The sequence below is a fragment of the Artemia sp. Qi Xiang Cuo genome, chromosome 10 (assembly GCF_049724085.1).
Source record: "Artemia sp. Qi Xiang Cuo chromosome 10, ASM4972408v1, whole genome shotgun sequence".
Taxonomy (NCBI): Eukaryota; Metazoa; Arthropoda; class Branchiopoda; order Anostraca; family Artemiidae; genus Artemia; species Artemia sp. Qi Xiang Cuo.
In genome coordinates, this window is record NC_142803.1 from 31761284 (window position 1) to 32041049 (window position 279766).

At 35.5% G+C, this 279766-nt stretch overlaps 3 protein-coding genes across 4 annotated transcripts; 2 read left to right on the forward strand and 1 right to left on the reverse strand.

The window, feature by feature from the left end:
* Positions 1–78878: 78878 nt before the first annotated feature.
* On the forward strand, positions 78879–181656 carry LOC148947671 (3-oxoacyl-[acyl-carrier-protein] synthase, mitochondrial). Of its 2 annotated transcripts, XM_089096187.1 has the most exons (4): positions 78879–79035; positions 91418–91569; positions 131780–132579; positions 181141–181656. In XM_089096187.1, exons 3-4 carry the CDS (start codon positions 131796–131798, stop codon positions 181605–181607), a joined length of 1251 nt encoding a protein of 416 aa, XP_088952313.1. In that variant the 5' UTR covers positions 78879–79035; positions 91418–91569; positions 131780–131795; the 3' UTR covers positions 181608–181656. The 2 variants fall into 2 exon arrangements, with proteins under 2 accessions (XP_088952313.1, XP_088952312.1); XM_089096186.1 differs by lacking the exon at positions 91418–91569 and having other exon boundaries at positions 78880–79035.
* Positions 94672–94992, reverse strand: LOC148947672 (uncharacterized). The gene has a single exon (XM_089095979.1). It carries the CDS (start codon positions 94990–94992, stop codon positions 94672–94674), a length of 321 nt encoding a protein of 106 aa, XP_088952105.1.
* A 10712-nt stretch (positions 181657–192368) lies between the features above and the next one.
* LOC148947673 (nuclear pore complex protein Nup93-like) lies at positions 192369–271496 on the forward strand. Its single transcript, XM_089096189.1, has 15 exons — positions 192369–192576; positions 201850–202030; positions 203345–203476; positions 207655–207819; positions 209878–210017; positions 221921–222151; positions 228996–229133; positions 230752–230939; positions 231368–231559; positions 233120–233246; positions 239478–239721; positions 241877–242113; positions 246433–246587; positions 264425–264476; positions 271317–271496. Exons 1-15 carry the CDS (start codon positions 192395–192397, stop codon positions 271434–271436), a joined length of 2484 nt encoding a protein of 827 aa, XP_088952315.1. The 5' UTR covers positions 192369–192394; the 3' UTR covers positions 271437–271496.
* The last annotated feature ends 8270 nt before the right edge of the window (positions 271497–279766 follow it).

Consider the following 279766-nt stretch of genomic DNA (forward strand, 5'->3'; position numbering starts at 1 on the left):
CGCAAAAAAACGAATTTTTTTTAAAACATGCTGTTACGTGTTTTGTCGAAAACGCAAAAATGGCAAAACACGATTAAACCACGGAACCAACCACGCAAAGAAAACGCCACTATTCTCAGATATCTTTCAGTAGATCTTTCGACTCAAGGAGTTCAAATATAAGATGATAGATATCGATTTCTGTGCTCTGTGTGCAGGTATAGTTGGCTAGGCTCTTGGCTGATAGTGAGATTTTGTGGTGTTTGAAGCACTTTAACAGTTTACAATGCAAAGTGTGCTGTGCGACGTCAGCATATTACATTCAAATAGGCAGTGGTCAATTGTTTCATTATTCAATACAATACCTGCAAAGAGGGGAGAGGGGAACTGAACCACTTGAATTAGGAAACTGATACGAGAATGCAAGAAAGTTGAGTCCATTTGTTCCAGAACGAATTCTGTGATAAATTTTAGAAAAATACTTATTGGGAAATGGGGAAAGAGTAAGATTTTTCTTATTAAACCTAATATCTGATAGTCTCCATCAGTAAAAATCTCTAATGGGGATTGGTCTCCTTCTTGGCTGGTCAATATTTATAGCATTTTTGCTATTTCATCAACCTGATGATTACCACTTATACCAGAGTGGCTAGGAATATTCTGAAGATAAGTTCTTATGCCACTTGAAGCAAGATTATCTATAATACTAAGACAATGATAAGTGTCAATATACAGCTTATACTGAGGAGTTGAAGACAGCAACTCAAGGCTTGATAAAGAGTCAGAATAAATTATAATATTATTTGAATTAGCAATCAAGGGTTTATTTTCCATAAGGTGTTCTAATGCCATGATTATGGCATTTAACTCTGCAGACATTATAGATACATTATTATACAATCTCTCACCCATTGCAATTTTCAGGTGAGGAAAGAAGGCACCACTTGCTACCTTCTCATTCATTTTGGACCCATCAAAAAAGATTTGGAAATGGTTTTTATAAGTAATTGTATTAAGTTCAGCAAATTTTTTCTGGACAAAAGCGATGGGGGTTAAATCTTTAGTCCAGTTTGAGAAATCAGTATTTATTATGGGGATTGACCAATTCCATGGAGGTGATGCGGGGAAAGTAGGTGGAATCGACTTTGCAGGTACAGGAAACTTCTTCTGAGTATTGGCATACTCATCTGCAATGCCTCTATACATAGCTGGATTTCTTAACCAATTATGTAGGGTGTGTGAGCTATTTGATTCAATTTTCGTAAGATGCTTTATCAAGAGAAAGCTACGTCTCTCCCTTATTGTTGTTAATCCACTCTCAATAAGCAGAAACTTGGTGCTTGCGGGTTTCCTAATACCAAATATGAGACGTATTATATCGTTTTGTATTGTTTCAATATTTAGCATCTTGGTCTTTGTACATGCAGCATAGACAATGAGCCCATAGTCTATATGGAGTCTTATATCTGATTTATAAAATTGGAGTAAGGATTTCTCCTTACAGTCCCAGGGTGGGGAAAGAAGTCTTTTTAGTATAAATGTTTAACTATAGCATTTTTTATTGTGTTTGAAATGTGGAGGTGGAAATTAAGTTTTTGGTCAAGCATGAGACCTAGGTAATTAATATGATTATCTCCTGGAATAACTGTTCCATTTAGAGTTAATCTTGCATTAACATGATTTCGCTTTCGGTGAAATTGGATTATTTTTGACTTGGTAGGTGCAATGGGTAAATCTGAATGTTGAGAGAATTTTTCAAATTGGAAAAGTGACTTTTGCAGCTTTGACTGTGCAATCTGAAAGGTGTTGCCATATGACCATAGTAACAGATCATCAGCATATTGTAGATTCGTGTGGGGGAGGTTCAAGTCCCAGAGATATAGGGCAAAGAGGAGGCAGCTGAGGACTGCTCCCTGAGGAAGGCCTTTGGTTATTGTCTTTTGGGGTGAAGAGGCTGAACCTACACAAACAATGAAACTTCGCAATTCTATGAAAGATCTTATATAAGATACTAGCTTGGGGGTGGTCCAAGGTTTGCAAGTTTAATTAAAAGGATTCGGTGGTCCACATTGTCATATGCCCCTTCAAAATCTAGGAAAGCTGCAACTAGGACATTATTTTTTGAGAATGATTCATTTATTGCATTTGTTAACAATATGAAAGCATCTGTTGAGGAAAGGTGTTTGCTGAAGCGAGTTTGAGTGTGAGGTATCATATTATTTTTTTCAACAAACCAGAGGAGTCGGTAATATATCATTTTCTCCATTATTTTTCCCATCACAGGAGTAATCATTATGGGCCTTTAAGACTCAGGGTTATTTGTCTTTAGGATTGGTAGGAGGGACGAACATTTCCAGATAGTGGGGAACATAGATGAAGCCCAAGCATGATTATAACAATTTAGAAGTTCCTGTTTGTATGAAGGGGTGAGATTCTTTATCCATGTAGGGTGTATATTGCCATAGCTGCCGTTAGTCTTGGTCCTAATATGATGTATTGCATTATTCATTTCCAGGATTGAAAATGGACTTGTTATATACTCGGATCCTGGGCGAGGTTGGTAACTTGGGTTCATAGGAATTGGGGGCATTTTGCTACAATTATTTGATGTTAGCTTATTAACAAAGAGTGACAAATAGCTTAGCTTTTTCATTATCATTGTCATAATGGGTATTATTATGTATAAGCTCATACAGGAGTGAGTTGGGGGAAGTCTTTCCCACAGATGTGGCTTATGACTTTATGAATAATTGGCTCATGTGTTTCTCTGGAGAGATTGTTTGCAAAATTATTCCAGTAGTTATATTTAGCATTTATTATGGTCCTTTTTAGATTAGATTCTGCTTGTATTTTTTTTAAATATGTAGTAGGTGATGTTTTTTTAAGAATGTTCTCCTAGCTGCCTTTTTTGTTTTCCATTTATTTTGGCACTCATTTGTCCACCATGCTTTGGGAATATGTTTAGAGAAGGTTTTCCTGGGTGTTGTTCTTGGGATAGCATGATTAGCTGTATTTATTAGTAAAGATGCCAATACTTTAGTAAAAATGCCAGCATGTGTGTCAGCTGTTGCGTTTGAAATGCATGAATTTTGGGTGAAGCTTGTAATTTCATCATTTAGCTTATTTTGGAACATAGGCCAATTTGCTTTAGTGTTGATATATTTGGAGGTATGTGATAGGGTTTCAGTAGCTTCATTTAGGGAGAAAACTATGGCAAAGGGGTCAGTACATAGACTATCAGTTTTATTTATATATATTTTATTCAAAATATTTAAAGACACAATTTGTAGGTCAATTGTAGAGAAACTGCCACTTTCGGGGTTGAAATATGTATTCAGGTTTGGAGGGGTAGCAACAGCTAATTCATTATTATTTGAAATCATGCGCTCAATGAACTTACCAGCTTAATTTGCTGGTTTATTCCCCCCCCAAAAGGCTGTGGGCATTAAAGTCTCCACAAATAATGATATTTTTCAACATATTAGAATTATTTATATAGCTGAAGAAACCCATGGCATCTTTAGTTTAGCCATTAGGGTTATAAAAGCTTAATATGTAAGTTTTTGTATTATTCAGCCAAGCACTGATACCAATTGCATCAACATCATTTACAAAGTCTAGAAAGTTGATGCCACAGAATTTTATATTATTTTTAACTATTAAAGCTACTCCACCTCCTTTTCTCTCTGATGATCTATCCTTTCTGATGATAGTGTATCCCAGAGACTTAATCTGTTGATTTTGGATTAAATGAGTTTCCTGGAAGCAAACAGTATTAATGGAATTATTTTTCATAACATATATTAAATCATTTAATTTGATTTCTGTAAGTGATCTTACGTTCCAGTGGAGTATTGATATGTGTCGTGTTGTTGATTTATTTTTCATATGACTGTTTATCAATGTTCAGCTTTGTTATTAGTAAGGCAAGATCTTTTTTTGCTTGAATGAGCATATTATTAGGGATGTTGATTTTTGCCAATTTGGTAATGATTTTTGTTTTCTGTTGTTGTAGTATATTCATGGTCTGAACTGTATTGCAGTTTAGAATGAATAAGCATATATTTGGGGTTTGCATGTTTGGTTGTACATCCAGTTTGTCAGTTAAGGGATTAATTCCTGATAGTTTTTCTGGTTTGTTTCTTGTTGGGAGGGGGTGCCAGGCCGACCTTATATCACTAGGCAAGGATGCTTGTTGGCTTGGTGATTCTTTCTGATAGAGATGTGAGCTAGGGGGCTTAAAGGATGGTGTTTTGTAAGGATTACTTGATGCATTGGGAATGTTTGACTTGGGAATTTTATTTGATTTCAATATGGGTTTTATTTGGTGTGATTGCGCAGCATTTGCTTCCATAGCTTCAAAAGGGTATGGAATGGCTTTCTCTGTTGCTATTTGGAGTGTTAGTGCTCTTTTCTTATATGCAGGCATTGTGATTTATTGGTGGATTCACGTGGGCCTTTACAATTGATACATGTAGGCTGAGTGTGTCAACTCTTTAGGATGGGACCCTTTACAATTACTACAGGCTAGGAGAGTTTCATTGCATTTATTTGTTGTGTGTCCCAGTTTCAGACACTTCTGACACTGGATAGGCTTTGGCTTCTATTCCTTGTGCGGTTTGATTTGCCCAAATAGGAATAACTTTCCTGGGATATTAATTTTTTCCTTCAGTGTAAATAAGAAGGATCTACTTGTTTTTAATCCATTAGAGTTGGGTTTATCCAGTTGAGTGACATCTTCTACAGGGATTGTGGTACCAGCCCTATCTGAGAGCCCTTCTTTTAACTCCTGAATTGGTATTTCTAGGGGAACATTATATACTACTATTTTTGTTGGTGATTGTTTTGGGTTCCATTTAGATGAATTAATTGGGGTATTCAGATTTTAGATTAAGTATTATATCTGCAGATTTCTGATCTTGGACAGCTATTAACAAAGATCCATCACAGTGAATGTTAAGAGAAAATATTGATTATAACATTTTGAAAATTGCAACCTTTATTGTAGTAATCTTTGTTATTTCAAAGGGGGTATTAGGAGTGATTTTGAGGTAAATGCCTAAGTTTTGGGAAGGAGAAACTTGGACAGGGGGAGGGGAAATACTTTTGATTGGGGACGTTTTTTTCCTTTTTCTGGAGCTCCTAGAAAGGACCTCTTGAGGATAGTGGTATCCTTTTCTAGTTTAGCTTAAAGCTTATTCCAACAGGCAATGGAAAGAACTCCCCCTAAAAAAAACGGTCCCCCCAGATCCCACCCCAAATACAAATGAAATTTATCCATTTTTGCCCCATCCTGGCTGTTCATGCTCTCTTTCTCCAAGCTCACATGATAGTTCAAATTCTGAGAATAGGACAATGGTCAGTGTTGGAGCTAATGTCACCATAGATGATAATGGATTTCAAGAGGTCCTTTCTAGGAGCTCCAGAAAAAGGAAAAAAACGTCCCCAATCAAAAGTATTTCCCCTCCCCCTGTCCAAGTTTCTCCTTCCCAAAACTTAGGCATTTACCTCAAAATCACTCCTAATACCCCCTTTGAAATAACAAAGATTACTACAATAAAGGTTGCAATTTTCAAAATGTTATAATCAATATTTTCTCTTAACATTCACTGTGATGGATCTTTGTTAATAGCTGTCCAAGATCAGAAATCTGCAGATATAATACTTAATCTAAAATCTGAATACCCCAATTAATTCATCTAAATGGAACCCAAAACAATCCCCAACAAAAATAGTAGTATATAATGTTCCCCTAGAAATACCAATTCAGGAGTTAAAAGAAGGGCTCTCAGATAGGGCTGGTAACACAATCCCTGTAGAAGATGTCACTCAACTGGATAAACCCAACTCTAATGGATTAAAAACAAGTAGATCTTTCTTATTTACACTGAAGGAAAAAATTAATATCCCAGAAAACTTATTCCTATTTGAGCAAATCAAACCGCACAAGGAATAGAAGCCAAAGCCTATCCAGTGTCAGAAGTGTCTGAAACTGGGACACACAACAAATAAATGCAATGAAACTCTCCTAGCCTGTAGTAATTGTAAAGGGTCCCATCCTAAAGAGTTGACACACTCAGCCTACATGTATCAATTGTAAAGGCCCACGTGAATCCACCAATAAATCACAATGCCTGCATATAAGAAAAGAGCACTAACACTCCAAATAGCAACAGAGAAAGCCATTCCATACCCTTTTGAAGCTATGGAAGCAAATGCTGCGCAATCACACCAAATAAAACCCATATTGAAATCAAATAAAATTCCCAAGTCAAACATTCCCAATGCATCAAGTAATCCTTACAAAACACCATCCTTTAAGCCCCCTAGCTCACATCTCTATCAGAAAGAATCACCAAGCCAACAAGCATCCTTGCCTAGTGATATAAGGTCGGCCTGGCACCCCCTCCCAACAAGAAACAAACCAGAAAAACTATCAGGAATTAATCCCGTAACTGACAAACTGAATGTACAACCAAACATTTAAACCCCCAAATATATGATAATTCATTCTAAACTGCAATGCAGTTCAGGTCATGAATATACAACAACAACAGAAAACAAAAATCATTGCTGAATTGGCAAAAATCTACATCCCTAATCATATGCTCATTCAAGCAAAAAAAGATCTTGCTTTACTATTAACAAAGCTGAACATTGATAAACAGTCATATGAAAAATAAATCAACAACACAACACACCTCAATACTCCACTGGAACGTAAGATCACTTACAGAAAATAAATTAAATGATTTAATATATGGTATGAAAAATAATTCCATCAATACTGCTTGCTTCCAGGAAACTCATTTAACCCAAAATCAAAAGATTAAGTCTCTGGGATACACTATCCTGAGAAAGGATAGATCATCAGAGAGAAAAGGAGGTGGAGTAGCTTTAATAGTTAAAAATAATATAAAATTCTGTTGTATCAACTTTCTAGACTTTGTAAATGATGTTGATGCAATTGGTATCAGTGCTTGGCTGAATAATACAAAAACTTACATATTAAGCTTTTATAACCCTAATGGCTAAACTAAAGATGCCATGGGTTTCTTCAGCTATATAAATAATTCTAATATGTTGAAAAATATCATTATTTGTGGAGACTTTAATGCCCACAGCCTTTTGGGGGGAATAAACCAGCAAATTAAGCTGGTAAGTTCATTGAGCGCATGATTTCAAATAATAATGAATTAGCTGTTGCTACCCCTCCAAACCTGAATACATGTTTAACACCAAAAATATCAGATTCTCTAGAGTTGACCTAAAAACTGTGTCATTAAATATTTTGAACAAAATTTATATAAATAAAATGGGCAGACTATAAACTGAACCCTGGGCCTTAGTTTGCTACCTAAACGAATCTGCTTAGAACATACCTATTGCCTCCAAATATATTAACACTAAAGCACATAAGACTCCGTTCCATAATAATATCAATAAGTAAATTACAAGTTTTACACAAAATTTATGCATTTCAAACGCAACAGTTGACACACAAGCTGGCATTTTTACTAAAGTATTGGCATCTTTACTAATAAATACAGCTAATCATGCTATCCCAAGAACAACACCCAGGAAAACCTTCCCTAAACATATTCCCAAGGCATGGTGTACAAACGAGTGCCAAATTAAATGGAAAACAAAAAAGGCAGCTAGGAGAACATTCTTAAAAAAAACATCACCTACTACATATTTAAAAAAAATACAAGCAGAATCTAATCTAAAAAGAACCATAATAAATACTAAATATAACTACTGGAATAATTTTGCAAACAATCTCTCCAGAGAAACACATGAGCCAATTATTCATAAAGTCATAAGCCACATCTGTGGGAAAGACTTCCCCCAACTCACTCCTGTATGAGCTTATACATAATAATACCCATTATGACAATGATAATGAAAAAGCTAAGCTATTTGTCACTCTTTGTTAATAAGCTAACATCAAATAATTGTAGCAAAATGCCCCCAATTCCTATGAACCCAAGTTACCAACCTCGCCCAGGATCCGAGTATATAACCAGTCCATTTTCAATCCTGGAAATGAATAATGCAATACATCATATTAGGACCAAGACTAACGGCAGCTATGGCAATATACACCCTACATGGATAAAGAATCTCACCCCTTCATACAAACAGGAACTTCTAAATTGTTATAATCATGCTTGGGCTTCATCTATGTTCCCCACTATCTGGAAATGTTCGTCCCTCCTACCAATCCTAAAGACAAATAACCCTGAGTCTTATAGGCCCATAATGATTACTCCTGTGATGGGAAAAATAATGGAGAAAATGATATATTACCGACTCCTCTGGTTTGTTGAAAAAAATAATATGATCCCTCACACCCAAACTGGCTTCAGGAAACACCTTTTCTCAACAGATGCTTTCATATTGTTAAAAAATGCAATAAATGAATCATTCTCAAAAAATAATGTCCTAGTTGCAGCTTTCCTAGATTTTGAAGGGGCATATGACAATGTGGACCACCGAATCCTTTTAATTAAACTTGCAAACCTTGGACCACCCCCCAAGCTAGTATCTTATATAAGATCTTTCATAGAATTGCGAAGTTTCATTGTTTGTATAGGTTCAGCCTCTTCACCCCTAAAGACAATAACTAAAGGCCTTCCTCAGGGAGCAGTCCTCAGCTGCCTCCTCTTTGCCCTATATCTCTGGGACTTGAACCTCCCCCACACGAATCTACAATATGCTGATGATCTGTTACTATGGTCATATGGCAACACCTTTCAGATTGCACAGTCAAAGCTGCAAAAGTCACTTTTCCAATTTGAAAAATTCTCTCAACATTCAGATTTACCCATTGCACCTACCAAGTCAAAAATAATCCAATTTCACCGAAAGCGAAATCATGTTAATGCAAGATTAACTCTAAATGGAACAGTTATTCCAGGAGATAATCATATTAATTACCTAGGTCTCATGCTTGACCAAAAACTTAATTTCCACCTCCACATTTCAAACACAATAAAAAATGCTATAGTTAAACATTTATACTAAAAAGACTTCTTTCCACACCCTGGGACTGTAAGGAGAAAACCTTACTCCAATTTTATAAATCACATATAAGACCCCATATTGACTATGGGCTCATCGTCTATGGTGCATGTACAAAGACCCAGATGCAAAAATTGAAACAATACAAAACGATATAATACGTCTCATATTTGGTCTTAGGAAACCCACAAGCACCAAGTTTCTGCTTATGGAGAGTGGATTAACAACAATAAGGGAGAGACGTAGCTTTCTCTTGATAAAGCATCTTACGAAAATTGAATCAAATAGCTCACACACTCTACATAATTGGTTAAGAAATCCAGCCATGTATTGAGGCATTGCAGATGAGTATACCAATATTCAGAAGAAGTTCCCTGTACCCGCAAAGTCGATTGCACCTACTTTCCCCCAATCCCCTCCATGGAATTGGTCAATCCCCATAATAAATACTGATTTCTCAAAGTGGACTAAAGATTTAACCACCATCGCTTTTGTCCAGAAAAAATTTGCTGAACTTAATACAATTACTTATAAAAACCATTTCCAAATCTTTATTGATGGGTCCAAAATGAATGAGAAGGTAGCAAGTGGTGCCTTCTTTCCTCACCTGAAAATTGCAATGGGTGAGAGATTGTATAATAATGTATCTATAATGTATGCAGAGTTAAATGCCATAATCATGGCATTAGAACACCGTATGGAAAATAAACCCTTGATTGCTAATTCAAATAATATTCAAGCAGGGCTTGCACTATCCCCTAATTTTCGAGTATTTCCCCGAAAATCTATGCATCACACCGAAAAGAAATTTGGTTCCCCGAATCCCCGAAATTCACACAATCACAGTGGCACCCCTAGTGCTCTATCACCAGTGACTTTCCCTGCCAAATATTACTTTGCATACCATAATTCTTCACTACTTTCTGGTTTGTTAATTTCGTTTCTTGTTACTTTGCAATAAAACCAGACAGATGCAATATGCAATTGCATTGCAAATATTGCAATATACACAGTTCTTCATATGTTGACAAAAAAAGTATCGTCTTTATGAAATGAGTTTAAATCTTTTCAAATCCAGCTTCCCACTTGCAATTCCTTACATCATTCGTAGTCAGGAATTTTATTTTCAAGTTGAATAGAATTATAGAACGCAACATTCACTATGATTTTGAAATTGATAGCAGAAAGATCGTTTCTACAGCTGAATTGCAAGTTTCCATAATTTTTTTCTTTTGCTGTTTTTAGATAAGATTTTCTTAATGTTTAATACTCAATTGTTGAACGCCTAATAGATTGAAGAAAATACAATCTTGTTTCTGAAAAATATTTTACCCCCCCCCCTCCAAAAAAACCCCTTCTATTGAGATAAAATTTAGCTGTAGACTAAGCTATGTACAAGGTTGGGCAACTAAAGATTGAAACGGAAGCTACCCCAAAAATATTATTCATAAAAAGATCGTAAATTAATGCCTATAGGGGGGGGGTGATAGGAGGCTATCATTTTAAAATGATAATACCTCATTTTTTATATTGAAAGGAGGGATGCCAAAAAGATATTTATTTTTTTCATTTAAAGCGGAGATGGAAAAAAATGCTATCAAAGTCACTGGGAAACCATTCAAATATTTTGATAGGCCCATGGCCCCCCTTTGGGACTTGTTCATTGTCTTTGGTATTTTGTGATTTCTCATAGGCTACTGGCCTAATTTGGCTTTTGTGTGTGCTCCCTTTTAATTAGATTCTTTGGATCTTATTGCGATAAAATAAAAGTTCAAAATAGGGATAAAATCCTTTTTAATAGACAGTGTATAGAAAATTCACAAGAAATACCTGATATTTCGGTCACATATACAGTGACCGTCATCAGTAGTAAAACTGCTGTTTTACTATTGATGACGGTAACTGTGTATGTGACCGAAATATCTGGTATTTTTGTGAATTTTCTATACACTGTCTATTAAAAAGGAATTTATCCCTATTTTGAACTTTTATTTTACCGTCATGGAAAGGCAGTGTGGTCTCCGAAATAATCTACGTCATATTTTGGATTTTATTGAATGCCGCGGCGAATCTATGACTCAGTTTTCCAATAGTTTGAGGTATATCTGAATAATTTCGCCTTTTTTGTTGTTGTCTTTGTACCCCTTTACTCATACCCTCAATTTTTTTTCAAGGAACACTAAGCTGTTTAACATTATTTCGAGTGTTTGTTTGAACCATATAGTGACTTAGTTAATTATTAAATAAATTATTGTTTTAATGTAAAGCTGAGACGGTATCCTAGCAAGGTGGTATCCAGAGTGGGGGGGATAGGGAGGTATTACATTTAAATATAATATCTCCAAATTTTTTTAATCAAAGCAGCGATGCAAAAAAATAATTTTTTTAAATTCAAAGCAGAGACGACATCCAATCAAGGGGGTATAAAGAGGGGGGGTTGGGAGCCACCATATTTAAATGATAATACCTCGAATTTTTTTTGAAAGCAGATGCCAAAAAGTTAATTATTTTTTGTTTATTCAAAGCAGAGACGGTATCCTATCAAGATGATGGTATCCAGAGGGGGGAGCATAGGGAGTTATTACATTTAAGTGATAGTACCTTGATTTTTTTTATTGAAAGTAGGGATACCAAAAAGCTATTTTTTTAATTTAAAGTAGAGACGGTATCCAGAGGTGGGGGCATAGGGAGTTATTATATTTAAGTGATAGTATTTTGATTTTTTTTATTGAAAGCAGGGATGCCAAAAAGTTATTTTTTTAATTTAAAGCAGAGACGGTATCCTATCAAGGTGGTGTCCAGAGGGAAGGATTATTATATTCAAATAACAATATATTGAATTTTCTTATTGAAAGCAGCTTCAGTCCACACAAAGTGGATAAATGGATTTTTATTCATGACAATTATAGCCACATCCCGCAGTTAGAATAGACTTCCAAGTTTGACTGAAGGAATTTTTTTCGACCAGTTGACCCCTAGATTTTTTGTCCCTCCACACTATTTTGAAATATACTTTTTTTTTACACATACTAATATTTGGACTTTCATTAGTATACCAGCTTACCCGTCACGCTTTGCCACGATCTTAAAAGAAAGGAAATTCAATGAGAATATCCCTAATGGAAATTTCTAAACGTTCACTGTCTTAGTTAAAAGTTTTTAACGTCATAATGTTTTCATTTTAGTGTAATTATAATTGAGAGACATATTCGAATCATACAAGATTACGTTGAATTGCTATGCATGCTCTTCGAAAAGCTGTTTAATTTTTTGATATCGTCCACTATACAAATTCATTTAAATTCGACCAAGCTAATTGGTTGAGGCTGGCACATTGATTGGAAATTAACTTCCATTTTCCTTCCAGTACTGAGGTGGGTCATCCACATTTCGTCATTGGGAACTGATGCTTGATTATTTTTTAAGGTGAAATTTTAAGTTATCCTATTCAAAATTATTATAAATGATTGTGGAAAAAATTGGTAGGACAGGTTGATGTGTTTTTGTTTTACATATATTTCTGCTTGCAATTGTATTTTCTTTTGTGTATTGTAAATATTGTTTTATGTTTTATGAATGGTATATTTCGACAGTTGGATAATGTTTGGAAATTCGAATCAACACATGTAAATTAAAGAAGGAAGAAGCCAAGCAAAAATACTCCGTACAACATATTTGTCCAACCCCTATGATAATTTAAAAATTAACAAGATTTTCGTGAGTTATACTTGATGTATTTTTTTTTACTTGTTATTAACCCTGTTTAATACAAGGAAGGCTTTTTAGGAATCTAAAAGAGCAAAAAAACGATCAATAATTTCTTAGACCACAGAGCCTTAGAGCCTTTCTCAAGGCTCCCGGAAGTGGGGCCGAAATATTCGGAGTATTTTTGTTTAATTAAGCGTTTATTTTATACTATTCACTGATTTATAAAAATTAAAACCCGTTTTTTTTGCCTAATTTTTCGTAAAAAAAAACAATCAATACCAAAGTCGCCCATTTCAACTGTTTCAAAGGTGACAAAGCAGATATTGGCAAAGGTCATTATGAAAAAATTAAGTTTCTATGCTCAAACTTATATTCAAAGTTTTTACCCAGATAACTGACGAATTTTGTGATACGGTATTTGAAGTTTTGTATGCAGTAGGCCTAATGCTCGATGAAAAAAATACTAATTTTGATAATTATTTATGTTAAGAATACATAGCTAATAGATACTTCAACTATTATGCAAGGGTTCTGAAACGCCACGGCCATTTCGTTTCTACCAGATTTCTACTTCTCTTGATGAATAACAAAGAAGACCAGTTTCCAGCCAGCGACTTGTGAAGTTTTGAGCTCATGAAGAGGCTCGAATCTGTTGTAAATTTAAGCTTTAATTTGAGAAAGACTGATGAAAACATTAATGTTTGCGGTCAACATTGATCGAGCTGGTGGCGCGCCACCGACATCCTACCGGCGGCCTGCCGCAGACATCTTACCGGCGGCGTGGCGCGATAGTTTTGGCCCCACCGCTGCCGGTCTTCCCTCATCGGCGCGGCGCCGGGGTCTACCCGTAATACACTTGAACTTGTCCCTTTATCGGCCATTGTACCTTGCATACATTATAATAAAATGACAACATAGTTTTTTAGATATTTCCGTTATTGCACTCCCGCCTGCTATATTTTTATTTAAAACAATGATTCTTTTCTTACGATGTAGGAGCACCATATCAGAGTCTATGACAGCGAACGATATGAAGTTTGGATCCGCAAGGATTCGAACACAATCTTTGGGATTGGTTACAATGTATCAGCGACTTCTGTTCCGTACACTTTCGCACTTTGTACTGAAAGCTGAGTTCACAATGAGTTTATAGATTTCCTTCTCAACCTTCGTTTTCGCTTGTGAACGTTTACTGACAAAGGTGTCAATAAACGTTTTCATGTAAGGCTTTTGATCAAATTGGAGGGCTCTCTGAATCTTTGTGACTTTGAAACCACTGGATACCATCCATTTCAATAGCACGTGATGAACAACAATATTCTGTTTCGGGTTGAGGTCGGCAATAAGTTTTGCTTTGAAGGCACCAAGTGCTTACTCCCATCCTCTACTAAAGATAAATTGTAGGGGCACAGAAAATCCCTACCCACCGGTCTATTTATGCACGGGAAAACAAAGTCTTTTACCGAATCATTGATTTTCATGGGTATTTCACCGTCAATTTAAAAAAAAACATCCCTGTGCCCCATTTTCCTCAACGGTAGCAATGTTGGGGAAATTCGAGCACATGGATTGTTAAGCCATTTGTAATTTCCCCACGGCAAACTGTAGTGAGACATTGCCGACGGGTAAAGGGACTTCATATAAAAAAACTATGTCTGACGTTTCATCAGTGTGCTTTCCGGTCGGATCAGTTTTCATGATACGGTCCCCATGAAAAACATACCCACCCCACATTGATATCTCTACAAACAGATGCTAATCCACATCGGTGATCAGACCTATTTATTCTTTGCTGATTTTAAGCATCAAGTCCATCACCAGATGAGGAGTGGAAAAATATTACCCTAAATCCAATCCAAATTCCCCATAGATTTTATCCGTATTTTTGCACACAATGTCCAGAAGAGTGAGTACGTCAATGGCCAAGTATAGTTTCCAGTAATCCCACCCATTTGTACATCCACCCTTTTCCCAAACCCTCTTAGCAAATTCATAGTCGCTAGTGGTGCACTGACTCTCAGTAAGAGAATTGTAAAAATCTTCAATGGGCGGTAATGACACCTCATCTAGCCTCGAGGCAGAGTTAAAGTAATCATATGCATTTATGCCCTTACACGTTAATAAATCATACATTTCATCATAGAGGAAGCGCTGTTTAAGGAGGGGGAAGCTATCAAAATTATCACTTTTCTGTACCGACATCAATTGGCTTAAGTACTTGGGGAAGAAGCTGAAAGAGTCTTAAAAACGGTTTTTATTCAGGCAAGTGTTACCCTTGTCAACTGTTTTCTACATGAATTCTAGCAGGAGTAGCTTCTCCGATGATCTGGGTATAATATTATATGAAAACCATCTATCCATGCTTTATCTACAACTCCCCCCTTGGCAATGTGGGCCAACGCCGGTAAAATATACTTTAAATAGTAATTGGAATTGTGTATAAAAACAGGTGCGAAATATTGCTGTCTTACGTTTACATTCCACGATTGGTGTACAACCCCTCTAAAGTTACTCCCTCTCGATGTCATTTCCTGCCACAAATGATCATGGTCAATCACCTTCCTCTTTCCCCCATTCCCAACACCATCATCAAATTCACCCTTGCAAACCCAACATATTTTACGATTTTTTATGGTCAATCTGTCATCTGGTGATAGGAGCATAGGATAGTTTGTGTAACAAAGGCGCGAAATTGCACCATTCGCTGTTTTATTTACACTGGTTAATGCAGAGTGCATGCAGTCTTCACCCCCAACTACTCAACTACATACAACACTTGCAAGGTATTACTGGGAACTTGCTGCGCATGGGCGTAAGATACCCCTATGGCTTCATGTATTTTAATACGATTTGGATTTGACGAATCATACACGTCTGTAAGTCTCACTTCGCAGTCCAATGCGATCTTATTGCTCTGTAGGAGTGTGTTCTGGAAAGTCTTAAAATGTAAGATCGCTCTATCTCCGCTTACCGTTTCCACAGCCTGGTATCCAAGACGTTTACAGTGTCTCATGTGATGCTTTAACTTTAAATCAGACCGAAATCTTGAGAGGCATGTTGGAGAGTATAGCATACACCCCGATTTCCCTTTTTACCCTCACATAAAACCTTACTAATATCTGTAATTGGATTAAAATGTCCTATTGAATCAGGTTCTGTGGGTGGCGTGTAAAGAAGCCAAACCCAATGCTCCACTTACTCAATTGGCGGAACCCTCACTGGAAATAATATAGCTTTTTTTATATGAGAGCTGGCCCACTTCAAAAGTCTGTTTCATACTGCAACACCATGACACCGATCTTTAAATGTGCATTAGCCCACTCAAAATTATTTATTCCTTTTAATGTCACGTGAAATTGATCATTTAAACAATTAAGATCTACTTTAGGAAACTTTGATCCCTCCATACCATTAACTGCTAATTCATCCAACTTTTTCGTAGAAGCATTCTTCATTAGGGGTCTATAGGTGGCAATTAAAAATGCATACTTGGAACACTGTAGCCTCGCATCGAAACAGATTCGTTGTATTCCCTGACAACCCTCTAAATCAGAATGATATTTTAAAACTATAGAACCCGGCCCCTCCCCACCACCTCTTGAAATAAAGTCCTTTTTAAATCTTCAGATGTTAACGTTTAAACTTTCAATAAATAAAACCACCGACCCACTACCCCCCTCTTTATAATTATCCAGTTTAGTTTGAATGCTATTAACTCAACCAAAAAAACCTCCTCATAATTAGATAAATGTGGGGAATTTGCTAACATCTTTGTATGCAAGTAGTTTGAATAGAGCTCACTTGCATTTTCATTAAAAAAAAATTAGTGCTATTGATGCTTTCAAACTGTCTCTCCCTCCCCACGCCCCATCTGTTGTTCAAGAAGGGCTCGAATCTTAACATATAAATGAGTAATATCCAGGGTATGTGTTATTATATCCCCTGACACTAAAGAGTTCAAGGGGTCACCGAATTTGGCGCAGTAGACTTTTGTATGGTGCAAGGCAGAGTTAGAAAGAAAAAAATCTAGAAGTGTAAATGTTGATAGGAGGTATTGTTTCACTACTACTAGTACTATCGTTAACCTCAATTGTGTGGGCTGGCATAGAATCGTCAGTACCACCAACCCCAGTTTTGTTCAATTGGATTAGTGGGCCCTGGTGTAAAATCCCCCAATTCGCTGAGTATGGCTTCCAGGGTATTTTGAGATAGCTGATCTACCCAGGCTGTATTGTCTTGTGACGGAATTTCTTCATGAATACCCGGTTTAGATACAATTTTGACTACTATCACCTAAATATTCATTCACAAGTCTGTCCATTCCGGATCCTCCACCATATCTGTGTCACAATTTAAGTCATCTAGGCTGGCCATGTCCCCGAAACAGTAATTTAGAAAGCCACTTTCCCACTCAATATCATAACAACTAGAATATTGTCGTCTCTAAACTCCACTGGCGGTGCAATGGTTGGTGCAGGCTCACTGCAAATAAGTGCTTCTTGAGCTGATGGTGGTGCTAATTTATTGATCTTAATCTATAAGAATAGAATTTACTTTCCATATGCAATATCCACTATTTTATAACGTCATAAACTATACCAATTTTTCACCCCCTCAAAGCTTAATTTCCCTACTAGCATTATATTGTCTAAATACTTGCCCACTTCAATCATATAATGTACCAAAAGAGACATCAATGCATTGGCAAAATGTATTTCATAACGTAGAAAGACAAGCCAAGGTAATCCTGGACTAAATAAATCGGTGGAAGAACAAGAAGTTTTTGCCCCGCCACTTGAACAATTAGAAGAACAAAGTTACGGTGATATGTCTTTCATAATGACAAAAGACAAGCCGAGGTAAAAGAATAAGTTTTTATTTTGTCTCCCTCCATTCCTCTTTTTCTATAATTACCCATTGACCTAATACATGCAACTACCTGATTTTAAATTATCAAGACTAAAAAGAAGAATCGATGAATGCTATAACATAAAATGTAAAAAAGGATTATCTAACCCTTAGGTTGCCGCTAGTTCACCGTTCGTGATCTATTTTCCTATGCGAAATTGCAAATGTCTTATAAAGTTAAAAAAAGGATTATTATCGATTTTCATTTATGTAAAAGGGAAATAGGGTTTTTATGCCCACACTCCGTATCCCTCTTTTTCTATAATTACCCCGTGACTTAATATACGTGACTAGTGGATTTTAAATTATTAAGACTAAAAAGAAGAATCGATGAATGATATATTATAAAATGTAACAAAAAATATCTAACCCCTAGGTTGACGCTAATATACCGTTCGTGAACTATTTTCCTAAAATTGCTACCTCGATCATAGAAGGAGACGATTTAATAAATTATTATAATAGTTTCAGAATACCTACCCCCTTCTTGTCTCGTAATTGTAAAACTAGAGTTTTAACATTAATTTCTCTTAAAAAACGCACGAATGACAAATATTTTTTCTCCTTAAATTCTAATGTGAAATATGTTTATGTGTACAAGAAACTGCCGGGTGTTTACGCATAAATTCGTTACACCTAGAAGCGATCCGCATCTCATTATGCCAAAGAGGCGCGTTGACCAGGTTTTATTATTATTTCTAACTTTGCCACATTGACGCCACCTATGACTAATTAATACTTAAATGATAAAAAATACACTACTTGTTTAAAGAAAAAAAAGGAATTTGAAAAACTGTGAGTGTGCTATAAACCAAAATAAAAATATGAGGTTATTTGATAAATGGACTTACGTCAGAAATAGCAGGTATGGCATTGGAAGTTATCTTTCTATCTGAATGGCGCGCAAAGCGGATTACAGTTGGCCTTATCGAGTTCAAGGATCTGATCAGGCTAGTTTCAGTGTTGTCAGGGGCGTCATCCAACTTCGTTCGCTTTTGGGCGGTGGTTTGATTGTCAACGTCCTGTAATAAAAATTAATTTCAGTTTTATCACTAGGTAACTTGTAGCCTTATAGGCTTAAATCCCAATCATCCTAAGACACATATAAAAAAAAGAACGCCACTTCAAAAGAAAAAATAAAACACAATTTTTGATTATTTAGTTCATCTATTATTTATTCAGAACATTAGTGGGGGCACTGTTCTCCCCCTCTACAATATCCTAACTCAACATGGGGTAAAAGAAAAATTGTACGTAATTTTCCACTTACGAATGCATGAGATATTTTTGCGGGCTAGTCAAGAACGATTTTAGTCAAAATTGCCTATACCATCTGGTACAAAGCGATTGAATTATGCATTGGTCATTGGTCAATCAATATGATGAGATAGTTAAATGTAACTATACGAAAAAAAAGGGTTTGCCTCCTTTTTAATGATAATTCAAGAATTTAAAGGCTGCACATTGTTCAATTTTAGTCCTAAAAATGAGACATTTTGCGAAATAAGAATACTTTTAGCCAAAATACTCTTCATACCTGGACAGCTGCCATAAAACTCACGAAAGATATGTAGTCCCCGGTCAATCAGAAAGTCTGATATTAGATAGTTAAAAGCCAGCTATAAGGAAAAAAACTTCGAATAAAAAGAATAATAAATATCTGCTCACTCTAATCCTTTTGGAGTTCTCCATCGGAAAATGAATAACTTTATGTATAAAAGAGTTATATCAAGTTGTTTTCTTCAACTGATTCAGAAAGAGTAATTCCATCTTTATTTATAGTGAAAAAACGTGATTATAAGCCCTTCAGGTGAAAACAAGTATTTCTACAAAAAAATATCTTTGAATATATGATATGAGGAAGTCAAGTTTTGGTTATTGAACCTAGAAAAAAGCATGTTCTAGTGATAGATGAATGAATCTGGTAAGCCCAATTATGCAATCTCGTCCATGGTTCCAAATGTAACGTGTTTGATCGCTTTATAGGTCCATAATATAGAGGGATTGGTCGCTCTATACCATCTAGTTTCGTATTGCTTACATACACACTACTGTTTCTACGACAACGCCGTCTATAAAAACCTTATAAGCACCCAGGGCATAATTCAAAACCCTTGCCCTAAGGGTTTTGGGGGAGTTTCCTCCTCAAAAACATATTTTCTATCTGGAAGTCAACGCTTAACAAAATGCCTATCTCAAAATTTCTTTGGGATGTGTTTGGGGGAATGATGGGCGTGGGGGGACTCGTTGCCCTCCAATCACTTTCGACTATTAAAAAAGGCACTAGCCCTTTGAATTTCCAATCGAATGAGCCAGTTTTAATGTTTCTACGACAACGCCTTCTATAAAAACCTTATATGCCCCCGGGGCATAACTTAAAACACTTGCGCTGAGGATTGTGGGGGAGTGTCCTCCTCAAAAACATATTTTATATCTGGAAATCAAATACGCTGTACAAAATGGCTATCTCAAAATTTTGATTGGATGTGTTTGGGGGAATGATTGGCGTGGGGGGGGGATGATAGTTGCCCTCCAATCACTGCCGACTATTAAAATGGGCACTAAAACCCTCGATTTCCAATCGAATGAGCCTTTTTTGAAGTTTCTACAACAGCGCCTTCTATAAAAACCTTATATGCCCCCAGGGCATAACTTAAAACTCTTGCTCTGGGGGTTGTGGGGGAGTGTCCTCCTCAAAAACATATTTTATATCTGGAAATCAACTACGCTGAACAAAATGGCTATCTCAAAATTTTGATTGGATGTGTTTGGGGAAATGGTGGGCGTGGTTGCCCTCCAATCACTTTCGACTATTAAAAAGGGCACTAGCCCTTTGAATTTCCAATGGAATGAGCCTGTTTTGAAGTTTCTACGACATCGCCTTTCATAAAAATCTTATATACCCCCAGGGCATAACTTAACAGCCTTGCTTTGAGGGTTAGGGGAGAGTGTCCTCTTCAAAAATATTTTTTCTATCTGGAAATCAACTACGTTGAACAAAGCTATCTCAAAATTTTGATTGGATGAGTTTGGGGGAATGATGGGCGTGGGGGGCTAGTTGCCCTCCAATCATTTTCGACTATTAAAAGGGCACTAGAACTCTCGATTTCCAATCGAATTAGCTCCCTTTGAAGTTTCTACGACGACCCCTTCCATATTAAGTGTCTCTGGGGAAAAAAATAATAAAAACATTGGAGCTGTATGGTCTTTACTATAAGCAACGCTACAGCGTCTGCTTCTGAAATGATGAGAAGCTTAACTACTAAAAACTTCAGTGTGAATAGTTGGGTATTTAGAGGGGGCAAATCCCCTTATTATGTTATCGTTTCTATTTGTTTTAATTTTTAGTGCTATTCCTTACTTTAAGGAGAAATTTATTTTTATTAAACTCCTGGTGTGTTTATGTAATCTTGCCGAATAATATTCGTTAGTTTAGAAAAATTATTGCAAATGTTATTGCTCTGTATTTGAAAATTTTCTTTCTATTCTTTATTTCTCTCATCTTTCTGAAAAGAAATGAAATAAAAGTCTCGTTTTCAGGCTCAGAGAATAAAGCAACAAAGATATTGTAAAACCTAAAGCAAAGGAGTTCCAGAGTGTAATTCAGCCTATTTTTTTATTTTAAAACAATTTTGAAGTTTTTGCCGCAATGTCAGCAATAAGTGTTTTCAGCTGTTGGTTCCGATCCCTTGCTTTGGCTCTAAAACCTACTCTGTAAGAGGCTTGATTTACTACTTGAATCCAAGCCCTACTTGAGCCGGAAAACCAAGCTAAAACCAATTTTGGCTCCCAAATTTTCCCAACAAAATTCCATTTTGTTTTTTCCCAAAAAATTTCCCGAATCTTGAAGACTTGTCCCCAAAAACTCCCCGAATTCTTAAGTATTGTCCCCGATTTTTAAGATTCGAAACTGGAAGCCCTGCAAGAAATGACAGATCTTTCAGGTAATGTATAAAACATATCTGAGACAGGTGTTTCGTGGTTTGTGTGCGGATTAAAATACAGAATATTGTTCCGACGGTTGGGAAACTAGCTTAGTACCCAAGGCTATAGTCTCCGTTTCTTCCTAGGCTATAATATATCTTCACTGGTGGGGCTTTATCATGGCTACGGATAAGAGACCATTCTATGTTTTGATTTTCAATATACTTGAATCCAATAAAGTAGACGAAAAACAAACCAAAGGCTATTCAAAGCAAATCCAGTTCAAAATATTTCCGCATATTAAGCTTTTAAATATGCTGTGTAAGGTTGCCGCCTGTTAAAATAAAAATCACCTGATTTTAGTGATTTTTTGGTTTCTTTAGTGATTTTCTTCAATAATCTAGTGATTTATGTACTAATTTAGTAATTTTTTCTATATGCAATATAAAAAATCACTAGAACTAGTGGTAAATCACTAAGAATGGCAATCATAATGCTGCAGTGAGTTCTATTTACAGTATATCCCGAATACCTGCTTTGAGATAGACACCAGTTTAGCGCAAAAATGAACCAGGAGCATTTTTCTAGCGAAAATTTGCTAGGAGAGCAGTTAAAAAAAACGAAACCTTCACCCTCAAAACCATTGATTCGTTCTAAAAACCTGAAAGGAATGAATCTTTTTACTCTTCCCTACAAATTTGGGGAAAATAAGAACTTCAACCATATCATTCTCAATTTTTCTTATCACCAAATTTTAAAAATGTTCCGATAACAAATTTTATTTAGTCTATCTTATGTAGGTCCTCTTTATTAAACTTTGCCTCTAAGTAAAGTAAATCCTCTTATACTTTTTCCTACTTAACATAAAGAGAATGAGAGAGAAAGATAAGTACATACTTTGATATATGACAGTTCCTTTTCTAGATTTACCGTCTTTCTAAGAAAAACCTCACTTATTTAGCCAAAACCCCCCTTCTAGCCTTAGAAATTTCCCTGTATGTTGTCAAAAGACATCTTTATTAGCTGAATGTCACTTAGGCCTTATCAACTGCTTTATATTTCTCAAACTGCTTCTCAACATTCCATGTCTATCTTATTTCTCCATTTACCATCAGATCAACGTGGATACTCGTTTTACAATTATATGATAGTGACAGCCAGAGTACACCAACATATTTCACATATTTTTTCACCATTAGGCCTATAGGACCATGTCTAAAAACTGTTTGGTACACTGTTCTCGAAGACAAGATCAGCAAAAAAAAAAATTAAAAAGAATGTAAATCAGGAGGATTGAAGTTTAACCGAAACGACTTTTCCCATTTGATCATTTTATTGAATGTCGTTCAGCAAACGGTTTTTGGCAATTATTTTACAAGTTTTGAATTTCCAGCTATGAATTTTAAGAGTAATAGTGATAACATGTGTGAAAAAGCCTTATTATAACTAAATTGTAAAAATAACAAAAGCTTTATTATGACTTGTGTGTAAAGATAACAAATCCAAAATTGTAAAATCTTAGTTCAACAAAGAAAGGCCCTTGGCTCAATAGAGTACAAACTTGCCTTTGACGTCGCATTAATTTATGTCGCCATAAAATGCAAATTAACGAGTCTGTTTCAAAATAAGATTGAAGGAACGCTTAAAATATAAGCGCTTAAAAATATCACGTGATAGTGTCACATGATAAAAATTGCACCAGAACAGGATTTTTTTATAAATTATGGAAGCAGTAACCGCCATTTCTACCAAATGCCTATGATTGGCCAAAATAACTAAATCAAGTATTTTATAAAAACTGGTCTCAAGCCAATGGGGGACAAGAAGGACAAAACAAGATACAGGCTAAAATAGAGATTTTTACGGAAGAAAAGGGTAGTCTTGATTTTTTTTAGCTTGGACCGAGTAAGTCAAGTTCTTTTTAACTATAATAAAAAGCTACCACTAGTCTGTCTAAATTTCCTTTGAGAATAATACTGAAATAAAGTAATTAGCTTCAGAGAGATTTCTCTCGCTTGGGCTGGACCAGCTCAAAAATTCCCCTTAGAGGGTTGTCAATAGATTTGTTATTAATAAGGGACGTGCAATTTAATCAAAACCAATTTGAAGCGGAAAAATGTGCGCGTAAATACTTTGGAACTCTAAAATTTTCTATTTGGTGATTTGGGTTTATAATTCAGTTAGTGTATCTTGATTAGCTAAGGCTTGGGCTATCTAGACAAGGTACAGTATTTTAAGGGTTAAATAATGACAAAATTAGTTTCTTCCTAGAAACTTAAACTTGTGAATAACCGAAGGTTTAAGGAACGGAAAAAAACCCTAACCAAGGAGTCAATATTAGAAGAGCTTTTGTGCCTCCCGTTTCCAGCCTAGTGTCCTTTGGAACTTGGCTTATTATTCATAAAATATCTTACGCCCAGAAAACTCAAACTACCTGGATTATAAGATTGCTTACCTCCTTTTCGATTCTCGGACGTCATACGGACGAGGACCTCATTCCTCTTTTAAACCACTCTTTCATCTCGTTAATCCGTGCCGACTATTCATATAAAGAAGACCTCGATGTTATACAGATAGGTTAGGGAAGAAAGGGGAAGTATATTGTCAATTTAAGAATTTCAATTGCTTTCTGTTCAGACAGATTAGATTAAAAAATAATCTTCCCTCGTGAAGTTTAAGTTTATTGAAGGTCCAAGGAACACTAACCCCTTTTAGAAGATATAAAAATAAGAGCTTGGCTTATTCCACTAGTGGTATGACGGTCCTGCTTTGAGTACTGAAGAACAGCCAAGTTTACCATGTAAAAACTTTCTATGAGTGTTGTGAAGAAGGCTGAAATAAATTCAATGTAAAACCTGTATCCAGGTTGTTAAAAGGGCGTATTTCCAATATCTCAGGAGTGGTAAGGTATTAGGCTGAGAGTATTAAATTGAAGGTTAGGGTATTAGGTTGAGGGATGTTCATGTAACTCAAAAGACACTGCATGCATCCTGGTCATGAAAAATACTTGTTTACTTTATATAGAGAACGAATAGGAGTACTAAGTGGAAACGTCCATGCCATGCTGAGGGGGATGTTGAACTAAACCAGACGATTCTATGTGCTTTGATGTCGTTAAAACGGTATTTATGCAGTGTCCAAGATCAGTTACAGGTATAAAGTTGAAACTTTCATGGCGTGCATAAGAAAATCATAATATATATCGAGGTAGTCAAAAGGGGGCATTTCAATATGTCAGGAACGGCTAAATGTATTATGTTAAAACTTTCAGGAGATGCTGAAATAAATCTAAGAACATTATGTACATCCAAATTTTCAAAGGGGAGGATATTTGCTACATCAAATACATCAGTAACAGTATCAAATACACGTATCAATTATATAAGTACTTCAACTGAAGCTGCAGAATAGAAAAACTTGAATCACAAAATGTCTTGTTGTATTGACTCGTGAAGCCCTGTTTTCCTTCATTTTAAACAATAATTACGGCACATTTTTAATAATGAGGTAAAAACTAATCTGTTTAAACAAATAAGCAGTTCAAGCATAATTGAACATGATTAGATTTTATAGTAAAATAGATGATCAATATTTATCTATATTCAAAGTTTTAACAAGATGGCCTTGGTTCTATAGAAGATACTAAATTAAGAAGATTTACAATCCATTGATTTGAATAATTTTCCCCTCTTATCTATCCCTAATTCTACAGACCGATTATTGTTAAAATTTTGACCTAAATTCAGACAGCTTGATAGTTTTAATTTTTTACCCATTAGTTGTCTATGTTTCCACTTTCATTTACTTTCTTTTTTTTTTTGCCAAAAATTAGAAAGAAAATGATTGTACCTCACCTAAGTTTTCATATAAAATTCAACCGATGTTAGTATCTAAGGACTGCTTATATTAAAATAATCACATACTAAAAACACAGTATCGGGAATCTACAAGTTTTCCCAACTGGGGATGATGGACGTTTCGGCACCACAAAAAATTTTAAGGTTTTTTAAAACTGATGGTATATTTAGCTTTGAAGGCGGCTCTTAAACGGTGTATATCAGTGACAGAAGCTGTCATTATAATAAACGAACTAATTGATGACAGAGGAGATATCGAAAATAACTTTTTTAATTCAGTTGAAAATTCTTTTTTTTAATTTAAATTCTGATCTTTTTGTAACTGGTAGGATATTGCTTGATAGGATAACCTCTACAATAAGAACTAAATAAAAATCAACATGCATATATGGCCTCTCAGTTGCGAAAACTGTGAAATTTCACATTTTTGTATATAGGAGCTTAAAACCTCTATAGTAAAGTCCTTAAATATGCTGAATCTAGTGGTGGGATTTCATTGAGACCAACTGACTCTTTGGGATGGTCTCTGGCTTTTTTTAAAACCAGGCAATTTGTTTTAGGTTTGTATATTTCGATGGGTAACATTGAAATTAAGGAATTTTATCTGTTTGGAATCATAGGCAGTGCAGTAGCGCTGTCTAAGTAAAAAGCGATGTGGGCACCATATATTAATTATTTACTTTGTTTTGGTTTTAGACCAGGGCCCTTCGCATCAAAGGAGTTGTATTAGAAACTTTGAAAATGGCTCATTTGATTAGAATTTGAAAAGGCTAGGACCTTTTTCTATAGTCAAAAGTGATTGGAGGACAACTAACACCCCTCCCACGCTCACGACTTCCCCAAACAAATCCAATCAAAATTTTGAGATAGCTATTTTGTTGATTGTAGTTGAAAGGTCCGGAAATTATGTCTTTAAAGAAGATCATATAATAAGACCTTTGGGCTGGACGGAATCCCCCAGAGTCTGGAGGTAAGGGTCGTAAATTATGTCAAGAGCATATAGAGTTTTTATGGAACAGATAGCTGTATAAACTTCGGATCTCTTAAAATTTGATTGGAGGTAAGAAGTTTTAGTGCCCCTTTTAAGAGTCGAAAGTAAAGGGAGGGGACATCAGCCCCCCCCCCTGAAGCCTATCATTCCCCAAAATGTATCTCATCAAAATTTTAAGAGATTTATTTTGTTCAGCATTGTTGAAAAGTCCAGTATTGGAGAAGTCATCCTCCCCACAGTCCTCAGGACAAGGGCTGTAAGTTAGGCAATTCGTTTATAGTTTACACATAGTATATGTTATTGAGAATGGTATGCATGTTTGAGCTTTACTTTCCAAGAAGACAAAATGTATTCAGGTGATCCTTTCAGGGAATGTTGAGGAGAGGGTTGAACAAAATCAAACACGTTATGTGTATGCAGATTGTCAAAAGCGTACAACACAGGAATAACCGAGACTATTAATTTGGAAAATTAAGGAAATGATAAGGGAGATGATCAAAAAGGCAATATTTGCATGCTATCAATACTGCTACAACAAACACAACTATACTACAAATTGTCAAAATAGTGTATCTCAAGAATTGATTTGGGAATTAAATTAAAACTTTCAGAGAATACCCAAAGGGGAAGATCATCACACCAAAAGGTAATATGTGCACATTATTGCTAATACTACCGTTACTGCTACATTTACTACTACTACTACTTCTATTGCAACTACTTGTTGGGCTGAGAGCATCTAGATGAAAATTTCAAAAAGTATATGCACATACAGGCTATTAAAACTAAGGATATTAAGGCATAATTTATGACTGGTTGATGTTATGCATTAAGCTGAAACTTTCAGTGTGTATTGAAGGGGATATTAAAGAAACCAAAAGTGCTATGTGTATACTGCTACTAATGCTGCTACTACTAATGCTACTGCTAAAGCTAAGGGTATTAAGGTAAAGTTTTCAAGGCATATTTAGGCGGATGTTTAACTAAATAAAAAAACTGTGAGCATGTGAACTTTCAAAAAGGTGACAAAGCAATATCTGAAAAATAACTTATATTATTAGTTTAGACCTTTAAGGTAAGCTGTATTCGATTTTGAACTAGCCAGAAGGTACTATATATATACTTTTAATGCTACCACTATAGTTACTGCACTTAATGGCACTAAGGGTATTAGGATGAAATTTTTAGTGAAAGTTTAGGAGTTTTGAATTAAATGAAAAAACTGCTTGCATGCAGGTTTTCAAAAGGGCATATAAGCAATATCATAAGCAGCATTACTCTATAATAGCTGGAAATATCATTGAAACTTTTAAAGGAGCTAATTCGATTTGAAATTAAAAGTTATGGTACTCTTTTTAAGACTAACAAGAGATGAGAATGCAAGCAGCCCTTCTCTTAAGCCCAGTAATTTTCAAAACTCCTTTAGTAAATATTTCGAGACAATCATTTTGGTCAGTATAGTAGAACGGTTCAGTAACTATGTCTTTAGGGATATTAGGCATGTCAAGCCTACAAAATTATGCAACTGGCCCATTATGCTTTAAAACTAAATGTTGCTTTAAAATAAATCAAGAGGCAGTGTTTTTATGGTTGGCAATGCGATACCTCAGCAATATATCGAGAACGACTGGTGATATTAAGTTGAATCTTTTAGGGCCACAGCTGTTACTGCTTCTGCTTTCATGATTCAGACATATTATAAGAGTGTAAGTGTATCTAAGTGATATAAGAGTTTATAAAGAATTGTTAGGGAAGCATATTAAGTTTTTCATTGTTCATGTCAATTTCAAAACCTAAAAAATTAAATTAACCCTAACAATGGATTCTTATAGGAAAAAACTGAAAAGATATAAAGTATTATTTTTTTCATGAAAATGAATAGAAAATACGAAATGTCAATAAAAAACAAACATAAATTAATTTGAAAAACTTTTCCACAAAACTATTTTTTCAAAGAAAAGTAAAGAGCTCCACAATGCCAAGAACGGGTAAAAATAAAGTATAATAATCTTCCAAGCATAAAACTACCACTAATCATTATCAATAAATAAATGAAACTCAATAGGAACAGAAAATAAAATAAACAGCTGAGTCAAACTCAAAGTAAGCTAAAATTAACACGAGTAGGGCTGATAACCCCATGCCTTCTCAAGACCAGAACATGATTTGCGGTTTAACAAAAACAAAATATATTTGAAATGTTTTCACTTTTCTTACTTTCATAAATAAAAAATTATCAATACTTTAAGGAATAAATATCTGTATATTTCAATTAAACAGACATTGCACAATGATTTTTTCTTTTTGTTTTTTTTTTCAGTAAAGCAAAACTCATACTATTGATTCTCATAAAAAAAAAACTTTAAAAGATATAAAATATTATTTTCTCCTTGAAAAAGATTATGTCAATAAAAAATGAACAGAAATTAATTTAAAACATTGTTTCACAAAACAAGTTTTTCAAAGAAAAGTAAAGAGTTCCATTCAGCCAAGAATGAGCAAAAACAAAGTAAAATAAACTTCCAAGCGAAAAACTACCACAAATCACTGTCAATAAATAAATGAAACTCAAAATAATTTCCGTAATGAGAAGTCTGTCTTGAACTAAGTCTTGAGAAAACATGGGGGTTATCATTTCTACTTGTGTTGATTTTTGCTCGTTTTGACTGTGACATGGTAATTTATTGTAATTTCTGTTCCTTTTGAGTTTCATGACAAAATGAAAAAAATAAACAGTAAAGAAGAGAGAATACGAGCCAGTGAAATGCATTGACTCGTATTATCCTTGTTTCTCTCTTCTTTACTGTTTTTTTTTCGTTTTGTCATAAATAACCAGTGTGGTCTCAGAAATTATTGTGAGTTTCATTTATTTATTGAAAGCGATTTGTGGTAGTTTTACGCTTGGAAGTTGAAAGCTTGCTTTGTGGAAAAAAGTTTTTTAAATTAACATGAAACATTAATTTTTCATCAAGTTTTCTTCTTTAAAAAAAAAACAATAAGTGTTCCAAATTTCTTGTAGTAATCTAAAAATTGATAGGCTTTTTCTGGAATAGGTTGTTAGATGCTAATTAATAGCCGACTTAAATGAAAATATTCTTTTTCACAAATAACATTTAAATGGTATCTCGCCTGTATACACTATTTTTGCTTGTTCAAATAGTACAGTCAAGGCAAGCACTTCTTGGATAAATCATCTTTTAAACAGTTTCTCACCAGTATAAACTCTTTGGAGCTCATTCAAAAATCTTGATGTAGACAAGCATTTCTTATATACATTACATTTGTTACTATCAAGCTAATATATATAAGTACTTTTCACAGGATGATGATGAAATTACTAAAGAAACTAAACACATGAAAAAAAATTGACAAAAAACTAATTCGATGTATTACTAATTGGTTGTAATAATAAAAGCCACAAACCAATGAGGATACAGCTAGTGCTACAACAATTTTCCTGAACTCTTGTTTACACTTTTTGATGCCTGTGAAAAATGTTAAAATCAGAAAAGTTCTTCTATACACATTACATATGAAGGCTTCTCACCTTTATGCCGTATTTAAGGTGTATTCAAACTGTACGCTTGCGAAAAACACTTCTCACATACATAACATTTAATTGGCTACTCATCCGTGTGCACTCTTTGGTGCCTGTTAAAACTGCCCAGTTGAGAAAAGTTTATTTTACATAAATCGTATCTAAACGGCTTCTCACCGATATGCAATCTTTGGTGCTTGTTCAAAGAGCCCCGTCCCGAAAAGCATAATTTACATACATCACATTTAAACGGCTTCTGACCTGTATGCAGTTTTTGGTGCCGGTTCAAATATGATGAATGCCAAACGGTTGTGTCATAAACATTACACTTAAGCGGTTTTTCACCCATATGCATTCTTTTTGTGTTTCCAAATTTGCAGGTTGAAAAAAGGTCTTGTCACATACATCACATTTAAATGGTTTCTCACCTTTATGTAGTCTTTGGTGCAGGTTCAAACGTGATAAATGAGAAAAGGTTTTGTCACAAACATTACACTTAAATGGTTTTCCACCCGTATTCATTCTTCGATCTGTTTTCAAATTTGCAGATGGAAAAAAGGTCTTGTCACGTACATCACATTCAAACAGTTTCTCACCTGTATACAGTCTTTGATGGGTATTCAAACTGAAAACTTGCATAAAACACTTCTCACGAGCATCACACTTAAACAGTTTCTTACCCGTATGCACTCTTTGGTGCAAGTTCAAATACGATAAATGATAACAGGTTTTGTCACAAACATTACACTTAAATGGTTTTTCCCCAGTATGTATTCTTTGATGTGTTTTCAAATTTGCAGGTTGAGAAAATATTTTGTCACATACATCACATTTAAAAGGTTTCTCACCTGTATGCAGTCTTTGATGAGTATTCAAACTGAAAACTTGCGAAAAACACTTTTCACAAACATCAACAGTTTTTCACCAGTATGCACTCTTTGATGTGTGTTCAAAGTCTCAGTGCGAGAAAAGGTCTTGTCACATGCATCACATTTAAGTGGTTTCTCACCGGTATGAACTCCTTGGTGGCTGTTCAAATAGACCCGTAGAGAAAAGCATTTTATGCTTTTATGGCATTTAAAAGGCTTCTCACCTTTTTGCACTCTTTGGCGCATGTTCAAATTTTGCTTTTAGAGGAAATATCTTGTCATATACCTCACATTTATAGGTTTTTTTCTCTTTACGAGTTCTTTGACATCTTTCCAATTTTCCATACTTTTTTTTTAGCAGGCAACTTTTGAAACCAATTTTATGATTTTCTAAGCCTTTTCATTCAGATTCCGATATACATGCGTCTGAGAAATCACTTGTGGATGGATTCTTTGAAACAACTAGAAACGTATATTCCCTGTAAGTGCATTCCAGACACGTGTGGTGAAAAGTGACCTAAAATTGAAAATTCTATAGAGTTAAAAAAAAAACGAATAAAACAAAATACCAAAACTCAATATACAAAAAACACATCTTTCAATATGTTTTAAAAGTCTACAGAGTAAAAAAACGAATAAAACAAAATATAAAAACTCAATAAACCGAAAACAAGAATAATATAGTAGTAGTCTTAGTTTTAGTAGCAGTAACAGCAATAGTAGCAGTAGTTCTAGGAGTAGAAGCATTAGTATTATGATGCAAATATTGTCGTTTGGTTAGTTCAACATCCCCCTCAACAAGCATTGTATGTTTTAATTTCACACACGAAACTGTTCCTAAGATTTTGCTGATATGCCCTATTTTATAACCAGCATACGGATGGCAGGTTTTCTTCCGTACAACAAAAATACTCTCTGAAAATTTCACCTTCATACCTTCACAGGTTGTGGATTTTGAGCTAGCCAGAAGACACAGTGTGTATTCATTTAATGCTGCTTCTATGGTTACTGTAACTAAAAACACTAATGGCATTAGGTTGAAACTTTTAGGGAACGTTTAGGAATATTTTGAGCTAGCCAGAAGACACAGTGTGTATTCATTTAATGCTGCTTCTATGGTTACTGTAACTAAATACACTAATGGCATTAGGTTGAAACTTTTAGGGAACGTTTAGGAGGAGTTTCGATTAAACGAAAAGCCTATATGCACTAAGCAATAGGCATATAACCACTACAGGGCATATAAAGACATAGGCAGCGATGCTCTATCATAGCTAGTAGTATCATTGGTATTTTAAAGGAGCTAATTTGATTTAAAATTATAAGTTATATTTTAATTCTTAAGAATTAAAAGTGATTGGAGGGCTGTCAGCCCTGCTCTTTAGCTTATAATTTTCCAGGCACTTCCAATCGAAACTTTAAGACAGTCATTTTGTTTAGCATACCTGAATGGTCTAGTAACTATGACTGACTTATGACTTGACTTATGTCCCATCCGTCCTTGAAGGTCGTTTTGGGGCCTCTTCTTTAACCAGTTCATTGATATGCCTCCTGTAGGTACTTCTGTTGTCGGCCAGGCGGCAGAGTTGTGGCAGGTTGTAAGGTGAAAAGTTTTCTTTCCATCTCTTCGGAGGGCGACCTCTGGGTCGAGAACCGTGTACTCGTCCATCGAAGGTTATTTTCGGGAGACGAGTGCTAGCCATGCGTTGTGTATGTCCAAGCCATTTGAGTTGTTGTAGTTTTATTTTGTCCAGTATTGTAAATTTGACTTTCAGATTATGGAGAAGCTTGGAGTTGGAGATTCTGTCATGGAAGGTGATACCAGCGATGCGTCGTAGGGATTTGGTTTCAAAGGCAGCTAGGCGGCGTTGATCGTCTGTTTTAGTAACTATATCCTTAGGTTTATTGGGTAGGTCAGCCCCCCCCCCCAAGTTATGTAATATACCCATTATGCTTAAAAACTAAATGTTGTTTTAAAATTAAATCATAACACACTGTTTGTATGCTGGTCGCCAATAAGACATCTCAGCAATATACCAAGAACGACTGACGGTATTGTGAGAAGGTGAGAAAGCCATCATAACCTGACTAAATTGTAAAAATAGCAAAGTATGACTTTTGAGTAATGATAAAAGTAACGAAGTATTAATTTTCTTTGTGTAAGGAAAACAAACAACATTAGATTTGAATAAGAATATTCTTGATCCAATAAGGCCCATAAAATGCAAATACAAGACCGGACCGCCTCAAACTCGAAAGGTCAACGGTAAAAAATATTACATGATTTGAATCACATGACAAAACAGGGTTTTAATAGACAAAGCGGAAACTAACTTTTTGAACAAAAGAATTATTATTAGGATTACATCAAAACTGGTCTCTGGCCAATGAGAGACAAGAATGACAAAATAAGACAAAGTTTAAAATAGGGATTCGGGAACGAAAAGAAGGTAGTCTTTTTTGGAACTAACAGCGATTAAGTGTTTTACTTTGTAATTACGATAGACTACCACTGTCTGTCTGAATTCCCCTTGGAGATAAAAGTTTGAAGATAAAATTAAAATCAGAAGAAAACCTCTAAAGATTTCTGTCACTTGGAAACAACTTTAATACGTATGTAGGAGAAAAGAATAAAACTTGTCCTGAAGTCTAACATTTTACTATAAGTTGGTGATTTGGGTTTATAGTTCGGTAGTATTTCTACCTAGACAAGGCTTGAGTCATTTGGACAAAACAGCATTTTAAGTTTAGAATAAGCTAAATTAAATTTCTTCCCAGAAATTTAAGCTTCGAATAACTGAGGGTTCAAAGAGGAAGGGAACCTTAACCAAGAACTCAACGTTAGGAGAGCCCTTCGGGCTCCCCTTTTTCAGCCTAGAGTTCCTTGGAACTTAGCTTGACTGTATAAAGACCTTATATCCGAAAATTGGAATTATTGAACAACAATATTATTTGCCCCCCTCCGCCCTCTGTGCAATCTTCAGACTTTTATACAAAGGAGAACACTGTTCCCTTTTTAATCATTCTTTCATTTCGTTAAAGCCGTACTGCATGTTTATACAAAGGTGGCCTCGATGTTTATATAAATAGGTTATGGAAAAAGGGAATAATACTGTCAATTTAAGAATTTCCAGACCTTTATGTCCAGATATATCCAATTGAGAGTTTTCCCTGCTAAAGTTAAAGCTTACTAAAGTTCCAAGGAACACAAAGCCCTTTTAAAGAAATAATAAGAAGATTTCTTGGTTTGAGTTAATGTAAATTAGAATAAAATCAAGTACAGTTATTCCAAGCTTGGCTCAGCAATAGTTTGAACTAAAGGATTTTAATATCCCAGAACTCAAGCCTTAACTAACTATTCAATTGTAACTCTTTTATGTAGAAACATTCGATAGCCTAGAATTAACTTAATCTTATTCTTTTCGGTAAACATTGGTGGATTGAACAAGTAGACCATAGACACTAGACCTAGAAGAGGTTTAGAAATATTCAACATAATCAGAATTAGAATATTTTTCTTTTATCTTCTTTTGTAATAAAAATCAGTTGTTACTGAATTCTGAGCACCGATTTCTTAGCCAATACTGAGTTTGTAACACGCTACCAAATTTATTAGTCCTGATAGTAGGGGTAACCTTACAATTGGTCGGAGCGGTACTCAAGTTCGGTGCAACTTTCGTTTAAGTGGGGGAGGATAGTAGACCATACACATTAGACCTAGAAGAGGTTTAGAAATATTCAACATAATCAGAATTTGAATATTTTTCTTTTATCTTCTTTTGTAATAAAAATCAGTTGTCACTGAATTCTGAGTACAAATTTCTTACCCAAGCCTCAGTTTGTAACACGTTACCAAATTTATTAGCCCTCATAGTAGGGGTAACCTTACAACTGGTCGCAGCGGTACTCAAGTTCAGTGCAACTTTCGTTTAAGTGGGGAAGGATTAATAAAATTTATAAAACTTGGTAAAATTTAGTCCTCTGTTCCTCACAAGACAGTTTTTTTTCAGTTTTCCAAACCTATCAGGGACAGAAAAGTTTGAAAAAGTGTTCATTAAAGAAATTTTTTGACCTTAAAGGGAAGTTCAGACAGCCTTTTATCTTCCTAAGATTCTTTCTTTATTCTCTTTTTCTTTCTCTTTGTTACAAGTTCTAGTATCTGAATCGTCTATAATTTACTTAAATAGGGACATAGGTTAATCATCCTAAAGTGTGTGTAATTATAATACTAGTCTGCTTCAAGTAGGCTAGTAGCACAAGTAGGCTTCAAAACCTATTTGTGTAGCGAGCACCTCCCATCTCGTTACTGACAAATCGAAATGAAATCTATTCATGGATTAGGACCCTTAAACAAATACAAAGGAGTTTAGAAAAAAAAATGACAGTGCTAGGATTAATCAAGCTATTTGTTATACAGGGGGAGAAATACAAAGATTCGCAACGAGCTTAGACATTCCTAAAACGAAAGATAAGTCAAGACCAACTAGGGATAATTATTCCAGGTATAAATTTAGTGAAAGAAAAAACTCTCGCATAAAATGCTGGATTTGCGGGGGTCCACATTGACAATTGGAATTTGAAAAACCTCCAACTTGTTTCCCACCTTCTTCACCACCGCTGTGGTGAAACAGGCCACAAAGCAAAAATTGTTTAGCTCCAACACCTACACACCAACCCCAAGAAAAATTTTAAGGCAATTTTGCCGATGGTACTGCAGCCTCCAATCAATGGTTAGGGAACCCCCGGAAGGCAGCGGCCCAAATTCCGTAGTTTTTTAGATATAGGTTAACCGTTAGTAGTAGATTTAGTGTGACCAGGAGTCACTAGCACGGACAAGACTAGGACTATGAAGGTCACTAGCATTGAAAGACTAGGACTATGAAACAGGAGTCACTAGCACGGACAAGACTAGGACTATGAAGGTCACTAGCACGGAAGAACTAGGAGTATGAAACAGGTGTCACTAGCACGGACAAGAATAGGACTATGAAGTTCACTAGCACGGAAAGACTAGGACTATTAACCAGGAGTCACTAGCACGGACAAGACTAGGACTATGAAGGGCACTAGCACGGAAAAACTAGGACTATGAAACAGGAATCACTAGAACGGACAAGACTAGGACTATGAAGGTCACTAGCACGGACAAGACTAGGACTATGAAACAGGAGTCACTAACACGGATAATTGAGAGGAGTTTTGTTCCGAAGATGAATGAGTATCTAATCTCGTTCAAGAGTTATTTTTCAGCCGACAAATATTTATTTAAAAAAAAGTCATTCAAGAAAGTTCATGAAAAAAATTATTCTTTTAGGGGACCCTATCTAGTGTTATCGAATTATATAAAAACGTCTGTTTGTTACACCAGTTGAAAACTTATAAACGACGGTTAGTAAATATAAGACAACTTAAAAAGATAAACAAGGAAGTAACAAAAAATTCAATTCAAATAAAAAGGTTAGTAAAGAAAATAGAAACAGTAATCCTTTCTATTCTTCAAGCAGAAAATAAAAGTTTCAATTTGATTGTTACAGATCTAGCAGACATGCTTAGGACAATTTTCGAAATTGAAAATTCACTACCAATAGGCTATAGAATATCGGTAAATTATAGGCTCTATGGCTTACTGGAACATTATAAATCGACTAACTGTAATGTGGTGACCCAAAAATTGAAACTATGGGTTATTCGCGATTTCTCCATATCAAATAAACAAGATGTGTTCAGAATGTACAAAATGTTCAGCATTCCATTCTCAGCGTCAAACGCTTCGTATTTCTTTCAAATAAAAAACGGGTTTAAATTTTTTGGGTTGAGTAAAGATCAAACGAGATATTTCTTAGAAGATTACAATACAGAAAAAGAATGTACTTTAAAGGGTATACCACTGTTATGCAACCACCAATTTCTTATTAGAAGTACACAAATGAACTCCTACAGTTTAGCAAACTACATGGAAAATAATGCATTAATTAATAAAGCGTGTAAAACCAAAATTTTAAAGGAAAATAAAATCTTAATCCAAAGAATTGGAAGGGAAAAGTGTATAATCACATCTCCGTTCAAAGAAGAAATAAGAATAGGTTTCGAATGCAAAACAGAAAAACAGTAAATTCACATATATAAAGGTCAGCTCAATAGTGGAATTGCAAGAAGAATGTTCTCTACCTGCAGATATGTTAAAAATAAACAGGATGTATAGGGGACAGTTTACAAAAGAAATGGCACCTTAAAACATATCTATGATTAGCCTAAAAGGAAACCTATCCATAACTGGAACTAAAAAACGAATGGGACAAAGAATTTGAACATTTAATCTCTATATATTTCCAGAACAAATCGAAGACGCAGATTGGCATAGCTAAACTGAGAAAAATGCATATTTCCTTAAGAGACGAAAGAGGAAGGAATACAGCTAGCTATTGGACATTTTTTCTCAATACCTTTAATCTATTTATCTCTTTATTAGGACTAGTCTCTATAGGAATGATATTCAAAACATTGAGATAACTATGGTTAGTCTATAGGAAACAAAAGTCTCAAGGATATCACGTAACTGTGGACCAAGAAGAAATTGAACTAAATTGATTCTTAGCAAAGTTATGGTTTCATTAAGAAAAAATAACTGTACTAAGAATTTTAAGTGTGGGAGGTTGTGAGAAGGTGAGAAAGCCATCATAACCTGACTAAATTGTAAAAATAGCAAAGTATGACTTTTGAGTAATGATGAAAGTAACAAAGTATTAATTTTTTTGTGTAAGGAAAACAAACAACATTAGATTTGAATAAGAATACCCTTGATCCAACAAGGTCCATAAAATGCAAATACAAGACCGGACCGCTTCAAACTCAAAAAGGTCAACGGTAAGAAATATTACGCGATTTGAATCACATGACAAAACAGGGTTTTAATAGAGAAAGTGGAAACTAACTTTTTGAACAGAAGAATTATTATTAGGATTGCATCAAAACTGGTCTCTGGCCAATGAGAGACAAGAATGACAAAATAAGACAAAGTTTAAAATAGGGATTCGGTAACGAAAAGAAGGTAGTCTTTTTTGAAACTAACAGCGAGTAAGTGTTTTACTTTGTAATTCTGTAAATCTGTCTGAATTCCCCTTGGAGATAAAAGTTTGAAGATAAAATTAAAATAAGAAGAAAACCTCTAAAGATCTCTGTCACTTGGAAATAACTTTAATACGTGTATAGGAGACAAGAATAACAACTAGTGCTGAAGTCTAACATTTTACTATAGGTTGGTGATTTGGGTTTATAGTTCGGTAGTATTTCCAGTTAGACAATGCTTGAGCCATTTGGACAAAACAGCATTTTAAGGATAGAATAAGCTAAATTAAATTTCTTCCCAGAAATTTAAGCTTCGAATAACTGAGGCTTCAAAGAGGAAAGGAACCTTAACCAAGAAGTCAACGTTAGAAGAGCTCTTTGGGCTCCCCTTTTTCAACCTAGATTTCCTTGGAACTTAGCTTGACTGTATAAAGACCTTATATCCGAAAATTGGAATTATTTGACAACAACATTATTTGCCCCCCCTCTGTGGAATCTTCAGACGTTTATACGAAGGAGAACACTGTTCCCTTTTTAATCATTCTTTCATTTCGTTAAACCTGTACTGCATGTTTATACAAAGGTGGCCTCGATGTTTATACAGATAGGTTAGGGAAAAAGGGAATAATATTGTCAATTTAAGAATTTCCAGACCTTTATGTCCAGATATATCCAATTGAGAGTTTTCCCTGCTAAAGTTAAAGCTTACTAAAGGTCCAAGGAACACAAAGCCCTTTTAAAGAAATAATAAGAGGATCTCTTGGTTTGGGTTAATGTAAATTAAAATAAAATCAAGTAAAGTTATTCCGAGCTTGGCTCAGCAATAGTTTGAACTAAAGGATTTTAATATCCCAGAACTCAAGCCTTAACTAGCTATTCAAGTGTAAGTCTTTTAAGTAGAAACATTCGATAACATATAATTAGCTTAATCTTTTTCTTTTCGGTAAACGTTGGTGGATTGAACAAGTAGACAATAGACATTAGACCTATAAGAGGCTTAGAAATATTAAACGTAATCAGAATTAAAATATTTGTCCTTTATCTTCTTTTGTAATAAAAATCAGATGTCACTGAATTCTGAGCACCGATTTCTTACCCAAAACTCAGTTTGTAACACGCTACCAAATTTATTAGCCCTGACAGTAGGGGCAACCTTACAGTATTAAGTTAACATTTTCGGCGCCACTTCTATTACTAATTCTTCTGTTAAAATTTTACTAAATCTAAAGAGTGTAAGTGTATTCAGGCTGTGAAAGAACATAAATGGTATTATAATGAAAGAGGGAATGGTATTAACTTTTATTCAACAGGTCAACTAGAGGATATGTTTATGACTAAATTAAACACTATTATTTGGGTCATGATTTTCAAAAAAGTTTATGTTTGTAAAAATCGCTGAAAAATTTTCTCCACTATATAAATAGGAGGCCAATCTATAAATTCTTAAAGGAAAACCTGAAAAATTCAAACTATTATTTTATTTTTCCTGAAAAAGACGATGTCAATATAAAACGAGCAGAAATTGATTAAAAGAACTTTTTCCACAAAATAAGAAAAACAAGTTCTATGATATTTAATACTACCGTCTCGGGATTTACAGTCTATCTAAAAAAAACTTACTTATTTAGCGGACACCTATTTTCTAGCCCTTAAGCTTTCCCAGCGTATTTTCAAAAGAAATCTTCGTTAGTTGAATGTCACTTAAGCTTTCTCAATTGCTATAAATTTCAAACTTCTTCTCAACATTCCATGTCAACCTTATTTCTCTACTCACCATCAGATCAACTTGGCCACTCGTTCTACAATTACATTATAACTGCAATGAGAGTGCACTAGGGTTTACATATTTCGTCACCATTTGTCCTATAGGATATTTCTCAAAAGCTGTTTGGTAGACTATTCTTGACGACAGGGTCAGGAAAAAAAATTATATCAGGAAGATCGAACTTTATATCTGAACAGATGTTTTCCCATCTGATCATTTTATTGGATACCGTGCCATTGAAATTCCAGATTCGAATATTAAGTGTAACAGCAACAATACTTCAATTAAAAAAAATCAAATCAAATGAAAAAAAATACTTTCCAAGAAAGAATACATGAAAGGAAAAAAGGTAGTAACAAAATTTTAAAGGAGCAGAAATTACCCAAATTTAAAGAAGTCAAACTTCAGACACTGATTACTAAGAATTATTGTTGTCCAACTTTACCGTTATGTATTCAAAGGCCAAAATGTTCTTAGCAGTGAGAGATATAGTATTTTTGTTACAAAAAGGTTCTAAAATTAAAAGTTTAGTTTTCTTGCATACGGGAAATTCCTTTTTAACTATAAAAAAACTGACAAAAGGAAATTTCCAACTTTGTAGTCTGGCTTCAACTTTCACTGTTTAAGAAGTACTTTTGACACGATTCCTGTGCCTTAGCCATGCAGGGAGAAATTGAAAAATGAAACACCAAATTCAACCGAAAACTATTACCAAAATAGCTCGTAAATAGTGGTAAATCAGTAAACCAGTGTGAAAATGCACTTTTTTCAGACTCAATATTTTTATTCATTATCCTAAGAATTTTTGTTTTAAGATGGTTTTACTATTCTAAAATAATATTTTGATCTAGTTTTGGAATGGTCACATATCTTAAAAATACGGATTTAAGAATTATTCCAGCTCCAGAAAACTACAACTTGGTAAAATAACTTTAACCAGTCCTTCTAACAACAAGCATTAGCCAAAACTATTTTTTACCCTCTAGTAGAGAAATACAGCTTTTTAATTCATCAAACTAACCTCGGTTCTAATTTTCTTTTAAAATTAATAGATTTCGGACCTTTTCCACTTTCTCCAAGTAAATTAAAACTGATAATATACAACAAAAAAGATCCGAATCAAACTGTTGCTCTGGTAATATAATTATGCAAAACAATTCGAAACTTATTATTTTCTACTTTCTACATTCTACTGCCTATGATAGTTTTATGTGTGTTGGCCTTCTCTACATTCTTAAGGATTTGATTTCTTATTAAATACCTTAATATATAGGGGTAAATATAATTGAAGGACCAGATAATTGGTTTTTGGTGCCAAATTTCCCAAAGCAAAATGATTCAAAAGATAAAACATTATGTTTTGATCGTTTAACCAGATATTTTCATTCTTAATAGAAAAATATGGACTCTCTGACAATTTCTACAATTTATAAAGACGATAAAGTCCAACGTATTTTAATGTACATATTAGCAACGCAGATTTATTGAAAATCTAATTTCACTGTACTTATTTCCCTAGTAATTTGAGCTCAGTTCTTATGAGTGAATATAGTTAACCAATATTTTTTATAAATATGCATATATATATATATATATATATATATATATATATATATATATATATATATATATATATATATATATATATATATATATATATATATATATATATATATATATATATATATATATATATATATATATATATATATATATATATATATATATATATATATATATATATATATATATATATATATATATATATATCGTATATATATTATAAGTGCTTTAACATCTTCAGGAATAAAATAGGAAGAAATAAAAATAACATTAGCTTTCTGTCTTTTCTTAAGAAAAAAAGAAAATAATTGATACTATGTGGCTTCAGCCAATCATTCTTGTAGAAAGCAGAAAGTAATATTTTTCGAATTGTTTTACTTAATTATGTTACCAGAGCAACAGTTTGATTCGGACCTTTTTTGTTGTATATTACCAGTTTTAATTTACTTGGAAAAAGTGGAAAAGGCCAGAAATCTTTTGATTTCAAAAGAAAATTGGAACCAAGGTTAGTTTGATCAATTAAAAAGCTGTATTGCTCTACGAGAGGGTAAAAAATAGTTTTGGCTAATGCTTGTTGTTCGAAGGACTGGCTAAAGTTATTTTACCAAGTTGTAGTTTTCTGGAGCCGGAATAATTCTTAAATCAGTATTGTGCATTTTTAAGATACCTGACCATTACAAAACCACATCAAAATATGATTTTAGAATAGTAAAACCATCTTAAAAGGAAAATTCTTAGGACAATGAATAAAAATATTGAGTCTGAAAAAAGTGCATTTTCACACTGGTTTACTGATTTACCACTATTTACGAGCTATTTTGGTAATAGTTTTCTTTTGAATTTGCTGTTTCATTTTTTAGTTTCTCCCTGCATGGCTAAGGCACAGGAATCATGTCAAAAGTACTTCTTAAACAGTGAAAGTTGAAGCCAGGCTACAAAGTTGGAAATTTCCTTTTTTAAGTTTTTTTATAGTTAAAAAGGAATTTCCCCTATGCAAGAAAACGAAACTTTTAATTTTAAAACTTTTTTGTAACAAAAATACTATATCTCTCACTGCTAAGAACATTTTGGCCTTTGAAGACATAACGGTAAAGTTGGAAAACAATAATTCTTAGTAATCAGTGTTTGAAGTTTGACTTCTTTAAATTTGGGTAATTTCTGCTCCTTTAAAATTTTGTTACTACATTTTTTCCTTTCATGTATTCTTTCATGGAAAGTGTTTTTTTTTCATTTGATTTTATTTCTTTTAAGTTGAAATATTGTTGCCGTTACACTTAATATTCGAATCTGGAATTTCAATGGCACGGTATCCAATAAAATGATCAGATGGGAAAACATCTGTTCAGTTATAAAGTTCGATCTTCCTGATATAATATTTTTTTTGCTGACCCTGTCGTCGAGAATAGTCTAGCAAACAGCTTTTTAGAATTGTCCTATAGGCCAAATGGTGACGAAATATGTAAACCCTAGTGCACTCTCATTGTAGCTATCATGTAATTGTAGAACGAGTGGCCAAGTTGATCTGATGGTGAGTAGAGAAATAAGGTTGACATGGAATGTTGAGAAGAAGTTTGAAATATATAGCGATTGAGAAAGCTTAAGTGACATTCAACTAACGAAGATATCTTTTGAAAATACGCTGGGAAAGCTTAAGGGCTAGAAAATGGGTGTCCGCTAAATAAGTAATTTTTTTTTAGATAGACTGTAAATCCCGAGACAGTAGTATTAAATATCAGTGAACTTATCTTTCTTATTTTGTAGAAAAAGTTTTTTTTAATTAATTTCTGCTCGTTTTATATTGACATAGTCTTAATTCAGGGAAAATAAAATAATAGTTTGAATTTTTCAGGTTTTCCTTTAAGAATTTATAGTTTGGCCTGCTATTTATATAGTGGAGAAAATTTTTCAGGAATCTTTACCAACATAAACTTTTTTGAAAATCATGACTCAAATAATAGTTTTTAATTTAGTCATAAACATATCCTCTAGTTGACCTGTTAAATAAAAGTTAATACCATTCCCTCTTTCATTATAATACCATTTATGTTCTTTCACAGCCTGAATACACTTTTGCTCTTTAGATTTAGTAAAATTTTAACAGAAGAAGCAGTAATAGAAGTGGCGCCGAAAATGTTAACTTAATACTGTAAGGTTGCCACTACTATCAGGGCTAATAAATTTGGTAGCGTGTTACAAACTGAGGCTTGGGTGAGAAATTGGTAATCAGAATTCAGTGACAACTGATTTTTATTACAAAAGAAGATAAAAGAAAAATATTCTAATTCTGATTATGTTGAATATTCCTAAGCCTCTTCTAGGTCTAATTTCTATGGTCTACTTGTTCAATCCACCAATGTTTACCGAAAAGAAAAAGATTAAGTTAATTATATGCTATCGAATGTTTCTACTTAAAAGACTTACACTGGAATAGCTAGTTAAGGCTTGAGTTCTGGGGTATTAAAATCCTTTAGTTCAAACTATTGCTGAGCCAATCTCGGAATAACTTTACTTGATTTTATTCTAATTTACATTAACCCAAACCAAGAGATCTTCTCATTATTTCTTTAAAAGGGCTTCATGTTCCCTGAACTTTTAGTAAGCTTTAACTTTAGCAGGGAAAACTCTCAATTGGATATATCTGGATATAAAGATCTGGAAATTCTTAAATTGACAATATTATTTCCTTTTTCCCTAACCTATCTGTATAAACATCGAGGCCACATTTGTATAAACATGCAGTACGGGTTTAACGAAATGGAAGAATAATTAAAAAGGGAACAGTGTTCTCCTTCGTATAAACGTCTGAAGATTGCACAGAGGGGGGGGGGGCAAATAATGTTGTTGTCCGATAATTCCAATTTTCGGATATAAGGTCTTTATACAGTCAAGCTAAATTTCAAGGAACTCTAGGTTGAAAAAGAGGAGCACAAAGGGCTCTCCTAACGTTGACTTCTTGGTTAAGGTTCCTTTCCTCTTTGAACCCTCAGTTATTTGAAGCTTAAATTTCTGGGAAGAAATTTAATTTAGCTTAATCTAACCTTAAAATGCTGTTTTTTCTAAATGGTTCAAGCCTTGTCTAAGTGGAAATACTACCGAACTATAAACCCAAATCACCAACTTATAGTAAAATGTTAGACTTCAGTACTAGTTATTATTCTTTTCTCCTATATGCGTAATAAAGTTATCTCCAAGTGAAAGAAATCTTTAGAGGTTTTCTTCTTATTTTAATTATATCTCCAAACTTTTATCTCCAAGGGGAATTCAGACTGACAGTGGTAGCCTACCTTAATTACAAAGTAAAAAACTTACTCGCTGTTAGTTCCAAAAAAAGACTACCTTCTTTTCGTTCCCGAATCCCTATTTTAAACTTTGTCTTATTTTGTCATTCTTGTCTTTCATTGGCCAGAGACCAGTTTTGATGTAATCCTAATAATAATTCTTTTGTTTAAAAAGTTAGTTTCCGCTTTCTCTATTAAAACCCTGTTTTGTCATGTGATTCAAATCGCGTAATATTTCTTACCGTTGACCTTTTGAGTTTGAAACGGTCCGGTCTTGTATTTGCATTTTATGGACCTTGTTGGATCAGGGGTATTCTTATTCAAATGTAATGTTGTTTGTTTTCCTTACACAAAGAAAATTAATACTTCGTTACTTTTATCATTACTCAAATGTCATATTTTGCTATTTTTACAATTTAGTCAGGTTATGATGGATTTCTCACCTTCTCACAACCTCCCTCACTTAAAATTCTTAGTACAGTTATTTTTTCTTAAAGAAACCATAACTTTGCTAAGAATAAATTTATTTCAATTTCTTCTTGTTCCACAGTTACGTGAAAGCCTTGAGACTTTTGTTTCCTATAGTCTAACCATAGTTTTCTCAATGTTTTGAATGTTATTCCTATTGAGACTAGTCCTAATAAAGAGATAAATAGAATAAAGGTATTGAGAAAAAATGTCCAATAGCTAGCTGTTTTCCTTCCTCTTTCGTCTCTTAAGGAAATGTGCATTTTTCTCAGTTCAGCTATGCCAATCTGCGTCTTCGAGTTGTTCTGGAAATATATGGAGATTAAATCTTCAAATTCTTTTTCCCTTTCGTTTTCTATTCCAGCTATGGATAGGTTCCCTTTTAGGCTAATTATAGATATGTTTGAAGGTGCCATTTCTTTTGTAATCTGTCCCCTATACATCCTGTTTATTTTTAACATCTCTGCAGTTAGAGAACATTCTTCTGGCAATTCCACTATTGAACTGCCCTTTATATATGTGAACTTACTGTTTTTCTGTTTTGCATTCGAAATCTATTCTTATTTCTTCTTTGAAAGGAGATGTGATTATATACTTTTCCCTTCCAATTCTTTGGATTAAGATTTTATTTTCCTTTAAAATTTTGGTTTCACACGCTTTATTAATTAAGGCATTACTTTCTGTGTAGTTTGCTAAACTGCAGGAGTTCATTTGTGTGCTTCTAATAAGAAATTGGTGGTTGCATAATAGTGGAATACCCTGTAAGTTACATTCTTTTTCTATATTGTAATCTTCTAAGAAATATCTCGTTGGATCTTTACTCAACCCAAAAAATATAAACTTGTTTTTTATTTGAAAGAAATACGAAGCGTTTGACACTGAGAATGGAATGCTGAGCATTTCGAACATTCTGAACCCATCTGGTTTATTTGATATTGAGAAATCATAAATAACCAACAATTTCAATTGTTATGTCGCCACATTGCAGCTAGTCAATTTATAAAGTTCCAGTAAGCCGTAGCGTCTATAATTAACCGATATTCTATAGCCTATTGGTAGTGAATTTTCAATTTCGAAAATTGTCCTAAGCATGTCTGCTGGATCTGTTACTGTTTCTATTTTCTTTACTAACCTTTTTACTTGAATTGAACTTTTTGTCACTTCTTTGTTTATCTTTTTAAGTTGTCTTATATTTACTAACCGTTGTTTATAAGTTTTCAACTGGTGTAACAAAAAGACGTTTTTATATAATTCCGATAACACTAGATAGGGTCCCCTATAAGAATAATTTTTTTGATTAGCTTTCTTGAAGGACTTTTTTTTAAATACATATTTTTCGGCTGACAAATAACTCTTGAACGAGATTAGATACTCATTCATCTTCGGAACAAAACTCCTCCCAATTATCCGTGCTAGTGAATCCTGTTTCATATTCCTAGTCTTGTCCGTTCTAGTGACCTTCATAGTCCTAGTCTTGTCCGTTCTAGTGATTCCTGTTTCATAGTCCTAGTCTTTCCGTGCTAGTGACCTTCATAGTCATAGTCTTGTCCGTTCTAGTGATTCCTGTTTCATAGTCCCAGTCTTTCCGTGCTAGTGACCTTCATAGTCCTAGTCTTGTCCGTGCTAGTGACTCCTGTTTCATAGTCATAGTCCCTCCGTGCTAGTGACCTTCATAGTCCTAGTCTTGTCCATGCTAGTGAAACCTGTTTCATAGTTTCACTATGAAACAGTGTAGTGTATGTCATTTTTTTCCAAACTCCTTTGTATTTGTTTAAGGGTCCTGTTTCATAGTCCTAGTCTTTCCATGCTAGTGACCTTCATAGTCCTAGTCTTGTCCGTGCTAGTGACTCCTGTTTCATACTCCAAGTCTTTCCGTGCTAGTGACCTTCATAGTCCTAGTCTTGTCCGTGCTAGTGACTCCTGGTCAAACTAAATCTACTACTAACGGTTAACCTATATCTACAAAACTACGGAATTTGGGCCTGTGCCTTCCGGTGGTTCACTAACCATTGCTTGGAGGGCGCAATACCATCGGCAAAATTGCCTTAAAATTTTTCTTGGGGTTGGTGTATAGGTGTTGGAGCTAAACAATATTTTGCTTTGTGGCCTGTTTCACCACAGCGGATAAAAGTTGGAGGTTTTTCACATTCTGACTGTCTATGTGGACCCCCGGAAGTCCAGCATTTTATGCAAGAGTTTTTTCTTTCACTAAATGTATACCTGGAATAATTATCCCTAGTTGGTCTTGACATATCTTTCTTTTTAGGAATGTCTAAGCTTGTTGCGAATCTTTGTATTTCTCCCCTTGTATAACAAATAGCTTGATTAATCCTAGCACTGTCATTTTTTTCCAAACTCCTTTGTATTTGTTTAAGGGTCCTAATCCATGAATGGATTTCATTTGGATTTGTCAGTAACGAGATGGGAGGTGCTCGCTCCACAGAAGTTTTGAAGCCTCCTCCACAGTTTTGAAGCCTACTTGTAACTGGGGTATCTCCATATAGCCCTTCTAGAGCGTTTATTCTAGACTGTACTTGTTGTAGTGCAATTTTTAACTCTTTGATTTTGTTTTCATTTGAACTCATGATTGTTCTATCCTGATAAACTCTTAATGTGGGAAACGTTTTGAACCTTTAAATTGTTTTAAACTAATAAAATGAGTTAGTTTATAAATTGTGTGAGGATTAGCTCAATATCTAGATTTAAATTAAATCTCAAGGCTAGTATTATAATTACACATACTTTAGGATGATTAACCTATGGCCCTATTTAAGTAAATTATAGACGATTCGGATACTAGAACTTGTAACAAAGATTAAGAAAAAGAGAAGCAAGAAAGAAACTTAGGAAGATAAAAGGTTGTCTGAACTTCCCTTCAAGGTCAAAAAATTTCTTTAACGAACACTTTTTCAAACTTTTCTGTCTTGATAGGTTTGGAAAACTAAACTTGTGAGGAACAGAAGAATAAATTTCACTGTCTTGTGAGGAAAAGAGGAATAAATTTCACCAAATTTTATTAATCCTCCCCCACTTAAACGAAAGTTGCACCTAACTTGAGTACCACTGCGACCAGTTGTAAGGTTACACCTACTATCAGGGATAGTAAATTTGGTAGCGTGTTACAAACTGAGGCTTGGGTAAGAAATCGGTACTCAGAATTCAGTGACAACTGATTTTTATTACAAAAGAAGATAAAAGAAAAATATTCCAATTCTGATTATGTTGAATATTTTTAAACCTCCTCTAGGTCTACCGTCTATGGCCTACTATCTTCCTCCACTTAAACAAAAGTTGCACCGAACTTGAGTACCACTGCGACCAGTTGTAAGGTTACCCCTACTATCAGGACTAATAAATTTGGTAGCGTGTTACAAACTGAGTTTTGGGTAAGAAATCGGTGCTCAGAATTCAGTGACAACTGATTTTTATTACAAAAGAAGATAAAATAAAAATATTCTAATTCTGATTAGGTTGAATATTTCTAAACCTCTTCTAGGTCTAATGTCTATGGTCCACTTGTTCAATCCCCCAATGTTTACCGAAAAGAAAAAGATTAAGTTAATTCTAGGCTATCGAATGTTTCTACTTAAAAGAGTTACACTGGAATAGTTAGTTAAGGCTTGAGTTCTGGGGTATTAAAATCCTTTAGTTCAAACTATTGCTGAGCCAATCTCGGAGTAACTTTACTTGATTTTATTCTAATTTACATTAACCCAAACCAAGAGATCTTCTTATTATTTCTTTAAAAGGGCTTTGTGTTCCTTGGACCTTTAGTAAGCTTTAACTTTAGCAGGAAAAACTCTCAATTGGATATATCTGGACATAAAGGTCTGGAAATTCTTAAATTGAAAATATTATTCCCTTTTCCCCTAACCTATCTGTATAAACATCGAGGCAACCTTTGTATAAACATGCAGTACGGGTTTAACGAAATGAAAGAATGATTAAAAAGGGAACATTGTTCTCCTTCGTATAAATGTCTGAAGATTGCACAGAGGGGGGGGGCAAATAATGTTGTTGTCCGATAATTCCAATTTTCAGATATAAGGTCTTTATACAGTCAAGCTAAGTTCCAAGGAACTCTAGGATGAAAAAGGGTAGCACAAAGGGCTCTCCTAACGTTGAATTCTTGGTTAAGGTTCCTTTCTTCTTTGAACCCTTAGTTATTCGAAAATTAAATTTCTGGGAAGAAATTTAATTTAACTTATTCTAACCTTAAAATGCTGTTTTGTCCAAATGGCTCAAGCCTTGTCTAAGTGGAAATACTTACCAAACTATAAACCCAAATCACCAACCTATAATAAAATGTTAGACTTCAGCACTAGTTGTTATTCTTGTCTCCTATATACGTATAAAAGCTATCTCCAAGTGAAAGAAATCTTTAGAGGTTTTCTTTTTATTTTAATTTTATCTTAAAACTTTTATCTCCAAGGGAAATTCAGACAGACAGTGGTAGCCTACCTTAATTACAAATTAAAACACTTACTCGCTGTTAGTTCCAAAAAAGACTACCTTTTTTTCGTTCCCGAATCCCTATTTTAAACTTTGTCTTATTTTGTCATTCTTGTCTCTCATTGGCCAGAGACCAGTTTTGATGTAATCCTAATAATAATTCTTTTGTTCAAAAAGTTAGTTTCCGCTTTGTTTATTAAAACCCTGTTTTGTCATGTGATTCCAATCACGTAATATTTCTTACCGTTGACCTTTCGAGTTTGAAGCGGTCCTGTCTTGTATTTGCATTTTATGGGTTTTGTTGGATCAAGGGTATTCTTATTCGAATCTAATGTTGTTTGTTTTCCTTACACAAAGAAAATTAATACTTCGTTACTTTTATCATTGCTCAAAAGTCGTACTTTGCTATTTTTACAATTTAGTCAGGTTATGATGGCTTTCTTACCTTCTCACAATACCCTCAGTCGTTCTTGATATATTGCTGAGATGTCTTATTGGCAACCAGCATACAAACAGTGGGCTATGATTTAATTTTAAAGCAACATTTAATTTTTAAGCATAATGGGTATATTACATAACTTGGGGGGGGGGGTGACCTACCCATTAAACCTAAGGATATAGTTACTAGACCATTCAGGTAGTCTAAACAAAATGACTGTCTTAAAGTTTCAATTGGAAGTGCCTGGAAAATTATAAGCTAAAGGGCAGGGCTGATAGTCCTCCAATCACTTTTGATTCTTAAGAGGGCACTAGAACTTATAATTTTCAATCAAGTTAGCTCCTTTAAAATACCAATGATACTACTAGCTATGATAGAGCATCGCTGCCTATATCTTTATATGCCTTGTAGTGGTTATATGCCTATTGCTTAGTGCATATAGGCTTTTCGTTTAATCAAAACTCCTCCTAAACGTTCCCTAAAAGTTTGAACCTAATTCCATTCGTGTCTTTAGTTACAGTAACCTTAGAAGCAGAATTAAATGAATACAAACTGTGTCTTCCTGCTAGCTCAAAATCCACAACCTGTGAAGGTCTGAAGGTGAAATTTTCAGAGAGTATTTTTGTTTTACGGAAGACAACCTGCCATCCGTATGCTGGTTATCAAATAGGGTATATCAGCAAAATCTTAGGAACAGTTTCTTGTGTGAAATTAAAACATATAATGCTTGTTGTTGGGGATGTTGAACTAACCAAAAGACAATATTTGCATTATAATACTAATGCTTCTACTCCTAAAACCACTGCTACTATTACTATTACTGCTACTAAAACTAAGACTACTACTATATTATTCTTGTTTTCGGTTTATTGAGTTTTTATGTTTTGTTTATTCGATTTTCTTACTCTCTAGACTTTGAAAACATATTGAAAGATGTGTTTTTGTATATTGAAATTTGATTTTTTGTTTTATTCGTTTTTTTAACTCTATAGACTTTTCAATTTTAGGTCACTTTTCACCACACGTGTCTGGAATGCACTTACAGGGAATATACGTTACTAGTTGTTTCAAAGAATCCATCCACAAGTGATTTCTCAGACGCATGTGTATCGGAATCTGAATGAAAAGGCTTAGAAAATCATAAAAAAATTTTCAAAAGTTGCCTGCTAAATAAAAAGTATGGAAAATTGGAAAGATGTCAAAGAACTCATAAAGAGAAAAAAACCTATAAATATGAAGTATATGACAAGATATTTAATCTAAAAGCAAAATTTGAACATGCACCAAAGAGTGCAAAAAGGTGAGAAGCTTTTTAATTGCCATGTATGTATAAAATGCTTTTCTCTACGGGTCCCTTTGAACAGCCACCAAGAAGCTAATACCGGTGAGAAACCACTTAAATGTGATGCATGTGACAAGACCTGTTCTCGCACTGAGACTTTCAACAATCAAAGAATGCATACGGGTGAAAAACTGTGATGTTTGTGAAAAGTGTTTTTTGCAAGTTTTCAGTTTGAATACACATCAAAGACTGCATACAGGTGAGAAACCTTTTAAATGTGATGTATGTGACAAAATCTTTTCTCTACCTTCAAATTTGAAAACACATCAAAGAATACATACGGGTGAAAAACCATTTAAGTGTAATGTTTGTGACAAAACCTTTTATCATTTATCGTATTTGAACTTGCACCAAAGAGTGCATACGGGTAAGAAACCGTTTAAGTGTGATGCCCGTGAGAAGTGTTTTATGCAAGTTTTCAGTTTGAATACACATCAAAGACTGAATACAGGAGAGAAACTGTTTAAATGTGATGTACGTGACAGGACCTTTTCTCCATCTGCAAATTTGAAAAAACATCAAAGAATGCATACGGGTGGAAAACCATTTAAGTGTAATGTTTGTGACAAAACCTTTTCTTATTTATCACGTTTGAACCTGCACCAAAGACTGCATACAGGTGAGAAACCTTTTGAATGTGATGAATGTGACAAAACCTTTTTTCAACCTTCAAATTTGAAAACACATCAAAGAATACATACGGGTGAAAAACCATTTAAGTGTAATGTTTGAGACAAAAACTGTTATCATTCATCACATTTGAAACTTCACCAAAGACGCATAAAGGTGAGAAACCATTTAAATGTGATGTATGTGACAAGACCTTTTTTCAACCTGCAAATTTGGAAACATAAAAAGAATGCATATGGGTGAAAAACCGCTTAAGTGTAATGTTTATGACACAACCGTTTGGCATTCATCATATTTGAACCGGCACCAAAAACTGCATACAGGTAAGAGGCCGTTTAAATGTGATGTATGTAAATTATGCTTTTTGGGACGGGGCTCTTTGAACAAGCACCAAAGATTACATATCGGTGAGAAGCCGTTCAGATACAATTTATGTAAAATAAACTTTTCTCAACTGGGCAGTTTTAATACTCGCGTCAAAAGTAAAAGTAAATGTCTCACAGTAATTCGTCTCCTTTCTCGGTCCCAGTCCTAGGACGCTCAATTTCCTTTTGATCTATGTCAAGACAAATCAGAACTGGTTGATGACTACGAGTTTTACTGGAACATGGACAATCCCCCCCCCCTCTTGGAAACTTTTCCCTGAAGGTGAATTTAAACAGCCAAAGGGGAATTAAGAAAAATAAAAAGAACGAAGAAAGGTGTATGATTGTGCAGTAAATATTATGAAGAAGGGGTGATGGGTCACTTTGTGTGGGGGGGGTGCCTCAAAAATACATTTTAATGCCAAAATATCTTAATTCTTACTGAGCCTTCAGGAATCTAATCCCTCTTTATTACCGGGAAAATTTTTTGTCTTTGCCTTTATTATCATGCCGCTGTCTTTGCCACTAGCGCTGCCTAAGTAAAGAACTATGCGGGCACAATGAGCTTTTTTTGTTTTTTTCTCAATACCCGGGCACTTCGCATCAAAGGAGTTGTCATAGAAACTTGGAAAAGGGCTCTTTCGATTGGAAATTGGAGTGGCTAGTGCCCTTTTTAATAGTCAAAAGTGATTGGAGGGCAACTAGCACCCTCCACGCCTTTCATTCCCCCAAAGACATCCAATCAAAATTTTTAGATAGCCATTTTGTTCAGCGTAGTTGATTACCACATATAAAACATATTTTGAGGAGGAGACTCCCCCACAACCCTCAGGGCAAGGGTTTTAAGTTATGCCCTGGGCGCATATAAGGTTTTTATAGACGGCGTTGTCGTAGAAACTTCAAAACGGGCTCATTCGATTTGAAATTCCAAGGGCTAGTACCCTTTTCAATAGTCGAAAGTGATTGGAGCGCAACTACCCCCCCCCCCCCACGCCCATCATTCCCCCAAACACATCCAATCGAAATTTTGAGATAGCCATTTTGTTCATCGTAGTTGATTTTCACACAGAAAATATGTTTTTGAGGAGGACACTCTCCCACAAGCCTCAGGGCAAGGGTTCTAAGTTATGCCCAGGGGGCGTATAAGGTTTTTATAGAGGGCGTTGTCGTAGAAACTTAAAAAATCCTCATTCGATTGGAAATTAAAAGAGCTAGTGCCCTTTTCAATAGTCAAAAGTGATTGGAGAACAACTAGCCCCCCCCCCCCCTCACAACCATCATTCCCCCAAACACATCCAATCAAAATTTTGAGATAGCCATTTTGTTCAGTGTAGTTTATTTCCACATAGAAAAAATGTTTTTGAGGAGTACACTCCCCCACAACCCTCAGGGCAAGGGTTTTAAGCTATGCCCTGGGGGCATATAAGGTTTTTAAAGAAAGTGTCATCTTAGAAACCTAAAAAAAGTCATTCGATTGGAAATTCAAAGGGCTAGTGCCCTTTTTAATAGTCGAAAGTGATTGGATGGCAACTAGCCCCCCCACACCCATCATTCCCCCAAACACATCCAATAAAAACTTTGAGATAAATATTTTGTTCAGCGTAATTGATTTCCAGATAGAAAACATATTTTTGAGGAGGACACTCCCCCACAACCCTCAGAGCAAGAATTATAAGTTATGCCATGGGGGCATATAAGGTTTTTTTCGAAATCTTAGTCGTAAAAACTTGAAGGGCTAATACCCTTTTTAATAGTCGAAAGTGATTTGAGGGCAACTAACCCCCCTAACCTAACGTAACATAAGCCAGAAACGACACACACACAGAGACGACACACACAAAAAGACGACATACACACAGAGACGACAAACAAAAAGAGACAACACACACACAAAGATGACACAAACACAGACGACACACACAAAGAGACGACACACACACAGACAAGACAAACACACAGAGACGACACACACACAGAGAACAGAGACGGCACACACACAGAGACGTCACACACACATAGACGACACACACACAGAGACTGTGGTATGGTGGTTTTTATGGTATTTAAGTGATATAGTAATAGATGCCTTTGTTTCTCCCTTTATAGGGGAGGTAAACTCTGGCTCTAAGGTAGTTAAACTTTGGTAGCGTGCCTTAGGCTATGACCGAACTAATGAGGCGTACCAACTGGGTATATTCGAGGGACTAAATGTAGATTGTAGAGAGGTTTGCTATAATGCAATACTTTTATTCAATTAACATATTATAATGCCAGATATATCTTTTCTACTGGGACTGGCTGTCCCAAGTAGACCACAATCCTTGGAAAACTAGAATAATATATACTAGGATACTTAGACACTTACAATGATCCGACAAGATTCCAAGGTATTTCTAAAAACAACGGACCGAGGTCAGTCCGGCATAAAGTTAGTATCCGTCTCCCCCTTCCCATAAAATGTATCTTTTATACATTTTTATCAACCACACCTTCCTTTACCCAACCAAAGTATTTCTAAAAACAACGGAAAGAGGTCAGTCTGGCATAAAGTTAGTATCCGTCTCCCCCCTCCCATAAAATGTATCTTGTATACATTTTTATCAACCAGACCTTCCTTTACCCAACCGACGCAATAGCTAGGAACTGCTGATTTCTCAATTTCCGTTAAGCAGAAACTTGGCAGGATATATTCCTTATCTTTCAATTTCCAATTCATCCCTGTTTCTCTTTTTCTCTGTCTCTAGGACTGGAAAATACTCTTATTACCCTTTTCATATGCATCTCCTCTTTTAGCTTGACCCCAAGTGGCTTAAGCATTATTTTAGTGGTTCTGCTTAAATTAGATTTCAAGTCATATTAGAAACGTCTATGAACCATTTGATTTTAAATTGAATTCCCATTAATAATTTAATTTATCTGTGTGATGTGGTTGATATACCGTTTATTTTTCAGGTTTAGAAATGCCTTGGATAAATTACACATAACAATTTTAGTTTTTAAATTTTCGCATATTTTTCCAGCACAATCTTCTTAGCCTCTCGGAGATACTTGTCTCTATGAACCTTGTTTTAAAAGATTCAATTAGAGTACTGATGTCCTTGGGTTCTTTTTATTAATTGCCTCAAAATGTTTAAGGGTGCTTACCTTTATCTGGCTGCAACGCATTTCTCTTTGACCTTATCCTCAAACGATTCAGTTAGTTCGTTGAAAATTTTTAATTTTTCGATAAACTCATCTACATCTGAAATTCCTGCGTATTCGGGTATAATTTTTGCAATTTCAAGTGCCGTTGATACGGAAGTCATTTTTTCCTCTGGTAAAGTCATTTTATTTTAATCTACTATTTTTATCTAGCCCTCTCGACCCAGTTTATCCGCAATGCCACCAGTTGTGGTAAGGTGACTCTTATGGTATTTAAGTGGTGTAGTTGTAGATGCCTTTATTTCTCCCTTTATAGGGGAGGTAAACTCTGGCCCTAAGATAATTAAGCTTTGGTAGCGTGCCTTAGGCTATGACCCAACTAATGGGGCGTACCAGCTGGGTATGTTTGAGCGACTAAAGGTAGATTGTATAGAGGTTGGCTATAATACAATACTTTTATTCAATTAACATATAATAATACCAGATATATATTTTCTACTGGGACTGGCTGTCCCAAGAAGACCACAAGCCTCGGAAAACTACAATAACATATAATAGGATACTTAGACACTTACAATGATCCGACAACCAAAGTATTTCTAAAAAACGGACAGAGGTTTGTCTGGCATAAAGTTAGTATCAGTCTCACCCTTCCCATAAAATTTATCTTTTATACATTTTTATCAACCACATCTTCCTTTACCCAACCGACGCAATAGCTAGGAACTGGTGATTTCTCAATTTCCCTTAAGCAGAAACTTGGCAGGATATATTCCTTATCTTAATAAACAGTGGTATTTCTAAACTTTGTATTTCCGTCTTAATATATTTTTACTAAATTCCAAATTTACTAAATTAGAAGCTTTACCATAATACTCCAGATTTAAAGAAGAGTTGCCCACAACTCTCAATACTTTACTTTTAAAAACAACTTAATTTTGTTCACAGCTATTATGCTGCCATCTTTGGGTCATTATGTGCATATACCTTCAATAGGTTTCCTTAGGGTCATGTTTCTGGTCCAACATAGGCCATGTTCTTTTTTTTGCAAAGGATTTCAATTTGCAATTCATCCTTGTTTCTCTTTTTCTCTTTCTTTAGGATTGGAAAATGCTCTTTTTACCCTTTCCATATGCATCTCCTGTTTTAGCCTGGCCCCAAGTGGCTTAAGCATTATTTTAGTGGTTCTGCTTAAATTAGATTTCAAGTCATATAAGAAACGTTTATGAACTATTTGAGTTTAAATTTAATTCCCACTGATAATTTAATTTATCCGTGTGATGTGGTTGATATACCGATTATTTTTCAGGTTTAGAAATGCCTTGGATAAATTATACATAACAATTTTGGTTTTTAAACTTTCACATATTTTTCCAACACAAAGCATTTTCACATATTTCAATAATATAAAGCCATTTAGGCTATGTAGCACATTTTCTAGGCCTAATTTAAGTTCTGATTTTATCTCACTTTGTGATGAATTTGTAGTAAAGTCTATAATACTGCTATAGTTTCCAAAATATCAGTTGATCAGGTATGGTTTGATTTCTGATGGTATGCGACGTTAGTATCAGGATACATTTGTAGTGGCTTCAAAATTTGTTACTTTCCAAAATGCGTCAAAAAAGATTGAAAAAATAGATCCGAAAGGATATTACGAAAAATTTGATTTCCAAAAAAAAGCTAAGGCTGTATCTAAAGTAAATATTCACATTAGAATACACATAAAGCATAATTTGTTACCTATATATAGTAAAAAGAAACACTCAAAATTTGTATATATTACTGCATTTTTTTAACGAAAGTTAATTACTTTTAATTACTTTCTCCTCTTTTTTACTCTTAATATATCATTATTAATCACTAAACAGATTTTTTCACAATAAAAATATATTTATACGTTGACTCGAAGTCAAACATTTATAGTATTAAATCACTAGTTAAAACTTAAAGTAAATAAAAACATAGTATATACAAATAAGCATTGTACAATAACTTACACAAGTATTTTTTTTAAGTCGCAAAACTAGATAGGATATTTAACTGCTCGCTAAAACTTAAAGTATTTAAAAAAATAAAATACGGTATAGATTAGCATTGGAATTAATTCCAAATATTGTTTTGTTAATTGCTTATGAAGTATTAATGTAGAATACTTCTTATATGTATATATATATATATATATATATATATATATATATATATATATATATATATATATATATATATATATATATATATATATATATATATATATATATATATATATATATATATATATATATATATATATATATATATATATATATATATATATATATATATATATATATATATATATAAATATATATATATATATATATATATATATATATATATATATATATATATATATATTAACAGAAGTTATGTTGATACATAACTTAATTGTTAAAAACAAATAATAATTATGTACCCTAATAATTTATTTAATCACTGCAATATTTGTTCTTTTTACAACTTTTAAATAAGTCCGTCAAGACTTTTATCTGATAAGTCTTAACTGCAATTTAAAATATATAAAAAAACAACCATAACTAATAGATTTATACACTATAATTGAGAACTGTGATTAGTCTCTATATAAAGGCTTGGCAATAGTTCATATAACATGATTTTGCTATTCAAATTTAAATATTTACAATTGTTTTTTATATGATAACAATCCCATATTTATAAAGAGTTTAAAAAAAATATCTTTATAACTGTATATATTTTCTCAACAACATTTGTTACCACTATATAACTTTTCCATATACGACTATATACATTTTCTTATCTTTGTTTTACAACTCTGGTTCTATTCCGAACCAACTTGTGTCATTAACTGTCATTAGCTTACAATATACCTGTTTGTTTATTCAGACGTTTGAGCTTTTTAATTCTTTTCGAATTTTAGGTACTTGAGACAGTTTTTTAACGTTTTTGCCTGTAACCTGTCTTTTTTCAGCTTTAATATCCTTTTGGTATAAGGCTCCATAGCTTAAAATTTTTGCTGTTCCTCTTATACCTGTTAGCCACTATCAATTGACTCGTGCCTGCACTCTGAAGGTTTGCTTACCAGGGCTGTTTTCTGGTAGCTCCTTACAACCTTTCCAGGTCCTCTTGTCATGGGCTACAGCTAAAAGGACTATTCTGAACCTGCACACACAATAATTAATTATTTATAGTATTGCCGCACTTTTCAATTTTTGGTCACAGTTTTCTCTTGGGCTATTCTTTTATCAAACAAGGTGGCCCTTCTAAAAAAAAAATATACCTGGCCTTCATGGCACACAGTAAATTATTTTTAGACATACAAGTGACCATGACTATTTTCACTTTAACTTCCCAACTTTTAGTGGTCTTGTCTTAAGTTTCAACTTCAACTTAGGTCCTTAAGGATATTATGTGCCTTCTTGGTTCAGTCAGTTCAATATGCGCGTATAACAGAGTTTAACTGACTCCATTGAATTTCTTTTCCTTTAATTTCGTCTTGCTATAATTTTTAACTTGAACCATACTCTCTTTTTTTCCTTTTTTTTGATTATTTACTTCAATGAAGCCTAAGCGTTTTTTTTCAAGTTTTTATTCCGTTTTTTCAGTAAAATAGGTCTTTTCTAAGCCTATATTTATGTTTCATGTTTTATTCAATAACATTTATAAGTGGTTAGGCTAATTGCCCTTCTATGGTCAAATTCATTATCTCCTTATTTTTAAGAGGTGGGGGGGGTCTAATTTTTGCAACCTTTATTTTTTGACATTATTAAAATTTCTCTGTCCAAAAGGGTTTTTGTTAGAAAAGTACTGTATTTTTTCGGCTGATTTTTAGAACATTTTTAATTAAGTTTTGCCCTGCATTTGCTAGTTTTCCTTTCTTCATAAGAATGAACGTTTTTACGATATCCTGATTTCCGCGAAATCGTGTGGATTTCAACGCAGACGCATATTCCTCGTCTATGGTATTTCACCAAAAAATATAGTGCCTAGCACGTGCCAAAATTTGTTTAGAAATATGGGTTATCAGTACCCACTGCGGTTTCCCTATAATCTTTTATATTATTCGCGTCTGGTTTTTATCCTCAGCTTAATTTGCGCGTTAGTTTTATATAGTATTTTAGTGCAATTTGTCTCTTTCGTGATATTTTGACTATTACCCTGTTCTATATGTTTATGGGTTTAATGCCCAGGTAGAGTCACTATGTCCTATTTTTTTTTTTTTCTAGGATGTTGGACTCCACCCGAACATTCAGCTCAAATGTCCTCCAGAGTTTGACTTTTATTTCTGATAAAAATTTGGTTAGCCTGGTGGATCCCCCCAATGACAAGACGTTTAGCAGTTTCCGTTAAATGCCAATGGTCCTGTCGTTTGGTGTCTTTCACCTGCACATTCCTCGTCCTGATTATTTCTGTTAATGATGTGTTGTGAATTTATTTAATATGTGAAATAAATTGTACCCGAAAAAACTTTGTTTTACACTGTGTTATACTTTTTAAATTGTGACCAATTTTATCTACAGCTTCTTATTTATATATACCGTCCTTATTGGTAAGTGTTTAATTTATTATATCTTCTACTATTTATAACAAGATTACAGCTAGCTTGTACATGTAGTCGACTTAATGTAAACTCTTGCTGTTTTTCCCATTATATAATTTTAAAATCCTTCAAAAACAGTTTTTTTTCAAATTTGACCGAAAGTGTCACCTCAGAGGGTCAAAGGTCCGTAGATGCTTTGCATTTACTTAACAACGAGAGACCAGCAGTGATTGAGCTCATTCCAAATTTGCTAACTTCCAATGACTCTATTTCAGTAGACTATCCTCCTTGTTTTTTTTTTAATAATCCCCAAAAATATTTTTTAATATACATATCAAAAGAATCGCCTTTTAATGCTGACTCTAAATATGTATAATTCAATTAGTTTCACTACATCTATTAAAAGTTACAAGTCACCTATTAACGCCCTGTGTAATTGTTTCCGTGATAAGGTTTCTGTTGGCTTTCTAAGCACAATCTATTTGTCAACTAATTGGGATATAAGGGACTATTGGCTTCACTCTATTTGATTTCTACTATCAGGCCGTATTTATTTTATATATTATGAAAGAAATTTTGACATTATTAAAGTATAGATATTTCTTTAGATACTCTTTGCTCGTTTTATTTTTATTTATCTTTTTCCGTTATCATTATTTTATTCAAATATTAATCGGCTGGGGGCCACGCTAGTCCTGCCTTTCTCCGTTTCCTGGTCTGAATTTTGGATTCCAAATTTTTGTTTGTCTTCCTTATATTATTTGCAAGTTTTTCCGTGGTCTCTATAGTGTGGTTTGCAAGGTTCTGAACTCGAGCGCGGTTTTGTTGCCTCGTCAAATATCTTTAATCTTTGTTTCTCATGACGTTTGGCCTTTTTCATAAGTGATTTAGCTACTTGTGCTGCTGAAGAAGGAACTTGTTGCTGTCCTTCTGGTTTCTTTACCTTTCTCCATAATTTCTCTCTTAAGGAGAGTTTTCTTAACGAAGGCCCAGGTTTAGTTATATCTGTTTCTGTAGAAGAATTATCGGTGTCACATTCTGTTAGCTCGCGTCTGGTAGATGGCGTTTGTTTTAAAAGCCATTTTTGTGTTAAGACTGTAGGTAAGTCTAATGTATGAAAATCAGATAATGCATTTGTTCCTTCCAATTTTTCTTCCTCTTTGGATTTCACCTTTGGTTTATCACGTTTTAAACCACTAGGTTGTGTTTGAGGCTCTTCATCGCTATTATCTGATGACCATCGAATATTTCTCTTTTTCTCTTGTTTGTTGTGGAGAGTTTGTAGCCAAGACTGGGCTAAACACTTCTTCCACTCCTCCCAACCTTTGCGGTCGTTAAAAAGGTCATAAAATTCATATGGTCTGATATATGCTGGTGAAATTGTTTTCCATATTTCTTCGTCTGAAGGAATAGGCTCTGATTTCCAAGGTTTTGAAAAATCCTTTTTTCATTCTATTATGGTGAAATACTTCTTCCGTTTCATTATACTGATGTTTTAGAACGTATGTTAAGTTATTGAGTAGAATTTTTACAATCCTGTAGGGCCCCTCCCATTTCGGTTTTAACTTTTTTGTCCCTTCCAGGTTAGTTTTGTATACATAAACCAAGTTTCCTAAAGAGTAATTTGTCTTATTTTTGCTTGTTCTGTCATAGTTTCTTTTTCTTCTGTTTTCGCATATTCCAGATTGTCTTTAACTTGCTCCATAGCTTTTTTCATTCGCATCACCATTTCTTGCTTATATTGGTCTAGGTTGTAATATATTCTATCATTTTGTATTTCATCTAGACAAATTCTGGGACCTCTTAGTTGTTGTAAAAAAAAATGGTATTTCTTTTAAAGAACGTGAAAACCCGTATTTATTACAAAGACTACGAATGGTAAATGTTCATCCTAATTGTCATTTTCCTCTCTTGCGTGTATCTCCAGCATGTAAGCTAATTCCCTATGTTTGCGTTCAACCTTCCATTAGCGTGTGCCATATCTGACAAGTTAAACCATCGTTTCACCCCCAGATATTCCGTAATTTCGTCTAATAATTTGGCTCGCAAACATGGCTCATTGTCACTAAGTAAAACTCTAGGAAAAATTCCATGTTCCAAAAAGAGGCGGTTGACCAAAACTTTCGCATTGGTTTTTGTCCTTTCGTCTTTAATGTGAAAAGCGTATAAGTATGAGTTAAAATGGTCAACTACGGTTAGTACACACCAGTTTCCTTTCCTGGAAACTGGTAAACTTCCTCCTGTTCCCCAAATGTCTATTGACATTAATTCTCCTACCCCTGAAGGGGGAAGGGGGGAGAGACCTAATTTGGCCCTAGGGGTCTTTGGTGGCGACTTTTGTTTGACACACTCTTGGCATCTTTGTATGAAAGCTTTTACTTTTGAGTACATTTTTGGAAAATACAAATTTCCTTTTAGCCTCCCAATAGTTTTCGCTTCTCCCATGTGACAGCCAATCTTTGCGTGTGCCACCTGTGAAATTTCTCCTTCCAGGGATTTTGGAATTACTGGAATAATTTTTAAGTCATTTTTTCTATATTCTTGCGATGGTCTCTGATACCTTACCAAAAGATTTTTACTTTCATCAAGATCAAAATTATCTAAGTCCTTCAAAAAATGTTTAAAGTGCTCTGGCAGTTCCGTTCCTTTTGATAAAAAGGATTTTATCGCTAAACAAAAATCATCTTTATCCTGATGATTCAAAATATTTTCATTAGGTAGTATTTCTAGTCCTTCCGGTTCGTTCTGGATGGTTGTTATCAAATTTCCTTCCGTGTCAGGATTTCGTGACAAATAGTCTGGTAAAATGTTTGTACGGCACTTTATATATATTGGGGTATATGAATAGGCTTGCATTCGTAGTATCCACCGTTTCAGTCGTGCTGAAGTATTTTGCATCGTATGTAGCCAAATTAGGGATTTTTGGTCTACGCGTAAAATGATTTTTTTTTTCCAAATAAAAATTATCGAAAATATTCTGTAAAAACAACAACTGTTAATCATTCCCTTTCAACTGTCGAATATTTTTTCTCTGCCTCCGACAGTGACCTTCTGGCGTATTGGACTATTGATTCTACTCCTTCCGAAATTATGTTTAATAGTATGGCTCCAATACCGTACCCCGAAGCATTTGCTTTTGAACAGAAGTCTTGTGACAAATCTGGTAGTTTAAGTATTGGTCCCTGTAATAATTGCCTTTTTATCTCATCCAGAGCTTGTTTTGCGTCCACTGGACACTCGAATTTACCTGATTTATTTAAAAGGTTTTTCAAAGGTTGTGCAATTGTTGCAAAATTTTTAATATAACGTCTGAAATAGCTTAACAAACCACAAACTGATCTGCAGCTTTTTTGATCTTTAGGAGGCTGTAAATTTTCTATGATTGTAACTTTTTCTGGATTTGGTGAAATAGTAGCCTACCTTGGTTTTCAGGTGTCCAAGAAAAACTAGTTTTGGCACTACTATTTTTAACTTTTCTGGTTTTAATTTTAAGCCTGCTTTTTCAAACTTTTCCAGTATTTTTCTAAGTCCGACCAAGTGTTCTTCCAGGTTTTCATTAAACAAAATTACATCATCTAAATAAGCCAAGGTATCTTTTTTTCCTCCCTGGTTCGTTATCTTTTAACACCAAATTCATTAATCGACTAAAACAATTTGGACTAAATATTAAACCAAAAGGCATACATTCAAATGTGAACGTTCTTCCATCGTCTAAGATTACTGTAGCTTTATGCTTTGTTTCTGCATCTAAAGTTATTTGCCAATATCCTGCTATAAGTTAAAACTTGTGTAATATTTTGTACCTCCTAGTGAATCTAAAATTGTATCAATTCTTGGTAGTTTCATGACATCTTTTACTGTGACGGCATTTAGCGCTCTTAAATCTATACATAATCTCCATGTGTTATCTTTTTTTCTGACTATTACTAGAGGAAGTCACCAGTCGCTAACACTTTCTTTAATTTTTTCCTGATCTTCTATTTCCTTTATTTGGCTTTCTAGCAATTGTTTTAAATGATAAGGTGTTTAACATGGTAACTTTTTAATTGGAGGGCTCTCTGTTGATATTTTATGCGTGAATAAGTGAGTTAATCAATAATCAGCTTTGTGACTTGCAAAAGTCCATTTAAAATCCCAAAGAATATTTTCTACCCGAGTTTTTACGTTTTCCGGTAAATGTTTTAAATCAAATTTTTACAAAAAATCCGTTTTCAACATTCCATACTTTTCTTGTGGTTGCGGTATAAATGGGGATAATTGTTCGTGGATAGTGAAATTTACGCTTAATTCTGGACTGTATAGAGATTTTATTCCTGAATTTGAAATCTTTTCCACTGATCCATATTCTATTTGGTTCAGTTTTACTTTATTATTACTTAGATTTGATAGTTTTTAAATATGTGATACCATTTTCAATTTTCATAACTTGATTTTCCACGAAAATCATGGGGTATTCTCTTAGGGTGTATCCTCATATCATGGTATCCATTGTTTTAACCTTTGCTTCTTTTGTATTTAATGTCGCTAGAACTTGAGCTCTTGTTCCCCCTTCTATTGTGATTTTTCCGCTTATTTTCCTGTTATAATTCCAATCGTCACTCTCTTTATCTGTTGCTACGCAAATTTGCCCATTAGTTTTATTTGCCTGGTTTATGGTTATTGTATCGGTTATGGGTTACCTTACGATCCCATATTTCCTGATAGATTCTTCTCCTAGAATACAGAGAAATGGTAGCTGTTTGCATATTATCACCGTTACTGTTACTTCTTTATTCCCTGTGCTAAATTTTAATGGACATTTCCTCAAGATTGTCAGCCTGTGTCTTGTTACTGATGTCCTGTACAGAGTATTCTGGCATCTGCTGACGCGATTTTTGACACTAGTAGGGAACCTCTTAAAAAACTTCCTCTCGAATTAATGATTTAGATGCGCCCGTATCTAGTAAACATGGTAAATTTTGAAAACACTCAATTTTAAAACAACACAAAATCGGTAGACTATTTCTATTTGCATTTGTATTACAACATTCTAAGCTGTATAGGCGTCTTTGTAAGGAAACAACTCTGTCGACCCTTACAGGCTAGTTTCTCCGTTTAAATTCTCACTGTTTGGCCAAAAGTTTCTGGGGTTATCCCAGTTTTCTTCGGCATTGCTACTTTGACCCTGGGTATGGTTAACCGTTTGCCTCCTGGGCCTAAATTCAGGAATATTACTAGGTGTTTGCCAAGTATTATTTTTCCCTGCCTTCCTAAATTTCTGTCCTCTTGCGTTCTGAACTGGTGTCTTGTATTGTACGTTTGACCTTCTTTGCGTATTCTATTCCAGCAACCTGCTGCATAGTGGTTTGGTTTGCTACAATAATAGCAATTAAATTTTGTCTTAAATTGTTTGTTGGTTTCCTGACTATTTTTAAATTTTCTTGATCTGTCATTGTTGGTTTCCCGACTATCTGTCTTTGATGGAGGTGGGTGCCCATATTTTCTATAGTTATTAGCTGCTAATCTCTCAAGGTTGTGGAATCTGTAAGCTATGTCCCTAGACGGCGACCCTCGGCCTCCGTCGTGCCTTTTTGGTTCACGATTTGGCTCCTCAAAGTTCACCCGCTTCTGTCCCCATTCATATTTTATAGTTTCTTGAGCTCCTGTGTTATTTATTGACATCTGATCGAACTTTTTCATAGCCTCGTCAATTTTTACCTCTGTTTTGACTAGTATTATAGCCTGCTCTAAATTTTCAGGATACCGTGATAATACTAGTCTTAATAGCTTTTTTGGTAACCCTTGGGTAAAAGTATGTAGTTGTACTTTCTGTACTGTCTCGCCATTTCCGCCTTTCTCTAATTGTAAGCATACGGATCTAAAAATTTTGTCGGTATATTCCCTGATACTAGTTGAGGTATTGAATGTCACTACCTCTGTTCTTAGCCTCTCGGAGATACTTGTCTCTATGAACCTTGTTTCAAAAGATTCGATTAGAGTACTGATGTCCTTGGGCTGTTTTTCCTTAATTGCCTCAAAATTTTTAAGGGCGCTTACCTTTAATCTGGCTGCAACGAATTTCTCTTTGACCTTATCGTCAAACGATTTAGTTAGTTCGTCGAAAATTTTTTATTTTTTGATAAACTCATCTACATCTGAGATTCCCGCGTATTCGGGTATAATTTTTGCAATTTCAAGTACCGTTGATAGGGAAGTCATTTTTTCCTCTGGTAAAGCCATTTTGTTTTGATCTACTATTTTTATATACTATTTTTGAACCAGTTTATCCGCAATGCCACCAGTTGTGGTAAGGTGGTTCTTATGGTATTTAAGTGATGTAGTCGTAGACGCCTTTATTTTTCCCTTTATAGGGGAGGTAAACTCTGGCCCTAAGGTAATTAAGCTTTGGTAGCGTGCCTTAGGCTTTTACCGAACTAATGAGGCGTACCAGCTGGGTATGTTAGAGGGACTAAAAGTAGATTGTAGAGAGGTTGGGTATAATACAATACTTTTATTCAATTAACATATAATAATACCAGGTATATATTTTCTACTGGGACCGGCTGTCCCAAGTAGACCACAAGCCTCGGAAAACTACAATAATATATAATAGGATACTTAGCCACTTACAATGATCCGACAAGATTTCAAGGTATTTCTAACAACAACGGACCGAGGTCAGTCCGGCATAAAGTTAGCATCCGTCTCCCCCTTCTCATAAAATGTATCTTTCATACATTTTTATCAACCACACCATCCTTTACCCAACCGACGCAATAGCTAGTAACTGGTGGGATATATTCCTTATCTTAATAAAAAGTGGTATTTCTAAACTTTGTATTTGCGTCTTAATATATTTTTACTAAATTCCAAATTGACTAAATTAGAAGCTTTACCACAAGACGACAAACACACAGAGACGACACACACACAAAGAAGACACACACAGAGAGACGACACAAACACAGAGACAACACACACACAGAGACGAAAAACACACACAGACGGCACACACAGAGAGACGACACATACATAGAGACGACACATATAGAGATAATACAAATAGATCAGCATAGATATAATGTTTTTACTGAAATCTTTGTCGTAGAAACTTGAAAAAGGGCTCATTCGATTTGAAATTCAAAGGGCTAGTACCCTTTTTAATAGTCAAAAATGATTTGAGGGCAACTACCCCCCCCTCCCTCTTACGCCCACCTTTTCCCCAAATGCATCCAATCAAATTTTTAGATTACCATTTTATTCAACGTGGTTGAAAGTCTTGGAAATTAGGTCTTTAAGGAGGACAACTCCCCCTCCCACAGCCCTCAAGTCAAGGGTCGTAACTTAGGCTCTGGGGGCATATAAAGTTTTTATTGAAAGCGTTGTCGTAGAAACATCAAAAAGGCTCATTCAATTGGAAATTGAAAGGGCTAGTACATTTTTTAGTAGTTGGAAGTGATTGGATAACAACTAACGCCCCTCTCACGCCCACCATTTTCCCAAACACATCCAATCAAAATTTTGAGATATCCATGTTGTTCAACGTAGTTCAAAGTTTTGGAAATTAGGTCTTTTAGGATTATAACCCCCTCAGAACCCTCAGTGCAAGGGTTGTAAGTTATGCCCTGAGGGCATTAAAGTTTATATCGAAAGTTGTTATAAAAATTTCAAAAAGAACTCAAGTTGTTATAGAAATTACAAAAGAAAACATTTGTAATATAATTCGTTTTCAGTAAAGCACCAATGACGCAGTAGGGTTTAGGCTTCTGCAGTGAGACGATACCCAAACTCTTATTTGTAGTTATTTTAATTCGATTCAAACTTCATTTGCATATTCAATTTAAGTTTCACTCGTTTTAAGATTTATTTATTCATTTACATTAATATATATTGTATGTTTGTTCGCATTGATTGTTATTTAATTTCTGTTCGTTTTAAGTTCCATTTATACTTTAATAGCAAAATATCTGTTTTCGTTTTAAGCTTGATTTTCATATTCAATTTAAGCATTAATCGTTTTAAGATCTATTTATTCATTTATATCATTACTTGCTGTATGTTTTCTGCTGTTATTGTTTATTTATTTTCTGTTCCTGTTTGGTCTCATTTATTCTTTGATAGTAATTTCTGATCGCTTTGTGCTTGAATTTTAACAGGTATTTTTATCTGCTGAGCTTAAGTTGAAAATGACCTTTATTTTTCTTTGAAAAACTTGTTTTTCGGAAAGTTATTTTTGAATTAATTTTTGTTCGTTTTTTATTGCAAAAAGTTTCAAGTTTTTATGGCATGGGGGGGGGGGGTTGCTTACTGTCCGATTATTCTTGACTTTAAAAAACGGATCTAGAACTTTCAATTTAAATCGAATGAGGTCTATACGATTACCTCTTTGATAAAAACCTTATATATGAACAATAGACAGCTTGCATATCTTGTGAACAGCGATTGACAAGAATGAATGGATTGAAAAAATAGCTCCAATAAGGGGGTTTAGACCATTTCACTTGCTGAGACAAAGGGATCACGACTGTTTGGTATTGACATTAATAGGAATTTGTGTGCCAAAGCAATTTTGCATCTATAACAGAGCATGTATTTTAACTTTATAATTGGATAATTATAATCGATTTCCTATGTGTTCTTCCCATACAAAACCCCTTCCCATAAGTTATAAACCCCCCTTAATAAGCTATGCCCCAGGGCATTACTTACAACGCCTACCCCTGGGCCCTGGTGGGCTGTGTCTATACCGGAGTTTTTGTTATCAGAACTTTTAACTATTTTAACAAAATGTCTATCTCAAAATTTTTATCTGACGCATTTAGGGCGTGGAGGAGGGAGAGGGGCTAGTTGCCCTTCAATCTCTTTTGACTCATAAAAAGTGAACAAGAACTTTCAATTTTCAATCAAATGAGCCCTCTCTAAAGTTTATACGAACATCCCTTCCATAAGGAAGGGATGCATTCGGAGAATCCTTAAATTACAACCCTTGCCCTGAGGGTTTTGGGGGAGTTGTAATCCTCAAAGACCTAATTTCCAGAACTTTAAACTACGTTTAATAAAATGGCTGTCTTAAAATTTTTATTGCATGTGTATGGGGAAAAGGTAGGCGTGAGAGGGGGGTTAGTTGCCCTCAAATCACTTTCGACTATTACAAAGGGCACTAGCCTCGGAATTTCTAATCCAATGAGCCTTTTTTGAAGTTTCTACGACACCGTCTTCTATAAAAACCTTATATGCCCCCAGGGCAAAACTTAAAACCCTTGCCCTGAGGGTTTTGGGGAATTGTCCTCCTCAAAATCATATTTTCTATCTGGAAATCAACTACGCTGAATAAAATGGCTATCTCAAAATTTTGATTGGGTGTGTTCGGGGGAATGATGGGCGTTGGGGGGGGGGCTAGTTGCCCTCCAATTATTTTCGACAGTTGAAATGGTTGCAATCCCTTTGAATTTTAAATTGAACGAGCCTTTTTTGAAGATTCTACGACAATGCCTTCTATAAAAACTTTTCTGTCCCTAGGTTACAACTGAAATCCAAGGCTCTGAGCGTTTTGGGGGCGTTTACTCCTCAAAAACATATTTCCTATCTGTAAATCAACTACGCCGAACAAAATAGCTATCTCAAAAGTTTGATTGGATGTGTTTGGGAGAATGATGGGCGTGAAGGGGCTAGTTGCCCTCCAATCACTTTCGACTATTAAAAAGGGCACTATCCCTTTGAATTTCCAATTGAATGAGCCTTTTTTGAAGATTCTATGACAACGCCTTCTACAAACACCTTATATGCCCCCAGGGCATTACTTAAAACCCTTGCCCTGAGGGTTGTGGGGGAGTGTCCTCCTCAAAAATATATTTTCTATCTGGATATCAACGACGCTCAACAAAATGGTTATCTCAAATTTTGATTGGATCTGTTTGGGGGAATGATGGGCCGGGGGGGGGGGTTCTAGTTGCCCTCCAATCATTTTCGACTATTAAAAAGGGCACTATCCTGTTAATTTCCAATCGAATGAGCCTTTTTTGAAGTTTCTACGACAACGCCTTCTATAAAAACCTTATATGCCCCCAGGGCATAACTTAAAACCCTTGCCCCGAGGGTTGTGGGGGAGTGTGCTCCTCAAAAAATATTTTCTATCTGGAAATCAACTACGCTGAACAAAATGGCTATCTGAAAATTTTGATTGGATGTGTTTGGGGAAATGATGGGCGGGGGGGGGGTTATTTACACTCCAATCACTTTCGACTATTAAAAAGGGCACTAGCCCTTTAATTTCCAATTGAATGAGCCTGTTTTGAAATTTATGCGACAACGCCTTCTATAAAAACCTTATATGCCCCCAAGGCATAAGTTAAAACCCTTGCCCAGAGGGTTCTGGGGGGGTATACTCCTCAAAATTAAATTTTCTATCTGGAAATCAACTATGCTGAACAAAATGGCTATCACAAAATTTTGATCGAATGTGTTTGGGGAAATAATGGGCTTGGGAGGTGGGTTACTTGCCCTCCAATCAATTTTGACAATTTAAAAGGGCACTAGCTTTTTGAATTTCCAATCGAATGAGCTTTTTTTGAAGTTTCTACGACAACGTTTTCTATAAAAACCTTATAAGTCCCCAGGGTATAACTTAAAACCCTTGCCATGAGGGTTGTGGGTGAGTGTCCTCCTCTAAAATATATTTTCTGTCTGGAAATCAACTACGCTGAACAAAATGGATATCTCAAAATTTTGATTGGATGTGTTTGGGGAAAGAATGGGTGGGGGGCTAGTTCCCCTCCAATCATTTTCGACTATTAAAAAGAACCCTAAAACACTCGATTTCCAATCGAATGAGCCCTCTTTGAAGTTTCTACGACGACCCCTTCCCTATGAAGTGCCTCTGGGAAAAAAATATATAATAATAATAATAATAATAATAAAACATTGGAGCCGTATGGCCTTTACTATAGGCAACGCTACAGCGTTACCTCTGATTTATTATTTTTTTTTCCCAGACGTACTTCATATGGAAGGGGTCGTCGTAGAAGCTTCAAAGGGGGCTCATTCGATTGGAAATCGAGAGTTCTACTGCCCTTTTTAATAGTCGAAAATGATTGGAGGGTAACTAGCCCCCCCCCCCCACGCCCATCATTCCCCCAAACACATCCAATAAAAATTCTGAGATAGCCATTTTGTTCAGCGTAGTTAATTTCCAGATAGAAAATATGTTTTTGAGGAGGATAATCCCCCACAACCCTCAGGGCAAGGATTGTAAGTTATGCCCTGGGAGCATATAAGGTTTTTATAGAAGTTGTTGTCGTAGAAAATTCAAAACAGGCTCATTACATTAGAAATTAAAGAGCTAATGCCCTTTTTAATAATCAAAAGTAATTGGAGTGTAACTAGCCCCCCTCCCCCCCACGCCCATCATTTCCCCAAACACATTCAATCACAATTTTGAGATAGCCATTTTGTGCAGCGTAGTTGATTTTCATATAGGAAATATATTTTTGAGGAGGACACTCCCCTACAACCCTCAGGGCAAGGGTTTTAAGTTATGCCCTGGGGGCATCTAAGGTTTTTATAGAAGGTGTTGTCGTAGAAACTTTAAAACAGGCTCATTCGATTGGAAATTAAAGGGCTAGTGCCCTTTTTGATAGTCTAAAATGATTGGAGGTCAACTAGCCCCCCCCCCCCACACACACATCATTCCCCCAAACACATCCAATCAAAAATTTTAGATAGCCATTTTGTTCAGCGTAGTTGATTTCCAGATAGAAACTGTATTTTTGAGGAGGATACTCCCCCAGAATCCTCAGGGTAAGGGTTTAAAGTTATTCCCTGAGGACATATAAGGTTTTATAGAAGGTGTTGTCGTAGAAACTTCAAAACAGGCTCATTCGATTGGAAATCAAAGGACTAGTGCCCTTTTTAATAGTCAAAAGTGATTGGAGTGTAACTAGCCCCCCTCCCTTCCCACACCGATCATTTCCCCAAACACATCCAATCAAAATTTTTAGATAGCCATTTTGTTCAGCTTATTTGATTTCCTGATAGAAAATATATTTTTGAGGAGGACACTCCCCCACAGCCCTCAGGGCAAGGGTTTTAAGATATGACCTGGGGGCATACAAGGTTTTTATAGAAGGCGTTGTCGTAGAAACTCCAAAAAAAAGCTCATTCGATTGGAAATTGAAAGGGATAGTGCCCTTTTTGATAGTCGAAAGTGATTGGAGGGCAACTGCCCCCCCCCCACGCCGATCCTTTCCCCAAACACATCCAATCAAAATTTTGAGATAGACATTTCGTGTCAGCATAGTTGATTTCCAGATAGAAAATATATTTTTGAGTAAGACAATCCCCCACAACCCTCAAGGCAAGGGTTGTAAGTTATGCCCTGGGGGCATATAAGGTTTTTATAGAAGGCGGTGTCGTAAAAACTTCAAAAAACGCTCATTGGATTGGAAATTCAAAGGGCTAGTGCTCTTTTTAACAGTCAAAACTGATTTGAGGGCAACTAGCCCCCCCCCCCCCGACGCCCACCTTTTACTCAAACACATCCAATCAAAATTTTGAGACAGCCATTTTATTAAAAGCAGTTTTAAGTTCTGGAAATTAGGTCTTTGAGGATGTCAACTTCCCCACAGCCCTCAGGGCAAGAGTTCTAATTTAAGGATTCTCCGAATCCTTCCAATTATTTCTTATGGAAGGGATGCTCGTAAAAACTTTGGAGAGGTTTCATTTGACTGAAAATTGAAAGTTCTGGTTCAATTTTTAAGAGTCAAAAGAGATTGGAGGGTGACTAGCCCTTCCCCCCCCCTCCTCCACGCCCTAAATGCATCAGATAAAAATTTTGAGATAGACATTTTGTTAAAATAGTTCAAAGTTCTTATAACAAAAAACTCCGGTGTCGACACAGCCCCCCTGGGCCCGGGGGTAGGCGTTGTATGTTATGCCCTGGGGAATAACTTAGTAAAGGGGGTTTATAACTTATGGGAAGGCGTTTTGTATGGGAAGAACACATAGGAAATATATTATAATTATCCAATTATAAGGTTAAAATACATACTCTGAGATAGATGTAAAATTGCTATGGCACACAAAATCTTATTAAGGTCAATTCCAAACAGTCGTGATCCCTTTGTGTCAGCAAGTGAAATGGTCTAAACCCCTTATTGGAGTTATTTTTTCAATCCATTCATTGTTGTCAATCGCTGTCCACAAGTTATGCAAGCTGTCTATTGTTCATAAATAAGGTTTTTATCAAAGAGGTAATCGTACAGACTTTGAAAAAAGCCTCATTCGATTTAAACTGAAAGTTTTAGATCCGTTTTTAAAGTCAAGAATAATCGGACAGTAAGCACCCTTCCCCCTGCCATAAAAACTTGAAACTTTTTGCAATCAAAAACGAACAAAAATTAATTTAAAAAAATCTTTCCGAATTTAAGTTTTTCAAAGAAAAGTAAAGGCCATTTTAAACTTAAGCTCAGCAGATACAAATACTTGTTAAAATTCAAACTCAAAACGACCAGAAATTACTATTAAAGAATAAATGAAACCCAAAACAAACAGCAATTAAATAAACAATCATAGCAAAAAACATACAACAAGTGATAGAATAAATGAATAAATAGATCTTAAAGCGAGTAATGCTTAGATTGAATATGAAAATCAAGTTTACAACGAAAACAAATATTTTGCTATTAAAGTATAAATGAAACTTAAAACGAACAGAAATTAAATAACAATCAATGTGAACAAACATTCAATATATATTAATGTAAATGAATAAATAAATCTTAAAACGAGTGAAACTTAAATTGAATATGCAAATCAAGTTTGAATCGAATAAAAATAACTACAAACAAGAGTTTGGGTATCACCTCACTGCAGAGGCCTAAAACCTACTGCGTCATTGGCGCTTTACTGAAAACGAATTATATTACAAATGTTTTCTTTTTTACTTAATATTGAAAATAAATATTAAAATTACAGCAAAATTTTGAACTGATGAGCTTCTAGCAATTAATATCATTATGCATCAAATATTCAGTTTAATTTATTAGTTCTTTTCAAGATTAGTCAAGACAAATATAGTTTCACTAAAAAAAAATTTGGATACTGCCCCCTTCTTTAACTGTAAAAACCTAAAGCCTTCTTCTTCATTGGTACTTCACTGAAAACGAATTACTCGTATATTACAAATTTATTATTTTCCAGTTCTTACAGCACTGAAAATGAAAATCAAATTACAGTGAAAAAAAAATCTTGAACTGATGGATCTTTCAACAATTAATATCATTATATACCTAATATTCAATTTCATTTTGTTCATACTTTCCAAGACTGTTCAAGACTCATATAGGTTTGCCATTTTTTTTTAACTCTGCCATTTTTTCTAACTAATCGTGTTGTATGGTGATGAAAACATTCTATGGCTTCTAGGCATTTCTATTTGAGCAGAAAACTGCACCTCAAACTTTGTGGAACATGCATTTTCTTGCATGAAACACCAAAATATAATAAAATGTCAAGTTTCGGAGTGTTCCACCACTCGCAAGCTAGGGCCATTGGTATTTTTGAATCCGCATGGTCAATTTAGGGGGTGGAGGGTAGGCTAATTCTCGTGGCCGTCGTGGTATGATTCACACTTTCAACACCTGGCGTCCGGACTATCATATAATCTACCAAGCATACAACTACCCCAAACCTGTATCAATAAATAAATGAAACCCAAAAAAAAACAAATATTAAAATAAATATTAGAGTCAAACTCAAAACGAGCATAAATTAATATAAGTAGGGTTCAAAATCCCTATGCTTTCTAAAAGCGAGAATATAATTTGTACTTTACTGAAAAAAATTCCAATGAGTTCACTGAAAAAAAATATGCATTGTCAATTTAATATACATATGCTGATATTTATTCCCTAAAATCTTAATTAATGAAATAATTGTTTTCAGTAGAGCGCCAATGACGCAGTAGGTTTTAGGCTTCTGCAGTGAGGTGATACCCAAACTCTTGTTTATAGTTACTTTTATTCGATTCAAACTTGATTTGCATATTCAATTTAAGTTTCACTCCTTTTAAGATTTATTTATTCATTTACATTAATATATATTGTACGTTTGTCCGCATTGGTTGTTTATTTAATTTCTCCTCTTTTTAATTTTTATCTATTCTTTAAAATAAAAATACTTGTTTTCGTTTTACGATTGATTTTTATATTCAATCTAAAAATTAATCACTTTAAGATATATTTATTCATTTATATTGTTACTTGCTGTATGTTTTATGCTATGATTGTTTATTAAATTTCTGTTCGTTTTGGGTTTCATTTATTATTTAATAGTAATTTCTGGTCTTTTTGAGTTTGAATTTTAACAGGTATTTGTATCTCCTGAGCTTAAGTTTAAAATGGCCTTTACTTTTCCTTGAAAAACTTATTTTTCGGAAAGTTTTTTTTTTATTATAGTAAAGATCGATGTGGGTATAATATATTATTTGTTGTTGTTGTTGTTGTTTAGACCAAGACATTTCGTATCGAAGAAGTTGTCTTAGGAACTTCAAAAAGGGATCAATCAATTGAAAACAGTTAGTACTGATTACCTTCTTATTATTCAAACGTGATTGAAGAGTAACTAACCCCCTTCCCACTCCCACCCTCCCATTGGCCTTCTGCGTTTGAAAAATAATTGTCATCTTTAGATTAAATCAAAATACACTGTGTTAATGCTAGTTCCAAATAAGGTATGTCATTAGTATCCCAAGAACGACTGAGGATATCATGTCCAGACTTTCGGGGCTGAATCTACTATTTAAATGTGACCGAGTCAAAATACTGTCAGTGTGTCTAGGCTATCGAAGAAATTAAACAGATTTTTTTTGCGAATGGTATCAAGTTTACTATTTTAGGTCAACTAGAGGTGGTATGAAATTAAATTAAACAGTACTATTTGTGTCCAAATTTTTAAAAGGGTGAATGTTGTTAAAAATTGCTGAAAATTTTTTTCCACTATACAAATAGCGGTCCAAACTATAAAGTCTTAAAAAACAAAAAGATTTAAAGTATTATTTTCCTTTTCCCTGAAAAGACTATGTCAATATAAAACGAACAGAAATTAATTAAAAATTTTTTATACAAAATAAGCTTTTCAAAAAAAGTAAAGAACTCCATTAAACGAAAAAGAGAAAAAATAAAATAAAATAATCTACCAAGCGTGAAACTACCACAAATCAGCATCGATAAATAAATGAAACCCAAAACGAACAGAAATTACAATAAACAACCGAGTAAAAATCAAAACGAGTAAAAATTAACATAAGTTGGGCGCAAAACCCATTTGCCTTCCCAAGGCCACAACAAAATTTGCCCTTTATTGAAAAAATATAAATTCTTTTACTTTTATAACTTTAAAAATCAAATAATATTAACATTTTGATTACTAAATATCAGTATATGTATATTAAACTGACAATGCACATTCATTTTTATTTTTTCTGTAAAGTACAAATTTTGTTCTGGCCTTGGGAAGGCATAGGGGATTTGCACCCAACTTATGTTAATTTCTGCTCGTTTTGAGTTTGACTCGGTTATTTATTTTAATTTCTGTTCTTTTTGGGTTTCATTTATTTATCGATGCTGATTTGTGGTAGTTTCATGCTTGGTAGATTATTTGATTTTATTTTTACTCATTTCTTGTTTATTGGGGTTCTTTACTTTTCTCTGAAAAATTTATTTTGTAGAAAAAGTTTATTTAATTAGTGAAAATAAATAGTAACATTAAACCATAAAATGATCAGAAGATATTCTGTATAGAAGGACAGTGCCTTCTTCAAACCCCTTCCTTTATGGTCGTTGAAACTTCGGAGTATGCTTAGTCGCTTGGAAATCAAGATTTCTAGTTTCTTCTTTAAAAACTTAAAGTGATAGTTCCAATGCAAAGAGTGATTGTAGTGATTATTTTAGCGGAATATCTAGAATCATCCAAGCCTATTCAAGAATTTGACATAGTTAGAAGAGCTTGTTTAGTCTGCCTACCGGTCCATCAGAAAAGGCAATGGAGCCTAGCCACCCCAACCTCAGGTTTGCAATTGGGGACCCCTATGCATAATCTATTTTTTTACTTCTGCTTAACGCCTATATCTATGCTTAGCTGTCTCTTTCACTGCTAATTAACGCTTGTACGGAGGCTTTAATTTTGTGTAATTTCGTAACTTAATTTTAGTAAAACTCGGTATACTCTTTCGCTAATAGTTCAGAAATAAAGCAAAAATTTCAAATTAGTTTGAATTTGAAAGTAACTTCGCTTTGAGTAACTAGTCATAAATCTTGTAGTGACGTTTCTTTGTTCAAGAATCAAACGACTTTTGAACCCGTGATAAATATTTGAATACCTAATTTAGACCAGTTTTGGTATAAAACAAAGAGGAACGCAAGGCCTGGAAATACCGGAAAAAAGCTACTTTTTAACAAAAAGTTGTTCATGGGCTAGGAGAACAGAAATGGTCGCTAAACGGATCAAGTAGCAAAATGAATAAAACGTAAGGATGAGAGAAAATAGGGGTTATCTTGTGATGAGAAGAGACCAGAAAGGAACTTTCGGTAAGTTACAAAGTTATTCCCTTTGATAATAATACTGAGATAAGAAATCAACTTCTGAAAGATTTGTGCAACCTGTACTAGACAAAGCCATATACTAAATTAATTTAATATTTACATTGGAGACATTTAAACTGATACTGGATTCAGAACAAAAATTCCGGCTAGAGGATTGTCAATAGACTTATAAGGGGATTATTAATTAAAGGATGCGTAATCTAACTAAAACAGATTAGCAGCAGAGAAATACGAACGCAAATAGCTTAAGACTCTAGAAATTTTATTATACTTGGTGATTCGGGTTGATAATTCGGTTAGATAATATTAATTAACCAAGGCTTGGGTGCTCTAGAAAAAGTACAGCATTTTTAAGGATTAAAATAGAAATAAAATTAGTTTCGTCCCAGAAACTGAAACTTGTGAATAACCTAAGGTTTAAAGAAAAGAAAAGCCCATAACCAAGAAAGATTTATTAAAAGAGCTTTGTACCTTCTCCTTCTAGCTTAGTAATCCTTGGAACTTGTCTGGTATTTATTAAAATCTTATATATAAGAAGATTGGAACTATAGGACAATACCAATATTCCTTTTTTCTATATTGTATGACTTAATAAGAAGGGGGACTCTATTCCTCTTTTTTTTAGCCACTTTTGCATTTTTTAACTCGTGCCAATATTTATATAAAGGCGACTTTGATGTTTTACAGATAGTACAGGGAAGAAAGGGGAATTAAGTTGTCAGATTAAGAATTTCAATCTCTTTCCGTCTAGATAGATGCAATTTTTTATGATAAAGTTTGAGTTCATGAAAGTTCTAAAGAGTACTAGCCTCTTTTTCAAGATGTAAACATAAGAACTTGGTTTAGTTTAAACAAATAATTTGAGATCTGATAAAAGGGTTATTCCTAATTTCCGAGAAACAATAATTTGAAGCAAAGAATTTTAATTACCTTGGTACCCAAATCTTGTCTAATTATTATTACTCCCTTTTTTCGGTAAACAACGAGGAATAAACAACAGCCGATCTAGAAGAGGTGTCAGATGAATTAAGAATAATTAGAAATAGAACATTTTTCCTTTTATTCTATTTTATAATAAATATCAGTTGTCACTGGCCAACGCCACCAACGCCATTCTACCAACACCATTACCAACGCCATTCTATTGATCAAGCGCGACAGATTGCCAAAGATTGTCCTTGTCGGCCAACCTTTTAGGGCCAAACGAAAAATAGATCGTCCCCGAATGGGTTGGGAGGATGTCGTGGGGAAAGATTTAAGAGAAATTGGAATTTCCTGGGATAGTCTAAAGAGGAAGATTTTAAATAGGTAAGGATGGAACAGGAGTGTGCGCAGCTCTGTTCGCCTCAGGCGGTTTGGTGCGGCAGTGAGTTATTAACTGTTAATTATTACATTGTTTGTTGTTAGGCGCGGAACGTATGTTCATGGCCCGGAATGCAGCGAATTTAAGCAGAAAATTTCAAGGATGAATGTCATGGGAGGAATTTTTTTGTTGTTATAACAATTTTAGGAGAGAAAAACGTTTAATTTTCCATGATGGTTGTCTTATCTATTGTGAGCTTGGATTCTTCTCTAACGCAAGACATGGAAAGGTATTTTCTTTGATTTACCCCTCCAAAGAAAACTGAAGGAATTTTATTTAACTGAAGCTTTCAGAATTTGATCAGATAGGCTAATGAAAACTTGCATAAACAGTATAGAAATTACATAAGTAAATACAAGTTCAATTGAAAATACAATATCCTACTAGTCAGTGTTCTCATTTTAAGGGATTTATCCCTTTATGCAAAATATTTAGGCATTTTGTTAGACTTTGTTTGGTAAATATTAACATTAATTGAGGAATCAGATAGCTAAGAAACAAACTTAATTCTAGAATCAGAATTTCATCCTGAATCTAAATATGACACTTATTTCTGTTGCAAATTCAATTTTAATCCCTTTACAGACCAGTTATGCCAGGTGCCTGACTTAACAATGGGTACCAAGGGAAGCAAAAATGCGCCATCAGCACATTTTTGCTATCTATTTTTTGGTTTGATTTTGAAATTCAGGTTAAATTAGATCTTGCAGGGATGTGCACAAAAAAAAAAAAAAAAAAAAAAATCAGACACAATGTTAGGCTACCAGAAAGTGTGAATTTTGCTTTCAAGAATACTAGAACTCAAAATTGGTAGGATTCAGTCTTCATTGACAGATTTCAGCACCATATTCTGAAATCTGAAACAGTGAAGCATTTTTGACTGATTACATGTGCTTTTGTGGTCAAAATTTTCTGTTCTCAGTCTCTGGGTTGACAAGAAAGATATTTTAGTTAGTTCTCTGGTATGTCATAGAAGTAAATAAAAAAGGGAATTAAAGATGATCTAACAAAAAAAAAATACTTGCCAATATCTAAAGTGGTATGGTATTTTACATTACGTTTTGGCTAATATGCTGAATTATTCCCTATCAACAACAAAAATTGTGGTTAAAGAACTAAAAAAAGAAATAGGTACTCAGTATACTGGTCTTGCAATATAAATAAGTTAAAGCCTACAAAAACATGGAAGTTAGAGGCACATTTGATAAAGATAACTAATAGATAGGATTATTATCAAACTTAGTTATGAGAACAAAATGTTTTGTAGCTTTCAAAATATAAATTAGAACAACGTAGTCAAAGATAAGAAATTAGATTGGCTGTTATTAATGCAACTATCTATAAAATTGCAGGCTAAGGACAACGTTCTGAGATTTTGTCATGAAACAGAAGTCAAAGCTTTCAATGAACTTTGAATTAGTTTTGTACATTTTTAATCATATATTGTATTTATCTTTGACTAGTATTCAAGATCATTTTCAAAGTTAAACAGCAAACCCTCCTTCTGTATTGCCCAAAATTTCCTGGAGAGTTTCATTTTCATTTTCATTGGATGTTTTTTTTATGTCATACATGTCAATGGTAAATCTAGTCAGCATAGCGGGTGTAGAATCAAAGTCCCTACAGCACTTTCCCTGGCAATTTAGCCTAAGTCAGATGGTCACTGTAGAGTTAAGCATTTAAAGGTGCATCCTGTTTCAAATTTTGTACTTGACAAGATTAATGACAGAAAACACTCTCTCGACCAAGGGGTTGCTGATGGATAAGCTTAAGACAGAAAGAGCTGCTTGAGCTATGTCAAACAAAGGTCAGCTTTTCCCACTCTTTTCTGAATTTTTTTTTGACCACCTTCCCATTTGGTTTTTCATTCTAAGGATAATGCATGCTTTAATATTTTAAATTTAGGTTGTCATGGAGTCTGGAATGCAATATGAGAATCCCTACAGGGTTCTGAAACTTCCACCTATCTTTATAGAGAGATTTCTGAATCTGTCAGTAGAAGTTGTCAGTAAACACTAGACTCTGAAATTTTGATTTTTGTCAATGTTATTATGAAGGCAAAATGTGCCCACTTTGCGCCAATTTTTTTTGACATGCGCAAAATCAGTGCTATGCAACAATTCAAAAAATTAAATGTGCTATCAACTCAAGAAAGAGCCCAAATGCATGGCACCTGGCAACTATGTTGCAGACCATCAAAGCCAATACCTATTTCTCTTATTTTAGGTGCAGATTCTCCTGGTTCACCCATAAAATGATTTGGTGTAAATGCATGAGCAGTCCACTACATAAGGAGACATGTTAAGAAAACAATTCTTACTTTATAATATGCAGAATAATCCTAGTAAACCTATTTTCCAGAGGGAGAACCTTTATCTTCACTTCTTACTCTGTATTTCCAGTTTTCCAATCACATTTTTAATATTTATGTCTATTTTCAAAGTCTTGAAGATCATTTGTCAAACAAACACCCTAGAGCCATCTAGCTAATCTAACCAAATCTAACGTAACATAATTTATCAATATTTGCTTATTCATATTTTTTTGGTAGATAGAAGTGATTTATTTATTTCATTCAATAAAGGAGGAAGCCATAGACTTGTCACAATACAAACACAAGAAATGACAGCTCAAACAGCAACACTGCAAAACACAAAACAAAAAATAAAACAAAAATATTCATCAGTAAAAAAACAACTATATTACAGAAACTGTTTTTCATAGAACTCAGTTTCAACAAGAGCAGCCTTAAATGTTTGCACCATTTGTCAGGGGTGTCCTGAGGCTCATTTTATTGGAGGGTGGGGGGCAATATTTGTAAATTTTACTGGATGCTACCTGATTAATGCCAAGTTTTCTGTAGAAATCAAGAATTTTGCTAAATTTTGGCCAATTTTGCCAAATTTCTTGGCCTTCAGCAAAAATTTTACCGAATACTAAAAACATGGGGGGAGGGCGTGTGCCCATCCTTCCCTTCCCCTTCAACTGGTTATCAAAGTGAATACCTAAATCCCTCACTGAATTCACAGATGAAACATCAAGAAAATAATGACAATTTGAGCTTTTCAAAAAGTAATGAAGTACAAAAAATTTTTGATGGTTTACAAACATTGAGTTCAATTTACACCAATGGTATAGGGCATTCTGATCCTTTTGAATAAGGGTGATGTCTACTGGGGAGGTAACACTTTTATACAGTTTTATATTGTCTGCAAACAGTTTGACAGTGCAGTGATGAAATACTTCAGGCAAATCATTAACAAACAAACAAAATAACACTGGGCCCAAACAACTGCCTTGAGGCACACTGCTCAAAATCAGGCTCTCACTTGAAAGTGCACTACCAAGTAAAACTTTCTGGGAATGGCCTGATAAGTAATCTGTAATCCATGTTAAAGTTCTACTGCCTAGCTTATACTTTTCAAATTTTTTAAGCAACAAACTAATTGAAACATTGTCAAATGCTTTACAGAAGTCAATGTACAAGCAATCAAACTTCAAACCAAAATCAGCCATATTTTGGAAATCTTTTACAACTTCTAGCAACTACATATTGCATGACCTGTTTTTTCTGAAACTGTGTTGTGACTGATGCCATAACTTATTGAAATTAGACAATAATTTCCAAATTGGGATTTAGATCCTCCTTTATGGAGTGGCTTTACAACTGCTTTTTTCCATGCTAAAGGGCATTTACCACTAAATAGACAATAGTTAAACAAAAACGCAAGAGGTTCAGCTAAACACATGGCTGTCTTTTGAAGAAAAGCATAAAAACACCATCTATATCCAGAGCTGTATTAATGGAAAGGTCATGGAGAATTTTTAAAACCTGCTGTGAAGAAATATCAGAGTCATCAAGGGGCACTTTGTCTGCTGAAACAAATTTGGTAAAATGAGCCAGACTGCATGCATGGACATCATTCAGATTTACAAAAACTGATGCAGACACTTGATTAAACACATCAGCCTTTTTCTGATCATTGCTTATTAATTCACTAGTAGCAGGGTGATCAAAAATCCACAAATCAGTCAAGTAATCAGTCTTGTTTTTATTAACCTACTTCCAAAACTTCTTTGGACACCCTCAAATGTTAGTAATGACTGACGATTTCAGTGATGCCCAGTTAATATGTAGAGATTAAGTGACTTGATTCTGTGCTCTTTTATATGCACACCACAATCCTTCATTTTTTTTCCAACATATACTGTCTCCATTGTTTATTTTTATCACTAATAGCATCAAGTACAAATTTTGGCAGTCATCTTCTTTTTCTAGAACCTTCTTTTATAAAATAACATTGAATGAACCTGTCACATGCTTCTTTTATAGCCTCTCAGATAAACTCAAAAGCAACATCCACATCCACATTCCTTGACTGAAGCTCCTCAACAATAGAAGCAGAGCAGATAAAATATTCAATTTCATTGTAACAACCCTTGCTATAATCATAATAAAATTTAGAACCAGAGTTCACCACCACACTTACATTCATTGATAGAGACATAACTACATGGTCGGTTTTACCTAGAGGTGGCAGCATCTTAAGGTCTAGTATGTCATCTGGAGATTTTGTGATCACCAAATCTAGTACATGGGGAGTGGAATTACTTCTGAGTCTTGTGGGATCAACAACATGCTGGTACAGAAAACTATCCTGTAAGGTTTGTACAAGTTTAAAAGCAAAACTCTGGTCCATCCCTGATGTAGCCTGGGATAACCAGTCAATATTGGGTGCATTGAAGCCACCAAGAACAAGAGTTTTTGAGGAAACAGAAGAAAGGTACAACAGATAACTCAGCAGGCAATCATCATTTAACATACTAAATTAATTTCTAGATGGGCTTTGATATATGCCTACAATCCTCACATTTTGGGATACCCCTGGCAACTAAGCTTCCACACTAATTACTTCACTTAATTCCCTAGTAAACAAAATATCAACTTCTGCATATTTCAATTTTGACAATGACAAAACATAAATACAAACTGCTCTTTTCAAATGCTTGTTGTCCACAATATTATAGCCACTCAGTTGACAGATATGTGCTTTGGGGTTGAGGCAGTGCTTTGGAAGCACCTCAGTCACAATAACTATATCAGGTTTCTGTAAATTTACCAAAGAATAAAGTTCATCAAGTTTGTTTGAAAGTACATCAACATTTGTATACAACACAGAAAGATTATTCTTCCATTTCATGCCTAGAGGGGGCTGCTTGTCCCTAATGTTACTTTGAAAAACGTTACCTTTTAACTGTCTATTTACACTGCTTACATTGTAGGGTATAACCTTTAATGTTCCATTGCAGCTGGAAGGGCTGCATGAATCTGACCATTTTTTGGAACTATAGAGTTCCCATGGATAACCAAATCAGCTTCACCCTGTACATGCCTGACCTGCAACTCCTCATATAACTTTGCTCTTTTCTGTTGGTCAGTCCTGGAGACATCATTTTGGAACTAAATTGTACCTGACCCTTTTCTTTTGTAAGACTTCTGTCAAATCTGCTTCTTAGTTGTGAAATCTGGGACTGAGAATAATATGGGAACAGGCCTTATTTCAGCATTGGTGGTTACAACTTAGCTTTGCTGACTCCTCAGACGATGGTTGCTGACTCATCACCTCAGGTGATGGTGTTTAACTTTCATATATAGACTATTTGAAAATGGATAAATACAGTCAAATCTATGTCAATTTTATTAAAAAAATTGTACAGCAGTGAAAGAAGGGACAATAAAGGTTCTCCTGCTGGAAAATATGTTAACTAGGATTATTTTGCATATTATGAAGTGAGAATTGTTACTTAACATGTCTCCTAATGTAGTGGACTGCTCATACATTTACACCATTGATTCAAAATTGACAAAATCAAGAACTAATAAATGTATAGAAATATATTATATTGGCTGTATGTTTGGGTCAGGTTAGAAATGATATGTTAGGTTAAAATTGAATTTGCAACAGGAACAAATGCCATATTTGGATCCAAGATGAAATTAGAATCTTGAGATAAGTTTGTTTCTTAGCTATCCAAATATCCTACTCTGTTAAACTAGATATTTACCCTTTAATGAAAAGTGGTGCGGGATTTTCCTGGAATAATTGGTACCATATGTCTAGAGATTTGCCATGTTTGGAATTTGTATGTTCAGGATTTCCAAGAATCAAAGAAAGGATTCTTTAAGATTTATATTTAACAACATGCATTTTAAAATAAATGGACATTCTCAAAAAATTTTTAGTCCAATGAAAATAAAAATAATATTCAGCAACTGTTGATATCAAGCTGTTGAAATTCATTTTTGCAAAATTGAATTTCAACTGAATACAGCATTCATACAGCAGCAACATTTTAAGAAATTTAAAATAAATTTCTGGTGAACTATTATCTCAATTAATCAGTAGTTGTACTGAACCAATCCTGCTCAAATCATCCTCAGGGCCATACTGTGGTGTTTCTTTTGATCCTGAAATTTTCCCCATAGTAGAGTGCAGACGGTTTTTTATCATTGTATTATCATTTATTGTTTTAGTTTTGTTTTAGTTTAAAGCTTTTTCCAATAGGCAATGATTATAAGTCCTCCAAAAAAAGTCCCCCCAGATCCCACCCCAAATACCAGTAAAACTGATACCCATCCTGGCTGGTCAAACGTAATATCTCAAAGTTAATATGATAGCTCCAATTTTGAGAGTAGCACAATGATCAGTGTAGGGGCTAATGTCACTATAAATGATGATAATGGGTTTCAAGAGGTCCTTTCTAGAAGCTCTAAAAAAAGGAAAAAAATCTCCCCAATCAAAAGTATTTCCCCTCTCCCTACCCAAGATCCTCCCTACCAAAACTTAGGAATTTACCTTAAAATTTCTCCTATTACCCCCTTCGAAATAAAAATGATTACTGAAATAATAGTTGCAATTTTCAAATTGCTAAAATCAATGTTCTCTCTTAATATTCACCGTGATGGATCTCTGCTAATAGCTGTCCAAGATCAGAAATCAGCAGACACAATAATCAACCTAAAATCCCTTCTGAATACCCCAATTAATGCATCTAAATGGAACCCAAAACAATCCCCAACAAAAATAGTAGTTTACAATGTTCCCCCAGAAATACCTATTCAGGAGTTAAAAGAAGGGCTCTCAGATAGAGCTGGAAACACAATCCCAGTTGAAGATGTTACCCAACTTGGTAAACCTAACTCCAATGGCTTAAAAAAAGGCCTATCCGTATTATTCGAGCAGAATGAAAAAATTAACATTACTGGATTATTCCCATCTAGGTTAATCAAATCACAAAAAGACTAGGTACCAAAGTCAATCCAGCGTCAGAAGTATTTCAAGCCGTGACACACAACAAACAAATACAATGAAAGTATCTTAAAGTATAGTAATTGTTTATAGAGTGTAAATTCTTATAGAGTGTAAATAAAGCATTCCATCCTAAAGAGTTGACAACATGCAACAACACTCAGCCTACATGTATCAATTGCAAAGGCCCACATAAATCTACCAATAAATCATAATGCCCTGCATATAAGAAAATGGCACTAACACTCCAAATAGCAACAGAAAAGGCCATCACATACCCCGTTGCAGCAATGGAAGCAAATGCTGCCCAATAATACCAAATAAAGCCAGTATTGAACCAACCAAAACCCCCAAGTCAAACGCCCCCAATGCATCCAGTACCCCGTATAAAACACCATCTTCTAAGCCCCCTAGCTCACATCCCTATAAGAAGGAATCACCAAGTCAACAAGCCTCCTTGTCCGGTGAGATGAGGTCAGCCTGGCCCCCCTCCCAAGAAGAAACAAACCAGAAACACTACCAGGAATTAATCCCTTAACTGACAAACAGGATGCACAACCAAACATGCAATCCCCAAATATATGCTTATTCATTCTAAACTGTAATGCAGTTCAGGCCATGAACATACATCAACTACAGAAAACAAAATCCTTGCGGAATTGGCAAAAATCTACATCCCTGATGATATGCTCATTCAAGCAAAAAAAAGATCGTGCTTTACTTTTAACAAAGCTGAACATTGATACACAGTGACATGAAAAATAAATCAACTACACAACACATATCAATACTCCAGTGGAACGTAAGATCACTCACAGAAAATAAGCTATATGAACTAATATCTTTTATGGATAATAAATCCATTGATATTGCTTGCCTCCAGGAAACTCATTTAACCCAAAATCAACAAATTAAGTCTCTGGGATATACTATCCTAAAAAAGGATAGATCATCAGAGAGAAAAGGAGGTGGAGTAGCTTTATTAATTAATAATAAAATACAATTCTGTGGCATCAACTTTCCAGATTTTGTAAATGATGTTGATGCAATTGGTATCAGTGTTTGGCTGAATAATACAAAAACCTACATAATAAGCTTTTATAAGCCTAATGGCCAAAATACAGATGCCATGGATTTCTTTAATTATATAAATAATTCTAATATGTTAAAAAAATATCATTATTTGTGGAGATTTCAATGCCCACAGCCTTTTATGGGGGAATCAACCAGCAAATAAAGCTGTTAAATTGATTGAGCATATGACTTCAAATAATAATGAATTAGCTGTTGCTACCCCTCCAAACCTGAATACATGTTTCAACCCCAAAAGTGGCAGATTCTCCACAATTGACCTTCAAATTATTAAACATTTTGAATACAATTTATATAAATAAAATTGATAGTCTATGTACTGACAACTTTGCTATAGTTTGCTCCCTAAATGAACCTGTTGAAACTTATCACATACTTCCAAATATATCAACATTAAAGCAAATTGGTCTATGTTCCAAAATAAGCTAAATGATGAAATTACAAGTTTCACCCAAAATTCATATATTTCAAACACAACAGTTGACACGCATGCTGAAGTCTTGACATCTTTACTAATAAATACAGCTAATCTTGGTATTTCCAAGACAACACCCACGAAAACTTTCCCTAGACACTTTCCTAAAGTATGGTAGACAAGTGAGTTCAGGAATAAATGGAAAATAAAAAAGGCAGCCAGGACAGAATTCATAAAAAAAAACCATCACATCATACATATTTAGAAAAATTACAAGCAGAATCGAATCTAAAAAGGGCTATAATAGATTCTAAATATAAATACTGGAATAATTATGCAAATCATATCTTCAGAGAAACACATGAGCCAATAATACATAAAGTCATAAGCCACATCTGTGGGAAAAAGACTCCCCCCAACCCACTCTTGTGTGAGCTTATACATAATAATATTCATTATGACAATGATAATGAAAAAGCTAAGCTATTTGCAACTCTTTTTTTTAATAAGCTAACATCAAATAATCGAAGCAAAATGTCCCCAATTCCTATGAACCCAAGTTACCAACCACGCCCAGGACCCGAGTATATAACTACTCTATTTTCAATCCAGGAAATGGATAATGCAATACATCATATTAGGACCAAAACTAGCGGCAGCTATGACAATATACACCCTACATGGATAAATAATCTCACCCCTTCATACAAACAAGAACTGCTAAATTGTTATAATCACGCTTGGGCATCTTCTATGTTCCCCAATGTATGGAAATGTTCGTCCCTCCTACCAATCCTAAAGAAAAATAAACCCAAAGATAACCCTGAGTCCTATAGGCCCATAATTATTACTCCTGTGATGGGGAAAATAATGGGGAAAATGATCTATTACAGACTCCTCTGGTTTGTTGAAAAGAACAATATGATCCCTCACACTCAAACTGGATTCAGGAAACACCACTCCTCAACAGATGCTTTCATTTTGCTAACAAATGCTATAAATGAATCATTCTCAAAAATAATGTCCTAGTTGCAGCTTTCCTAGATTTTGAAGGGGCATATGACAATGTGAACCTCCAAATCCTTCTAAACAAGCTTGCAAACCTTGGACTACCCCCCAAGCTAGTATGTTTTATAAAATCCTCCATGAAAGTGCGAAGTTTCATTGTTTGTGTTGGTTCAGCCTCTTCACCCCAAAAGACAACAACCAAAGGACTACCTCAGGGAGCAGTCCTCAGTTGCCTCCTGTTTGCCCTATATCTGTGGGACATGAACCTACCCCACACAAATCTACAATATACTGACGATCTGATGCTATGGTCATCTGGCAACATCTTTGAGATAGCATAGTCAAATCTGCAGAAGTCACTTTCAGTTCGAAGACGTCTTCCAATATTCAAACTTAACTATAGCACTTACCAATCAGATAATAATCCAGTTGCGTCGAAAGAGAAATCACACTAATGCAATACTTACTCTAAATAGAGCAGCTATTTAAGAAGACAACAATATTAATTACATATGTATAATACTTGACAAAAACTTAATTTCCACCTCCACATTTCAAAAACAATAAAAAAATACTATAGAAAAACAAATATACTAAAAAGACTTCTTCCCATACCCTGGGGATGTAAGGAGAAAACCTTACTCCAGTTTTATAAATCGGGAGAGACGTAGCTTTCTCTTGACAAAACATTGAATCAAATAGCTCACACACCCTACATAATTGGTTAAGAAATCCAGCCATGTATAGAGGCATTGCAGAGGAGTATGCCAATATTCAGAAGAAGTTCCCCGTACCAGCAAAGTATATTGCACCCACTTTCTCCCAATCCCCTCCATGGAATTGGTCAAGTCCCATAATAAATACTGATTTCTCAAAGTGGAATAAAGATTTAAGCCCCATTGCTTTTGTCCAGAAAAAATTTGCTGAACTTAATACAATTACATATAAAAATCACTTCCAAATATTTGTTGATGGGTAAAAAATGAATGAGAAGGTAGCAAGTGGTGCTTTCCTTCCTCACCTGAATATTGCAATGGGAGAAAGATTATATAATACCTTATGTATAATGTTTTGAGAGTTAAAACTCAAATTCCTGATATTATAACACTCCAAGGAAAACCAAAGTCCGATAACCAATTCAAATAATATTATAGTATTTTAACTATTCATAAAGCCTGAAGCTACTGGCCTTAGTTCCTCAACATCCGCTGGACATTGATACACGACGTTGTCCTTGTATTATAGATAATCTTGCTTCAAGTGGCATAAGAACTTATTTTCAGTATATTCTTCGCCACTCTGGTATAAGTGGTAATCATCAGGTTTATGAAATAGCAAAAAATACTATAAATACTGACCAGCCAAGTGGGAGACGAATCCCGATCAGAGATATTTACCGATGGAGACTATCAGATATTAATTTTGATAAGATTAATCCTATCCTCTCCCCCTTTCCCAATAAGTATCTTTCTAAAATTTATCATAGAATTCGTTCTGGAACAAATGGACTAAATTTTCTTGCATTCTCATATAAGTTTTCTAATTCAAGTGGTTCAATTCCCCTGTCCCCTCTTTGCAGGCATTGTAATATGAATAATGAAACAATTGACCATTGCCTATTTGAATGTAATATGCTGACGTCCGCACAACATACTTTGCTTTGTAAACTGTTCAAATGCTTCAAACACCACAAAATCTCACTATCAGCCAAGAGCCTAGCCAACTATACCATAGAAATTGACATCTATACCATAGAAATTGACACACAGAGCATAGAAATTGACATCTATCATCTCATAATTGAACTCATAGAGTCGAAAGATCTACTGGAAGATATCTGAAATTATCTAATAAACATGAGGCAATCAAGCCAGTAGCTCTGTAGCCCACAGAGTGAAGCAGAAGGAAAAGAGCTAAATAGTATTACTGAAAAGCCCGCCTGCTGTTAAATAGAAGAAGAAGAAGAATCAAGCCCAGATATTCATCTAGACAGATAAAACTGCTTCTCATTGTTTTTAATGTAATATATTCTGCAGAACATTACTCTGCCAAGCAGAAAATTTGATAGTTCATATCATAAACAAAATATCCACATGGCTAAATATTAAGCAGCTTAGGCTAGGACAAGAATATCCAACTAGGTGAAAATGAAGTAATTTATGGTCAAACCAAGAATATTTGACAAGATGGACATTAAGGTCTCTTAATCTGAACCTAATTATTGAGATCTCTAACATCATAAAGCATTGTCACCTTGATGAACAAGCTAGCTTTCACCAAGGTTAAAATTGTTAAAGCTGGATTTTATGAATATGATTTTTGCATACCCAACTTATTTCCATAATTATGTCTTAGAAACAATTGATGAATATCTGATGAAAACATTAGGCCCGTTTTTTAGCACTAAGATCTTACATCTAAGATCTTACATTTTTCTGCAATGACTATCGTTTTTTAACTCATCTTTGTTCTAGGATCTTACAGCTCACTGATGTTAGCAAAAAGTGTGAAGACCGCCACTGTTTTGCCATATAGAACAATGATGAGAGAACTTTGATGATCTACTCATTATTGCTCTCAGACTGCTGATCAGAGCAGAATGATGAAAGACGTTTGCACAAAAATCGCCAAAGATGTAAGATCTTTGTTCAAAGATTTCACTTTTAAGCATTTTCTGACAAAAGATGTAAGATCTTAGCACATTGATGAGTGAAAAAATAGGCCTATTATTTGAGTATGTATCTAATGCACTTTGGCTGTTGAACAACTTTGATTGTTTCCTCCAGGGTATTGATGGCTTGGTTAAATTGGATAGGACAAAAAGTAAAAGGACTAGTCAGAGCCTGTGCTGATAACTTTATGAACCTACTACTACTACTACTAACAACTCACCACAGCACAAAGCAGCCTGAGGCCCACACAGCTATCTATTTTATAGGTATGAATGATTATTATTATGAATTTATTTTACATAAAAACATTTTAAACCCACTGAAATTTGATGAAAAAAAAGAATCTGAATATTTACTTCTTCAACATTTTTCCCTGGCTATGGAAGCATGTAAAGCATGGTATTTCTTGTGAGCGATCCATCAGTCAAGGTAACAGAATCAGATTTAGTCTACAAAGATTTTAAAGACTTTACATTGCAACAGGTACCCACATGAAAGTACAATTCAACTAAGAAGATCTTATTTTTGAATTTGACAAAGTGTTGGTGGGAAAAAATTGTCAGAGAGCTGAATTTAAAATTATGTCAACTCATCTCAACAAATTCAGCATGCCTGGATGAGATAAAGCAAAGATTGGTAAGGAGGAGAAATGCTAAGCCCTGTAAACCTTTCAAAAAATTTTGATCATGAAAATGTATGAGCTAAAGAATACTGGAAACACATATTAAACCTAAAGGCTGGTGCTGGACTTGGTTTGTTTTCCCCATCTCAATTGAATCTTCTTTTTAGTAATTTTGTGGCTGAGATATTATTCAATGAGTTGAAAATCAGCAAAATTGGCAATTGCAACTGTCTTGAGCAACCAACAACAAAATCAGAAAAACTATATGACATTTCAAAGATTGCTTGCAAAAAAAGAAGAAAAATAGAGTATTTTAGTGGGTTTAAGGACATCAGCCTTAAATGCACGTAATGTGCATAGCTGTGATGGCCTCAGACAGCTTGGTGCTGCAGTGAGTTGTTATTAGTTTCTGTTAAGGTACTTGGAACTTACCTTAAATTGCACTTGCAATATGAGGATCCTGTAGTTGCCAGGAATAGGCTTGTTGCACTATTCCTTGTCACTTAATTATTTGAATGACTCAATACTGGCAAAAGAGACTGTTTCCTGATCTCACTAGTTCCATAGACTCACCATCCAAGAAAAGAATTTGCTGCATAAACTTGACTTGCCATGCTTCTTGAAAAGTTTTTGAACATGTCTGCTTGTTCTGGAAGAGATATTTGGAATAAGTTTTTTATGGTTGAGCAGCTTGAATACGATAGTCATATCTCTCTTTTGGCAATAAGTCATTGAGGGTAAATTAAATTTTTCAAGCCAGGAGGGGTAGGTAATATCATAGAAACCTTGGATGCATTTATTTGTATACCTGATTCTAGAGTTTCTTGGTCAGATTTATTAATTGGGTTGGCAATGCACATACCAGACTCTGGTCTAGGTAGAATTAAACCTTCATAAAGCTTTGAAACAACTGAGGGTGAACAACTACTGAAAGTTCTCTTAAATATACCAACAGTTTGACTAGCCTTTGCTGCAATAGTCTGGGTATGCAAACTAAACATTAGCTCTTCATCAACTAATTGACCCAGATCCTGTTCAGCATGACTACTGACTATAGATTGCCTTGTTTTGTCCATTGACTTAGTTGAGTACTTTTGTCTTGAGTTTTTATTACCAAAGTAGATAACCCTGCATTTCTGGACATTGAACTTCAGCTTCCAAGTCCCTGCCCAGTGAGTAAATGATTCCCAGTCTGCTTGAATGGTTTCTATTTTTCTGGACTTTCAACTGAAGCAATTATTTTTGAATCATCTGCATAAAGGCTTATTTTATTTTTGATGTTAGAAGGTTCATCATTACCAAAAATATTAAATAAAGTTGGGCCAAGGACTGCTCCTTGAGGAACTCCACTTCTTGCTTCCACAACATCAGAGAGAAATGATTGCCCATTTTCCCTAAACACTTTAACTGCTTGTTTTCTACTACAAAGGAAAAGCATCGCCCAGTCAATAGTTACTGTGTCAATACCAATAGCTTCTAGCTTAATAAGCACTCTCCTGTGACACACCTTATCAAATGCTTTTGCAAAGTCCAGCAAAATCATGTAAACTGGGAAACCCTCCTCTCTAAGATTGTTGACATATTCATATGCATCAATAAGGTTAGTCTCAATTGATCCAGCAGAACAGAAACCATGCTGACACAGGGACAGCAGCTTATTTTGAGTCAGATGTTGAATGACTGCAGAGTTGACTATGGTTTCATGTATTTTTCCCACAGTGGAGGTAATACTGATTGGTCTGTAGTTAACTGCCTCATTTCTTTTCCCAACTTTGTGCACTGTGGTAATATATTTTAACTTCCATTCTGCAGGTATTCACTTTAAATCTAGAGACTTCTGGAAAAACTGTGTAAAAGGAAGAGACAGTTCAGCATGTGATTCTTTTAGAAGTTAAGGATAAATGTCATCTGGTCCAACTGATTTGTTTGTGTTCAGGTTTTAAGACCGATTTCAAGGTCAACTCTACTGATAGTAATAGGTGACATTAAACTTATGATTTCATACTTGGAGGGATCTTGGAGTGGAGCACTGTCAACAGGTGTGAAGATGGAGGCTGATTGATAACTAAGGGAATTTGTTATTACTTGGGGATCATCAATTTTACATTCATTGTGTGTCAGCTGGGTAACTGAATGTCTTCCAGGCTTTTTTATCTGAGGCATAAGTCAAAAAAATTTAAGGATTTGATTTAGCTGATGCAGCTTTGCCTCCTCCTTCTACTCAGAAATCTTTATAGGGATATTTATCACCTGGTTGCGTGCATGTTTTTATCTTTGTTAATGATCTGCATTATTCACATTCTGTGAATACAATCTCCAAAACTTTTTTTCCAGTTCCTGGCCATTTCTAATTCCTTTGACATATTAATGGGAAGGTTTTGGGTTTTGAATATCCATTTTGTAGCTGAGTCTCTATTGACTATATCTAGCAATAAACTCTTAGTGGCATGCCATGAATGATCTGCACTCATTGCATCAATGAAGGTTCAATTGCATTCTGCTAGCACCTTTCAGATTAGACTATAATCTGTATACACATGTTTTCTAAATAACAATCTCTTTGGGTATAGTCTAAATTACCTTAAATTGCAGCTTAGAACAATCTAAGGATTTCTCCTTGTAGAGCTCCAGAGTTGACGATTTGATTTGTATTCAGGATTCTTTAGTGACTAGGTACTCTTTGCTGATCCAAAGCTTCCCATTTGAGTTTACACTCCCTGGAGGATCACTCCAGGGAGTCAACAGATTAAGCAGTAACAGTTTCTTCAGAGAGTTTATTCCAACTGTTGATGATTCTTGAGGAAAAGAATTGAGCAAGGACTCTGGATAGGGTAGAGTGCGTAACAAGTTTCAACTGATGACCTCTAGTTCTAGAGTTAGGACCAACAGTGGAAAATAATGCTGGGAGTGTATCAGCTCTCATTAACCTGTAGGTTAAAATGGTATCACCTCTATTTCTTCTGTATACAAGAGTTGGGAATTTCAGCTTTGCTAGTCTTGCAGGGTAGGAAGGTTCCTGTATGATGGATATCACTTTGGTGGCACAACTCTGCGCATCTTTCAACATTTTATGTCTTTTTTAAAATAAGGGGAGACTAGATACATTCCAACTTCATGCTTAGGACACACAAGCCCTTATACTGAAGACAGACGACTTTAATGGAACCTGTGGAAAGAGTACACTTAATCAGCCCCATAGTTGAACTAGTACCAGCAGCAGACTTCTTAGCATTAGTGCTGAATTTTAATTCATTATCAATAGTGATTCCAAAATCTTGTTCAGTATTTACAGAGGAAAGTAGGTAACCTTAGAGAAAGTAAGAGCAACAGGGGTTCATTTTGCCAAAGTGAATGACATGGCACTTTACAACATTAAATTTTCTGAAGCCAAGCCTCAGCCCATCGATCAAGCAGTCCAAGATTATTTTGTAGAAGGGGATGATCTTTACAGGACAAGGCTTGTCCAATGAGCTTTAGGTCATCAGCATAGAACGTTGGATTACTGATGATAGTGGAAGGAGTATCAGTGATGAAGATATTAAGACGTGCAGGATCCAAAACACTTCCCTGAGGAAGTCCACTCGAAACATGCTCAGACAAAGAAAGAATACGGCTACCAGAGTCAACAAATAACTGAACACATTGCGATCGCATATAAAGAAAATCAAGGATCCAGAGCGGGACTTCTCTTCAAGCTTGACAGCAAGTAATTTGATTGCAAGTTGCTTGTGACAAACTCTGTCAAAAGCTTTAGAAAAGTCAAGCAGAATCATGTCAGCAGGCACCCCTGTATCAAGTAACTTAGGGTATATGCTCATATGATTCATGGAGATTTGTACCAACAGGTCTTCCAGAACAAAAGCCATGCTGTGAGCTGTGCAAGAGATTATTTCTTTCAAGATGTCTAATAACTGCAGAATTGATTATTCTTTCAAGAACCTTAACAACTGCTGATGTCAAGATAATAGGTTGGTAATTTTCAGCAAGGTCCTTTCTGCCTTTCTTAAATATTGGAATGATATGGGATTTTTTCTAATCCAGAGGCAGTCTGGAAAGGTTTAATGATAATTTAACAGTAAGGAAAGAGGTTGACACAAGACCGTTCAACATTTATCGAAGATACTAGGATAAATGTAGTATGGACCAGCAGATTTATTTATTTTGATGGACATAGTTCCTTTAGAACTATTGTATCATTAATCAGAAAAGGTTTCATGTTATGTGATACATCATATATAGGAGGTGGGGTAAAAATAATTCTGGAATTGGAGGAAAAAACAGATGCAAATTGTTGGTTGAAAATTTCAGCCAGGATCAGCAACTGGTTGACTATCGTGCAGTATATCAGAGACTGTGTTTCTGCTGAGAAATTTTTGAGAGGCATAACACCAGAAACATTTAGGATTATCCCTAACATCCTCAGCCAATTGTTCCTCAAACCTCTTCTTCTGCTTGATACGGTTGATTGTCTGGTTATGAAAAGTTTTGAAGAGTTGATAAATTTTCTAAGGTTTTCTTTTTCCTATAACGATTTTATGCTTGATGTTTTCTACTAATTAGCTTACTTGTTTCAGTAGTTAAAAAAGGTTGACTTTTGGCCTGTTTAGCCCCAAAAATTCTGGTGCACAGCTTTTCAGCATGCAAAATTACAGTTTTCACATTAGACCCACTCTCATCAATATCATTGGTGATAAGCTATTCCCAATTGACATTGGCAAGTCTTTCGGAGACTAGTTTGTAATTAATATATTTTTGTTGCTTGGAGACGGTTTTTTAGCAGTCAAACATAACTCTGAAATAACTACAACATGGTTGCTATTACCAACGGGTGTGTTTATTACATTCTGAATAAGAAGGTCAGGATTACTGAGAATAATCAGATCAAGAGTGTCGGACTCTTGACCTTGCCTGAAACGAGTTGGTTGTAAAATTGTTTGTCAGAGGGAATTATCAGAGAGGGCAGACAAAAAAGGAGAATCTCTAGTGCAAAAACCAGATCCATCAATCCATTGGATTTCAGGAAGATTAAAGTTCCATAGAAGGACAAAATCATAACTTTTGAAATTGGATATCACATGTGATAACATAGTAGTCAGATTAGATTCAGAGCCCGAAACACAGGGAGCACTGGGGCTTCTATAAACAACACCCACTACAATTGAGATTGTTTGATTGTGTTTGTGTTTGTGTGTTTTTTTTTATCAAAACAGACTCAGTTCCATCAGTAGTAAGTGAATTAAAATGAACGAGACTAACTTTTAGTCTATCTCTTACAAATAAACACTCCTTTGTGACAAACTGGGGAATTCTGATTAGAAAAGAGCTGGTAGCCATTAATTTGGATTTCATCAGGTAATAACGCTAACAAGGTGTTTTTAGGTGCAACTTCTGTAATTGCTGCAACATCCACCTCTGCCATTAACATACAATAGGAACGTTCTGTGTTGAAACTAAAGAACTTCATTCCTCGAGATGTAGGAATCTGAAAGGATGAAGGACTAGTATAAACAGGAACTAAAGAACTAGGAATAATATTGGATACCGCGCTGTGAAATTACAAGGAAGAAATAGTAGGTGAGCAAGTTATTGCAGAAGAAACATTAGAAATAGAAGCAAAAGAAAGGTCAGCATCAGAGAAACAAACATTATTATGAACACTACTAGGCAGTTGAAAGACAAGATTAGATGGTGCAAGACTATAATCACCTTAAACAATTTACAGGGGTAAATTGTTTATCATAAACCTAGAGCTTATGATAATATGGTCACTTGCACCAAGTGGTTGTAAAGGTACTATATTCAGGACTGACTCATGGTCACTAACTAGAAGAATATCTAACAAGCTACTTTGTTCCAACTTTATGACCTAGCATATGTTCCAGATTGGAAAGGATTTACTAAGTTTAGGCTCAAGCTTAAAGCATGTGTCTGTGATTATGCTCCACTATTGACTGTCAGTGCATTTAATTGCATGTGTTGTATATAATTAAAACATTTTAGCCAGTCACACACTTATTAAGAAAAATTAGACAAATCCAATTGTGAAAGAATCCGCTTTTAGGTGGTATAATAGAAATTTTACAGGGATTTAACTGTTGAAAGGGTGATTAGCTGATCTCTTTTGGTGTTGTGGCTACGTACCCAACCTTCTATATGATTGGTTATGTGTAATTCCAAGTAATAGTTTTGTTTATATTATTAAGGTGCTTGACTGGTTCCTGTGGAAAAGTTTTTTTATTAAATCTTGTGGCACATCTAAAGGAGCCATGCTGATTTTCTGCAAATTTGGTATTTTTTTTCTTTCTGTTCTTTGTGAATTGCTGGAAAGTCATGGAAGGTATCTGGGATTTTAGGGATTCATCCATTCATAGGACTGGTAATGTTTGTATAACACTTACAATATGTTCATTGAGCTTATTAGTGGTAACTGCTATTGGCTCTTCCAATTTGTGATTAACCCCAGAAACTTCTTTTTCCAACGTTTGTTTCAGATTCTTAGTCAATTCTTGGGATTGGCTTTTGGGAAATGATTCATTTTATTGTTATACTAATATATAGTTACTTTTCATGTCTCCAACCCAATTTTGTTTTTAATTCCTCGTGTTTACCTTCTTTAAGAAGGTGGCCGGCGTTCCCCCCCCCCCCCCCTGGCGAATCCTTACCTTAGAATTTAGATCTTCCAGAGCCAGGAATGGCTCATAGAGCGTCTACGAAGCCTCTCCAGACATCTCGGAACTGAGCTGCAGCCGTGACATCCTCCCACTGTGGTTGAAGAGACAACTCTGCACTTCTCAGGTCCCGGTCGTACTGCCGTCGTAGGGTGTGTCTTAGTCGACCTCTTCCGCTTCCCCTCGGGGTGCCACTCATATTGTTTTTGGGAGTCGATCCTCTGGCATACGAAGGACGGGACCATGATACGTCCATCTCCTACGCATCAAGAGGTCAGTAACAAATGGCTGACCGGTTCGCTGACGGGCTTCTATGTTGGTGACCTTTTCCTGCCACGATATGTTCAGGATCCTTCTAAGGTACATGTTCTCAAAAGATACGACACGTTTCTCCAGTTGGACGTTTAATTTCAAGCATTCGCTAGCATAGAGGAGGATGGACATCACATTGCTATTTAGGAGTCTGAGCTTTAAGCGCAGAGAGTATTTACTACTGCGCCAAACTGGTTTCAATTTATTAAAAGCCGATGTCACCTGTCCAATTCTGCTCTTAATTTCATTAGCTATTTCACCATCATATTCAATCCAGATCCTAAGATACTTAAATTCTTTGAACTGGTTAATTGCTTTACCTTTGCATTTTAGTATCAGCGGGGAGTCAGATGTGGCCATGCTCTTTGTCTTAGTGACATTCACTGTAAGTCCTACTTTTTCGGCCTTTTCATCTATGGCGTCGATTAGCAACTGCAGTCGTTGTTTCGCTTCTTCGAGAAGAACAACGTCATCTGCGAAGTCCAGATCCGAGATCTGCCGGTTGCTAATCTTCACTCACTTCTAATCTTCACCACAGCCTGAAGACTGCCGTAGAATATAGTCCATTACAATGACAAACAGGAATGGGGATAGGACACAACCTTGTTTGATTCCAGACATTATCTTGAAGAAACGCGTGTCCCCATTTTCTGTGCGAACGCAGCATTCACTATCTTCATAAAGTGCCATTATCATTTTGAATATTTAATCAGGTACTCCGTAATATTTTAGAATCTTCCATAAAGTATCTCGGTCGATAGAATCAAACGCCTTTTCAAAATCAATGAAGAGCAGGTACATCTTTTTGTTCCATTCTCTTGACCCTTCCATCATCAGCCTTAGAATGAAAATAAGGTCAGAGCAAGACCTACCAGGTCGGAACCCGTATTGCTCTTCTCTGAGGTGTGAATCTAGGGCTGCTTTTAGGAGTTCTAGTATGACTGTGGCTAGTATTTTGCTAGGCACAGACGTTAGGTTGATGCTCCCGGCGAATACCCCCTCCCGGGAAATATACCCCCCGTGGAAAATAAGGCTTCCAAATTTGAGAATTTTATTTGAGTTTTTTTTTTAACTTCCGTAGGGGGATTGAATTTTGGTACTTGTGTAGGCTATTATGCGCCACTCACTCAAGTCTACGCGGTGTAAAATTCGAAAACACACCTGTTTTTTTATTAGTTGCTTCGTTACTTTAGAAATAAATTTGCGCTATAGATTTGCACATTAGGGGGGGGGGGGTAAGCATAGCGGGTCTGCTTGCAACATGTGTTTTGTAAAATTATTCTGCATATTAGATAGATAGACAAATAAGTTTATTTTAAAGCCAAATATACGGCCATGAACACAGTAAAATAACATAAATGAATATAGTGAATGAGGGAGGGGGTGGGGTGTTTAACACCCCAAAAATGCCCTCCCCCACGAAAAACACCCCCCCCCCTCGTTCGGAAAGTAACCCTCGTGGAAAATACCCTCCCCCCTGTGGAAAATAAGGTTTCTAAATTAAAAAACTTCTATTTGAGTTTTTTTATAGTTTTGTTGAAAAGTGCTATGGAACGGGAAAAAGAGGAATTTACACACCAAAAGTGTCTTAAAACTTAGAAGAAAAAACAAATCACAAATCCCTTTTTGTTGATTAGACGTCTATATGAACTTCTGTAATTTTTGGCAGTAGCGGGTGCCAAATCAAAAAAAAATAAATTTGAAGAAGAAAACAAATTAGGCAATAATCATCAACATTAAGCTAAAACATATGGCACCAAACAGTTTAAAAAGGTTTGGTCATCCACTGAAAGGCTAATTGGCCTTTGGAACCCATACATTTTAAATTGTTTCAGTTTTTAAGGACAAAAGCGTTGTCAAATTCTACGAGTATGTTTTCTTATCTTCCAAGTGTAAAACTACCACAAATCACCATTAAAAAATAAATGAAACTCAAAGCTAACAGAAATTACAATAAATAGCTTAGTCATATCAAAACGAGCAAAAAGTAAAAGGAGAATGACTGATAACACCCATGTCTTCGTCAGACCAGAAATTAATTTATACTCTACTTAAAAATAAAAATAAAAAACCGTGTATTGCTAGTTTGATATACATGTTCTGATATATACTCCTTATAGTCTTAAAACTTCTTTATTTGTTAAAGTCAAAAAAGTGACCATATCTAGATTGAATTTTGTATCAAGTAAAATGCAAATTACTTTCTGGTCTTGAGGAGGTGTGGCGGTTGTCAGCCCTGTTCATGCTAATTGCTGCTATTTTGAGTTTGAATAGGTTATTTATTGTTATTACCTAAATTGTTTTTCTGCTTCATTTTTTTTTTTAACTTGGCACCCGCTACTGCCAAAAATTGCAGAAAATCATATGGAAGCCTTTTCAACACAAATGGATATGTGTTTTTTTTTCTAAGTTTTTTAGACACTTCTGGTGTGTAAATTCCTCTTTTTCCCGTTCCTTAGCACTTTTCGAAAAAACTATGAAGAAAACTTAAAGAAACCTTGTTTTCCACAGGGGGGGGGGTATTTTCCAGGAGGGTTTTTTTCACGGATGGGGTGTTTCCTGCGGGTGTTGCTTTTCGAAGGAGGGGGGGGCATTTTTTGTGGGGGGGGGCTTACCCCCCTCCTATTCACTATATTCATTTATGATATTTTACTGTGTTCATGGCCGTATATTTGGCTTTAAAATACACTTATTTGTCTACCTACCTAATATGCACAATAATTGTACCAAACATATTTTGCATGCAGACCCGTTATGCTTACCCCCCCCCCCTAATGTGCAAATCTCTAGTGTAAACTTATTTTTAAAGTAACGAAGAAACTAACAAAAAAAAAAACGGTGTGTTCTCGAATTTTGCACAGCGTAAACTTGAGTCAGTGGCGCATAATACACAAGTACCAAAATTCCATCCCCCTACGGAAATCAAAATAATAAAACTCAAATAAAATTTTCAAATTTGGAAAGCCTTATTTCCACGGAGGATATTTTCTGCGGGGGATTGGGGTATTCGCCGGGGGGGGATATTCGCCTTGAACCCTTTAAGAAGTCTCTTTTTTTGTGACCGTATCCTTTATTTGTTTTTTTATTCCTAAAAGGCTGGTTCTGAAAATGTTATATTTTTCTCTACTCCAAAACGAGAGAGGTGTTTTCTTTTAGTTTGTTCTTAAAGTAATTTTGTCTTCTAAGACACTTCTTTCACAATAACTAAGTCAGACCCAAATTCTGACTTTAGCAAGGATTCAAAATTGAAAATTTCATTGGTTGTAATTAGTCTGTGGGTAATAACAATGGTTGTTTGCTAGATGATTACTTTTTCTTTTGGTGATAAATCTAGAGTAAAGTGATAAATTCCCCCAAGGGGGGCATGTATTTTGGGCTCTTAATAAAATTCAGAAAATTTTGTAAAGATTACCATCAAGCTGTGTATCTGCAGTAGTTGTCAGATTTTTTACAATTTGTTTAGAATTAAAAAAAATTCAGTTGCAATCATTCTTAACTCATTTACGTCCGTCATTATAGTACAACTATAGTTAAGGTCCTATCCAGACTTAGAATCAATGCTCAACTTAAATTTGTCTGAAGAAACTTCTGTTCTTGAAAAAATTGGCCATGAGCAGAATAAACGTTGCATATAAGCATACTGTCATCCCATTTGGTAGTCATCACAGTTTCTGTTTGACCCACATTATTAGTAGTAACCATCTATTGAATTTGCTGGCCCCTCCGTACCAAACAGGTTTTTCTGGTGGGTATTCTATTCTACAGGGCATTACACCTTTTCAAAGAGATTTACGCAATACCGGTCCTATAGGTAATACTTCTACGACGTTGATTAAGGACAAGTTTTTCTGACACAATTTACTGAATTTCTATTTCATGATAGAACGCTACATGCATTCCATTTTTGGAACTAGGTGCGAGATTGTGTGATGCTATCAGACTGGTTTCGTTTCATGGGTTCATTAATAGAACGACTAATGTTTTTGAAAAGGGTAATTACTTCTTTAGTTTACGAGATTTGCGAATTTTTTGCGAAAAGGTATTTGCGTAAAGGTATTGCGATGGTTAAGAATGTCTCACGGGTAATTAAAGAATGGGATGCTTGCATCAACAATACAAAGAATATGCTCAGATACTTAATCGATTTGACGCCTACAAGAGACATTGGTAGAAGGTATTCAATAGCTTAATTGAAAAGTAACGATAGAATGACATTGTGACTTGACCTAGCTTTACCTCACCGATGTGGTCTGTATAATTCACAAGTAACGTTTGAAAAGTATTGTCAATTTAAAAAGAAATGGCTGAAAAGTGTTTTGAGGGGCATGGGTTGCAGGGAGGGTTGAGTTGCACGAGGGTTCAGTTAAAGGGGGTACAGTTACACGGGGGTTGCGGTTATACAGGGGTTCAGTTACAAGGGGGGTTCAGTTGCACGAGGGTTGAGTTAAATAGGGATTGAGTTCCACGAGAGTAGTGCTTTGTCGTGGTTTAGCTTGTCACAGTTACATTCTCTTGATCTTTCAAAGTTCACTTTGATTTTAGTTACATGGGGGGTTCAGTTGCACGGGGGTTGAGTTAAATGGGGGCTTGAGTTCCACGAGAGTAGTGCTTTGTCGTGGTTTAGCTTGTCACAGTTACTCTCTTTGGGCTGTTTGTGTTTCTTTGGGTTGTGTGTGTCTCTTTGGGCTATGTAAGCCCCCCGGTCCTCAAAGGTTCTCCGGGCTCCCAAAGGGTCCCCGGCGCCCCAAAGGCTCCTGTGCCCCCATTACAATACTTTGTAAGGCATTATTATATCTTTTCAGGACAAATTACTATTTTAGGAAATTATCTTGGTGAAACAGTTAGAGTCATTTTTAAACATGATTTAAAAAAGGATTTTAGGCTGAAACTCGGTGTTTGGTATAATAAACTAATTCCAATTGAACAGTGTTGTGAGGTCCCCTACCTCAAACCCAAAGGGCTCCGATCCCCCCACCCCAACCCCGAACGAACCCCCAACCCCAAAGGGTTTCGATCCCCCAACCCCAACCCAGAAGGAAGCCACCGGTCCTCAAAGGTCCCCCAAGCTCCCAAAGGACCATCCAGTCCTCAAGGGCCCCCTCAGACCCTCAAAGGCCCTCCCCTGGCTCCCGTCTTTCGTAGGTAAATGTTGTCTGAAACTTATGTTTTAGAGTGTATGGGTTGCTATTTTTGACTTTCCGGAGTTGAATCTCTTAGTCATTCATAGGTGTGTGTTGTCTGTAACCTATGATTTGGGATGGGTGGTATGCTATTTTTAAACTTCAAGTGATAAATTTCATAAAATTTAATAGGTGTGTGCTGTCAGAATATTATGATTTGGGATGTGTAGTTTGCTAGTTGGGCTTTTCAGAGCTAGATTTCTTAGTCTTTCGTTGGTGTGTGTTGTCTGAAATCTATGACTTGGGATGTGTGGGTTGCTATTTTTTTACTTTTCTGAGCTGGATTTCTTAGCCTTTCAAAGATGTGTATGATATTTTCTTGATAAAACATAGCAGTGACTACATCAGATGGTTTTTTAGTGCAGTGAGTTGTTACTAGTAGTAGTATTTTCGTGTTTTTTGCAAGCCATTCATACTATACCTTAAATGCATTCAGAAATTTTCTTGATAAAAAATAGCAGTGAATAACTCATATGGTTTTGTAGTGCAGTGAGTTGTTACTAGTAGTAGTATTTTCGTGTTTTCGCAAGCCATTCATACTATACCTTAAATGCATTCATATATTTTCTTTATAAAACATAGCCGTGAATACATCAGATGGTTTTTTTTTTAATGAAAATCACACTATCAGATTCAGTGTATCAGAGAACCCTACTGTAGTACCTCATAGGTGTTTGTTGTCTGAAACATCTTGTTTGGTGTGAGTAGTTTACTATTTCATGTTTTTCCGAGCTATGGTTTCCTAGCCTTTCGTAGGTGTGTGTTGTCTGAAACCAAGGATTTGAGGTGTGTAATTTACTATTTCCGACTTTTCATAGACAGATTTCTTAGTCTTTCGTAGGTGTGTGTTGTCTGAAACCTATGATTTGGAGTGGGTGGTTTGCTATTTTTGACTTTTCTGAGCTGGTTTTCTTAGCCTTTCATAGGGGTGTGTTGACTGAAACCTATGATCTGGGATAGGTGGTTTGCTATTTTTGACTTTTCTAAGCTAGATTTCTTAGTCTTTCATAGGTGTGTATTGTCAGAAAATTATGATTTGGGATGTAGTTTGCTTTTAGGACTTTTCAGAGCTATGATTCTTAGTCTCTCATAGGCGTTTGTTGTCTGAAACTTCTAGTTTAGGATGAATAGTTTGCTGAGAAGTTAACTTTAGTATTTTATGGTTTTATGTGCCTGAAATCATGAATTAGAATAGTTAATGATCTGTTTAGGGTTTTCAGACCTAGGTTTTTTAGATTTTCGTGCGTGCTCGACTCCTGGGGTTTATTATTTTAGAAGTTAACTTTAGTATTTTGTGGTTTTACGTGCCTGAAATCTTGAATTAGAATTTTTAATTAGCTGTTTAGGTTTTCAGACATAGTTTTTTAGATGTTCATGGGTGTTGGGTTCCTGGAGGGTTTTATGACTCCTCCTCTCAATGAATTCAGATGGTTTTAGGACTCGTCCCCCTAGCCATAACTCCATTCAACCTTGAGCGAGGATATAAAAGTTTGATGAAGTATTTTTATACTTAACAACTACATTAATAACTTCCAAGATGATAGGACAGTATGACACAGAATTTATCAGTTACCGAGAGTTCAATGACTCCTCCCCGCAATGACTTCCAAGGGTTTTATGACTCCTCCCCACAATGAATTCAGATGGTTTTAAGACTTATCTCACTAGTCATAACTCCGTTCAACCTTGAGCGAAGGTATAAAAGTTTGATTAAGTATTTCTCCACTTACCAACTACATTAATAACCTCCAAGATAATAGGACTGTATGACAATGAATTTATCAGTTTGAAAAAATCATCTTGCGGTGTTATATTCGAATGTGCTTTTTTTATTATTGTCTATGGATCTCGAAGAAATTGACTGTTATCATGGGTTAGTGAACTATAATCTGTTTGAGTATGATAAAAGCTTGTGGAGTACTACATTACGTTATATAAACAGACTGGGATTCTATGATAGAGTGATTACACCACTTAATAATACTGGTCAGGAACTGATAAATGTCCAGGAGGAAGTCAGTGAAATTTGCAGCTTTTTCGGAGTTGAAGCACTCTACGTAAAGGGCAATTTACCTACAGATAAAGTTTTAATTCAAAAGTGTGACCCTAGGATTCCACTTTTCAATCTAGAAGAGTTTAAGTGTCCTAAATTTGAAGGGGGTTATCACCGTCCTGAAGACGAGGTTTTGTTCTTCGCACAGTGGATACCTAAGAACATACCTGATCGTGATAAATCCATTAGACATGTTAAAAACTATTCTATATCATGGGACCATCGTTTGTGGATGTTTAAGAGTGAACTCTAAGTACTATTTTTATGTAAACATTTGTTGTTGTTTTTTTCTTTCTCAAAAAAAAAAAACTGTTAATACATTTAAGCAATAAATATCTTTAAGCTTAACCTGTCCTTGTTCTTTAGAATAGTTCTATTGTAAGCAAGTAACAAACTCTTTACTGAAGTCACCTCTTTGATACACAATGCAGAAACTTCATTTAAGAAACTATGAAAAAAATTGTAAGTAAGTAAGTAACAAATTCTTTCTTGAAATCACCTTTTGGATACACAATACAGAAATTTTCATTAAAGAAATTATGAAAAAATTGTAAGTAAGTAGCAAATTCTTTCTTGAATTCACCTACTGGATAAACAAAGACATTTCGTTCAAGAAATTATGACAAAATTCTAAGTAAGTAACAAACTCTTTATTGTTTACATGACTTAGATACACGATGCAGAAATTTAATTCAAGAAATTATGAAAAAATTCTCAGTAAGTAACAAGTTTTTTCTTGAACTCATCTCTTTGATACACAATACGGAAATTTCATCAAGAAATTATGAAAATATTTGTAAGTAAGTAGCAAACTCTTTATTGATTTCACTTCCTCGATATACAGTACAGATACTTCATTCAAGAAATTATGAAAAAATCGCAAGTAAGTAACTGTTTTTTCTCTTTATCACAAACAATTTTCACTTAGCTAAATGATGTAGAAATTTAATTCAAGAAATTATTAAAAAATTCTCAGTAAGTAACAATTTCTTTCTTGAAGTCATCTCTTGGATACACAATACGGAAATTTCATTAAAGAAATTATGAAAATATTTGTAAGTAAGTAACAAACTCTATTGATTTCACCTCTTGGATATACAATACAGATACTTCATTCAAGAAATTATGAAAAAATTGCAAGTAAGTAACTTTTTTCTCTTTATCACAAACAATTTTCACTTAGCTACATGATGTAGAAATTTAATTCAAGAAATTATTAACAAATTCTCAGTAAGTAACAATTTCTTTCTTGAAGTCAACTATTGGATACACAATTTCATTCAATAAATTATGAAAAAGTTGTAACTAAGTAGCAAATTCTTTCTTGAATTCACATGTTGGATTAACAAAAATACATTTCGTTCAAGAAATTATGAAAAAATTCTAAGTAAGTAACAAACTCTTTAATGTTTTCACGAGTTAGATATACGATGTAGAAATTAAATTCAAGAAATTATGAAAAAAATTCTCAGTAAGTAACAATTTCTTTCTTGAAGTCAACTCTTGGATACGCAATACGGAAATTCCATTCAAGAAATTATGAAAATATTTGTAAATAACTAACAAACTCTTTATTGATTTCACCTCTTGGATATACAGTACAGATACTTCATTCAAAAAATTATGAAAAAATAGCTAGTAGGTAACTTTTTTTTTCTCTTTATCACAAACAATTTTCAATTAGCTACACGATGTAGAAATTTAATTCAAAAAATTATGAAAAAATTCTCAGTAAGTATCAATTTCTTTCTTGAAATCTACTCTTGGATACACAATACGGAAATTTCATTCAAAAATTATGAAAAAATTGTAACTAAGTAGCAAATTCTTGAATTCACCTGTTGGATAAACAAAAAGACATTTCGTTCAAGAAATTATGACAAAATTCTAAGTAAGTAACAAACTCTTTATTGTTTTCACGAGTTAGATATACGACGTAGAAATTAAATTCAAGAAATCATGAAAAAATTCTCAGTCTAAGTAGCAAATTCTTTCTTGAATTCACCTGTTGGATAAAAAAAAAAAAAAAAAAGACATTTCGTTCAAGAAATTATGGCAAAATTCTAAGTAAGTAACAAACTATTGTTTTCACGAGTTAGATATATGATGTAGAAATTAAATTCATGAAATTATGAAAAAATTCTCAGTAAGTAACCATTTCTTTCTTGAAGTCAACTCTTGGATACACAATACGGAAATTTCATTCAAGAAATTATGAACATATTTGTAAGTAAGTAACAAACTATTTATTGATTTATTAGTTTCACCTCTTGGATATACAGTACATATACTTCATTTAACAAATTATGAGAAAATAGCAAGTAAGTAGCTTTTTTTTGTCTTTATCACAAACAATTTTCACTTAGCTACACGATGTTGAAATTTAATTCAAGAAATTAGGAAAAAATTCTCAGTAAGTAACCATTTCTTTCTTGATGTCAACTCTTGGATACACTCAACACAGAAATTTCATTAAAGAAAATATAAAAAATATTTGTAAGTAATTAACAAGCTCTTTATTGATTTCACCTCTTGAATATACAGTACAGATACTTCATTCAAGAAACGTGATTAAACACGTTTTGAAACTACATGATATTTGTATGCCTTTCCTTGGCACCTTTCCAAACGAGCGGGAATTCCCCACTGGTTCAAACTCCACGTTTTCAACCAGACTGGTTTTTTAGGGACCAATCAGGAGACATGCAAAGTTGACATAGCTTTATTTCATTTTTTCATTGCGATTTTTTCATAATTTCTTGAATGAAGTATCTGTACTGTATATCCAAGAGGTGAAATCAATAAAGTTTGTTACTTACTTACAAATATTTTCATAATTTCTTGAATGAAATTTCCGTTTTGTGTATCCAAGAGTTGACTTCAAGAAAGAAATTGTTACTTACTGAGATTTTTTTTAATAATTTCTTTAATTAAATTTCTACATCATTTAGCTAAGTTAAAATTGTTTGTGATAAAGAGAAAAAAAAGTTACTTACTTGCGATTTTTTCACAATTTCTTGAATGAAGTATCTGTACTGTATATCAAAGAGGTGAAATCAATAAATAGTTTGTAACTTACTTAAAAATATTTTCATAATTTCTTGAATGAAATTTCCGTATTGCGTATCCAAGAGTTGACTTCAAGAAATAAATTGTTACTTACTGAGAATTTTTTAATAATTTCTTGAATTAAATTCCTACATCATTTAGCTAAGTGAAAATTGTTTGTGATAAAGAGAAAAAAAAGTTACTTACTTGCGATTTTTTCATAATTTCTTGAATGAAGTATCTGTACTGTATATCCAAGAGGTGAAATCAGTAAAGAGTTTGTTACTTACTTACAAATATTTTCATAATTTCTTGAATGAAATTTCCGTATTGTGTATCCAAGAGATGACTTCAAGAAAGAAATTGTTACTTACTGAGAATTTTTTCATAATTTCTTGAATTAAATTTCTACATCCTGTATCTAAGTCATGTAAACAATAAAGAGTTTGTTACTTACTTAGAATTTTGTCATAATTTCTTGAACGAAATGTCTTTGTTTATCCAGCAGGTGAATTCAAGAAAGAATTTGCTACTTCCTTACAATTTTTTCATAATTTCTTTTCTTTAATGAAAATTTCTGTATTGTGTATCCAAGAGGTGACTTCAAGAAAGAATTTGTTACTTACTTACTTACAATTTTTTTCATAGTTTCTTAAAGGAAGTTTCTGCATTGTGTATCCAAGAGGTGACTTCAGGAAATATTTTGTTACTTGCTTAAAATATAACTATTATAAATAACAATGACGGGTTAAGCTTAAAGATACTTATTACTTAAAGGTATTAAAATATTTTTTTTTTTTTTAGAAAGAAAAAAAAAACAACAACAAATGTTTGCGTAAAATAATTACTTAGTGTTCACTATTTAAAATACCCAAAAGATGGTTCCAGACTAAGTGAAAGTTTTTAACATGTCTTATGGTTTTATCACGATCAGGTATGTTCTTAGGTATCCACTCTGCGAAGAACCTAACCTCGTCTTCGGGATGGTGATAGACCCCCTCAAATTTAGGACATTTAAACTCTTCTAGATTGAAAAGTGGAATCCTAAGGTCACACTTTTGAATTAAAACTTTATCTGTAGGTACATTGCCCTTTACGTAGAGTGCTTCAACTCCGAAAAAGCTTCAAATTTCACTGACTTCCTCCTGGATATTTCTCAGTTCCTGACCAGTATTATTTAGTGGTGTAATCACTCTATCATAGAATCCCAGTCTGTTTATAAAACGTAATGTAGTACTCCGCAAGCTTTTATCATACTCAAACATATTATAGTTCAATATCCAATGATAACAGTCAATTTCTTCAAGATCAATATACAATAATAAAAAAGCAAATTCGAATATAACATCACAAGATTATTTTTTAAAACTGATAAATTCGGTGCCATACAGTCCTATCATCTTGGAGTCTATTAATGTAGTTGTTAAGTAGAGAAATACTTCATCAAACTTTTATATCTTCGCTCAAGGTTGAACGGAGTTATGACTAGTGAGATGAGTCTTAAAAGCATCTGAATTCATTGCGGGGGGGAGTTATAAAACCCTTGGAAGTCAGTGCGGGGAGGAGTCATTGAACTCTCGGTAACTGATAAATTCTGTGTCATACTGTCCTATCATCTTGAAAGTTATTAATGTAGTTGTTAAGTAGATAAATACTTCATCAAACTTTTATATCCTCGCTCAAGGTTGAATGGAGTTATGGCTAGGGGGACGAGTCCTAAAACCATCGGAATTCATTGAGAGGAGGAGTCATAAAACCCTCCAGGAACCCAACACCCATGAACATCTAAAAAACTATGTCTGAAAACCTAAACAGCTAATTAAAAATTCTAATTCAAGATTTCAGGCACGTAAAACCACAAAATACTAAAGTTAACTTCTCAAATAATAAACCCCAGGAGTCGAGCACGCACGAAAATCTACAAAACCTAGGTCTGAAAACCCTAAACAGATAATTAACTATTCTAATTCATGATTTCAGGTACATAAAACCATACAATACTAAAGTTAACTTCTCAGCAAACTATTAATCCCAAACTAGAAGTTTCAGACAACAAACGCCTATGAGAGACTAAGAATCATAGCTCTGAAAAGTCCTAAAAGCAAACTACACATCCCAAATCATAATTTTCTGACAATACACACCTATGAAAGACTAAGAAATCTAGCTTAGAAAAGTCAAAAATAGCAAACCACCCATCCCAGATCATAGGTTTCAGTCAACACACCCTTATGAAAGGCTAAGAAAACCAGCTCAGAAAAGTCAAAAATAGCAAGCCACCCAATCCAAATCATATATTTCAGACAACACACACCTACGAAACACTAAGATGTATGGCTATGAAAATTCGGAAATAGCAAATTACATACCTTAAAACATAGGATTCAGACAGCACACGCCTACGAAATACTAAGAAACCTTAGCTCGGAAAATCCTGAAATAGCAAACTACTCACCCTAAACTATAGGTTTCAGACAACAAACACCTATGAGGGACTACAGTAGGGTTCTCTGATACACTGAATCTGATAGTGTGATTTTCATTAAAAAAAAAACCATCTGATGTAGTCACGGCTATGTTTGATCAAGAAAAAATCCGAATTCATTTAAGGTATAGTATGAAGTGCTTTCAAAAAACACGCAAATAATACTACTAGTAACACCTCACTGCACTACAAAACCATCTGATGTAGTCACGGCTATGTTTTATCAAGAAAATATCTGAAAGCATTTAAGGTATAGTATGAATGGCTTGCAAAAAACACGAAAATAATACTACTAGTAACAGCTCACTGCACTACAAAACCATCTGATGTAGTCACTGCTATGTTTTATCAAGAAAATATCACACGCATCTATGAAAGGCTAAGAAATCCAGCCCAGAAAAGTAAAAAAATAGCAACCCACACATCCCAAATCATAGATTTCAGACAACACACAGCAACGAAAGACTAAGAAATCTAGCTCTGAAAAGTCCAACTAGCAAAGTACACATCCCAAATCAGAATTTTCTGACAACACACACCTATGAAAGGGTAAGAAATTCAGCTCAGAAAAGTCAAAAATAGCAAACCACCCATCCCAAATCATAGGTTTCATACAACACATACCTATGAAAGACTAAGAAATCCAACTCCGAAAAGTCAAAAATAGCAACCCTTACACCCTAAAACATGAGTTTCAGACAACATTCACCTACGAAAAACAGGTGCCCGGGGAGGGCCATTGAGGGTCTGAGGGGGGCCTTGTGGGCTGGGTGGTCCTTTGGGTGCTTGGGGGACCTTTGAGGCCCGGGGGCTTCCTTCAGGGTTGGGGTAGGGGGATCGTAACCCTTGGGGGTTGGGGCTTCCTTCGGGGTTGGGGTTGGGGGATTGGAGCCCTTTGTGGTTGAGGTAGGGGACCTCACAACACTGTTCAAATGGAACTTGTGTATTATAACGACTACAGAGTTTCACCCTCAAATCTTCTTCTAAAATCATCTTTTAAATCATCTTTTAAAATGTCTCTAACTGTTTCACCGAAATAATTCCCTAAAATAATAATTTGTTCTGAAAAGATATAATAAAGCCTTAAAAAGTATTATAATGGGGGCTGAGGAGCCTTTGGGGCGCCGGGGACCCTTTGGGAGCCCGGAGAACCTTTGAGGACCGGGGGGCTTACATAGCCCAAAGAGACACACACAACCCAAAGAAACACAAACAGCCCAAAGAGAGTAACTGTGACAAGCTAAACCACGACAAAGCACTACTCTCGTGGAATTCCAGCCCCATTTAACTCAACCCCCGTGCAACTGAACCCCCCATGTAACTAAAATCAAAGTGAACTTTGAAAGATCAAGAGAAAATAACTCTGACAAGCTATACCACGACAACGTACTACTCTCATGGAACTCAATCCCTATTTAACTCAACCCCCGTGCAACTGAGCCCCCATTGTAACTGAACCCCCTGTATAACCGAAACCCCTTTGTAACTGTCCCTCTTTTAACTGAGCCCTCGTGCAACTCAACCTTCCATGCAACCCCTCTCCCTCGAAACACTTCAGCCATTTCTATTTAAATTGACAATACTTTTCAAACGTTACTTGTGTATTATACAGACCACATCGGCGAGGTAAAGCTAGGTCAAGTCACAATGTCATTCTATCGTTACTTTTCAATTAAGCTATTGAATACCTTCTACCAATGTCTCTTTTAGGCGTCAAATCTATTAAGTATCTGAGCATATTCTTTGTATTGTTGATGCAAGTATCCCATTCTTTAATTACCCGTGAGGCATTCTTAACCAAAGCAATACCTTTACGCAAATACCCTTTCTCAAAAAATTCGCTAATCCCGTAAACTAAAGAAGTGATTACCCTTTTAAAAAACATTACTCGTTCTATTAATGAACCCATGAAACGAAACCAGTCTTATAGCATCATACAATCTCGCTCCTAGTTCCAAAAAATGGAATGCGTGTAGCGTTCAATCATGAAATAGAAATTCAGTAAATTGTGTCAGAAAAACTTGTCCTTAATCAACGTCGTAGAAGTATTACCTATAGGACCGGTATTGCGTAAATCTCTTTGAAAAGGTGTAATGCCCTGTAGAATAGAATACCCACCAGAAAAACCTGTTTGGTACGGAGGGGCCAGCAAATTCAATAGATGGTTACTACTATTATTTATCCTAATTACTTATAATTGGGACATCTATTAACTTAACAAGTAATATTAGATGAGCGTAACTAACCAAACCTCCTGCTCTCTTTCCTGGGGATGATTGGACAGCCGCAACTTCACAAAATTTCTTTTGTCTAGCATCTTCAAGAGTTCATCATTTTGCTCCCAAACCTCACTCAGAGCAATTACTGAATTATGGGAGTCTCTGGCTAGGTTCTTTAGTTCAAGAACTTCATCAATATTTAGGCTCTGGGTATCACAATACAAAAATAATGGGAAGTCAAGTTTAGTGTTGTATTTTTTGTTTGTATTTGAAAAAATCATTTTAAATGTAATCTTTGTTTTGATGTTGGTAAGGGAAATGGATGAAGTTGTTGATATAAGGGCAATTCGCATGGTGGGAGGCACTTGTGCCGAATCCTAACCCATTATGGGGTACCACCTCCATGTTGAAGATGCGGTAATGAGGTGCGTTGCAGGTGGCACCGTTCCCCGTCTAATGATGCATGGCAATGGATTTATGGTTTTTGTTGGGCTAACCACCCGGTAAAGCTTCTTTTACCTGGTTACGATTAACAACAAAAAGCCTCGGACCAAACAGCCATTTCGATGACGACCTGTAGCACGTCCACCGACCATCCAAACGGACCTGTTTACGGTAGCCAACTGCAATATACGAGGTCTCAGATCTAAGTTTGACCAGTTCTTACATTTAGTGAACTCGGTCAAGCCATCTATCATGTGCATCACTGAGACCAATCTAAACCAAGAAATACAGAGCAGTGAGGTTGCCATACAGGAATACACGCTCCTCAGGCGGGATCGAGAGCGTACTGACGGCGCTAAATACGGAGGAGGAAGTGTCGCTGCTTATATACAGAGCCATATACCTTATTCATGACTGAACATACCAGATTCAGCAGGCGAAGAAGCTCTGTGGGTTAGGGTGACCCTCCCAAATAAATCCGTGATTGTCGGTACCGTGTATAACCCTCCAACTTACCAGATTACCAGCTACCTTGAAACCTCTCTTGAATATATTCGGGGCAAGTACGCTATGTCTGCCATTATCCTTCTTGGAGACTTCAACGTCCATCATAGCGTGTGGATTCGCATCAAAAATACTGATAGGGACGGGTCAGACTTGTATGATCTATCTCTCTCTTACGGTCTGGGACAGCTTGTCAATTTCGACATTTATCACAGCCCAGATGGATTATCACGTCTTGACCCATCCTTACAGATCACCCTGACTCCTCTAAGGTAGACGCCCATGCTTTCCTCAGTGACTACGTTGCCGTCCTTTCACGTGGAAACCTAAATATTCCGCCTCCAGTAAAGCATGAACGAACAATCTGGCTATACAAAAGAGGTGATTGGGATGGTTTGAGAAACACTCTTTTTTCTCAGCTGTGGAGAGCTTTCCTCCTGGAAGGCCCAGAGAAAGCTGCAGATAAGTACCAGCAGGCCATAGTTGACTATCGAAAAACATATCCCTTCAAAGCGGATCCAGGTGTCCAGTAAGGACAAACCTTGGTTCAACGCCCAGTGTATGAAGACAATCCGAGCAAAGCAAAAGGCGCACAAGCGATGGCTACTTTCGAAGAGCGAAGAGGACAGAATTGCATTCATAAATGCGCACAAAGATGTAGTTCGAGAAGGATTTGGCAATCCCGGGTTCAGTATAAGGAGAAATTCGCCACCAAACTTCAACTTGCTTCGGCAAAGTGTTGGTGTAAAATTGTCAACGAGGCTTTACCGTCGTCCAAGGGGACCGCAATTCCTTCTCTCCAGAGTAACGGGACAGTGATACAAGATCCACAGGCAAAGGCTGAAGCTGTTGCTAAGGCTTTTGCCGAATTCTCGAATCTAGACGATGACGGTAGAGAAGTGCCAAAATTCTCCGACCGAACCGACACTGTCCTGGAACGCGTGAATTTTTTGGCTCCCAAGATCCTTCGCATTCTGCAACATCTGGATGTGACCAAAGCCACGGGTCCTGACAACATACCAAATTTTGTACTCAAGTGCTGCAGTGCCAAACTAGCTGGACCCTGGTCATTGCTTTTCCAGCTGTGCTTTTTCTCCGGAACCTTCCCACGAACATGTAAGTCTGCCCATGATATACCTACTCTAAAGCCAGAAGGCGATCCAATGAGCGTGGGCTCCTACAAGCCTATTAGCCTTTTCTCCTGTGTTGGCAAAGTTTACGAGAGCGTCTCCAATAAAACACTTCTTCAGCACCTGGAATCAAATGACCTTCTAGGCGATCGCCAATATGGATTCCGCCGGAAACGCTCAACATTAGACTGCCTAGTGGCCCTGTATCAGGAGTGGATAGAACTACTGGCAATGGGATACGACATCAGGCTACTATGCTTCGACATTGCGAAAGTTTTTGACAGAGTATGGCACCGTGGCCTGCTAAAGAAACTCTATGTGTATGGTGTTCGTGGATGTCTGTTAAAAGTGATTGAGAGCTTTCTTTCCGATCGTTTACTGCGGGTTGTTCTTGACGGGTTTATTTCCCGTGAATATCCAGTGAAAGCAGGGGTACCCCAGGGCAGTGTCTTGGGACCTACGCTCTTCCTTATGTACATAAATGACATGGGAGACAACCTTGCAAACCCTCAGCATCACTTTGCCGACGATACCACGACATACTCAGCCGTCCCTAAACACGAAGACCCAACACAAGCCTCCCTTTCCCTACAGATGGATCTTTTGAAAATTGAAAAGTGGTCTGATGCATGGATGATCAACTTCAAGGCATTGAAAACAAAGGAGCTTCTAATTACCCGATCAAAGGTGCCACGTGAACACCCCAGTTTCATCTTCAAAAATGAAGCTATAAAGAAAGTCGACGGGCTTCGTCTACTAGGGATTCCTTTCTCCACCGATCTCTCTTGGAACAATCACCTTGATCGGGTGAGAACCTCCTGTGCAAGAAAGCTGGGAGTTACTCTTCGCTGCAAAAACCTTCTTCCATCAAGCTCGATCATCCCACTCTACAAGTCTTGCATCAGACCCATAGCTGAATATGAATGCCCGCTATTTGCTGGTACTCCGAAAACGCTGTTGGCACCACTTCAGAAGATCCAGAATAGGGCAAATAGTGCGGGCTGCGCCTCTACACAAGAATTGCTCCAGCCTCTAAATGAAAGGTTTGATGTAGCGTCGATGGCTGTTTTCTACAAGTACGTGAATTCGCCTCCCTCAGACGACCTCTCTCGAATTGTGCCCCCTTTTTTCCAGCCGACAAGGCAGACACGAAGGCACACAGCTCGGTCCAATTATCTAAAGGAGGATACGCCGAAAACCGAGTACTTGAGGAACAGCTTCATCCAGCGTTGCACTTCTATCTGGAACGATCTTCCTGGGGATATTATCCCTGCAAATCCTTCTGTTGACACCTTCAAAAGAAGGTTCAATAGACATTTAAAACCTCGAGGCCATTGAAAGAGGTAAATGAATAGCGGCATATCAGATACTTTGAAGTACCTGGCGCCGTGAATATTGGAATAAAAAAAAAATAATAAAAAGAAATTAGCGAAGGACTATTTGTTGTACAATTTTTTGAAGATGATGAAGGTTTGAGTAAGACAGTGGTGAATGCAGAGAGACTTGAGGAAGGATATGGTGTCGTGATGCTGGGGGAAGTTGTGTCAAAGACCATGGAGTGGCGGGTAAAGGCATAGAACCCCTCCCCGTCCTTGGCACCTCCACCAAGCCCGCAAGAGAACTCTGACTTTCTGCAATAAATGGTCTAATTGTATGGATTAGCTGGGTGGACTGACAGGTGGGGGGGGGGCATTGAATGACTACATTGACTAATATTTATTGTTTTCTTTGATATTAAAGTTCTTTGAATCAGTTAGAATCAGAATCATTTTAATGAAAACAGCTGTCATAGACTCATTAAAAAAATGCACTAAGAGGTGCTGTATTTTACATGAAAACTTTTTACATGAAAACACTTCTCTACATTTTATTAAAAGCACTTGTAAAAAAAGGAACAAAGGAGTTACTAAGTCTGTTTGTGCGGCACGAGACGGGCATAAGTTTGCTTTTGCTTCTGGTATTTGCGCGGACAGGCATTTTAGGTGGTAATATTGTCCTATGTACAGAACTAGACAATAAAAACTGGCCAAAACGAATCATCAGCTGAAAACGGTGATCGCGAAGGCTTGGTATTTCAAGTGACTTTAGAGCGGAGCTGTAATCTACATATTTGTCACAAAGAATGATCTTTACTGCCTTTTTCTGGATCCCATCTAAATCATCACTTAAGTCATCGATGTCGTGAATTTGTAGGCCCCAAATAGGATACGCATATTCAAGAATTGATCGAATAAAAGTGGGGTACGCTATTCTCAGCTGATACACTGAAAAACATAGGCGGCGTATCGCCACCAGTGTCCACATAGCATAATTTCCCTCCTTAACCAACTCTTGTACATGAATAGAAAACGAACAGTCCACACTAAAGGTGACGCCCAAGATAGTCGCACACGAAGCAGAAGGGAACGAAGTCGCGGGGTAGGTAAAATCGCGTTTAAATGGGTTGAACCTCAACACCTTTGATTTATTCTCATTAATTTGAAGATTGTTCGCAGTACACTGTGATTTAAACTGATCGAAAAAATTTGGGTCAAACTGGGCTACAGCTTGCGAATCCTTTACGTGGTATTTAAGAAGCACAGACAAATCATCGACGAATTTAAAACGATCGTCAAAGTCAGAAAGCACATAGTTGATAACAGCCAGGAAAAGAAGAGCTGCTAATTTGGTACCTTGTGGGGCGCCACTGTAGCGATAGAAATTTTATTTATTATTTTTAGCGATAGAAAAATTAGTATCTTAATCAAATGTATTCTTACTAGTCAAAAATAAAACCTGGCTTTCTCAATAAATCAGATATGAATGGCATAGGTTTATTTCCCTATTATTACTTCTTATATTTGAACCGGACACTGTAATTTCTCCAATATACATATTAATCGAATTGTATTTTAATGCTGATTTTGAATATCTTTAAATTATTTCGTTTAACTTAATCCATCAAAAGTTATGATGAATTAAGAATTATTGAACTAGAAATTCTGACGTCTCAAAACTTTGTTTCCACGGCACGATTAGATCTGACTTCGGAGACACAAATACTTATAGGCTAATAGGGGTTAGAAACGTTTTTCCAAGCTGTAGCGATGACAACTTTTGGTATATGTAGGGATGAAAAAATGTGGTCTCTTTTTTCTCGAGCTATCTGGAGATCCGATTCACTGGGAGCGTTTACCTTAGAGACATACGAACTAATTACCTACTATTAGACTAGATGCAGACATATAAAATGAAATAAACACAGATAAAAAGTCAATAGATTTATTGAACTTACATACTTAGGTGCACAGCAATGGGTCACTTCAAATGACAATAACGGTGACAACGATGGAAGAATAAGAATTTTGTCTGAATGATCTTGACTCTGATCTACTAATAATCTTAAAAAGCACTTCTACCCCACTATCAAACATAGCTTTTCAGTCCTGCGCCGTGAGAACTGGCTTGCCATTAGTCCGAATGGACCACGGATGTGAACCCGTCGTCCAATTATCTTTCTTAACTATTTTTGATGATTTAGACGTTCACACGGTTTCTATCGTTTAAACTTCCTTAGAAATATTGTACGTAGCATATTTTTATTACTCACTCTCTTAGCGAAATCTAAAGCTTGGATAGCGCCGTTCTTAGTCTGGGGGTGACTGCACTTTTTTTCTTTGCTGATTGAGGACTTTTCATTTTTGAAACTAGATTTAACTTAATTAGAGGAAGCAGGAATTATCTTTAAAAAGAAAGAACATTGGTATTTTAAATACATCGCATTTTACTCAAGGTACATATTACCCTTCCCAACAATTAATGACGTCCCGTCATTAGCAATTGCTTGCCTTTGGGCTTTTAAAATGTTCGCCATTTATTAACTATTTCTTTTACATAATTATTTTATATTTATGTTATGGCTTAACCAGGGGTCCTAAATATTTTCTCTATTACTTTTCTTATTTTATTCTACATCCCTATCTAAAATTCATCTACCGGACTAAGATTATTCATGGTTCTAGGCTAGCTATTATACTAAAGATTTTTTTTCGATTTTTACAAGGCTTTTTTTTTGCTGTCTATATGATATACTACATTCTATCTACATTACATTAAACGGATAAAATGATAACACTACACCTAATTCTACTTGAACATCTAGCGGTGCATACATGAATGATTTATAACTAACAATATTGTGTTTACCATATTCACTGGTAACATTAAAACACTTTCACTATTGAAATTTTTGAGTTATCCAAGGTATTAGGAAGTAACATATGTAAATTCACATCTATTTTATTACCTTCGAGTCCTTAGTGTACTCAATCCTCCTGTTGTAAATTATTGTCCTTCACTCCTTTCGTCTTGGCAAAATTCTTTAAAGCACTTACGTTATGGTTTCTTCATGGGACAGTTTAAGCACGATTGTGTTCACATGATGAGCTTATTCTAATTGTCAACTGGGAAATGACGCTTCCAACTGCAGGTATTGGCATACGCTATCAGGGTTCACTCTCACCTGCTTTTACTTTGATAGTTCATAGGGTGCCTTATCATTAAGGGTTCGAACAATGGGCGTGCTTTTTTTCTTCTCAGCATATCATTTTTTTTAGGATATTTTGAGGCACATAGAGAATGTATTCTCGCGTAAAATTGTTCATTTGTGCCTTTTATGAAATTGTTTGCTCATGGCTTGCGTCGATTACCCTTTGTGGTGATTTCTAGGCTAATCACGGGGTAATTGAAGTTTGAATTTGGATCGGGTTGACATCCAACTATAGTGACTCTTTTAAGATATTGTCTTTAATTTCAACTTCAAACATCTTCAAATATCATTTGACTTCAAATATCGTTAAATATCGTTTATCTTGTACTGATCGATGGGGTTCTCAGAATTAAACTTCAAATTGTCTTTAACTTTAACTTCAAATATCTTCAAATGTCTTCAAATATCATTTAACTTCAAAAATCGTTAAATATCATTTAATTTCGATCTTCACTATGCTGTCAAATGATTCTGGGGTCCAAAAATGGGTATCAAAGGCGATATTTATGTATTTATATCTTGTACTGACCGATGGGGTTCTCAGCATTTATGTGATTATATAGTTGGATAAAGCACTGGATACTGAGATTCAAATTTAAGGTTACCTGACACGTAATATAGTTTGTGGTTGAAGGTTGAATGATCAAAGGTGACTGTTGTTTTCGTGGACGAAGCTGGGATGAAAATTGCCTTGAGTATATGATGAATACTGTTTGTTGGTTGAGGTATGAAGAAAGTAAATGCTATTGGGTGCTATCTGTACTGGATAACTCGCTGTGATTTTCAATAACTAATGTGTATAATTACTTCCTGTCATAAAAATAACGGAGAAAAATCAAACGTTATGTGAGTTAAATAAACATAGCACAAATTAGTCACGAATTGATTGGGTTTTAATAAAACAACATAGTTCCCATTGGAAATTTCGATACATAGAAGTTTTTTCTAAGTTTTTATAGCCTAACGACGTCATAAAATATTAATTCTTCGACTTTAAGTGTGGTGTCTTATTATACTTTCTAATATACACTACTACATACACTTTATTTTAACTTCTTTTAACACTTAGTTAATTTTACATTACATTTAAAATAATCATTTAAACCGAGTTTATGCTACATGGTTAATTTTTTTTTAGGTCTAATTTTAAAACATGTTTCCTGCCTGCATTGCTCACCCACGTCCGTGCTGTTTAAGAAACGCATGTGCAGCGTCATAACCACACGGTTTTACGTAAACGATACTACAATGAGGGAAAAAGCCATAGCGAGGACGAGTGGAGACCTCTATACCCACTCGTTTTCTAATGTCTTCCCTATTTCTTGGCTTAGACGTTCTCATGGGGCTCCGGGTTTAACTTCTGCATTTCAGCTGTTTCTCTGTGTTCTTCTCTTGGTTTTCGTCTTCTTAATCTTAGGATTTTTCCGTAATTACAAGTCAACATTGGTGCCTCATATTCGTCTTTCGAATAAAGTAATTAGATGCAGGATTTCCAAGCCTGCCCATGTATATTCAAGTAGATGCTTGGCAAAGAATATAAGCGTAAAGAAGAACTGACATCAATATCTTTTTAGAAGGCTATTGTTCGAGCAAACCCTTCAGCACTAAATAAATAAATATGATATTAAAGTCTTATTAGAATCCCTTAAGCGAAAAACACCTTCACATTATTAGGGAATTCCTTGTGGGTTTTACTTAGTTGCCATTGGACATACACAGGGTTTCAATCCATGTATCTTAAATGATCAAATGGCTTTAAAATTTTACATATTATTATTGAGATATAATTCCACATCCGCCGTGAAATTCTACATATAAACGTACCAATAGCCAACTATAGATAAAGTTCGGATCGGTTTTTTGTATCCCTCTGTTTAAAAGTATTTTTGCCCCTAATATTGACTGATGGCCCATACATTAGGACTGCCTCTATACATTCTCCAGCTTATAATGTGTAACCCTAATGAGTCATACTTAGTTACCATTTGATGTATACAGGGTTTTCTTACGCAAACTTCAACCGATCAAATGATTTCAAAATTTAAGCATCACTTTTGAGCTTTACAACAAGTACCTGAATACTCCATTTGTACTAGATTTATCTCAATTTATTATAATTAAGCTGTTTTTAATCAAATTCAATTCAGTTTGAAAAAAAATTAAATATAGCTCAATTTAATCAAACTCAATTGCTCTAAAACATGAACACGGTGTCTGTGTAATGTACTGATGTTTTACCCTTGTTTCCTCCCCAGGCTTCCCACAAAACATGGTCCAACACCAATTGTCGTCCTCAGTAGACCACTAGCTTCCTACCTTTGGTTATTTTCTGTGATTGTCGACGTTTTGACATCACTCGTATTAGTATTATTTTTTTTTTCATTAACATTTACTTGGTTAACTTTACTTGCACACTGTTAAATTTATTATGGTGGATCACAAGTTGATTTTTATAAGGGATTTGAAATTTTTCTTTACATTAATTAGGGATATTTCAAACTGTCAGGTTGTTTAACCGTTCTGCCTGACTGTGTCATTATTTTCTCCTCTGTTTCTTGCGGTTTCTTCTTTTTCGGTTTTTCTAGCGAAATAAGGTCAAACTTTTTGTATTGTTTTTTCAAAAATTCTTGCCCTTTTAATTTCGTTTGTTTCCCGTGTGCGGCTGCTGAGGTCGGCCTTGATTTCCCTATTTCTTTAGCTACTATATGGTCTGATTCGCCGTCAGACTCTTCGTAACTAGTTTCCGACGAATCCGGATTAGAACTTTTAGAGGTGGCACTTTTTGACGTATCACCTGCCCTTCCTTCGTAAATTTCTACTCCTCTTGAAGTAGAAGGTTTATTCCCTACGTCCTCGTCTTGAGTTTTCAACTCGGGAGATTTGAAAGATTCTTGAGAGCTTTGGGAGGAATCAAAAGTTTTTGCCGGGTTCCTCCATTGTTTGAATTCGATGTCCTCAGGGGGATGGGGTATTGTTTGCACTAGGGTTTCGCTCAATGAAGTCCACTGTTTAGGTTTGGCCTTGGACACAGTTATATCAGGATATTGACCTTGCTGGTCATCCTTTGGAGTTTTATTCTCGGACAATGTAGTTTGACTTGTTTTTATGGGAAAATTTATTAAATCCATAGCTTCTCGCAGATTTGTTTTAGTTGAATCTTTGGGAGGAGTTTTCTTTACAGTAATACCGGGGGTTTCTACAGCTCTGTTTAATTCTTCCTGTAAAGCCTTTCTATCGGTGTTGCAGGGGAAACCATATCGTCTGGAAATCTTTTGGGGGGACATGGGGTCGAAATTCTATCGGGGAAAATTAGGTTTTTGGAGATATTGTATAATCTAATTCTCTTGCACTCGCCAATGAATAACTTTTTGGAGTTTTTGGCGTTTTTATTCTTACTGGTGTTAGGGTTTTTTTCTCTGGAGTAACTAGATTTTTCATAGCTAAAAATTCTTCAAAATTTTGCTCATCACTGTCATTCTCGAAATAGTCTTGCTTGAAATTAAAAGGTTTTAGCTCTTCCAGTCTTGACCTAGGGGGCTCATTTTCCGAATCTGACGAACCAGTAGAAGAGGGATGTGATACCCATCTCTCTAGAAATTTGGCTCTTTTTATTCGGCTATGCGCCTTGTAAGTTCTTCCACTATCGGGGTTCTTCATTTTAAAAGTATATTCGTTATTGTAGTTTTTGACTAGTCTGTACGGTCCAGAATATTTGTTGAAATGTTTTTTTGCCTTTCGTTTTTACTTCGTTCCTTAGGTTGACACAGTCCTCTTCTTTGTAATCTATATTCCCATTGACTTTGGGTTGGTTTCTGAGCTCTTGGTTTATTTTACATTTTTTCAGCTCTTGCCTAACTATTTTATAAGTTTTCCTCATCCTATTTATGAATTCTTGTTTATAATCTTCTGAGTTGTTATAATACTGCCGAGATTCAATAATCTCATCACACGGGATTTTAAAATCACGACCAAAAAGTAAATAAAATGGATTGTCTTTGTTTGTTTCGCAATAAGCAGTGTTAATTACGTTAGTTAAATAAGGTAAGAATTTATCCCAGTAGCTCCTCTTGTCTTTTGTATAAATACTTAATAAGTTCGAAAATATTTTATGCCTGTTTTCTATTTTAACATTAGCTTGTGAGTGGTACGGAGCTGTCACCATTTTCTCTATATTAAGAAAACTCATCAAGTCTTTTGTTACTTTCGAAACAAAATTGCCCCCGTTGTCACTCCTAAATTTTATCAGGAATGACAAATTTTAAAAATAACATTTATAACGCCTTACATGTGGCATCTCCACCTTGATTTTTCAATGTTTTGGTATAAGTAAATCCAGGAAAATTATTATGATTAAAAGAATACCAGTATAGCTTATGCTAGAAACAGGTAAGGTTCCACTTGCTCCGACTAAGTCAAATGAGGTACGATCGAAGGGGTACTTCGCTATCGGGATAAGCTGAGGGAATTTTTCTTAGGTAAAATGTTTTGCATGTACTTATAAATTCTTTAAGTTTGGTCAATGCAGATGGCATTTGCAAATATTTTTTAAATTTATGGAATTTTTTTATTGCGCCTAAATGTCCACCTGTATCTGAATGAAAATATTCAAATGCAGGCACTATTAAGTTTTGTGGTAAACAGGTATTATCGAGGTTTGGTTTCTATTTGTCTCAGCAGTCACAATTCTACACAGTATTTCTTCATTCAAATCATAGTAAAAATTATCTATCTCTTTTCTAAGAATTTTGAATTTATCCGGTAACGCATCATCATTCACAAAATAGTCAATTAGTGCTACAAACATTTCGTCCTTTTTTTGCTTTCTTTTTATATTTTCCAAAGACAAGGGACAATAGTTGATTTTATTTTCTTTTACCGTGTGTTTGACTTTGTTTTTCTTACATCCATGTTTGCTCTTAGCATTTATAGTTTTAACTTCATTTTCCCATGTTTCTGATGGAATTTTTTCTGGGTATTTACTCAAAAAGTCACAAACTGCGTTTTGTTAACCTTTTAGATGTTCAAATTCATAATCTAGGTCTTGGATTTTCATAATTCATCTAGCTAGAATGTCCGTGGGGTTCTTAAATTTGCGCAGGTACTGCAAATTTTTATGGTCTGATCATAGTATACATTTTCTACCTATTAAATACCGTCTAAATTTGTCCAAGTGGTGGATAATAGATAATAATTCTAAGTTGTTGGCGGAATAACTACTTTCGTCTTTTGATAAAATTTTACTCGAATAGCATATAACTTTTTCTATTTGTTTTTGTTTAGGCGTTCCCTCTAGAGGATTAGGGTTTTCTACCGGGATTATTTGCGAAAAAATTGCGCCAATGCCTTTTGAACTAGCATCGGTTGTAACCACAAATCTTCCGTTTTCGAAATCAGGGAGTGATAATATTGGTTCAGAAGTGAGTGCCTTTTTTGAGACGGTCTAGGGACGTTTGAGCTTCCTGGGACCAGGTAATATTATGGGAGTTCCCTCTAGCGAATTCCGTAAGGGGTTTCGCAATTTGGGTGTAATTGCGTACGACTGTTCTGAATTAGCCAGTAAGACCTAAAATTCCCCTTAATTTTTTCATAGTTCTGGGGGGCTTGAGGTTTTCAACACATTTTATCAGGGTCTGGGGATATCTCTCCCTGGGTTACTACTATTCCTAAAAATTTAATCATAGGTTGAAATAAATTTACTTTTTCAGGCCGGAATTTTAAATTGCCTTGCCTGAACTTCTCAAACACCTTGGCTAGCGTTGCTAAGAGTTGTTCAGTGTTTTGCCCCACGCATACAATATCATCAACAAAATGAATTATATTTTTTAATCCTCTTAACAGGTGCAATAGGGGTCTACATAGCGCGCTTGAACTTGTTTTCAGTCCAAATGGTATTCTTAAGCAATCATAAGAACCATATTCAGATGTTGAAAATGAAGTTTTTTGGACATTTGTTTTGGCTATTTTCAGTTGGCGGTAGCCTTGGGTAAGGTCCAAAGAAGTAAAGATTTTATTTTTGCTTGAGATTGAGTCAAGAATTTTATCTATTCTTGGTAGAGGGAATTTATCGCTATCTACTTGTATGTTGAGGGCTCTATAATCTACTACGAGTCTAAGATCTCCATTCTTTTGTGGTACTACGATCACTGGTGCACTATACGGACTTATACTTGGGCGTATAATCTCATTTTTTTGCTAGTTCATGAATTTTATTTTTTAACCACTCTTTGTGCTTATATGGCACACGATATGTCTGTTTTGCTACGGGATTACCAGTCGTTAAAATTGAATGTTCATAAAATGGTATTAGCCCGATGTCATCTTCAGATGCAGAGAATACATTTTTAAAATTCCATAATAATTCGCATAATTTTTTCTTAAGTTCCAAGTCCATAATATGATCCATATTAAATTTGTTTAAAAATGGCGATTTAGTTAAAGGATATTTGTTATTTGAAGTTTTAATACCGTTAACTAGGTTTCTTTTAGAGTTTTCTCATCTATTTAAATCATTCTCCGTTAAAACCTGGATTTGAACTAAACACGTCCCCTTTTTAATTGTAATTGTATCATTTTTGTGATTATTAGTTACCCAAATAAAACCTTCTCCTTTGTCATAAAATATAATCTGTTCCTCGCATAGCAGATTTTCGGGTATTTCAGATGGTGTCGCAAACCACATTTCTGATTTGCTAACCACTGGTTCAATCATATGTGATATTTGAATTTTTTGTATCATTTTGGGAGGGACTTTTGTTTTCTTTATCGCGAATTCGTAATATTTATTTTTATTTTCCTTGTCTATTAGATTCTTATTGGCGCTATGCTGTGCCATCGCGGTATCTGGCGGCATCGAGTTGGGTTTTACTATGTTCTTCCATAATTCCACTATTTTCTTAATTTCGCTTGACCTCTATTGTCACATAACTCCTGTTTTTATTTTCGCAGATTCAATACTTTTATTATTTAAATTAACTTCATTTCTGCAATGTCTCTCAGGGTAATTGAACAAATTTCCAATTATGCCATGTCTTTGCGAGACATGAGGTTCAAAATACTGCGACATTATACCACCAGAAATTTTGTTTACTGTTACGTTGTCTTCGTAATCTCTGTTACGATTTCTTAAGGTAGAAATGTCTTCCCGTACCTTAGCTGGGTAGACAAGCCTCTCATTTGCTACGTCTAATAGTATTCTATTAGACCTTAAAAAATTTGTGCCCATAATAGCCTCATATGGAAAGTTATCGTATATTATAAAATTTTTGATAAAGGTTCTATTGTCTCTTTTCACGCTTAGGCATATTGAACCTTTTGCGTCCAAATTATGGCCTATCACAATTGTTAAATTTGGATTATTAGGGTTTCTTTGTCGCCTAATATGCAGACGCAACATATTAAATACGCAAGAGTCTATTATACTGATTGTTGCACCGGAGTCAATGAAAGCCTTAAAATAAACATTTTCTACACAAAAATTATTAAATATAGGTAACTTGTTATTACTATCACTACAAGACGGCACTAATATTGTCTTGGACCTATTAAATATTCTGGGCAACCTCTGGGTCCAATTTATATTTCTGAGGGGCCTGAAACATTTCCCTGAGAATTTATTTCATGAGTCGGTGCCTGTAATAGATATTCAGACGTATTTGGTTCCGTAGGCCTATTTAATTGATCTACATCTGCCTGCCTTTGCCATGTGTTATTACTGTAACGTGGATGTCTCGTGTCAGTGCCGCTTGCTGGCGTTGACTGCCAATGCCGTTGGCTTGCAAAATTTTCATTTTGCAAATTGGCAAAATTTTCGTGATTTCTATATTGCATTTTCGCATTATACTGGCTTTGGCGAGTATTTGGGTTTTCAAATCGGTAATTAATTTGTCTGTTTGGGGGAGGGTTATACAAATTTGGTTGGTACGTGTTGTAAGGTACTGATTGGCGCAATCTTCCCTGGCTATAGCCTATTGCACGACCGGTGCTAAAATTTGTTCTTTCGAACAAATGGTTACCGTAATTTTGCGTATTACCCACAGCAATTTTTGGTATGCGATTGGGGACATAACGGCACTCTCTCGCGATATGGCCAACACGATTACAATTATAACACCTTATTATTGTAGGGTTATTTCCGTAATTGGACTGTTTAATAGGCTGAAAACGTACTGTTTTCTGCCTAGTGGTTTCTTGCGTTTTATTTCTTTGTGGTATTGGGGAGTTATCCCTTGAAAAGAAATTGGGGGGATGCCTGATAGCCCTTGAGGATTAGTTTCGCGTTTGAATTGCCTAGGCTATTTTTTTTTGCTTTACTATGATTAGCAACCATCGTATCAACTTCGATTAATCGCTCTACCTCCTGAACTACAAGATACAACGTCTGAATATTTTTGGATATTACCACTCTATATAGTTTTGGGGGTAGCCCTTGCAAAAAGGTATTTAGTATGACTTTTTCATACAGTTGCCCCGAACCTCTTCCGTATTTTGCCTCTACAGAAATGCGTAATTATCAAGGTATTCTCTTATATTCTGTGAAAAGTCAAAGCTCACTGCTCCGTGTTTTAATTTATTTATGGAACTGGTGTCTATAAACCTATCTTTAAATGCTTTTAACAAGTAATCAACCGTATTTATTGGCAAATTTGCGTTATGGCCTATGATATCTTCAATCCGCATTAGAAAGGTTACAGCCTGGCCTTTTAATCGTAGTAGGAGCATGTCTTTTAACGCTCCAACGTCTGTTTTTGTTAGTTGTACGAACTGGGTCAATTGGATATTAAATTCGTCAATATCTGATTGACCATTGTACTCTGGTATAGATTTTGCTATTTCTGTATTTTTCGCGACCAATTTCTGCACTATTAATTTTTCTTCTAAATCTTCAGACATTTTTTTTGCGTTTATATCAACTTAAAATAAATTTATTATTTTACTTAACCTATTTTGAGGGAGGCTATTATCTCCTATGAGATATAAGGGGTTTCCTGTCGTAGCCTAGCGGCAATAGGCCTAATCACTTTGCTTATATGTCTGTATCTCTCCAATAATTAAATTTAAATTACAAAGTTTTTGTAGCCTAATTAGTTCGCAGTTTTCCTCCAATTTCCGACTCGCGCCATTTGTAGCGATAGAAATTTTTTTTATTAGTGATTTGTAGCGATAGAAAAATTAGTATCTAGATCAAATGTATTCTTACTAGTCAGAAATAAAACATTGCTTTCTCAATAAATCAGATATGAATGGCATAGGTTTATTTCCCTATTATTACTTCTTATACTTGAACCGGACACTGTAATTTCTCCAATATACATATTAATCGAATTGTATTTTAAGGCTGATTTTGAATATCTTTAAATTATTTCGTTTAACTTAATCCATCAAAAGTTATGAGGAATTAAGAATTATTGAACTAGAAATTCTGACGTCTCAAAACTTTGTTTCCACGGCACGATTAGATCTGACTTCGGAGACACAAATACTTATACGCTAATAGGGGTTAGAAACGTTTTTCCAAGCTCTGGCGATGACAACTTTTGGTATTTGTAGGGATGAAAAAATGTGGTCTCTTTTTTCTCGAGCTATCTGGAGATACGATTCCCTGGGAGCGTTTACATTGGAGACATGTGAACTAATTACCTACTATTAGACTAAATGCAGACATATAAAATGAAATAAACGCAGATAAAAAGGCAATAGATTTATTGAACTTACATACTTAGGTGCACAGCAATGGGTCACTTCAAATGACAATAACGGTGACAACGATGGAAGAATAAGAATTTTGTCTGAATGATCTTGACTCTGATCTACTAATAATCTTAAAAAGCACTTCTACCCCACTATCAAACATAGCTTCTTAGTCCTGCGCCGAGAGAACTGGCTCGCCATTGGCCCGCGTGGACCAAGGATGTGAACCCGTCGTCCAATAATCTTTCTTAACTATTTTTGATGATTTAGACGTTCACACGGTTTCTATCGTTTAAACTTCCTTAGAAATATTATGCGTAGCATATTTTTTATTACTCAAACTCTTAGTGAAATCTAAAGCTTGGACAGCGACGTTCTTAGTCTGGGGGTGACTGCACTTTTTTCTTTGCTGATTGAGGACTTTTCATTTTTGAAACTAGATTTAACTTAATTAGAGGAAGCCGGAATTATCTTTAAAAAGAAGGAACTTTGGTATTTTAAATACATCGCATTTTACTCATGGTACACCACGTGTAATTTCCACCCATTCCGATTCAATATCACCGGGAAAAAAAGGCGTACACTTTTTGATACCTGTGACGTAAGAAATCAACTACTAATTGGAGGATGTGCATTGTTTAGTTAAATAGAATTTCCTGTTAATTATAAATTGAAGTTTTATTATTTTTGCCAAGGAACTTTCTTGAAAAAATTTAAGTTAAATAAGAGGTACTGGTGTTGAAAAATGGCTAGGGATGACAAAGCTCACTTTATGATGCTCTGTATCATTACTAATTAATAGCAACGAAGACCACACTCCCTTTCCATCATAAACAACAAGTAGAACAATGAGGAAATTTTTTTCAAGACTGGAATGCAAACTTCAAATGAATTTTTTGACCCTGTATCCAAAGGCCGTCCTCAGCAAAACAAATGGAAAAAGAAAAGATAAAAGAAACTCATATTAAAATACGATCTTCAAGACCAAAATCCTTTCAAGACAATCCTAGCATCACTGCTTCAGGGAAGATCAACCCGGACTGGTTGAACTTTATTACTTCAGTTCAACTGAGGTATTCATCATTACTTAAGGGAACTGAACCTCCCTGAAGTAGCAGCATCATTTATAGTACCTCAATAGTTTCCCCACATTAATTGTAGCTCCCTCATCATGTTTTTTCCCTTATGTCTGAAGTAGTTAAGCAGTGCAACCACTTCACAGGCTTCTTATTCTGCTCTCTGCCTGATATCTGGGAAATGTCATGAAAGTTCTTACTTCCGAAAGTAAAATAACACATAAACAAATTCAATACCAGGTATATACTCAGAGCTGAAGCCCCCTCCCCATCTTAAAAATTGATATCTTAAGATTTGTTTCTGTATCGTATATTTTTCGTAAAATGTGTCCTTTTTATTTGTGCCCTTTACCACTGATATAAATTTCCACACGCAGTGCCTGTTTTCAAATGTATATCCTCCCTTTGTAATAGATAGAATCGTGGCTATTCCTCCGGTTTACTTAAAAACAGACACTTACTTGGTATTATTTTGGATGAAATCACACAGATGAAAGTTTATCCGTTTTCCTTTTTCTAGGTAAATCCTGAACAAAATGAATAGATCTGTTGTTGTAACGGGAATTGGCCTAGTCACCCCTCTTGGCACTTCGAAGCTTGAAACTTGGAACAATTTGATTAACAGTGTTTGTGGCATATCGAAACTAGAGGGTGAACAGTTTGAAAAGTTGCCTTGCAAAGTGGCTGGTCTTGTACCTAAAATACTATCTTCTGAACATATATTCAAGCCACACGAGTTAAGACATGTTAACAAAGGAACTGTCTACGCTTTACATGCAGCACATGAAGCTGTCAAAGATTCTAAAATTGAATTAGAAAATAGCAACATTAAATCGAGGTTAGGTGTCACTGTTGGCATGGGGATGACTGAAATGGATTATATTTATGAGACTGGAAAAATTCTTGAAACTAAAGGGCCAAGTAGAGTTAGTCCGTTTTTTATACCCAGAATCCTTACTAATATGGCGGCTGGACTTATAAGTATAAAATATGGTGCAAATGGACCAAACCACTCAGTGTCAACTGCGTGCGCAACGGGGTTACATTCTGTTGGAGATGCATTTAGGATGATAAAATATGGGGATGCAGACGCAATGATTTGTGGCAGTGCTGAAGCCTGCATTTATCCACTTTCCTTAGCCGGGTTTTCTAAAGCTCGGGCCTTGGCAACAAAATTTAATGACAGTCCTTGGAAGGCTTCCAGACCTTTTGATTCAAAAAGAGATGGATTTGTGATGGGAGAAGGTGCAGGAATTATAGTCCTAGAAGAAGAAGAACATGCAAGAAAAAGAGGTGCCAGGATTTATTCTGAAATCTTAGGTAAGTCATTGTTACCCGTGGTTTATCCTGTTGCGTTTTCATGACCCTCGTCCCTTGTGTGCCGGTTTTTTTATAATATAGATTTTGGTACGTTAGTAACAAATAGCCTACCTATAGGCATAGGGTACACATGGTGCAATTTATTAAATCATTGTAACAAGTCTCTTTAGGGCTGATTAACCAAGTCCTTCGTTGACACGCATGGTTTGGGAAAAATTAAGCTGAAAACTGTCCAAGATTTGTACTTGTTAGTGTTTGTTTGTTTGTTTGTTTGTTTGTTTTTTTTTTTTTTTTTTTTTTTTTTTTTTTTGCGTGGGGCGTTCTGTAAAATGGATGGTTATGAAAAGCTGGAGAAAGGCACTTTCGGTTGAAAATTCGGAGGTTTAGTGTCCTTTTTCAAGGTTGAACTGACGGAAGGGTAGCTGTCGTATCTCCCTTCAACACTAAACGTGCCTTTGCTTTCAAATGGCATTGAATAGAAGTTTCAAAATAGTCATTTTAATATGAATAGTTGAAAAACACAAAATAAGCCACTGGGCCTGTATTATAAGTTCAGTCGTTGGGGTAAGACTCCAAAATTACACAAATATTTTATGAGAATAGATACAAGCTATTTAATAGAATGGTAAACACCTTACACCTTGCTGAATTCAGAGCTATAAGAATATTTTCGAATATATGATTGACAGACTCGAAATGAGACTCTTGGGCTTTTGCCGCCTCAAACCCCCTTCTCTAGTTCTACTCAGCTTTTTATTTTTACCAGACACGGCACTGAAGGGTTTTCTTATCTAGTTGATTACAAATGTGAGACTAATATTACAAAATGAAAGTGAAAATTCAGAACATCTTTCACTAATAATGGATTATTGCACCTTGTTGAAAATCTGAGTCTTGAAAGGAATTTAAATTTTAGTTATTGAATGACCAACGTGAGTCCAATGCCCTTCGCTCTTGCACCACCTTTCCCAATCCTAACTTGTATTTTATAGACATATTGTATCTCTTTCGGCTCATGATCGCCCAGGGAGTTTTTGGGGAATGGTCTTAACTGATGAAATATTTATCATTAAGCATTATTAGGATTTACAGTCGGTATTTCATTTGGGATTTAAGGATTATGAGGTTGATGACAGATCCAAGGTATATTCAATAATATAGGCCTAGAAGTCCAAAATCATTGCGTTGCTACTGTTATCATAACTATACCCATCACGATTATAAAATGTTGTTAATGAAAAACGAAGAGAGATTTTGTAAATAAAAAGAAACAAAATTGTTTTATGGAAACACAGAACGAATTTAAAATTTCAAAGGAGCAGAAATTAGCTCTTATTAGATACCAAAGCTGGACCAACTAAAAAAGGTTTCATTTCTGAAGAAATGAAACCTTGAACGAACAGAAATTACAGTGAACAATGAAACCAGGCTTAAAGCGAACAAAAGCATTACATATAAGCCAGGGGCTATCCCCCTTCATACCTCCCCCGCAAAAATTTCAAAGTGATATTTACGTTTGAATTAAAGCATACATTATTTATTCTTTTTCATTATAGCATCAACAAATTAAATATTGCTCAAACTTCCAGAATTTTTTTTTTCGATATTGTCCTATTAAATTTTTGGTAAAGAGCAAATGGCTTCTGGAGAACTTGAGGGATGGTAAGGCCCCTAACTTTTGACAACTCATGATCGTTTTAGATGTGGTCTCATTATAATTTCTATTTGATTCAGGTTTTTTCTGCTCTTTCATACTAACTTCTTTTCATTTAAATTTGACATCTTGCATAATTCAATTTTCGCTCGATCAAATTTCAAATTTGTTCTTTGCTTTCAATAGAAAATTTTTTTTCTCTGTTTACTCATTTGATGCATATTAGGTTTTTGAAACTGCGATAATTTGTAACAAGCTAATAGGGACAATTCCATCTTGTTCTCTTTCAGACGTTCATAGAATATATCTTTTTTTAATGCTCAAGGAATATAATAAAGGCTATACCTCTCGAGGATATATATTTACCTTTTGACCTATGCTGCTATCAGTTGTTTCTCTTTCGATTTATTTATTTTACTATTCGTAAAATTTTATACTACTAAGAGATAAATTGCACCAAGGTGTGTTTATAATTCACGAACATAATAGGAACATATTAACATAGGCTAATGGACGTTATGTTCATAACGTCCATTTATGAAAATAATGTCTTTAGTCTAGGCCCTTAAATGGTCTAAACTTTTCGATAAAATCATAGGCTACACTGAAATCCAAATTTGGTCAACCAAAAATATCGTAAAAATGTGCGTCTAGGAACGGCGTGATGTGCGCAGCATTAGCCCCAGAGAGGATAGTAGTAAAGGTATAACAATTACAACGGGGGTGTCTCCCTATATAGCTATAATAGTTAAGAGCGGACAGTCCCACCATATAGCTATAACAGTTTCAAGCGGACAGTGCTCCCGTCAATACAAGCAGACAGTGAAATGACCGGAATTCAACTACCCTGAAAATTCGTGCTCTGTTCAAAGAGCGTGATGTTTCCTTTGTTTGAAATTGTGAAATTCTTTTTGTAATTTAATTTGTTAGGCGTGGTTGACTTATGTTTAACCTTGAACTAATTTACATAAATTAATTTATTATTATTTAGTTTACATGATTACATTAATTTACATAATTACATTAATTAATAATTTTTTTTTACATCTTAGAATGTCATGAAACACACTTAAAACACAAAAAATTCACATTTAATATTTTCCAACTTCAAAATGGGAATGATATAGATATGTGTGTAGCAACTTTTACCATTAGAAAATTAATATTTGTACTGACCAATTTTTTTGAGTAAGCCAGCATATCAAACGTTTAGAATGTCTATTAAAAAATCGGAGATGAAGAAAAAGAATTTGCATACATCATATATCGGATAGATAGGTTAACATAGAGAAAATCTAAGTATAAGAATGAATAAACTCTCCATCAACATCTATTGACAGATACTTGGGATAGCTTTAACGGAATCTAAGTATTAGAGTGAGTAAATTCTTTATCAATGTCTTTTGACAGATACGTTTGATAACACTGACATAATTTAAGTATCAAATTGAACAAATTCTTTATTAAAATTCGTTATCGATATCATTTGTCGGCTACGTCAGATAACATTGACAAAATATATCTATTAGAATGAATAAATTCTTTATCATCAGCCGTTGTCGGATTTGTCATTATGAAAAAAAATTGTAAGTAAGTAACAAATTCTTTCTTGAATTCACCTCTTGCATAACACAATACAGAAATTATAAAAAAAAAATTAATTAGGCATTGAGATAGGCAATCATCCGCCCAGACCCATAAGCAGAGGAAGTGAGAGAGACAAAAACACGTATAAATGTAAGGATTCTGACATACAAAGCAACAATCACAGGCATTGAGATAGGCAAACATCCGCCCAGACACATAGGCAAGGAGAGAGAGAGTGACAAAAACACATATAAATATATGGATTCAGGCATACAAACCGACAAGCGAGAGTGACAAAAACACATATAAATATATAGATTCAGACATACAAAGGAACAATCACGGGCATTGAGATAGGCAAACACCCGCCCAGACACATAAGTAGAGAAAGTGAAAGAGACAAAAATACATATAAATATATAGATTCTGACATACAAATCGACAAAGACAGTCACTGCGATAAGCAAACATCTGATCAGACACCTAGGCAAGGAGAGTAAGAGAGACAAAAACACATGCAAATATATTGATTCAGGCATACACACCGACAGAGACAGGTATTGAGATAGGCAAACGCCCGCCCAGACACATAAGCAGAGAAAATGAGGGAGACAAAAACAACATATGAATATCTGGATTCTGACATACAAACCGACAAAAACAGGCATTGAGTTACGCAAACATTTGCTCAGACACATAAGCTTAGGAAGTTACAGAGACAAAAACACCTATTAACATATAGATTCCGTCATACAAATCGATGAAGACAGGCGTTGAGATAAGCAAACATCCACCCACAGACATACGCAGCGAGATTGAGAGAGACAGAAACATATGCAAATATATTGATTATGACATACAAACCAACAAAGACAGGTATTGGGATAGGCAAACATCCGCCCAGATACATAAGCAGAGGAAGTGAGAGAGACAAAAACACATAAATGTAAGGATTTTGACACACAAACCAACAAAGACAGGCATTGAGATAGGCAAACACCTGCCCAACCACATAAGCAGAGGAAGTGAGGGAGACAAAAACACATATAAATATAAGGATTCAGGCATACAAACCGACAGAGACAGGTACTGAGATAAGCAAACACCCGCCCAGACACATAAGCGGAGGAAGTGAAAGAGACAAAAACACACTTAAATGTAAAGATTCTGACATACAAAGCAACAATCACAGGCATTGAGATAGGCAAACATCCGCCTAGACACATAGGCAAGGAGAGCGATAGTGACAAAAACGCATATAAATATATAGATTCCGACATACAAAGGAACAATCACAGGCATTGAGATAGGCAAACACCCGCCAAGACACATAAATAGAGGAAGTGAAAGATACAAAAACATATATAAATATATAGATTCTGACATACAAATCGACAAAGACAGTCACTGAGATATGCAAACATCCGCCCCGACAAAAAGGCAAGGAGAGTGAGAGAGACAAAAACACATGCAAATATATTGATTCAGGCATACAAACCAACAGAGACAGGCATTTAGATAGGCAAAACCCAACCAAACACATAAGCAGAGGAAGTGAGGGAGACAAAAAACACATATAAATACATGGATTCTGACGTACAAGCCGACAAAAACAGGCATTGAGATAGGCAAACGTCCGCCGAGACACATAAGCAGAGGAAGTGAGAGAGACAAAAACATATAAATATATAGATTCTGACATACAAATCGACAAAGACAGTCACTGAGATAAGCAAACATCCGCCCAGACACATATGCAAGGAGAGTTAGATATACATAAACATGTTAAATTATAGTGATTCTGTCATACAAACCGACAAATACAGGTATTAAGATAGGCAAACATCCGTCCAGTTATATAAGTAAAGGGAGTGGGATAGATAAAAACAAATATATGTAAGGATTTTGACACACAAACCAACAAAGACATGCATTGAGATAGGCAAACACCTGCCCAGACACATAAGCAGAGGAAGTGAGGGAGACAAAAACACATATAAATATATGTATTCATGCATACGTACCGACAGAGACAGGTACTGAGATAAGCAAACAACCACCCAGACACATAAGCAGAGGTAGTGAGAGAGACAAAAACACATATAAATGTAAGGATTCTGACATACAAAGCCACAATGACAGACATTGAGATAGGCAAACATCCGCCCAGACACATAGGCAAGGAGAGTGAGAGAGACAAACACACATATAAATATATGGATTCAGGTACACAAACTGACAGAGACAGGCACTGAGATAAGCAAACACCCGCCCAGACACATAAGCAGAGGAAGTTTGAGAGACAAAAACACATATAAATGTAAGGATTCTGACATACAAAGCAACAATCACCATCATTGAGATAGAGAAACATCCGCCTAGACACATAGGCAAGGAGAGCGAGAGTGGCAAAAACGCATATAAATATATAGATTCAGACATACAAAGGAACAATCACAGGCATTGAGATAGGCAAACACCCGCGCAGACACATAAGTAGAGGAAGTTGATCTAGGTTCACTGAGAGTGAACCTAGATCAGCGCGCCACTTAGAGTGGCGCGCCACTCTAAGTGAACCTAGATCAAACCAACTTTTTGGATATCTCTCTCCTTATGACTGTGCGTCTGAGCGAGAGTTAGTTCACTTAGATTGGCGCGCCACTCTAAGTGAACCTAGATCAACCCAACTTTTTGGATATCTCTCTCCTTATGACTGTGCGTCTGTGCGAGAGTTTGCCTTTCTCAATGCCTGGCATTGTTGGTTTGTATGTCAGAATCCATTTATTTATATGTGTTTTTTTTGTCTCTCTCTCACTTCCTCAGCTTATTTGTCTGGGCGGTTGTTTGCCTATCTCAAAGACTGTCATTGTTGCTTTGTCTGTCTGAATCTATATATTTGCATGGGTTTTCGTCTCTCACTCTCTGGGCCTATGTGTCTGGGCGGATGTTTGCCTATCTCAGTGTCTGTCTTTGTTGGTTTGTATATGAGAAACCATTTATTTATTAGTGTTTTTGTCTCTCTCACTTCCTCTGCTTATTTGTCTGGGTTGATGTTTGCCTATCTCAATGCCTGTGATTGTTGCTTTGTACGTCAGAATCCTTACATTTATATGTGTTTTTTTGTATCTCATACTTCCTCTGCTTATGTGTCTGGGTGGGTGTTTGCTTATCTCAGTGCCTGTCCCTGTCTGTTTGTGTGCCTGAATCCATAAAATTATATGTGTTTTTGTCTCCCTCACTTCCTCTGCTTATTTGTCTGGGCGGGTGTTTGCCTATCTCAATGCCTGTAAGTGTTGCTTTGTGTGTCAGAACCCTTAAATCTATATGTATTTGTGTCCCTCCCACTTCCTCTGGTTATATGAGTGGGCGGATGTTTGCCTATCTCAATGTCGGTTTGTATGTCAGAATCCATATATTTATACGTGTTTTTGTCTCCCTCACTTCCTCTGCTTATGTGTCTGGGCGGGTGTTTGCCTATCTCTATGCCTGTCTCTGTTGGTTTGTATGCCTGAATCAATATTTTTGCATGTGTTTTTGTCTCTCTCACTCTCCTTGCCTATGTGTCTGGGCGGAAGTTTGCTTATCTGAAAGCCTGTCTTTGTCGATTTGTATGTCAGAATCTATATATTTATAGGTGTTTTTGTCTCTCTCACTTCCTCTGCTTATGTGTCTGGGGGCGGATGTTTGCCTATCTCAATGCCTGTTTTTGTCTTCTTGTATGTCAGAATCCATATATTTATGTGTTTTTTTGTCTCCCTCACTTCCTCTGCTTATGTGTCTGGGTGGGTTTTTGCCTATCTCAATGCCTGTCTCTGTTGGTTTGTATGCCTGAATCAATATATTTGCATGTGTTTTTGTCTCTCTCACTCTCCTTGCCTATGTGTCTGGGCGGATGTTTGCTTATCTCAGTGACTGCTTTTATCGATTTTTATGTCAGAATCTATATATTTATATATGTTTTTGTCTCTCTCACTTCCTCTGCTTATGTGTCTGGGCGGATGTTTTCCTATCTCAATGCCTGTTTTTGTCGGCTTGTATGTCAGAATCCATATATTGATATGTGTTTTTTGTCTCCCTCACTTCCTCTGCTTATGTGTCTGGGTGGGTTTTTGCCTATCTCAATGCCTGTCTCAGTCGGTTTGTATGCCTGAATCAATATATTTGCATGTGTTTTTGTCTCTCTCACTCTCCTTGCCTATGTGTCTGGGCAGATGTTTGCTTATCTCAGTGACTGTCTTTTTCGATTTTTATGTCAGAATCTATATATTTATATATGTTTTTTGTCTCTTTCACGTCCTCGATTTATGTGTCTGGGTGTGTTTTAGAATATCTCAGTGTCGGTCTATGTCGGTTGGTATGACAGAATCCATATATTTGCATGTGTTTTTGACTCTATCACTCTTACTGCCTATGTGTCTGGGTGGATGTTTGCTCATCTCAATGCCTGTCTTTGTCGATTTGTATGTCAGAATCTATATATTTATAGGTGTTTTTGTCTCTCTCATTTCCTCTGCTTATGTGTCTGGGTGGATGTTTGGCTATTTCAATGCCTGTTTTTGTCGGCTTGTATGTCAGAATCCATATATTTATGTGTTTTTTTTCTCACTCACTTCCTCTGTTTATGTGTCTGGGTGGGTTTTTGTCTATCTCAATGACTGTCCCTGTCGGTTTGTATGCCTGAATCAATATATTTGCATCTGTTTTTGTCTCTCTCACTCTCCTTGCCTATGTGTCTGGGCGGATTTTTGCTTATCTCAGTGACTGTCTTTCTCGATTTGTATGTCAGAATCTATATATTTATATATGTTTTTGTCTCTCTCACTTCCTCTGCTTATGTGTCTGGGCGGACGTTTGCCTATCTCAATGCCTGTTTTTGTCGGTTTGTATGTCAGAATCAATACATTTATATATGCTTTTTGTTTCCCATGCTTCCTCTGCTTATGTGTCTGAGTGGGTTTTTGCCTATCTCAATGCCTCTCTCTGTTGGTTTGTATGCCTGAATCAATATATTTGCATGTGTTTTTGTCTCTCACTTTCCTTGCCTATGTGTCTGGGCAGATGTTTGCTTATCTCAGTGACTGTCTTTGTCGATTTGTATGTCAGAATCTATATATTTATATATGTTTTTGTCTCTTTCACTTCCTCTACTTATGTGTCTGGGCGGGTGTTTGCATATCTCAATGCCTGTCAGTGTTCCTTTGTATGTCTGAATAAATAAATCTATATGTTTTTTTGTCAATCTCGCTCTCGTTGCCTATGGGTCTAGGCGGATGTTTGTCTATCTCATTGATAGTGTTTGTTGATTTGTATGTGAGAATCCTTACATTTATATTTGTTTTTGTCTCTCTCACTTCCTCTGCTTATGTGTCTGGGCGGGTGTTTGCTTATCTCAGTGCCTGTATCTGTCAGTTTGTAGGTTTTGTCTATCTCAATGCCTGTCTCTGTCGGTTTGTATAACTGAATCAATATATTTGCATGTGTTTTTGTCTCTCTCACTCTCCTTGCCTATGTGGTCTGGGCGGATGTTTGTTTATCTCAGTGACTGTCTTTATCGATTTGTATGTCAGAATCTCTATATTTTTATATGTTTTTGTCTCTCTCACTTCCTCTGCTTATGTGTCTGGGCTGATGTTTGCCTATCTCAATGCCTGTTTTTGTCGGCTTGTATGTCAGAATCCATATATTTATATGTGTTTTTTGTCTCCCTCACTTCCTCTGCTTATGTGTCTGGGTTGGTTTTTGCCTATCTCAATGCCTGTCTCTGTCGGTTTGTATGCCTGAATCAATTTATTTGCATGCGTTTTTGTCTCTCTCACTCTCCTTGCCTATGTGTCTGGGCAGATATTTGCTTATCTCAGTGACTGTCTTTGTCGATTTGTATGTCAGAATCTATATATTTATATGTGTTTTTGTCTCTTTTACTTCCTCTACTTATGTGTCTGGGCGGGTGTTTGCTTATCTCAATGCCTGTCTATGTCAGTTTGTATGACTGAATCAATATATTTGCATGTTTTTTTGTCTCTTTCATTCTCCTTACGTAGTTGATTGGGCAGACGTTTGTTTATATCATTGAATGTTTTTGTAGATGTATTAGACTTAATCTACAGAAATTGATGTGATTTGTTAGATATCTCTACCGTTAATGAGTGTTCTGTGTAGAGTTTTTCCTATCTAGATGAATGTTTTGTTTTCATGTATGACAGAAGCCATATATTTATGTGTTTTTTTTATCACTCACTTCCTCTGAGTATGTTTCTGGGTGGGTTTTTTCCTATCTTAATGCCTGTCTCTGTCGGTTTGTATGCCTGAATCAATATATTTGCATGTGTTTTTGTCTCTCTCACTCTCCCTTGCCTATGTGTCTGGGCTGATGTTTGCTTATCTCAATGACTGTCTTTGTCGATTTGTGTGTCAGAATCTATATATTTATATATGTTTTTGTCTCTTTTACTTCCTCTAATTATGTGTCTGGGCGGGTGTTTGCCTATCTCAATGCCTGTGATTGTTGCTTTGTATGTCTGAATCTATATATTTATATGTGTTTTCGTCACTCTCGCTCTTCTTGCCTATGTGTCTGGGCGGATGTTTTTATATCTCAATGATTGTGAGTGTAGCTTTGTGTGTCAGCATACTTACATTTATATGTGTTTTTGTCTCTTCCACTTTCTCTACTTATGTGTCTGGGCGGGTGTTTGCTTATCTCAGTGCCTGTCTCTGTCAGTTTGTATGCCTGAATCCATATATTTATATGTGTTTTTGTCTCTCCCCCTCTCCGTGCCTCTTTGTCCGGGTTGGTGCTTTCCTATTTCATGACCTGTGATGGTATTGTTGTCGGTTAGTATCCATTCATTTATATGTGTATTTGTCTCTCTAGCGTTCTCTGCTGATGCTTATGGGCGGGTGTTTGCTCACCTCCGTGACCAGCTCTGCCGAAGAGACTACATAAATTATTTTATGCATCTATGTTTTTGTCTCCCTCACTTCCTATGCTTGTGTGTCTGGGCAGGTGTTTGCCTATCTCAATGCCTGTCTTTGTTGGCTTGTGTGTCAGAATCCTTACATTTATATATGTTTTTGTCTCTCTCAATGCCTGTCTTTGTCGATTTGTATGTCAGAATCTATATATTTATATATGTTTTTGTCTCTCTCACTTCCTCTGCTTATGTGTCTGGCCGGATGTTTGCCTATCTTAATGCCTGTTTTTGTTGGCTTGTATTTCAGAATCCATATATTTATATGTGTTTTTTTTTTCTCCCTCACTTCCTCTGCTTATGTGTCTGGGTGGGTTTTTGCCTATCTCAATGCCTGTCTCTGTAGGTTTGTATGCCTGAATCAATATATTTGCATATGTTTTGTCTCTCTCACTCTCCTTGCCTATGTGTCTGGGCGGATGTTTGCTTATCTCAGTGACTGTCTTTGTCGATTTGTATGTCAGAATCTATATATTTATATATGTTTTTGTCTCTTTCACTTCCTCTACTTATGTGTCTGGGCGGGTGTTTGCCTATCTCAATGCCTGTGATTGTTGCTTTGTATGTCTGAATCTATATATTTATATGCGTTTTTGTCACTCTCGCTCTCCTTGCCTATGTGTCTAGGCGGATGTTTGTCTCTCTCAATGATGTTGATTGTTGTTTTGCATATGTTTCTGTCTCTCTCACTCTCGCTGCTTATGTGTCTGGGCGGATGTTTGCTTATTTCAATGCCTATTTTTGTCGATTTGTATGTCAGAATCTATATATTTATAGATGTTTTTGTCTCTCTCACTTACTCTGCTCATGTGTCTGAGCTGATGTTTGATTATCTCATTGCCTGTTTTTGTCGATTTTTATGTCAGAATCATAACATTCATTTGTGTTTTTTGTCTCCCTCACTTTCTTTGTTTATGTGTCTGGGCTGGTGTTTTCTTATATTAGTACCAGTATCTTTAAATGTGTAGGCCTGAACCAATGTATTTAAATGTGTTTTTATCTCTTTTAATCTCCATTCCGATGTGTCTGATCAGATGTTTACTTATCTAAGTGACTGTCTTTGTCGATTTGTATGTCAGATTCTATATATTTATATGTGTTTTTGTCTCTTTCACTTACTCTACTTATGTGTCTGGGCGAGTGTTTTCCTATCTCAAGGCCTGGGATTGTTCCTTTGTATGTCTGAATCTATATATTTATATGTGTTTTTGTCACTCTCGCTCTCCTTGCCTATGTGTCTGGGCGGATGTTTGCCTATCTCAATACCTGTGATTGTTGCTTTGTATGTCAGAATCCATACATTTATATGTATTTTTGTCTCCCTCACTTCCTCTGCTTATGTGTCTGGGTGGGTGTTTGCTTATCTCTGTGCCTGTCTCGGTCGGTTTGTATGCCTGAATCCATATATTTATATGTGTTTTTGTCTCTCTCACTCTCCTCGCCTATGTGTCTGGGCGGATGTTTGCCTATCTCAATGCCTGTGATTGTTGCTTTGTATGTCAGAATCCTTACATTTATACGTGTTTTGACTCTCTCACTTCCTCTGCTTATGGATCTGGGCGGATGATTGCCTATCTCAATGCCTAATTATTTTTTTTATAATTTCTGTATTTTGTGTGCAAGAGGTGAATTCAAGAAAGAGTTTGTTACTTACTTTCAATTTTTTTTTCATAATGAAAAATCTGACAACGGCTGATGATAAAGAATTTATTCATTCTAATAGATAGATTTTGTCGATGTTATCTGACGTAGCCGACAAATGATATCGATACCGAATTTTAATAAAGAATTTGTTCAATTTGATACTTAAATTATGTCAGTGTTATCAAACGTCTATCAAAAGACATTGATACAGAATTTACTCACTCTAATACTTAGATTCCGTTAAAGCTATCCCAAGTATCTGTTAATAGATGTTGATAGAGAATTTATTCATTCTTATACTTAGATTTTCTCTATGTTAACCTATCTATCCGACATATGATGTATGCAAATTCCCCTTCTTACGTCTCCAATGTTTCAATAGACATTCTAAACGTTTGATATGCTGGCTTAGTAAAAAAAATTGTTCACTACAAATATTAATTTTTTACTAGTAAAAGTTGCAATATATATATCTAAAGCATTCCCATATTTAAGTTGGGAAATATTAAATATGAATTTTTTGTGTTTTAAGTGTGTTTCATGACATTCTAAGATGTAAAAAAAAAGTTTAAAAAAAATAAAAATTAAAATTAATTATTGTAATTATGTAAATTATTGTAATTATGTAAATTAAATGTAATTATGTAAATTAATTAATAATAAATTAATTTATGTCAATTAGTTCAAGTTTAAACATAAGTCAACCACGCCTAACAAATTAAATTACAAAAAGAATTTCACAATTTCAAACAAAGGAAACATCACGCTCTTTGAACAGAGCACGAATTTTCACGGTAGTTGAATTCCGGTCATTACACTGTCTGCTTGTATTTGCGGGAGCACTGTCCGCTTGAAACTGTTATAGCTATATGGTGGGACTGTCCGCTCTTAACTGTTATAGCTATATAGGGAGACACCCCCGTTGTAATCGTTATACCTTTACTACTGAGGATGGTAGAAAATGGTAGAGTATGTTAAAAATTTGTGCCATTACAAATAGCTCGCTGCAAGGCGCAAAGTAAGGCCCGTTGCATCCTTCCCCTTCCATTCTCAAATTTAGACACGTTGCACCTCATTTGATTGGTGATGATCCAGGAATCATTTCTATGTTGTTTTTTTTTCTCAGTATGTTATTTGTGCCTCACTGGGAAATAAATGTAGATTTATAATTTGAACGGGAACTTACAAAGTTTTAAGTTTGGTTTTAATTCTATTCCAAAGCATAAAGTTCCTCGCTGGTCTTGTAATTTGAACCACGCTTGTTTTCTAATTTGCTCCACAACACTAAAGTTATAAACCCCTCAAATTTTCGAATGATGTTTTGCATGAACACATTTTTGTACAAAAATAAGTTATGTCGTATACTTTGATCAAACTGATCAAGGACTGTTAATCAGGGCTAAAAAATATTAGTCTCTCTTGTTTTGAAAGTAGATTTTCTTGCCGTGGGCAAACTTTTTAGTATCACTTCTTAGAAAGCAGCAAAGGGATAGCTTCAATTTCTTTGGTGATGGGACCAGGTAACTGTCGAACATCTTAAGCACTTTTCGATTTCAGTATAACTTTGATTTAAAACTGGTGCTTACCTGCTTGTCTGCTAGAACGGAGCTATCCAGTCGAAAACAGAAACATGGCTTTATGGAACGATAGCTTGGCTGTATAGCGTCAGATAGTCTTCTCCAACATAGGCTATACAAGTTCACTTCAACTCAACTGGTGTGAGCTCTGGCTCAATTACTAGCGAAAACCATCCTTTTTAGCCCAAAGCAAGAATTATCACAGCTTTCCAAAATATAAAGTGACATTCATTAGTCCGGCCTGAGGTCCACACTTTCTGTAAAAACTGCGGAAGTTTGATGGGTCATCTAATTGGGGTTAGTAAGTTGTTGGCTAAAGATGACGAAACAAAAGTTCTTCAACTTTGCTTGGTTCACGCGAACAAAATATGATAGTTTGCTGAATGTGGGGAAACCATAAATAAAAAAGACATACAAAAAATAAAAATAAAATAGAAAAATGTTTATATAAAAAATGAAAAAACTGTTTTCGCAAAGCTACTTCCTCAGGAGTGAAACTTGTTCTAACATTACGTTGCCTAACTGAGATGTCAGTGACTTCTTTGCACTGTGACTCTCTCTTGAGAATTTCTGATGTATTTGGCATATTAATGATAATCTGGAAACTATTTATTAATATTTATCCTCACAGTGCTGTAAGTATTCAACTGATGAAGAGTTGAAAATGATTGCAGCTCAGTTCTAGTCTAAATGCCATGTGCCTAAATTGTGTGGAAGCCATTGATGGAAATAATATACGAATCCAGTCATCATAAAAGTCTGGCCCTGCGTTCTATTACTATAGAACCATTTTAGCCATGTTTGGCTTGTTGTGTGTGATCCAAACTACCGATTTACCTATATTGAGGTTGGTGCCTATGGTCATGTATTGGATGGAGGTATTTTCTCTAGGTCTGAGTTTTATAGCCTAGGGGAAAAAAGAATGGCATTATGAAGTTTCTTAGTAAGAAAAAATTTACTGGGTCAAATATGGAGTTTTTCCACTTCTTGCTTGGAGGTGAAGCTTCTCCTTCAAAATGTTACAAAATGAGACCCTTTCCTGGCAGAAGCTTGAGCGAAAAACGTAGGAAATTCAACTACAGAATTTCTTCAGCCAGGAGAATGATTAAAACTTTCCGGGAAATGAAACAGGCAATCAAAGCACAGAAGCTCCGTTTTTCTAAAATTTACAATTTCTTTTATATTTTAGACGCTTAATTACATGAAAGTAAGCAAAAAGACTTTGCATCCTCTAATATCAGAAAATGAACTATATATTAAGAAATAATTTCTAAAGTTATCATTGCGCATTGATTTCCTTTACATCTTAGCGGTAACTTTTTTTTCCTGACAAGTTAGCTTTTTTTTCTAACGCAGGTAAACAGTTCTCGATCGTATAAGAATTGGAGCTGACATCGCTTTTCCAGAAATAAAATTCCCTCTGGGACTTCGTCTATCATGCAGTTTTGATTCTGCAAAACCACTACATTTTGTCTCAGCAAAATTCCCCATCTTAGAAGCTTCACGTTTTAGAAATCAAACTACTTTGAATACTAGTAGAACTTCTTTTTTATCTCTTCGGCAACCTAATCAAATTTCCTGCATCTCTCATGAATTTTTGGACATAATACTAGAAACACATTTGATCTTTGTTATATATATAGACTATATATATATATATATATATATATATATATATATATATATATATATATTTATATATATATATATATATATATATATATATATATATATATATATATATATATATATATATATATATATATATGCCATATATGCCATATATGCCATATGTCCTATGCCATAAAAAGTAAGCGAGAAGACATGGACTCTTCTATACCCGAAAATGAACTATCAAACAATTAGTGGTAACGAACTGTAAGTAAGGGGCGACCCGGCTCAATAGTAACCGAAATTCTGAAAAACGGAAATTTGATACCAATAGATACATCAAAAGAATCAAATTTTTATAACGATTTCAAAAATATAAGTTTCATCAAGTTTAGTCTTACCCATCAAAAGTTACGCGCCTGATAAAATTTGCCTTATTTTCGAAAAAAGAGGGAAACACCCCCTAAAAGTCATAGAACTTTATAGAAAATCCCACTTTCAGATTCAGCGTATCAGAGAACCCTACAATTGAGGTTTCAAGCTCCTATCTGCAAAAATGTGGAATTTTGTATTTTATTATTTTTTTTTTTCGCCAGAAGAAATATCACGGATGCGTGTTTATTTGTTTTTTGTTATTTGTTTGGTTTTTTTTTTCGGGGATGATCGTATCGACTCAGTGGTCCTAGAATATCGCGGGAGGGCTCATTCGAACGGAAACTAAAAGTTCTAGTGACCCTTTTAAGCGACCAAAAAAGGGAGGGTATCTAGGCCCCCTCCCACGCTAATCTTTTACCCAAAGTCACCTGATCAAAATTGTGAGATAGTCACTTTGTTCAGCATGGTTGAAAAATGCAACAGTTAGGTCTTTGAGGATGACTTGATCCCCCACAGTCCCCGGGGGAAGGTCTGCAAGTTATGAACTTTCCCCAGTATTTACATATAGCATTGGTTGTTGGGAAGTATACAGAAGTTTTCAGGGGGAATTTTTTCTGGTAGTTTGGGGGGGTCAGAGGTTACGTGGGAGGACCTTTACATGGAGGAAATTATCATGGGGGAAAGGACATTGCTAGGAAGGGGGTGCCGGATTTCCCAGCACTAACTAAAAAAACGATCAGAAATTGAATTAAAAAAAACAATTTTTTCAAGTGAAAGTAAGGAGTAACATCAAATCTTAAAACGAACAGAAATTATTACGTACATGATGGGGTTCGCCCCCTAGTCATTACCTAAAACTTACCTCTTTACATTCTTACCTCTCATTACCTCTTTACACTAAGGTTTTCATCAGAGCTATTTATTCTAATTAATGACCTTTGTGATTAAGGGGTCGTTCTTAAAGAATTGGAACAAAATTTGAACTTTAGCGTAAAGAGCGAGGTATTGACTAGGGGGTGAACCCATAATATACGTAATAAAAATATACAAATATAGAAATTCGTTACGTAAGTTAATTCGTAAGTTACGTCGGATCAAAATTTCGAGAAAGCCATTTAGCAAAAAAAAAGTAATATTAATATACAAATTTCGTATTAATTATTCATGTACGGTGAACCAAAATCAAAGCTGCATTAATTCAAAAACGTTCAGAAATTAAAACGTTAATTTTTTTTAAACTGAAAGTAAGGAACGATATTAAAACTTGAAACAAACATAAATTATTCCTTATATGAAAGGGACCGTCCCCTCCTTAACGCCTCGCTCTTTACACTAAAGTTTGACTCTGTCTCACAACTTTATTTTTTAAAGCAATAAGAAACTTTAGCGTAAAGTGCGAGGCGGTGAACAGGGGACAGCCCCTTTCATGTACGGATTAATTTCGGTTCGTTTTAAGTTTTAATGTCGCTCCTTACTTTCAGTTAAAAAAAACCCTTTTTTTATTTAATACACTAAGAAACAAAAGTTTACAATATGGACCGCTTCACATATATCCATTAACTATAGTAAATACTACACAAAAACAAAAGCAATGCGGAGTTTGAAGACTACTGTTTGCACCCAGAACTTCGCGCGTTCTCTAAATCGTTCTTTAAGTTCTCTAATCGCGTGTTAACCTTACAAAACGCCAGGAAAATATTTTCTAAATAACGCCAGGAAATCTCGCTCCACCTCCACGGAAAAATCCCTCCTCCCCACGGATATATTCTCTTAAAAATTCAATCCTGGTGAAAATTTACCCCAGACAATTGCCCTTAACATCTCCCCGCGTAAAATTGAGACGGCAAAGAGAAAGCAAGACATAAGAAGACATTTTTATAGGAATTATGGCAAACTCCTCCAGTGTAAAACTTCCACTGAAAAAATTCACTCCCTGGAAACTTCCCTCCCTATGGAAAACTCTCCCCGTGGAAAATCCCCCAGCAGAAAATTCGTTCCCTCTGAAAAATGTAGACATACTTCCCAATAACAAATACTATACGTAAACAGTAGAGATCTAAGTTATACTTTGCGTAGGTTATGTTCCATCCTGTGCTATTTGCGTAGGTTATGTTCCCTCCCATGCTATTTTAAAGGCATATATTCCCTCCCATGCTATTCTAAGGGCTTATATTCCTTCCCATGCTATTCTAAGGGTTTATATTCCCTTCCATGCTATTCTATAGCGCCATATTCCTTCCATTGTTATTCTATGGGACCTCTACACGTGATTAAAACACGTTATGAAACTACGTTCTATTTGCTTATGCCCCGTTGGTACCATTCCAAACGAGCGGGGATCCCGCTCCTGTTCCTAAACATTACAAAAAAGATAGCAGTATGAACGGGGATTCCCCACACAAGTTTGTTTCAACTCCAAGTTTTGCAACCAGAGTGTTTTTCGAGCTGACACCTGTTTTTTAGGCAGCAAATCAGAGAATCGCTTACATATGATTTTCCCTTTGCATAACAATTCGTCATTGAAATTCTGTATAAAATGTTCATGCATTACAATTTAATTTCCATTATGTTTTAACATATCAAACATAGTAGCCTACACTGGATTTTAATAATTCTGAAACGATGAATATTTCATTTGTCAATGTGAGTATAGTTTACTGAATTTCTTAGATAAAAAGCATGTATTTCCAGATAAAAAATCTTTTTTCCAGTAAATTCAAATTTCAGGTGGACTTAGCCCCCCCCCGCCCATAATACAAACCTTAAAATATGATCAGTATATTCGCTAGAAAACGCATTTTACGCTTTTTTCCATTATGTAAATAAAATCTCTCCTCCACTGCTTTGTTTACAAGTTTTAATTGTTTTGAAACAGTTCTTTTCATTCAAAAATGTCCTTTTCCAATCGTGCGTTTAAAATGTGCTGTCATAGAACCATCTGTGTTTAACCTGTTACCAAGAAAGGGATGATTTCAAAACATCTTCTGGCATGCGCATTATCTGAATTAAGAAAACAAAGGAATGGAAACATGTAATTCTAAACACTTTGAAGATATATTGATCGTTTTTCGGCAAAATTAGAAAGATATTTTTCAAGTATATTTGATGAAAGCAAATGGATTTCACAGATGATTACGAGGCTTTTATAAAAATAAACCACAGGGAAGGGGGGGGGGCAATGTATCAATTCTAACACGGTTTTTCTTTACTTGGCACCCATTAAAGACGAAATTTTTGTGTTAAATAAGTAATTCTTGTATCTTTTAAAAGAGCTTTACGGGGTTTGAGAGAGAATCTGTTCCCTGATTCCGTGTGGTTAGAGGGGGATTCTTTGTGCAGACTAATTTTCTCATCTGTAAAAAAAAGGGAATCGTTTTTTCCATGCTAAATTTTCTCTTTTTTTAAGGAAGAGAACTCCTACAATTACCCCCCCCCAGAAGAGAGAGTTAAGGCTAAAAATATTGCTTCATAACAACAAGTCGAGATTTTGATAGTCCATTGGAGACCACTCAAATCCAAATTAGATTGGCGCTACCAACTCGAAACTTACCAGTGCCAACTTCTATGCAGCCAGGTAGAAAGCTGAAAAGAGAATGGATGGTTGCTCATATGATGGGGAGCCCCACTGGCTCATCTGTACAAGCCAGTGACATCGCCACCACATCTGTGCAAGAAACAGACGGCACTCAACAGCAGTCTGAATTTGGAAATGTGAGTATTTTCAGCTCTAGCTTCTACCTATTTCTATCCAACTTTTTTTTGTTTTTTTTAAGTATTTTCTTTTCGCCATTTTTCAACACCGTAAAAGTGTATGTCAGAGATATTAAAATGTTAATCCCCCCGCCCCCAACCATTGTTTTAAATTTATCTGCTCCCCTCAGAGATAGCTGAATATAATGAATTTTTTTTATTAGCAAAGAAAGCACTCTTTTACGTCTTTCTGTACTTTCTGTGGGAGGGGGGGGGTGGAGGCAAGTATTTAGTTTAAATAATTCTAGGAGGAATTGACTTTTGAGGATGCGGTGAAAAATAAAATGAATGTTTTTATTTATCTTTATAAAATAATGGTTATTTCACATAGAAAATAAAACCTTTTTTCTATAGGTTAATGAATTAGCCTTTTCGCCGTTTTTCAACACCGTAAAAGTGTATGTCAGAGATATTAAAATGTTAACCCCCCGCCCTCAACCATTGTTTTAAATTTCTCTGCTCTCCTCAGAGATAGCTGAATATAATGCATTTTTTATTAGCAAAAGAAAGCACTCTTTTGCGTCTTTCTGAAATTTCTGTGGGAGGGGGGTGGAGGCAAGTATTTACTTTAAATAATTCTAGGAGGAATTGAGTTTTGAGGATGGGGTTAAAAAAATGAATATGTTTTGTTTTAACTTTATAAAATAATGATTATTTCACATAGAAAATAAAACCTTTTTTCTATAGGTTAATGAATTAGCCTTTTCGGCGTTTTTCAACACCGTAAAAGTATATGTCAGAGATATTAAAATGTTAACCCCCCCGCCCCCCGACCATTCTTTTAAATTTCTCTGCTCCCCTCAGAGATAGCTGAATATAAAGCATTTTTTTATTAGCAAAGAAAACACTCTTTTGCATCTTTCTGAACTTTCTGTGGGAGGGGGATGGAGGTAAGTATTTAGTTTAAATAATTCTAGGAGGAATTGAGCTTTGAGGATGGGGTGAAAAAAAAAATATTTTTTTTTAACTTTATAAAATAATGGTTATTTCACATAGAAAATAAAACGTTTTTTCTATAGGTTAATGAATTAGCCTTTTCGCCGTTTTTCAAAACCGTAAAAGTGTATGTCAGAGATATTGAAATGTTAATCCCCCGCCCTCCCACCATTGTTTTAAATTTCTCTGCTCCCCTCAGAGATAGCTGAATATAATGCATTTTTTTTATTAGCAAAGAAAGCACTCTTTTGCGTCTTTCTGAACTTTCTGTTGGAGGGGGGTGGAGGCAAGTATTTAGTTTAAATAATTCAAGGAGGAATTGAGTTTTTTGGCTGGTGTGGAAAAATGGTACTTGTTAAATATTCGGGTAAACATACGACTAAGAAACGCTTCACTATAAATAAGGCTATTGTGTTTTACTGAACTTTATAGGGCGGGGGTCACTATTTAGTTTAAATAATTCTAGGAGGAATTGAGTTTTATAGATGGTATGGAAAAATGGTACTTGTTAATCATTCGGGTAAACATACGACTAAGAAACGCTTCACTATAAATAAGGCTATCGTGTTTTTCCGAACTTTCTAGGGCGGGGGTAACTATTTAGTTTAAATAATTCTAGGAGGAGGAATTGAGTTTTATGGGATGGTATGGAAAAGAATGAACATGATTTTTCGACTTTATGAAATAATACTTATGTCAGATAAAAAAAACCTTTTTTATACAGATTAATGAAATAGCAGCGCCACTGGGTCATGAGACATCAGCATTTACTGGACCAATTCTATCACCACCAATGGAGTTCAGAGACGAACCTTCATTAGATCTGGATAATATGGAGTAGCATAGGGGTTTTTCGTAATGATGTTTTTGGGGAAATGGCTAGCCTAGACGATTTAACTTGTGACATTGACATGACAGACGACCCGGAATGGGCAGATAGATTTATGCGTGACGATTTAGGCGATGTTACTAGTGCAACTGAACCGGGTCCTCATAAAGAAATTACGTCACAGGACAATATAGGCTGGCTCGATCAATTGTCTCAAAACACCTTGGAATATGTACTAGCAGGCCAAGGGGACTTCATGCCACCTCCTACCAATATAATTCAACAGACTGGGAGTGATATTATTGAAAGTTCTGTCACCCCCCACCATTCCGTTTAATGATGCAGAAATAACAATGCAAATTGTTGGATCTAATGTTCCCGGGGATAGGTTCGACGACAGTTTTATAATTAGTGATTTGGGTCCTGTACACATAGGTGCAGGAAATGAAAATAGTCTCATGTCCCCGGAACTACGTGAATTTTATTTGTTAGAGTCTGTTCTAGGTTACTTACAAACACATAAGGTAGATTTTAACCCTCCCGAGAAAAACGTGATTGACGGTGGGGTCATTTTAACAGACCATGTAAATGTTCTCCATAGCAACATTGACAGAATTCGAGCACAAATTGAGATTCAGAGTCAGAAATGGGAGGGTCAAGGGGGGATTAAAGCATCAGTCAATCAAAAATTTATTTACAAAAGGGGACATTTGGGGACATTTTTTATTTTCATTTTTCAACTGGCAATCAAACTTTTTACTTTGGTCTAAACGAATTTGAGGGCAACTTTTTCAACTCGGTAAATAAATTAATATTGACTTTGGACACGTTTAACGAGAGGGGAAGTGGGTCCACCATTTTATACATTGAAAACATGGATCTGAAACTCAGTAGATTTAAAAAAACTTTATTTTAAGGGGATGGTGGGGTAATCTAAAAATAAAATGCCACCCAGATTTGTCGGCTACGAGAGGGGTTCAGGGTTTCAGATTTGACACGGGGCTGCAATGCTTTAAATATGTATTTTTAGCAGCAGCCCATAAAACACTAAAAATTCATTCGACAATGAAAATCTCGACAAACCTCCACGCATCAGCGGAAAAAATGTCCCTACATTTAACTTTGATTGATTAGAAGGAGAGTATCCAATGGCATTGAAAGAAATAGCCTTATTTGAAAAAGCAAATGAAAATTCCTGGTTGGGGGTGGTTGTTCTCCATTATGACACGGAATTTATAGAGGGGGGAAAGAAACCAAATAAAAAGGGGTTTTATATTCAGTTAGAACACCGTCGGTAGATAATGTTAAAAATTGAGTTTGGGTTATTTACGAGCCCCCCCAAAGATGTAAATTCCTATGGTCATTTTTTCCCCGTTACAGCAATAAGTCGACTCCTATCTCAAGGTGTGAAGAAAGGGGAACGTTTCTATTTCCCCATGTGTCTTTCTCCATTTAGAACTGAACGAACATTCACGGATCACATGAGGCATTGCAAAATTCATGGGAATCAACGAATAGAAATGCCGGCAGAAGGCAAAGATACTTTACAATTTAAAAATTTCCAAAATTCCCTGCTACAAGTTGATAAAGTATTTTTGGATTGTGAATCAAGACTGGTGGAGGTATCTGACCCATCAAGGCCAAATATAGTCAAGGAACACAAACTAGTTGCGTGTTCTTATGTACATGCCCGTCGTGATTGCAACAATAAAATGTATTTGGAAGAGTTTTTTTTGGCTCTGGATGAGGAGGGTAGTGTGGAAAAGTTATTGGTGTCTTTAATAGAAATAGCAAACAGCGCAATTTCACGATTGCGTCACACCAACTACCCAATGACATTGTCAGATAAAGAGCAACTGGCATTAGAAAAGGGGACAATTTGCTGGGTTTGTAGGGGGGTTTTTGCTCCAATAGACTCGGTCCAGGATCATAATCACCTTATTTACCCCAATTCAAAGGGAAAAAGTAAATTTCGGGGGTGGGCTCACAATTCACGTAATTTAAAAATTAAACAGCAACTCTTTCTTCCGGTTTTTATACATAATTGTAACTACGATCTGAAGTATGTGCTACCAGCAGTGGCACATCTTCAAAGAAATGGAACAGTGGATGATGCATTGGTGATAGACAGCTTTTCCTACAAAATCATTCCTAAATCGTCGGAAAAGTTGCTTGTTTTGGAATTTATGTGGAGATTTGTTGAAGACGAAATTGAGTACACGAATAAAATTCGCGTTTTAGATTCCTACAGTTTTTCCCCAAATCATTGAGCGAATTAATTGAAGTGCAGAAAAACGATGACGGCTCCAACACTTTCTCCCTTCTCAAACAACAGTTTCCAAGTGATTTAAATGATTTATTGATGGTCAATGGCATATCTTCGTATGATTATTACTTTTCCATGTCGAGATTCACCGAGAACACTATTCCATTGTTTGAATCGTTTTACGATATTCTACACGATCTTATGTGCACCCCCGATCAATAGAGTATCTCTAAAAAAGTGTGGGCAGATTGAGGGCGTAAAAATGGGTTTGACTAGTGCAAGCTGTATTTATCGAGTGATATGTTAACTTTGTTAGACATAATGTGTAAAAATACGGACAAAATCTATGGGGAATTTAATCTTGATTTGGGGTATTATTTTTCATCTCCTCATCTGGTGATGGACCTCATCCTAAGAATTAGTGGGGGGAAAATTGGAATAATCACTGACATCGATCAGCATCTGTTCATCAAAAGGTCAATGAGGGGTGGATAGGTTTTTCACGGGGATCGTATCTTGGAAACTGATCCAACTGGAGAGAAGAGGGGGACAAAATCGGATGCAGTTTTCCTTGATATGAATTCTCTCTACCCCTCGGCCATGTCCCATTATGCGCTACCTTGCGGTGACAATAAATGGCTCAATGACCCTCAAGCTCCCCATTTCCCCGACATTGACGACAGTGTTGAGGAGAATGGACCGGTTGGATGGTTTTTTGAAATTGATTGGGAGATACCAGTTGAGCTTCACGATTCAGTAAAGGATTTTGTTTTCCCTTGCATCAATCCACTTGTAACTAAGGACTCGTTGAGCCCATGCAATAGGGATATAGTCGAGGAGGACGGATTGCATTGGTCACCTTCAAAACAAAAACTTATTGCTGACCTTCGGCCAAAAAAAAAAAATTGTTGTACATCACGTGGCTTTAAAATGGATGTGCAACAACGGTTTCAGCATAAAAAAGATTCACAGAGCGATCCAGTTTAACCAAAAACCATATCTGAAAATATTTGTTGAAAACTTTGTCAAGAAACGTTCTGAAGTGCTAACGAAAGCTAAAAAAGAAATTTATTAGCTCCTTGTGGATTTCACTTTCGGCAAAATGTGTGAGAGAGTTCGCAATAGGAATCGTTGTGACGTCGTGACCGATCCCAAACAATGGGCTCGAATTATTGCCGATCCAAATTACACTTCCTTCACAATTATTGGCCCGGACATGGTACTATTGAATAGAAAAAAAAGACGCACTGTATTAAATAAAAATATTGCTGCAGGCAGTGCGATCTTAGATATCTCTAAAAAGCTCAAGTTGGAATTCTACTACAATGTGGCTTGGGTACAGGGGCCGGAGAAGGGGCAAGAAGAGGTTTGCTACGGGGACACAGATTCTCTACTGTTAAAAGTAAAAACCCCAAATCTAACCAATGATTTGGTGCACGGTGAAATCATCAGCTCACGGATGGACTACACCAATTGGAGTGGGCTTTACCCAGAGCTAGTGAAACGTCGGGCGCCAAATCAGCTTTTATTTTTTAAATCAGAAACGGGAAGCGACATGATTTACCGTGGTATGTTTGTAAGTCCGAAGGTGTACTTTATACTCTCGTAGCTATAGCGATTCATCATTTATCAATGGAGAAATCCCATCAAAATTGGCTTTGGCCTTTGTGAAGAGTGGCAGTGCCGTTGGATCCTGGACTGAATCCCCCCATGATTTTAATTTTTTCGGTATATCTAGCTTTGTGTGCAAAGTGAATGATAGTCAACCGTACGCTCTATGATTTGACAAAAAATCCAATAGAACTCTGTACAAGTTGACCTTGTCAACTTTAGTTCATGAATTTCAATTATTTGAAAATTGAACAATCGAATCAATATTTTTAAAAAATCAAAGAGTAGTTTTTTGGAACTGTCAGGGACTCAGAATATAAGCATAGTACAAACAGAGAATGTACATTTAGAGTGTACATTTTCCGATGCTTTGACCGAGAGTATCACGCTAATATCATTGATTCAATTTGAAACCTATTGGAAAATCCCACCCGATGGCAGTGTTCTACTAGACCTAGCACCATGAACACAAACCAAATAATCAACGTATATAGTATGGATTCATACATGTCCCAGTACAAGTCCTACTGCATACCTTCGGACTTCATTGAAAAAATTCCAAGTGTTAACAATACCCTAATCATTATTAATAGCAGTCCATTGACTTTGAAGACCGGTCATTTACTATACATCTTTCAAACAGCGAATATTATGTAATTTTTTTATCCGCTTGGCATTTCTTTTGAATTCTACGCTCCATTCCTCAGCAACTTTGTTAAAAGCTGGGGGAAGACTATGATTCAAAATCAATGAAGAGTGCCGAAGTTAATAATTAAGACATGTGGCTTTCATGCACTAATCTTTTTCATGTTCAGATGTCGTGGCTACACCTACAAACAGTTTCTCGACATCTACGTTGACTTACCTTGATTGAACGACTTTCTAGGGGAAAATATACTTACAAGCGTCTTTAATATTGATTTTAGTGCCCTACGAATAAAATGTTCTAAAAATGTATGTGAAATTGTTTAGTAATAAAAATTTTTATACGTGATAAAACGAATATATTACCCTTTAGATTTAATATTCTACTAGGTATTTGTCGACAACAACTAGTGCAGGTAGATTATCCGAATTCACAGTATACTGATCTTGATGTAGTGCAATGTCAGGGTCACGTTTTCTACAATAGAGTGTAACTTCACTCTTGTCATATCTCTTTGTATAGTCAATGATACTATTCTCATTCATTCTATAGAATTCACATGTTTCAATTTGTTTATTTGAAGTAATGTCACAAATAGTGTCCTTAAGCGGCGAATCACATTCCGTCACAGCCAAATAAAAATCAGTGGGCTTATAATCATAGTAGCCATTGTCTTCACAACGATGACGTAGAAATCAAATTTCTTTGTTGTTCAAACAGTTGAATCGCTGACCTGGTTCCTCCACCCAGAGCAATCTAAAACCACGACGATACCAATATTTTAGCAACAAAATAAAATACTGCTTATGATTCTTTCCAATCATACCCGGATATGTATTCTCCCAATGATTACATTTATCATAGTGACAATTGGAACATAGGTGGCCTCTAGAATGAGAGGCACACACCTCTTTAAGACAGGAATTACAACCTTTAATTTGTACAGCATATCCTCTATGCAATTTACACGGGTTGCATAATCTACACTTTTCATCATACTCATCAATCATTGTGCAATTCTCACATGATGACCAGCTGCCCAGTGTGTACATACATAGTGGACATATATGGAACATTTTTTCATGTTTTGTCACTGTCACTGCCACAATGAAACTGAGCTAGCAACAGCAATAAATTGTCTGAGAGAGAGAGAGGAGTCAATATCTGCGTTGTCTCTGATTAGCCCCCTAAAAAACAGATGTTAGCTCGAAAAAAACAGTCTGGTTGAAAAACATGGAGTAGAAACAAACTTGTGTGGGGGAATCCCCGTTCATACTGTTATCTTTTTTTGCAATGTTTAGGAACTGGAGGGGAATCCCCGCTCGTTTGGAATGGTACCAACGGGGCATAAGCAAATAACACGTAGTTTCATAACGTGTTTAATCACGTGTAGAGGTCCCATAGAATAACAATGGAAGGAACATGGTGCTATAGAATAGCATGGAAGAGAACATTAGCCCTTAAAATAGCATGGGAGGGAATATAAACCCTTAGAATAACATGGGAGGGAACATAAGCCCTTAAAATAGCATGGGAGGGAATTTAACCTACGCAAATAGCACAGGATGGAACATAACCTACGCAAAGTATAACTTAGATCTCTACTGTAAACAACGGCAAATTTTATAACTTAAAGAACTTCCCCAGGGGCTGTGAGGGGTCATGACATCTGCAAAGGCATAGTTATTCAGACTTTCAACTATGCTGAACAAAATGGATATCTCAAAATTTTGATCAGACGATTCTGAGAAAAAGGGCGTGGGAAGGGCCTAGTTGCCCTCCGATCTTTCTCATCTCATACAAAAGGACACTAGAACTTTTAATTTCCGTTTGAATGACCCATTTCCCGATATTCTAGGACCACTGGGTCGATAAACAAACCAAGAAAAAAAAAGCTAACACGCATCCGTTATTTCTTCTGGCAAAAAAATACAAAATTCCACGTTTTTGCAGATTGGACCTTGGAACTTCTACAGTAGGGTTCTCTGATATGCTGAATTCATGGTGTCATCAAACAGTTCGTGGTAACGAACTGTAAGTAAGGAGCGACCCGGCTCAATGGTAACCGAAACTCTAAAAAGCGGAATTTTGATACCAATAGATACATCAAAAGAATCAGATTTTAATGCTAATTTCAAATATATAAGTTCCATCAAGTTTAGTATTACCCATTAAAAGTTACACGCCTGAGAAAATTTGGCTGATTTTAGAAAAAAGAGGGAAAGACCCCCTAAAGGTTATAGAACCTTAATGAAAATCACACCATCATATTCAGCGTATCAGAGAATCCTACTGTAGACCTATCTACAAAAATGTGGAATCTTGCTTTTTTGCCAGAAGAAATATCACGGATGCGTTTTTTTTTTTTTTTTTTTTTTTTTTTTTTTTATGTGATCGTATCGATCCAGTGGTCCTAGAATATCGTGGGAGGGCTCATTGGAACGGAAATTAAAAGTTCTAGTGCCCTTTTTAAGTGACCAAAAAAATGGGAGGATAACCAAAAAAATTGGTTATTGGGAAGTATACAGACGTTTTCAGGGGGGATTTTTTCTGGTAGGTGGGGGGGGGGTCGGGGGATATATGAGAGGATCTCTCCATGAAGGAAGTTTTCATGGGGGAAGGGACATTGCTATGAAGGGGGCACCAGATTTCCCAGCATTTTTAAAGAAAAAGATCAGAAATTAAAAAAAAAATCAACTGAAAGTAAGGAGCAACATCAAAACTTAAAACGAATAAAAAATATTACGTATATGATTGGGTTCACCCCCTAGTCAATACCTCACTCTTTAAGTCACATATTATTCAATACTTTCATAAGAGCTATTTATTCTAATTAAAGGGCTTTGTGATTAATGGGTCATTATGAAAGAATAGGAACAAAACTTAAACTTTAGCGTAAAGAGCGAGGTATTGACTAGGAGGCGAAGCCCCTAATATACTTATTAAAAATCTATGGATATAGAAGTTGGTTACGTAAGTTAATTCGTAAGTTACGTATATTTATTACTAATAAAAACGTTCGTAAATAAAATTAAACTAGTTTTGAGAAAGCCATTCAACCAAATAAAAGTAAAATTAATATGCAAATTTTGTTTGAATTATTTATGTACGGTGAGCCAAAATCAAAACCTGCATTAATTCAAAAACGTTCAAAGATTAAATAAAAAAAAAGTTTTTTTAACTGAAAGTAGGGAACAACGTTAAAACTTAAAACGAGCAGAAATTATTCCGTATATGAAAGGGGCTGTCCCCTCCTCAACGCCTCGCTCTTTACGCTAAAGTTTGACTTTCTCACAACTCTATTTTTTGTTTTAAACAATAAAAAACTGTAGCGCAAAGAGCGAGGTGTTGAGGAGGGGACAGCCCCTTTCATATACGGAATAATTTCTGTTCGTTTTAAGTTTTAACTTCGTTCCTTACTTTCAGCTAAAAATACTTGTTTTTTCTATTTAATTTTCATTAAGGTTCTATGACTTTTTGGGGGTGTTTCCCCCTTTTTCAAAAAGCATGCAAATTTTCTCAGGCTAGTAGCCTTTGATGCGTAAGACTAAACTTAATGAAACTTATATATTTAAAATCAGCAACATAAGCCGATTATTTTGGCTTTTCTATTGGTATCAAAATCTGTTTTGTAGATTTTCGGTTACTAATGAGCCGGGTCGTTCCTTACTTTCAGTTCGTTACCACAAACTGTTTACTATAATTCTCTAAACAGAACTCAAGCAAGCTCAGTTTTCTGTAAAGCGCTTGTTTTAGGATTCTACAAATAATATTAGATATCACGATTCAGTTTATTTGAAATGGTTTTGTAAATATAAATTGCGGGATTGTAATTTTTGTTCATTTTAAGTTTTAACGTTGTTCTCTACTTCCATAAGAAAAACGCTGTATTTTAAATTATATTTTGCTCGTTTTAGTTTTTTTTTTTATTTGCACCTCAAACCTTACAAAAGTATTTTTTTTCCGACTTAGGTGATGAAACTAAAGATGTCAACATGATTTTGTTGTTAAAATTGGGCATTAAATGTTGGGTATGCTTATTACCTCCCTTAAACTTTCCTACGAGATAAGTGAAACTGTGTCAAACAGTTCGTGGTAACGAATTGTAAGTAAGGAGTGACCCGGCAGTAGAATAAGAAGTACCATTTTGCTTGCCTTATGTTCCATCCTGTTTTTTTGTGGCCTTTACGTTCCTTCCGGTTTTTCTGGTCATTACACTCTTTCTTTGTCAGGAGATTTACGCAATTTCAAAGTTCAATGTCTTTTTTTTAGTGATAAATCAAAACCAGCATCTCTTGTTTCGTTGTTATGCAATTATTTTTTTTGTATATATTCAGGTTTCAAAATAGATTGTTCAACAGTTCTGAATAGTTTATTCAACTTAACAGTACAAACATTTTTTGTAAACATTTACATAGAAAATGGATAATTCTAAGCAATTTCTGGTGAGTAAAAATTTTCTCATTATTATAATAGAAAGAAATTGTCTTGTCATTAAGTTAAGGAAGAAATTCTTTCCTTACACTGTGTGGTTACCTCTTTTTAAAAAGTTTTGACTACTTAAGACAGACACTGGAACTAAGGGTACTTATGCACTTAGAAGCCTATTGTTCAGGAGCTAAAACCTCTATATACTTATCTTATAGGCTGAAATTTACGGTGCGATTTTTATCAAGATCAGTGGGCCTTTTTAGTGATTTTTTTGAAAAAATTGCTTATATGTCGATCAGTTATTTGGGATTATAATAAAATTTTTATTATTTGAATTTATTAATTTGTACAAAAGCTTAATTTTTATAAATATCAGGAGCTTTTTTTTTTTTTTAGGGATGTTTTTTAAAATAATTACAGGCTCGTCTGCATTTAAGGTGTTATTTTTATAAATATAAGTTAAACTTTTTTGGGTTTTTTTTTTAAAAGTGCTTAGCTCTCGATCGGTAATTTGGTGTTAGAATAAAGTTTTAATTCTTTTAATGTATTAATTGTTACAAAAGCTTCCCTTTTAGAGTTTCGGCTTGTTCCTTACTTATAGTTCGCTACCATGTACTGCTGGAAAATGTATTTCAGTGATATTTTTAGATCATAGTAGCCTAATGCTGCTTTTAGTCTTTAGAAGAAGAAGAACCAAAACAATTTAGAATCTATTACGACTTCTTTCGTCTTCGATAAGTGCGTGGATAAAAATTTCTAATTGGCATTTTTTGTTTTTAATTCACAAAATGGTTGGTTTAAGTTTTCTTTTAAAAGATACTCAGACAGGAAGGATGGGGTACATAGATAGGGAGTAGGGCTCGCCTAATGATGCTTTTAGTCTTAGAAGAACCAAAACAATTTAGAATCTATGCTGCTTACGGGGATTGACTGAGCCATGTTAATTAACTTTTCCACTTCTTAAATTTCTATTTATGTCTACATTTGATTGAAATCTGATAGTTTAAAGAGAAAAAAGGCTGTTATGCCAAAGAATTTAATAAATTCTGACTAAATTAACTTTGAGTTTCACAAAATGTTCATAACTGTATGAGTAGTAACAATTTTACGCTTGAATATACAAAGAGGAGGCTCGCTGAAGGAGGTGTCAGTGACCAGATAATCTTGAATAAGAAAAACAAATCTGTTCTTCATCTTATGAAATACGGAAGTACTTGACTGTCACATGCAATTCTTCTCCATATTGTTTAATAAGGAACGCAAATCCTGCTTTTTAAGTTTGAATTTACAAAGAAAGTCATGGACGCACGGAAGTAGGGGGGGGGGCAGTTTATAAAAGGTCCTCCTTCCTGCTATAAAAACCCCTGATTTTTAAATAAAGATGTTTTTTACACCACTTTAGATTTCTAAAATAAACTTAATTATTTTCCAAAACCAAATGGCATTTTTTTTTCATGATAAATTTTTTCCTTTTTTTTAAAGTAATAAGATGCATGATATAATTCCCCTTCTGAAAAGGAATCAAAATATGGCAAACCTACATTAATGCTAGCCACAAGACCATCAATTATCAAATTCGCTGGTAGAACTACACATGACCTGGACCAGCCAAGGGCCGCGAATCTTTTAATGACAGGGTCCTCTGACCCCAGTGTTAACTCCATGCCAACTGGAAGGAAGATGAGAAGGGAATGGACTGCTTCAAATAATACCTCAGCTCTGCCTACAGAAGATTCTGAGCTTGACCCCCCTCAAGTTTTGCCAAGGAGTTCAGATATAGAAGCCCAGCCGGAATTTGTAAGTATATACATAATTTTTTCTATCCCTATTTTCAAAAATAAGACAAAATTTTCTCAGGTGCATAGCTTTTGGTGAGTTAAAACTTAAAATTTTTTTATAAACTATTTCATTTTCTTTCATTACCCAAATTAGCGATATATATATAAAGTAATGATTATCACGCATTTCAATAAAAAAAAAACCTTACCTTTTAAATTCTAACCCTTACTCATTATAATGCAATAATTCCAATATTACTTTTAAAAACAAAAACTATCTATTCACTGTTTCTCAAACTATCGTATATTTTGTACTAAACAGTCACGCATATCCGGTGCTATCAAATTATTCCTATCGCTATAGTCTGAATTTTAATCCGCTTAGTGGGCTTCTTGAAACAGGATATGTATTTGCGATAAGAAGGGGGTCTTTTTAATAATCTCCGATTATGTCTTTCACATGCGAAGAAAACATTATTTTGCATGAGCTCATTTTCAAGCAATTATTTTCGTTTTGAAAAAGATGCATTTGAGAAAAGAATTTGAGCCTGTTCTATTTGAGCAGCGTTGTGAAGTCTGAGACCCCCCAACTCGACCGGTTATCAAGCCCCCTACCTCGACGGAAGCTCCCGGGTCCCCAGGGCCCTCCCGGGCAGGGGTTTGGGGAGGGGGGGGGCTCTTACTAGGCTCTACCACAATTTTAAGTGCACTTTCTTTGTTGATACGGATGGAGAAAAAAAAAGTTATTCACTCTAACAATCATGTATTTATCCCAGGTCAACTCCAAACAAATCCGCTGGCACAAAACAAAGGACAACTTGAATTATTGAGAAAGTAAAACCACCACCAACCACCAACATATGAGATTCGTTTCCATTAACTGAAACCGAGGAGCAATTGTTCAGACTGCATACTGCGTCAGTTGAACGATGGTCACAATATATTGACAGTTATAATGAAGAGGGTCAAACACTCGAATTGGACTCGTATTTTGCATTTTTATTTTAAAAAAATTTTTGGAATAAAACCATTAGTTTTTTTTATCATTCTCTTGTTCTAACTTACCCTTCTAAGAATAAAACTACATTTTCCTGACTAAAAAAAAAATATATTTTTTAACATGTTTAGTTGACATTATGAAAGACATAGGGCAAAGTAACTTTTTTTTTTCTTCTTCTTTTAATTGTTCAGGTGATTATGGTGAGGCAAGGACTATGATAAATTGACAAAGTTTATTAACTATAAAATAATGACTATTTTACATAAAAAATAAAACTTTTTTTTCTACAGATAAAAAATATAGAACCACCAGTCACACCAGTGAGTGATGAAGCATGTTTATTTACAAAACCAATTCTGTCACCACCAGTAGAGTTCAGGGATGAACCAACACTGGTTGTAGAGACTTCGGATTGGCATGAAAAAGTCCTTATCGATGTTTTTAAGAAAAACGTCAGCCTGGAGGAATTCACTTGTGATATTGACATGCTTGAGGCCCCAAAGTGGGCAGAGTTTTTCATTCCCCAACATTAAAATGAGACTACAAGTAAACCTGAACCAGGGCCTCATAACAAAATTCCATCAGAGGACACTACAGACTGGATCGATTAATTGTCCCCAACGACCATAGAATATGTGCTAGGGGATCTCATGCCACATCCCCCCAATATGATTGAACAGACTGGGAGTGGTGTTATTGACAGGTCCTTGTCATCCTCCTCCACCATTCCACTTAGTACTAGTATTAGTAGAAGAAGTAGTAGTATTAGTAGTACAACAGTAGCTCACTTTTCCGAGGGCATTTTTAATGATAACTTTATTATTAGTGAATTGAGTCCTGAACAGACAGGGACGGGACATGAAAATAGTGCTACGTCCTTGGAATTACTTGATTTTTATCTGTTAAAATCTGCTCTAGGCCAATTGCAAACGGACTGGGTTGATTTTAGTCTTCCTGAGGAAAACACTGGCATTATTTTAACTGACCCTGTGAAAGTTCTCCATAGCTATATCGGCAAAATTCGAGCGCAAATTGAGATTCAGATCCAGAAAAGGGGAGGTCGAGGGGGAATTAAAGCATCAGTGAACCAAAAAGTTTATTTACAAAAGGGGACATCTGGGGACGTTTTTTATTTTACTTTTTAGACAGGCAACCAGACTTTATACAGGTCTAAACGATTTTTAAGACATATTTTTCAACTGGGTGAATAAAGTAATTTCAAATTTGGATACATTTAGTGAGAGGGGTAGTGGATCCACCATTTTATACATTGAACGAATGGATCTGAATCTCAGTAGTTTTAAAAAAAACTTTAGTTTAAGGGGAGGGGGAAATCTAAAAAAAAATATCACCTAGATTTGTCAGCTACAGGAGGAGTTCAAGGTTTCAATTTTGACACTGGACTGCAATGCTTCAAGTATGAATTTTTAGCAGCGGCTCATAGGACATTAAATAATGAGTTAAAAATGAAAAATCTCAAAACACTTGCATATAAAGGTTAAAAAAATTTCTCTAAAGTAAATTTTGATTGTTTAGAGGGAAAATATACGGAGGCCTTTAAAGAAATAAGCATATTCGAGAAAGCACATGAAAATCTTGGGGCTGGGGTAGTTGTTCTCCAGTATGACACTGAATTTGTAGATGGGGGGAAAAACCAAACAAAAAAGTGTCTTTGTATTCCGCGAGGATACCGATAGTGGAAAATGTTTAAAACTAGGTATGGGTTATTTATCAACCTTCAAAAGATATAAACTCTTATGGTCATTTTTCCCCGTTACTGCGATACGTCGACTCCTATCTCCAGGTATGAGGAAAGGTGGACGTTTCTAGTGCCCCATTTGCCTTTCCCCATTCACATCTGAGCGAACGTTTTCAGTTCACATAGGGCATTGCTAAATTCATGGAAATCAAAGACTAGACATGCTGGTAGAAGGCAGACACTTAACAATTATAAAATTTTCAAAATTCTCTTCTTCAATCTCATAAAGTGTCTATAGATTGTGAAACAAGACTAGTTGAGGTATCGGACCCATCATGGCCAAATATAGTCAAGGAACACAAGCTAGTTGCATGTTCCTACGCGCATACCCGTCATAACACTAACAATAACCTGCAATTGGAAGAGTTTTTTTTACTATGGACGAGGATGGCACTATGGAAAAGCTATTGGTTTCTTTAATAAAAACGGCAAACAAGGCAATTTCACGATTACGTCATACCAATTATCCAATGACATTGTCGGATAAAGAGCACTGGCGCTGGAAAAGGGAACAATTTGCTGGGTGTGTAGGGATGTTCTTGCCCCAAAAGACGCGGTCCAGGACCACAATCACCTTATTGACCCCAATTCAACGGGAAAAAGTAACTTTCGTGGTTGGGCTCACAACTTGTGTAATTTAAAAATTAAACAGCAACTTTTTCTACAGGTTTTTAAACATAACTCTAAATACGATCTGAATTATGTGCTACCTGCATTGGCACATCTTCAAAGAAATGGAACAGTGGATGATGATGCATGGGTGACAGACAGCTTTACGTAGAAAATCGGACCTAAATCAGCAGAAAAGTTGCTTGTTTTGGAATTTATGTGGAAATTTGTTGAAGACGAAGTTGAGTACACGAATAAAATTTGCTTTTTAGATTCCTACAGTTTTTTCCCCAAATAATTGAGCGAATTAATTCAAGTGCACTAAAACGATGACGGCTGCTATGCTTTCCCCTTCTCAAGCAACAGTTTCCAAATGATTTATATGATTTGTTAACGGTCAAGGGCATCTATCCTTATGATCATTATTGTTCCAAGTCGAGATTCGCCGAGGAGGCTGTTCCTTGTAGTGAATCGTTTTACTGACAGTTTTCATGGTGTTGGGTGCATCCCCAAGGAATACATTTTTACTAAAAAAGTTTGGGCAAAGGGGAGATTTATAAATGCATTTGAATACCGCAGGCTGTATTTGTCCAGTGACGTGTTAACTTTTTTAGGCATGTGTAAAAATACAGATAAAATCTATGAGGAGTTTAGTCTTGATTTGGGGTATTATTTTTCTTCGCCTCATCTAGTGATGGACCTCATCCTGAAAATTAGTGGGTAAAAAATCGGGCTAATCATTAAAAGTGATCAGCAACAGTTCATCGAGAGGTCAATGAGGGGGGTTTTGTTTTTCACGGGGACCGTATCTTGGACACTGAGCCACAAGGGGAGAAGACGGGGACAAGATCGAATGCAGTTTTCCTCGATATGGAGTCTCTCTACCCCTCGGCCATGTCCCATTATGCACTACTTTGCAGCGACTATAAATGGCTCAATGATCCACAAGCTCATAATTTCACTGCCAGTGACAAGGTTGAGGAAACTGAACCGGTGGGGGTGTTTTTTGAAATTAATGGGGATATACCAGTCGAACTTCATGATTCAGTAAAGGATTTTGTTTTCTCTTGCCTCAATAGACCTGTGACTAAATACTCTTTGAGCCCTCGCAATAGGCGTTTAGTCGAGATGGACCGAGTACATTGTGCGCCTTCAAAAAAAAAGCTTATTGCCGACCTTCTGCCGAAAAAAAAACATAGTTGTGCATCATGTATCGTTAAAATGGATGTGTAACAATGGTTTCAAAGTCACAAAGTTTCACCGAGCACTCGAGTTTAGTCAAAAACCCCATCTAAAAACGTTTGTTGACATTTTTATCAGCAAACATTCTGCAGCACAGACGAAAGCCGAAAAAGAGATCTATACTCATTTTAAATTTGGCTTTTGGCAAAATGTGTGAGAATGTTCGCAATAGGATTCGCTGTGACGTTGTGACCAATCCAGAACAATATGCTCAAATTATTGCTGATCCCAATTACACTTCCTTTACCATCATTGGCCCGGACATGGTACTTTTGAATAGGAAAAAAAGACGCATTGTCCTGAATAAAAATATTGCTGCAGGCAGTGCTATCTTGGAGATCTCAAAATAAGCTCAAGTTGGAATTCTACTACAATGTGGCTAGGGTACAGTGGCCGGAAAAGGGGCAAGTAGAGGTCTGCTACGGTGACACGGATTCTCTACTGCTCAAAGTAAAAACACCAAATCTAATTGATGATTTGGCGCACGGTGAAATTATCAGTTCACGGATGGACTACACCAAATGGAGTTGTGGTCTTTACCCTGAGCTAGTAAATCATCGGGTACCCAATCAGCTTTTATATTTTAAATCTGAAACGAGTAGAGACTTGATATCCCGTGGTATGTTTGTAGGTCCGCAGGTGTACTTTATACAGACATACGACGAGGAAATCAAGAAACGTTGCAAAGGAGTACCCACGCGCTATGTGGACAAGAATTTCGACATGAACATTTATAGGAATTGTATTGTTCAAAATACAATTCCACGAGCCAAATTGTTGGCAATTCGTTCATTGAACTACAGGAACTATACTTTAAATGTAGAACAAATAGCCGTGAGTACCATCTCCGACAAGGTCTGTGTTTGTCAAGATGGTGTGACTACCCTCCCCCTTGGACACTATTTAACTTCAGACCGGATCGAATGTATTGCCCACAGGGAAAGTTTCGGTTTAAATAAAGTCCTGTAAATTATTTCCTAAAACCCTTTTGGGGGGGGGGCCTCGCGGCCTTTGGGGGGGGGGGGGGCCGCCGCCAGCGCGGGGGGGGGCGAACCGTCACCAAAGTTATCTTTTTTTTTGGACTTAGAGCAGACTTCTTTTTTTTCAAGTGTCATCTCTCTCTAATTTGATGTTTTTTTTCTCTATAAATAAATAAATAAACAAAGTGTTTTCTCTCTCTGTACCTATGTAAATGTTGTTGTATTTTTTTTATTATAAATAAATTTAAAAAAGTGTATTTTTTCAAGTGCTCTCTCTAATTTAACGTTTTTTTTTCTATAAATAAAACAAAAAAAAGTGTTTTTTCTCTGTGTGTGTACCTATGTAAATGTTGTTGTATTTTTTTATTATGAATAAATTTAAAAAAGTGTATTTTTTTCAATGTATTGTTACTTTTTTATGTGCATATAATAAAAGAAAAAATATGATTCTTTGTATTTGTCTTTGTCTTCTTCTTCTTCTTGAAGAACAGAGTAGTAGTAGTAGTAGTAGGGAAAAATTATTTAGTCATTAGACAATTAGAGTCTACAGTTAGTTGTCCAGGTGTAATGTTGAAACGAACATGTATCAATTTAAAACACCATTCAGATCGTTTCTGTGTGGGCCCTCAATGTCGGGCAAAACAACACTCTTAACTAAAATAATTTAAAATTGTGATAAATTGTTTGCGGAATAGCCGAAAAAAATCTACTATTGCTATAGTACTTCGCAAGAGTCATAAACTAAAATAAAAGCAATTGCTACGGCCACCATGGGATCGAAGCAGATACAGTTCATACAGGGACTGTATTTTTTCAACATTATTGAACCAAACTCTTGGCTGATCATTGACGATCTGGCTGAATCTATTGAACAATAGTCCCAGCAAATGCTGCAATTGTTCACTGTTCGCTCTCATAATGAACAGATTTCCGTTACTCTGGTTATACACAATCTCTTTCATCAGAGCAAATATATGCGTACACTTGCTTTGAACTGCACCTAATATATCATCTACAGAGTTGTTCGTGATTCTAGCTCGCTAATAGACCTCAATAAACAAATATATCCAGGTGCCCCTAAATTTCTGCTCTCAGCATAAAATCAGGCAAATAATAAAACTCACGGTAATATTCTGCTGGATCTTAATCAAAATACAACCAAGGATCTGCGTGTAGTCACAGATATTTTCGACAATGAAATTACAGTGTATCTCCCGGTGAACACTGAAAAGACCTATTAGTCTCTATTATTACAATGAACAAACTACATAAAAATAAATATTTGTTTTCATTTCTAAGCACTTCAAAACATCAGCTTAGAAAAGCAATACTCAAACACTGTCTTGACAATGATTTCATTAGTCTAATATCTGAATTTTGTTTAAATTTGACAGAGGGTAAAGTTCAACTACCAGAAGTAGTTAAGCAACAGGCAAAGCAACATCGTTCCATTGTACGTACATTGGCCTCTAAAAAGAAAGGATACAATTTTAAAAGGAAACGACTTCTTCAGGCGGGCGGTAGCTTTTTCACACATTTACCGCCAAAAATTGCAAGACTTGTAAACAGTTTTCTCTAGATGGCAAAACCCTATAAATTGACTCCAATAGAACTCACTCTCTCACCCGTCGAACACTTTGTGGACAATCTGAGTAAAGTCCTAGACAATGAACCTATTGGTGATGATAAAAAACTGATTTACTTCAAGATGCACTTCGCCGAGTGGACAAACACTATCGATCAAAGCCCACTGCTGCTGCTGCTGATCTAAAAAAATAATCATCTCCTCAAGTATCTAATTCTGTAAAAAAATTAAAGAAGGTGTATTTGTATTCATTTTTTTTTAAAATTGTAAATCTAATCCCCCACAAATATGGTTAACAATTTAAACGACTCTTAACCTATCTCTTGGAAAGTGGTCAAATTCAAGTTGAGAGCAATGGGGAAAGGATTATAATTCAAGGCAAGAGCTATAATCTACTTGATTTAATGTATGACATGGTTACAAATCGTAAAGGACTATTATCATTTGACACTCGTCTATACAACTTTCTAAATACATTAAACTTCCCCAAAAGTCTTATTGTAAAAATACAAATTCTAAAAATATTAACTAAACGTGCATCATCATCATCATCAAAATTAACAGATTAACTTGAAGAAGAAGATTTTTAATCAATTTTGGAAAATACTATCACACCGCAGGTGGATATACAAAATCAAAGAAGTATAACATTATCGTCCCCACTACCAGCACCAATAGCCCGTATACAAAAGGGTAGTGGACATTACACTACGTGATTACGTTCAAAACGGCTGAAGTTCAGAAAGGTGTTTATGAAAATATTGGTAAGGCGGGGGAGTTTAAGGTCCCCCACCACTCTTTCCAAAGTCACGGGTTTTCGCACTAAAAGTGGACAAGACTATCTACAAAGCGACCCAAGTTACACTCTACATAAAAATGATAGACTTCGTGCCAATCAATATCGACAAACTAAAGCCTTTTACCCATTGGATATAATGCAAGCAGATCTCCTGGATCGAGATGAGCTTCAAAGACTTCAAAATACACCGTACAATAACATTATACTTTAATTCTAATCAATTAATATTCAATTCCAATGCTATCATAGAGATGTGTTGAAGTTGATCAGGCCATAGAAATTTTTCTCGAAAAGTATTCATATAAAAAAATTCAAACGGATCACGGTAGTGAATTTGTTAATCCTCATGTTGCAAAAGTACTAGAAAAATATAGTACACTGCTCTATCATAGTCACAGTCCTATAAAGGTTGCAATGGACGAACCATTGATAAGAACTATTCGACTTTTAATTTCAAGATATTGTACATTGAAAAATACATCGGCTATTTTCATGATCTAGATACAATCATGTTGATTTATAATCAACGACCTCATCGATCATTGTCCTACTCTACGCCAACGGAAGTTCATCATTCTGATCATGATACAATTGACACCTTTCTTAAACAATATTCCAATGAGTCAACGGTCAAGAAGAAGAAGAAAAATAAATTCAATGTTGGTGATACTGTTCGAATTAATAGAACAACTAATGTTTTTGAAAAGGGGACTTACTTGTGGTCCACTGAACTTTTTAAAGTGGAAAAAATTCCTAGACACTAAACCCATAACTTATCGACTGCCTTATACAAAATATGAAGAGATTCTCTGTGGCTTTTATGACAATGAACTGCTAAAATTTAAAAATGCTAGTGAAATTTATCCAATTGAAAAGATATTAAAGACACGTACTCACAGGGGTAAGAAACAGTTACTTGTTCGCTGGCTAGGATACAACTCTGATTTTGATTCTTGGATTGGTATTGAAGATATTGACAATGCCCAATGATTTCTATGTAACTTTCATGTCCAACGTTTCCGATCCTCTCTACAATGACTTGAATACGACAAGTTATTTTTTGAAAAAACTCCCCCACCTTCAAAATTTAATGTGCAGAAAACTTGGCTCTTGTAGAATGTATTATCAAAAAAAAATTTGGAATCCTGAGAAATGGTCGTAAATATGAAATAAAAATACGACCGTTTGAATCCGGCGAGGAAGGTGCAATGGCAACTTTTGACTCTAATCAGTACCCTATTGCTAACATACCCTACAGGGACTACAATAACATGCATGAACTGTGTCGAGTTATCAACAAAAAAATTGAAAGTCGAAAAAAAGGAGGTTTCACTTTCAATTACTCGACGGAACAAAGGATAATTTATATTACCAATCCATTTGAGAATGAAAGAATTTTCCTCAATGAGAATTTACGTGAGGTTCTTGGTTTTAAAAACCGTATTATTAAGACAGAAAATTTCAGTGGTAGTGACCTTGTTATCTATGCAGATTGTGCACCCAGCTTCTCCACGGACACTTGTATATTTCTCTACGCTTCATTTGTGGAAACATCTCGGGATGGTAATTCAAAAGTTCCCCTCCTACGAGTTCTTGAACGAAAAACCAATCAAGAACATGTTCACCACTACAATATAAAGCATCTTCATTATATTCCCGTAAACACTTCCTATTTGGAACTCTGTCAGTTAACACTAAGAACTTATTTTGGTTATCAAATAGCAATTTCAAAAGGCTTAGCAGTTATTAAATGTCATTTTCGACCCATTGTCAACGACAACGACGGTACAATAACCTAAAAAATGAACAATAGAAGCATTCCATTTGTTTGTCCCGATATTGACTGTTATGTTGATGCTTTGAGTCCACGTCAAATAGGCAATGGATTGGACTACTACAAGGGTCGTACTACAATGTCTGGCTATGGTCTTGTTAGCTGGTTTGCTAGGCTATTTCGTTCTGCACTACCCCTTGCCAGAAAATATCTTGTACCTGTTGCATCGAATTTTGCTGCCTCCCCACTACAGGACTGGGGGTCGAACAAAAATTTCAAGAAGAGTGTTAAGGAAAATATTAGATCTTCAGCAAGAGCCGTTGATGAGCAATTAAAATCTCGACAAAATGGGGAGGGATTAAAAAGGATGCGTTCGCATCATTCACTCATCAGTCTCCACCCAGGCAGGAAGCAAATGACATCAACAAGGACTTTGAGAAATAAAACAACGAAGACCAATAAGCAGAATAAGAAAAATAAAAAGATTGTTAGCTCAAATAGGGATTTCTTCTCTTAAGATGCCTTATCTTCCCCACAATGAATTATATCCATCAATTACTTCCTCATTGAATCTATTCCATGCTGAAAATGTTGATGTAAGTTTCAAGTATGGTTACTATGAACAATTTCATCCCCAACAACCCCTCTCGGAAAATATACACTTTAAAATTTTTTCCTATGAAGACTATTTCATTGATTTATCTTCAACATTTATTTATTTAAATGTTGTTTTGAATAAAAAGTCAGATAATGCAAATCAAACTGCCGTCGATGGTCTCTCCTATGAAAACTGTATTCTAAACAAACTTTTCAAACAAATTAATGTATTTATTAATGGAACATTGGGGAGCACTAGCAATAATTTATCCAACTATGCAAGCTACATACAATTTATGATGATGACGCCAAAGGCATACAAGGAGATGAGATGACAATCATTGGGTTATGAATATCGAACAGGTGTTGATACTGACGGTGAGTTGACTACAGCAGTGACCCAGGAGTATCATATAGTTGGAAAATTAAATCATGAGATATTCAATATATCCCAATGGTTACCCCCCAATGTCAAGATCGACATAAAGTTGCAGATGGCCCCATCGAATTTCATTTTGAGAAAAACACTTCCTGCAGCACCCGATGCAAATGTTATTATCACATCGGCAATTCTCCACGTTCGAAAACAACAAGTTATGAGCTCTGTTGCATTGGCAGTGGAAAAGCTAAGAGCCAATGGTAACAACATTAAACTTCTTGTCCCCCATACGATCACCAATCAACGTCACATTGCCACCGGTTCTCGTAGCTATAGCGATTCATCATTTATCAATGGAGAAATCCCATCAAAATTGGCTTTGGCCTTTGTGAAGAGTGGCAGTGCCATTGGATCTTAGACTGAATTCCCCCATTATTTTAATTTTTTTGATTTATCTAGGCTTGTTTGCAAGGTGATTTGTATTCTAATATACACTCTATCTTTTGACAAAAAATCATATTAAACTCTGTACGAGTTTACTCTGTAATCTATAGATTATGATTCCCAAGTATTTGAAATTGGAAAAACTCATTCAATGTTTTAAAAAAAAAATGGGATTCTTGTTTTGTACTTGTCAGGCACACAGGATATGAGCATAGTACGAACTGGGACTGTACGTTTAGAGTGTACCTTGGTCAATGCTCTGACTGAGAGTATCACGCTAATATCACTGAGTCAATTTGAAACCTTTTGGGAAATCACACCCGACGGCAGTGTTCTACTAGACCTTGCACCATGAACACAAATAAAATAATCAATGTATTTAGTATGGATCCATACATGTCCCGGTACAAGTCCTATTGCATACTCTCGGACTTCATTGAACAAATTCCAAGTGTTAACAAGACCATGATCATTTTTAAGAGAAGTCCATTAACTTTGAAGACCGGTCATTGCCTATGCATCTTTCAAACTTTGAAGAACATTGAATTCTTTTATCCTCTTGGCCTATAGTATAAATTCTACGTTCCATACATCAGCAACTTTAATGAAAGAAGTGGGGAAATCATTATTCAAAATCAACGAAGAGTATAGGATTTAACGACTGAGACATGTGGCTTTCATGCGCTACTCTTTTTCATGTTCAGAAGTCGTGGCTATACCTACAAGCAGTTTCTCAGCATCTACGTTGACTTACCTCTATTGAACGACTTTCTAGTGGAGAATATACTTACAAGTGTATTTAATATTGATTTTAGTGCCCTAAGAATAAAATGTTCTAAAGATGTATGTGAAATTGTTTATTAAAAAAAAAAATTATATACATGATAAAACGATTTTTTCTACTCTTTAGATTTCATCCACTACTAGGTATTTGTCGACAACAACTAGTGCAGGTAGATTATCTGAATTCACCGTGTACTGATTCTAATGTACTGCAATGTCAGGGTCACATTTTCTACGGTAGAGTGTAACTTCACTCTTGTCATATCTCTTTGTATAGTCAATGATACTATTCTCATTCATTCTATAGAATTCATATGTTTCAATTTGCCTATTTGAAGCAATTTCACAAACAGTTTCCTCAAGTGTCGAATCACATTCCGTCACAGCCAAATAAAATCAGTGGGCTTATAATCATAACATCCAGTGTCTTCACAGCGATGACGTAGAAACCATATCTTTTGTTGCTCCAACAATTGAATCGTTGACCCGGTTCCTCCTCCCAGAACAATCTAAAACCACGACGATACCAATCTCGTAGCAGTAAACTAAAATCACGGTTAGGATTCTTTCCAATCATACCGGGATATGTACTCTCCCACTGCTTACATTTATCATAATGACAATTGGAGCATAGGTAACTTCTAGGATGAGAGTCACACACCTCTTCAAGACAGGAATTACAACCTTTAATTTGCACAGCATATCCTCTATGCAATTTACACGGGTTGCATAATTTACACTTTTCATCATACTCCTCAATCATTGTGCAATTCTCACATGATGACCAGCTGCCCAGTGAGTACATACATAGCGGACATGTATGGAACATTTTGTCATGTGTTAACGCTCTCACTGCCACAATAAAACTGAGCTAGCAACATCAAAAAAAATTGTCTGAGAGAGAGAGAGAGAGAGGAGTAAATCATCTTGAGCACCATCTTTCTTATGAAAAAAAGTCCTAAATTTTTAAAAACTAATGTTTAAAAGCATATCCACAATATCATTTTGCTGTGTCGTGATCAATATATCAATAAATTGTGTAAATGCATTTGGACCAAGATGTAGAAGCTTCATACAATAGTCTAATGATGGGGAATCAGTTTTCATTATATCGACAAGCATTCCTCGAGAAAATATCTGCCTTTGAATAGACGACTCTAGAAAATCATCATCTATAACCAAACGTTTGTTGATAAGAACTAGATTCCTCATGATTCGATCTTAATCGAAACTATCCATTTTTTTTTTTTTAGTCCCAAATCTCCAACGCTAAACTTAAGGCTGACAATAATTTATTTTTTAGACTTTATAAAATATATGATAGTATGCTATATAGAAAGAAAAAAAATACCATTAATTTGGAAACAGTTTTTATTGATCATAATTATAATAATAATATGCACTGCTGCATTTTATTCTCATCAATATATTTCGATAGAACATCTAATGCTGATCGAAGTTTATTTATATGGAGAATATTTACTTTTCCAGCAAAACACTGCTGCTCCTCCTGCTTAAATTTGCTTAATGATATCACGTATCTCGCATACATAGTGTCCCATTCAAGACATAGTCTACAGCCAGCAGTTATTTCCACAGCTACATTAGGTAGTCGTATATCGTTGCTGCTGCTGCTGTCGGTTCCATCATTAATCTCCAATAATGTAAATGCACCACACATTTTTTTTTCTCCACTAATATCCTTGCAAATAAAAACTATTCTCTTTGAATTCAAGTCTCTTACTACTAAGAATGGTAACGAAAACTATTCCTTTTATTCAAATCCTAATCACCAATCAAGTTATACTCGTTCCTCTTGGCAAAGGTGTAATGACCAGTAAAATAGGACTACCAGAAAAACCGGAAGGAACGTAAAGGCCGCAAATAAAACAGGATGGAACATAAGGCAAGCAAAATGGTACTTATTATTCTACTCCCGGCTCACTAGTAACCGAAATTATAAATAAACAGAATTTGATACCAATAGATATATCAAAAGAATTGGCTTATTATTCTGATTCCAAAAGTCTTACCCATCAAAGGCTATGAGCCTGAGAAAAATTGCCTGATTTTCGAAAAAAGGGAGAACATCCCTAAAATTCAAAGAATCTTAATGACAATCACTTCATCAGATTCAGCGTATCAGAGAACCCAACTATAGAGGTTTCAAGGCCATACCTGTAAAAATCTGGAATTTTGTATTTTTTGCCAGAGGAAAGATCACGGATGTGTGTTTATTTGTTTACTTGTTGTTGTTTTTTTCCCAGGGGTGATCGACCCAGTGGTCTTAGAATATTGGGATAGGGTTCATTCAAACGAAATAAAGAGTTCTAGTGTCCTTCTTAAGTGACCAAAAAGATTAGAGGGCAGCTTGGCCCTGTCCCACGCCCCTTTTTTCTCAAAATCTTACGATCAGAGATAGCCATTTTCTCGGGGGGAAATAAGGAGACATATCAGTACTACCCATGCAAAAAGGTGATTTTTCTCGTTGTACAAGGTGGGGAACTGTCATTCTCCTGCATAAGATTTTCGACGATGATGATCCCAATTCCTTACTTTTCATTTCAATCCTCCGCCATTTTTAGAGGGATTTCAAGCTTTTTTTCAAAATCCCAGAAAATCTGTTTTTGTTATAAACTTTTATTATCAAGTTAAACCTACATAATAGTTATCATTCCCTAGTCATCTTCAAATGAGAAATTTTCCTCGCTAGACAGTTTTTTATAACGCGTTTTTAAACTTTCGGTTATAATGGGCTGAGGTTTGCTCTTTACTAAGTAGTAGCAATTGCTGCAACCATAATTTAGCAAATCTTTCTCTACCTTCTAAGCGTCCAAGTTTTATAGGCATAAACGGCTACTGCGATTATCGTGGCTTCTATAATCCTAATCATAGTTATATGGCATATCTTACTGTTCTTGCAAACTTTTCTCAACTGCGAAAAACCCTCTGCGCTGACTATTCAACTTTTTACGTCTTCATCGTATCCACCATCCCTACCAATAATGCGACCTAAGCTATCTACTCAGTCAATTTCAGCGTTACCTATCACCACCTCTTCGTACTCTGTTATTCCTATGTGTAATCAAGAAGAAGAGCTTCTGTGGAGGCAGCAAGAATTCCAGTTTTATTTTATTTTTTTTTAGCGTACATCATAGTAGACGTAAAAAAGAAACAAAACAATATTATCTTAGCTCCAAAAAGAAACTCCTTAGGGACCATGCAATGTTTTGGACCCATGATATTTCGTTAAGTTTCGCGTGCGTATGAAGCTCTGCCCCAGAACTAAACTGAAGCAACTCTGGCTGTTTCTCAGCTCAAACGTGGGGGAGGTAATGGGTTTCTTCACGTTCTCTGCACATCCACCAGAAGAGATTGGCACATCTCATTTGAACTTGGTATGAAGTATGAGGTTTACGCGGGAAGGGTGGATAAATTGCTCTGATAATGACATCTACCAGAAACGGTTATATGACCTAAACCAAATTTGGTCAGCAATAGGTAACAACCAGTGTCCTAGCCATAGCTTTGGAGGGGGCGGGTCAGGATGTGGTCAAATATCTATGGAGGAGAGAAATGTGGTCTTTAGATTATTGTCGTTAGGTCTTTAGATCTGTCATAATGATTTGTCAGATCTCAACCAAAATTGATGGGAATCGAGCGGATAAAATGCATTTACGTATATGTTTTTCAATTTTGCACTATCTTAGTTAGGGTTTTTACCTATTTTTTATATGCTCGTTTCGTTTCAATTATAGATAACAATTTAGAGTAAGCGTTCTCCTTGTGTCTTTTGCAGAACCATGACGAGTCCGACTTCTAGGAAAGAGGGGGTTGGTAAATTGTAGCCATCACTACTTTTACAGAAATAAGAGTCTTGTATCGATAAAATCTAGTGGAAAATACGAACTAGTGGCCTACTTTGGCCGTTTCTGAGTCCAGACCCCTAACTCTGCGCAGGAGGTGGCCCAAGTTTTGTAATCAGGACATTTTACAGAATTGTTCGTCGGATTTCGACAAAGTCTCGTAGAAAGTAAGAACCAATGTCTATGCTCTTAAAGTTTGAGATTTCTTACCGACCCGACTTCAGAAGGGGCAAGGAATCCTGACATTCTTGTCTTTAGGACATCTAACTGCCGAGGTTCATGGGTATCCGTTAAACATCCTGAACGGTAGCCAGTATTGTCCTCGTTGTAGCTCTCAGGGTCCGGAACCTATCCGATCTCAGTGTGAAAGGGGGCTCTTAGATTATAGTCACCTGAGTATATACAATAAGGAGTCGTCTGACCTCAACCACACTTATTTTGAAGGCGGTTCAGTTATCAGCCTGACGAATGGCTACAGTTATGTAGTTGCTGTGTTCAGAGGGGGGGAATGATTGAAAAGGTTTTCGAAATATCTTGTCATCGGTTTAATTTCTAGCCAGCATTGGTGGAATTCAACCTTGCTTGGCCACAGGTGCGGGTTACCATGCTTCATATGCCTTCTTTGACAGAATCGCTTGTCTTCTGTATCTATATTGTCTTCCCCATCTTTAAAGAGGGAGGGTGCTTAAATATAAATTTAAAGTGGTAAGAATTAGAACCTAGGGCTTGTGTCTTCAGGATATTTGACTCTAATCAGCTAGCCCTAGATTATTCGTTGTTAGAAGAAAGTACCATATGAGTTTTTAGGCTTGGTTTCGTTTTGGGCTAAGATACCCATTCATATACGTTCACTGACTGCTTATGGACAATTCATCCCCCCCTGGAAACTCTCTGGGGCTGCTAAATTAGCCTAGAAATATGTTTTTGTCAAGATCTTAGCAGTTTGATTGCAAAATAGAAATGGAAAATTATAAAAAATAAATGTCCATTATACATCTCAGTATGTACGTGAAAAAAACTGATATAGTATTTACACTTATTACTTGCTAAAAATTTTATATCAATTTATTTATTATAGGATATGGAATGTCTGGAGACGCTTATCACCCAACTGCTCCCAGTGAAAACGGCCGAGGCGCGAAGCTAGCCATGAGTGCTGCTCTACGTGACGCTAAAATCAATCCAAATGATGTGCAGTATGTAAATGCTCATGCTACGTCGACTCCCTTAGGGGACGCAGTTGAAAATGCTGCTGTCAAAACTGTTTTTGATGGTTGTCGAAATTTTAAAATTAGTTCCTTTAAAGGGGCTCTTGGACATTTGCAGGGAGCTGCCGGAAGTGTTGAGCTGGCATTAACTGTGTTAGCATGTTATAATGGTGTTTATCCTCCAACAATCAATATTGAAGGTCTTACTGAGGAATTTACCTTAGATTACGTGCCTAATGCAGCCAAAATGTGGAAATCTGCTGATAGAAGGATAGCTCTAAAAAATTCTTTTGGTTTTGGAGGAACAAATGCATCATTAGTTGTAGCTTGTGTGTGAATGTTGAATTAGGTGTTATTCGACTATAATTACAGTCGACTAGAGAGAACTGGCTTTTAACTTATTAATTAATTATCAACCAGGATCATCAATTGATGGAAGACATGGGTGCCGAGGCTCAAAAATTCATTACATACAAATTCATTCATTATAATCCAATCATATACGAGAAACAGGCTGTTTCACTGCAAAAAGACGACTCTTTAGGGCCGTTTCTTAGCACTAAGATCTTACATCTCAGATCTTGCATCTTTCTGCAAAGATTATCGTTTTTTAACTCATCTTTGTTCTAAGATCTTACAGCTCACTGATGTTAGCAAAAAGTGTGAAGAACGCCACTGTTCTGAAATATAGAACAATGATGATAGAACTTTGATGATCTACTCATCATTGTTCAGGTTTTAGAGCTTGATACAAACTACTAGAGCCTAAGGGCGAGGGTTGTAAGTTATGCCCTTGGGCCATTTGAGGTTCTTATAGAAAAAATGGTTGTATAAACTGTAGAGGTGGATGATTTGGTTGAAATGGGAAGTTCTAGTTCCCTTTTAAGAGTCAATAGTGATGGAGGTCAACTAGCCCCCCCCCCCGCCACTACCCCTCTTTTCACCAAATGTATATGATTGAAATTGTGTGATGACAATTGTGTTTAAATAGTCCAAAGAACATATAACAATGCCTCCAAGGTTGGAACATCCCCCAGAGCCCTGGAGCAAGGGCTTTAAGCTATACCCTGGGGCCATATAAGGTTGTTATGGAATAGATGGTTGTATTAAATTCAGATGGGTTTCATATGGTTTTAAATTGGAAGTTATTGTGTCCTTTTTAAGATTCAAAGTGATTTGAGAGACCCTCCCCATGCCCATCATTTTCCATAACTAACATCCAATCAAAGTCTTGAGACATCAATTTTTTTAGCATTGTTAAAAAGCACATTAATTATTTGTTTGGGGTTGTCAACCCCCCCCCCCCCCCCCCGAGGCCTTAGAGCAAGGGCTGTAAGTTAGGTAATTTTTTCATTGTTTACATATAGTATATGTTATTGAGACTTCTATTTTCCCAAAATACGAAGGGCATTAAGGTGAGTCTTTCAGGGGATGTTGAGGGGAGTTTTGAACTAAATCATAATATGTTAGGTGTATATGGGTTTTCAAAAGGGTGTCCCTCCGGAATGACTGAGTATATTAATTCGGAATATTCAGGAAATGACAAGGGAGATGATCTATTGACCAAAAAGGCAATATTTGCACGCTACTACTACTACAACTACTGCTGCTTCAGCTGATACCAAAAGTACTATTACTACTACTATAACACTAAAACTAATACTTCTGTAGCGAGTACTGCTAAGGCTGAGGACATTGAAAACATTATCTGAGGAAACGTTGAGGGGAAATTTGAACTAAACCACAACATACTATTTGTATACAGATTGCTGATACGGGCGTATCGCAATATTTTTGGAACGGCTTATCATTCCAAGAGGAAACTTCAGGGGCATCATGAGTGAGATGTTCAGTTGACCAAAAGGCAAAATGTAACTGTTACTACTGTTATTAATACTACTGCTACTACTGTTTCTACTACTAACACTACTACTATGATACGAGTACAATTAGGGCTACACATATGAAGGGGAAAATCTGACAGAATATTGAGAGGAAATTTGAGCTAAATGAAAACACTTATGTGCAATTAGATTGTCAAAAGAGCGTATCTCAAGAATTGATTCGGGTATTAAGTTGAATCTTTCGGAGAATACTTAAAGGGGAAGATCAATTGACAAAAAGGTAATATATACTAACACTAATACCACTGCAACTAAACTACTCCAGCTACTACTTTAATTGCAATAACTTGTAAATTTTATAGTATGAAGGTAAAAAGGACATCAAAAGGGTGTCAAAAGTGCACATCCACAATATTTTTGGAACAGCTTAACGTGCCAAGGTAAAACTTCCGGGGAATCATGAAAGCGATGTTCAACTGAACAAAAGGTCAGTTGTTCAAATATTGATGTGAATATTGACCAAAAGGTCAATATTCACATGCTACTACCGCTAATATTACTGCTGCTACTACTATTGCTAATACAACACTAACACTGTAATTACTATTAAGGCTAAGTCTTTGAAAGTAAAATTTGAGAGAATATTGAATGCAAATTCAAACTAACAAATGAAAGCCATGTACATTTAGATTGTCAAAATAGTGTATCTTAAGAATTGGTTTTTGCAGTGGCGTAGCAAGGTCTTGTGACACCCGGGGTGGAATTTCAACTTGACATCCCCCCCCCAACAAACATTTAAACATTGTTGAGTCGTATTTGTTTATGGTATAAACATACAATACAAAAAAAATGAAGTGTTTAAATTAAGATGATTGTTTCTTAATACAGGCAGATAAAATCGGTTGGTTCTTGAGTTTTATACAGCGTAAACTTGAATGTTGGCAGTATAATACATAAGTCCCCTTTAATATATCACGTACTCAATTATTATGTTTTTAGGATTAATATATTATGCCCAAAACCTAGAGTAAAAGAAAATAAGACTCTAACTAAATTGTAGAAAATAAGAGAAAAAGGTATCATATTAAAGGGTCCGTTTAATTTCTGAGTTAAACGACGGTTATATTTTGAAAGAACATAAAAAAGGTCTTGAGTGGTGTGTTCATCTAATGTATAGCTTGATAATGAAAATATCTCCAAATTTATCAAGAATTCCCTAGAATAATTTTTCAATCTAATTCTCTCATATTTTCAGACCTTTCAAAATTAGACAGAATAGCAAAAGAAAATAAAAAATTAAACTGACGGTCCAGCTGTCTAAAATAATTCTTTGCATTGATGCTCGCTCAGAATTACACTAAGTGTAAACGTGTTCAAACGAAATTCCTTACCACAAGTCACAAGAGAATCTTTGATTGAAATGATATAGTCTTATCAACAGTTTGCTTTTACTAGCATAGGAATAAAGGTCAGTAATTCAATGATCTATGTCTGGTTTTTGATGTGTAGTAGATAATTGAGACAAAAACTTTGGAAAGCAGTGAAAAAAAGTATGTCAAGTTAATTGAAAGTGATAGTTACTAGGGGTGGATTGTCACTAGGGGCGGCAACCCTGAGCGAAAGGGAGTTTTTGGGGAACCGATCTTTTTTCGAGAAGACAGATTTTTGGGGAAATCTCAAAAATTTGGGGATAGTGGAAGCACTGGTATATTTCACACAAAATCTGCCAACAAATTTTACTAGGCCATGCAAACTGCCAAGTAGCATTGCTACTATCCTACTCGACTTTTTGCACGGCGGGGCACAACTAGTGTTTTGACAGCTTTTCTTTGAGAAAAGATTATTTTTATATATAAAACGGTATATTCAGCCAAAACCTGCCAACAAATTTGAAAACTGTCAAATAGCATTGCTACTTTGCTTCACCATTTTTTGCACGGCAGGCCCTAATCAATCATAAGTCCTTTTAGACCAATTTTTGTCACCCCTCCAGGGCGGTCAACCCCCCCCCCCCCCGCTCTCCCCTTCCCACGCTACTGGGGTTGTGTATTAAGTTGGAACTGTCAGAGAATACTTAAAGGGGATGATCCATTGACCAAAAGGCAATATGTGCATATTACTACTAATACTACCGCTACTGCAACATTTACAAGTTCTACTACTACTATTATTATTGCTCCAATTACTACTTCTATTGCAACTACTTGTAAGGTTAAGGGCATTAAGGTGAAAATTTCAAAAAATATAAGACTATTAAGGTTAAAAAGAGCAAATCGACAATATCAGTGGCAACGCTATAGCGTTGCCTAATGTAAAGGCCATACGGCTCCAATGTTTTATTATTATTTTTTCCCAGAGGCACTTCATATGGAAGGAGTCGTCACATAAACTTCGGAGGGGCTCATTTGATTCGAAATTGAAAGTTCTAGTGCCCTTTTTAAGAGTCCAAAGTGATCGGACGGCAACTACCCCCCCCCCTGGTCCTTTTTTCCCAAATTCATCCGATAAAAAATTTTAGATAACCATTTTGTTAAAAATAGTTCAAAGATTATGAAACAAAATATCCAGTGTCGACACCCCCCCCCCCCGGGCCTGGGGGCAGGCGTTGTAAGTTATACCCTGGGGGCATATGTGGTTCTTGTGGAAGAGATGTTCGTGTAAACTTCAGAAAGAGCTCATCTCGTTGGAAAATGAAAGTTATAGTTCACTTTTTAGGAGTCAAAATAGATCGGAGAGCAACTAGCCCCCCCCCCCTCCACGATCTTTTTTCCTCAAACCCATCCAATAAGAGCTTTGAGATGGTCATTTTGTTAAAAATAGTTAAAAGATAATATGACAAAACTCCAGTGTCGACACAACCCCCCAGGGCCCGAGAGCAGGCGTTGTAAGTTACGCCTTGGGGGAATATATGGTTCTCATGGAAGGGATGCTCGTATAAGCTTCAGAGTGGCCTAATTTGATTGGAAATTGAAAGTTATAGTTCGCTTTTTAAGAGTCAAAAGAGATCGGAGGGCAATTTGACCCACACCCTCCTCCACGCCCTTTTTTGCTCAAACCTATCCGATAAGAACTTTGAGATAGCCATTTTTTTTTAAAAATAGTTCAAAGATCATATAACAAAACTCTGGGACAGACACAAGCCCCCAGGGCCCGGGGGCAGGCATTGTAAGATATACCCTGGGGGCATACATGGTTCTTATCGAAGGGATGCTTGTATAAACTTTACAGAGTACTCATTTGATTGGAAAATGTAAGTCCTAGTTCAGTTTTTGATAGTCAAAAGAGATTGGAGGGCAACTAGCCCCCCCCCCTCTCGCCCCTTTTTCTTCAAATGCATCTGATAAAAAATTTTCGATAGCCATTTTGTTAAAAATATTCAAAGGTCAGATAGCAAAAACTCAGATGTCGACACAACCCCCCAGGGCTCAGGGGCAGGCGTTGTAAGTTATGCCCTGGGGACATTTATGGGTTTTATGAAAGGGACACTCATATAAACTTCAGAGAGGACTCATTTGATTAGAAATTGAAAGTACTAGTTCCCTTTTTAATAATCACAAGAGATCCGAGGGCAACTAGCCCCCCCCCACACCTTTTTTCCCCCAAACCCATCCGACATTTTTTTCAGATAGCCATTTTGTTAGAAATAGTTCAAAGGTCAGAAAAGAAAAACTCCGGTGCCGACGCAACTCCCCAGGGCCCTGGGGCAGGCGTTGTAAGTTATGCTCTGAGGGCATATATGGTTCTTAGGGAAGGGGTGCTCGTATAAACTTTGGAGAGGGTTCATTTGATTTGAAATTGAAAATACTAGTTCACTTTTTAAGAGTCAAAAGAGATTGGAACCCCCCCCCTCCACGCCCTATTTTTCTCGAACCCATCCGATAAGAACTTTGAGAAAGCAATTTTTCTAAAAATAGTTCAAAGATCATATAACAAAAACTGTGGTGTCAACTCCCCCCCCCCGGGGTCTGGGGGCAGGCGTTGTAAGTTATACCCGGAGGGCATATATGGGTCTTATGGAAAGGATGCTCGTATAAGCTTCAAAGAAGGCTCATTTGATTGGAAATTGAAAGTTCTAGTTCCCTTTTTAAGAGTCAAAGGAGGTCCGATGGTAGCTAGCCCCCTCACGCCCTTTTTTCACCAAATTCGATACAAAATTTGAGATAGCTATTTCGTCAAAAATAGTTCTAAGATCATGTAACGAAAACTCCGGGGTTGATATCCCCGAGGGCCTGGGTTGTTGTAAGTTATTTCCTAGGGGCATGTATTATTCTTATGGAAGGGATTCTCGTATAAACTTTAGATTAGGCTCATTTGAATGGAAATTGAAAGTTGTAGTTCACTTTTTAAAAGTTGAATGAGACTGGAGGGCAACTAGTCCCCCCGCTCACCCTTTTTTCCCCAAATCCATCCGATACAAATTTTAAGATAGCCATTTTTGTTAAATAGCTCAAAGGTCAGATAACAACACTCCGGTGGCGACACAAACCCCCAGGGCCCAGGGGCAGGTGTTGTAAGTTATTTCCATGGGGCATATATGGTTCTTGTAAAAGGGATGCTCGTATAAACTTCAGAGAGGGCTCATTTGACTGGAAACTGAAAGTTCTAGTTCAGTTTTTGAGAATCAAACAGCCCCTCCATGCCCTTTTTTCCCAAAACCCATCTGATAAAAATTTTGGGATAGCCATTACAATAAACCCCCAGGGTCCTGGGGGCACGCGTTGTAAGTTATGCTCTGGGGCATATATGGTTCTTACAAATTTTGAGGTAGCTATTTTTTTTTAAATAGTTCAAACATCAGATAACAAGACTCCGGGGTCGATCCCCCAAAGCCCCGGGGCAAGTGCTTTAAGTTATGCCCCGGAGGCGTATAAAGTTTTATGTAAGGGGTGGTCGTATCAACTTCGGAGGTGGCTCATTTGATTGGAAATTGGAAGTTCTAGTTTACTTTTTAAGAGTCAAAAGAGATCCGAGTCCAACTAGCTCTCCCCCCCCCCCTAGCCATTTTCCCAAAATCCATCTGATACAATTTTTAAGATAGCCATTTTTTTAAAATAGTTCAAACGTTAGATAAAAAAACTCCAGGGACGACACAACCTCCCAGAGCCCGGGGGCAAGTGTTTCATGCTATGCCCCGGAGGCGTATAAGGTATAAGGTATGCCCCTCAGAACCTAAGGGAAGGGTTGTAAGCTATGCCCCGAAGAAATATAAGGTTTTTATAGAATGGGTGGCCATAAAAACTATGGATAGGGCTCATTTGATTGCAAATTAAAAGTTAGTGTGCTCTTTTTGAGAGTCATAAGTGATTTAAGGGCAACCAGCTCTCCCCCTCCCACAACCATCATTTTCCAAAACAAGCATCCAATCCAAATTTTGAGACGTCTACTTTCTGCAGCATTGTTGAAAGATCCTGTAATTACTTGCGGACGTCTATCCCCTCACAGCCCCCAGAACAAGGGCTGTTAGTTAGGCAATTCGTTCACTGTTTACATATAGTATATGTTATTGACAGGGGTGCAGCTCCTGTATTTTTATTGGGGGCAAGAGGGGGTCCACATCCAAAGAGTCAAGTGGCATGGGAAACCTATTTCCTCTAAGAGGAAATAGGTTTTAGAATATTTCTGAAAACACAAGCCTAAATGTGTTTTCAAAATGTCTGAAAACTTGTTTTAGGAAATTATTTTATAATTGATACTGAGTAACCAATGAAAAAAAGTTAAGGTGGCCTGTGCCTGCCCTTAGTCTGCAATAGCGCATTTTTTTTTTCAAGCAGCAATGAATAAAAGTTACTATTTAGCAAAGGTGTTACTTTGTTAAATTGATGAGATTACATAATATATAATAAACATATACTAAACAAACAAAATTCAGCACTGGTGCTTAGCCTTTTAGAAAATTATCAGCAATGAGTTTTTGCAGACAATAATTAGTTAGTGTAAACAAGCTTTCGGGGTTGGGGTGGTGGGGACGAAGGTGAATGTCGTATACACTTGGCTGTTTTCAGCCAGTTTATAGAAAAATTACTTAAAAGTTTTTTTCTGTAAATCAGGGTATGGGGGTGTATATTTCAGGGGAGGGGGAAAGGGTTTACACTGAATATCATTCTTATATCTAAAATTCCTTTCACCAAGCAAAGCTCAGTCTCCAAGTGCTACATGTTAAAACTGGTAGCAATAGAAAAAGAGTATTGATTGGTATACTTGAGTATAGTATATATATATATATTTGAGCCAGAGTATATTTGAAAAGTATTTAAAACTTAAAACAGTTAAATAATTCCTGGGGTGGATACCCCCCCTACCAAATGCCATGACCAAATTAAAACTGATTCGACCTATTTAGCTATAGTATGAACATTATTATAAAAAGTACTAAGTCTTATATTCTTTTTGAATAATTTTCTTTTTCATCCAGGAAATTATATTCACTCTATATCTTCCTTCTTTTTCTTCAATGATTCCATTTCTGTCCTTTTTGTAGATGTAAAGGATGTATTCATATCCACTTTTGATAGTTTTAAAACGAGAAAATCTAATCTTGGACTGATAGATTTTAGGAAGTAAAAGAACCTTAAATATCAGGGTAACAAATTTAACATGAGCAAACTTGGCACAAAAGGAATTATAGTATTTTTTGCAATTTTGCCATCAACTAGGCTCACCTATTTACTTGATGATAAGGAATCAAAGGCGGTAAATTTGCATAAATATCAATGTCGAACATATTAAAAAGTGTAATGGACCAGTGTTTTTCGTGTTTTTTTATATTTTAAACGAGCATGGATTAATTAAAAAAAAATGTTGTTTTTTTTTCATCCAAATTATGGGGGGACTAGAGCGTATCTTAAAAATGAATTTGAGCATTAAGTTGGAATTTTCAGAAGTACTTAAAGGGAAAGATCAATTGAACAAAAGGCAATATGTGCATGCTTTTACCGCTGCTACATTTAATACTACTACTGCTGCTGCTACTTCACCTACCGGTACTACCTCTATTGCAACAACTTGTAGGGATAAGAACATCAAGATGAAAATCACAAAGGTATATAAATATACAAGTTATTAAAAGGATATATCAGCAATATCATAGCAACGGCTAATTTTAATAAGTTGAAACTTCCACAACTTGATGAGAAAGATGTTCAAACCATCAAAAGGCAATACGTATACTATTAACACTACCACTGACGCTAAAGGTATTAACGTGAAACTTTTTGGGAACGTTTAAGGTGAGTTCAAACGAACGAAAAAACTATATGCACGCAGGTTTTCAAAAGGGCACATAACCAATACCATAGACAGCGCCTTTCTATAATAGCTAGAAATATCATTGAAACTTTTAAGGAGATAATTTGGTTCAAAATTAAAAGTTCTGGCGCCGTTTTTAAGATAAAAAAAAGAGATTGGAGGGCAAGCAGTCCTCCTCCCAAGCTCATTCATTTTCAAAACACATGCAATCAAAATTTTGAGACAGTTATTTTGTTAGCATAGTAGAACAGTCTGGCAGCTATGTCTATAGGGATATTGAGTATGTTAACCCCCCTAAATTATGCAATTGGACCATTATTCTTTAAAAATAAATGTTTCTTTTAAAACTAAATCAGAAGGCACTGTGTGTATGGTTACCAATAAGAAACGTCAGCAATATGTCAAGAACGACTGGGGGTATTAATTTGGAACTTTCCTGGTTACCATTACTACTATTTCTGCTCTTACACTTTAAATAAATCAAAACACTGTTAGTGTGTCCAGGCTGTCAAAGAGTATAGATAGAATTTCTTGGGAATGATATTAAGATCTATTTCTCAGGTCAACTTGAGGAGGTATAAACTTAAATTAAATAACACTATTTGTTTCATGATTAAAAAATTATTGAAAAAGTTTTTCCAAGATACAAATAGCCAGCCAAACTATGGATTCTTATAGAAGTAAACAGAAAAAAACATAAATATTAATTTTTTCCATGAAAAGACAATGTCAATAAAAAAGAACAGAAATAATTTTTTTTTAAAAATCCGTAAAAAGAGTTTTCTAAAGAAAAATAAAGAGCTCCACTAGGCAAAAATGAGCCGAATTAAAGTCAAATAACCTTATCAATAAATAACCATCATCAATAAATAAGTGAAACTCGAAAAGAACAGATATTACAAAACATAGTCGATTCAAACTCAAAACGAGCAAAAATTAACATGAGTAGAGCTGAAAACCATCATGCCTTCTCAAAACTAGAACATAATTTACACATTACTGAAAACAAAACACATTTAAAATGTTTTCACTTTTTTTACTTTAATAAATAAATAAAAAATATTGAAACTTTCAGGAATAAATATTAGTTTATGTATATTAAACTAACAATCCATGGTCATTTGTTTTTTTTCTCTCAGCGAAGTGCAAATTATGTTCTGGTCTTAAAAAGGCATAGCGGTTGTCAGCCCTACTCATGTTAATTTTTGCTCGTTTTGAGCTTGAATCGGTTATTTATTTTAATTTCTATTTGTTTTGAGTTTTATTTATTTATTGATGGTGATTTGCGGTAGTGGAGGTCTTTTTTTTTTATTTGAAAAGCTTATTTTGTGGAAAAAGATTTTAAAATTGATATACAAAAAAATCATACTGAAAGAAAACCATACAAACGTAAATTATGAGGGAAGGTCTTCTTTAAAGACTGATTAAGGGAAATATACCCACTGTGAATAGCAACTGAAAACGCAGGCTACCTAAAAATTAACCACGTTTTCACTGTTGCAATAAAATCTGGTCAGTAAGCTAACGCTAATAATTGGGCCTCAGTCTTAATTTTACCAGATTTTCGAAAATACGATCCATTTCTTGAAATTATTGATTTCAATAAAAAAAGAAGAAAATCACAATTAAAAGTGCTATGAAAGCATTGAGCGGAATACTTTGAATTAAGCTTAACAATTACTACCCATAACTTTCCCGCTTGCACTTTCTAGTAGTAACCGGGACACAACTTTTAAGTCTATCCAATTTTTGTCTTCTTACAAATACCAGTTTGACATTTTTCTGCCAATAACAAATATTTACTGGAAAACAATCCGGCTTAAGCAGTTAGTTTACAAACAACGCCTTTTACTTAGTAGGGTAACGCTGGAAATAAAAATTTAGGTTAATTTTTTTTTAACCATTTTTCCTTTTTTACCTATTTTTCTGACTTTTAGTGGTTAAAATTTTGATACTTTCATGACTCAGCTTACTGACAGCGATGCATATAGAAGGTGACTTCGGCGGCATTTAAGATTTAAATTTTCTAATCAACATGGATGATTTTGCTAGCATTCTGAATCAGGCTGAACAGCTGACTAATCGTATCGATGGAATTGGAGCGACTCTAGAGCTTCCAAGAGTTGATAGGAATTTGAAACAGATATGTGAAGAAACTCAGCAACTTCTAAAAGCTGGAGGGCAACCTGCTGGACTTGGGCAGCAGGATGTTAATGCGTAAGATTAAAGCACATAGGGTACGACACCCAGTAGTCGGCCATCTGCCTATTCTCGGACAGAATGTAACTAACAGGGAACCTAGCTCTAGGCTAATGTGCTTAGAAAGTTTTTATACAAAGACAAAGCTGGTTTCCCTGGTCACTTAGATATCCATATATCTAAGCAACAATTTCAACTTGTTGCTTTCTTTGTCTAAAATTTAAATAGTCTGCTAAGTGACCAGTTTAGTGACCATATTAGGCTAGAGCTAGGTTCCCTGTTAGTTACATTCTGTCTGAGAATAGGCAGGTGGCCAACTACTGGGTGTCTTACCCTAGTTCCCTTTTCCTGTGCCAAATTGAACCTATTTTTTTATTAATGATACAGGGAAGGAAGCCTTATATTAATCATTAGCCACCTCTGAAATAAAGATGCTAAACAAATAAAAGACCTAGCCTAGCACCATTAGATTCTGAATTGTATGGTGGTAAAATTCTAGGATAGTTTAGCTACTTTTTGCTATCTTGGAAAGAAGTTAGGAAAATTAAATGGTAAATACTGACCAGTTCACATTATTCACCTACAAGTTAAGTGAACATAGCCTACCACTAGATGCCATATTTTATGTTCTTTCTGAATATAATAGGCCTAACTGCTTTTTGGTCAATATATACTAGATCATATTATTGATTTTGGAATAAATTTAATACGCTATTCGATGCCTTTTTTTATGCGTATTAAAAATATAAGAATTACGATCGAAGATGAATCTAAGCCCCCCCCCCTATATAGGCCCATTCGTGGGGAGGGTGAGTATAGAAGATCTAGGGATGGGGGGGCTGGAATTAATTTACGATAGAAATTGTTATTATATTTGTTATCAGCATAAAAAAAGGCATCAAATGGTGTATTCACTTTATTTGAAACTCAATAATATGATTTGGTATATATTGACCATGTAAATATTTACCAAATCATATTATTGATTTACAACTAAAGTGAATATACCAATTGATGCCTTTTTTTATGCTCTTTACAAATATAATAACCATTTTTGTTGAAAAAGAATTTTACCCCTCACCCCTAGGCTATGTGTACCAATTCAGGGTATATATTTGCACATTAGGGGGGTGGGGGAAAGTTTAAACTTACCTCTCATTTACATCAGAAATAAAATTACCCCCACCTTCCTAATGTGCAAATATATACCGTGAATTGGTATGTATAGGGGTGGGGGCTAAAATTCATTTAACAAAAATAATTATTATATGTGTAAAGAGCATAAAAAAAGGCATCAAGTGGTATATTCACTTTAGTTATAACTCAATAATATGATTTGGTAAATATTTACCACAATACTTTTTACTCTCCTAGATGGCTCCATAAGTCACCAGCTGATCAATGAAAACAGTAGTTTTTTGCCATGCTTAAAAAGCCAAAATTAGCTGATTTTGACAGCAATGATGAAAATGATGCAGGTGGGTTTTTCTTGTTTTTATTATCTTGGTTTGTTCCTTAAAGTCTCTACTTTTAGCTTGTATTTATGAGAATCTTATTTAGTTTTGTATTCATCTCCCATTTTTGTGTTACTTTTTTTTTATGGTTGCCATATGGTAACTTTAGGTTTTGAGATGGGTAGTTTGTGAAGATGCTTCTCTTAAACTATTTTATTTTTACTGATTTATTGTGCTCTAGATTCCTTCTTTTACTTCACTTTTTTGTATTTTTGAAGCACTTCATTCTGATTGTTCTAATTTGACAAAACACAAGCCATGTACCCTTGCACCCTTGGTCTGATCACAACTTTCTCTTCCAGAAACAACAAGTCTCTCTTATTCCAGCAAAAACTCCAAACCAAGAAAAGAGGAAGAAAGTGTTTACAAGGAGAGGAGCAAATGTGTAAGAGAGAAGCTCACCCAAGAGCAAGCTGCAGAGATGTTTCTGCTACCAGACAGCAAATCTGAGATGGAAATCATGTCTGATGATGACAATGAGTCTGATATATTATGGAATCCAACCCCTGGTGCCTGCTTCATATACACCACCCTACAGACTGTTCAGCCGGTTGACAATCCTACAGAAGACTTACTTCTCAGCCTTTTGAACTGTTTCAAAATTTTTATGGGTGCATATGACCAATTTGATGCTGGAGAAGCCACTACATTCCCTGCTACTGAAGATCAATCATCTGCCATCCAATTGATAAGCTTGTCACCTATTTCTTTTTTGACTTTTCCCACTGCGTCAAGGAAAAATCAAAAATGCCACAAAAGAATACAAGTGGCTAAGAAAAGAGATTGAGCCCCATGATATCACTTGGAAAGCTTCCTTTCCAAAAGCAACAGAAATTCACTCACCCATTGATTTATTCAGAACTTTCATCATGGATAGCATGGTTGCTGGATTATTTGATCAAACCAATCTGCATGCAATGAGGAAAACAAGTGCTAGGATTGCCCTAAAGCTGACCCAGCATAAGACAAACTGGTTCCTTGGAGTACAGATGCTCATGAGTATTGTAAAGCTACCAGCTATGAGGATGTACTAGGAGCGCACTTTTCAATACACTCCAATCACAGAGGCTATGAACAGTGACAGATTTTTGATGATTTGGCAGTTTTTTCATGTCAATGAAAATAGCGTAGCAGTGCCATCTGATCAAACTGGTCATGATAAGCTGCACAAAATCAGACCAATGTATGACAAGCTCAGAGAAAATCTAAAAAGCATACCACCTGAGGAGAGACAAAGTGCAGACAAACAGATGCTTCCCTTCAAGAGTCAACTAAGTTTCAAACAGTACTTGAAAGACAAGCTTCATTCATGGGGTGTAGAAGTGTTTATGAGAGTGGGATTGTCTATCACATAGAAATCTACACTGGAAAAGGCTCAGTTCCAGCTAGTCCTTTGGGGCTGGTGTTGTCCTTCAATTGATCAACAATGTACCATGGGGAATGAATTTCAAGCTGTACTTTAATAATTTTTACACATCTGTTGACCTTATTCATGCCTTATGCACCAATCATGGGATTGAATCATATGGGACGATAAAGAGTAATCGTATGAAGGTGCAACTTTTGAAAGTGATGCATCATTGAAAAAGAAAGGGCGTGGAAGCTATGATTATAGGCTTGAGAGGCACATGGAAGTCTCCATTATGAAGTGGTTCAACAATAAACCAGTGCATGTTGCCTCATCATTCTGTTCTGTAGCTCAAGTCAACCAGTGTCAAAGGTTGGATGGACATACTCATAGCCATGTTGAGGTAAATTACCCATGTGTTATCTGTGAGTATAACAAGTCAATGGGTGGTGTAGACTTGTCTGATATGCTTCTGGAGCTCTACTGCACTGACATACAGTCCAAGAAATGGTACATGCAGATAGTCTATTATTTCCTTGACTTAGCTGTGAACAATGCTTGGCTTCTACACAGGCAAGAGTACAAAGACCTGGGTGGACAGTATATGTCCTTGATGTACTTCAAGATGGATATTTGTAGATCCTTGATATTGTCAGGAGTTGTCAACAGTCCTCGTGCTGGTTGACCCTCTGTCAGTGCTCCTACAAAGCGAAAAACAAAAACTACAGAAGCAGGCATGCCTTCTGAATTGGTGCAATATGACACTGCTGGCCATCTACCCAACACAGTCAAAAAGGGATGCTGCCAATACAAAAATGAGCAAGGGGTGCAACTAGCCAAATTCTCTGCATTAAATGTAAGGTTTGGTTGTGTCTGAATGGAGACAGAAACTGTTTTATGAACTTCCATATTAAGTGAAATGAATCATTTTTATCCTAAAGTGACCATTTCTATTTAAATTTGTGAATGGAATAAATAATTGAAGTCTAAATTAAGATGAAACTAAGCTTACGTTGATTATTATTGCAAGGTCTCAGAATTTTTTAAGCACTTCTTCAATGTTCAGGTCTGAAAGGGTTAAATGAAGTACTACAAAATTGTTTTCAGCTTCACAACTTTGCTCATTCCCAATTTATAAGGTTTTAAAGACATGCAAATACATTTCCTAACTTTTGAAAAAAAAAGTCAACAATATGGCTTAAAATTCTACTAAAACAGCAGGAATTGTATTTTCAGAACTAAAGCCAGGGAAAAAGAAACTGATAACTGAAAATTAAGGTAAAATGTTGTTTTGTCAAAATTTCACTTGGTATAGAGCAGTCATGAAGGCAAATTTTAGGACCCTCTAGAGGAAGAAGGAATGGAGGTGGGTACTTCAAAATACCTTCCTGGGACATGCTTTAGTCTGTAGACCTATCCCTGAAGGTTTCATTTTTCTAACCTAACCCCTCTCCAAGATAGCCAAAAGTAGCTAAAGTAGAATTTTACCAAAAACTCAAAAAAAATCCACCATGTTTTCTTCTTATTCTGTTAGGCTTCTTAAACTTTCATTTCACCTATATGTTGAAAAATATTAAAGTCTATTTTGAAGTCTATTAGAAAGGTATTTTGAAGTATCTACCTCCACTTCTTCTCCCTCTAGAGGGCAGTGACTTTTGAGGACCTTTAAAAATATTTGTGATAGAATAGTGAAACCTTACAAAAAAGATCTTCTGCTTAAATGAAGTACAATAAAACTATCTACATCTTCACAACTTTGCTTAATTTCAATTCATGAGGTTTCAAAGATCTGCAAATACATTTCCTAAATTTAGAAAAAAACCCATTGATGTGGCTTAAAATTCTACTCTAATAACAGGATTGCATCTTCAGAACTAAAACCAGAGGAAAAAACTGATTACTGAAAATTAAGGGAAAATATTGTTTTGTCAAAATTTTAATTGGTATAGACCTGTCAAGTAGGCAAATTTCTAAGATTTAGAAATCAAAAGAGGGTTAACATAAAAGCTTGGCAATACCTTCCCAGAGTAGCCTATGTTTTTGGCCCTGGATTGATTACTGAAAGTTTCATTTTCCTAACCTAACCCCTTTCCAAGAAAGCAAAAAGTAGCTCCTGTTGTTACTTGACAAAAGGGTAAAAATATACAAGATTCCAAAACTGACATAGAGGCAAGGTTATCACATGGCTTATTTATTATTCTGTGTTTTTTCCAAATATGCTTATCAACTCACTATCTAATGCATGTCCTTTCTCCCTTCTTGATGGTCTCATATGCAGCCCTAATATTGTATTTTCTATTACATCAATTTAGTCATATGGTATATCGTAAGATCCCCAGTACCCTGCCAGTGCCTAATATCTGAGAGACATCCTGATTAAAAAGTACCTTTCGTATTAAGAAGGTCCTAATTTTGGAGCCTAAGTTTAGGTAGTTAGATTAGCTAATAGTTTGGACTAGACATGATTGGCTGACTACAATCTTGGAAAACTTCAGGTCTTTTGAATTTAGCATTTGAATTTAGACAAAAGTTACCCTTAAAACCTATTTACATGCAATTATTCTGTTTCATAAAGATTCTATTAGATTAAATCTGTCCAAGATAGACTCTGTCAGTGATTTAGATATTCTGTTCTAACTTTAAGATACTATGTCCAAGATGGGTGGCTCAAGCATTAAATGTGTATCCAGGATTAGGCTCTACTGCTGTCTGTCAATACATTTGAAATTGTTAGTGTTTTGTAGCCTATTGTTAAAACATTTAAGCTAATGACATGCTTATTAAAAAGATTTGGACAAATCTAATGGTGGAACAATCTACTTTCTAGGTGGTATGGTAGAGATTTTATGATGATTTAACTGTTGTAATGGTAATTGGCTGTCCAATTACTGGGTATCTTACCCTAGCTCCTTTATTAAACCAGTTATCTTCTAAGTCAGGATTTATCTCTTTGTAAAATTAAGTGTATAATTGACCAGAATATTATTCGAAATGGTTTTGATAAGATAATTGAATCATAATGGAAGGAAACATGATTAAAAAATCCTGCATATCATAAAGCAAGCATTTCGTCCTTCTAGTGCTTTCTTTTTGTTTTTTGTTTCATATCCTTAGGCTACATATGGGACCATTAGGGGGAGGGGGGCACATTTCCAAGTGATTTTATTATCATATCTAGAAAGAGGATTAAAAAAATGGCCATTGTGTTCACCTTGCTCCATGTCAGTTATGGAATCTTGTATATATTTACTGCTCAGAGTGTTGTATATATTGCCTACCACTATATTCCTTATTTTATGGTCTTTCTGATTATAATAGTTCTTATCCTGACACTGTATCTCATCCCCCTGATGGTCCCATATAAAGTCCCAAAGATTTACATTTCTTTGTTATTTATTTTCTTGTGATGCATCATAAATTCTATAATAAAATGGGATTTGCTGAGTTAATTTCATGGGACTTGTGTAAACTACTCTGCCTAAGTTATTTAGAAGGAATTGCTAGAGCTAGATATCACCTAAGTGTCCATTTAAGGGCTTTAAATGCTATTTGCAACTCAAACAAGTATCATATTTGAAAAGAAGCAATTGAGTAGTGTTATCATCTTCCTTCTATGTAAGTAATGGCATTGTCTTTAAATTTATTCCAAACCCCTGATGGTTTCCAAGCATAGCCTTATGAATATATATAAAAAACTAAAGTACTAAAACAATGAAGTTGCTACTTAATAATATCCAGCATATTTCTATCAATCAGATGATCATGTTTCCTTCCATTTGTGTTCACTTTTGAAAATTATTTATTTTTAGGTAAATATATAATGCCATTAGATTCCTTATTTTATTGTTTTTCCAAATATCATGATTTCTTTTTTGACAATGCGCCCTCCCCCCCTGATGGTCCCAGCTACAACCCTAGGAAACTAAAAGAAAGCACTAGAAAAAGAAAATGAAATTCTTACTATATAACTTACCTGATGCTTCTATTAATCAGACCATCATGTTTCCTTCCATTTTTGTCTGCCTTTTTCATGTTGTTTAAAAAAATATTTTATGCATATTTCAGTGTAGTTTACTCCAGCAAAACTAATTTCCATCAAGTACGCTAGTGAATACAGAAACCTCTCAGAGGCAACACTAGCTTTACCTATAGTGAAGGCCATAATGTTTCAATATTTTATTATTTATTAAAAAAATTTCTCAGAGGCACTTCATATGGAAAGAGTGGTCGTATAAACTTTGGAGGGAGCTTATTTGATTGAAAATAGAAGTTCTAGTGTCCTTTCTAAGAGTCAAAAGTGATTGGAGGGTAACTGTCTCGCCCATGCCCTTTTTTCTCCAAATGCATCCAATCAAAATTTTGCAATATCCATTTTGTTCCCAATAGCTTGGGGGCAAGTGTTGTAAGTTATATCCCAGGGACATATAAAATTTTATGGAAGGGGTGGTTGAAAATTGAAAGTTCTAGTTCTCTTTTTAAGAGTAGAAAGTGACAGGAGTGCAGCTAGCCTCCACCCATGCCCTCTTTCCCAAATACTTCTGATTGAATTTTGGGCAAAGACCTAGATTCCATGGAACTCATGTTAGAGCTATTGACTAGGACTGATGTCCAAAGCTATAAAGTCATTGATTACACCATCTTTGAGACCCCATTCCATGAAATAATGCATACAAATTGAAATTCTCGACTCTGGCCAGTTTACCAGTGGATTGTGACAGCATTGTCAACTTTGGCCATGGCGAAAAGATATTTCAGTAAACTGAATCTGGTCATGAAATGTTCACGTACTACGATGGACGATGATCGTCTTGATCACCTCGTCATGATGTGCTTTGAGACTACCAAACCCAGACGTTTGACTTTCTAGCTGAAGTTTAGTAGTTGAATTTTCTTCATTTTATGTTTAATCCATGTATTTTAATTCGAATTGCCAATTTCACACTTCTGAGTTCTGTTTGTATGTAAATCACATTATCACTTTTTTCCTCATGTATTATTCCTTTCTCCACTAAATCACCAACTAGTTCTGCACATGCTTTTTGTGTGAAAACGAACCAAGGGGATACTCTTCTTCAGGTTACGATTATGGACTGAACTGTGCTCTCAAGTTTCGTATTTAAACCGGACGTTATGCTAATTATTTGTAAAAGAACAGTTGATAAAAATGACCAGTCAGTAAAATCCCTCACCTCTTCCTCCAAAATATTTTGGCTAGTAACGCTCCTGATAAAGAATCTGCATAACAGATTTAATATCATCACAAAAAGGCATGTTACCTTCCAGGCAGAAATGTTCAGAAAAATGAGTGTAGCAGTCAGAAAAAGCCCTCACTTTTTTATCAGAAAGAAAAGTTTCCTTTCTTTTAACCATGAAGCTAGAAACTCAGTCTTTGTTCAAAAAAAATATGAACCAGCATATTGAGATCCTCGAGAGAGAAAAAATGTGGTTTATTTGATTCACAGGGAGTTTTGGGCATTGGGTCAGCATCCATATATCCTCCTCTCTCTTCTAATATGTTTGACTCAAGATTTATCTTCACTAAGTGTCACATTTTTAAGAGGCAGTGGTATGGGCTTGCAGATGGCAAATTAGGATATTGCACAGTTTTCTTTTTTAGAGGTAACTCCAGCTGTTTTGTGATACAGTGTGATACAAAAGGAGCAAGACTCATCAGCCTCCTTTGTATCCTGGTGGTGAATGGAGGATCTACTGTGAAATAGTGTTACCTGTTAAGATTTTTGTTGTAATTCGTTGTATGCATTTCGATTCCTGACAATTGCATATGTATACCAAAGTAACCAATTTTCAATTTTTTTATTTATTTTTTTTTATATTCTAAAAAATACCATATACAAAAACTGTGGTGAAAATGAATTTCATTTTTTTATTCAGTAGCCATAACTTAGCCAAGACCACTGTTCGTATTCTTTGCTGTAAAACTACAGTTTCCCAGTGATTGGGCTGCATGGCTCGGAGTCTCAACCAAGCAGGCACCAACAAAAACTGTTAAAAGAAAGAAACAGAATGCACTCAAAAAGATCACTGACGGGAATGTTTTATGTAGGGAGGGGGGGGGGTAAGTACTACCTAGAGTTTGTTTTATCTACCAGGGTCTAAAGGAGAATTTTTCTTGCTTTCCTGTTAGATATTTTTCTTTAATATCTCCTTGTTTCCAGGGGGCATTGCCTGCTGCTCCCCCTGGTTATGTCCTTGGCGTTGAAAAGACTAAAACAGCACAGCACTTTATAAGATAACTTAACAATTATGAAAAAACATTGATACAATTAGATACCATCAAATGAAGTAACACAATTGCTCCAGTCAATGTTGAAAGACGTTTTAAAAGCTCTAGCATTCTTTGCCCTAACAATTCTCATGTTTCTATTTCAAAAGTATTTTCAAATCATTCACTCTGTCTACATCTTTCAGATCCATCTTGCTAGGAGCTAAAGGGGTGGATGTCCCCAGGTTATCACAGAAACTAGAAAGCCTCAGTGCCACAGCAAATCTTGAGCCACTGGAACCAATTCAAGAGACTGATATTCAGAGTTTCCTTAAGAATGAAAGAGAAAATGCTATTTTGGCTATATTGGAAGAGACACGCAAAGAGGTAAAGGAAATTGTCCATTTTCACCTTTCAACAAAAGATTTTCTATAGAAACATTCCCAGTGCCAACCATAATGAAAATATGTTGATATGATGATCTTTTTTATTTTGTAAAATTGCGGAAACTCCTCTCTAAGAGTATGGGAAATTAATTAAAGTAGGAACTGGTGCTAGTGTCCAAAAAACAATAATCATTATCAAAAGCGTCTGACAATTTTGAGCCTTTTTCCCCTATCCTAAACTGCTTCAAACTTGTCTTTTTATGTGCATTAAAATATAGGAGAGAATAAAGACAACAAAATTCTGTTAGTATTAAAAGAAATAAGTTGATGGTAAATTTTCTGAAGAGAGTGATTAGAATATAACCCAAGCAAGCACTTTAAGTATATAACTGTCTTCAGCATAAGATAATGCTGAAAATGAAACAAAAATCAATAAAAAATCTAACTCAAAAGTTTGCTTAGGCTTTATTTTAATGACTGACTTAAGGAAGTTCCTCATTAACTTTGTGTTTTTCATAAGATGTAAAGGCAGGATGTCTTTGTTGCTTTTTAATTGTGTCAACAGTAGGCTTTACAGCTTAAAGTCAATTAGCCTACTTAATCTGCCAAGATTTTCCCAAGCTAACTGAGGCAAAGATTATGCAGACGGATTTTGACTTAAAATACTTTTTGAGGAAAAACAATGCTGATTAATCATCACCTGTCAGGGAAATCTCACATTTAATCCTACAACATTGCAGATTAATTATATCGATTGTCCAATTTTTTTTTTAATTTTCTGTTTTTTTTTTGTTAAGTTACCAGACACTAAACTGTCAGTGGTGCTAGCAGTTTTTTAATCACTATCTTCCTACGTTAAATCGTCAGAGGTCAAACTATTCTAAGTTTCTCTTTCTCTTTGACTTCCCATATTGGAGCTCAAATGAAGACTGGAAAGTAGGAGTAGCTAGTAATAGAGATTTAGAGGAGTAAGAATAAGATGTTGCTACTGATTTTCTATTAGTTTGCATTAAAAAAATTGGAAATTGGAAATTAAAAAAAAATGTTATTAAAAGCAAAGATAGGGATAAAATATAAATATCCTTTATCTTCATGAGATCAACAGGAGTGCGAATCCTCTATTTCCCCTGGTGTGTCAATGATTCCTAGTGGAATAATAATTTTTAGCTACAAAGGGTGGTTTCTTATGCTATGAAAAGTTTTTAGGATCTATTTAGTTGGAGAACAAGTCCTTTACGCCAATCTAATTGAAATTTCTTCCTTTGTAATATATTTTGTTGTTGACTATATAAATTGACCTAAATTTTATTTTTAGACTTATGACCATTTTAACAAGATTTGCTGGAATTCTATCCAGTCAGATTGGGAGAAAAATAAGCAGAAGATAATTGATTCTCTTGGAGGCGCAAGAGAGAGCATACTTGATCTGACAGCCCCCAGTGGTGAGGTAAGACTTTATTTCGACCATGTTACACAATCAGTCAAAAGTAATTGAACAGCTTCTAAAAACAATCAAAATACCTAATACCTTGTGACTGCACACTTTTAAAAGAAACGTGAGGAAAGTCAGCAAAAAACAAACTAAAAAATATCGTACCAAACAACATAAGGTTTAGATAGCGCAAACCAAACGTGAAAAAGACCCGCCCTACCGTGCTGACAGCGCCCCGCTACTTGACGCCGTAGCGGCTCCCTGGGACCATGTATTGCCACTATGCGAGGTGGTGCCGTCACACCGTGCCAGCTGCCCCTTGGAGCCACTACGTCATCACTGCGACGCCGACTGTCCCTAGGACCCGCCACACACGTAGCTGCTGCACTTACTGCCCCTTGGAGCCGCCATGCTGTAACTGTGTTGCACCGACTGCCCCCGGGAACCGCCACGGTGTCAAGTAGCAGCGCAGAGTGAGCCTGGTAGGGTGGGTCTTTTTCACTCTTGGCTTGCGCAATTTGAGCCTTATGCTGCTTTGAACCTTATGCTCTTATTCAGCTTTTTTTTTTTTTTTTTTTGCTGACTTCCACCACGTTTCTTTTAAAATTCAGTCCTCGCTGAAGAATATGAAGCTTCATGATGTAAATTTCCGAAAAAATGGTTTAGTATAGATGATAAAGGTATAAGGTTTTTCTTTCTACAGAATGTAGTTTTAACTAGTTACATAAATAGAATTTTGGGAAAAAGAATCAGCGCAAATCTTGCAGATATACGTTTTAAATGTGCAAAAATGACACCAAAACGTAATTTGTATTCATGTGTCCCCTAACCTTTCTAGTGGGGGGGGGGTGGAACTTTAATTAAGAAAGCATGTGGGTTACGTCGGATCTCAAGTTAAGAGTTTAAACATAATTTATGAATTAGTATTCTTCAAGAATTCAAGATGCACAGATTAATGATTAGTAAATATATTGAATTAAAATATGTGGATTGTGGAATAATTTGTGAAGCCGATTTTGTATTGCTTGATGAGAAATAAAAGGAAGTTGTTTGTTACAAGTGACATTCAGATTATAATTTGTTAGAATAGGACGAAACCTGGTGGTTTTCCAAGTTGCAAGATATTAATTTGAGTCAAGTTCAAAAATATTAGAAAAAATGTTTTTGAAGTGTGCTAGTAAAAGCACATGGAAAATTGTACAGAACTTAGCAGTGTGCAGCAGGAAATTGCCGCAATATGTGACTTTTTTGGAGTTAAAGCCCCAGATCATAGTGGAAATGACAATACGAACAAGCTTTTAATAAAAGAGTGTGGTAGTAGTATCCCACTTTTCAATTTACAAGAATGTTACAATCTTAGGAGCAAAAGAAAATTCAATTGGGAAAACCCTCAGTCTTAAGAACGAATTGCGATATTATATACATTGAGTGTATGGTTGCCACCCCTGATGATTTACCACTATTTTAAGTTATTTTTTATGTTACCTAAACAAAAAATCACTAATCGACCCATAAATCACAAGATCATTAAAGAAAATCACTAAATTGACCAAAAAATCACTCAAATCTAGTGATTTTTCCATCATGTTATAACCCTGAGTGAGTGCCCAGAGACGTACCAAGTCACAGTAAGTGTATTGGATACAGATATGGTGACAAATCATCAAGCATTACATGGCACCAGTTTTTTTTATGGATATATCTGATTTTCTTTTTGCTTGTATTCATTTTTATTTTTCGTTTTGACTAGTAAATATGTTTAACCTTACCACGTCTTTAACATATACTATAGAAGAGAATAGGACTAAATAGCTGTATTCACCCTCCTCAGAAAATAGACAAAAAGTTGTTAGAGAGCAGGGAATACATTAAGATAGTATGGATGAGTCCTATATCATGGTATAAAATAGTTCCAGTTTTGGATTATTTAAATGCAGGGGTAGGTTTTGTCGAAGAGAAAATGTTAAGAGGCAAAAAGGAAGTTTGTGTGGCTAGTTAGGATTGACTGTCAACCTACCTGAATAGTAGTTTAAATCGAAAGATAATTAAAGGATAGCTTTCAAAAGGTTGATTAGGGACAAAAAAAAAATCATATGAACAAATTGGGTGTCGCATAAAAAATAATTTCCTATATTAATTCAAAGTTACTACGGTCATAAATCCCACTTAAAAATAAAAGAAACCCAAAAGAAGAGAAAATAAATAAACAATCATAGCAAACATAGTGAAAAGAACTAGTAATACAAATGAATAAATCTTAAACGAGTAAAATTTGCATTGCATACTTAAGTCAAAGATAAACGAATAAAAATTATTAGAAAAGGGGCTTGGGTTGTGCCGCCTTTCCCCTTCTCTAACCGTAAAAGTCGAAAGCTTATTGCCACATTTGCGTTTTATTGAAAACTACAAGTGTCTTGAACAGTGTGCTTTTGTTTTTTCAAAATATGTAGAATAAGTAAAAACTATATCACTATAAAAGGTTTTTGCTACGTCTAGGAACTTGCAGAAATATAGATGGCTACGCTAGGTGACAGTCTGTGAAAAAGGGTTTAAATTCAGAAGCTCATGTCCTAGAAATAAAGGTTGGAATCAAATATGCACTAGGTAAAAAAATTAAATGCAAAAAAAATCAAGTATCCACGGTAATGTCGCAATATGCTAGAAATATAAGATTAAAACCATAAATATCAAAGATTTTAGTAGTTTAAACCTGAAAATTGCCCAGTTTCTTGATGAATTAGAAAAAGCCGTAAATTGGAGATAGCCAAAGAGGTTGGGTTCCCCTCACTCTTCTGTGAGGGGGGGAGAAGGGCCCCTACGTGGAGCATAACGATAAATTTTTTCCGATATGCGCTGTCTGAGAATAAAATTAAACGCTGAAACTTGTAATAAAACAGACTTTAAATAATAAAAAAATCCGAATGTTTCGATTTCACGTCTGGAAGCTTTTATCAACGGAAAAAAAAAATAAAATTCATAATGCCGGTTCTAGCGAAACGTCTAGAAGTTCCTCCGAAGTGTGTTTTGAGAGAATGCTAGGCCTTAGGTACTATGTCTCTGTTAGTTAAATCGAAAAGTAAAAGCATGAGGACATTTCTGGGCGCTAATAATAGGCCATTCCAATTGTGTGGAAATAAAGAGCTCGTACGTGTGTAACCTGAAAGAATTGGCTAGGTGACGCTCGCTGTTGGGTGTCTATCTCTCTATGAGAGTAAACAACTGGTGACAGCCTCTGGGGGTTTCTAGAATTAGAAAATTGATGGGAGTGCTAACCCATAAACAAACTCGCTGCGGGGCGTAAACAACAGGTGACATTCTGTCACTTCTACCCTTATATACAATAACATAACCTCTCTTAGAGCTTACTAGATAGAGAAAAACAATAATGTCATAGGAATTCCGTGATGTCATGTGGCGCTCACAAAGGCATCCGGTAAAAACGTAGACATTAATATGAACACCAACTAGCGGGGAAACCCCTAAAATGGCATATAGGCACCCTAGGAAATGCCTAAAAAAATTTGCGATGTGAACGCTGCCTAGCGGGAAATCATGGACCTAAAAATTACCGTAGGGATCTAATCAGAGAGATCTATTCAAGACGTAGGATGGGTGGGATCATCTGTAATATAATCGGTAATAGCATTACGAGTCATTGCCAGGCCCATTGTGTTTTGATATTTGCAGATTTAAATCTATTCTCTTTAAATTTCAGACTGTCCCAAATAATGATTGAAATTATGTATTAAAGAAATGAAAAATTTAAAATAGATAACTTATTCTACTTATCAAACGATTATGAACTATTTTCCTTCTCTCAAAATAGATTTCGGATACGGCTCACTTATGAATTTTGAGTCTTCCTTCACGTCAACAGGTTTATTTCCCAGATTCATCTCGTAATATTGACAAAATGCACTATTTTTCCATTGTTTGCACCCCAGCCCCTCCCCTCCGTCTTAAATTATTTTTTCTAATGCAACATATCCTAGATAGATTTAAGAATCGCTCTCCCTTTATCTCTAGTTCTTTTGTATTGTAATCTTAATGATGAATACCCAACACTAAACTGAATTTTGATTAGTAAGATTCGCAGCAAAAAAAATTGAATAGCTTTCTATTATTGTCTTTTACCTTAAGCTTGCGCTGGTTAGTTACAACGTTTTTTTTATTCTTCTTTTATATTTTTATAGAGAAGCTTGCTTGGTGATACTCTTTCTGCGTATAGCACTTTAAGTAACGAAGAAATGGTCTATGCTAGAGTTGTGGCAGAATTTAACGACGTGGTTATACGTGGTGGCGTGAAACCATCTCTGGCTGAAAAGTTTGCTAAAGCTGTCGCTACATTTGGTGACCAAGTGAGGATTGCCTTTTACTGCTTAGTTTTTTTGTTTTGTTTTCTTGTAACTGTAAAACATTTTTTAAGTGTTTACTGATGATTTCTTTGCCATTCCAAAGAGCATGAAAAGCTGATAATAGGGAAAACTCAAGTTGATAGCCGTTAATATCATCTACTGGTACTTAGAAAAACCCTTCAATAGTCCACGATTTCTAGATTATTCTCTGGAATGCCACATTCACTTTAGTGCTTGTATTAGTTTTTTTTTTTTTTTTTTTTTTTTTTTTTTTTTTTTAATTAGTAGCACGAAGTAAGTCATGTATTTGGTTTCAAAGTCCAAATTATGTGAAAAAGTAGAAACTAAATAAAGTCATTTGCTCGGCTGTGAGGGAATCCAAAATTTGCACGGGCTTAAAAAAAGAGGAAAGAAGACATAATTCTGCTGAACTTTTTACATCAAAAACTCAAAATCTCTCAAATAAATCCCAAAGAAAAAAATATCGACAAAATTCTTGAGAGACTGGACTGCGAACCAGCTGCCAAACCATAATGAAAATCTAATATATAAATATATATATATATATATATATATATATATATATATATATATATATATATATATATATATATATATATATATATATATATATATATATATATATATATATATATATATATATATATATATATATATATATACATATATATATATATATATATATATATATATATATATATATATATATATACATATATATATATATATATATATATACATATATATATATATATATATATATATATATATATATATATATATATATATATATATATATATATATATATATATATATATATATATATATATATATATATATATATATATATATATATATATATATATATATATATATATATATATATATATATATATATATATATATATATATATATATATATATATATATATATATATATATATATATATATATATATATATATATATATATATATATATATATATATATATATATATATATATATATATATATATATATATATATATATATATATATATATATATATATATATATATATATGAGAAATAGTCCAACAGAGATGACAAATAGTCCTGTAAAACACGAACTCTCCAATTCTATAGTCAATGCTTCTTGTGGCACTAGTAGTATTTAACTCTGATGGTAGGCTCAGATTCACTGTAAAAAGAATCTTCAAGTCTGTAAATGCAGGTGCTTGTTGTGGAAAAACGTTACTGTTTACCTTTTTACTTTTTTCAAGCAAGACGAGAAGGGTCTTTTTTACCTGTTCATACTGCTTCTTTGTTGAAGAAAACAGTTAAAACAAAGATATACTATAGTTGATTTAAAGAAGCCAAAGCTGTTATTTCTCCTGATTATAATTTACCTGCCTCTGTTATAGATGCTGCTCGGATTTCCAATCATCCACCTTTATTGTTTGACCACTTTTTGCAGACAGTTTTGCAGGCTGGGAGACCGTTCTACTGATATATCTTAACTTATCGCTATTTCTACTGATATATCTTAACTTATCGCTATAAGAGCCTTGTTAAAGATCAAAGATCTATCCTGTCAGGTTTTGATGTTGCGTATATTCTTTGAGGTTACTTTTGACCAGTCTCTCTATCTCTCTCGCTCTCTCTCTCTCTTTCTCTCTCTCTCTCTCTCGCTCTCTCTCTCTTTCTCTCTCTCTCGATCTCTCTATCACTTTCTCTCTCTCTCTCTCTCTCTCTCTCTCTCTCTCTCTCTCTCTCTCTCTCTCTCTCTCTCTCTCTCTCTCTCTGTCTCTCTCTCTCTTTCTCTCTTTCTCATGTCTGCGTTATGTTTTACTCTTTTTTAAGTAAGTTAGTCTTTTTGCTTTTTTCCTTTTTTTGTAGCTCTTTACAAATTTAGCTGTCGGGGTTATTTTTTGTATCCCTAGTTTACTCTATTTTTCTAATATTAATATATTAATTGAATATCAGTTTTATTTAATTGTTGGTTTGAATATTGTACGAGCTATGATTTTTTTTCTACGTTAATCATGAATTATTTTTTAGCGCTTGAATGAGATATGGAAAATGATACAAGTTATGTCAGAAGTTCCACTCGTAACTAGCTCAAGCCCGGGTCTTGCTCGTTCCTCAGTACCTGTCCAAAATTCCTTAATTCGAAATGCTCGCAAGATACTGGAAAACAGGTAATATAATTTGTCTAAATGGATTAAGAGTCATTGTAGGACATAAAGAAAAGTTTCAGTACATAAAACTTAAAAAATTGCTATATTCAAGTAGCGTAATATTTGTAGCTCTCGGTAGCGCAGTCAAACAATGTGGGGTCTCATTCTACTAAAACCGCGACAACGGCTATGTCACAGGGGAAAAATGCAACAAATTTAATGCTACTACTAACAACTAACCGCAGCATCAGGCCGCCTGAGTCCAACTCAGCTACGCACGCTCCCCCTTCATCCCAATCTATTCAAAGCCTCCCTCTTTAAACTCTGCCTGGAAGTTCCTATTTTCCATAACTCTTTCCTTACGAAATCCACCCACCCTAACCGAGGACGATCTGTTTAGGGTGGGTTGATTCCGTTTAGACCTTGACGGTTGGCCGAAAAGGACGATCTTTGGCAACTTGTCGTCCTTTATCCACAAAACACGCCCTAGCCATCTCGACCTTTCTCTCATTATACCTCTAGAAAGCGGGATTGAACCACACTTTTCGCACAGCCAGCTGTTTGAAATACAGTCAGTCGGTCGGTTTCCCAAAAACAATACGTGGGAAATTTCTCTGGGAAAGATCTAGCAAATCTTCTTCCATTTTTCGGAGCGCCCATGCGTCAAAACCATATTTGACCACTGTCATCACTGTAGGTTCCAATTTGCTGCTCTTGTTTCGCAGAATTATCTTCCTATTCTGCCAACCTTTTTTAACTGTCAGAAAACACCCTGGGCCTTGGCTGTTCTATTTTTAACATCCTCACTGCACCAACCATCTTTACTAATAATACTACCAATGTAAGTGAAGCTTTCCGCCAGATCAATCTTTTCTTTATGCAACGTAACCTTTTCATCTTCACTCATTCCTAGCCTTAGTAACTTCGTCTTCTTAACATTAATTTTCAAACCTACTCTAGCACCCTGAACTCGCAAGACCTCTAAAAGTTTATTCATTGGCTCATGCTTTCATCTGGGATGCTTAAATCATCAGCATAAACTAAGTACAGGAAAGTATTGCGTCCCCAATTGATTCCATGTTCTCCTATTGCCTTTCCTGTGCTCCTTAAGACAAAGTCCATCAAAATGGTCCATATAAAAGGGGATAGAACTCAACCCTGCTTAACTCCGGATTTAAAACGAAGCCAGCTACTAAACTCATTTCCTACCTTAACCGCAGCAATGATATTCTCGTATATAGCACTAATTACTTTAATGTATTTGTCTTGTGTACCGTACAAGGACAAGACCTTTGCTAAAGCTCTTTTAACAGCTGAATCAAACGCTTGTCCATAATTTGTAAAATTAAAGGTTTTTGATGACTCAGGCACTTCTCAATTATTAACGAAAGAGAGAAAATTTTGTCAACACATCCTCTACCCTTTCTAAAACCGGACTGTTCTGCTCTTACCTTTGTCTACAGTATCTCGTAAGTCTAAAAAGTATCATCATGTTAAATAATTTTTTACCTAGAGAAACTAGGGCTAATGTGTCTATAATTACCACACTCACTCTTATCACCTTTCTTGTACAGGGGTTTAATTAGGGTTTTACTAAAACCCCTAGGTACTTCCCTTTTCCGAAAAATCATATTCATAATCTTTAGTAACATGTCTAACCTCATATAGCCACCATATTTAAGAAACTCATTTACAACACTATCAACACCTTAGGGTTATTTTTTGCTTAATCCTGTTAGTGCTGTCACTAATTCTTCCTCATAAAATAAATCTTGTTTTTCATACAAGGTGTCATAAACTTCGTCATTTTGCTATGTATCTTTTCCTGTAACTCTGTATCGGTTTAGCACATTCTCTAACTCATTCCTTATCACTAATTGTGGCCTCGTTCCTGACGTTAAATGGTACAAGTCCAGATTGACCACTCCGTCTCATTTTATTAACATTCAAATGCAATATTGTACTATTATGTCGTCTAGCTTCATCTTCCAAATCCACGGCAGTTTTATCCATGGTCTCCACTTCACAACTCAATAGTTCGTATTTTAATGCTTTCTCCACTTTCTTTTCATTCTTTTTTTTTCACATGCTCAAATATTTCTTTTATAAGCCTCTCCATCTCTTTATTAAACATAAAGTATTTTCACTAATTAATTAAAAAAAAATCCGAAAAAGACGTTTTGCTATCTCAAAACTTGTATCAGATAGGTTTGGGGAAAAAAGGACGTGTGGGTGGGACTAGTTGCCCTGCGATCTCTTTTGGCTCTTAAAAAGTTGAACTAGAACTTTCAATTTCCATTCAAATGAGCCGTCTCCGAAGTTTACACGAGCATCCCTTCCATAAGAACCATATCATGCCCCCAGAGAATAACTTGCAACCCCTGCCCCCGAGGCCTGGGTGGTTGTGTCGACACCGGAATTTTTGTTATCTGACCTTTGAACTATTTTCAACAAAATGGCTATCTCAGAATTTTTATCGGATGCGTTTGGGGAAAAAGGGGCATGTGGGGAAAAAGGGGCGTGTGGGGGGGGGATAGTTGCCCTCTGATCTCTTTTGACTCCTAAAAACTGAACTAGAACTTTCAATTTTCAATCAAATGCGCCCTCTCTGAAGTTGATACCAGCATCCCTTCCATAACAGCTGTATATGCCCCCGGGGCATAACTTACTTCGCCTATCCCGGGCCCTGAAGGATTGTGTCGATCCCGAAGTTTTCGTTATATAATAAGGACATAAGTCCAGGACATAACTTACAACGCCTGCCCCCCGGGCCCTGGGAGGCTTTGTCGACACCAGAGTTTTGTTATCTGTGAACTATTTTAAAAAATGGCTATCTCAAAACTTGTAGCGGATGGGTTTGGGGAAAAAAGGACGTGGGGGTGGGGCTAGTTGCCCTTCGATCTGTTTTGACTCTTAAAAAGTTGAATTAGAACTTTCAATTTCCATTCAAATGAGCCCTCTCTTAATTTCATACGAGCATCCCTTTCATAAGAACCGTATATGCCCCAAGGATAGTTGCCCTCTGATCTCTTTTTACTCTTAAAAACTGAACTAGAACTTTCAATTTCTAATCAAATGAGCCCTCTCTGAAGTATATACCAGCATCCCTTCCATAACAGCTATATATGCCCACGAGGCATAACTTACAACGCCTATCCCGGGCCCTGAAGGATTGCGTCGATCTCGAAGTTTCCATTATATGATCTTTGAACCATTTTGAAAACATGGCTCTCTATCGGATCGAAATTTTTATTCGAGTGGGTTTGGGGAAAAAAGGGTGAGGGGGGGGGGGGCTAGTGCCCTCGGATATATTTTGACTCTGAAAAAGTGAAACAAAACTATCAATTTCCAATCAAATGAGCTCTCTCTGAAGTTTATAGGAGCATCCCTTTCATAAGAACCATATACGTCCTCAGGACAACACTTACAATGCCTACCCCCTGGACCCTGGGGGGTTGTGTCGACACCGGAGTTTTAGTTATCTAATTTTTGAACAATTTAAAAAAATTGACTATTTCAGAACTTGTAGCGGGCGAGTTTGGGGAAAAAAGGGCGTGGAGTGGGGTGGGGCCTAGTTGACCACCGATCTCCTTTGACTCCTAAAAAGTGAACTAGAACTTTCAATTTCCAATCAAATGAGCCCTCTTTGAAGTTTATGCTAACGTCTCTTCCATAAGAACCATACATGCCCTCAGGGCATAAGTTATAATGCCTGCCCCCGGGCCCTGGGGGGGGGGGTTGTGTTGACACCGGAGTTTTTGTTATATGGTCTTTGAACTATTTTTAACAAAAGGGCTATCTCAAAATTTTTATCAGATGTATTTGGGAAACAAAGGGCGTGTGGGGGGGGGGGGGCTGGTTACCTTCGGATCGCTTTTGAATTTTAAAAATTGAACTAGAACTTTCAATTTCCATTCAAATGAGCCCTCTCTGAAGTTTATACGAGAATCCCTTCCATAAGAACCATATATGCCCCAAGGATAGTTGCCCTCTGATCTCTTTCTACTCTTAAAAACTAAACTACAACTTTCAAGTTCCAATCAAATAAGCCCTCTTTGAAGTATATACCAGCATCCCTTCCATAACAGCTATATATGCCCACGAGGCATAACTTACAACGCCTATCCCGGGCCCTAAAGGATTGCGTCGATCTCGAAGTTTCCATTATATGATCTTTGAACCATTTTGAAAACATGGCTCTCTATCGGATCGAAATTTTTATTCGCGTGGGTTTGGGGAAAAAAGGGTGGGGGGGGGCTAGTTGCCCTCGGATATATTTTGACTCTTAAAAAGTGAAACAAAACTTTCAATTTCCAATCAAATGAGCCCTCTCTGAAGTTTATAGGAGCAATACTTACAACGCCTACCCCCCGGACCCGGGGGGGTTGTGTCGACACCGGAGCTTCAGTTATCTAATTTTTGAACAATTTAAAAAAAAATTGACTATTTCAAAACTTGTAGCGGACGAGTTTGGGGAAAAAAGGGCGTGGGGGGGCCTAGTTGACCACCGATCTCCTTTGACTCCTAAAAAGTGAACGAGAACTTTCAATTTCCAATCAAATGAGCCCTCTTTGAAGTTTATGCTAACATCCCTTCCATAAGAACCATACATGCCCCCAGGGCATAAGTTATAATGCCTGCCCCCGGGCCCTGGGGGGTTGTGTTGACACCGGAGTTTTTGTTATATGGTCTTTGAACTATTTTTGACAAAAAGGATGTCTCAAAATTTTTATCGGATGCATTTGGAAAACAAAGGGCGTGTGGGGTGTGGGTGGCTGGTTACCCTCGGATCGCTTTTGAATTTTAAAAAGTGAACTAGAACTTTTAATTTCCAATCAAATAAGCCCTTTCTGAAGTTTATACGAGTGCTCCTTCCGTAAGAGCCATATATGCCCCCAGAGCATAAATTACGACACCTGACCCCGGGCCCGGGGGGGGGTTGTGTCGACACCAGAGTTTTTGTTATGTAATCTTTAAACTATTTTTAACAAAATGGCTATCTCAAAATTTTTATCGGATGGGTTTGGAAAAAAGGCGTTGGGGGAGGGGGGGGGGGGGCTAGTTGCCCTTGGATCTCCTTTAACTATTAAAAAGTGAACTCTAACTTCTAATTTCCAATCAAATGAGCCCTCTCTGAAGTTTATACGAGCATCCCTGTCATAAAAACCCTATATGCCCCAGGGCGTAACTTACAACACTTACCCCCGGGTCCTGGGTGGTTGTGTCGACACTGGAGTTTTTATGGGGGGGGGGTAGTTGACCTCCAATCTCTTTTGACTCTCAAAAACTGAGCTAGAACTTTCAATTTCCGGTCAAATGAGCCTTCTCTGAAGTTTTTAAGAACGTCCCTTCCATAAGACCCATATATTCCCCCAGGGCATAACTTACAACGCCTGTCCTTTGTACTCTGGGGGGTTGTATCGACCCGGAGTTTTCGTTATATGATCTTTGAAGTATTTGAAAAAATGGCTGTCTCAAAGTTCTTATCGGATGGGTTTGATGAAAAAAGGGCGTGGAAGGGGGGGGCTAGTTGCCCTCCGATCTCTTTTGACTCTTAAAAAGTGAACTAGAACTTTCAATGTCCAATCAAATGAGCCCTCTTTGAAGTTTATACGAGCATTCCTTCCATAAGAACCATATATGCCCCCAGGGTATAAATTACGATGACTACCCCCGGGCCCTGGGGGATTGTGTTGACACCGGAGTTTTTATTATATAATCTTTGATCTCTTTTTTATAAAATTTCTATCTCAAAATTTTCATTGCATGGGTTTGGTAAAACAGGCGTTGGGGGGGGGGGCTAGTTGCCCTTTGATATCTTTTAACTATTAATAAGTGAACTCTAACTTTCAATTTCCAATCAAATGAGCCCTCTCTGAAGTTTATACGAGCATCCCTTTCATAAGAACCCTATATGCCCCAGGGCTTAACTTACAACACTTACCCCCGGGTCCTGGGTGGTTGTGTCGACACTGGAGTTTTTGTTATATGACTTTTGAACTATTCTTAAGAAAATGGCTATCTTAAAATTTTTATTGGATGCATTTAGGAGAAAATGGGCGTGGGGGGGGGATATTTGACCTCCAATCTCTTTTGACTCTCAAAAACTGAACTAGAACTTTCAATTTCCGGTCAAATGAGCCTTCTCTGAATTTTTTAAGAACGTCCCTTCCATAAGACCCATATATTCCCCCAGGGCATAACTTACAACGCCTGCCCTTTGTACTCTGGGGGGTTGTATCGACCCGGAGTTTTCTTTATATGATCTTTGAAGTATTTAAAAAAAATGGCTGTCTCAAAGTTCTTATCGGATGGGTTTGATGAAAAAAGGGCGTGGAAGGGGGGGGGGCTAGTTGCCCTCCGATCTCTTTTGACTCTTAAAAAGTTTACTAGAACTGTTAATGTCAAGTCAAATGAGCCCTTTTTGAAGTTTATACGAGCATTCCTTCCGTAAGAACCATATATGCCCCCAGGGTATAATTTACTATGACTACCCCCGGGCCCTGGGGGATTGTGTCGACACCGGAGTTTTTATTATATAATCTTTGATCTCTTTTTTATAAAATGGCTATCTCAAAATTTTCATTGCATGGGTTTGGTAAAACTGGCGTTGGGGGGGGGGGGCTAGTTGCCCTTTGATCACTTTTAACTATTAAAAAGTGAACTCTAACTTTCAATTCCCAATCAAATGAACCCTCTCTGAAGTTTATACGAGCATCCCTTTCATAAGAACCATATATGCCCCAGGGTGTAACTTACGACACCTGCCCCCGGGCCCTGGGGGGTTGTGTCAACATTTTTGTCGACAAAAATGATTGTGTTGAGTTTGTTTTCTGGCTTTTGAACTATTTTTAACAAAATTGCTATCTCTAAATTTGTATAGGATGTACTTGGGAAACAAAGGGTGTGTGGGGGAGGGTGGTGGCTGGTTACCTTCCAATCTCTTTTGACTCTTAAAAAGTGAACTAGAACTTTCAATTTCCAATCAAATGAGTCCTCTCTGAAGTTTATACGAGTATTCCTTACGTTAGAACCATATATGCCCCCAGGGCACAACTTACAACTCCTGCCTGCGGGCCCTTTTGGGTTGTGTCGACAACGGAGTTTTTGTTATATGATCTTTGAACTCTTTTTAACAAAATGGCTATCTCAAATTTTTTATCGGATGCATTTGGGGAAAAGAGGGTGTAGGGGGGGGGGGCTGGTTACCCTGCGATCTCTTTTGACTCTTAAAAAGTGAACTAGAACTTTCAATTTCCAATCGAATGAGCCCTCTCTGAAGCTTTTAGGTGCATTCCTTCCATAAGAACCATATATGCCTCCAGGGTATAACTAACAACGCCTGTCCCCAGGTCTTGGGGGGTTGTGTCGATATCGGAGTTTTTGTTATATATTCTTTGAACTATTTTTAACAAAATGGCTATGTCAAAATTTTTACCGGATGCATTTGGGAAAAAAGGGGTGAAAGGAGGTCACTTTTCACTCCTATCACTTTTGACTCTTAAAAAGGGCACTAGAACTCTCGATTTCCAATCGAATGAGTCCCTTCCGAAGTTTATATGACGACCCCTTCCATATGAAGTGCCTCTGAAAAAAAAAAATATCACTGGAGCCGTATTGCCTTTTCTATAGACAGTGCTATAGCCTTGCCTCTTATATTATATTTCTACCTGTGTTTCTAACTTTTTTCCCTAAGATACCATCAGCAACCTCGCAAATTATTTTCCTATAATAGTTCCATGCATCATATGCATCATCCAATTCAAACTGTTCCTGGAAAATTCCTTCCAAATTTTCATCCTGGACTCTACTAAGGTCATAGCTTCCTAAAAGATACACACCCTTCCGAAATTTCTGCTTCAAATTAACCATAGACACTACTAGATGGTGATTTTTACTTTTAACATCCATAGCAGCACTCCTATATACCCTAATATCTTGTATTGATCCTGCCAGTTGCTGCATTACAATAATCTAATCAATAAGGTTAGCTGTTTTACCATCATATGAATACCATGTTAACTTATGGGCCATTTTATGGTCATATACTGTTTTGATTATAACTAGATTGTTATACCCACAGAATTGCAACAGTCTAGAGCCATTGAGCGAGCATGAAGGCATGTATTAATTTGGGGATGACTTATCTCTCATGCTTGCTTATCTATTTGAAGGTAGTACTTCTGAAGCGCTGTTTGTTAGTGACATTTTGATGAGCTAGATTTCCAGTGTAACGAATCCAGTCTAACCATTAATGCTACCAAATCAAAAATACTCCGGCTGAACCCCCTAAAAAGAGACTTTACCCCCCCCCCTGAAGTCCTATTTCCTGTTTTGTCTGAAGTGAAAATACTGGGACTTTCTCAAAAGACTATTCTTTTGCCGAACATGTTTACAGTGTAATTAGGAAGGGTAACACTTCCCTTCAAACGTTGCCTGAAATGCGTCGTTTCGGTGGCGATGTCAAAAGTCTCCTCTGCACCTACCTTTGCTATGTGCGGCCAGTCTTGGAGTATGCATGTCCTGTGTGGGGCCCTTCGGTACTACATGCGGCTCACCTAATGCACGACCTAGAGTCAGTGCAGAAAAGGGCAGTTATAATTATCCTGGGATGTAGTGATATTCTCTACCAAGAAGCACTCAATAAACTTGAAATCCAGTGCCTTGAGCAGACTGAGCAATCTCATCATGAGATTTGGAAAAGTATTGGTGTCAAACCCAGCCCATCGCGATATTCTCCCCGCAGATGTCCAACCAAGCGGAAAAACCACACAAAAACTCAAACTGACACCCATACCTGAACGAACACACCGATATTGTAATTCATTTGTTGCATTTTTTACGTCTATGTTTAACATGTAAAGTTGTAGTGTTTATGTTTATCTATGTTTAAAAGGTAATGTTTTGCCTCTTTTTCTTCTTCTTTTTACGTCTATGATTAACATGTAAAGTTGTAGTGTTTATGTTTATCTATGTTTAAAAGGTAATGTTTTGCCTCTTTTTCTTCTTCTTTTTACGTCTATGTTTAACATGTAAAGTTGTAGTGTTTATGTTTATCTATGTTTAAAAGGTAATGTTTTGCCTCTTTTTCTTCTTCTTTTTACGTCTATGATTAACATGTAAAGTTGTAGTGTTTATGTTTATCTATGTTTAAAAGGTAATGTTTTGCCTCTTTTTCTTCTTCTTTTTACGTATATGTTTAACATGTAATGTTTTTGTAACTGTAAATTAGCCAAGAGCTACGAAAGTTGTGTAATAAACCGATCTCTCTCTCTCTCCCTCCCTCTCTCTCCCTCCCTCTCTCTGTCTCTCTTTCTCTCTGTCTCTCTCTCTCTGCCTCTCTCTCTCTCTCTCTGTATCTCTCTCTCTCTTTCTCTCTCTCTCTCTCTCTCTCTCTCTCTCTCTCTCTCTCTCTCTCTCTCTCTCTTCTTCCTGAGCTTCTTCTTCTTCCTGAATCAGTTCAGTCACCTCTTAGTAAGAAGTCAGCTTTTACGTTTATTTTCTCTCTCTCTCTCTCTCTCTCTCTCTCTCTCTCTCTCTCTCTCTCTCTCTCTCTCTCTCTCTCTCTCTCTCTCTCTCTCTCTCTCTCGGATTGCTTATCAAAGCTATACCAGTTATGGCAAGACCACCCAATCAATCCTTAATGAGCCTTCTTAAGAACGCCCAATCAGGTTTAAACAGAAACGCTTAAGCCGGCTTAGAACTGGACAGCGAGAAGTTTAATAGATTTTTCTAGCAAGTTTAAGTCTTAAACTACCCTAACTATAGACTTTAAAACGTATGGATAAAGTAAATATCATCATGACCTAAACGGAACGGTCTGTCTCGCATCTTCATAATTTTTTGGTTGACCAATAACGAGAGCTATAGGATTTTCGTAGAAACCGAAGGTAGCTCGTGGATTTAAATGAGAAAATTCTTTTAAAATCACATGGTACAGCTCAACAGAATATCAATTTATTTACGGGATGAAGTGAATATCCTAAAAAAAAAATACATAAGATAGACGAATGATATGGACATTGTAAGGTATTTTGAGAATAATTGTAAAAAAAATTCTAAGGTTACAAAATGCCAAAAGTTTGTTCGAAAACCTTCCGAACGAAAGGAGGTTAGGTTAAAAACTTCGTTTGAAAAAAATACAAAGAGGGAGGCTGTCGTCCCCGTCCAGCCCCCACTCTTCAGACTTGTGTACAATTATGCTTCACAAGGCTTCGATATTTAAGAAGGAACATTTCTTATTTAAAAAATACAGTCCCTGAAGGGGCTGACACCCTCTCAGGGACAATATTGCATGTTTATCCCAAGTATATATCTGCAAGTGAAGGGAGTAGAGTTTAAGCCCCTCCTTCCCTCTCTATGTTTATCTGACCCCACTCTCCTGGATTGGGGGGGGCAATTGCCTCCCCCCTTGCCATCCCCAAACGACGCCACTATTTCAAAATCGAGCGCGTTGAAAAACCCGTTTTTCAAAGGAATGATACAAGACACAGTTGTAGTGTATAGCATGATTTAATTGCGTATACGATATTTAAAGTGTTTTTTTTTGGGGGGGGGGGGAGTGGTCCCCAAGTTTGTTTAGGTTAGGTATTTAATATATGCTATGCTTTGCATAAACATAGAGAGGGAAGGAGGGGCTTAAACTCTACTCCCTTCACTTGCAGATATATACTTGGGATAAACATGCAATATTGTCCCTGAGAGGGTGTCAGCCCCTCTATATATATATATATATATATATATATATATATATATATATATATATATATATATATATATATAGTCAAGTGGGCAGTTGCCCCCAAACATTGTGAAGAATCCCATGCTTCTTGAATATCCGGTTATGGACCCGTCTTGCCCCCCCCCCCAATAAAAATTCTGGAGATTGGCTTCTGCTTGGTTGAATTTACTTTTGTGAGTTTTTTAGGGCATTACAACTCTATTACACTTCTATTCGAATAAGCCCTCCCCCGATAATGTACTAATACTTTATTTACGAATAGTCGGGAAAGGAAGAACGAAGAAAAAAATATTCCAAAATATACATCTGTGGCATTCTTCTAAGGAAAAGTAAGAAATTTCGCATTTTCGTAGATAGCAGATTGAAACTTTTTTGTTAGAATTCTCATGCATGTTCAGTTTCACGGTATAGTTTTCATCTAGATTGTCCCAATTTTCAAAGAAGAATTCAATCCCGTTACCAAGTTTTCTTATCCTAACAACTTTTTACCGGCAAATTGACATTTAATCAATTTCGCGTAGTTGGTGTAAGCATAATCAAAGCTATGTGTTGTCATCAAAATTCGTTTTTAGATATCGCTATAAATAATAACCATAAAATTTCCTCCCCTTACCATCCCTCCTTTGCAGCTAAGCATATGAATTTAATGTTCTATGATACATAGAAAATATTATGAATAAGAGGGGAGTTGCCGTCCTGCAGTGCACATATTTTACGCTTAATATACTCCTCGGAATGAAGGGAGGTTAGAGGGCAAAGTCAGTGGGCCATGTTTGGATATTTTACGACCAATGGGTTGATAAAACTATTCTAGAAAAAAAATGAACCCGCATCTGTGACTATCTTTATTAGGAAAAATATTAAATTTAGTATCTTTTTAATGTCAGCTTGTAACGTCTGCTACTGGGCTATCAGACATGCTGAATTTGATAGTGCTATTTTCATCAAATTCTTTTTGAGAATGTTTCCCTTCTTTCTTGAAATATTTTAAATTTTCGTATTCTTATAAGTTTTGATGGGTAACTTAAAACGTATTGAATTTTGCATATTTTGAATCCTTGTCAATATCAGCTTCTTCTGGTTTATATATTGCAATGGGAATTCCACTATTTTCACGGCTTGATTTATGCTTACAGTTTGTTTCCACAAAGTTTTCACGTACAAAACTTTCTCAAATTTTTAGGTATCTCGATTATATGAGAAAAGAAGTTTATCGTAATTTGAGTTCTGCTCGTCTAGGAGGCTCTATCGGCACGTTTCATTTGGTGAAAAGTTTCCTTGGAACTCGTCAAGTTTCCCGTCAGCCTGGCTTAGAAGACGGTATGGTTGATGGCCAACCTGTGTGGGCAATTGTTTATTATTGTCTTCGTTGTGGTGACCTCGAAGCTGCTTTGGATGCAGCGAAACGTGCTGGGTAAATAAGTTTAATTTTTAGAATTTGTGTCTCTTCAGCGCAAGATTAGGCAGCAGAACCACTGCTCTTCATTTTTCCTGGTATAGCCTGTTCAACAATTGTTTAATTAATTTTCCTGAATAAACTAAGTAATATTTGCACGGAACCCAATCCCAGTCTATTCATCAAAAGTCTTGTGGGGCTTTAGAATGTGTAGTTTTTCAGCTAATACCCATGGCGGCTGTCGATAAGAATATTAACACCAAACACGAAGTTTTTCCGATAAAAATGAGAAAATTTAAAACGAACATGAATTATTACTTCCTGACTTATGCTGCATATATCTATAAAATTAGCTCAAATAAATAGACTTGTGATAATTCCCTATATTTGTAAAATTACGTAAAACTAGCTCTTTACTAGAAACAAAAAAAAGTGTTTTTCCGCATTTTTGCAGTAGAGAAACAAAGTGTTTAGATATGTTTTTATATGATCTGAATTTGCTATTTTGTTCTGAAAATGGTCTGAATTTGGTGCAAGCTCTGCAAATTGAACCCAATCCAATGAACGATTTTTTTTTTTCAAATGGATATTTGATGATAATGTTATAGAATAATCTGAAGTGAACATGTCCGGGTTAATGTTAGGTTAAGGCTATAGACTAGTTTCAGAAATTCGTATCATAGCTTGAAATTCTCCATACAATAGCCAGGTGTAGCTGGATATTTTGACTTTGTTATTTTTATTTGGTCTTGGTTTTGAATGATCCTAAAGCATGTTTCCAGTATAGATTGTTGATATATATAAAGTATAGATTGTTTCCAGTATAGATTGTTTCCAGTATAGATTGTTTCCAGTATAAAGATTGTTGATTACTAGCTGTTGATACTACGACCGATAAGCCGATAAGTTGCCTGATAAGTCAGTCGATCATTTTATTGATTACTGAGGATACTAAAATAAAATTCATTTTTTTCTTATGTATTGAAAGTATTTAAATTTTTACGAAAGGTTATCAATATCGTAAGTTTTGATAGACAAACGTTAGTTTTGCATAATTCTACGAATACGGAAAATTATCACGATCCAGTTTCTTTGAGCTAGAAAGACTTGCTGATTTTTGCTTGTTATTTTTGTTATCCTCTTTTTAGATACGCGATAAACCTGACGAAAATGCTCCTATCAAGTTTACGTAATGATACGAAAAAGGTCAACACCGCTTTTGTTAAAATTTAGTATTAAATATTTTTTAATGCTGCGGGATAAGAAGTTTTACTTCTTACCTCCTTCAAACTTTCCCAGTAATATAGGCCAGTCGACCATTAAAGATAATATATTTGTAGGGTCAATACATAAGTTTTCTAAAGGTGAGGTACACATTATCAAGTTTTCTTCTGGAAATTATTCTGGATTGTCTCTGAGAAGCAGGAAAGTACAAAGAATTAGAATAATATCTGCTCTGATCACATGGATGCAATGTAGGAAATATTTTTTGTTTTTGCTTTTTTCAGTATATATTCGACTTGCAAACCTCCAGTTAAAGCTTTTTCAGCAATGGCAATCTAAGTTGCTTCAACATTGAGAACAAAGATTACCATATCCAAATTAGTGTCAATTGAAAATTTTTTCTCACGAAACAGTTTTGCTGAAAACGTGTTTTTTAAATTTTGGTCACATAAAACCTTGGTTTGCCCTTTCCTTGGTTGCGGTTACTGCTGCAACCATGATGCAAAAAAAGATGTAAGACACAAAAAAGATACCAATAGTTTCTAAAGAAGTAGCAGAAGTGAAATAAAAAGAAAATGAGAAAATTTGGATCCATCCTGGACCGAAACGGAGATGTATTAAATTTAAGGCTGACGCGCGATCCTTTAAGGATAGCATATACTTAGCTTTTACAGATCGGATTTATCCAACAATTTCAACAGCAAGAGGACTGCCTGTTTATTCCACATGCCTCTGGAGAAAAAGGAAAGTCTTACTTAAGACGAAAACAAGAATATACAAGCCACTAGTTAGGTCAGTACTCCTATGCCGCTCCAAGAAGTGAGCCGTGAAAGCAAGTGGTACCCGAGTCCCAAGCGTATTCAATCACGCTTATAATAGGAAAATCATAAGGATCCGACTCTACGGTGGAGCGAGCATTGTGGACCTGCCGAAGATATGCCGAATGGAGCTCGACATTGGTATCGTGATCAATCAAATACGGCTCCAGCGGTTCTGCTACGCCCTTAGACGGCCCGAAAAAGTATGGGGGGGGGAGATGGAACAGGTCTTGGCTTGGGCTAGTAGAACAACTTGTAAAGGACAGAGACTCTTGGCATACCATCTTGATGAAGCTGTTGGACGCCAGGGAGGTCAACACTAGTATCCTGCTTCAAGTACAAGCAAGTAAGAGGCGAAAGTTTTGATGGTAGATTGTAAAGGGCTTTTGACCATGAAAAATTAACCGGCTATCTCGGAATTTCCAGTCACATGCATTTTGCTCTATTTGGCCAAAAATTGTTGTTTTGGGGTAGAAAAAGAAGATGTTTGTAGTGCCATTCTTTCTGTGGCTTAAAAACGCGCCTGATCCTAAGTTCCGTTCAAGTGTAGCCTATCATAATAGTTCACCACCTTTGGTTAGATACGGCCACCCCTGTGAAAAAAGGGATTTTTCTCCCACTCTAGAGTACGATTTTACTTGGTTTTTAAGATAGGGGAAGGGAAAACGATTGTGCAAAGTTACACTGAGGGATAGTTGATCATGACAAATCGATGAGTTATCTCAAAATTTAGCCTCTCTGGCAGCTTTTTGGCCCTATTTCGCCTATAATTGATGAACCGTGGAATGGAATGGCAGAAACAGCACTTTGTCTGGCAAACGCAATTTATTTCGTTCGTTAAAAATGTCACTAGATATTTTTGTTTCCATTCAAATGAAAGTCACTCCTTGCGAAAAAAAAAGGAGACACATCAGTCCCATTTAAGTAACAATGCGAGTTTCGTTCTTTGTTGTTCAACGTGGGGTAATATAGCCCTACAGTTTAAGAATTTCGACATTGGAATTGTCAGTGATTACATTTCATAAAGAGTATTTTTGTACTTTACTTTTAACTTAGTGTTATTTCATCGTAGTTGCCACTGTTGCCAAATTCCTAAACCGTTTGTCCACCCTCCTAACTAAATGGTTAGCAATGACTTAGCTGTGAATTTCTGAATTGTTTGTCTTTCGTCCTATTTAAATGGTATGCAACGACTTTAACCAACAAACGTGTTTCTGTGAGCCTACAGAGAAATCCTAAAGAACGATTCTATCCTAAACAGACGTTAATTGCGAGCGCACGGGTGCTTAGAACATCTAAACATTTTCTATTCTAAAATTCTAACCCATATCGAAAACTTTCCAGCAACATTTGTTATTCTATAACCTTAGCATCAATGTAGTCCTGAGTCTTGACTTACTTGACTTAAGGCTCCTGCCGATGGTTCGGTGTAGAGAACGATGAGACTAGGCGCCTCCAGGTTGACCTATCGCTTGCCAGGATTGCAGATTCTTTCACCGGGATGTGGGCTTGGGTGAGGAATTCATCGGCTTTGTCTTTCCACCTAGTGTGTGGGCGTCCTCTGGGTCGTTTCCGTCCGTGTAGGGTGGGGTCAAAGTCAAATGCGACCCCTGCTGGGGCGTCGCGTGGCATGTGAAGGAGGTGGCCGTACCACCGAACAGTACTCGGAGTGAGCTGCGGCGAGAAAGGAGTTTGAGCCGTACGTGATAGGAGAGTCTGGTTGCTAACGAGGTCAGTCCAGTGAAGTCTTTCGATTCTTCGGAGATGAGTGGACTTCGGACTTCGGAGTAGTCCTGAGTAGAATGTTTAAAAAGCGTCAGCTGCTTTTAAAACACTATTGACATCTATTAATGAGAAAAATTGTTCATTCATAGAATTAAGTGTCCCACTTAAATAAATATAGCACGTTTTAAAAAATGTGAGAATTTGTGTTTGAGGAATCTTAAAACAGTGAAATATTGTACTATTGCATTTATCGGAGTTCAGATTCTCCTAGAAAAACATGGAGTTGAATTGAGATAGAATTTGAAGAAATAAAAATATGTCTCATCTTGTGGTGTTATTTGACTTGAATAGTATAGAAGTCAGTCGGGGAGAATCTGTTGCTGCTATGTCCAGTGATTACTTTAAAAGTATTGAATCATCTGTTGCCTCAATAGACATTGACCTTCCTCCACGCAGGTCTCCCGTTCTCTGAACCTACGAGTACGTTTTAAGCACAGGTTAACCTTGATGACCTTTCTACTAATTTGCCACAAAATTTTGCATGTGTAATTCTTGAACTGCTTCATCATTTAATTAATTTATGGATATTTTTTTTCCATAGAAGGAGATGCAATGATTTTACCATCATGGTCCAAAGTGTCGGAGAAATAGGGGAGGATTTTTATATCTCTAAATACAATAAATTTTTTTTACCAAATATCAGTTTGGATTTTGAGAAGGTCTTGTATCAGAAAAGTGATAGCAGTTCTTCTGTCAAAATCAAATAATTACTTAGGTAGCAAATACGATGTATCGACCGTGCTTCTGATCAGGGCCATATCCAGGATTGTTTTCGAGGGGTGGGGGGGGTACAAAATTCTTTGTTTTTGAGGGGGGGGTACAAAAAACTTTAAAAAACGCATCAAAAATTTGTTCATATTTATTTTTGTAACGTTTTTATGGGTTGAACAGTTATTTCGGGGATGGGGTTCAAACTCCCTACCCCCCCCCCCTTCAATACGGCCTTGCTCCTAATGTTAAAAAAGTATTTGTTGGTTCTCTGAATTATTAATAAAATAAAATTTTTAACATTTAGTGGTTGATGTTGGCGGTCATTTGTCAAGTGTGGATAACCTTGAAGATATTAGGTGTCCCAAATGGCAATATTACCTTTGCTTGTATTCTTGATGTATGCTAATGACCTTTCAGGATGCTTTCTGGGGAATAACGGTCTCTTGATTGTTTGTAGAATGAATGTGTTTTATTGCCCACTTTAAAGATACAAAATCACAAGTGGAGTAATGAAAAAAAGGGGAAAGAATGCAAGAAAAATACTAAAGATAAACACTAATAAAGAACAATAGCAGAGGGCTTTTCCTTAACCAAACTATGCGGAAACAACAGAATTATTTTCTGTATAGCCAGATACGGATCAGTATACGATACTTTACAGTTATCATTGAATTACTTTTCCATGGGGACTCAGCTGTTTCTGTTAAAGTGAAAGGACTCGTTTACGCCTATTCAAAATTTGGCTTTAACTAAAAGTTTAGCTAAACAGTGATCCATTTATTGTCTCTAGTTATTTACAAAAATATTTTTATGAAAACTGAGTTTATGGTTTTCGGCTGTTCAAAATGTGATACTCCGAATTTTTCATGCCAGAAGCCCCAGCTTTATGAGCATGAGACCTGTAGAGCCGAATGATACCGTTACATGGGGCTTTTGGACCCATTTCTATCATTTTGAACTCGTATCTATCATTTGCGTATAAAACTTGCCAAAAATGTTGGGTCTATGCACCTTGTTAAACAATATTTTCCATTTTCATTTTTGAAATTAATTTATTGCTTTTTGGTTGCATCTCATTTAAATTGTTGCACAATCATTTATTAATATACTTTTTGAACGCATATAGAATCACTGAGTGTACTTCAAAATAAAATAGTGAGAGTGTTTTTTTTTTTACATCGGCCATTAAAACTTGCAGAAACATTATTTTTTCAAGATTTTTTTTTGAGAATTGAAACATATAGAGATGGCTTAAAAAGTAATACTTAAAGAAAACATTAAGTATTTCTTTTTAAGCTTCGATGTCTTTTATGCTTTTATAAGCCTTTTCTTTCTTATTTTTGTTTATTTACCCATGCTGAGGTTACCTACCATCTACTGTTTGCCAAGTTTTTAATTTTCTAATTTTGGAGTTTTGTTCTTTTATTTTTTATTAACTTTTTTGTTAACGTTGAAGAGTTAATTCTTATGTTCGTTACATCCAATAATAATGACCTCAACTCTCCGTTGGGACATCTGATTTTGCTGCAACGTTGTATTGTATTGAACTGAGTCTACAAATTCGTTGATTCATTTTCGTCTTTTGTTACTGTGGTAAATTTGTAATGAAGATGGAAAAAAATTGAGGATAGAAAAATACACAATTTAAATCTAATTGATATTTTGGGCCCTTTTTTGTCGATTAGAGCTAACGCATCAACCGAATATTGAACTGAAGGCCTTCTAGGCTTGGGAGAGGGTTCATTCGATCGAAAATTGGAAGTTTTAGCACCCATTTTATGGGCCGATAGTGATCAAGGGGTGACCATTCCTCTCCTGCGTCCTTGCCCCCCCCCCTGTCTTCCCACATGGTATTGAATTAAAATTTTGAAACAATATCTTCGCTCAAAATGATCTCCGGAGCCAAAAGTGTGCTTCCAGGGGGGGGGGGTCATGCCCCACGCTACCCATGGGACAAGAGGGCCAAATTGTTCACATATACTCTTTTTATTTGAACATGCTGCACCTTGTTAAAAACGGAATTATTTTAGAATGCGCATCATTGGAAACGCAAGGTTGCCATGGGCTTCTCTCCCCCACACTACCCAAATATCGTCAGTTTCTTTTGACAGAAAGATAAGCGTGTTGTACCTTGTTTAATGAAGAGGATTTCGAAACTGTCGAACTGAAGGGTAAAGAGATGGCCTGTGGAAAATCGTAGTTTGCTTAAGTTTCTGAAAAGTTATTGCATTAAAGTTTGATGGTCAATCAAATTAAGTTCAATTAAAATTCCATGGACGTCAAAACGCCATTTTTTTCGCTGTATCGTTCCCTTCTTTTTTCAGTTCAATTTTGTCTGAATTTTCTCGAAACCTTGAAGAAGTCCTTGCCAGCAACGATCGCCGTCTTACTCCCAACAATGAAGCTCAGGTCAAACTTAACTATCGCAGGACTGTAAGAAACGCAACAGATCCATATAGAAGGTAAAGTAGCTTATCTTTAATAAGTGGTGTTGCTTTTTTGTTATGATTTTAGAATTTTTTATTGCAACGCTAAGCATAGACGAAATATGGATGTATCTCTTGTATCTAATTAAAATATTTTACATATTTTAAACTAATGAACTCAAAAAATAACGGGAATTACCACTGTAGGATTTTTGGGGGAAAGTTGGGTTCAATAGCACAGAAAAAGCACATTTCAAGTCCAATATTTTCAGATTCTTGTGGAGGGACGTTTGTACCAATGTTTGGGGGTGGAACGGTTGACTCTTTTTACGCCTTTGCATTTAGGAGATATAACAAAATACGAATAAAAATGCACAACAGATGAGTAATATACGAGAAAAGTATTCGCGCTGGGACGTAAATCGTATCAAATTACTCCAATATGAAGTTTTAAAATTGTTAACACCATTTTGAACAGTTTAGGCCAATTCAAAGATTCTTCTCTTTTTTTCTCTCTATAAAATGAAAATATAAAGTTTAAATCGACGCAAAGGTTACGATATGTATGGACTCGGCAGTAATTTGAGCCTTTTTTTTGGTTTTAGAACAAAAATTTCAAATTCGTTAAAGCCTTATAAACCAAGATTTAGCAAAGATACAAAGGTCGAAACACTTTGTTTGGGCCTCATTTTCGCTAAATATTTGTTTCTAGAGGTTGCACTGTTATGACACAAAGTTTGTCAAAGCTCATCAAAGGTAAGTGCCCTTTGAAGGGGACAAGGGGGGGTATGTCCCCCCTCCCTCCCTCTAAGACCCTGATGGGCGCTTCTCCTATGACTCAAACCTGTCTGCAACTATATTAATACAAGAAAGAAAATGTAGGGAAATGAAACTCATCTTTAAACACTGAGTGAGTCAGCTTGACTTAAATCTTTCTCTTTTTTTCATAAAATCGTAGCACATGCTTTAGAGAGATTCCTGGTGAAGAACTCTAGTGCCTTGACTTGTAGTTATTTTCAGTTAAACTTTTTGGATTTTGTGCTTAAATAGTACACGCAAAGACTAGACTAAAATATCCGAAAGAGGTATGACTAGATAGCAAATAAAGCTTGCACATAAGACTGCTTTAATCACTGTTGGACAAAATGTCCTAAGGGAGATAAAACGAGCGATGATACTAGCTTTAAATGACTATCGATGGCAACCTGGGGCACTAAAAATTAGAAATAGGTTGATATTGTTAATCGAAAAGAACTGGGCGAGAACCAAGAGTCTTCTATAGATGGATAAAGAGTGCCCATGGACTTCTCTTGACAAATATGAAAATAAAATGTGTCAAAAGGTGCAAAGCCTTTTATGTCCCGGTGAAAGTTTTTTTGACCACCCTGCACCTTAGTTTTGCCTTGGCTGCTTCCCAATTGATTTGGCTGCTTGCCCGTTGCACAATAATACTGGGTAAAATATATTGAATGTTTTAGTTAAGATAGGTCAGGATTGGTGGTGTCTACTTTTTGGTGTGGTTTTCTATATATATATATATATATATATATATATATATATATATATATATATATATATATATATATATATATATATATATATATATATATGTTTATAACAAAAACCCGTGTATAGAAGAAAAATTATCTTTCAGAGCTTGTTACTGCATTATCGCTAGTTGTGATCCAAGCGAAGATCACTCGGAGATTGCATCAACTACAGAGGATTATCTCTGGATTAAGATATGCCAACTCCGAGCAGATGGAGAAGAAGAAATGGGGGCATCAAGAGAAATCCGTTTTACTCTTTCTTATTTTCAAAGCTTGATCCTTGAAGAATATGGTAATTATCTTGAGTTGTTATGCATTGTTTTTACGTGGAAGGATGTTTTTTCTTGAGTATCTTCTTACCTTTTAGTGTATGAATTCGATGCATGGGTCTTGGGTTCGTTTGGGCAGTATGCTAAATTCAATTACCTATAATTATGTACTGTAGAATAAGGGAGCGTTAGGTATTTTGTTCGTTTGCAGGTATGTTAAACTTATTGATGTATTAGGAAGTGAAAAGAACTGGTGACGACAAATCAGTGATAATCTAAACGTGAGCGTTGTATTTATTTATTATATAGATATAGATATTCAGATATTTATTCATATATAGTCAACAAACAATTGTAAACCTGGACCTTTGAATTATGGAATTTGTAGCGTATAAATCCTTGGCTATAGGGCGGAGGAGCCGCTTTTGTATAATTCTTTTTCTCTTTTTAGGTGAAAGGCACTTTGATGCGTATAAAGAGCCACTTCGATACTTTGAAGTTCTTTTCCTAACTTCTCAATTTGAAGCTGCTGTGGAATTCCTTTCCAGAATCGATAAATGGAGGACTTTGGCGCTTCATGTTGCCTTGGCGTTGAGAGAAACGAAGCTTCTTCTTCTTCCTGAATCTGTTCAGTCACCTCTTAGTAAGAACTCGGCTTTTACCTTTTCTCTCTCTCTCTCTCTCTCTCTCTCTCTCTCTCTCTCTCTCTCTCTCTCTCTCTCTCTCTCTCTCTCTCTCTCTCTCTCTCTCTCTCTCTCTCTCTCTCTCTCTCTCTCTGACACACTCTTTCTCACTCTCTCTCTCTCTCTAAAGGCTCTTATCCTAAATTTTTAGTCTTTGAAAAAATTCATTTAATTTTGAATTTATTAAGTATTTTTTATTGGTGTTTTAATCCGTTTCTAAATGAAATCAGAGAGCGATAATCCCAAAGATGTATTTCAAGTGGATCGAACTTCGGCCAATAGATATTTCGGATTAAAATTAGGTATAATTATGCTAGTATTAGGGATTTCTGTGAATATTTAAGTAGTCATGTCGTAAGGACAGTACAAACAGTATGCCTAGTTAATATGGACTTGGCATGTTTTATATGAATTCCGATACGAAGCAGGTATGTAAAGTGTGGTCTTCAAGATCAAGCCAAAGGTTATAAACTCTTTCATTTATCTGTGTCTTGTCGGTATAAAGTATAAAATGCAATCTATTTCATTTTTAAGGCTAGAACCATATGCTAAAACTGAATAATTAACTTTCTCAAATAGCCTATTCCCCAATTTTTTTAGTTTAGACAAGTTTTGAGGAGAAGGCTTGCAAATGCATATTCAAAATCGTCTTTTAGATGTAAAATAAAATCTCCAGAGGAAATCAAGCGAAATCTGTACTATATCTTGCGTAAGATTACTCTCGCTATAGGAGTTTTGCTAACTATGATAATTTTCTTAGCCTAAGGATTCATTTCTTTACAATATGTTCTAAAATAAATCCATTATTTTGTTTTTCTTGGAGATCATTGTTTATTTCAGTTACAAATTAGAATTCGGTTTCTACGTAACTTTGTTCTTTGAATTCAAATGCATTGTGTAGATTCGTCAGGGCAGTTAGAAAATTAGTGTTTATATTCTGTGTCTATTATGACAGAACTTCTTATGTTTGAGCCTCCTAGACGCCAAATCTATTGAGTCTAATTTTGTGTTTTTTCGACGTTGTACTTTATAACGACGCTTAGTTTTGTGTAACTTCATTTCCTCTAACCAAAAAACACCACGGCACATTTTTACTGTAGAATGCTAAACTGTTCTTTTAACTCCACCTATGTTCTTTCTCTTTGCTAAACATATAAGTATATAATAAAAATAATGAAATTTAAAATATAAAATAAAATTAAAAAATGTAAAAAAAGGTATTAAAATATAATAAAAACGTGCACAAAATCCTTGACATCATTTTCAGCAAGTGATTAGCACTTTAAGTGAAATAACAGCTAGATTTCTTTTTTTTTTTTTTTTCTATTGTTGGTCTTACAGATTGAATTGATTTAATTCTTGACTTTTAAAAATCGAGTTTTACTTCATGAGAACAAAAGTTTTCAACGGAAACGATTTTTTTTTCAGCAACATAATGTTAAATATTGTTTTATCTTCTTCCAGTATATCCAACTAAGTATATATCTTTGACCGTTGATGTTTATTATTTTCTCTTTTAGTTTCAAAGGTTCCAACAGATAAACCTCCTATGCGACGACTTAATTTGGCTCGTTTGGTTATGCTTTATACAAAGAAATTCGAGAGCACCAATATCAAAGAAGCCCTAAATTATTACTTTTTTCTAAGGTTAGTCGCAGAACTTTATTATGCATGTCCTTTTCACTGATATTTCATTGATTTTCGCAGCATTTGTCAACTTTGCTTCTTAACACTATGGAAGTATTCTGTAAGAGGTTGCTATAAGAGGTTGTCTCTAGCCCTGTACCTCCCATGTACTTTTTCCCCCTGCCACTTTATAAGCCTGAAGTGGTAATAGAACCTTCGGAAGGGATCATTCGATTTTAATTTGAAAATTCTAGTGTCCCTTTTAAGGGTCAAAAGTGATTGTAGGGAAATCAGCTCCCTCGCCTCCCGTGCCTTCTTTTGCTACCCAGCCCTCCCGTAACCTAACATGATATCAGATCGAAATGCGGAGAGGACGGTTTAGCCAAAACTGTTGGCAGCTTCAATGAATATGGCTCTTGGGGTGACATTACCTTCCAGCTCTGTGACAAGGGTCGTAAATTATGGAATTCGCCAAATGTTTAAAAATAGGTTTTTAGTAGATAGAAGGGAGCATGCTTGATCTTTGATGTCTGATTAGCTCGAAACTTCGAGGGATTGTTCTTTTTTTCCAAATAGGAAACATGATTTGTTGATAGGGGATGCGGTTATAGGGGGCCCAGAAGTGATCCAAAAAACTTAGATGTCCTCTGATCAGTTTGGAACTTACAGTTGTAAATCCTTAGACCCAAAGCAGCCTAATTTATAAATGAAAATTGTTTGTGGGTACGGGCTCCAAAATGGGCTGAAAAACTTTTTACCTGATCGGCTCAGAACTTGTATTCCTAGGTCCTTTGGATAAGGGAACCCAATATAGAAGGACAAATGAAAAAAACGATTCGGTTCTCCCGAAAATGGGGCTAGACAAAGAGCAACTAAATTATTTTTTTCTGAACCGGTTAAAAATTAAACTTTAAGTTCCATGGCGAAGAGGACCCTAATGTACCCCCCCCCCCACAGAAATAGGGCCCAAAAATGTTTTTTCCTGATCAGCTCCATAATTGTGTTCCTATACATATACAAAAAAAAAAAAAACTGGGTCTCCTGAAAAAGAACCACACAACTTTTTTTCTGAACAAAACAAAATCTAAAAGTTTAAGTCCCTGGGACAAGCGGACACAAATATACGGGAAGATTTTAGTTTGGGGACATGGCCACTCGTTCAAAAATAGAACCCTTAATGCGTCAAAATTCTTTGTTTCCGATTAGTTTAAGACTTTCCAAGGGTTGTTGAATTGCAAAGGGGAAGACGCATCTTTGTTAGAAGGGGGCAGGCTATTAGGGGGCCCTTAAATGGACCAAGAACTTGTCTTCCTTGATCAGTTTGAAACTTATAGACGGAAGTCTCTTTGGCCATAAAAAAAAAAAATTGTTGAACCTAATGAAGATCATAAAAAGGCCAAAACTAATATTTTTTTTTCGAGTGCAGATTTGGAAAACTACAGATAACTATATCCCGGTCGGCTTTAAATTGACATTTAGACAGGGCCAAGTCAACCGTCATGAAGATAGGAAAATTTTGAAAATAAATCCGTTGTATTGATTCGTGACTTCAAAAACCAGATAAATATCTTTCTGTGTTTCTCTTATAGTCTACCACCCGATATAGTATATCCCATGCGTGGTCAAACATTACTTATTCTTGAGATATGCATTACAGTAATTTCGCTTAAATGAAAGCTTAAAAAAAATTTATTGATGCAAAAATGACGCAAATCCAAGCAGTGGTAATTTAAATTTACTAATGATACAAAACTGAATTTATTTCTGACTCCCAATAAATGAAAGTTCAAATAAGGATAAATCCGTTTGTTAGACAATGAAAAAAAAATTCTGGATATTTCTATCACATATACAGCGACCGTCATCACCAGTATATCTGCTGATGACGGTCACTGTATACAAGGCTGTATCCAGTGTGTGTGTGTGTGTGGGGGGGGGGGGTTGGACCGCCCCCCGACCCTCCCCCGAAATTTTTGTCACGTAAAGCGTAAAAAAACTGAATATTAACCATTTTTTGATGCGTTTTCAAAGTTGTTTTTTGTGTACCCCTCCCCCCCCCCAGAAAAAATCCTTTTGTCCACCCGCCCCCAGAAAAAATACTGGATATGTCCATGACTATATATGTGATCGAAATATCCAGTAGTTTTGGTTGTTCTTTTTTTTTGCTGTCTAATAAAAGGATTTATCCCCATTTGAACTGTTATTTATCATCATGGAAAGACAGTGTGGTCTTCGAAAATACCTGACTTCCAATCTTAACTTAAAACAATGCAATGTAGTTAATACTTGATACTAAATTTTAGTTAAAGAAAGCAAGCATAATTTGTGAAGACGAGAATTCGGAACTAATTTTGTCTGTTTTGATACGTGACGCCCGAAAATGGGCCTAAATTTGTTTCATCTGTGATAGGTTTGAAACTTTCAGAGTATGTATACAGGGCGAGGTACACCTCAATGAAGAGAAAGCATGTTGAAGTTTAGTTGTCTTGATATGTGACACCTGAAACTGGGCAGCAAGTTATCTTTTGTCAAATTGGCTTGAGCGTACCGGGCTTGTAGACAGGGACAAGGGAACCTCAATGGAGAGAAAACTATTGAAAAAAATTGTTGTATAGATCCGTGGCACCCAAAATAGGTCCCTATTTAGTTTGTTCCGATTGGCTCGCATCTTATTGGAGATGTACAGTGGGCAAAACAAACTTAAGAGGAGAAAATATTTGATAAAAATTGGTTATACTGACTTACGATTTTTTTTTTTTTTTTTTTTTTTTTTTTTTTTTTTTTTGTCGCTCTGCTTGAAAATTCTAGGGCATACAAAGAAGAAATTTAGGTTGCATTGATTCTTGTCACGACGGGCTTGCTACATTCGTTTTTTGTCTCAGACAACAAGCAAGATTTTTTTTTTTTTTTTTTTTTTTTTTTTTTTTTTTTTTTTTTTTGATGAGGGTATTTTCCACAGAAGTAAAGCGCGAACTTAAAATTAACTTAAAATTGAAACTTAAAATTAACAAGGATTATTGTTTCGCAGATTACGCAAGATATATCTACAAAACTAGATCAATTAAATTGACTAGTGATATTTTCCCATATCTGTAGAATTCTAAAAACTAGCCCTTTCACCGGCCATGATGCTGACAAATTAAATTGAGCAAACTGAGGTTTCAGCTAAGTGCTAACTTTTATAATTCTGCAAATATTGGAAAATATTACGAGTCAGTTAAATTGAGCTGGTTTTGTCAGTGTATCTTGCTGATTCAACAAAGTAATTATTTTGTTTGTTTTAATTTCAACTTTGCTCTTTACTTCCGTAAGAAAAACTTTGTTTTAAGAAATTAATTTTAGCTTGTTTTTGTTTTTTCCTGAATGCGTACAATATTCCTTACAAAAAAGAATGTTACTTAACTTAAGCGATGAAACTAAAGAAGTCAACATGAGTTTTTTGTTAAAACAGAGCATTAGATATAGATTTTACCTCATATCTCCCTTAAATTTTCCCAAAAGATATGTGCAACTCTATTACACAAATAAAGAGTCGAGGGGGGGGGGTTGTTGGTCACCGCTATCATTAAGAATATGCTCATAAAAAATTTACTATTCTTGTAAAAGTGAAAATAAACAAGTGATTTTGTTTTTCGTTAAGCATTTTTTTCCGAAACTTGTTTATTAGTATCCACTTATGAAGGGGGTCTGAAGAGGGAACAAAAATATGGAGGATTATTAGCCTCTTTTTAAGAACTTTTGACCTTGGAAATTACAACGGTGACCCTGTTATGCTTCCCACCTTTCACTTCCCGAATTGCACCAAAATGTGCTATTTGGGACTTTACGGTGGACTTTGTGTGACGAAAATGCAAAAGGCTCGTCTATAAGACTAGTACCTTTTAAATGAGTCATTAAAGATATCTCCGTTATCTTGCGTTCGCCTGCTAGCCCTGGCAGAAAAAAAAATTGAAATTAGTAAGGAAATGCATGCTAACTATGCAAACAGTGGTGTTCTTTGTTGTTCAACGTGGGAGGCTAATTCTTCAGAATTGTACACGTCCCCACATCGGACATAAATTAAAATCATTAATCTAAGGCTAAGATAGCAGATACGACTATGGATGAATAGATCGATCCTAACACGAACAGAAGTTAGAATGAAATTATGGAACAAAAGGTACAAATAGCATCCCAAAATCCTATAATATCAGATGTAATATTCTTTGCCCTTCTCCTCAAAACATTTGTACCAACATTTATGGAGCCAATTCTGGACAGTAAAGTTACACTCAATTACATAAATAATTTTTTATAAAATTAATAAGTACTCAATTAATAAATAATATATTAATATACTTTCTTTAGATGTGAGCAATAATTGATTTATTCTGTTTCTCGAAAACGGCTCCATATTTTTTCGATAAAATTGGTGTCTAGGGATATTTTCGCATAAAATAACGATCTAGATAGGTCAGAAGTCTGAGAAAAATCGTTAAGAACCTTAATTTTGGTTTTTGCAAAAGATGTCATGTACTATGTTAGTACATCATATAAGCATAAATTATGACATCATATATTGCATCATATAAGTATTATCTTATATGATGTCATGCATAACATAAATAAGTTTGTTGAGTTTCCAACGCAACAGTTATTTATATAGAAAATCAACCTGGACAGCGAGAATCAAAACGTTTTAATATTGAAAAGGATAGCGATGATGATTGGGTTTGGTATTTTGACATAGTTAAGGTCATCAATGCCTACCATAACTTAGTTAAAAAAAACAAAGGTTCGGCGATATGTATTTCATAATGACAAAAGATAAGCCGAGGTGTAACGAAACAAACAAATTGAAAATAATAGCGATGATGAAAGGTCCAATAAAAAACAAAATTAATTTTACAAGGGCACCACTTCTAATTTAAGGTCCATTTGGACGTCACGACATCAAGAAAAGGGTCAAATTGTCTGCGCTTAGAAGACAAGCAACAGTGAGAATCATAGGCAGCGCAACAGCGCTGCCTAACTAAAGAGCGATGTTGGCACAATTTATTGTTTTTTTTTTAGACCAAGGCACTTCGTATAGAAGGAGTAGTCGTAGAAACTTCAAAAAGGGCTCATTCGATTGGAAATCGGAATGGCTAGTGCCCTTTTTTATAGTCGAAAATGATTGGGAGGCAACTAACACCCCTTCCACGCCCACCATTTCCCCAAACACATCCAATCAAAATTTTGAGATAGCCATTTTGTTAAACGCAGTTAATTTCCAGATAGAAATTATGTTTTTGAGGGGGAAACTTCCCTCACAACCCTCAGGGCAAGGGTTGTAAGTTATGCCCTGGAGGCATATAAGGTTTTATAGAAAGCATTTTCGTAGAGACTTCAAAAAGGGCTCATTTGATTAAAAATTGAAATGGCTAGTGCCCTTTTTAATAGTCGAAACTGACTATTAAAAACTGACTTTGAGATATATTTTTTGTTAAACTTAAAAAATAAGCATTTTTGAAATCTCCCCCCTGCACCCTCCCACTAATTAGTGCCCTTGTTAACTAATTTAACTCGCTGGAACACATTTAAAGTATGAGATGTGCCCCTCTCTTAGCAATTAATATTGTTTTGGCATAGCTTGTATAAAATACGTTTATTTTTCTTAGCAAATTGTCACTCTGTGGTTGTTTCTGTTGATATCGTTTTTTTTTTTTTTTTTTTTTTTTTTTTTTTTTTTTTTTTTTTTGTCTAAAGATTCTTTTAGAAATATGTTGTGATCTGGACTTTGAGATTAAGCTGGCTCTTGAGATCAGCTCTAAGTGTTTATTTTATTTTTTGAGAAGAATCTATGTTTTGAAAGTACTTTTAGTTGTTTTTGAAACCTTTATTGCTTTTTAACTGTGTGTTGTGGGGCATTGTAGACTAACTAATTTGCACCTTTAAAAGGTGACACCCCGCCCTAAAAAGTGAAAATACGTCTTTTAGGCTAAGTGCAGTGGTTATTTGAATTATGCCGAAGGACTTTAGTATGCAATAGATACTATATATTACTATTTTAAATGATATTTCTACATTTTTTCGTTTTTGGCAAAATACACACTATAGTCTTAATGATTATTTAATTTATATGCCAATTGCCTTTACCAAAAATCATATAGCCTATCATGTTCATTTGCCTAAGGGAAATATAAATCAAATCAAATTGGTTTTCCCAATAACATTTTACTGGCATTTGGAGTCTAGTAATGTAAGGTGTTGATAATGGCGATATCTTTCTAGAGACTTAGAAACACCAGACGGCACCAATCTCTTTACTGTTTGCATTTCTGAATTAGCAGTTGAAACTCGTCAATATGAACAATTGCTAGGGAAAATTGAGGCTGATGGATGTCGCAGCCCTGGGATAATAGATCGCTATCAAGGAGTTGATATTTCAGTCCAGGAAGTGATCCAACATATCGCTGAAATTGCTGAAACAAGTGGTCAGTTTGAAGATGCTGTTGCCATTTATGATCTTGCAAAGGTGAGTTAAAATGAGCTACACTCCCTCTTCCTTAAATTATAGGCTTCGTTTTGATTTTAAGTCTGAATAACTCAGCCCATCACGACGCTGACTTACTGATTAATTTATTTGCAAACTGCTATGAAATAAATATCACTTACAACAACCGCCAAGGGAAGGTAAGAAAGTGCCTGATAAAAGACTTTTGCAATACTTTGGCTCTTAACTGTTTAATCCTTCATTTAAAAGACAAATAAAATGCTTTCTCTTCATAACTTTTTTCGTGAAAAAAGAATAAAAGAAAGAAAGAAAAACAAATATTACAAAAAAATCTAAATAACTTATATTTCATTATTCGAAAATACTTCTTTCAACTATTTTTGAATAAATCAAAGTGCTAAACCATATGAGTGAAGGGCACTATTAACACGAAGGACCTGACTTAAAACATGAATAATGGGACAGACATGGAAGACATGGGAGACAGAAATGGTACATGCATGTCTTTGATGCATGCGAAAATTGTAATCATGCGTGATAATCACGAATTTGTCCTACGTTAGGCACTCCTAAACGCCTGAAACAAGAAACTCTATCATTAGCTCCTTCAACATAATATCCCAACAATTGAACTGTTTTATTCTGTAGAATTTGCACTCACCAAAAATATGCATAAAAATTACTCGACAACAAAACACAACCATAAGGAATGTAATGGCTTATTAATGCTTGGTATGATGCTAGAAGAGCCGATAGATGTAAAACATGCTTTAATCTCCGTATAACCCCCATAATTTTTGGGTTGTACTGTGTGCTTATTAACAAATACCAACTCTATTACATATTGGCTAGAATGTTCTATAGTTAACATGCCATTACTGCCCGACCTTGCTCAGGAATCTTTGTAATAGTTATTGCAGGCTTTTAATTTCATGTCTCTAGTTTTCTAATGCATCCTGATATCACTCTACGGCTCCCTCCCCATCAAATATTCACTCTTGACATCCTCCTACCCCTTTTTGTCATTTTCTACTGTGAAATCAAAGTGTTAACATAGTCAAAAAATTGGTTCTTTTTGTAACCTAGTGCGCGTAAAGCAGACGCGATAACCGTGATAACATCATGAAAAAACGTAAGTATAAATACTACAACTACTACTACAGTAACAACTCACCGCAGCACCAAGCCGCCTGAGGCCAACACAGCTATGCATGCTCATCCTCCACCCCAATCTATTCAAAGCCTCCTTCTTTACACCCTACCAGGAATTTCAAGCTGATCCTAAATATGCAACATTAATTGAATTAAATCAACCTGTCAAGAGTTATTAGCATAAGAAAATTTGCATTATTTTACAAAAAAGGGAAATTGACCTCTCAAAATAGTCTTGATAAACATTGTATCTTTAAATTTATAAATTGTAGGTTTTGTTTCCCTATCTAAGCTCAAAATTTAATATCTAATTACAAGAAGCTTAGAAACAATATATGTATCGTAAAATCAACTTTATATCCTGATCCCAAATATGTAAAAGTAAGCATGTTTAAAATTACTGATCATGGGTTAGTAGCACATTAGACTTGTCATAAAACACCCAAACTAAAAGTTTGCTGAAATTTCTCAGAAACATGTCTGAGAACTCCAAAGCTGAGAACTGCTTGACCAAAGACAATCAGAATCATATATACTGATTCTATAGTCTTATGTACTCAGAACAGTTGTACCTGATGCATCATCCATTTTTGGAAAAAAACGAAATAGCTCTATTTGATGCCAAGGCTATCTGCTGAATTTATGTCAAATTCATTCTGTTTATCAGAGTATGGAAATTAGAATCATCAGCGCTGGCGATTCTTGTAAAGATTGGGGGATGTCAGGAGGGGGAGTGTGATTAGTATATTCCAAATTCTGATTTTTAGCTAATGTTCAGCGGATTCAAACTTGTCTGGTAGTTTCTGCGTTAGAATTGACACTGAATATGTATCTTAATTACTCTTTCCTCCAATGGATACAGTCCACTTTCTAATTTTTTTTTTTTAAGGAGCCTGGACTCATTTTTGAACAAGAAAATATTTTTGTGAAACATGAAAATTTATCTAAAGCTATTAGGAAATTGACTTGGCATTAGAAGTAGAAGATACTCTATTGTATTGCTAGCTTTTATTTTTATTTTCAGAAAGATGATAAGGTCATTGAAATCCTTATTAGGCTGCTCGCTTCGAATGTCTCTCGGCCAGCGACCACTGACGCTAAGATTGTCAGCCTTCAACGTCATGCTCACAACATAGCTGAACGTTTGCGATCTGCTCGCCGTCCAGTACCGTCTCACCTTAGCTCAACATTTTATCTTCTGTTAGATTTGGCCACGTTTTTTGGATTGTATCACAGTGGCCGGGTTAATGAGGCCTTGGACGTAAGCCATATTTATATCTGTTGATTAAGAACATCTTTATTATTAAGAGAGAAAATATATAAAGCTTCACGACCTACATAGCATCATAAATAAATAGTGTACACTTACATTAAAAGCTCGAGCATGTGTAATTTTACGCCTTAAGTAAAAATTGTATTCTCATATCAGCAGTCCAAAATCAGTGCACATAAAATTGAAAAATACGTTTTGATAAATATTAGGTCTTAATATGTCTTACAGCAAAACTCATAGAATATGGAAACAGATAAAAGAGGAAATTCAAGTTCGAAACGGAGAAAACAAAATCGGTGCCATCTATCGTTACCTTCAAACCGTTATATTAGATATTCTAGATTTTTTAGTCTGGTCTAATTAATGAACATAATTTAAAAATGGTATTTAAGCTCACCTGCAGCTATGGAATGTAAGGCATCAATGGAAACTCAAGTAATAGTTTGACTGGTCCTTTGCCGTGTCATCTTCAGGCTTGTTTAACTAACATTAAACATTAAATTTCATCTAAAATTTTTGTGTATCGAAATTTGTTATGTCATCAATGATTTGGCACTGCAGTTCGCTTTAACATACATCTCTTAGATATACGAACTCACACAAACCGGTTGTAGCACATATTAAAGAAATTCAGTGGCGGCTGTCTGAGGTTACCTTTTCTGAGTGGTCATTGCGCATAGGAAATAATTGCTGCCTGCAGTTTGATTGTAATCCTTGCTTACTAGTTTTCTGATGAACAGATGAGTCATGGTTTGACTTCCGGAACAGGATGCAGTTTTTGAAATTTCTCCGAGAACGGGAAGTTTAGGCGACTCTTAGAGAAAATCCTCCCGTTTACCCCAGTATGCAGTTTCTGTACGTTTGTTTTGAATTTGAAAATAATTAAGTAAGAAAGTAAAACAAGTAATCTTCAAGTTGAATTTAATAGGTAAAATAAGTAAAATTTAGTTGCATAAAAGTTTTTAAAAAATCAAATAAAAATGGGAATTTTCCAGATATTTCTAAAGTTGATAAAAAGGAGCCTAATGCTTTTTTTTCTATTATATAGCATTAAAAGTAGCAATTAGACGTAGTTTGCCCCCCCCCCCCCCTGGAATTCAGCTTATGGGCGCCCATGGTTCCTTCGCCACTTTTTGACAACGATGGGAACAAGAGGAGACCAAACAAGCCTTTTTCTTTTTTTTTTAAAAAAAAAAAAAAAAACTTGCACGTCTAAGTTTATAAAGAATCAAACAAGATGCGGGTAAAACAGATTGAGTCAGTCGGTAGAACTTGTTGAAACATAAAAATGTAGAATAAGAAGCTTTTAGAATTAATTTGACGTAACGGATTTCAACTGAGATAAATGACCCAGATACAGTTCCAAGAGTGGATCTATAAGTAAATATAAAATGTAGAATTCTTATAAAAAAGCTTGTAGCTTCCTGGTCAGTTATTACATCTATGAACGCCATACTTTTGACAATAGACTTAAGTATTGAAGATATCATACCAACAGCTCCTGAATCAGCCACTCGGAATTACAAGAACTCATTGAAATGCTTTCAGAAACCCGTTTTATTAGTCGATGCGTTGCGAAATAATTTAATAACTTTTTTGTACACTCTTTACCCTAAGTTTACACAACGGATAGAACTGTGTTTTTTGATGGACCTTCCGAGAATTCATCATTTTTTTCCTACACGGCGATTCCTGCGTTTTTTGATCGGACTCAAATTTGACGAGAGGAATCTATACCTCTGTAGTGGGAGGACAAAACATTTCGTTGTAGTAACTAGCCGTCATAATCGCCAAATGACAAAAATTGCTGATCAAGGTTTGGTAGAATATAATTAAGAAGGGTTTGGTAGAATACATTCTTTGTATGTACAGTGCGGCCTTCCAAATACCGAAGATGTTCTTTTGTAATTATTTTGTGAATATTCATTATCTTCCAAAACATACATTGCCTTATGTATGCTGTACAAACGTAAACATAGGATAATACCGCAGTTTTTCAGGTTTAAAAGAATGTTTCAGGTCAGTATACAAAAAATATATATGCAGTAGTGCTAATTGGGGGTATGGGGGGGGGGGGGGTAATTATCGCCATCCTCTCCCTTAGATTTAACAAAATAGCCTTTTGTGGTATTTCCTGGAAAGAAACGAAAACAAATCTAAATTCCTCCCTCCCTCCTCCTCGTCCTAGATCTTGAAAAATATATTTTGCCCTTTTGTGAAAAAAATAGCCTTTTGTGGTATTTCCTGGAAAGAAACGAAAAAAAAAAATCTAAATTCCTCCCTCCCTTCTCCTCGTCCTAGATCTTGAAAAATATATTTTGCCATTTTGTGGTGAGTATACTTTGCTCTTTTGTGAAAAAAAAGCCTTTTTTGGTATTTCCTGGAAAGAAACGAAAAAAAATCTAAATTCCTCCCTCCCTCCTCCTCGTCCTAGATCTTGCAAAATATATTTTGCCCAATATACATACATATGACGCGCAAGGGTTAGCATTGCCAGTGTCTGAAAGGTAATCCATTCCATTGAAAGTATTTGCGTGACTTATAACTATAGAACTTAGTAAGAGGCTAGATGGTGTATCAAACAGTTCGTGGTAACGAACTGTAAGTAAGGAGTGACCCTGCTCAATAGTAAACAAAACTCTAAAAAACAGAATTTTGATACCAATAGATCCATCAATAGAACTAAATTTTTATACTGATTTCAAATATATAAGTTTCATTAAGTTTAGTCTTACCAATCAAAAGTTACACGCCTGAGAAAATTTGCTTTATTTCCGAAAAAAGGGGGAAACAACCCCTAAAAGTCATAGAATTTTGGTGAAAATCACACCATCAGATTCAGCGTATTAGAGAACCTTATTATAGAAGTTTCAAGCTCCTATCTGCAAAAATGTGTAATTTTGTATTTTTTGCCAGAAGAAAGATCACGGATGCGTTTATTTGTTTGTTTTTGTTTTTATTTCCCCAGGGGTTATTGTATCGATCTAGTAGTCCTAGAATATCGTTAGAGGGCTCATCTGAACGGAAATTAAAAGTTTTAGTGCCCTTTTTAAGTGACCAAAAAATTGGAGGGTATCTTGGCCCCCTCCCACGCTCATTTTTTTCACGAAGTCACCCAGTCAAAATTTTGAGATAGCGATTTTGTTCAGCATAGTCGAAAATTTAATAAATATGTCTTTGAGGATGAATTAATCTCCCACAGTTCTCGGGGGAAGGGCTGCAAGTCATGAACTTTACCCATTGTTTACATATAGTATTCGTTAATGAGAAGTATACAGACTTTTCAGGAGGGATTTTTTTCTGGTGGGGGGGGGGTCGGAGGAGGATCTTTTCATGGAGGATGTTTCCTTGGGGGAAAAGACATTTCTATGAAGGGGGCGCCGGATTTCCCAGCATTATTTAAAAAAACGATCAGAAATTAAATAAAAAACAAGTTTTTCAACTGAAAGTAAGGAGCAACATTAAAACTGAAAACAAACAGAAATTATTACGTATATGAGGCGGTTCATTCCCTAGTCAATACCTTGCCTTTTACGCTAAAGTTTTTTCAGTACTTTCAAAAGAGCTATCTATTCTAATTAACCGGCCTTTGTGATTCAGAGGTTTTTGATTCGAACAAAATTCGAACTTTAGCGTAAAGAGCGAGGTATTGACTAGGGGTAAACTCCCTAATACACTTAATAAAAACATACAAATATAGGAGTTCGCTACGTAAGTTAATTCGTTAAGTTACGTCAGAACATAATTTTGAGAAAGCCATTTAGCCAAAACAAGTAAAATTAATATTCAAATTTCATTCTAATTATTTATGTACGGTGAGCCAAAGTCAAATCTGTATTAATTCAAAAACGTTCAGAAATTAAATAAAAAAAAAAAACAAGTTTTTTCTTAACTGAAAGTAAGGAGCGACATTATAACTTAAAACAAACAGAAATTAGTCCGTATATGAAAGGGGCTGTCCCCTCCTCAACGCCTCGCTCTTTACGCTAAAGTTAGACTCGTTCTCACAACTTTTTTTTTAAACAATAAAAACTTTATCGTAAAGAGCGGGGCGTTGAGTAGGGGACATCCTCTTTCATATACGGAATAATTTCTGTTCGCTTCCAGTTTTAATGCCGCTCCTTACTTTCAGATAAAAAAAATTTTTTTTTTTTTTAATTTAATTACTTTATGAACCTTGGAAAATAATTTTTTGGTTCACCTTGCCCTGAACTCATGTAATTTGCCAATAGCTTTATTGTTTTTATTTACCATATATGCTAGTATTCATGTTTTTTATTTGTTGTTAATTATTATCTATTTCATAGACGATCGCCCAGTTAAGACTCATTCCTTTAAACCAAGAAGAAGTTGATTCACGCGTTTCGATGTTTAAAAATCTTGCTGAAGAAATTAGAAGAAATATACCTGACGTCGTGTTAGCTACTATGAATCTTCTCTTGAACAAATACAAGCAGCAGAGGTAAGTAGCTTATGGTTTTCAACCAGGGATTATAAATACCAGGGCTGCCTCTCATTGGGACTTTACCTAAGATCTTGGAGTTTAAGTTTCGGGGAAAGTAAATGCATTAAATATTACTCTCGAAAGGTCATATCAGGCTTATACATTGCTATTATTTGACATATTGGGATTTTTTGCAAATGAGTTTGAATCTTGGGATGTTTTTAAATTCGTGGTGGTAACCTTTATAAATAACAAACTACACTTTATACTAACTTAAACTAACTTAAACTTAAACTAACATACTAACTTAAACTAACTTAAACTTAAACTAACATACTAACTTAAACTTAAACTAACATACTAACTTAAACTAACATACTAACTTAAACTAACATACTAACTTAAACTAACTTAAACTTTAACTAACATACTAACTTAAACTAACTTAAACTTAAAGTAACATAAACTTAAACTAACATACTAACTTAAACCTAAACTAACATACTAACTTAAACTAACTTAAACTAACATACTAACTTAAACTAACTTAAACTTAAACTAACATACTAACTTAAACTAACTTAAACTTAAACTAACATACTAACTTAAACTAACTTAAACTTAAACTAACATACTAACTTAAACTGTGGTTTAAAAATTTATGTAAGGAAACTTGATTTAGAAAGATGACATTTTTGCTGCATCAATGCCATTAAGTGACTTTATATGGAATCAATTAGACGGCATTATACCAAAGTATGTTATCATCCGCTGTCGATGTACATTTTCTACATTGAATAGAAACAAGCTTTTAATAGTTATTGATTTTAAATTGTCGGTTATTCAAAAAATATTATGTAACATTGGCCGCATGTTTTTCAGGAAAGGGTTAAAAATGATTGTTTATCATAGATTACGCGGGGCTAAAAAAAATGTTTTTTTTTGTAATTATAGAAGGGCAGTTGCTTGCTAGTCAAAGATGAACTTGATGTGTTGTTAAATTCAGTAAAAATCCAATAATAATATATTGTTGATTTACAAATCCAACTTTTGTGCTAATTTTAAACTGATTCAGATCTTTTCCTGCGCTTATTTTGATAGTAATCGCCGATGTCAGAATGAAAAAAGAAAGAGAAAAAGCGTAAAAAATTTGCCGCAAGATTTTTTTAGTTCCTTATCTCTGCAAGCTTTGCTTCTGGGGCCTAATGTCTTTGCATGATTATGTGAATATCTTTAACAAATAAATAAATGATCTAATAAATCATCATTACAATTTTAATACTGTGTACTAAACATCACCGAATATAACAAAGATACACACACTCGTCCGACCCTTAGAGGGGTGGGGCTGGTCAGAAATTTTTTCGGGCGATAGAGGATCAAATACACAAAAGCGAGTTTTAGGTCTCTGTTTTAAATTGTTTCTGGGGTGGGTCCGTTTAGCAAGTCTTTGGAGGAGGAAGAATGCTTTGCTTGTATAAGGGTAAAAAAGGTTTTACGACTTCTCCATTTTACTTCTTCAGTAAAATGTCTCGTAAAGGTTATTTTCATCGTTACAGGCTGTAAAACTATGCAAGGCAATTATTATTTTTTTCTATATACATAAAAAAAACTTACTTAACTTGCAATATGCCGAAACTTCTTTTTTCTGTATATACAAATAAGGCTTAAATATACTAAGAACAAAGAGACGAATAAAGTAAAGATCATTAAATTGAATTAAACATTAGATTCACACAAGTTAAAATTGGTTGAAATTAACACTATCATTTAGAAAGGAGAATAAAACAGACTTGAATGTCAGTATTAACAGACATATCCGCTGTATTAGCCATTTCACGAATGCTATTTAAGTATGATTCCGGCTTTGCTACAGATACCTATAGTGTTTGTCTTGCAAGGACAGATAGTCGACGTATTTCGGTTGATCTGACTATCCTACTGCCAGTTTGTTTATCATAACAAGAAACAAAATTGGTCCCAAAAGAGCATACAGTTAAACTGTAGGCTATCAGAAAATCTGTCCTGCGTTTAGTCTTTAGTTTTATATTAGTGAGGAAGCTAGTAACAATTCTTATCTGAAAATATTCGACTCCAAATTCATGAGATATTTTCTTTAAAAGGATATTGTGTCTAATCGGGATGTGAGTAGACCAGATATAAAATGACCTTACGTGAAAGATCAGGACCTAATCCAATCCTGACTGATCAAGTGCATTCCCCTAGTTAATTATCATAAAGTTCGACAATGTTACCGGTAGATCTAGTCCCTTCAGAATCTTTCTTATCCGAAAATATTCGACTCCAAATTCATGAGATATTTTCTTTAAAAGGATATTGTGTCTAATCGGGATGTGAGTAGACCAGATATAAAATGACCTTACGTGAAAGATCAGGACCTAATCCAATCCTGACCTGATCAAGTGCTTCCCCTAGTTAATTACCATAAAGTTCGGCAATGTTACCGGTAGATCTAATTACCGCCTGACAAATTATACGGAGTTTATTAAACTCCGTCCTTTAGACCACCCACTTAGAAAAAAAGGTGGCGGTGTTTTGTTCTTTACTAAGAGTAACCTTTACCCAAAGCTGATTCGAGTCCCTAGTTTATCCGAGTATGATGAAATCCTCTGGCTAAGTATTAGACCAAAAGTTCTTCCTCGTCCATTTGATATTATTGCAATAACTGTTTTCTATTACTCCTCAAATCAAAATTTCGAGTCAAAACGTAAATTCATTCTGCAATTGCAGAAAAATGCTTATTTTGTAATTTCTAATTACCCCAATGCTGTTCTGTTTTTTCTTGGTTATGCAAATGACCTAAAATTGTATTCTTTTTGTCTAACAATTAAATTAAAGAAATTTTTAAAAATACCCACAACTTGGGGAAACACCTCTCTTGATGTTATTTTATCTAATATGTATAATTTTTACAACCCTTCCACGGCTTTGCCCCCATTAGATGGGAATTATCATCTTCCTATTCTTTTATCCCCCTCTTCAAATTTTAAGCATTCTTTCTCAATAATTTATGGCATTTGTCGCCCTCTTCAAAACTCTGGTCTTCTTTCTTTTGGTATGTGGCTGAATACCGAAGATTGGTCTGATGTTTATAGTTTAAAAAATCTTGATGAGAAAATGACTTTGTTCCACAAAAAGCTAATTGACAAATATCAAATTTGTTTCCCTGAAAAAAAAAGTGCTCCAGTGATAAACCCTTTATTAACCAAACTATAAAAACACTAATTAGAACCAAACTGAAGCTTTTCAAAAATTGTAAACAAGATGAAGCCAATAAATTAAGAAAATCAATTAAAAGAGAAATTCGCAAATTGGCACGATCGTACTACAAAATTAAGGTCGAAGTATTGTTCACTAATAAACCAAAAAACTGGTATTCTGAGGTTAAAAAGCTATGTCGCAGGAGGTTTGAACAGCTTAACTTCAATCTACCCGAGTCCCCTGACATTACTGCCAATAATCTCAATAAAGTCCTCGCTTCCATTGCCCAGAGCCTTCCACCACTATCCGACCAATTACCATCAGGAGGCCTTTCCCCTTATTTACCCACTGTTTCCCCGTCTGAGATAGAAAGAAGAATTCAAAAACTAAGAAAGAAAAGTATTTGTCCTTTGGATATCCCCTTTTTTCTTATTAATGCCTTCGGTGATTTCTTGTCTAAGCCCTTGTCTTTCCTGTTTAACAAAATTACCGAGTCTGGGCAAATTCCTACAATTTGGAAACTTGGCTTCATAACCGCTTTGAAAAACAAAAACGGAAAGCCTGGTTTTGAAGGCGTTCGGCCTATAACTCTTACTTCTATTTTCTCGAAACTTTATGAAGGATTACTTGAAGATTGGCTAAAGGAAAAAATCCTACCTCTCACTGTCTTGAAACAATTTAGGAACCTAAAATCCACCTCTACTTCCCATTACCTCGTTTGTCTTATTGATCACATCGGGAAAACCCTTGAAAAGCCTAATTCCTTGCTAAATTTAATTTCCATTGACCTTCAGAAAGCATTCGACCTTGTTAACCACAATATTTTAATTGATAAACTTGTCAACGAGTTCAATATTGATCCCTTGCTGGTGAAATTAGTTGCCTCCATCTTAACAAATAGATCGCAAGTTGTCAAATACCAAAACCATTATTCAAATCCTCTCCCTGTCCACAACGGCATACCCCAAGGTATCTCGTTGGTCCCCTCCTTTTTTCAGTAATGATCAACAGCCTTACAAAGGAATTTCCTGACCGATGGAAATTTGTTGATGACCTAACGGTTGTTTAAACTTGCTTCAGAAATTTAATAAGTGACCCTATGAGTATCATAAATTAAATTGTAGACGTGGCCTTACACTTAGACATGACAGTAAACGCCTCTAAGTCCATGATAATGCCCATTTGTTTCCTCAAATCCTCGCCTTATTTTCTTAATCCTGTCCCTCCTGAAATTTTTGTGTCCACATTTAAACTAGTTGGTATCACAATTTTTTTAAATTTAAAATGAGATATTCACAGTAAAGACATCATCCATATAGTTAATGCGTTTATAATCCTCCTTAAGCTTCTAAACAATTTTAGAGTTCTCCCTTCCCATTCCTTACAAATTTACACGTTTTTGTAGTCCCGCATCTAGAATATGCTTGTCCAGTTGGCACCCTGGTATCTCTCGCAGAGAATCGGAAAAAAACGAACCAATACAAAAAAGGGCTGTATTAATCTTCTCAAACGAAAGTAAGGCATCATATTCTCTGCTTATAAAAAAATCTAATCAGAAAACCCTGAACCAATAAAGGGTCTTTTCTTGCATCTATTTCACAAAAAATGTCATAGTAAGCCAACAGAAGGGAAGTATTGTCACCATAAGCAACTCTTCATCCAGATTACGGCTGCCTCGAACTGTTTCTGAGCCCATCCCTGCTTTGTCCCCCATTCGCTGCGTTACTTCCAGATACGAAAGAACTTTTATCCCCTTCATTACAGAAAAAATAAATAAAATATCTCAATAGTTTCTTCCCCCCCCCACTCTTTTTTGTTTATTAGCTGATGGTACTGCCCAGGTTCTTGCACTCATTTGCTTGCCCCCCCTTGTTTTTTTTTTTTGTTTTTTTTTGACCAGTTTTTATTGTTTTTAACTCTTTTATTGATTTAATGTAGTTGAATTATTGACATTTTCTTAATTTCCCTTTTAATTTAAATGCATTTATGTCTCGCTCTAAGTTTAGTTTGACCAGTTTGTAATGCATTTATTTCTTGCTCTAAGTTTAGTTTGACCAGTTTTTATCTTTTTAATTTTTTTTTTGACTTTTTGCATTTTTAATTATTGACTTTTAAATGATTGTTCACTATGTCTTTATCTATTTCGCTGCAGCTATTTGTATTTTTAGTGTAACCATTTATATTGTCGACTCCAAAGTCCGAATTCGGCCCTTTGTGGGCTTGTGATAGCGATTTTTTTTAAATAAAATATCTCCTAGTCCCTTTTGAATTTTATTACGGAGAATATAATGTTGAGTGAATAAAGACTTCCACTATTTTCATATCTGAAATTCTTCAAGTACTACGCTACTTAAGCACAATTGTAGTATTTGGATTTTACTTAAGTACAACTTGGTATAATTTGGCATCTGAGAAATTACCGAGAATGTCTTAAAACATTCTAGGGACAATAAATTGGGATGTACCCCCTGAAGGCTGTCTGTAAAAGCTGCTGGAACAAAGTCATAAAGGGCTATGTAAATGCAGCAATCAACTTTCACAAACATCTACATACTAGTAACTGCAAGTAGTAAGGTACTGGTAACATAACCAGTACCAAGTAAGTACTACGTTAAACTACCATCGCCTCTTTTATGAATAGTTTGAATGTACGGTCTTTAAAGATATGTTTGCTTTTATGGCAATAATCCAAGGTTAAGGTTATAGGCTAATAGGTAATAAGTAATAAGGTAATAGGCTAAGGTTAACGAGGCTGTCGGAGAATAATGCAAAAGCAACCACCAAAACACAACTTGTGCATTATCTACCTTGTTGCTCAGAAACTAATCAATCTCAGTTTATAACTTTGTTCTGAGCTAATAAAACGACAGATTATAAAAAGTATAAAAAGAGTATAAAAAGGGTATAATACAACAATGGGAACAGCTTCATAATTATCAATGTCTGTTTGATGTAAATGGAAAAGACTTAGGCTAAAGTTCAAAATTATACCGCTCTTTTTGAGTTTTCTCAAATAAGTATTTTGATAATAGATGATTGGAAGAAACGGTAAGAATAACAAGAATGAAATATAGTATGGAGAGATGGTTTAGTTTTCTGTGAGATTTTTTGCTTTCCCTTCAAATGTGCAAATACTATGTTCTCTCAACGTGCAGCACACATAATGTTCAAAAACAAGAGGTTTCCTGATAGTTCTAAGAAACATCTGTAAACATGTTAGGCGAAGAGGCCGAAAGACTAAGCTTCGGTGATTCCGATGAGGACAAGTTCAGTTTCTTGTCAGGTGCTTGTTTTGGAGAGTGGTTTTTGGAGAATGGAAGTTATTTGGGGCGGATTGATAGAGTAGAAGAGCTTTTTGCTAGAATTTTTTGATTGGTAGATCATATGAAGAAAAGAGAAATGTAAGGATAAGGAAAAGGAAGATAGGGAAAATGTATTAAGAAGGTTTTAAGTGGAAGCTGTGGATAAATTGCTGAAGATCTTGAAGATGCAAGTAGACGGCATAATAGTAAAAATTTTTATTGGCATGTTAAATCATAATAAAATTACAGGGAATTATGAAAAAATGGAAACATTTGTGACAATTCGGAAGTGAAGGAAGATTTATTTTGCGAGGAGGGATTAGAGACAGTATTAAAAAGATTAAAAAACAATTGAGTCCCCAGTTGCTGATAGTGTGGTAAATAAGACTTTTAAATGCGGTGGTTGTGAAGTTAGAGATAAATTACTGATCGTTCTGAATATGGTTTTTGAAGAAGGGGAAGTTCATAGGGATTTTAGAAAGACTTCAGTTAAACCCTTCTAGTAGATGATACTTTTCAGCCTTAGAGATGCTGTATATAAAGTTTTAAGAGAAGAATAGTATGATTTTAGGAAGGGGAGAGGATTTGTCGATCAAATTTTAACTCATAGGTAAATAATTGAGGAGGGCCTGAGTCATCAGACCCCTTTAGTCTTCAGTTTTATAGATTATGACCAAGGATTTGATTCAGTCGATAGAAAGAGGTTTAGCGAAGGTCCTATCCTTGTTTGGTATACCAGGTAAATACACCCTCGGGGTGTATAAGGTGATTAGTGCTATGTAGGAGAATAGCATTGTGACGGTTAAGGTAGAAAATGAGGTTAGTAGCTGGTTTTGTGTTGAGTCAGGAGTTAACGTGGGTTGCGCTCTATCCCCATTTATATGGATGACTATGATGGACTTTTTCCTAAGAAACACGGCAAAGGTGATGGGACAGCATGGAATCAAATGGGAAAGTAAAACTCTCCTAGACTTTGATTTTGTCGATAATCTGAGTGTCCTAGACGAAAATGTTAGCGAAATGAATGATGTCTGAAGGTTTCGAGAGTTCAGAGTGTTCAAAATTAGTGTTAAGAAGACTTTGTCGCTTAGACTGGGAATAAGTGAAGATGAAGAGTCGATGCTATGGGACGAGAATATCGATCGAGATGGCCTCACTTCCCTAGGTAGTATTATAATTAATGATATATAGCCCGAGGTTTTTTTTTCACAATTGAAAAAGGTTTGGAAGAACATGAAGAAAAGTTTGCGAACCGAGAATAGAATTTTGGAAGCTACAGCGATGACAGTGGTCAAGTATGGTTCTGAAACGTTGGCGCTCCGAAAGACGGAGGAGGATTTATTAGATGTTTTTTCAGAGAAATTGTCTATGGATTTCTTTGGGAACCCGTCAGGCTGACCCTATTGCAAACAGTAAGCTGTACAAAAAATTTTCTTTTATCCTGCTTTCTAGGGCTATAATGAGAGAGGCTGAGATGGCTTGGACAACTTCTGCGGACGAAGAGTGACAGATTGTCAAAGATCGTCCTTTTCTGCCAACCATCTATGGCCAAACAAAAGCAGACTCTCCCCGAATAGGGGGGGGATGTGTCGTTAGAAAGGATTTAAGGGGAATTAAAGCTTCTTGGGAGGACGTAAAGAAGGGGGCTCTGAATAGGGTTGGATGGTGGACGAGTGTGTGTAGCTGTGTTGGCCTCAGGCAGCTTGGTGGTGCAGTTAGTCGTTAGTGGTTGTAGTAATAGTAGTAGTAATAATATTAATTAATGATAATAAAACAGGTGAAAGTCAACAGAACAATATGAAAAGACAAATCTCAAGAACAAACAATAAAATAAAAGAGGCTCCTTCTCAAGGAATAGTGAAGAGGCAACTCGACGTCTCGACCAAAATATTCGTATTCTAATCTCTTTTTACACTGGATGTGATTCTATTGTTGTTTTTTTTTTTTCTGTCTTTCTGCATTACCTTTTCTCGTTTTCTCATGCTCAATCAGTATGGTCTCCGAAGTTATTTACGTCCAAATTACGAACTGATTGGACCCAAAATGAGGACCTAAATTTGATGCATAATAAGTCACGTCCTTACTCGGTGCAAAAACAATCCAAGTTCTAAGTGCAAAAATAATCAAAGTCCTTACAGAAGCTTTGATGCCTGACGTTTGGGCCTAAATCTGTCCTATGATTACCTTTGTATCCGTAAGGGGGCTCATTACCCCTTATATCTCCCTCTCTGTCCCTAATGCCAGCAATCCCGTTTTATATGATTTTTCACCAATAACCTGATTTCTTCGCAATGATTATGTTTTGCTTTTTTTATCTTAACGTAGAAACCTATTATGCTGAAGACGAGTGCAGCAATTTTATTCTCATCTCATTATAAAATAGTTGTATTATATATCTTCAACAGAAATAATTTTCGTTTATAGAACAGAACACAAAGAATATTTTTCTAAGAAGAATGAATAAGATGTGTCTCCATTCAAGAATGCCCACAGGGTGTGGGTCAGGATGGCTTCAGCTCCGTTGAAGACCAAAAACCAAGCAAAAAGCTTAAATCCTTTTGATTGAAAGTCTCTCTCTCCATGCTATGTTTTAGTGTTGAACAAAACTAAAACAGTCTTACAGTTAAAACTATTAAAACATTGTTGAACAAAACTGCAGATGATAGAAAATTCTGACTAAATAATTGAATTTTGCCTGAAATGAATTACATACATCAACAATTTAAATCTTAACCAGAGACGCTAAACAGAATTTAATAGTTTTTTTTACCTATAAAACAATAAAAATTTGTCAATAAAAACAGACGTAAATTGATTTACCAAACTTTTTCCGAAAAATCTTTGTCTAAAAAGAATAAAAGAGCAACACTAAAACATAAAACGAACAGATCACTATAAGTGACACTCTAGTAGCGTCTAAGGTTAATCTGAACCTGAAATTTCGGAAGAGTAACTACCTTCTGGGAAGCTATGACGTTGGCAGACTCCAGGATGAGAGTTTGAGACAAACTTTCGAGGAGTAATTGACCACTAAACTGAGGGTCTAAAATTTGACAATTTAGAAAATGAATAGAATAATTTTAGGGAAATCTTTTAAGAAGTCATTGAGGGTGTTTTAGGGAAGAAAATTAAGAACGCAGCTAGGAATATTAGTGAAAATGTATATATTATAAAAAATATTTATAAAAAATATATAAAAAAATATTTATAAAATATTTCTTTATAAAAAATATTTTTTTATAAAAAATATTTTAATAAAGCTTTGATGCCTGACGCTTGGGCCTAAATCTGTCCTATGATTACCTTTGTATCCGTATTTGTATTACCTCCTCTTTATAAAAAATATTTTAATAAAGAGGAGGAGGGGCTTGTACAAGAATTATTTGAGTGATAGAATATATTAAAATAAAAGGAATATAAATTAAGGGAAGAAAGTATTAAAATAGGAAGTAGGTGGCTGGGAAGTGAAGGCCATTGATAAAATTGCTAAGGATCTGGTAGATGCAGACAGATGACAAAATAGTAAAATATTGTACTGGCATGTTAAAATATTGAGTCTTTACTAATCATACTGCCTAAGTATGCGAAACTGTCCACTCAATTGATTCTATCATTAACCAATATTACCTCTTTATCTTTACTTATTCCTAGTATTAGCGGCTTTACAAAGTGCAAACATAATTTGCACTTTACTGAAAAGAATATAAATTTTTTTCTTTTATAACTTTAATAAATCAAATAATATTAACATTTTGATTACTAAATATCAGTATATGTATATTAAACTGACAATGCACATTCATTTGTATTTTTTTCAGTAAAGTGCAAGTTATGTTCTGGCCTTGGGAAGGCATAGGGGTTTTGAACCCAAACTTATGTTAATTTCTGCTCGTTTTGAGTTTGACTCGGTTATTTATTGTAATTTCTGTTCGTTTTGGGTTTCATTGATTTATCGATGCTGATTTGTGGTAGTTTTACGCTTGGTAGATTATTTGATTTTATTTTTGCTCATTTTTTGTTTAATGGAGTTCTTTACTTTTCTTTGAAAAACTTATTTTGTGGAAACAAGTTTTTTTTAATTCATTTCTGTTCGTTTTATATTGCATAGTCTTTTCAGAGAAAAAGAAAATAAAAATTTAAATTTTTTCGTTTTTTTAAGAATGGAGAAAAATTTTGAGCAATTTTTAACAACATAAACCCATACCTCCATACCTCTTTCATACCTCCTCTAGTTGAGCTGAAATGGAAAACTTCATACCATTCGCAAAAAAATTCTGTTTACTTTCTTTGATAGCTTGAATAGGCTACACTTACGCTATTTTGATTTGGTTATATTTTAAGAGCAGAAGCAGCCCCGAAAGTTTGAACATAATACCCTCAGTCGTTCTTGGGATACTGCTGAGATGCCTTATTGGGAATTAGCACTAACACAGTGCGTTTTGATTTAATCTTATGGCAACATTTAGTTTTTAAGCATAAAGTCAAATGGGAGGGTGGGCGTTGGAGGGGGATTAGTTTCCCTCCAATCACTTTCGACTATTAAAAAGGACATCAGCTCTTTCTATTTTCAATCGCATGAGCCTTTTTCGAAGTTCCTACGACAACTCCTTCGATACAAAGTGGTCTTGTCTAAACAACAACAACAAAATAATACATTATACCCGCATCGATTTTTACTATAAAAATGTCAAGCCTTCCAATCACTTTCGACTATTAAAAAGGGCATTAGGCCTTTCGATTTCTAATCGAATTGGTCCTTTTTGAGTTTCTACGACAACACTTCCTTTAAACACCTTATATACCCCCAGGGCATAAATTACAACCCTTACCCTAAGGGCTGTGAGGATGGTTGTCATACTCTAAGACCTAATTTCCAGAACTTTCAACTGCGTTAAACAAAACGGCTATTCGAACTTTTGATTGGATGTGTCTGGGAAAATGGTGGGCGTAAGAGGGGCTTTAGGCTTTCTGCAATCACTTTCAACTATTAAAAAAGGCACTAGCCCTTTTTCTACGACAACGCTTTCAATAAAAACATTATATACCCCAGGGGATAACTTACAACCCTCGCCATACGGGCTTGGGGGGGGGGGATTGTAATCCTCGAAGACCTAATTTCCAGAACTTTCTACTACATTGAGAAAAATGGCTATGTGAAATTTTTGATTGGATGTGTTGAGGGGAATGTTGGGTGTGAGAGGGGCGTTAGTTACCCTCCAATCACTTTCAACTATTAAAAATGGCAATAACCGTCTCAATTTCCAATTGAATGAGCCCTTTTTGAAGTTTCTTTAACGACGCGTTCTATAAAAACCTTATATACCCCCAGGGCATAACTTACAACCCTTGCCCTGAGGGCTGTGGGGGAGTGTCCTCCTCAAAAACATAATTTTTATCTGGAAATCCACAATACTGAACAAAATGGATATCTAAAAAGTTTGATTGGATTTGTTTGGGGAAATGTTGGGCGTGAGAAAGGGGTTAGCTGCCCTGAAGTCACTTTTAACTATTAAACTAGGCACTACCTCTTTGAGTTTCCATTCGAATAAGCCCTTTTCAAATTTCTACGACAAGGATGTCAATCAAAGCTTATAAGTCCCCAGGGTATAGCTTACAACCCTTGCCCTGCAGGCTGTGGGGGAATGTCCTGCTAAAAGGTATAATTTCCAAAACTTTAAACTGCGTGGAACAAAATGGCTACTTAAAACTTTTGATTGGATGTGTTTGGAGAAATGGTGGGCAAGGGAGGGGTGTTAGCTGCCTTCCAATTTCTATTGACTATTAAATAGTGAACAAGTCATTCCCATTTCCAATCAAGTGAGCACTTGTTTAAGTCTCTACAACAACGCGTTCTAAAAAACGTTATATGCCCCCAAGGCATAACTTACAACCCTTATCCTTATGGCTGTGAGGGAGTTGTCATCCTCAAAGACCTAATTTCCAGAACTTAAAACCACGTCGAATAAAATGGCTATCTCAAAATTTTGATTGGATGTGTTTAAGGAAAAGGTGGGCGTGAGAGCGGGGTTAGTTGCCCTCCAATCACTTTCGACTATTAAAAAGAGCACTAGCCCTTTGAATTTCCAATCGAATGAGCCTTTTTCGAAGTTTCTACGACAACGCCTTCTATAAAAACCTTATATGCCCCCTGGGCATAACTTAAACCCTTGCCCCGGGGGTTGTAGGGGAGTTTCCTCCTCAAAAACATTTACTATCTGGAAATCAACTACGCTGAACAAAATGACTATCTCAAAATTTTGATTGGATGTGTTTTGGGGGAATGATGGGTGTGGGGGGGGGCTAGTTGCCCTCCAATTACTTTTGACTGTGAAAAAGGGCACTAGCCCTTTGATTTTCAAATCGAATGAGCTTTTTTTGAAGTTTCTACGACAACGCCTTCTATAAAGACTTATATGCCCCCAGGGCATAACTTGAAAGCCTTGCCCCGGGGGTTGTTGGGGAGTTTCATCCTCAAAAACATATTTTATATCTGGAAATCAACTACGCTGAACAAAATGGCTATCTTAAAATTTTGATTGGATGTTTCGGAATGATGGGCGTGGGGGGGGCTAGTTGCCCTCCAATCACTTTCGACTATTAAAAAAGGCACTAGCGCTTTGAATTTCCAATCGAATGAGCCTTTTTTGAAGTTTCTACGACAACACCTTCTATAAAAACCCTATATGCCCCCAGGGCATAATTTACAACCCTTGCCCTGAGGGTTGTGGGGGAGTGTCCTCCTCAAAAAGATATTTTCTATGTGGAAATCAACTACGCTGAACAAAATGGCTATCTCAAAATTTTGATTGGATGTGTTTGGGGGAATGATGGGCGTGGGAGGGGCTAGTTGCCCTTAAATCACTTTCGACTATTAAAAAGGGCGCTAGCCACTACAATTTCCAATTGAATGAGCCCTTTTCGAAGTTTCTACGAAAACTCCTTCGATGCGAAGTGCCCGGGTATGGAGAAGAAAAAGAAGAAAAAATAAAAATAAATAATACATTGTGCCCACATCGTTTTTTACTTAGGCAGTGCTATCGCGCTGCTTATGAAATTGCCCTCGGATTGTTTTGGGTGCCTGTCTGACTGACCGTATCTTTAACAGTAAGCTGTACAAGAAATGCGGTTTAATCCTGCTTCCCGGGGCTATAGTGAGAGACAGGTTGAGATGGCTAGGACACCTTCTGTGGATGAAGGTTTACATATTGCCAAAGATCGTCCTTATCCGCCAACCCTTTAGGGCCAAACGAAAAGCAGGTCGTCCCTGAATGGGGACGTTCCCTTTTTTTAATACACAATAAGTTATCCAAATAAAGATAAACAGCACCATCATCGTGACTGGTAACAATTCTAGGTTGTTTCTTTTTTTATTTTATTTTTTTACGGCTAATTTAAAAAAAAAATTAATTATTGTTATTTTACTAGTTATATTTATTAGAAATTAAAGAATTTGGTACCGTGAGAAAAGCTCGATCTTTCCGATTTGACTGTTGGGAGTCAATGCATCATTGGACAAATAAGGAACAGGGAGAATGGTTTAACAGGAGTGTTTACTGAAAATGTTTATTCGCAGATTTGATATCAGAATAAATATAATAAAAGCCTTGATTCCTTCAAATTCAGGCTACTTTAGTTGCCTGACTCCATCGTAATCTGAGAGTATTTATGCCAAAAAAAGAGTCTGTTTCTGTAAGATTCACCACATGAACTATACACGACAGAGCTATATAAGAGATCTGATATACAGAAATAGTATATAATGATTCTTGTAAGCGGGTTTTGGTGTGTTACGTAAAGTTCGTAAGGCTTACAAACACTGCTAAACTGTTCAACTTAAATATCCTGCGCTACCCTAGGACACTCGAAATATTCGGAAGCTGCCACCAGCTATTCCCTTTTCCTGTGGCTGCCGGAACATCCTCAAATTTGGGTTGAAATGAGTTATTGAGATTATATTATTCAACATGTTAGCAGCGTCTTAAAGTGCCTTCCTCTTGTCTTGGTACATTCACGTGCATTTGGAGGCGGTCTTCGGCATATATCTTTCAATTTCTCCTTGAGCTCTTCAATAACAGCAACTCTAAGGTTTGCTTTTGTTTTTGGAATTCCGCTTCAATTGAGATTAATAATCAGTCCCTTTTTTAGAAATCTATACAAAAATCTCAATAAATAAAAATACATTGGCTTTTTATTTTCAATTTTCCTATAGTTTATGCACTGCCATGTAAAAATATTGTAATTATATGGTCGGGGAGTCTTGTTAAGGAAAAAAATGGATTATGGCAATGAAAATTTGTTCTAACATCCGAAGTTGAATAATTTCTCTTTGAATACATTTGCGTTTTACAATGGCTTTTGGTTAATATAATAGACAATATCTAAAAAAAAAAATATTAAATATCTACTAGCTTAATACTGTACTTAAGTATTATGAAAACAGTGTTTCATATTTCACTGGATTTTCGAAGTTTTATTCAAAGCCGAACGACATGATTTATATATCTCCATATTATCCAAATGAAATGCAACGACTTGTTCAGATTTACAAAACAGTAATAATAATTTACCCACTTTAACTAATAAATTTTTAGTAAAGATCGTGTCCAATTTCTGTGTATTTTGGAATTTTTACAAGGGCATACCTTTATAGCCGTCCTAGCCAAGTGGATTGGCGCGCTGGATTTAGGATCATTTGTCTGAGAGGACGAGGGTTCAAATCCTAGTATACTCAATTATTTTGTCTGGTACAGGGGTCAGTGACTTGACTCTGTAAGCTTAGCCAGAGTCGACCCAGCTTTAAATGGGTACCTGGAGAAATCCGGGGAAGGTAAACAGGAAGGGTGTGCGAAAGCACAGGATACTTGGCCCCCAACCCCATTGCACTTCCTGGCTGAAGGGCCAAGAAACGGAGACCAGCACCGCCAGTAGGGATTGTAAAGTCCAATGCCGTATTCTTTACCTTTTTTTACCTTTACCATACCTTTAATAAAAGCTGGCTTTCCACTTTTTGAACCTTAGTGGTCACGGGGCATGTTTTTACGAAGTCACCTTGAGCTCCGTTGCTAATAAAATTTATCATCATTCAGGTTGTCTTATAGCACTTCTTTTTCTTATGCCATCCCATCGTGACACTTATCTGATTTTGTAGTTATAGTGACAATGCTTAGGAAAATTTGGTTATAACTATTTTTTGCATACTGGGTACCAATAAAAGATGTTCAGAAGTATAATTCCAAAGGCAATCCCATAAACAAAATTTGCTATAAAATGAAGAAAGTAACGGTCTTTTACTCTGTCTGTAAGACTTGATTTTAAGTCCTTAATTGCGTGTCGTGTTATCTTGAACACACTTTCTTAGTCAGCTCGTCGGTGTCACGTTTTTTCGGCTTAACAAATTCTCTGTACTTTCATTTTGTTTTCTTTTACTTTTTCCCTTTCATAACTGTCTTTTAGGGGGGCCGGCTTATTTCCGTTGGCAAATCCCCCGCCCCCGCAAAATCCCCCCTTCAAAATCCCCCTCTTCCCATGTAAAATTGAGCAGCTATAAAGAAAGTATGACAAATAAAGGAAATCAAAATGATATACCTGTATTCCAATATAGGCAGAATATGTGGTGTAGAATATGTTACAGTATTTATTTTTACATATGTTTTTTCGTGTTTCTGCAAAACCTCTTTCCCTGATCAGTTTGAAGCTTAAAGCCGTAAGTCCATAGGTCAAGGGAACTTATGTACAAAAAATTATTCAAAGGATTTGTCTCTTTGAAAATAGCTCCTTCTCTAAGAAATAGGGGCCCCAAAAAAGGGCCGAGTTTTTCGATTGCCCTTGGGAGGGGGCTAATTTGATTGGAAGCCCCTGTGCTAACCTTCATGTTACCTTACTATGATAATTCAACCCCCAGAAACCCTAAAAAAAGAACTTAAATAAAATAAAAATGTGAAAACTAATACTATAAGACACCAGGGGTCAGCAACCTTTTTTGGCTCCGGGTCAAAATCAACCACATTGTGAATATTAAAGGACTTTTGGGTAAGTTGTATTTTCATTTTAAAACTGTCTTTTAGTGAATAGCAAGAAAGGTAGGATTAGATAATGATTTCATTGTGCTTTTAAACTTTAATTGTTATTATGAAACTAAATAAATTCCTGCGGTAATCTGCGGGTCATAGGTTGCCAACCCCTGTTCTGCACCACATAGTCTCCCTATATTAAGAATATAGGTAAAATATTCAAAATTCCTTCTTTTTTGAATTATTTGTATTTGTCATACTTTCTCTGTGGCTGCTCAATTTTATGCGTGATGGGAATTTTCCGCGGGAGGGGGGGATAGGCCTAGTACCGTTACGTATTTGGATAATGTTAAGTATCTACGAAGGGCTAGTAGTTCGACATGTTCCATTCTCAGTTACTTTACATGGCCACTTAGTCTTGGGAGGCGTAATTGCTTTGTTGTGTAATGTTTTTTCTCAAATAAGTTGATTGATTGACCAATAATAAAAAGAACTTTGATTACCGCTTGCCCTCTATCCTTTTGGACTTGAACAAAGAATGCATCTCTAATCTTTATAGCGCTGTCATTTGTTAACTGTCCTTTATTCATGTGACAAAGTTCGTAAAAGTCATTTTTAAACACCTCCTCGAAGGCTATTTTTCAAACTAATAACGTTTCGATGCGATGGATCTAGCAATTAATTACTAAACTAATGACATAATGATTGTACCTCTTATATTTGCTGAATACACCAACAGAAAAGTTCATGTTTATCCTTATGCGCTATATGTCAATAGTTTCTTAGTTGATTATTATTTGGAATTCTATATCCCATTTTGGTATTCCGCATTCTTTCCCTGCTGGCTGTCTCTTTAATCATTTTAGATTCTTTTACTCTTCTCTTTTTGTATTCTTTGTTTATTACTTTCTTTGACGACTTTTATAATTTATTGTTCTTGGCCCCTTCAAGCTAGCCTTTGGGGTCTTGACTTTTCTCTTTTTTTATGTCCACTCGGTGTTTTGTATTCTTGTCGTATTGAATAAATTACTGCTTGATCGATCGGGCTTGCTTAAACTGTAAGTTTAGCTGATAACCATAATATACCCGAAATACTATTCAAAAATTTACCAGGGATTTATTTATGTTTTTTTTATAATTACTTGTTGGTTTTAATTCACATACAGGCCGCTGTTCTTGGACTGAAAACTACTGCTGTAAGCGGTTTTTAGTTTATGGATGTCTTTTGAAGTGTAGAATCTGTATTTCTTAGACAATACCTTAAAGCTGCTCCGTTGTAATTCTGTTTTGTTTTCCTCTTAACATTTCTATTGTTTTATAGGTCTGTACCAAGCCCTTCTTTACGCAAAACAGAAGAAATTACCAGGGACAAGGTCAGATTTTTATTTTATCTTACATTAAAGAGCTTTTATGATATTTTGGAGTGAACTTTAGTTATATGTATATGATATTTAGTTTGGAATATTTTGGAGTGGTGGGATAACAATTTCCTTCGAAAAACATTGAGTAAGACATTATTCACAAAAAGGAGCCTGGAGAGGAAAGGCAATGTTGCTTCCGTAATAAAGAAATCCTAGTAACATACTCTAAAACAAAAATAAAATAAATCAATAGTTCCAGAATTATTGTCCGAAATTTTTGTACTGCTTTCACTTTTATTGCCAAGCGTCCAGATTCATTATGAAAAAACAAGGGGGTGAGGTTCTTTGTCCTTCATGGACAAGCGAAGAATTCTAGGATGTAAAGTCTTTGATCACATAGAAATTCAGGTGGCAAAATCTGCATTATCTAAGGCAGTGTTCAGCAACACCTACGGCTCGTGACGACACGTTGCTCTTTCGCGTCAACATGTAGTTTTTTTTATCAACTCTTCGTTTTTCTTATTATGCATGTTCCGCAACCAAGACCGTATCCAGGTGGAGGGAGTACCGGGTTTGACCCCTCCCTCGCCCCTAAATTTGTGTCCAACTTGTAAAAAAGTAACAAAAATACACGTAAAGAACTTTTTGATGCCTTTTTTATAATTTTTTTTTATATGTAGAAATGTGTTTTAAAGTTTGGGAATGTGCTTTACAAAAGTTTGTGACCTGTTGAATGCAAAAGTTAACAATATTAATCCAAAATAGTTCTTACAAAATTCAAGAAAGTTCTGGCAAAATATTACGGCTGATGACAATAGAAACTAATTAAATAACACTTTGAGGGGTTTTGGCGTCCATGCTTCAGAACCATATTTGATAACTGTCATCACTATAGCTTCCTATATTCTAATCTTGGTTTGCAGACTTATCTTCCTATTCTTCCAAAGTTTTTTTTTTTAACTAGAAAAAACACCCTGAGCCTTAGCTATCCTACTTTTAACATCTTCACTGCTTCCACCGTCTTTACTAGTAATAATACCAAGGTAAGTGAAGCTGTCCACTTTATCAATCTTTTCTTTATGCAACGTCGTAAAGAACAGATGTTAAAAGTCTTCTTCACTTATTCCTAGTCTTAGCGACTTAGTCTTCTTAACATTAATTTTCAAACCTACTCTAGAACCCTGAACTTGCAAAACCTCTAAAAGTTCATTCATTTTACTCACCAGCATAATCTAAGTCTAGAAAAGTTCTTCCTCTCCATTTGATTCCCTGTTGTCCCATAGTCTTTCCTGTGCCCCTTAAGAAAAATTCTATCCAAATGATCCATATAAATAGGTACAGAACACGATCCTGTTTGACTCCAGATTTAGCACAAAACCAGCTTCTAACCTCATTTCCGACCTTAACCGCAGCAGTGTTAAACTCTTGCATAGCACTAATCACTTTAATGTATTTGTCTGCTATACCATACAAGGATAAAAATCTTTGCTAAAGCTCTTCTATCAGCTGAATCAATCGCTTGTTCATTATCTATAAAACCGAGGACCAAAGTCTTTGATAACTCAGGTACTTCCCAATTATTAGCCTAAGAGTGAAAATTTGGTCGACACATCCTCTGCCTTTTCTAAACCCGCACTGTTCTTCTCTTATAACTTTGTTTACAGCATCTCTCAATCTAAAAGTATCATATTACTAAGCAATTTGGTACTTACAGAAATCAGGCTAATGCTTCGATAATTACCACCATCAATTTCACCTTTATTATACAGGGGTTTAATTTGGGTTTTCCTAAATTCGCTAGGTACTTCCCCTTTTTTAAAAATCATATTCATAATCTTCAGTAACTTATTCCTAACCTCAGAGCCACCACATTTAAGAAACTCATTTACCACCCTATCAGCACCTGGAGCCTTATTATTTTGTAATCCTTTTATTACTGTCGCTAATTCTTCCAAACAAAAAATAAATCTTCCCTCTCATCTCCTTTATCAACAGGTATTTGTCCGTCTGCTATATAATTATTTGCCATAATTCGGGTTTTAGCCAACACTTCTTTTGCTCCCTTCGGGTTCTCTTTTTCTTATAAAATAAAAAGTTTCATGCAAAAAAAAAAATCTTCACTATTTTACAATAGTAATTACAATTGGGTAAGAGTTTTAAGAAATATCATGTTTTCCAAATTATTGGAAGGGGGCAACTGCCCCCTTTGCCCTCTCCACTCAAATGACACCAATTTTGACAAGTAAAATAAAGTATTGTGAAACAACAAAAGCACGAAGAACAATAGGGAAATCTTTTTGCAAGACAGTGGAGATAATTTGAATGAATATTTCGGCCCTATGTCCAAGGGCTGTCCTCAGCAAGACAAAAATATATAAAAGAAAAAGGACTTACAACAACATGCGACCAATAAAACCAAAAATTAAAAAATTTCAAAGCAGTCCTAGTATCCTTACTTCAGCGAAGTTCAACCAGGACTGATAACAAGTGAGTTAAAACAAGGCGATTCAATGAGATGAAAGAAAAATAATTTAAAAACATGTTCTCATTGCTAATTCAGCCTTTTCGGCAGCTAGTCTCAAAGGTCTTTTTGTGACCGGTTCTGTGTTAATGTCTATTGGTTTTTTAAAATATTTTAAAAAACCATATATTTGATATATTTGATACTCTTTATTTTATTGGGTATTTTAACTGAAAGTTATGGTTAAAATGTGAATACAGACGTTTTTATAGATGATATTTTATACCATAACTGTGGCCCTTTATTTGGCGCTTTGACCTAAAATTGTTGCCATCACTCATCTAAAGTATTTCAGGGAAATGGTTTTTGTAGTAATTTTGGTTGTTCTTAATTTTCCAGGGGTCTATGTAAAAAAAAAAAAAAAAAAAAAAAAAAAAAAAAAAAAAGCAACTAATAGAACTGAGCTAAAGGAGCTAATCATACCGAGTTGTATTATTTTGTTAATCCTAAACATACAAGAAAGCTTGATATATTGCATAATATCTATTTGATATCAAGTAAGTATAGGCTATTCATCTCTCTCTCTCTCTCTCTCTCTCTCTCTCTCTCTCTCTCTCTCTCTCTCTCTCTATCTCTCTCTCTCTCTCTCTCTCTCTCTCTCTCTCTCTATTTCTCTTTTCTCATTTTTTATAATTTAACCTTGTAGAGGTCATTTCTACCACTTAAACATTCGTCATTAAGTTCACCTCTAAAACAAAATTTTTGGAAAAAGATTTGTTTTTAGTTTTGGAATTGTTTTAATGCATCTGGGAAAATACTCAGCTTTTCGTGTGTTTTCTTATGTGCTCAAATGTGAAAGTGAAATCGCCCTATAAGGAAAGTATTTACCGCTTGACAGATAAAACAGTGCTCTTTTTGGCACTAATATTTATGTTTACGGAATGTTTTGGTGTCTTTAATTAATATTAAGAGTCTATCAATTGTCTTGACATTACAACTCCTAAAAACTGCAAAGCTCCAGCCATTTTATACCAAATAGAAATCTACTTTTACAAACGCTAGACGGCTATTTGGCTCACAGTTTAAGCTGAAAGTTGAGTAAAAGCTATAAATTTAGCAATTAACGTGTACCCAGCTTGAATACTGTTGCGCAATCCGATTAAATCGTGGATACATTTATTCTAGTTCTGTCAATGTGTAAGCTAGCCTACATGTGCGCAAATTAATCCCAATAATGTGGATAACATAAGGACCGCTCCAAAGAACATGGGTAGCTTTCTAGGGTGGAAACTGGGGCTAGTGTAAAAAGAAAATCACCAATGCCATCTAGCGTTCGATGTTTCGCGGCATTTTTTCATGCTTCGTAAATGTATTTTTTTTTTTTTTTTGAAACAAAGATCAAGTCCTTACTACCTATGTTATTATCGCCAATTGAACTAATTTTGCACTAAAAATCACCAATGCCATCTCGCGTTCGATTTTTCACGGCATTTTTTCAAGCTTCGTAAATGTTTTTTTTTTTTTTTTTTTTTTTTTTTTTTTTTTTTTTGAAACTAAGATCAAGTCCTTACTACTATGTTATTATCGCCAATCGCACTAATTTTGCACTAAAAATCACCAATGCCATCTAGCTTTCGATGTTTCGCGGCATTTTTTCAAGCTTCGTAAATTTTTTTTTTTTTTTTTTTTTTAACTGAGATCAAGTCCTTACTACTATGTTATTTTGCACTAAAAATCACCAATGCCATCTAGCGTTCGATGTTTCGCGGCATTTTTTCAAGCTTCGTAAATTTTTTTTTTTTTTTTTTATTTATTTATTTTTTTTTTTATTTATAACTAAGATCAAGTCCTTACTACTATGTTATTATCGCCAATTGCACTTCTTTTGCCTTATTATTACACTGAAAAATTGCCAAGAGACGCTGGTGGTGCTGATGTTTTTCTGAATCGACAGTAGCGCCAGTTGCCACTCTAACAAGTTACCCATACTCTTTGGGTGCGCTCTATGAATGGCGGACTTTTTGTAGATTCAACTTGTTTTATTGCCCGCATAGATTTCCTGTGCCTCGCCCCAGGGAGTTGTGGAGATTCTGGGTCTGTATGTTCCCTCCTCCTCATGACTCATGTAATATCGAAGGAGTTCATCGAAAAAAGACAAAACGGATCTTTTTAAGGAACCCATAAACAACTTCAGACTGTTCACTTGTTTGCTTTAAACTTGAATACAATTTAGATTGTACAGGATTTCAGAAAATTGTCTGCCTATTTACAAAATATCTAACTTTTGGCTGACTTACTGGAATATTTTTTTTTTTTTTTATGGCTTTAAAATGTGTGAAAATTCCTAAAATGAGTCTTTATGCAATGGTTGCATAGAAGGTTGGTCAGACGGGTGATGAGTCGAAGCAAGAAATTGTCTAAGCCGACAAGTCCACTGACCTTGCAATGGGCGAATGGGTCAGAATAATGACCGACATGTCGATAGGACTTGGATCAAACCTTTAATATTGCTTTCCCGTGAGATTGTGAAAATGTCAGGAGCGACTGCCTTGTTTTTTGTATAGGTTACGATGAAATATGAACTATACCTCTGTTCTTCGGAAGAGTATGAAAACAAGCCTAATTAACCACAGACAACATGGAAAACTTACAATCCGAACTATTATACGATAGAAGGCGTAAGATTTAGCCAGTATATTATAAAGGGGTTTAAATATCTTCATACAAAAAATGTGCTTCAACTGTCGAAGTATGTCTAGGCTTAAAGATTTTTTTTTTATTCTAATAAGTTAAAAATGATGCTCAATTGCAATGTTTTCATCTGTCAGGATATTAACACCCCAGTCATCGATGCAGTTTGTCGATGCATCGATGCAGTTTGTGTCGATGCAATTGTGCAGTTTTTGCTTGCTTTTATTCGAGCCTGTTGGGTACAAAAAGTCAGATTAAATACACAAATGCGCAGTTGACTGTCATGATTCTAAATTTTACCTCCTCCCCCTCCCCTATCTATAATTCTTGGTCTTTCACTGAATCTTGTGGCTCTGCATTGGACTGAAGGTTTATATTCATTGTAAAACATGTGCTTGTTGTTGCAAGTAATATGTTAACTTGCATCGAAAGGACGAGATACTTCATCATCTTTGGTTTCATTAGTTTCAAATGTATCCATTCACCTTGCTAAATTAGTATCATATTTCTAAAACTTTTTCTTAGATAATGAAGCCTGTCAAACTTGCTGAAAAGATAGGAAATTTTTCCTAATGCAATTTGGTAGATATGTTACTGTGAATGTCCGAAATGTGGTTAATGTCGACATTCACCGGCGAATGTTTGAAATTCCTTTTTCTCTGCTTGGAATCAACTAGCTTTGCGAGTCAGCTTTTTCAGTATTATGCAAGCTATGATGGTAAAAGTTGAAGTTAGGTAAGATTTTGTTGGTTAAGGTTGGGTTAGGTTAGATTATAAATATCAGAAACAGGTTAAAAACATATGCTAACCTTACCTAACCTGTGTTCATCAAACCTTGCATTAAACTGAAAAAGTTGACTGGTAACGCTGACTAAATCCGAGGAGAAAAAAAGGTATTTCGGACATTCACCAAATTTGGACATTCACAGTAACAGATAGACAAAAATGAATCTCAATTATTGATTGATACCAAGATTGCAATCTGACATTGAAAAATTAAAACCATAGGACTCCAGAAAAATAATGTACCAAATACACATGGAACATAAGGCTTCAAGACAAACAGTTGTGGTTTTCTTGGCTTTTAGTTTATTTTGGTCTTTGGTCTTAATATGCTGGTTTTTTGTTTATTTTTTTATTGCTTTGTTTTGCGTGTAACAAGTTTTTTTTTTTTTTTTTTTTTTTTTTTTTTTTTTTTTTTTTTGTCATTATTATTATTATTATTAAAGTAAAGGAATTATTTTCATCTTTACAACTGAAATTTCAACTTTTATGTTTAATGCCAAAAAGTCATGTTCCTCTTTGCTTATTTTCTTTCAAGTCTTGCCAATCACTATACCACAAACTCATCATAGCGTTAAGATGTCTGAGACTGACTTTCTGGTTTAGTATCAAGTTGCATCTCCCACCATTTAGATAAATCTTCTTTTATTACCTTCACAAAGATCCCCAGTGGTCTTAGGCTCAACTCTAATAGTGACAAAACCAAAAAAGTGACCATTCAGCAGTCATCTAATACACCTCTTTGTTTGTTTTTAGCTGTTTTTACAAAAAATTTTAGTTATGTTTCTTCGGCCATCTAGTTTTAACTGCAAGACATTTTTTCTTCGATGAACAAATGAGATATAATCTATGGTTGGATAAATTGAATTTGAGTCATATTCGAATTAACCCCTAACACCACATTGAATTTTTTTCAGTTTTTATCAACCACCAGGGCTCAAGCGAGATGTCTCATCACTTTTACAGGAATGATTCCATACAGAATGCCGAGTGATATAACCTCCAGACTGGTTCAAATGGAATTACAAATGAATTAATTGAACACATATTTTGGAAATTCTGCTTAAAATTAATTGAATTAAACATGTTTCGTAAGATTTTCTTCTTTCTATAGTCGGCCAATTGTGTTTGAACTAAGGCTGGGAAGTAGATGTAGGTTTTTATTGGGGAAGGATGAGTGATGTTGGAGGCATGTATTTGAATCGCGTTTTTTGATGCCAGATACACCTTGGGTGCTAAATATTGTGCTGTTGTTTTACCCAGTTAATCATAGACTTTGGGTTCTATTGAACCTTCGCTTTAACGAATCAACTGCTTTGATAGAATAACCCATTAGGGATATGGCTCCAGATCGATTTGGAGTACCGAACTAGGCCTTTTTCGAAGTACTCTGTTTCAAGTGTAATCAAAGCGAGATATGTACCTACGTGTTAGCTTTGTAAATTTGACAAATGATAGCACAAGGGCAAAAGTTTCTCACCGGTAGGTGGATAATACAGTTGTAGAAAACAGTCCTTGACGCCACATCTACTTTTTCCTTTAAAGATAGGTGGTACTGCCTGTCATACTAGCCCTATTCTGGATTCTCTAGAGGTGCACCAAGTGGGTTTGGGAGCTTTAGCGTAAAGCGAGTACCCATAGGCAGCAACTGGTCCTACGTAGAACTTGTATAAAGGGTTAATCGAAATATGTGAAAGAAGGCTTTTAGAGTGAAGAATTAGTCCCAACTTCGCAGCGTGACATAGCAGGGTTTCATCGAGGACGGTGCTTCAAGAAAAAGGGCCAAGAAAAGAATTCTCAGACGACAAAGTTCGCTCTGTTGATAGCTTCTTTTTTCAAAATAAAGTCGGGTAGGCAACGTGGGACCTTGGATCTGGAGATAAGTGGCCGCTTTGCTTTCTAAAGTTGATAATCCGAATATCAGACCAATTCCCGATATCCGGGAGATTCCTTCGTAAGGATAGGAAAGAATAAAGGGGCCTTTGGTTACGAGACGGCTGAATGGGATGCTGTGTCTTTGGTCAAGAAACTTAGAGGATCCCTTAGGTTGCCCCAATATCATTGGCTGGGGTCTAAGATTCTTCCTTGGAGAATCACAACCTACGCCATAAGTCGAACATAAAACTAATAAGGAAATCTTCCGGTGTTATTTTTACTCTTCAAAAAAGGAGGTTTGAAAAAGGCAAAGTTTTCTAACAGTTTCCTATGAAAGTTCCGGAAGCTGTGATTGAAAAATTCAAACATGATTTTTCTTATTCATAGAGAAGCATAGTTGGAGTAGGATTAGCATAAAATCCCCTTTAACCACCAGTGCGGTCCAAGATATTATTCGAGTAAAACCCTGCTCCGAACTAGGTCTATGCGTAACCCAAAATTTCCCCTGCAACTGTTGTAACCAGCGGCCGAGTTTGGCTTTCTTGTGTCAAATCGCTTCAAATCTTGCACCCATAGTAATTGTGTGACCTTGGGGGGGGGGGGGTTATAATAGTTTTACTTTAAAATCAGCTCTCACAACAAAAGACCAATGATAAAACTAAAATATTATATATATGTATGTATATATATATATATATATATATATATATATATATATATATATATATATATATATATAAATATATATATATATATATATATATATATATATATATATATATATATATATATATACTATCTTAATAAGTGAGCAATAATTGTATATATGTATGTATGTTCTCGAAAACGCTCCATATTTTTCGGGAAAATTCGTATCTTGGAATATTCTCGCATAAAAAAACGATCTAGATAGGTCAGAAGTCTGAGCAAATTCAATAAGAACCTTAATTTTTTTTTGCAAATGACGTCAAGTACTATGTTAGTACATCACATAAGAATTTCTTATGGCATCATATAAGCATTTTCTTATATGCTGTCATGCATTGTATAGATAAGATTGATCAGTTTCTATTTAATCAATCGTTTGTATGATATAATGTCTACTGAACGGCTCAAAAAATGAATATTTGCTGTAGAAACTACTATAAAAGATGATTCTTTGGAACCAACACCTTAGCTATCAAGCGTGATTAGATGTTTAATTCGACAACCTGGACCATCGACAACACCAATAGTGCCAACACCAATACGGACAGCTAAAGCAAACACCATTGCTAAATTGTCTGCAATAATCAAAATCCAAAAACGTGTCAAGAATGAAAATGAAGAGCAAAGACACGCGGTCAGAAGACTTGCGACACCGAGTATGTTAGAAAACACAAAGCAAACACGCACGCGGTTAAAAGAACAGCGGTGGCTTGTCAAAAATTAAGAGCAAAGACACGCGGTTAGAAAATATGTGACACCGAGCTTGGGAGCAGGTCAAAAATGAAAATGAAGAGAAAAGACACACGCGGTTAGAAGACATGCGATACCGAACATGTGAGCAAATCAGTGAAAATCAACATGGACTGCGAGAATCAAAACAAGACAAAATTGAAAAATGATAGTGATGATGATTGGGTTTTGGATTTTGACATGAATAAAGTCATCAATAGCTACCATACCTTAGAAATCCAAAAATATGCACTGGATAAATCGTTAGAAGAAAAAGAAGTGTTTATCCCACTACTTAAGCAATTAAAAGAAACGAGGGTTCGGCAATATGTCTTTCATAATGACAAAATACAAGCCAAGGCAAAAAAAAAATTTTGTCCCACCCCCTGAACAATTAAAAGAAACAAAGGTGGTAGTCAATGCCATGCCTTCCATACGTTTGAAAATCAAAAACCTGGATTAGATAAATCGTTGGAGGAAAAAGAAGTTTTTGTCCCACCAACTGATCAATGAAAAGAAACAAAGGTTCGGCGATATGTCTTTCATAATGACAAAAGGCAAGCCGAGGCAAAAGTTAAAGGTCCAATAAAAAAATATATAATTTTACAAAGGCACCATTTCTAATTTAAGGTCTATTTGGATGTCATGACATCAAGAAAAAGCTCAAATTGTCTGCGTTTAGAAGACAAGTGACAGTAAGAATTTATATAAAGAAGCCTGCCGAGTGCTATATATATATAAAGTTGTCACCCCCACAAAGTGGCTAAGCTAGGAGGGGGGGGTAAGATATGACAGTTTTACTTTAAAATGGGATCTCTCAAGCAAAAATGTTGATCTTTTCTTTTACGTCAAAACAATACATTATTCACAAAGGACGCAATGCAAGAAAAATATCAATGAACATTATTTACACTATACATAATACGTTTTTCAATTCGTAATCTAGTCAATAAACAAAAATGGAAAAGTAATTTATATGAAAAAAGTTTCAAAAAAGATAGGTCGATGTTTAAAAAGAACAAGATAATAAAACACTAAAATTGAATAGCATACCCTTAAACTTGGATGTAACCCCTTATAACTAATTAAACAAAAAAAAGCATGTTTTTCCAACTTAATGTAAGAAGCAACATTAAATATCAAAACGAACAGAAATTATTATGTATATGAAGGGGGTTGCCACCTCCTCAACACCTCACTTTTTACACTAAAGTTTGTTGGTGCTTTTGAAAAAAAGCTTCTTAGTGTTCCAACTAAACGACCCTTGTGTTTCAGGAGTCGTTCTTAAGGAATTGGGACAGAATTCAAACTATAGCGTAAAGAGCGAGGCGTCGAGGAGGAGGCAGAGCCCTTCCTATACGTAATAATTTCTGTTCGTTTTAAGTTTTAATGTTGCTCCTTACTTTCAATTGAAAAAACTTGTTTTTTGCTTAATTTCCGATTTATTTTTTTATTATCCCGGGAAATATGGCCCCACCTCTACTGAGAAATACCCTCCCCATGGATATATGCTCTAGACAGTTCAATCTCAGTGAAAATTTACCCAGGACAATTATCTTTAACAGCTCCCCGTGTAAAATTGAGACGGAAAAGAGAAAGCATGAAATATAAAAAGAATTTTCTATAGGAATTCTGACAAATTCCCCCAGTGTATAATTTCCTCTGACGAGTTCACCCCCTGGAAACTTCCCTTCCCATTGAAAGTTCCCCCGTGAAAAAAACAGCAGAAAATTCCCACCCTAAAATTTATGCATGCTTCCCAATAACAAATACTCTGCGTAAACAATGGGCAATTTTTATAACTTACAGACCTTTCCCCTGGGGCTGTGGGGGGGGGGGGTCATTTTATATCCAAAGGCATAGTTATTGGGTCTTTCAGTAGAAGGGCCTTATTGAGTCGTGTCAGAACCACGTGGTTTATGGTTTTATAACTGAGAATGAAAAAACAGGAATTTTATCACTTTAAAAAACAGGAACTTTGTCACATTTATGTCTGTTTTCATGGGCGGTTATGTGTGTTGATCGATTTATTTGATGTTTTTATGGATTTTGTCAGTGAGAATGGATAAACAGAAACTTTCTCACATTTACGGATGTCAACAGCAATTTATGATACTGTCAACATTTCTCCAGGAATAGATCCAAGTCATTAATGTCTTTGCCTCGGAAACAACTCTTTTGGTCGAACTCCAAAAGATATTAATAGCCAAACGCCATGGAAACAATTCTCCAAGAAGCATCTTAGCGATGAATTGTTTTAGCGCGGGAATCAGGTTTCTTATTAATTTGAAATGCATTAGCGCAGAGATGCCAAAAACAAAAGGAACACGCTGAATTACGTTTAGGGATCATTTGGGCGAAACTGTTTTAGACAGGTTATGGAATTATTTCGGCGAAAAAGTTAGAGACATTTTAAAAGATGATTTTTGAAGAGATTTTGGAAAAGGATTTGAGGGTGAAACTCTCTGGTCGTTATAATACACAAGTTTCATTTGAACAGTGTTGTGAGGTCCTCTACCCCAACCCCAAAGGCTTCCAATTCCCCGACCCAACCCCGAAGGGTTCCGATCCCCCTACCCCACCCCGAAGGATTTACATAATCGCTAGCGGAAATTAGTGATTCACGAAGGGAGAATTAAGAAACAAATATGGCTTCATTGTTGTTTGGCTAACCTAACCTGAAAAATTGATTTACATACTCGGCGGGGGCATTATTGGTTCACGAAGAGGGAATTAAGAAACATTAGGGCTTCTTTAATCTTAGGTCTGAGGGATAAACGTTCATTAGGTCAGAGAGAAAAATTAATATTCCATTTTTAAATAGGGCTTCATTGATCTTTAGTGTCAGGAATTATAAATGACATCACTTGTTATCTTGGAATTATGCGGGAGTCTAAAGAGATAGAAATTCAATTTTTAAATACGGCTTCACGGAGCTTTAAGTCGGAGAGATAAATTGATATTCTAACGAAACCCTAATAGTTTAGCTAGGAAAATTTATGAGATGAAGAGATTAACGTAGGAAAGGGTTTCCTAGAAATTTGAAATGTGAAAGCACAGAGATGCCAATAACAAAGGAATACGCTGAATTTACGTTTAGGGATTATTTGGGCGAAACTGTTTTAGACAGCTTATGGAATTATTTCGGCGAAACAGATAGAGACATTTTAAAAGGTGATTTAAAGGAATATTTTAGAAGAGGTTTTGAGTGTGGTCGTTATAATACACAAGTTCCATTTGAACAGTGTTGTGAGGTCCTCTACCACAACCCCAAAGGCTTCCAATCCCCCTACCCAACCCCGAAGGAAGCCCCCGGTACTCAAAGGTCCCCCAAGCTCCCAAAGAGCCCTAGCCCCCCAAACGCCCTCCTCAGACCCTCAAAGGCCCTCCTCTGGTCCTCAAAGGGCCCCCGGACCCCCAAAGGGCATCCCGGCCCCCCAAGGCCCTCCCCCGGGCCTCCCATGTCCCCTCGGCCCGAGAAGCGCCGCGGGGCAGGAATGCGCCGCAGGGGGAGGCACCACAGGGGGTGCGCCGCGGGTCAGGGGTAGCGCCGCAGGGCTGCGCCGCTTTTTGTTAGAGTTCTAGTTTACTTTAATTTTAGTTAAGAGTTTGATGTTTTACCTTTGAGTTTAAGTTAGAGTTCTTGTTTAGTTTTTGTTAATATTTTATAGTTTTTAGATTAGAGTTTTTGTTGAAGTTCTAGTTTTGTTTAATTTAATAGTTTATAATTTTAGCTTATATTCTTAGTTTAGAGTTTTAGATAAAGTTCTAGCTTATTTTAATATTAGTTAAGAGTTTAGAATTTTACCTTAGAGTCTTAGCTTAGAATTTTAGTTAGATTTGAAGCTTAGTTTAGTTTTAGTTAAGAGCTTAGAGTTTTTAGATTAGAGTCATAGCTCAGAGTTTTTCTTGAAGTTCGGGTCGAGTTTAGTTGTTTTTTTGAGTTTTATATTCGTTTCTTATCTAGTAGTTTTTTGTTAGAGTTCTATCTTAGTTAATGTCTTTTTTTCATACAGTTTAGTTTATTAAGGTGATCTAGTTTACTTTAGTTTTATAGTTGAGTTTATAGTTTTATATTAGACTCTTAGCGGTACTCTATGGCAGGTTATCGACACTACCCAGTTTTATTGCGCGCATCAAATCAGTATTTTTTACGCAGTGGAAGGATAAACACACAATTCATATCTGTAAACAAGTGAAAATGAATTATTCGACGAAAGTATGTGCACATGAAAAAATTATCGTCGTGTTGAATGCAGACAAGGAGAAATACCTGAACTATGAAACGAGTGCAAGCGGTAACACTATTGGAAATGTATGCATGCGTTGTCATGACAGTGAGAAGTTAGATTTCTTTGGAGTATCCAAGAATTTCAATCGTGTAAACGGTGGATATGCAAGAGTAACATTACCAGAGATATTAGTGCTCAAAGAGAATGCAAACTTAAAAATAATTGTCGATGATCGGGGACAACTCTTTGCTAGAGTTTCTGGTAACACATTACCTGTTGATAAATCCTATCGTCATCTTTCCGGTATTAGCATTTTAAAGAGAACAAGAAGGAGAAGACAAGCATACTCCTGCAATAATGTCATTAATCATATCTTGTCAATATGCCAAAACTGGCATCTATGTAAAAATAATGTGACAGTAGACAGTGAAATCACAGGCAGAATAAAAAGGACATTAGCAGACAATATCATCAATGAATATAAAGATGAATTGACGGAAAGTGAAGCGCAAGTTTACTAATAATTTGTAATAATGTATTTAACGTGTTTTTATATTAATATTCTTCATGTAATTATTTCATTAAAAATATTTTATTCATTATTTTGTTAAGTGTTAATTATTTTAGGTTGTGCTAGAACGTCAAACGCTCAGAATATCTATTAAAAAGCTCAGATATGAAATAAAAAGGATTTTTAGAGATAAAGATACTAATAGAAGGCTAAATTTTTCATATAAGATAGAAAAATTCACTGTCTCTTCTGAATTTTATAAATGAAAATTACATAATTTACTGATCAATTCTAATTTCACCAAAGCTTACACTTCAGTTTTAAGTTCACCAAGACATAAAAAATCTTAGGTTCACTTCTAAATTTTTCTGTAGAAGATAGGACAAGTTATGCTATGATTATGATTATTTTCCATGGAGATAAAAGTTTCACTTTAATTCTAAATTATCTTCAATTCAGTTCCGACCTTTCTCAAAGAGTCAAATTTAAATTTCTGGTCCAAACATTGTCCAGGAAGACAAAAAGTTCAAATTCTAGTCGGAATTTTATCAATGAAAATTAAATGAGTTATTGATCATGTCTATTGTCACAACATAAATATAAAAATTTTCCACTTCAGTTCAGATTTTTCTAAAGCAGATGAAAAAATTTAAAATACTGTTCAAAATTTTTCATATAAGTTAAAAAAGATCAATTTATATTCTGAATTTTATCAATGAAAATTAAATGAGTTACTGATCATTTCTATTTTAACAACATACATATAAAAATTTTCATAGTCATTTAAGAATTTTTTCAAACATATTAAAAAATTTAAAATAATTTTCAAAATTTTTCATATAATTTAAAAAAGTTAAAGTTATATTATTAATTTTATAAATTAAAATTAAATAATCTAATTATAAATTCTACTTTCACCATAGAACATAAAAAGCTTACACGTCAGTTGTAAGTACAACAATACATAAAAAAATTTAAGTTCACTTCTAAATTATTCCGTAGAAGATAGGAAAAGTTATCCTAAGATTGTGATTATTGTCCATGAAGATAAAAAGTTTCACTTTAATTCTAAATTATCTTCAATTCAGTTCCGACCTTTCTCAAAGAGTCAAACTTAAAGTTCTGTTCTAAATATTTTCCCGGGAGAAGAAAAGTTCAACTTCGATTCTGAATTTTCTCATTGAAAATGAAATAAGTTATTGATCATTTCTATTTTCACAAAATAAATATAAAAATTTTCAACTTCAGTTCAGATCTTTCTCAAACAGATGAAAAAATTTAAAATACTGTTCCAAATTTTTCATAGAAGTTA

Coding starts and splice junctions, on each gene's coding strand:
- LOC148947672 (XM_089095979.1), bottom strand. CDS start 94,992: ATGTTGAAAGATGCGCAGAGTTGTGCCACCAAAGTGATATCCATCATA.
- LOC148947671 (XM_089096187.1), top strand. CDS start 131,796: ATGAATAGATCTGTTGTTGTAACGGGAATTGGCCTAGTCACCCCTCTT. Junction 132,580..181,140: donor GATTTATTCTGAAATCTTAG/GTAAGTCATTGT, acceptor TATTTATTATAG/GATATGGAATGTCTGGAGAC.
- LOC148947673 (XM_089096189.1), top strand. CDS start 192,395: ATGGATGATTTTGCTAGCATTCTGAATCAGGCTGAACAGCTGACTAAT. Junction 229,134..230,751: donor GCAACAGATCCATATAGAAG/GTAAAGTAGCTT, acceptor ATTATCTTTCAG/AGCTTGTTACTGCATTATCG. Junction 246,588..264,424: donor AACAAATACAAGCAGCAGAG/GTAAGTAGCTTA, acceptor ATTGTTTTATAG/GTCTGTACCAAGCCCTTCTT.